Source organism: Vidua chalybeata, chromosome 13 (assembly GCF_026979565.1).
Source record: "Vidua chalybeata isolate OUT-0048 chromosome 13, bVidCha1 merged haplotype, whole genome shotgun sequence".
Classification (NCBI taxonomy): domain Eukaryota; kingdom Metazoa; phylum Chordata; class Aves; order Passeriformes; family Viduidae; genus Vidua; species Vidua chalybeata.
In genome coordinates this window covers 7,206,055-7,443,590 of record NC_071542.1, presented here as the reverse complement: position 1 = coordinate 7,443,590, position 237,536 = coordinate 7,206,055, and the positions used below count along the sequence as shown (strand labels likewise).

The 237,536-nt window shown below is 38.6% G+C and overlaps 1 protein-coding gene across 15 annotated transcripts; it reads left to right on the top strand.

The window, feature by feature from the left end:
• Positions 1-33,233: 33,233 nt before the first annotated feature.
• Positions 33,234-194,750, top strand: TCF12 (transcription factor 12). Of its 15 annotated transcripts, XM_053954879.1 has the most exons (22): positions 33,234-33,318; positions 34,352-34,452; positions 35,283-35,355; positions 75,098-75,171; positions 77,115-77,183; positions 87,749-87,851; positions 124,794-124,858; positions 140,072-140,207; positions 143,504-143,556; positions 164,805-164,910; positions 166,021-166,160; positions 166,481-166,625; positions 168,136-168,200; positions 172,278-172,356; positions 176,984-177,057; positions 177,984-178,055; positions 178,782-178,988; positions 185,544-185,658; positions 186,471-186,642; positions 187,595-187,827; positions 190,950-191,103; positions 192,468-194,750. In XM_053954879.1, exons 2-21 carry the CDS (start codon positions 34,378-34,380, stop codon positions 191,090-191,092), a joined length of 2,199 nt encoding a protein of 732 aa, XP_053810854.1. In that variant the 5' UTR covers positions 33,234-33,318; positions 34,352-34,377; the 3' UTR covers positions 191,093-191,103; positions 192,468-194,750. The 15 variants fall into 15 exon arrangements, with proteins under 15 accessions (XP_053810854.1, XP_053810866.1, XP_053810856.1 ...); XM_053954891.1 differs by lacking the exon at positions 177,984-178,055 and having other exon boundaries at positions 187,598-187,827; XM_053954881.1 differs by lacking the exon at positions 33,234-33,318 and having other exon boundaries at positions 33,925-34,452; positions 187,598-187,827.
• Positions 194,751-237,536: the final 42,786 nt, after the last annotated feature.

The following is a 237,536-nucleotide window of genomic DNA, read 5'->3' as shown; positions in this document are numbered from 1 at the left end:
GCTCCCAGCAGGAGGTTTGGAAGTAGATGATCTTTAAGATCGCTTCCAACCCAGACCATTCTAAGATTGTGTGCTCCACTACCTAGGAACCACTCTGGCTGTCACATTGGCACCACTTGAGCTGGGACCAAAGCCCCTGCACGGCTGCACCTCCCACATTGACACAGATCAGATTTCCTTACCAGCTCAGCCACAGGTTTTACATAGCAATGCCTCAGATGTCCCGATTCTTAAAATAATTTAATCGTGGTATAGTAACTAAATCATAAAATAGCAGCTCGAGCAGGGTACCTCTCAGGAGGGACCCCTGAGTTTTTATACCCTCAGTCTAAGGGTATGGAGCTCTGGGGTTGTTGGCTCCTGCCACGTCTGTGTGTGTCCCTCACCTGGCCGGGCCGCTGGTCCCCGAGCCCTTTGTTGTGCTAAGGGTCGGCAGTTCATGGCTTCTTGCCGGAGCTCTCCTGCGCGCCGAGAGCTGAGCCTGCAGCTCGAACTGCAGCTGCCCCCGGAGCTGCCAGCACTGAACGGGCTCTTCAAAAACGCGTCTCGGTCCCGGGCGGGCCGCAGGGCCCAGCACGGCTCCCCTCAGCGGGACCCCGGGCGCAGGCCCCGCTCGCTGAGCCGGCGGTGCCGCCGCGGGGCAGCCCGCGGGGGCGGGCAGGCCTTTCCCTGCGGGGCAGCCGAGCGCCGGCAGCGGGAACTCCCCACAGCCCCGTGGCCGAACAAAGCCGGGGACAGCTGTGCCCGGAGTTGACATCGAATACAGACAGCGGAGAATATAGCACACAGCGTGCCGCTGCAGTCAGTGGAGCAGCAGCGATAGTAAATGCTGTTCAGACTAAAGGTTCCTTGTGCACCTGTGTTCTCATTTATCCGCTGGGTTACATATCAGTCAAATACATTATCAACTGTTCTAAAGTTTTACTGAGCAAAACATTCCCAGTACTTCCAGTGGGATGTCGCAGAACTGCTGGACACAGCCTTACCTGGGCATGGAGTCACAGTTGCTGGAGAAAACATCCCTGGAGCACAGGACCTCTGAGAGCTGCGGTTTCCCTCGCCTCAGAATTTGCATATGAAAATCTCTGAATCGAAAGGTGACATAATGGAAAGAAAAGTGATGCAGTTTTCTCATGCCTTTTTGTCTATAGTGCGGTCTCACCTGGCCAATAACTAAGAATGCTCCCGAGTTTGAATTTGGGTTTTTTTTTTTTTCAGGTTTTCTGTCCATTATTCCCTTTATTTAAAAACTCCAGAAAGAACAAAAAAACCTCAACCAACCAACCAACCAATGAAAAGTTTTTAAAAAACAAACAAAAAAACTCTAAACAAAACAAAAGCAAACAAAAAACCAAAATCCAAAGAAACAAAAACCCAAACAAAAAAACAAATACAAAAAAAACCCTTCCACCAAAGTATGATCCTTTAGTAAAATATAAAAATATTTCTGGTAATTTTTGAAGATAAATAATAGGAAAATACTTAAACATGTAATCTATATCTCAACTTTTTCAGGCCATACTTCTCACAACTTATTGTTGTACAATCTGCCATAACTGCCTTCAGAAATACGCAGTTTGTTTAGTGTAAAATCCCTCTCAAATGTAGGTATTTTTTCAGATGAATGAGTGAAGTGTCCCTCTCCTTGTGAGCTTAAGCGCTAAAGATTTGAGTACTGTGTTTATACTGGAAAATATTCTGTTCCTTTTAACTAATATCTTTGGCCTTGAGATGCTTCCCGAGTAGTTTGGAACCTTAGAGAAGTGAAGGAAAAAACTCACTAGTAATTAAATAATTGCAGCTTAGTGATTATGTCATTAAATCATTTGGTTATTACAGTTCAGTAGTTAATTACTAAACTGTGCCCTTCTGCCAGAGAATGATGAAAAAAGAGAGAAAGAAATATTCTTAATATTAGGCAGAAAACAGAGCAAAAGGATAGGAGCCAGAGTTAAACTTAATTGAAGTGGAAGTGACTGGGAACTAGTCCATTTACTTGAAACACACATTTTCAACTACTAATTTACCTACTGAGAAATCATTGCAAGTGTTTATGTTCCTTCTAAAACAAGATCAACACAAAGAGAATATGAAGATTACAAGGTAAAACACTGAAAAATAGTGAAATAACAAAACCACAATTCACTCTGTACATTTTTGTAATTAAATTTGTGCATTCCATTGGTGCATTGTTCTGCAAAGCCCTAAATCCTTAGACAGATTAGTGTGAATGTGTCACACCATCCCACAAAGGCATAGGAGCAACCAGTTTATCAAGTGAGAATTAATAATCATTCATAACTCTAAAACACAAATTAATAAAGGATAGGAAATAGTCCCCATAATTACAAAAGAATTACAGGGGAAACTGCAAACATTGGATACACTCTAAAGGAAAACATAGCAGAAGCTGATAGAACAATTGCATTTCATGCAGTTGGGCAGCATTCATGCACTGTTGACTGTAGCAGTGCAGCTGAGCTTGAAAGTTAACTAGTCTGAATTACTTCATCTGTTATTACAGTCTGCTGGCCTGGAACTCCATTGCTAAAGAGACATTCCTTCACCTGTAGAAAGGTATTGACAGCAATCTCTCATCAGTTTCTGGGTTTTGCCTTAAAAAGCACAATCTGTGCCAGAGAAATTGATTGATTGCCACATCCTTCAATGGACCAAACTGCTTCTATTGCTTGTTGCAGTTTAAGAAAACTGGGGGAAGCACTACTAAATTACTGTGACAAATACACTAATGATGATTTTTTTGTTATTATTTTTAATTTAAACTCTCCTAAACTCCATGTTGTGTCTAGTCACTATTTGAACGCGATCTGGGAGTCTGAGGGCAATTGCCTAGTCCTGATTTTGTATGTCAGTAAAACACCTGGAGCAGAGTGGGGACGTCTTGCTCATTAGCACCGAAGTCTGGGTTTGTTTAATATTGTTTGTTATTCTTTGAGGCACTAGACACAGTCAGCAAGTACCAACCCGTGTGACATTGCAACTGGAGCTGCTGCCAAAGCTTCATTAGAATAGATCTGTTCAGATGGGAAGCCTATAACTATGAATGCACAAACAGATACTAAATGAACATCTGCAACACAAACATTATTCAACACATGTATGGTTTACTCATTTATTCCATAAGGTACACTTGTAAAATTGATCGCATTTAGTCTGCTGTGGTTTGTTCTTACAGTATCATACCTTCAGGAATTTGACACAAGTATAAACACTGAGGGGTGATCTAATGTGTTTATAACATTATTTTGTAATGCTTGTTAGTCACATGTAACATGTTTATAGTATCCTTTTCAAGACAGTATTAAAAGTCTCAAGTATGCAACCCTGAAGAAAGCATAAGCTTCCAGTCTTTGGAAGTATGCTTCTGTAAATGAAGAAGAAAACCCCAACCCAGACCATAATTTGCCTTTTTAAACACTTCCAACATATCATTATGCAGAATAATAATAAAAAATTAGCATCTAGGAGAGCCAGTGTCTCATCAGCATGTATGTATTTCTCCTGTCAACATTACCCTAATTCACCAGATGAAAACACAGTCTAAACTGCTTGAAGTTACAAGAAATGTGTGAGTTGGATGAGCTGTATCAGAGTGAAAGTGGCTACAGAGCCATCACTATTAAAAATCCAGTTTGTTCATTTGGGAGCAAAAGAAAAATATTTCTTTTTTTTTTTTTTTCTTTCCGAAAAGTTTTTCATGGCAGCTTCAGGTTAAAAGAAGTTCAGTAGATTAACATAAAGAAATAAGCCTTGAGATAATTTAGTTCTTATTTAAGAAACTGATCTTGGAAAAATGATGCTATGTACATCTACTATCTTCTTACTGCAACTGCTCATCCAATTCTCAGAGCAGAGACAGAGGGCCTACAGAAACCTTGTATATTGGATTTTTATCCTTCCTGTTCAAAGAAATTCAATCCAAAATGTCTAGTGCTGTATGTAATCCACATAGTAAAGAAGATCCAAGGAAGCAGCTCTTTGGTTTAGCCTCTGCATCCACTTCTACTCAATAAAGTAATTCAGCAGCAAAGAACATTGTTCCACTGAATTGATTCCAGACATAACACCAACTCAACAAATGACCTGGAGATCCTGTTGAAAAATTACACTACTAGGTAAAGTTTGCAGTCATATTTACTGCTTAAAAAAAAAAAAAAGAGTAATATATATTTATTGGAGCAGTTGTCTTATTGACAGCAACTGTCATACTGACAACAGCTGTATTGCAAGAATCCTACAGCTAGATTGTTTTCCTCTCTCACAAGCCTTGTCAGAGAAAGAAAGGGTGTTGCCTGTTATTTTGCCAAGATACTGTAGTTCATTAAAATATGGTGAACAGATATTCAGCAGCATGTGCCCTTGTTAACACAAACTGAAAATTTCTTCTATGAACCTTCCTTTTGTTGTGATTTGTAAAAATTAATTAACTCATGCAAACTATGAGGTTTTTTTTTGCTCATATAGGATTATACAAGCAAACCACATTCTTTTGAGAAGACAAAAGTAGGATAATTCCTTCAAAAAGGACAGGGAAGGGAAGGGAAGGGAAGGGAAGGGGGAAGGGAAGGGAAGGGAAGGGAAGGGAAGGGGAAAGGAAAAGGGACAAAGAGAAAAAAGAAAAGACAACTCAAAAAAAGTGAGTTAAAACTTGTAGAAGTACAATGTTCCAATGCAGTTTTTAAACCAATGCAGAGAGTACTGGAAGTGATAAATGATGCTTCTACTTTGAAATCATAAAAATAACTCACATTGTCTCACAAGGAGTTGCCATTGGGATGAACTTGAAAATACCTGATGAATAAACATAGAAACACATTACTAAGCTTCTAAGCAGAATTTTCTCATCATCCAAAACCCCCAGACTTATAATAAGCAATAAGGAAAGAAAATCTGTTACATGTAATATTCCTTTAGCACAATATTGTTCCAAATTTCTGCTGAGGTATCAGCAACTCTGGATCGATCACTGTAAGAAGAAAGTGACACCCCTTTAGATTGTTAAATTTCCTTATGTTCTTTAATAATGTGTTTGCTTAGGAATTTCTGTTAAGAAAACTAGAATGAAGCTAATTTCTTGGCATTATCATCACATCTGTAAAACTTGTCCATGAATTCTGGGAAAGTCTGTGCCAATAACTGATTTTTATTTATCAGACTGGCTGCCACACTGAAAGGAAGGAAAATATTAGGATAACAAAGCAGAAAGCAACAGGAATTGCTGTCTTATTCAGTAGCCAATCAGTTACAGTCTGTCAGGGGACACGTCTTATTTTTTGTAGGCTCAGCACTTCCCACAGATCTGATCTAACCAGGGTTTCACAGGGTGTTTGGGCTACTCTTCTCTGATTTAGCTGTTTCACTTCAAGAACGTTAAATGTCTATATGAAGAGAGATTAAAAGTCTAGGATGTCCCATCTCCCCAGTTTGTGGTTTACATATCAGACTTGACTCATTCTGACTCAGTGTACACTTAGATGAAACAAAACAAGGAGGTTTATTTCAAAATCCCTTCTGAAAATCTCCTCAAACAGGCACGGGTCTTCTCTGTCTAGTGCCTTCTCCCAGATGAATGCATTAGTGACTGGACTTCTGGATGAAAGGTGGCATCACTTCCAGTTTCCTTTGCTTGCTTATGAATCTAGCCAGTCGTGTCCTGGGGTTTTTCATTAATGCTGCTTTATGAAGTTTAGGAACAAGCAGAAGTATTGCCCTCTTAAATACTTTATTTCATTTACTATAGTATTGTTGCCTTTCTTTATACAGCTGGTTTTTTTTTACCAGGCTCTACTGAGAACAGTCTCTAGAAGATGAACACTTTACAGTTTTAGAAACTTCCTCTGTAGCACATGAATGATAACTTTAAAATAGTAGAATTATATATTTTTAAAAACCCTAGTAAAAAACAAGATTGTGCTGTTTTGTTTGGAGTTTTTTTGTGATCCACTGACTTCTATTTATAAAGCTGTCCCACAGGCCTCATATCTACACAGCTATTTCCTTTTTGCCTTAGTATTCAGCAGTCAACTTGTTTATCTTTACTTCAGGCTCCCTTCTTTGGGCATACAGTGTTTTTAGGAGAAGTTTTTGTATTCTTCAAGAAAACCTACAAAATGAAATTGTAAGCAGCGACTCTGTAAAACAGAGTTGATATTATCAAGGCTCTCCATAATCTCCAGATTCTTGAATATTTGGTCCTCGACTAAAATGTAGCCAGTTTAGAGTTCCCTTGCCAAAGTACAAAGCAGAATGCATGCATCCTACCTGGGCTACATGTGTCTGACAGCCTGGAGTGGTTTGTTCTTCAATCAAAATGCAAAATGCATCTGAATGTCATGGTGATTCATGCCTCATTGGTGTCAATATTGACTGGGCTCAGACAAGGCACTCATTTGCTGGGGAATATCTCTGGTGTTCTAAACAGTTTGACTAAAAATTTCTTGTCACGTAGAAGCATAGAGTAAGAGTCAAAATTCATGTAAATAATATAATTTTTTGTTTATTCCTGCAGATTTGAATAGTAGGATTAACATGTTACTAAATTTGGTAGGATGGTCTAAAAGAAATTATTTTTAATGTAATTTCTAAAAGATTAAACTTTCATTTGGCTTCTTAGGGGTATTTGGCCTAGTTTACTAAGGAAAGAAGATTTGTGCAAGCATAGCACACATGCCCTGTTAATAGGTTTTGAGCACATAGGCTGATTTGAGACAAATTTGATAAAATAGTAGATACTCCCTTAAAGTAATTTAGAGCTTTAAATTTTGTTAAAGAAAATACCCAGGATGAGACTTATGATGAAGAGATGCTCATTCTCTTCAGGAGAGGTCTGAGAAAAGCTACAAATGTGGCTTCCATCAGTTTGTAAGAAAGAGTCAAGTTTCATTTGTTGTGATTCTCACAGACCTGAGGTAAGAGAGGAAAGCACTGTTATATCCCAGTAACTCCTGAACTCCGAGGGCATGGATAGCACATGAGCAATCAGAGTCTGAGCTGGCTCCCAAATGACAGCTGAAGTCCAAATGACACTCTCTGTGTCGTTCTGTCACCTCTAACATTTCTTAGCTGTTTTTCAGAAACAGAACTATTTTGCTGAATATCTGTATATTACTTTTCTGAGTCGTACAAGTATTCTTAAAATAATAATAGTCTTAAGTTTCAAACTAGAAATTACAGCTCTTTATTTTTCTGAGAATTTTGTGTGCTAACCTCACTTCAAGTTCAGTATCTTTGCTCCGTTTTCTTTATCTCAACACTCCATAGTTCTCCATTTCCACTCAATTTGCCCTATTATTGTCTCTGTTTACAGGGTTGCATAAATGCATAAAATTAGTAAAAATATCCTTTAATTTCTATCTTCAAATTCTGTGTCTGTCTGGCCAGTGTAACTTTTCAGCCCAGCTACAGCCCAGTGTGTTGTGGGCTCACATAATGGGCTAGTAGCAATAGAGGCCAACATGGCATCAGAGCCTGTAGCAATAAAAGGTTGTAGAGCTACATCTTAAACAGTAGAGTTATAGGAGAACAAAGTTTGACAGATGCTTGTTTAACCTCTGAGTGAGGATTCACAAAGAGAAACTTCATGTAACATTACAATTGATAGTATTGCATAGGCACTGGCTGAAAATTCTTGTGGCTGAAGACAGCAGAAATGCCATTCTGGTGTTAAAACAGCCATGGATTAACTTTACATTTTATGAAAAAGCAGTATTAAATCACAACAATGCAATGGCAATAAAATCCATCCTGACAAAAAAATACAGGTGAACAGAATCTGCACAGAATTCTTTAAGGGATCTTGATCATAACATTCTGCATGCCACAGATTTCTAACAAATGGTTTTTATGTGCCTGCAGCAGACATTTGCAGGGTGATTTCCTTAATTATGCTACTGTGTTAGTACAAATATGTGTGCAGTAAAAAATATGCAGTAAAAAATATTTTTTCTAGACCTTGAATATCTATCAACACACTGAAGCCCTAAACAATTTGTGGTTTGTGATTAATTTTGTTTTCACAAACAAAAGATGTCAGACTAGTTGTTTTCTCCAGTGTCCCACTTCTAGTATACAGGTTCCTTGGGAAGCATTAACCATGAATCAGTCAACTGCTCTGCTTCTGTTTAGACAGGTGGAGTACAGATATTAAACTTCTACAATAAACAAGATACCTATGTGAATATGACAGAATTTTAAAAAGCAATCTTTTGGCATGTTTTCTAAACCACTGTAAACACTGGGCATATGCTTTACTGTAAGCCAGAATTATTCACCAGGTCTGCCAGTCCCCAGAATCAGTGTTTTAAAAGGCCATGTACAAGTCAGTGAAAAACAGCTCATCACTTTGACATTCAAGATAGGGTAATATTTTATTTTTCAGGAAAGAGAAGTAAGAGTTACCAAGAAGAATATCAAGAAGAAGTGGTATATATGAAGCAATGATACTTAGCCTTCTGTTCAGAGCTATTATTATAGAGAAGACTTATTGGCATTGACAAAAGGTTAATTTTTAAATAAAATAATCTTTCTGGAAGTTAACCAAGTGGAATTCACTTAGAGATTTAACATCACACCTTGCTTCTATCAGTATAAGCTGTGTGGACCAAAGCAGCAGCTTTCAGACAAAATGCCAATACCCTGACAAAATATATAAAAAATGCACCTGTGAAAAATTGAGGATTAATTATAAACTGTCTCTAGTGGCTTAAACTACAGGATTGCTCTTGTTCAGTGGCAAAGTGCTCGCTTGGGAAACTTGTGTTATTATTTTAGGGCAGTTTCTCAGATGAGTTTTCTGTTTCAACAGCTAATTGAAAACAATTTGCAGGAGCAGCCACATTCATTCATTCACATGGTTAACCTCCTAATGATCTGTAATAGGGGAAGAGATACTGCTCTCATGGAATCATATAGTTGTCTAATTCTTCTAAGATACTTTCAATTTGGTACTATTTTGCAGAGGAATAAAATGTACTTACATGATAAACTGATAATTTTAAACATCAACCCCCAGATATTCTTGTATCCATTAACACAACATAGCTTCCTTTCCTGTCTAGAAATACTATATTGTGCTGATTTGCATAACAGTTATTTAATTTTACTGGTTTCTACTGTAGCTTGTTAAAATAAAATGGTTTTATATTAGAAAAGTTTCTACAGTGTCTTTACTCAGATATTTATTGTTTTGGTCCACTTCTTATGAATTTTAGACAATACTGAGAAAAAGAGAACAGATAACATAAATTAAAATCCTGTCTGAAGAGGAGTTGAACAACTACATTAAGCAACTAGAAATTAGGCAGATGCAGAATAGCAATAACTGTGATAACATCAGTTTTAAGTTATACTTTTCTTCTATCATCTATCCCATACAGATAGGACACAGCATCTTTAGAGTTTTTTCATAGCAAAAAACCAACCCAAATTTATTTGATACTCTTTGTGCCTAAATACTTTTTTTCTTTTCATGAGACATTAAGAAGTCTAACATCCATATGCAACCTAATTCCATTTCCTAATTCCCAGTAGTTGAAGTCAGTGCTAAAACCACCCTGCCACCCTGCTAAAACCACCTGATTTCCGTGTTTTTATGGAAAGCCAGATCTTCATTAGACTCGGTGCTCACAATTTGAAAAATACATTAATTCATTCACCATTTTCAGGGAAACCACCTCTCCAATGCAAATATTATGCTTGATTTCTGATTACTCTTGTTGGACTTTTTTATACGGTATAGTGAGAAAGTGGACATTATGAGAATTTTAAGGAATAGTCTGAAGTAAGTCTTCTTTTTAACTAATGGAAGGGTTAGATGCTATCCTGGCTGTCACCTGGACACAGTCTCAACATGAGGCTGAAGTGAGGAGGAAGGTCTTCAGTTAATGAGGAAAAAAGCTTTTTAAAAAACCTTTGATTTGCTTTATATTTGCAGTAGTCAAGATCCAGAAGAATGAGAGGTGGCAAGATGGCTGAATAAGTGGACACTTGGGCACAGGAGATAGGCCTGGTCTGTGACAGTGCCTCACAGAAATGAGAAGAGACCCATGAGAGATGAAAATTAGCTTTTGCATCAGCAGATCCAGGTGGGACTGCTGTGACTTACAGTGCAATGAAAGCAGTAGGAGCCAGTGACTGACACGGGCCTGATCTTTGTCTCTAGTGGCCCTGAGAACATTTGGCAGCAGAAAAGAAGGTGGGTAGTTTATGGCTGTTTTGGCAGAACTCTTGCTTTTCCTACGTGAGATGAACCATGTGTCTCACTTCACTACAGCAACTCAGAAATAATGTCATTTCATGTTCTTCTTGGCCACTGTATACAAATTTTAGTTATTCTTAATGCAGCCTATGTCTATGGTTGCTGCAATTCCTCTGTGGTATGAGTAACTCTGTTGGTCTCACCAGGTGTTCTATAAAGGAAATCTGACTTTGTCATGACTTTCTTCTTCCCACAACTGATTTAACATTGGTAGAGCTTGACCTGTAACACAACCCGAAGTACTTTGCAAGCTTGTCTCTGTATAACTTCCTACAAGCAGTGAATGTTTTGGGCTGCTGTTCTATTTCCATGTCTTGCTTATATCAAAATCCAATTTGCTACATTATTGAAGGGGCCAGTAAGGTTTTAATTTCAACCATTGCAGATACACTGCCAACCTAGAATTAGTTCTTTTGGTGGGAAAAGCTTACTGTAGGAGCCGTAAAGCACTTGTCTTTCTTTTTGCTATATCACCTTTAAACAAAAATCTGTGTTTTTCTAACAACATAGATTTCTCTTACAAAAAGCACCAATACTAAGTGAATAATCTGGGAGGCTTTCCACCCCCAAGTTCTTGCACTGACTACCAGATACTATAATAATCTTCATTCAGTGGGTTTACACATGAACCAAAGGTCTCACTACATGATTCTCATTGTAAAACCATAATGTTTTGTATTATTCCATTTTAAATGACAGTATTTCTCTATAGACCTTTGTCTGAATCTGACCTTTGGACCTTTGTCAAAGGATATTAGAATTCATTTAAAATGTGAGCAAGAACCAAAATAACCTCAGGGTTATTGTAATCTGCAAGAAATACATCCCATACAGTAAAATGTTAAATTATAAACTTATCATACATTGCACACCAACTAAAACATCAATTTTAGGGTGTAATCAAACTGATCATTTTGTACCAGTGTATCTTTGAATCATATGTGGAGTTACTGTATTAAAAGAAGATGGGCAAAGCCTTTTTTCACCAATGTTCTTGTAGAATAATCTGAAGAACCTGTATTGAGACCTTGAGAATAACACTTGCAAACCTATGACTGCTTTAGGAATTCAATTCCATCTGTATGCTCTACTAAGGTCTCTTTTCTACAGGTACATCGTATATTTTACAGTACTAAAGAGGATAACAATGCAGCATGCAACAAGGGCACATCGGTAATAATCCCATTCCCATTAAATATTTAGAATTCTGTCATATTTCATAATTGGAACATAGAAATAACAAATTAGAACAACTCCATGCTGATGAAAATCACTAGTTAAGTATTAAAAGCTGTTAGAGGAAGCCATTGCTTGAAAACAAAATCCTCAAAGGGCGAAAAAAAATGTAGTTACAATAATTTCTAAATGTTTTCTCCCCTTGATTTTTTGTTATCCTGTTGCAGTATTAGGGTGAGAATATAAATTTCTGGATATCCTGGACATATCTGTAATATCAAAATAAATAATTTCATCTCTCATCTATAAAATTGAAATTTTACAGCTTGTACAGGCTCGGGGCCATTCTCATGAGAAGTGGAAGACCTCAGTTTGCAGTGATGCCCCTTAAGTTTTGCACTGAGTCAGACCCTGATACAAACCATAGCAGCTCTAATGCTGTTCCAGCTGAAGCAATGGGTACATGTCTTTGGCTCTGTAGCTGTTACCACATAATGAGATTGGAACTACTAATGAAAAATTGGAAAGTACAAACAGGGAGAGCTGCAGCCTCAGCAGGTTCCAACAAAGTCAGTATTTGAGCTTCCCTCATCTCTCAGACAGTTTTTAAAGGTTTAGGCAGAGACCCTGACAAGCAGTACCGAGCTACAAAGCTACGTCCAGTGGCAGCACCCGGGTGGGAGAAGGGCAGCAGGGCCTCAAACTCCTGCAGCAATGCCAGGGATTTCTGCTTCCTGTAAGCCACCCAGATTTGTGTTTGCTCTGTGCAGTCAGATCAGAGCAAAGCAGATGGGCTGAGGCTGGTCCCCACAGTTACTGAGTAATACTGGCTATAGCTTTGGATGACAAAACATTGTCCGTTTTTCTTTTAGGGAAAACATAGATAGAGAAGCACCCACAATTTCATATTATAGATGCTTTCTAGTTATCTTTCCATTAAAAGATCAATCTTCAGTAATCATGTTTGAACTATTTCCTTACAAAGTAGTTACACCAAAATCTGTCATAGTTCATCTGTGCCCTTGTAGGGGTCTATAAATTAAATGAAAGTAAACCATCTCCAAGTAAGTAGTTGGATATCCTAAAATTATAGGAATATTCTAGCACTTATATTTTAAATTTTATTACAGAAAATGCATATTTCCAAAGGACAACACAATTTTTATTACCAGATATCCAATGGATTTCACACTGTATTAGCAAGTTGTGAACAATTAACAAGATTATTCTATTTGGCTTCAGACTTTAGCCTCCTTCACTCTGGAATAGCAATGTTTTAAGACTAGTATTTTGTATCTCAACATAAGCAATAGAAGTAAAACCAGTTAAGATCCTCTAAATTAAATCACGAATCATTCCCAACATTAAGTTGATATGAGCACAGAGAGGTCTGCAGGGAGTGACTTACTCAGTACTATTCATAACACATGGTTTTATCATAAGCTTCCTTAGTCTGCATATATAGATGGTGTGGATTTCCTGAAATTTTGATGTACACATTAAGAGTTTGATTTAGAGTAACTTTCAAAATGTTTACTTGCTTTGCTTAATATGATGGGAAACATTTTGATTTTAAGATTTTCTGAATAAGGCTCTAAATCTTTTACACTCTCAACCAAAAATGCCAATAGTCTTAGTCACTCATGTCATGTAAAATACCTATTAGATGATGATCCTCAGGAACAACCCAAGACATTCCCTCCTTAGTAATATGTTCAAGTCCCACCAGCCCCTGAGTAGTGTAGGAATTTCAAGGATAGACTCTGAGCACTTGTTCTATTGGTTGATCTGGTTATGCCTGTGAATGGCATATATAATGATGGAAGATTTATAAATGCTTGTGTAACATAGGAAAAAGGCTTCTGAGAAACAGGGAATGTCTGGGCCAGCATAGGCAAAGCTCCAATAACATGGCCAAGAAACTGCCAATTAGTTGTGGTTGCTAATCAACTGAATGATATTAGCTGTAGGTGCTAAAACTAGAACCTTTGCTAGAAAAATGTAGATAAAAACCAAGAATGCATCATAGAGCCTTTTTTAAAGGTAGGTATTTCAAAATATCTGCAAGATGTTATATCTTTCTTTATCACCTGCTCAATGCAAGAAAGAAATGGAGTATTTCATGCTGGGATTTATAATCTCTGTGGACCGTACCATGGTATCAAAGATTAAGTCAGCTACCATCTGCTTCATTTTATGCAAAATGGATGTGGCCCTTGAACTTCTGGCAGTTTTCTAATTCAATCCTCCACGCAGATTTCTAACACTCCTGCTTTACAGGATATCCTATTACTCATCTCAGAGAGTAAATTTTACTCATCAAGGTCAACTATTTGTTGACCATGTAGACAGTGTGAGAGTAGCAGGGCAGAAAGGCTTCTACTCTTGCTTTTCATAAAAGCCCTAAAAGAATGCTCTGAAACAATATGTATATGCATGTACACTTTTCACTATAATGACCCAGATTCATTCTTTGCCACAAGATTTCTGCAAGTGGCACAGAAGTACTTGATTACTAGGTTTTACTCTTTTAATTTTTTTTTCTTGAAAATACAAATCCTGTTAAAATTCAAGACTAAAGGCTGAGAAAGATGATAATTCAAGAAGCCTGATGCAAACAAATATTTTAGGAAACTCAGCCAAGTCATTGCAGTAGACATTTTGATTTTGAGGAAAACTTGCAGAATTTGAGATCTTTCTCAGGGTATTATTCAAGTTCAATAACGTGAAAGTATAATTTTCCTGCATTGTCAATACCTTTTAAAAATCTTTGTTCAGTGGTTAGATTTTTTACATTTATATTCATGACAGCATTTTATTACATGAGGCTGAAGTAATACTTTATAGTTACTATTAGAAAGAAACTTAAAATGTTTCTATCTTCAAGGATTCCAGATTTGGTGGAATGATGTGGTTCTCTGTTCAGAATGCACTGCAAATTAACACTGTATTTGTTACATTTCATGTGTGAAACATGCTATGACATTTCACTTCTTTTAAAAAAATTCACTCTTGCATAGTTGGCATTTATTAAAAACAAAGCATGGACTATTTTTCCAAAAGTCACATCTGGATCTGCCTGTAAAATATTTTCTTTTTTAATTTTAAGATGTTGAAAGAGGAAGTATAGCTCCAAAAAGGCATAATTCTTTTCAAAGTACATTTTGAAATTTTACTATTTATTATTAGGAAAGATAGAAATCAAGAATACCAGTTGTACAAAGGTGAAATTAATTCACCTTTTGAACTCTCAGTGTGCACGTATTTAGGATTTGATCCTCATAGTCCTAAACAGTTCATCAAATCCAGGGACCCATTCATATTCAGATAAAGGCTGTGATAGCAGGGATTTCTTATCTTCAAAGAAGGAGAGAATTCAGAATCTCAGTAGAAAGAAAACCTCCATACTGCTGATAAGAACCTGTAACTGTTTCCTTTGAAAACTGACACTGTGAAGGATTCCTGTTCAGAGAAACCTGAGTGATACCTTAAAGTAATAATGTCTGGACTTAGATGTCACACACTGCAAAATGCAAACATTTTGACAAGAGAGCATGCTAGAAGTTGGAACTTACAGGAACTGCAATGGGTACAGTAGCAGACTGAACTAGAGCAGTAGCATCCTGGAAGTGGCAGTCTAAACAGAGCTCCCATGGTTACCAGCATTTTCCATTTGTTGTCATTTCACTCTCATCAGAGAGACATTTATGTCACAGTACTACTGATAAAGGAGTCTGTGGCACGCCTGCAATAGTGACTCCAGGTTTGAAGGACTGATGGCTTTTCAGAGACATTCCTAGTTTAGCTCCTTATGATGGATTTTGGCATGATGCCAAGACTTTAATTTTGCATTGCATTAACTAAAATCCAACCAAATAAAAAGAGCAAAGTATTAACGATAGTACAGATAAGGCCCCTCTTCTCTATGCAATATTTTGGCAGGATGCTTATTTTTCAGACCATTATCTTGACCAACAAGAGAAATTCTAAGGCTCAGGTAGGTCCAGGTGCATATTTACTGTCACATCTCTCAAAAGCTGTTAGTCTATTGTCCCTTTGTTAAATGTTAAGTCAAGAAGTCTGTAAATGCCATGGGGCATGGAATGTGTGGAAACTGTCTTCAGGACAAGAAAGAGATTATGTGCTTCCTATGTGTTACCTGGTACATCTGGAACTGGAAAGGATGCAACAGAAAGCATTTGGGAAATTTTGAAGGGGACTGTATAATTTTCCTCAAATGTTATTTTGGTGCTATCTCATTCACTTCCAAATTGTGCAGTTTTGACCTTCAAAATTTTCCCCAAGTTCCTTCCAAGAAATGTTTGAGCCCACAGGACAATTTTGAAGATGTTTGTCTTCAAAACTTACTAACTGAACTTACTTTGAAGGGGAACAAGGCTGGCAAACACAACAGAGAAGTTATTTTTCCCCTATAATGATTTAGCCTTTGATGCATAGACAGATGGTCATGATCTCGTCCTCCTCCACCCATGGATTTTTCTAAAATGACACCCAAGTTTTTCTTGGCAGCAGTTATAAAGTCTGGCAAACAGCTCCCTTCAGCTCCAATTATATTGACCACATTAATGCAGAAGATCAGCAAATGAAATGTTCCATATTCATTTGGAAGAGATGAACTAGAATTTGCAATGAAATAAAATAAACATGAATTAGAAACAAATGCCAGCTACTTACCTCCACCCTTATATTTAAAGATTTCCTGTGGCATGTTTTTTTTTACAGAACAAATGCTTCTTATGGCAGTAGCACTTAATAGAATTAGATTTCTGAGAATGTCTTCATGGACAGAATAAAACCACTTGCTCTGAGTGTTTTAAGGAATATTAGAGAATAACACTTTCCTTCCATTCTCCAGGGACACCAACTCTTCAGATGAATGTTATCCCTAGATTTATTATCAAAGCTTTTCACACTTCTCTGTTCTTGTCACAAACTCTCTGGAGCACGGGAAAGGCAACCAGGAATGTGACTAATTCCCACTCGAAGGCTTCTAGCTGAATATTTTTTTCAAGGCAGTATCTACCATCCAAGATACATTTCTTTAGCAAGGCAAAGATGAGGAAACCATGCTGGCAATTCTTTTTACATGCAGTTACAAGTTAACTTCTTGCTGGTACTGTGCTGTCACAGCTGCAGGTTACCTCCTGCCTGCTTGTAACTGCTGGTCAGGTTAGTCCTTCTCTACCAGTATATGGGCCACCACAAAGAGCTTTACCAATGGCAGCTAAATAACATGGGCAAGGTATATCTGAAGACAATTATATTGTAAATATTTATTCACAATCTCTTTAGAAGGGACAGTAGGTAGAGCTGTGTAATATGTGCTGTACACATACATATTTGTAAATATAAAGAAGTCTCATTTATAAAAATACTGTTTTTTTAACAAAACTTTAAATACTAACAAATTACATCTGTGCAGATATCTTGTGATGATAATTTGTTATTCCACCCTGACCATCTCTGAGTCTGCTTCATTGGCATGAATAATATAAAATTAATTGTACTTAAGGTGTTCACAGTTCCAAGCTATCTAAAATTAGTTTATAATTCTTAGATACTAAATTATCAAAACCTTCTGATCATTCTACTCAGCAGGAAAAATCTTGTGCTTGCATAACTATGTTTATAAGAATTGGACCTGGGCAACTGTATACTAATTCCCAGCATTGTATTTACACACACTAAAGCAAGTTTATGAATCAAATCTCTTCTTTCAGGTCTCTGAATATTTTAAGGAAATGTCCAGTATTGAATCACAGACAACAGGATTTGAAATGCCATCTTAAACCTCAAGCACGTCCAGTCCTGCTTTTTCATCAATTCTTATCTTTGCCATAAATCACACCCTCCTCTGCTGTAAATATTCATTACACAGCTGCAGCTCCTCCTTTAAGCTTGCTAGCACAGCTGGAGCTGGAGCGTGCAGACCAGATGGCCAGTCACACCCCTACTTCCTATTGTCTGCAAAACACAAGAACTATTGCCAATAATCTCTGCTTCTGGGCCCGTATCTTGTGTGTTTTAACCACTTTTAACCACTAACCATTCTTCCCTCAGTTAAAAACTGGCCTGTATCACACATTCAACACCATCATACTTCCTTAAGGGCTTTTTCTACTCTATTATTAGCATCCTCAACTCTTTTTTTTTTCCTTTTTTTTTTTTTTTTTTTTTTTACTCATTATAAAAGTTTATTTCTAAAACACAGGCTTTTTCACCTGGTTTAGCCATATTGTGCAATTGAATTCTATTGTGCATTAACTCCAATATTTATCTACTTCAGCAAAAGAGCAAAAAAGAAAACAGCTCTTTTTTTTTTTTTTTTGCTCCACACTTGACACATCATTTCCACAATAACATATACGTAATGAAATTTTATATCTATATATGTTAGGAGCAAATTCATGAGGAGTTGAAGCACCAGACTTACAGTAGGAAACAGGTTTGGCAGTTCCTCTACAGCAGTTTGTGGAAGTGTGGCCATCAGCTGGAGTCAACTGTGAAGACTCCTCAAGGAGAATAGTGGCAACAGCAGCTTGAAAAAAAAATGGATGAAAAAGCTTGCTATACTGGAAAGATAACAAATGAGATCATTTTTCTGGTGGTATAGGAAAGCTACGTCTTGGTATGTTAATGCCTCAGTAACATTATACTGAAAGGGCTGGCTAAATATATACGCAGTTTTTATTAAGGCTTTAACATTTGAAATTGATAATACTTACTATTAGTTCCAATGATATAGAAACAATATTTAAAATTACTAATTGTTTGTTTGTTTGTTTGTGTGGGTGTTTGGGGGTTTGTGCAGTTTTTTTGTTTGGGTTTTTTTTTTTAATTACTGTCATCTGAAAGGGGTTTGAAAAACAGAAATAAAATTTAAAACAAAACAAAACCCAAAAAAACCAATCTGCTAACCTTGGGAAGTATAACATCAAAATATCTAGTTTTATTAATCAGTCTTTTTAAGTGAGCCATTTTGATGGCAAATTTTTTGTTAAACAAGTACACTCCTCCAAGCCAGTACAGCTCTCTCAACAAATATGAGGTCTCTCTACAAATATGTTTAACTTCATGTGTGCACGTTTTATTGCTAATAATCTAGTCACAATTCATGAGTCCAGCCTTTCTGCTGTACCTGTTGTTCTATTTTCACAAGTATAAACCCAGTCCCACAGTCATTTTAAAGTATCAGTCATGTTCAAGTGCAACTGTTGCTAATCCCTGTGCTCAGCAGTTCTTTTTTTTTGAACTATTCCATTTGAAGGGAAGCCAAACATTTCTCTATGGGTAGCTTTTGAAAAAGGGGGGAAATATTCCAACACATTTGAATGGCACTTAATGTCCAACAATTAGGGGGAGAAAACAGTCTGAGGAAGCTGAATTTTAAACTGTTTATTTGGAACATAAAAAGACAAAGAATGTTTTCAACCAAAATACTCATGATCTTTCTCGTTCTTTAAATTACCTTTTCATAAACCAGTAATGTCTACAAGCTTGGTGCAGTAAACAGCAGATAGTGTTTGTCCTCAGAACATTTGAAAGTGTGAACCCACTTCTAATTCCGAAGAGAATCTACTCAGCAACATCTCTCTGCTGCAAAATTCCTGCAGCTTTCTAGACTTGCTTGAGTTAGCAACACCTGCCAGTTAAAGATGAGAGAGGAGGATGTGCCAGTGGGGAGAGATGCTGGCAGAGAATCCTGCCAGTGCAAGGCAGCTCCCTCTGTCACCTCTGCTGCTCACTGTGGAACAGAGGGAGAGATGCAGTCTCTCATTTAGGGCAAATGCAGGATGGTAACATGTAGTTAGCCCACTTCTTTTAAGACTCCTTCTCAAACACAACCAAGTCAGGATAAACATGAAACACTATTTGGTTTGATTTTTGGTCTCTCATTTGCACTGTTAGGTTTCAACAGCTCTAACAGCTTCATTCTCTCAGTGGTCATGAGCTCTTGCCTTCTTCAATCAATTCCAGTTACATTGTTACTCCAGAACAGCCTTTGGATATATTTCACTGTTCTATAAGGTGCCCAGGATCATTCTCCTCCCTTTGTAATATTTGGTGAGTCATTTATGAACTTTCTGATACGTGGTGCCCCAAATGCTCATAAGCTTTTGAAGACCCTTCAAAAAAAAAGATAAATTGTCTTATAGCTGCCTCCAGAATGTGACAGAATCAATTTCCTTGATTTCTCCTGCTTTTGTGTCTGTGGATGTCATTAGGAAGCTCATTAAACTAGAGCTGTATCTAAATCTATAGTAAAGAGACTGTACTCAAATAAATACTTGAGATATCTGTTGAAAACAAGTATTGGTTTAATGAATAATATTTTTAACAATTATTTTATAGTATGTCTTTTCAAAAACCTTGTGTTGTAGTTAACACATGTATGTAGATAAATATGTATTTAAATAATTGACATGTGCAGCTACATTCTCATGTATAAGTGGTCTGCCACAAAAATTTTCGTTTAATGATGAAGACTAAACAATTCTAAGAACTAAAATCCATTGTAATCACAACACACTATGAAAGAAAAAGAAAAACAAACTCTAATGTAGAAGTATGAGAAGATGACAATAGTTATCTCTATATATACAAAATATGGATTATTTTCACATCCTCTCAGGCACACATGTAAAACCTTCTCTAGTGCCTAAAGCTTTAAACATTTTCAAGTTGTGAGTTCTGACAGCCTTCCTGCACACAGGGATAGCTGTTGAGTCCAGCAGTGGCTGAAAGCAGAGGGAGTCCTGTCTACATCACAATGGTCACCTGTTAGAAATACTGTGTACTAATACTGAATGTGCTCCAGTGCAAACTTGGTGTCAGAGCCAAGAGGGCAGTCAGTGCAGCTCTAGCTGCATTCATGAAATGCTTTCTGATGCTGAGACAGCTTCGCCTTGTGCTTCTTGAAGCTTCTCACTGCATAGAAAAATACTCTGGTTTGATTATTATAGAAATTTATATGGTTGGTAGTCGTGTATCAAGTGTAGCGTTCCTTTCTGTACAGATTATTAGAAAGATGCAAAAGCCACTGGAAATAACGTCTCAGAGATAATCATAGTCTTGCTCAATATGGGTTGAAATTACAAATTCTTCTGTAACTGGTGCCTCTAGAAGCAACTGACAGACAGGTTACCTTAAATAAAGTGGGCAACAGTGGGAGCCAGTTTGTCAATTCTTGAAGAGCTAACAGATATCATTAAGAAAATGAAATCCTACAACACAGGAAATATGTCTCTGAATGCTTAGCTTCAAAACTGGAAAATATTTTTGCTCAGTGCCTCATCTGTTTCATGTCAAACTTCATTGACTTTGTAAAAGGTATTCAGCATTGTGAATTGTTCCACGATGAAATTTGTATACAATATTTATTTTGTTATACTGATAAAAGTTCAGTGAGTGGGATCTTCTGTTCTGCAGAATTGAACAATAACTTTACAGTGATTCTTAATGTAGTATCTCTAAAGAAACAACTCCGTTTAATCTTCACAGAATACATACATCATGCCCATAGGAATAATTCATAAAAATAAATCACATTGACACATTCCATGATATTTTGTAAGACCCTGCAGGGTGGCAGTGGCAGCAGCCACTTTTATTTAGCATGTGTCTATTCCCCCAAAAGCTTTGTGTCCTACTTTTAATTTGACTTTACATCATACTAAACAATCTCTGAAATGTAGAAAAAAACCTCAAAACAAATTATCTCATATTTCATTGCTAACCTTTCTAAAGGCTGACTATAGGTCAGAGAGATCAGTCCATCCTCTGTGATGAAGTTCTTTATACCTGTAGAAGTTTTTGATGTGCAGTTTCTCTGCTGGTCTGAGGTCTTAACAGAAATGTTAAACCAATTAATATGAAGAATCATGGGATCACAAGGTCATAGAGTAATTCACATTGGAAGGGACCTCAGAAGTCAATGAATCAAATGGTATGTGGGGATGACCAGCTATCCAGATACAGCAGAGCTGAATCAGACCAAAAATGTGGCACTGATCCACTCACAAGACCAGTGTGGTGAGTCCCATGAGATAAATGTAACAGTTCTGGTTTTACCTTGTTTCATTGCAGTTGTAGTTCTTTATATACCAAAGTATCACTGCTTATCATTCACTGATAGTTTGAAAAGCAATGCCACTGGAAACAGTTCTTGTCTCAAGAAATCTCTTTAGGCTTCTTAAAACTGTTTTCTTACTGTTCAAAATTAAGCCTCTCCCATGGGGAAAAAAAAAGTGGGGTACCTCTTTTTAGCAAATAAAAGCTGTTTAGGTATTATGTATTCTGTAGTGGAGAGGTGGAAAATATGCTGTAAAAATGTGAAATGCAAATAAGTAATAACTCATGGCAAAGAGCTAAGTTTTATTTTATTTATGAACTACAATTGCCCAAATAGCTGTAAAATGTACTATGAAAAAAAATTCCTGCTTGGAATTGCTCAAGGAATGGCCTTGTCTCACAGACTAAGGAGTAAAACATTTTTATTTTTAGATATATATATATATATATAATGCTATTTTATCATTTCAGTTTGACCACCATAAATGCAATATAAACTTATATAGCTGCAGCATATAACCAAAAATACCTAACAAACACCACCTCTTCCCAGCAAGCAGGTCTCACTCAAATGGCACTCTAATGGTTTCTCTTCTGTTATTTGATTTAAGGACAGTTTAAAGGCTATATTGATATACTGTTGCAACCTGTTTACAGTGGTTTTATAATATCAGGTAGAAGGTGGGAACATGGAAACTGTTTTCTATTGAAATTAATACATATTTTAAAATTTGGTGAGTGAAATTGGGTGAGTAGAATTTCACATAGGAAAAGAAAGTTAAATTCATGATCTCTGCATTAAAATAATTTAGAAAATCAATGCTTTCACAGATAATAGAAATTTAAGTATTCTTTAGCTATTGTATGGGTGTTAGGAAATGCAGGTCATATGTATAAATTTTAATAATACAGCTAAAGGCAGTAATTTTTCAATGTATTTCTCATAAGGTTCAAAAATATATTTAAATGAGGTGTAGGACAGAATCTCTTTAAATATTTGTGTATCAAATGACAATAATGAGGGGGGTTTAGATTAACATTATTCGCTTTTCCAAATGAAGGTAGTATATCCCTTGTGGTAAAACGTATAAATTATCTAAGATTTTGCTTGATGTACATCTACCCTATAATCCAAAATTAAAATACAGTCTTACAGGTATGTAGAATATTACCCAGTTCTAGTTTTAAATGTCAAATTACGTAAAATCTTTATTATGTGTTTCATTTGAAGAACTTCTACTTTGGTTCTTCTTGGCAAGCCTTTAAGGGAGGTTATTGTCTACTCTTATGTTACATGTGAGGCAGCTGAGATAAAGAAAATTAAATTGACCTATATGAAGTTACTTGATTATTGACTGAGTTGAAAGCCCAGGAAGAAAATCATAGCTTCCCTGAAGAGAAACCTAAAACTTTGAGATGGCTCAGGAGGGCAAGATTCTGCTGCAGGTCTTCTATTTGTGCTGCTAAAATGTTTCCCTTAACATTAAAAATAGGATCAAATATCATAATATTTAAAATAGTGAAGTAGAAGGCAGTTTTCAAAATTACTTATACAACAGTATCCTTTCAGAAACCTTAAGCTCAGTCTGACATTGAAAAAAATTGCAAACTGTACAATAATTCTTGCCTCCCAGAGATAAAAGTATGTTCTGAACTTCAGCTTGGGCTCAGCAACCCCTCAATTTTCAGTTCTGAGCCAGTACCCTGATAGTAATGCAGCTGCTTAGGTCTCTAGTAAGCATCACTTCAATCACTATCAGCAATGAATGTAAACTTGGGAATTGCCTTGAGCTATATGATCAATTTAAATTTTTTGTGCAGTTTGAAAAAGAGGGGATTAATACAAAACAATGTTAGAAGAAAAATCTCTTGACTTTGAAATAACCATTTTTCTGAGAGAACATAATGAAAAATTTCCACATGTAATATGAATTATTTTGACAGGCTGTGACATTTCTGCTGGAAATAGTTCTGAAGGGATAGTGGATGGGCTATACTTTGGTCCTCCTTTGAAGCCAATTGCTTCATATCCATTGACTTCAATCAGAACAGTATTATGTTAAGTACCTTTTATAACTGCTTTATTCTGTTTTTTGTTTACAGAAGATAAATTTATGCATTGCACTACCAGTTTATCTGTCTTTCTAATAACTTTTAAATGTATTTTCCAATTTGAATTCAATATAACAGAGGGTACTCTGTTATATACTCTGTTATATACCCTTGCCCTACTAAGGCAAATGCAGAGGGACACTGACCTTTCACCATTTGGCTTGGTCTGCCCAACAACCAAGAGGCAACAGCTTGCATATTGCAGCAAACTAACCATGATACCCTGGGCTAATCACAGTATGTTCCGTATTGTAAAACCTCAACTTTACAACTAAAGATAAGGTGATATAGGGAATGTAAAATGACTGACTTAAAAATTCAAATTGGCACTTACAGCTTTCAATGGCAATATATTGATGCTGTATTTGATGGAGAACAATCACCAGTCTTCACCACCAAGACTTGGATCTCCTTTAATGACTTTCAAAGAGTCTTCCTCATGGAGCATATTTACCCTATTGACAGTATTAAAGTTTCACTACTTGATGACCCCTTTGTCATGATTTCTGCAAATATGGCTACTGAGTAGTTAAAATTATTCAACATGAACCAAAGAAATTAATGAAGGATGAGCTCTCAATGATCACTAAAAACAACTATCAAATGCAACTTCTTGCTTGAGAAATTATTAATTTTCTTATTGACAAAAAGGGGAATATGTCAGGTACAAGATTACTGTGCTCGTGCCTGATTCTTACATACTTCCCTGAGTGTCCTGTAGTGGGAAGAGATTGATCTTTCTCATTAGTCTGGAAATGGTGCAATACCAGGAACAGGCACTGGGCCAAATCCATTTCTACTCTCCAGAATCCCAATGAATAGTCAGTGCATTGAGAACATATGAGAGACTAAACTGAAAAGAGTAAACACTATACTGGGCTGTTACTTTGGAAATTGGCTACTGGGATAGGTGGACCTTTGGTCTGAGCAGCATGGTTTTCTTCTGTTCCCTATTCTTATAAGCTGTTGAAACTTGATTTAAGGTTGTATTTCATTCAGAAGCCTCTTTGCTATAAGCCAGCTCCCCAGGACCTGCAGCTGTGCTAGAATGATGGCTCTGGAGGTCATAACTACTACTGTACAAGCACAGAAGAACAGAAAGCATAAATGTGCTGTTTAGAAAGTAAACTGCTCTTCAAAAAAGAAAGTTAAATCTCAAAAATTCACTTTCTTTGAAGTGTCCTTTAGCTCTAGACTTGAGACCTGTATAGAACAACCCTCTACACGGTATAACATTCACATTTTCCATGTTAGTTTCTAGTTTAAGAGCAGACTCATAAAATTTCTGATGGACATAATTTTGAATGGGACACTGTACTGTTCTGTAGCATCTGGAAACTAGGTAGTTGCAATAAGTATCTGAATGTGACAATATCAGAATCATGTGAATGCATAAGACAGTTCATCTGCATATGATAAAAGAGGGGTTCAGATGAAATAATACAAACAAGTTTATCAAAAGAATGGGTACCATTCTTGCAGTCATCTGGCCTTGAATGTTTGCATATCTGTCATGGAAACATTTTATGGTCAAAATAGCAATATGCTGTGTACAGTAATCCTATCACATTATTATTTCTGACACTGGTTTTGGTTGTTTGGGGTTTTTTTTTCCTCTAAGAAAGAATAACTATGATAATCAAGTATTTTCACTAAATGAGACAACTCCCCCAGATTTTCCTGTGTTAAGCACCATATAAAGGCAAATTATGGGGGACAAGATATATTTTATGAAGTTTAATCTTTAATGATTAATATAAAAAGTACACTAAACGTAGTCAATCAATAGTTCTCTGGGCAGAGCACTTGCAATACTGTCTCTTATTTCTAACAGAAATATTTATGTTAATGACAAGGAAATTATAAATGACAAGGAGACTGCCTACAATTGCATTCCCAAATGAAAATTAATCTGATGTATTTTGCAGATATTGTTGGAAACAATAATATTGATAATATATGAGGAGGGAAATACTTTAGTATTAACCATTGTCATCATACAAGAGTCCACCTATGATGTGGCTGCAACAATATTCAAAATAAAATTTCAACTCTGAGCTTTGTTTCTCTTCCTAAAGCCTTAAATAACTCCATATTATCAGTCTACTGACTTTGTTTCTTAAGTTTCTTTCAATGTAGTTTGAAATATAGTTCTATATGTGCTTGGTGTAAAGAGTTCCTACAATTCTTCAAAGTTCTGATTTTCCTCTGTAAATGTAGTCCTCTCTGCTATCCATTAGTTCCCCAAAGTGCATCATCTGATGGTCCATTAGCTGTGTGAAGAACAGAAACTCTTCCTGTCAGTGCCAAGCAGGGAATTCTTTCTGGGTAGGAATCTCATGCATGAGGGACCCATCTGGGACTGGCTGATGAATGGCTGTAGTCAGACTTCAGTTAAATTCTTCCAAGCAATTTGAGAATGTAAAACATTATCTATGGGTTATATGGCTTTTGATTGCATTAAAGCAATTATTTCCTGGTTCCTGTGAAACTTTGGAGATGAGGAAATGTTCAAAAAGTTCTGTGTAAAACAGATGGATGATTCCACTTCCTGTGGCAGGCAGAATACCAGAATTTTATCTGCCAGAAGGGAACTGCCTAAAGTTACCTTCCCCTGGGTTTGCATCCCCGGGTTCTTTGGTCACTAACAAGGATTGACCTTAACTACTCCTTTCTTCAGTAGATGCACTATTAGTCTCCTGTTTTCCTGTCCTTTAGTCCTTGTTTCCATTACATGAATGAATGTGATCTAATTTTCCTTGGTTGAAATTAGTAAATGAATCTGTGATTTATTAGGAAAGCTCATCCATCCCCATGAACACAGTGTGCAAGTGATTTCTCTAGGCAACAAGGCTAAAAGTCGTGATACTCACATTTTATCCTTTCTGCAAATCAGCTCTATTCTGACTACCTAGCCAACATTGTTCAGTGTGTGAACTTACTAGTGGAAGATGCTTTGCCCCAACGGCTTTCACCAGTAATGATTGTCCTAGAGGTATTTCAAAACTGTTCACATTGAACTGTGTGATGTGATCATCACAAAAAAATGTGTAGTGAAAGGCATGTAGTTCACATAGGAAACTTAAAACATTGTATTATTTCCTCACTGAAAATAAGTCCCCTTTTTAACCTCAGTTACAGGATTCTTTGTTGTAATCTGTGTTTTCTGAGTTTATAAATGGGTTCTCTTAAAATGAAGTAGTTCAAAGCGCTGCAGCTGCCCAGCCCCTGGACTGTTTTTGCCAGCAGTCTGTCCCTCTGGCAGCGGGGCCGTGCTGCGTCGGTGGGTCTGGCTGGCTGCGACACCACTCCGCGGTGCCGGTGCTCGCCTCCTAGGAGCGGTAGGCATGGCCATGCTGAGAGCTCCTGAACAGAAAGGTTGAGATAGGCTGGGAAAACCCAGCTTTCTCCAGGGATATCAATCTGCTTTCAATGTAATGAATGCTTTAATTAAACATCTTAACACGTTTCTATTAAGCTTTAGATCATACTGATTTTTAAAGCCACCTTTAAAGACTATGTAATTTAGATTAATTTTATTAAGCTTGTGTAAATCTCTCGTGACTACTTACTTCTCTGTAAGTAGCAAAGTACTGTAAAAGCAAGAAAACATTATATTGCTTTTCGCATAATCTTGTTGATTGTTTTTAGGTAATTTAAGAAATATTGGCTTAAACAAAACGAGTACCCAAGCCAGCTCCTGTGTGAATTGAATTTAAAGTCCTTTAGTTATTTATTTATTTAAACTGCTTACTTCTTCACTGGTGGTGTTCAGGTTAGTTTCTTGAGCTAGGGGAAGGTGAGAGTGTTCCAGGCGCACATGGCCGCGAGCTGCACCGCACTCGTACGGAGCCCTCGTGCTGGTGTGTAACTCCCGCAGGAAGCGCGGAGTGCAGGGCTTGGAGCGGCAGCAGGGGATACGGGGAATCAGCCTTTCCCCCCGGCCGAACCGTTTGGAGTTCTCAGTGACAGCCAAGCCGGCAGGCGCAGGGCGGCGGGGACGGGACAGGACGGGACAGAACAGGGCAGAACGCGGCGCTGCTCCAAACGCGGCTCTCGCGAAGGCCCGCGGCCGGCGCAGCGTGCCACAGTCGCAGCCGGCCTGCCCCCGACCTGGGCGGGACGGGACGGGGCTGGGCTCCCCGGGATTTCGTAACCGGCCCCGGGGAGGGCTCGGCCGGCCCGTCCCGCCCCGGGACCTGCGGCGAGGAGCGGCCCCCCGACCCTCCCCCGCGGCCGCCGCTCCCCTCCCCCGGCCGGCGGAAGGACAAATAGTCCTCGCCGCATTGTTCGGCTCCGCACAACTTTGGGCCGCTCTCGGCCGGCGGGTGGAGGGGCGGCCCCGCGGAGGGGCGACAGGGCAGCGGCCGGGCGGGCACGGTCACGGTCACTCCGGTCCCCCGCGGCGGCCGCCCCGGGGCAGCGGGGCTGGGGGCGGCGCTGGGGGCGGGCTGCGCTCGGCGCGCCCGGGGCTCTGCCGCGGGGTTCTCGCTGCCCGAGGGGCCGCTGGAGGGGCAGCTCCCGCCGGCCTCGGTCCCGCCGCCCGCCCCCGGGCTCTGTGGTCGCGGTCACGGCTGGCGGGCGGCCCCGCTGTGTCCGGCCCGGTTCTGCTGCGGGCAGCGGGACCAGGAGGAGCCATCTCTGATGGGGCCCTCGCACCGCGATTTCTCCTTTCAGGCGCCTTCTTTTTTTTAACCTCCTTCCCCCAGACAACTTTTGTAGGAATTCTTCTTGAGAGGAGGTCCCTTACGGTGAGCTAAAGCTTTTACTCACCCCCTGTTCAACCACAAGCACTTTGTCAGCGGCAGAAAACAAGTGAAGTGTAACTGTCAGTGCCCCACAGAAACAGGTTTTGACTTAACAATAGTCACTCTGCATATTTTCCCTCTGGTCACCTCCTAAGTAGTACTCTTTGGCGATAGGTTTCACCACTGCAGCCTCTTGCAAATGTTCTAAATCTTTCTGATTGTAGAATATGTTACATAATATATATGTTATATAATTTTAATTACTGCGAGGTAAATATAGCAGGCAGCAAATTCGGTTATCTGTAAGATGGGCTGTACTGATAACAGCAAGCACTGCGTAATCATGAGGCTTGGGCATAGGAACACAGCTCTATGATCTTTTGTAGGATACTTTTCCAGTCTGGTTTAAAGGAAAAGACATAGGAAGAACAGAATGCCTCTCCACGAACTTCATCCAAAAGTTTCATGCATTGCAACAAAAATATTTTAATTTTTTATTGGCTCAAGTCAGCTTCCAGGTGAAGGAACACATCAGTGAGAAAATGGAATTGCTTTGTCCATCCTAGTGCAGGAAACAATGTTATCTCCTTATTGCTGACTCAAATGAGCATTGCTCTCTGTACAGGGAAGTTTACTGGAAGCAGTAGAAACAATTCAGTGGTTTAGGTGAGGGCAGGAATTTGTTGTAAGAAACCAAACAAGAACAACAACAAACTGGAGTAGGGAAGGTTTGCTGGCTTTTCTTCAGGGCTATGGATTTGCTGAGCAATAGCCTTTATCATTACTAAATTGTTGGCTGTGGATGCAAGCTGACTACATACATGTTGATTTAAAGGAGCCATGCCAGTGAAAACTCCATCCTTGGTCAAGTGCTCTGTTGGGGATCACCTTAGGAGTTTGTACAGTTTGGGTGGTGATGGTGAATTAATTCAGCATCTGTAAATTTGAGAATAAATAAGCCAAAAGGAGACATGCAAGCTTAATGATTCTATTCACACAGGCATGATACATTAAATAGTAATACAGAATACATTTTCTCACATCCCTGAATGCACAACAGCTGTCTGCTGTATCAAATATTTTTCCTTTAAGGAGTGGGTGGAAAGCAATTCATGAAGGCTGTGAAAAGTGCATATGAGTGTGATTATTTTCAGGGAGTTGTGCTCAAGTGATTTGGGTTTTATATTCCTCTTAATTTTTTTATTATGTTCTGTATGTAATTCTTCATTTTCATGGTCACGTTGAAGCATGTGGAAGAACGCTGCCATCGCCATCTGGCAAGTAGCAATTCCCTGATAGCTCTGGTTGGTCGCTGACCATATTGATGTTGGTAGCTCAGCTGTCAGGGCAGTTACCATAAAGATTTACAGTTGTATTGTGTGTTCTGTCAGCGTCTGGAGTTCACTGATGACTTTGTGTGCAGAGGTTTACCTTCCTATTACTTGCACTACTCCATGACAGACCAAAGACTTCTCTGAGGGAAGGGTATTTATCTACAACACTGATACTTCTCATCATAGAAAATTCATTGATGAAAATATTTTTGGAAAAGCATCTACAGGAATACAGTCCTGATTGCTGGAGTCTTAGCTTGTGAAATCATCAGCAAAATTATTAGTGGTTATGATTGCTCCTGTATTTTCCTTCTATCTGTCTGTATTGTTGCTCCCTACATAGAGAAGACCTTTTATTTTTAATGAAGTGAAAGAAAAGAGGGTGTAACAGTAACAGAAGGGGATAGCATTCTAGCTGCTACATAATGTACAAGAAAGGTACAGTCATGTCACAGAATGGTTGGAAGTTTTTGATTTTTGTATGATTTATATGCTCTACTTACTGCATTTGCACATGTGTGAGGAAAGGACTGTATCTAGGAGTTGCAGCAGGAATGAGACCAAAAGTATTTTCTTTCTTGCATATAGGAAGCCATTGTACCTATTTGAATCAGGTTTCAGACACTGGTTTCTTCAGATCCTTTAAAATGTTTACAGTATAAACTGCCTTGGGTTTGGTTTTCTTCCTTTTTAATGTTGACAACATTGGGGTTTTGTTTTATTTTCTGTATATGGCTATGACAGAATAAGGATATGAAATACATTTTTTAAAAACTCTTTGCAGTGAACAAGAATAATTTATAGGGAGTGGCAGAGCTGAAAGTATTCTAAGTAACACCTTCAGCATGGGGTTGGAGATCCTGAGAACAGGTGAAAGACAGTATTGCACAGACACAGAACATCATGGCTTAATGTTTTAAGTGTACACATTAGTTCCCTTATCAGTGTTACATGATAAGGGGTTAAAAACTGAGTACATTAAAGATTCCAAATCTCACAAATGTGGAAGAATATGTTCAGTACCCAGGAAACATTAGGTTAATTATCTTTTGAATTTTACTGTAACAAAGAATGTGATAGTTACTGATCTTCCACAGCAGTTTTAGTTGAGCTATCTGCAGAAGTATGTTCTGAATTTTCTGGCTTGGCCAGCTCACTACAATTTTGTGTTCCCCAGCAATCTTCTTTAGGTCAGACCCACAGTATTTTGGGTCAAAGCATACCTTCCCTGAGGCCTTGTGTACTTGCTAAATTGTCTGGCATAATTTCTGGAAAGTTCATTTATGTTCTGATCATTTTTCTCTAAGTGCCTTGAAGCTTTTCTGAGAGGACCGCCAAGCATGGAGGTGTAACACAGAAAGAATGGCTGCTACAATGTGACTTTTGGCAATGAGCATGTTTACTTGGCATCTGCACGGAAAAGTGACTTGTCATTGTGGAGCAAATAAAACATTTTATGGTATTTTGTGTAACTTTAAACCCTTGCCATGGATTATGTGTCTATATCATCTTCCACTCAAAGCTTCTAGCTGCAAATAAAAATCTATAAATGTGAACCTTAAAATCTGATGTCAGAGGGCAAATACAAAGTATTTGTATTAACAAAAAATCTATAATTATCTATATCTTAACAAAAATGAGTTATCATTTTAATCCAGTTACACATCAGTACAAATAATTGTTAGCATTATTACTTCCACTTTCTTTACATATAGCAAGCTTTCTAATCGATGCTTATCAGGGTTGCAGCTGTACTGACTGGTACTGAGTGCCACTACTGGTTAAAAGTAGCACTTCCAGAGAAACAATATCTTCTCAGTAGGTATATAGGGGATATTGTAATAAAAATATGTTAAAGAATGTTGCTCATGAAATGTATAATGATCTGTGTCAATGGGCACTTCCCTCTAAAGTGTAGTATTATTTATACTTCAAAGAGAAAAAGTACATACTTATATCCCTCAGGGGCACAGGGAATGGAAGTCATTGTGTTGGTATTTTAATACAAATTGCTTCCTGCATTTCTAAGTGGCAAATATATGAATATTCATAGAATCACGAGGCCAAATGATCATCCAGCACAAGGCATGTAAGGGAGAAAAACGGAGGAACATCTCCAGAATCTCCAGGTTTTCTTTGCCTGGGGGTGGTAAGTTTGTTACCACATTTCCGTTCCTCCGGAAGATGTCACAGTCAGGGCCTGGGTGGGAAGAGTTGATTTGAAAGGGAAGGGTGTGTGGCTGGAGAGCCCTCGGTACAGCCTGCTGCTTTCCAGAGCTGGGGCACTGCCAAGTAGCAGCCTGTGAGGGATGCGAGCTCCTCCCCACTGCGTGCCCTTCCTCACTGCACTTACCGGCTCCCTGGTGCCTTGTAGGTTCTCCGGGAATTTAGTATCCTTTTTCATTGTCCCTGTGCTTCGTAAATACCTTTGCTCCAAAAGAATAATATGCCAGTAGCTGCATAGATAATTGCTTTATAATTCTCACTTTCGGAGAGAACGGTAGCTGGCCTTCGGTAGCTGGGGTCAGACAAGAGCAGGCCCAGGCCCAGGTGGTGGCAAGTAGGTGCCACCTGGGGGCTCTGCAGGCTCGAGAGACGGGTGTGCGACGGAGCACCGGCGTCGCACCGGCACCGCTCCGCTCGGTGTCGGGGAGAGGCGTGCGCTTGCCTTAGGCTGGTACGCTGGTGTGTGAGGTGGCTTTACAGACACGAAATAAACTTCCCGGCAGGACAGGCTGGCAGTGCGGTTTTGTGAGAAGGAGAAGGAGCACAAAAGAGTGATTTGCCTGTAGCGGTGGCAGGACCCAAATGAGGGCGCAGGTTCTTCGCACGCTGCTTCCCATTCCTGCACGGAAGCCGCTGGGCTGGTTCACCTTTAGCATCACCTGTTTCAGAGAGCTGCAGAGTTTATTTGAATGTGTGTTCTTATAGTTACAGCCATGTTCTTGTGCTTTGGCACGTTACGGTTTTAATGGTGTGTATTTAAGAGGAAGCTGCTAATGAATGCTTAAAGATTTATGTAATTTATATGCCATTTTATTTTAAGCAGTAAGACTGTGTATTGATATATTGAAAGTATTCAGGCATATTTTAGGGTATATGAATTCAGGGTGAGTGCGATAATGTCTTCTGGGGCACGTGCATTGCCGGCAGTGCTGCATGTCGAGGTTTGCTGTCGGTTTGGCTGAGTTGGGGAGCGCTGGGGAGGGGTCTGTTCCCGCGGGGTGCGTGTTTCCCTGAGCGGCCCGAGGGCACCCATTCTCCCCATCTGCTGGGGCGTCCGGGGGCGAGGCGGGTGCCGGGGCGGCTCCCGGGGGTGTCTGTGGATCCCCGCCCGCCCCGGCCGGGAGCGGCGCGGCGCGACAAGGGTTAAGGCGGCGGCGCTCGACGCGGAGGGATACGGAGCCGGAGCCGTGAACGTGGTGCTGAGGCTCTGTAAGCAAAAAAATGTCCGCCTGAGGGAACCCACAAGTTCCTTCCAGCGGGGGGGGAGCGCTCGGCTCGTCACCTCCCACCCAGCCCGCGGCCCGCGCGCCGCCGCCGGCCCGGCCCTGGTCACCGGAGCACACAGGGGCAGCGGGTAAGTGCGGGCGGCCGCGAGAAGTTGGGAGAGAGCGGCGGGGGGAGGGAAGCGGCGGCCGGGCGCTCGCAGGGGCAGAGGCGGCGGCGAGAGGACGGGGCCGCGGGCGCGCGGGAGGGAGTGGGGCTGCCCGGGGCGGCGGCGGGGAGACCGCGGGGGAGGCGGAGGCTCCGCCGGGGAACCCGAGGGGCGGCAGCCGGGGCCGGCCGCGCCGGTGGCGGGGCGGGCGTGCGGGGTCTCCGGGCCGCGGACCGCGGGCCAGGAGCGAGTCCCCGCGGGCGGCACTCGGCGGCTGCCGGTGCTCATAAAGGACCGGGCGGCTCCGAAACTTGCCGGGGCGCGGGGCCGCGGCGGCTCCCCCGCGGCGCCCGCCGGCACAAGGGAAGGCGCGGGCCCCTCCCGTCCCCGCCGCCGCACGCGCATTCCGCCCCCCCCCCACCCGCCCGCTGGTGGCGCGCGCGCGCCCGGTCCCGCGTGTGCGCGTGCGGCGCGCGGGGGCGGCTCCCGGCCCGCCGCGGTCCCGAGCGCGGAGCGGCGGCCGCGGCCCCCGGTGGGTGGGTCGGGAGAGAGGGGGAGGGGGAGCCGGCACCGGCGGTGGGCGATAATGCCGGGGCAGAGATGGCTCTGCTGAGGCCCGTCCGGCCCCGCTCGTCAGCCCCATTGTTGCGGGGACAGTGAGTCACTTAATCTCTCGCTAATTCTCCGGACCTCGCCGGGCCGCGGCTGTTTATTTGCTTTCTCTTGCCTGGGGGGGACTTAATTCCTGGCGGCCGCCCTTCTGCGGCTTGACCGTGCCTTGCTCGAGGTTGGGGGAGAAGTGGAATGAGGGAGAGAAGGGAGCCTGAGGAAACTTGAAGAGAGTTCGTTAGTTCGGGGAAGCTGCTGCTCACGATTCCCTCAGCCCGCCCGGCCGAGCGAGGCTCCCCCGGGAGTCTCCACCCCGCCCCAGGGGTGCAGGTACCAGAGGCCCCTCTTCGCCGGGGCCGGGTTCGCGCCGTGAAGTGCTGCCTGTGCCTCTCTCCCTGTGCCCTAGAAAGGTGATCGGAAGAGCGGAGGAAGATGAATTCCCAGCAGCAGAGGATGGCCGCTATAGGAACTGACAAGGAATTGAGCGACTTGCTGGACTTCAGTGCGGTAGGATATTCTCTGAGGTCTTCTCATGACTTCTCCGTGGTCTTGTGAAGTGAGGAGCAGGGGCAGCAGCGTGCAGGGCTTGGCTGGCTCTGCCTCAGCCAAGTTGGACACCTGAACTTTGATGTAATGTCTAGACTTCAAGATTTAATACTGTAATACCAGCTGGGTCAATTGGTTTAACTGGTTAAAATCAGGCTGACCCAGTGGTGGCATAATCTAATAATTAACGTTGGTTAAGCTGGCGTGTGGCACTGGTACCTTGGCTTCTGGGTGGTGTGTTTTTTTTTTTTTTGTTTTTTTTTTTTTTTTTTTTTCTCCCTTATTTAAACAAAAGAAAAACTACTTGCCACAAATAAAAGAAGTTATTAATTGAAGGTCTTGGCTAACAAAATTGTAGGTATTTTCTGTGTGTTGCTTTTAACATACCAAAAAGGCTCTTGATTTATAAATATAATAGAAAACTACTGCATCTTAAATGCTGTCTTTGTGCAGTGACTTTATACTTGTAGATCAGTAAGAAATATAATTTGAGTAAAAAAATGTAACTCATGTAACTATTTGAAATATTCCCAGTAGTAGTAGGTGTCCCTTTAGTTTTAAGTTGTTTATGTTTGTGTAGAAATGAGGTTTTGGTCCTATTAATAAATTGCAAGGAGTACTCCAGCTTATTGGTTTTGTGTGTCTAAACATGCATCTTGCATTCTGTTTGTTTTCAAGCAAAAATATAAAAAAAAATATTGTTTGCTATTAACCTTTTTTCTGTTTACCTTAATTCAGCACAGACTTTCAAAGCCAACTAAAACATGTCTTCTTCTTTTCTTGTTTTGCAGATGTTTTCCCCACCTGTAAATAGTGGAAAAACCAGACCAACTACACTAGGAAGCAGCCAGTTCAGTGGATCAGGTAGGATGCATCCGAGATACAGAATGTTCATCTCGCTGGGTTGTAATGTTTCAGCGTAGTCTCCATGTTCTCAGAGTATTGTAGTCTTTCATTTGTGCATATTCTCATAAGATATTCAGATCAGTTAGAGATGTGCTGTTTTGATCTTTATAGTGCATTTTGCTAACTTTAACCATGGTTTTCCTCTCTGTCTTAGACTATTAGGTACAGTGAAGTGATGAATGTCTCTAGCCATACTGACATGGAAGTTGTGTATTTGTTGTACTAAAAATGAATGTCTGTGTTGTTTTTGTTTGAGAAAATCAAATCTAGCTGTTCAATTGAAGAATTTCCTAGCCCCCCCGTATGAAGGGAGAAAACTTCTGTAAAATGCCAAATAGTTAAATACTCCTGACTCAAGGACATGCTATTTTTAAATGCAGTACTTAAGGAAAATGTGAGTTTAATACAATTTTCTAGTACTGTGTAGCTCTCAAAGATTTGGCAACTAGAATTTTCTTGTGTTGAAATTTTATCCATGCATCTGGAAAGCAAGTAACTGTATATTTACACATTGCATGTATTTTGTGGCCTCAATGTATTATCACATTATCACAGGGTCCACCTAATAGCTGTGTCAGAGACCTTTAAGCTAAGACTGTAATAGGAAATAAGTGCAATTTTAAAACAGATGCTTTGTGTCATTCCCTAAAAGGAATATTTATTACTTATTACAAAAGAGAAACACAAGTAAGTTTTTGATAAAACTTTTTTATGTAGGTTCATCTTGTTTGAATACAGTGAAATGATATTTTTGATCTTATGGATACAACAAAGTAACGCTTGTGTTTTAGTTAATGAAAATAAATGTTTAGAATGCCAGTAGAGGAGTGGAGTAGTGGCTTAAAGTTTTGCAGTGACATCCCCTGTTAGCCTCTTAGGTTGTCAGGGCTGTTACTTTGAGAGTCCAAATGACCCTGCATTTTAGTAACACTTGAGGATTTTTGTTTTTAAAAGCATCTTAAGACTTCTCCATTGAGTTGCTTTTCAAACTTTCCAGAGACTCTCACATTTAATGTAATGAAACTATGTAGCAAATATAATTGTTACATACTTGAAGAAGTCTGTTTGGTTTTCTCCTAAAATAAAGGACTGGCTTTCTCTTCCTCTTTGAAAGTATATCAAGTTTAAGTTAATGGCAATAGTAAGACAGCAAATCTGTCTTACAATATAGTTAATATTTAAATTTTTGAAAATACAAATATTTAAGAGAGTTGTTTCCCTGAAGCTTGTTTTAAAAGACATTCAGGCATCTAAAACTTAATTGTGGGGAGCACAATGTGAGCATCTCATCCCACTTTGTCCTTGGTTTTCCTGAATGAGTAGAATGATTTTCTGTTAAATAATAAAGCTTTCATTTTTACTTTAGGTCTTAGAGCACTTCTAAGTAATGTGGCATGTCCTATTTGTAGGTAATGTTTCCCTTTCTTCCCTTGGATGTTTTAGAAAAAGAGAGAATGCCAGAATAGTTATTTCTTTAAGAGAAGCAGTGTAAGTGACTCCTTGAATTTCTTTACCAATATGGTGTATACTCCTATAAATACTAATCCTCAGTACAACACTACAACTGTCAGACAAGCTACAACCTCAGCTGAGTTCCCCTCTCAATGATAGTATATGTATTCATGGATTTTCATTTAAAATGTTTCTAGGTGTAGAAATTTACTGGTTAGTGGATTATATACCCTATTTCTGGTAATGTTATGATCTAAGCCTTGACCTAGGGTGATTACTTTGCAGCAATGAGAGGTGACAAACTTCTTTATTAGTTGTGTTCTGAGGCAGTGTTAAGTATTGTAGAAAAACTATGTCAAGATCAGTGATGAAGTACAGGCATTTAATTTCTAAGTACTTTGATTTAATTGGTGGTCTTGCTATAATTTCAAGTGTTTTGTAACTTCTAGGACAAACAATACTTAAAAACCTTTTTTTTTTTTTTTTTTTTTTTTTTTTAAACTGACCAGAGATCACTTTTTAAAGAGAAACATGAAAAGAGGAGGTATTTATTCCTTTGAGCTATCTAGGACTGAAAATCACACTGTGTGCCGATTCCTAAAAAGTGCTTCTTTTTTTCTTTGGGTGTTGCTGCCTCTTACAGACACTTTCAGTGGTTTTGATGGCAATTAGGGAAGTGAAGCTTACTTTAATATCTTTCCCATTAAGCTCAGTTTTATTTTTGTGATATTTTTACAAGCATACTGAAGGAAAGTGCTTTCTTTTTTTTTTTTAGTTGGAGTAAGACTGTGCTCATTGTTTTTTATTTTAGAGCCCCCTCTTTCTCATTTAAACTTAAACATCTGCAAACACCTCCCCTCCCCCTCCAACCTGTCAGTGATTTGAGATTCAGCCTAATGGCCCCATTAAATAGGTGAAGATCAATTGTATGTCTACATGGCTCTTAAGACTGTATATTTCTGGGAAATCTGATTTAGAAGGAAGGAATGCTCATGATGCTTTTTCCTTACTACCCACTGGTCCCTAGTTTAAAAGGACAAATTAGTTGCTGTTAAAGAATGGTTAAGTTTTCTTTGTTTTTCAGATGTGGTTTTGTGAAGTGTTGGAAATACTGGGGTGTATATTATTAATCCTGATGTAACAAGCTTGATTTGCTTTAATTCTGCAAGCCTTCTGTTGATTATATTTTAGAAATATATCTGTAGTTTGGTTACATGAATAAAACAGCTAATACAACTGATCTATAATTTGTAAGAAATTGCTATCTTGGATTAACAGATGAACATTGTGTTTTGATTAAAACATAGCTGGGGCAGGCTTGCTTTCTACAGGTCAATCAGTTATGAATGAAAGCTGCAGATAAAATAAGTGAACTAATCTGATATATTGTAGTATATTATGACAGTAAGTCATGTAAGCTGCTGATAAAGTCAAATTACTTGATCAGACTGCTGGTGAAAATAAACATATTGGAAAAGTAACCTGATAATGTAAGCCTGTGAGTTAAGCCACAAAATATTCCTTGTCATACCTGCTGTACTCAATTCTTGTTCAAAACAGAACTTGTCATTCTTTTCTCCTCCAAAACCAACTTCTGAAGATGAAAGCATTTCTGTCTTAGAAACTGTAGTAGAAGGTGGCAAAGGTCAAAGGTTTGTTCCATTGAGCTTTTTAATCTGGTAGTTTGATTTTTTTCTTTTTTAGATTCTATGTAAAATCTAAATCTTCAGTCACTACTGTGGCTAAAGGTAGTGTTTGTGATTTACAGTGACATTTTGCTTGTTTTGCCCTTGTCTAAGCTACAACACGTATGCTAATACACACTTGGATGGTTACTGATTTTGCCCAACACCCTTTATTTATTACAGTAATTCCATTAACAACCAGTCACAATATGCACGTGCACACCCTTGGCAATGGTAGTGCAATTTTCCTATGGTTTTTAGTAGACTTGATCTCAATCTCAGTTTTCCCTGTAACTGATTTTTTTAATCTCAGGTTTAGTACCCTAAAATAAATCCCTTTGGGTTTTTTTTTTTTTTAATCTTTTGCAAAGAAGAATAACTCTGAGGGAGTATTTTTCTGTGGCCTACCATTTTCAATTTAGTACCTTTTCAGTGTGCTAATAGCATTATTTATTATTTTTACATGTGGCTGTGCACATGCATCAGTGAGGTATCAGTCAAAGAGATGAAGTAAGATATTGTGGCTGTATAGCAGAAAAGAGGAATAAGAGTTTAAAGTAAGAGGTACAGTTTAGGAGCTAAGTTGTCAAAATACGATACTTCTCTTGCCTGTAAGATTCTTCTGAAGTTCATGAAAAATAAGTATGCACATTTGGATGTGAAGAGCTTTGGGCACAAATCTTGTGTGTACCCAGACATTCCTCATACATGCAAAAACTTCTGGATGTATCTGTTTAAATATCTGTTTGTATTGGTTTGGTTGCTTTCATACAAATTCAAGAGACTGGCTGCCCTTTCCACTTGTCTCTACCAATGTACTGAGTTTGTAAGGGGTGCCCTGGACTGGGATGGGCTGCTAATTAGTGACTTGGTGCAAAGACCATTTAAGCTGATAGCCTGCCATTAACCTGAGTGTCCCTAAATTAGGGCCATGTGTCTTGAGAATGGTCACAATGGCAATTCTTGAGCAGGTCTCTTAAGTTACCAAACAGTGTTTCCAAAATTAACAAGACCTGACTTTGTCAATCCTGTGAACTCTTATTTCCTTTTCGATTTTCCATCAGCAGTTCTTTGTAAAAGAAACAAACAAAACAAAACAAAAACACCTCCCAAATTAAAAAACAAAAAAGAATTTGGGAGAGTTACCTGGATGAGCAATGGTTTAGATCTATGCAATTTCTGAAGAGAAGAGGCACTCTTATTGTGTCTTAAATGCTGGGAATCTGGAGTGGTCTGTTAAAGATTAGATCATGCAGCAGTGTAGCTTTTTTTAATTTTAAATTTTTTAATTTAAAAAAATTAGTTTCATTAAAGGTGAACCAGCAGACTTGGTAACCTGGTATTTCATCTTTGGTCTGAGAGGTACTAAATTCTGTCCTCTTCTGAAGAGCTTTAGGAGAGTTGAAGAAGCCTTGTGCTTGAAAGCAGAAGGGTGTCCATGGCTTCTTTACCTTCGATTTTTTTTTTTGTAGGGAAGACCCATGGATTACACTTCAAATGGGCCAAATGCAAATGAGGTCAAGATTTCAGTCTGGATCCCTCACCTGGTGCATTTAGACACCTGAAGGATGATGCAGAGCCAGTAAACTCATGACTCTGCAGGTTGCCTGTTGGCAGCCCCTGTCTCACTGCTGCTGTCTCGTTTCCTCCTTCCATTCCTTGCCTTGGGAAAGATAAATTACCAGGCATGTCATGAGAAGTCTTGACAAGTATAGTGTATATTCCTGTGTGATACAGCTTCCACACTCCTGTTTAAGAAAGAGAAGGGGAAAAAATGTTGGATAAGTAGAAAGAACTGACAACCCAGCTTTGAAGCAGTGTATTGCGAGATGTTTGTGGTCATATGGATATTGAGGTTTTGGGGATTGAGGAAAAAGGGAGAGTTACTAAAATAGCTCAGTATTCTGAATCTAGCTTGGTGAGCAGAGAAACAGGTGCTAGACCATTGTTCATTGCTGTTGACTTTGGTTTTGAAAGATGATGGTATGAACCTCATGACACTTGGTCAGAAATTCTTTGCTGTTTTCCATAGAAGATCTGAGAATTTTGTGCTGGTCTGTCTTCTGTTTAGAGATATATTTGACACCATTAGTAAGGGAAATTGAGTTTTGCTGTGTTTGCATGTAGAAAGCATACTTTCAAAAAGTTAATCCTGTATTTCCAGCAATTTTTTCCTTAGATGAGAGCAGCAGTGTGGTCACTGTGTTACAGGCACAGCATGCAACCTCCAATCCCCATATAAATATTACTGGTTTGGGATGCAAGGAAGATCTTAGCAATGATATTTCTGGGTGGCTTCAGAAGATCTGGGATTGCAGTAGTGCCTTGTTCGTGGATCTAAGGATGGGATTACCAACATCAGCCTCCCTTCAGCCAGTAACTCTGTGCCCTGCCAAATTTTTCTGATCTACTGTAAGTGATGAGGAATATTCAGATGCTTTGGAGAGTGGTCTTAATGGCATGTGAAAGGAATATGATTTGAAATTTTGTATTTATCTTTCCGTCCAGACAGAAGATTTGATAGAAATGGAAATGTGAGGACTAAGGGTTTGAGTAAAGAGGGGGAAGAGCAGTATGAATGGGATTCTTATGTATTTGTATGTTCTTTAATGTCAGCTGAGCTTGTAATCTCTCCCTGTAAAACTTTAGTGTCTGCAGTTTTGCTAAGTTTTAATGTTTTAGGGTTTTTTTTTTTGGGTTTATATGTTTATGGTCTCTTTTTGATCTTTAGAAAAGGAATTTTATGTTAAAAGCTTATCATTCATACATGCTTGCCAAAGTTCCCCTTCCCCTCACTTCTTTCCAGCTGTCACACAAAGAGGATTTAACCCCTTAGTTGTTTTGCTGTCAAGTTGCTGTGACAGCTGTTTGTCTCAGGTAATTCTACTTTATCCAGAGCTGAGCCTGCAGATACCATTATCTGAGTTTCTGTTAATGTAAACTATACTCTATTATTAACTAGGAAAACTGTATTTTCCTGGAATTGCTAAAGGTATAGTGTAATTTTTTCAGGGCTGAACATTGTGTGTATTTATGAAGAGAAGGTTGCTTAAGGCAGTAATATAATACCATACCACTCAGTAAGACTGAAGTTTGTGGAGACTGTTTTTAAAATCAAAGCTGTACATAAACTGAAATAGTTTGCTAGGTTTCTTGAACTGACCTCTCTTGACCATGGAGATGCAGTTCTGCTTGTTACTTTATTGTGAAAGGTTTATGTTTTCAGGGAAATAGCATTTTCAGAACTACATAAAATTTATTAAAGTACCCACAGAGCCATATGTTATCTATGGGATATAATAAATAAGTCTTCTATCTTAAATTTACTTCAAAATAGATGCTAATTTTCATACTTGAAAATTCAGTTTCAATAATTGACCTCATGAAATAAAGTATTTTTCTGAAAACCTTTTTTCGCAGGCATTATCTAGTTCAATGTGTTAACACTTCTTCAGAAAAATGTAGCAAAACTTGATTGGTTTTGTACATTCTCCTGTGAGGAAGTCACCAGATTTTAAATAAAGAAATAAGCAAAGGCAGTATTTTCTTTTGCATGTGAATTATTTGGAGATTGTTATTGAATATGCATAATTAGTTTTAAATAGTGTATTCACCTTCATCACTTTTGGTTATTAAATGTTATAGGAAAAGGCAGGAAAAAAAATATCATTCTAAGGATAGGAATTTTATTCTTAATATCTGAGGGTTTTTTTTTTTTTTCCCTACATTATATTGTAATGGCCACTCCTGCATTTTGTGGGTTTTGTTTGCTTTTTGTTTATCTTTAATTAGTTTGAAAATTTAGCAGTCCTCAGTTCTATTGTATACCTCAACCTGATGATTTGGATGTACTTTGTGGTACTTGATGGACTTTTTAAATACTACAATGCATTATTTATTAGTGGTTGTAGGGGCAAAGTTTTTTTTTTTTTATTTTTTTCTATTATGACTCTAAGATGAGATAATGATTTTTTTTAATGTTTTGAATGAATGCCTTGTTTTTTCATCTGTAAAACAAAACTGTGTTTGTAAACACAACATTCAAAAACATAAAGGGCGTACTTCTTTGGTGAAGATGTTAACTGAATACCAAGAATGATCTGAAAGAGTAGCTTTTGTTATATTTATAATATCTCACTGTTTTCAGAGGATAATCAGGCTAAAAAGTACCCAATCAATCTTCAGGACGTTGTTAGATTCTTGTATACTAGAGATGTGATTTCTTTTTTTTTTTTTTTTAAGTAAAGGGCTGAAATTGGTTTAAAATACATAAACTTCAAGTTTTTACTAGTGTAATGCAGAAAAATCTTGCTTGACCACACCAGAATTGTTGCTGGTGTGTTAAAGTAGAATTTGGAATGGGGGGGGGGAGGGGGGTGTGAAAAAGACTTGACTAAAAGTGTTTACTTTGCGGCCCTGACAAATGCTCTGTAAATGTCAGTAAAATCTTAGCATAAAACTAAGGAAAGTTTAGCCTGGACAGACAATTTGTACATTTTCATATTAGGGCTATGGAAGTGCATTTAAAAGATGGTCCAAAAGTCTACATTTTTGTTACAGTAGCAATTTATTGCTACGTGGGAAATAAGTCTTTTTTTTACATAGTTGACAATTTCAGATTTATTTTTCTTCTGGAAGTAACTTTTTATTGCAGTGAATTTCTTGCTCCTGATCTTCTGCAGAGGTTGCCTATATTGTTTTTTTCATAAGCATGTGAGGTATTTGTTACACTATTCAAGTTTGTTTTGGTAGCAGATTTTTTGGGTTTCTTTTTGTGCCAGTTGTAGTAACAGAGCTGGTGGTGTCCCCATGTCTTGGTCAGGTTGTTAGTTGTGTGCACTTCTAGTAAGAAGCTGAACCACTTCTACTTTGCTTTTCAGGAACAAAACTGTGGGACACATTTTGTGTTTAGCTTGTCTCTGGAAGTGATCTTTGCTGTTGCTGAAGCAGTGGTAACACAACAAAACTCTTGTTAGGCTGGGCTAGAGTTTCGTGTTGAAGTGTGCTCTGAGCCATATTTTGTGGAAGTTATATTTTAGATGGTGTATTCTTTTCCTCCTTTTTAAATATAAAGATGAGTATGCTGAGCTAATTGTTAGAAAAACATACCTAGTTAATCAAAATCCAAATTTGGCTGTTTCTAGTTGTGTACATTTTGCAGGTAAAATGGAAATGAATATGAGACCATAAATGTGCATGTTCTGTGTGTTAAATTAAATTGAGTTTTAAAAGTATTTTACCCTTAATTCAGTATAAACAAAAAATCCAGAGGTATTTTTAGTCTTCTGTATGAGAATGGAATTCATTGTGTATACTTTTATTTTTTGTTTACTTGAATGCAAGATACTATTGTCTTGGTTGTTATCCCAAGAGCAATTGTGGCTACCCTATGAAATGATTAAATCAGACATCTTTGCTTGTAGGACAAACATTTTTCATATTGTGCTGTTGCCACCATTTCCAATGTGACACCTATCCCGTTCCAGTTCTTTATGCAGCAACTTCATGAGTCATAATCCTTGCAAAAGAACACAGCTTAAAATAATCACTGATTGTTTCTTTGCAATTCTATTCACTGCCCATTGCAAAGAAGAGCGGAAACTACAATATCATTTAATCCTTCAGTGTTTGCTTTTGACGTGCAAAGTATTCTCTTGTAATAGAGAAGTAATCCATAAGGAGGGTAGCTGCTCTTTCATCTTCCTGAATGCTAAATGAAGCCAAGGCTTTTATGAAGAGATGGTGATTTAATGAAGATGACCGAGTTTTTGAGTAATGAAAAGCTTTTGTGTATTTCTAAAAATGATGTCTGGCGCTTACTACTGTAGAGCTCAAATGGCTGTATTTTGTAGTATATCTTTGCAAGATTAGTGCTTGTGATGCTTAGGTGCAAGGGGATTGAATGGAATGGTAATGCAAAAATTTTTCCCTTAGCTGGATTTTATTAAACAAATGCACATTTCTGCAAATTCGTGTATAAATGCGTGTAATGTCTGGCATGTGTTCTCTGCTCTGTGCAATACTTTTATTTTGGTTACCTTGAAAATATCTCTGGTATCATATTCCCTTGCTAGAGGTCAGTAATAGGCACACCAAAAAATGGAGCATAAAGTTTGTCAATACTACTTATGACAGGAACATCTGAATTAGATACTTGTGAGTATTTGTGAGATGTTGAATTCAAAAGCTCCTCAATTAAAAAACTCCCCCCAAAAATACCCAAACAAAACCAAAACAACAACACAAAAAATACAAACAAAAAAAAAAAAAAAAAATACAAAAGCCTAAAAGACCTCCCAAAAATGCAAATCCCAATAAAACACAAATTTAAGTGCCTATATTTCTTCTTCTTTCAGTTGTTAATTTTATTAGTTTATCTGCAATATTTTTTTAACAATCTGCAATATTACTGCTTGCAAAGCAAGTCAGATAATGCCTGATACTTCAAAAGGAGGAAGTGAGTGGCTTTAAAGAATGCAAGACCGTATCTTCTCCAGCACATACACCCAACAGTCTTACCAGGCCTTCAGGATGGAAGTGCTGTACAATTCAACCAGAAGGAATCTTAAAAGGGGCTAAACTATTTTAGGTATTGTCAGAAACATAGAGAATGCAGCCGTGTTGTAATCTTCATTATGCATGGGAAAGATAGATCTGATCATCTGGGATGAATGAACTTAGGTGAGCAGCAACAGGCAGGGTTTTGTCTGTTCATGCAGACAAAATGTATGTAACTATTACCTTAGTTTTTGAAAATGAACGTAATAAAAACGCAGAAATGGGTAAATAACTTAAATTTCCTTCTAGTGGTTTTTAATGGCTTGAATTACTGGCTGGTCCCGATGTATACAAATTCTTACAAGTGTAAGAGTGGTGTATAAGGGATGCCTACAACACGGCATGTTTGGTCATTAAATCTCAAGATGTCAAGGGTGTTTTTGTGAATACGTTTCTGGGTAGAAGGTGAAGCATTGTAAGAGATTGCTTGGGGTTTTTTTGTAGAGTGATGTAGTAAAACCAGAGTTTGTAGCCATGTGTGTCTGTTATACTCATTAAACTCACTTTATTTCAAGATACTTGTTGAGTACTGAGTAATAGTTTCAATAATTTGCTTCTTTGCTATGTACTAACCCTTCCCTTTTCCTTTATCCTCATCCTGTTAGGGGAATTTGGGACCAGAAAAGGGATAAATTCCTGAATATAGGAGATGATGTGTAATTCAATTTGTATTCTATGCTAATGATAATATACTTTTTGGCCTTTGAATAGTCTAAATTTGTTTAATAAGGTGAATGGTATTTTTTCTCCCAGATGCACCAGTTTATAAGCAGGGAACTTAAGTGAACTATCATAAACCCCCCCTGCTTTGTACTTTGCATTCCTGCAAGTGCTAACTGGCATGTGTGTGACAGTGCCACTTGTGCTGCAGCGAGCACTGTGCCGGAGTTTGGCCATCTCTCATGAGTGTGTCACAGGTTGTCTCTGAATTGGATCCTGGAGAACATGCTGTTGCCATAGCAATGGAAGTCCTTCTGAAGGCAGGATTCCTGGCAGAGCTCTTGCATCTCCTGAAGTGCTTGGTGCATTGATCTGAAAGTACCTTGTCAGTATTAGCACATGGCTGGAGTAAAAAGAGCGGGAAGCAGAGAATTCCTTGAAATACATTATTTGCTTCTGTGGTTGGTTGAACCCAAAGTTCATAAAGCTACAGCTTTTTAAAATCTTACTCTGTGAACTTTTTGTGTATTTAACATACTTAGCTTGAATGCACTTAGAGATTGAATGGTTCTAACAGCTAACCAGTGTTTATTGCCAAAGTATCACTCTCTGAGTTTCCCACAGTACTTGTCCCTTTTTGTACCTGGAAGAAATATTTTTTTTAAGATTTCCTCCATAACTTTGGGTAGTGAAAAACAGTTGGGAAAATGCACTGCTTCATTCATTATCCTTTTCTAATTCATTTTTTTTTAATAAGTAAAATGGTTGTCTTGCTACCATATGATTTATAAATGTGACACTAATAGGGGAAAATCCCTTGCAGAGATGTAAAGTTCTGTATTTATTTGGAAAATATACCTTACATAGGATTCCTTTTCCAGCAAACTCAGCTATATCTTTGTATATAAATACTTCCTCCTCAGACTGTAGTTACCAAATGTTAATTGTTTTCAAATTATGAAAAAGCTATTAATTTCTTGTGTCACATCAGATAATATAGTTTTTGTGGTTTTTTTAAATATGTGGGGTTTTTCATCAAGATGAAATGTGAGAAATCAGAGACAATTTTTAGAGTACAGACACTCTAGGCAGCTGTAATATCCATTTCTACATGTGCTGTCAGGATGGAGTTGATTAATTTTTTGCTTATTTAAGAATATAAAAATATTTTAAATCTGAAGAATTGAAAAAAAAGAGGATTTTTTTAAAGTTTGAAGACAATGTGATTAACACTGTACAACATATTTTTTTATGTGGACTGGGACTTCCATGTGTAAGTATTTCTTTTTTACTGAAAGAGCCTCTAGATGAGATGAGTTCTGAAGTTATCCATTTAGCTTGCTCCATCCTTTATATCTGTTTATGCAATATAGTCTTTAGCTCTATCACTTTTTCTGAAATAGATAAAAGTGAGAATTAAGCAAACACTTCATTCTTCTTTTTTCTCCTTCCAAGTGAAATTAAGGAATAATGAGATAATGAGTACTTTATTTGTACTTGAAAAGAACTTTCTGCCTGCTGCAGCAGATGTATGCATGTGCCATACTAGAGATCCTCAGCTTGGGTCTTGTTTTTCAGTCGCTGCCTGGCCTTGCCCCTTTGTCAGAGCAGGAAAGCAGCACAGCTCCAGTTGGCTTGGCCTTGGGAAGTGTTGCTGAGCTGATGCTCTAAGCAGTTCAACCAGGACTTGTTACTTACAGTTTCTACATGTGTTTGCCTAACCTGCATAGACAAGTTGTGGTGTGAGTGGCCTTGGCATGGGGACCAGATACTGTACCAGGGAGAGGTCAGCACTGATCACAAGGAGAGAATGAACCGAGGGAATCAGACTCTGCAAGGTGTCTGCTTGTTGTTGTTTTCCCCTTTTAAGCAAATTTAATGCTGCCTCAGCAGACGTGTGTCCTGAACTCTGCAGCTCTCCTTGGGAATGAACACAGCATTAACGACCCAAGTATCCTCTGACTGTTGTGCCAGTTGGTCTCAAGTCACGTTTGGGAATAAAAGATCTTTCACAGCTCCAACAAATGTTCTATTTATGTGTCCTTTTAGCCTTTGAGTCAGTACTGATTGAGTAGGCGCTGTTTTTGGGATTGTGGCAGTAGGGTCACTGGCATACATTGAGATAAGCTCATTGTGTTCTGAATATGTAAGTGTGTATAAATACTGGTCTGATTTTGTCAGGCTTAACAAAGATAGCATTTTGAATGAGTTTAGTATGAGGAGTTAGGTATTTCTTTTAAAATTCTAATTCTGAAATAGTTTTATACTTGTGTGACTAATCCTTGAATAAAATGCAGAGATCATTTAATTCATACAACAAGCTTCCATATTGAAATATTAACTGCTTTTTAATATTCTGTGGTTTTATAATCTATGCTATTGTTTTATTTGATCTGTTAAATTATAGGAACATGGGATACTGAATAATGAACAAAATACATAATTCTTGAAATGAGGTTTTTTTTGTCTAAATGACTCTTAATTCATATCTAAAAATTCACTAGGAATAGGAAAGTCCTAGGAAATATTATTAATCACTTTCTACTTAGTGCTGTTATTTTTGTAAAATTTTGTAAAATATTAAAGCAGGCTTTTTATCTCCATTAAAAGCTTTTGTCAAGATTGTCATTGCATAGCGAAGAGAAGATATTCTTGAGTTTTAAAGGATGTAACAAAGAGGCAAAATTTCTGTTCCTGTTTTGCTACATCATTGAGGAACTGCCTTTCTTTTTTCCTTTTCTATTTTCTGATTTCCTCAGCTCTAAAATGAGGTTAGTGTTTACACTGTAGAACAGACAAGAAGTGTTTTTGAACTCGGTCAGTTAATGTAAATGGTGGTCTTGGAATGGGTTAATATCAAGAACCTCATATGACCTAAGCAGAGTTAAATTAGCTTGCACTGTTTTCAGTGTCAATATTCACTCCCTACTTTTGTATTTAGTTTGATGTCTCTGCTTGTTTAATTCAATCTTTTACTTACATTGATCAAGTTTTGGGGTTTTTCTTTTTCAATTCAGTTCTTGCTGTGTCTACTATACAGCTTCTTAATTGAAAACTCTGTTATTTAAAAATACTGAAATGCAAATTTCAGTCTGGGACTCATATCAGCATTACAGAAACTGTTTCAGCACACCTTCACAGATTACATATGCATCTAATTTCAGTAAATTTTATTTGAATCTTATCCAAATAAGAAAGCACAGATAGATACATTTGCCTAAATTTCTTCAAGGAAGAAAATTTCTGGTCTAAAAGGGTTTCCTTATACATAAACAGAAAGCAGCCCTGTCCATAGCTATCCTTTGTATTTAATGGATTAAATTCACTTTGACAGCTGGATATATGTACCAGTGTCTAGCCGATGGCCATGATCTAATAATCATGGATATGGTAACAAGTCGTCTAAAAAGATTCAGTAATCAAGTGGATTTTTTGACAAAACCTACTCTGACTGAAACAAGAGATGTGGCCGTGTTAAATGTGGCTGTATTTGCTACTCTAGATGGATTCTGAGTACTTAAAAATATCCTTTGTTTTGTTGTAGACAGAACCTATGCTCTAACAGCAGTGGAAAAGCTGATTGTGCTACAACAGAGTGTGTCTTGAAGTTGGGAAAGAAATTTGATTTAACCTAATGATCATGAAGAACTTAGTTTGAAAACAATAATTCCTACTTCCCCTGAAGTGCTTTTTAACTTGTTTGCTTCTTCTGTCATAAAAATGGTTGTATATCATTAAATGGAGCCTTTTGTGAAATAGATGATTTTTATATCATAATTCTGGTATGTGAGGGTAAGTTTAAGAAACACTGATGAGTAAATACATGTCAAAGGGGAAGACTTCAAGCACTACAGATACTTTGAAAACAAATACTTCACATATTAATGGTGTGCTTTGGTGTCAGTTCCATTTGATTAGTGAAACCTATTTTGTAAATAAATACTATTTAAGTGAAAAACAGTGTCTTGGCCCTCAAACAATTCTTTGAAACTCAAAATTCAACTACCATGTTTTCTGCAACTAGCCTGTTGTGGCTCCTGTTTTATATTTGGTTCTAGCTTTTGGGGAAAAAGAGCTGCTTTACATCCTGTAAACCTAATGAAAATCAGCCAGGTTGGGATAAAAGCAAGGGATCCAAATATTGTAGCTTTGCTATCCCTTCTTTTTATCTTAAATGGAATTTGTGATGTACCTCGTGGGAACAATATTTTAGAAAACACTGAAAGGCGAGAGAGTGCAAAGGAATTTAAGGAATTAAAAATTTTTTTAGGAAGGTGAACTAAATATTGACCCCAATTTATAGATTTCATTTCAGCAGCTTCTAAATGTGATACTTACTGTAAGTTTTTTTTTTTGTGGTTTTTTTTTCTTGTTTGTTTGTTTTGGGGTTTTTTTTTTTTGCAATTCATGTCTGCTTTCCCATTTCTTTGTAATTCAAGAAATTTGAGGTACTTATTTTTAAATTTCACAGCAGGTTTTATGAGAAGTAGGATGTTTACACTGAAGCAAGTATTTAGGGACACACGGAAAGCTGAGGAAATCAGCAAGCAGATATATTTTCCAGGGAAGCCCATAAGATTATCCGGTTGAAACTGTTAGTTTGGGAAGGCTATTTGCTTTGTGCCTGATGTGCAAGAAACTTTTGAGATTCTTATCAATTCTTGCTAATGTGGAAATTATACATTTGATTCCTGTTATTATTGTAGGTAGGTTTTTTTCTCCAACTTGTTTTTGAAGAATATATGTCTTTAAATGATAGTGATACGGAATATGAAGGCAACTTTCATGTTTATTTTGGTATCATTGTGTTATCCAAAAACTTAAAACTAATCTTAAGAGCATCAGCATTTGTAAAGGGGAGCATCCACCTTTGAAGCAGGGAAAGGAAGAACTGTGTGCTCTTGGGCCCTTCATGCAGGTGGCCACGTCCACTCCCATGTGATTACTTTTGTCCACAACCAGGTTTTGTAGCTGGTTAGGGTAGCTGAGGATGTCTTTCTTCTGGACTTGATGTGAGTACTTCTCAATTTCTGAATTAATTATTTTTAAAACAAACTTAGTTTTAAATTCCAAAAATAAAGAGGAGGTATAAAAGAATTACTGAGTTTTATAGCAGTTTGTTAGTGCTGCTGCTTCTACTAGTAAGTATTAATGGCATTGATAAAACTTTGCTAATGTAATTGCTACTGGATAGCAAGGAAAACAATAAACTTGCTTTACTTAGGGTAGATTTGAATTTGGATGTTCAGCTGAAGTTCATTAATTTTTAAATTTTATTTGGTCATTTTCATTATCCAGGGCTTAATTTCATCCACATGGATAGTACAGTTAGCTGCTTCTAGGTGTGTGTGATTCCTGCAGGCATTTGTAGGGGACGAACATAGGAATGCCAGTCCTGAATGCTGTATTCTGTGTTGTGATTTCCAGTTAGGCTTTCTAACATCCGTTGATAGACAAAATGCCCAGGGACAATTCAGTAACTTTCTCTTTCATTACTGTTTCTGGTGGTGTGATTTTATTTTTTTTTTATGAACCTGTCTTGAACAAGAAAGAAAGTGGGCAGAGAAAAAGAAAGTGTGTGGACATAAATATTAAGAATAATATCTATGTTCTGAAGTACAGCTGAATTTAATGTAAAGATATTCTTCAAGAATCCCTCAAGATTGTAATAATCACTGTTGAGTTTTAAATATTTTTCCTTTTAAAAATCACTTACCTTAAAGTTTCTTCTCACATACACTTATTTCTTGAAATGTACAACTGAAAATGTGAGTTGGAGGCACAGCAGTGTCTGCAATCACCCCTGAACCAGTGACAGATTTAGTGTTTTCAGACTTTGCATTCTCATGGGGCTGGGAATAGGCTTTTGAGTTGTTTTTAGTCTGATTTTTCCTCGGAAACCTCATGATGGATTAAATTTGAATGCAGGAAGATTAAAAAAAAGAAAGATATTTTTTATTTCCAGTCCTTTTGGAAATATACAATATATAGGACTAATTGGTTTGCATCTGGAATGATACTGTTGAGAATTATATTATTTCTTCATAGGAGTTTTGTTGAACTTATTCAGATAAAATTTAGGACTACAGGGAAGGGCTTAATTTCTCAGCAGTCTGATAACTTCTTTGGAAATACAGGCCACTATTATGACAAAATAGGAATTTGATATCTGTACCTCTTTTGTAAAGACTGTGCCTTTGTTGGTTTCCTTTATGCATTTTCTGTTTTCTTTTAAAAAAAGCAAAGCTAACAACCAACTTAATGTAAAGCATTGCTTACACCTGTGACATTTTGTGTTGTGTTCTGTAGCAGCAGTAGTAATGACCATGGTGCTCATAATGCCAATAATGCAGGTTTGATCCCCATATGGACCATTCACTTTAGAATTGGGCTTGATGATAATTTTGGGTTCCTTCCAACTCAGAAGATTCTGTGAAAAAGCACTAGAACTATCTGATGTACTTCTGTCAGCACTGGAGTATCTGGCCATCTTTTTGAATTTTTTATTCTTGATTACTTTTTTCTTTGGCCTTAAGGAATTGCTGGAGTATGTTCAGTTAGTACTTTCTTTGTTAGTTTTCCCAGATTTTAGATAAATTGCATTTCTCTCAGTTCAGTTAAAGATGTAGCTTTTGATCAGTGAGTGTGTCAGTGATATTAGCTGTGTTGTAAGTCAAGCACTTATATATCTGGTTTATTTGGGGGAGTTAATTTGAGTCCTTTATAGACTGCAGAGGAAATATTGACGCTGTAAAGTTCCTGCAAGACTAAGTATTTTATATCTGATATAATAAAGTTGTGTCATTACCTTCATTATGACAGTATTTTGCTATTCAAATGTAATTTGGATGCTGGCTTAATAGTCCTGTGCTATTGAAGTCACTTGCTGGTAGCTTTTACTCTTCACTTTGTATATGAAATCACACAGTCTCAGACTTTTTGGGACTATTGTTGTGAATTCTAGTTATCTCTGTGCTGTAACTTTTTCAGGATTTCTGTAAAGGGTGTCAGTGAACAGAAGTTATTGGCATAATGGCTCCAATTGTGCACATAAATCTTCTGTTGCTGTCCCACAGTGAACAAGCCTTTGCTTAAGTGGCCTGTCTGGTTTTCTTCCTGCCTGTGAGTGATAGGAGTCAAGCTGGCTGGGAGCCATTTGTGCACACAGCCAGCACTGCACATGTAGTGGGGTTTGGTTGTGGTTTATGTTCTGCAGTGAAATTCATTCTGTGCTTACTGCCAGCCTGTGCCGGAGAGCAGAAATAGGCTGTTAGGATTTGCCTGTTTGGAGGCAAGGTCTTCTGGGGTGTGCCAAATCAGGTTCAGAAACTGTTATCTGCCTATCCATAACTCTGTTGTAACAGCTTGGGGCAATGCCAGCCATTTGGAAGTTGTCTCTGACCTTTTTGTGTTTGTTAAGTAGTTATTCACTCCTTTACAAGATTATTTGTAGGGAAGTAGAAGTCCAGAACAGGTGTGCTTTCATAGCCTGTAAAATCTCTGTTGGTTTTTGGATGTGAATTTGGCCTGATACTGGAAGTGTGTTGCAGAGGAGAGAGCTGGCTCTGTGCTCAAAATACACTCTTCTCAATATGCCTCTAACTGAGGACTTCAGGCTGGAGCTCTGTTTTAATATGTTCAAGTATTTCTGTTCTGGATATGACACATTTTGGCCTTTTTGTATTTGGCTTTTCTAATTTGACTTTCTCTTTGGGGATTTTGATGATTTGTCTTAGCACTTTCCTCTTGTTCTCCTTAGTAATAGAGTGAGAGAAGGTAGTCCTAAGAAGGGTTGTATGCTCATTTGTTTCAAATAAAATTTGATGTTGCACATCCTTAAAGAATGTTTCCTGTAATATATATCTGGAGCTGAGAATGGAAAACTTTTGAAGTAAATGTCATGGTAACACAGGGTGCACTGCAGTGAAGGAAGTGCCTTGGTAAGCGTAGATATTGAAGTAGGAGCTTGCTGAATGTGCCTACGTCTCTGTGGACATCAATTCCCTTTCCTACTGCCAGTGCTGACAGTGGAGGTGCTGACAGGTGGTCAGTTGCTTCATATTATTAAAAAGCAACAGTAACAACCCCTCCTTTTTTCTTACACATCTTCTGATTCAGCTGGATACGTCTGGATGCCTGTTACTAATCCGTATTCTTTAGGAGGGGCAAACTGATTAAGAAGTTTGTCCTTTGGTTTTATATTGTGGCTTGTAACTAAGTTAGAGGATTTTTTCCTTAAAAACTCTCAGAGAGGAGCTCTACTTAAAACTCTGCTTTTATTACGAAGATTATGAGAAATAGACATGTGGCAGTAAGCTTATATCTACTCAAAGGCTTGCATGTATTTTGATTCAAATTAAAAGAATTTTTTTTTTCAGAATTGACTTTTCCTTGTAACAAACAGAAAAAATCTTTTAGGTGCTTCAGTTAACAGAAGGGATTTAAAAAAAAATATTTTTAGTAAATGATGGCAAGAATGGGTGACTGGCTTGTGTAAGAGTATCCTTATTTTAGTTCTTCCTCCCCAGCACACTCTATGCATTGTGCATGCACAATGAGCTCCTGGTAACTCTTAGAAATAAAATGCAATTTATCTGTGTGTCTATGGTTTGAGTTGTCATTTACAGAAATAAAGACTTTGATTGGTATTGACTTTACTGAGGTTTTGATTGGACAGACAATGAGGTATGAAGTAAAAGGATGTTGACTTCTCTATTTTACACTTAATTTTTTTCCCCTGGTCCATGGGAATGGCTTATGGTGACAAACTAAGAAACATGGTTTATTGAATGCTGAAGTACCATTGTACAATTATTTTAATGCAAATTTAGTTACTGAATCTAGTAAGGGTGAAAAGGTAAGTAGGATATTGGTAGAACAGTTTATATGCTGTTTATCATTGCTGTTGACAAATCTGGTTAGGGAAATTTCTCTCATTACTAGTCTGGGACTGTAGGATTATTTTCTGAAGGCGTACAGATGATATAGGAATAGCCGTGTCTGTGTGTAGTGGGCATGAGATTAAGCATGCTCAAAACTGCAAAGGGCAGGAAACAAAACCAAGTTTGCCTGATGCTATTTGATTCACTGTAGTACTTATTTCTGGGTACTGGTAGAGGCCAGATGTGATTGGAGTGCAGGGGTGATGGGTTTTCATTTCTTGACTATTTTTACTTAATTAATTAATGGTTATAGTTCTTGATACTTATTCAGTCTGACGGCTTGCTTTTCCCACAGAAGATCATAATATCCCCTTTTCTCTGCATTTGAAAAAGAAACTGCTGTGTACTGAGTTAAATGTACATATATTTTTACTGATTTCTTTAAGGTTGTTGGAAAAGTGGTTTAAATTTTCCAACCATGTGCCATTACACTGTAAATATACTGTTGTTTTGAGAAGTGAGATTTGCAGGAAGGAATAATATACTAGGTAACTTGGTATTATCTGCCTTATAACTGCTACATGGATCATAGAAATTAGAACACTACTACCCTAAAACTAGCCACTGTAACATGGCTGCTGTATAATCAATGTGAAATTTTCAACCACATCAAAAATACACCATTCTGTTGGTGTTTTAGATACTAAGCTTTGTCACAATACCTTCATTATGAGCTTAGGTTGGTCTTCCGGCTCGTATGTAGTCATCGGGCTTTACATTTCATTTATAGAAAATGCTTATGAGCACCTTTTACTGTACTGTAATCTTATTAAGCCAAGTTGCTGATGTTTTGCATTAGGTTTGTGCTTTGTATCCCTTCATGCTGAAGGATACAGATGATCATAAATACAGCCTTGACTATTCCCTATTTAGCAAAAAAAAAAGCTTTATAAGTATTATGAATCTATACTGGTATTACATTTGTCTGTGTACTTAAAAAAGCAGTAGCTCTGCTTTGTTATTGCAGTTCTTTAGCATTTGGCACTAAATTCTATTTACTTTTGAATCAAATATTTTGGGGAATGTTTCATTTTCCTCTAAAAACGTTTTAAGTGTAATATCAATGTGTGCTGTTCAGAGGTGCAAACCAAGTAGTTGAGTGATTTCCATTAGAATGCTTCTCACTTAAATCCGTGAGACTTCTCTGTAAATCCTTAACACTTCTTGACATTGCTACCTCAAGGCGCAGAGCCAGCATGTGCAGTCCCAAGGGAGCAGACCCAAGCACCAATCCCAGACTGCTCGCTCCAGGAGGCATTTTGCTCAAATCCTTAGGGGAACGTTGACCTTCTCTTTCTCAAAAAAGTGGCACCTGCTGGCTAAGCAGGATGGGCTTCGAGGGAATTTGGAAGAGGATGATTTGGTAGGCTGTGAGATAAAACATGGGTCAGGGCTAAAGAAGTACTTGGCTTGAGGAATGGATGGATAGAAAACAAAGAGAAATTGAGATTCTTGTGAGAGAAGCAATGTTTTGATCCATATCTGATGCTCTTTATCAGGTCTTTGCACTCATATGATTTTACTTGGTGTTCACTGTTTCTCAGTTGTTTGGACTGTGCTACAAAATGTGCAGAAGTAGTGCCTCAAGTAGATAGTCTTAATTAAAACAAAATAAATTAAAAAAATTAAATCAAAATGTTTACGTGGTCATTTCAAAATAAATAATTAGGTTCTTATAGACCAGCCTAGTTCTGAGGGATCTCAACAGTCCTCCAGGTTCTTAATTTTTAGTTTTGTAGAATGATAACAGACTGAGGAGAAAGTCTGTTTTCTATTTGCGAGGTCAGTACATAAAATGCTATTCACCGCTTTTTAATCTCATTTTGTAGTTTTATGGTCTGTGTATTTAATGAAAAGTAATATATTTGGTAGGGAGCAATGAGATTTCGTGCTGTTATTTCCAGAGGATGGCTAATACAATACAAACTAAATGTTTGTCTTTTTTTGTTAGATGTACATAGACTTAATCACAGTAATTGTGCAGTTTTGAGCTGAGAGTTAAATGCACAGAATTGTGTTTAGGCAGAGTTTTTTTCCCTTCACCCCTTCACTGCAAAAAAAAACCCACCAACAAAATTTGAAATCCTCAGATGCAAGAAAGTAGGCGGTGTTGAGAGGAAAAGAAATATAATTTGTATGATCTCTAAGTCCAAATCGGCAGGGTTTTTTTAAAATAAGCTATTGAGTTATTGAGTGTTAAATTCTAGACTGCATTTAGTAGGGTAAATTGCTTATAATTCTGAAAGCACTGATCCTGATAGGAAAGGGTGATAATTAGTTTCTAATATGGACAGAATTGCTGTTATTAGCTGTGCTCCACATGTTTGCTTCCCCTGTGGCATTCCTTGAGGTGCAGCAGATGGATGAACCAGGGGCAGAGGTAATGTGTACCATGATCGGCTGCTGCTTTCCCCTGGGGATACTTCTGGAATGCTGATCTCTTCTTTTTCTTTTTTTTTTTTTTCTTTCTCTCTTTTCTTTTTCAGCAACTTTGCAGAGATATATCAGAATTAATTTATGGTATTACTCCTTTATAATCCATTAATCCAAGCGTTTAATACCAATATGTTAATGTGTAGAAAAGGATGGGCTGTTTGTGTGCTGGAATCTTAAATCTTACAAAGTCAATATCATGCTTAAATACTTTTCTCCATTCTGTGGGGTTGTGTCATTAATAGTCTGATGTTGCCTGATACTGTTATCTAATCTTTTGGAACATAGTCATGTTGAGAAATGCAGCCTGCTATTGCAAAGGATTGTCCTTTTCCTTTAAATCTAGCCAAGTAGTATCTGCTCTCATTTTCTTTTCTTTCTGTTCTTGATTGAAATGTAGGTAATAGGTTGTGTGTGGGCTTTTGTATTTGAGCTTTTAAAATGTTATTTCATTTGTTTTGAAAACCAGATCTATTTGAGGTAGTAATGCAGGTTGCTGTACCTTTTTGTCACCCCAACAGCGTAGCCTTGCTTGGGTGAGCACAGGGAGCCTGCCTTGCCGTGCTGCGGGTGGGAAGGAGCCCTGCACTGGAGCTGCAGCTTCTGCTGCTGTCACAGCTGCAGCTTTGGGGTGCCCAGGGAGCAAAGGACACAAAACTTCCATCGGTGCTTTGCAAATGTTTTCATTTTGTTTATGTATGTATCTTATTCTTCCTTGTCCTTTACTTGCTTACTCTTCCTCCCAGAGCATTTTACTCCGTACTGGGGCTTTGCTGTATTTTCAGAGAAATTAGTGATTTTTAAACTAAGTGACTTTGAAGGTGAGGCTCCATGGGTAACTGCAAGTGTGCCACCAGGGACATAAAATTTGCTGAAACACTCTGGCTCATATTTTTGTGAATTTTTGCTGTGTAATAGCTGTAGAAAAAATACCTTCCTCTGCATTTTAAAGATGACGTGTAAATGTCAAAGATTTTTTTTTTCTTTTAATTTTATTACCTTTTGGTTTTAACCTGGAGTCTTGATCTGGAATGCCTAAAGAAAATTCTCTAAATATATATTTTTAGTTTGTGTGTGTATGTATGTGTGTGTATATATATGTGTATATATACATGTATTTGTTTTCTTGGCAGTGGAACCATTTCACTGTTTTTTCTTCTCTGCTTTTGCTACCACATATTACAGATGTGGGTATGGAATGGAAATCTACTGACGAGGAAGTTGCACCTTCTGATTGAGGTTTGCAATGTTTCTAGCACAGTGACTGCAAGTATTTTTTGTTTGCAGACTTAGAGACGACATCCTTTATAAGACAGGATTTCAAGTGAGTTTTTTAATAAATGCTATTCCACTTAAGGCTTTCAGAAATGGCTGAGTACTTGAGTGCTTCCTAAAATTAGGTGAAGCTGTAAGGGGTCCGTGTCTGTCACTGCAGCCTGTGGGTCCGGCAGTAATGGTGGAAGATCCTGTTTGCCAGCCATGGCAGTGTTTTCTCCAAGCTGTGATAAATCATTTAGACTAGTGTGTAACTAGGCATGGAAATGTGTGGATGCTGCTGTTGTTGGTACTATTGATGGTGTGTAGTCAGCAAAAAAGTTTTGCTCTGAAGTAGTTACTCTGTTATTTGATAGGCTCAGTGTGAATCTGGACAGTGTGAGGTATTTAATATTCTGGTTATGCACTCAAGTAATTCCTTCACGCTCAGGCTTCTTAAATAGACTGAAGAGTGCAGATCTCCTTGATGCAGGGAGTTCTGCTGTTAGGATTTCTCCAAGGTTGTGTATTCAAAGACCTTTGTGCTTGATTTGTCTGCATACTTGGATAACATGAGTGTTCTGGATTAGTAGATGGATTCTTTGTTTTTAATGCAAAAAGTTGGGAACAGCCAAGATTATGACTTGTCAGAAGGAGGCTCCTAAACCAGGAGGCCTTGTCAGATCCAGCTATTGACCATTGCTGCCAGGCTCTGCCTCGTCAGTGATTGTCTGGAGATGGATTGTTTGTACAATTCACAGCCAAATACTGCAACTGGAAGTGTATTGAGGAGGATGGAAACTTGGAGAACCTTGGACAAAAAATCCTTCCCAAAGGGAAGGATTGGCAGTCAGAAAATAAATAATCATCTGTAGCATGTTCTAAAGACCAAATAAAAGGGTAAGCAAACATAAAAGAATGAGGGTAAAGTATTTAAAAATCAGTAAGTTACTGCTCCACAGTGACACACAATTTTGTTTAAATCCTCTGCTCATAGTGACCTGTTTCAAGCAGGAGAACCTTCTCCTCCTTCATAATGTTGATGTTTTTTGAAAACTCCTTTGAATTGCTTTGGGTTTATTGCTGGAGGCTCACTATATATACACACTTAAACTTTTTTCCTGTGAAAAAGACTAATTACTTTTTTTTGGTGAGCCTTTCCTTTTTTAGATTTATAACTCAAAGTCAAGTTGCTTGTCTCTTCATGCAAGGAGCAACTTCACCTGAAATGCCTGAGACAACACAGAAGAATTACATGTAATCAAAATAAACGAATCAGATTTTCTGTAGCAGGTGTCTTTATGCTGCTTTCCTGCTGAAATCAACAGGAAATTTAGATTAAACCTGGTATCTTGCCACACACTCAGAGAAAAAAAATAAAATTATTAGAATTCTTAGGATCCTTTTCACCCTCTAGCATAATAATAAAACAGGTATTCTTTTATATCTAATGGATTTTCATGATCTAGTAAAATCTATTTGAGTTGTTATGCAGTATTTTAAATTTTTGAACTGTTTGAGCACGTATTTCTCAGTCTTCCAAAAAGACTCTTCACTATACCGTATTCATTTTATGATATGAGCTGAGCAAAACTCTTTGCTCTAGGAAGGAATTTTGCCTTTTGATATACTGTGGAAATTTAAAAGTTACCTGTGTCATTTATATATTAATTTTTCTATTTAATTCTCTATAGAAATTCTTGATATTAAATTCATGAAATATTTAATCAAAGTGGTGGCTCTATTCTGCCTTAGGAAACTGATTTTATTCAAGTGTTACTCCTGTGATGAACCAGTTCAGGAATTTTGTTTTCATCTTCTTCCACATTGTACTAACCAGAGCAAAACTATTTCCATGCCATTTGTGTAGAGGACAGAGGGTACATGCATGCGTGTAGATGCATTGGATTATCATTATTCAACACACATAGTATCAAGTTTCTCCTAAACAGAGAATTTGACAATTTGTTACATTTTTACTGATACACTTTTAGAATGCTGACCTCTACAGGTGGTTCATTCTTACTCAAGCTGTTGGTGGCTTTGAATTACTTCAGTTGCTTTGAAAAGAAAACAAAAGAAAACCTAGAGAGAGATTTTTCCTTTCCAGTGAGGCTGACAACATCAAGGGACAAAGGCAAAGCTGGAAAAAAGCTCACTAGAGCAGTTAGCTCTTATTTCCCCTTCTCTCTCCTCAATAGCATGTTGTCTCCCACCTCCAATAACATTTTGGTGCTGTAACCATCTTTGCAATCACTAACTTCAGACAGTTTTCCATCATTTAGCAGAGTTCATGAAGTCGATCTGGGGACTTTCTATACTTTTTTTTGGTTGAAATATATGGTATTTGTGGAAACATGTATCATTAGGTTTTAGTTAACTCGTGAGCTTCTGTAGGTTATCCATTTTTTAGTGTTAGTATACACGAGGCTTTGAGGATAAAGTACTTTTGCCTGTGTTTTTAGTTGTTTGATGTGATTTAGATTCAGTTTGGGGCTCTCAACTGCTGTTAGCAACATGCTGTGATTGAGCTAATCAGCCCTGCTATGAACTGGCTGTGGTCTGGAAGCTTAACAGCCTTAAGATTGCTGCAGGTACATAGTTCTAATTTTGGATCTCTTTTAAAAATGGCTTTGAGTGGATTTTGTTGTGTGAAAGATGGCATACACATAATAATAATGACACTGTTGTAATTCTAGTCAGTATTTTTCTTAGGCCTAATATTAAGACTGATAGATCTTTTTAAAATACAGATGTTTCTTTTTATAATTTCTGTATTTTCTTTATATTTTCTTTAGCAGAAAATTTCTTATGATGTAAAAAAAAATTTGTAAACTTTGTGTTAGAATGAGAGATGTGGGTGTGGAGGAGATGTAATTGACTCTCAATGGAAAAATTGTTCAGTACAACACTAGATCAATATAGGCACCGCAGCAGAGTCTTCTATTACTTCTCAGTGAAGTAGCTTTATAGATGGCATTACTCTGGATTAAATCAAGTACAGCAAGTATAGAATTTTGATTTGAATTGTACTTCATTTCATACTTAATGGAAAATATGATGAAGTGGCTTAGCTTCATCTGTATTTTTGCACTCTCTTATAAACTCCTAGAGTCTGATTTTACAATGAAAGAATTAAGAATCCATATTCAATCGAAATTTTGTAGGAATAGGGTGTATTAAATTTTAAGACTTCTTGAAAACCTGATTAGTCCTCGGATGGCTTAAAGGCTTCACAGGTCTTAAGAAGTTCCACCATGTGTGAAGTTCTTGAACCTTCTCTTTGAACCTTTTTTAATAAAAGCAGGTATTGATTGTTTTTCTGTGCTCTTCTTTGTTATTTGTCCTCTTTTTAGTGTAATATTTCATATGATTTTTTTTTTTAGTTTTTTTCTCGTTTGTCCCATAATACACTCAACATTAAAATAATGATTGCTCTGAGTCCTTAAGGAGAATAAAAACTAAAGAGATCTTAGGGGTGAAAGTATATACAATGTTCTTGTTTTTTGATAATTTGTTAAGTATAGATATCTTACTCAGGGCAAGTTCTGCTCTGATGTTTAAAAATTCAACAGTAAACTTTAAAGTGTAGAAGGAAGTGGCTTCCTTTATTTGTTTTTTCTTTAAAAAGACAAGAAATAAAATCCAAAAAAATATTTTATTCCTGTTTTTTTTTATAATTTGATGATGTAGTTGGTAATAAACACAGAGTTTTTTTAAAGGCCAAATTGCAGATATACACCTGAGTGATGCACATGTTTATTTCCTTTTGTGACCTTTTAAATAGAAGCTTTACTTGTTAAGTAAATGGAGTAGAACAAAATTGTTACTGGAGCTCTTGTACTTGAATTTTTACGTTTGATTCACATGATTCTTGCCAGGTGCCTTATAATGGGTTTGTTTAATTCACTGGGCTTTCATATCACTTGTGGAAATCGATCAAGAGCTTGTGTTGGTTTGTCTGCCAGGGAAATCCCATGAGTGTCTGTGGAATGGGCACAAAAGGACACCAATGTCATCTTGTTTAGCTTTGCAGTTATGTGAGCACATCACCTTTGTTTGAGTTCAGGTGAAGAGTATTAAGGTATGAATTCACTTCAGGTTACAAGAATTTCTTAATTTTCTTAAAAGTATATGGGCCAGCTTTGTCTAAAGGAAGTAGTTTTGCATTTTTAGTTCATGTGAACATATGTTGTGGAGCTGTATGTGATGTTTATTCTGAGTTGCCCTGTTTCATGTGTGAATCTTCAGATGTTCAGAATGTTCTCATGCATCTGGGAGGGAGGGCTGATATTTTTCTTCTGACCCTTCTTCAGTAATCCTTCCCTTATAAACTGGGATGTGAAGGTATTTGATGCCTTATTACCCTTTCACAAAATGTGGTCTGCAAAATATAAAATTACATTATGTTGAAGAGTGATAATATTCTTTGTGACTGCAATATAAGAAATTCTTTCCCAAATAATACCAAGACACAGTTGTCTTTTTCAAAAAGGCAGAAATTCTGTTCTAATTTTTGGTTTTATATATTTGACAGAATGGAAAGAGTCTGTCTTGTGTTAAAATTATTTGATAACCCTTATAAATGGTAACATTTTTATTTTTAATGGTTGAGCAAATCTGGGCTCTTATACAAATTTCATTGTATTCGAGTGTTGCAATATGAACAAGTACAAAATTAAGCAAAGTCTGAAAGCTGTTGTTAGAGATAAAAGCATCTATATAGAGAACTGAATACAAGATTTAAGACAAACAAAGTTGCCACCCAAAGAGGCAATATGGTTAAATTGACTTGTTTTGGCAATGCTTAAGATTCTAAAATGTGTAAGAGAAAATGGGATATCCTAATTTGTAGAAGCAACTTATTTGGCACATGGAACCCAAGGCTCATTTTGCTAAATTTCAAAATGTACTTTGAAAACTTTAAATCAAATTATTTTTTTTCTTTTTAATTACAGAAGAAACAGAGGGAAGGAAAATTCTTGAGTTTTGTTGCCATTTACTTTGAAGTAGTTTACTCTTTTGGCTAAAGTTCTAGTAAGTGAACAATAAAGTATGTGTGGGAGTTTTCTGGCAGTGTTGAACTTCCTGGTAACCTGTTTCTACCCTAACATGCAGCAGATTCAATATTTTAAAGATTTTTTTTAATGAGATTATTGGTGTTTAATGTAATTGAAAAATGCATTTATTCAGTTATTTTTCTCACATACTGGCACAGTACCTACCAATGGTTCAATAAAGCCAGTAGTCCCAAAGTAGACTGCAGGATTTTATGCATCACCACATAGTGATTGTGTTTTTGTTTTTTTTTTTTCTTTTATTATTTTTTCCCCTGAAAAAAACACTAGGTGTTTTTTTATTCCTTTTAAATGCAGGCAGTCTCAGAGGTGGTAAACGCTTCAGAAGTGATGGGCTGGCTTCTCTGGCCCTTCACACAACCCTGACTTTGGCTTTCTCTGGTTCTTGTGCTCTCCCTTTCCTCTCTGCCAGCACTGGTGCTGTCCTGGCTCGGTAATGAAATACTTCTGTGAGCAAGTCTGGCCAGAAACCAGTGAGGGTTTTGTTATTCTTATGGGTCTGTTTTCTACTAGTTTCTTTCTGAACAGGTTTACTGCAGGTCCCTACAAGCCTGGTGCTAGTGTGAGGGAAGATGTGAGCCAGGCTGTGGGCAGTGGGGACAGTGAAGCGTTAAGGGAAGCAGGATGGCCTCCTTTGGGTGGCAGCCAGCCCTTAGCTGTTGGGAAGATAGGCTGTGTTTGCATACATAAACCTTGACTCATAAGCTGTTGTTTGGCACTGGTTCCTGCATCAGAATCCCTTGCTGGAGTTGGGAAGTGCTGCTTGCCTGTGTGAAGGCTCACTCTGCAGAGCAGCTCTTGTGGGGCTGTGCTTGCAGGCTGACTGATGGCACGGGTCTGTTGGATGCTGTGCTGGTGGGGACCAGCAGTGCTGCAGTCTTGAAGAGCTTTGGAATCCTTCCACTTCTTATTCTTGCCCACCTGTAATATTAAAATTAAGAGTATTTGTCCTATTTTTAATGTAAAATCATTCACTCCAGTGTTCTGTTAAATATCTCTAGAAATTGGTTTCTAAAATGAAGGTGTCATTTTCATAGGAATGACATTAGGAGACTATTTAGTGCTTTTGAAACATACTGGGAGGAGGAATTAAAGAAAAATAATTAATTATTGATTGCCACTTGCTTTCTGACTACTTAGGTAAATGTTTTAAAGTCTTTAATACTGTATTATTATTGTAAAGAGGATAATTACTAGGTAAGGGTGCTTTTGTCCACAAAAAGACTGTCTACCATATTTTATTGACTTTCAGCATTTTCTAGCTGTAACCTACAGAACTGCTGTAACAGAATAGTTGGAGAAACAGCGACAGCAAATTTATTTTGTATTCAAAGTGCAACTTGTCCTCATTAAAAAAAAAAACAAAGGCACGAGTGCACTTTAACAGCAACAGGTATGTCTCTTCTGGCTGTTAGAGTATGAAGGCAATTTAAAATGGGGTTACTTGACTAAATTCCAGTTCTAACTTTTTTGTCAAAGTTCTGCTTCTGAAGTGTGCATGGTTTCTAAGTGCATTTTATTAAGAGTGTTTTAACTCATGTAACACTTGTTACCAGAAAAGCATTGAAAACTCAGATTTCTATAAAAAGTGTGATATTTAGGATTTAAGCCAAAGAGAAATGTTATGCAGTTGAACCAGACTATGGAGTATTAAATGAAAAGCTAGCAGAAGAAATAAAAGGAAGATCAGTAAAGTCTTCAAACAGGAAAAAATGTCTTTGGTTAAGAAGTTGGAGAAATCTCAACATCTTCACTGCAGATGCAGATATTTCTGGATTCACTTCCATCAGAGCCAGACTCTGTCAGATTTAGTAGTTATTTTTTAGAATAGAAAAATAATTTTTTTTTTTAGTTAGTAGGATACTACTTTAAATTATTTCCATATTAGTTTCATGTTTCTGCTAAACTAGCAATGTTAAACTATTTAAATTACTCTTTAGCATTTAAAGACCACAATGCTGAACACGTCATTGGCTACTCTAGAAGCTGTTACTTCTGTGCTGCTGATCCTCTAACAGTGTGATTTTGTTGTTTGAGGGTAGTCTTTCCAGACATAAAGCTCTAACAATATGGATATACTCCCAGAAGAATGTTAAAATGTGAATTGTCCTGAAGGGCAGCAGAAATCAGTAACCAGCTGATAGCTTTTGGTGATGAAGGGAGAAACCAGTGAATACAGGTGTCATACAACTTAGTCCTGCCATAAGCTCTGGTGGCATGTCTTAGTTCAAGGGGAAGAACAGCCTTTCTTTTAAACAAAGAGAAAGAGTGGGAAGAAGAACAGATGTTTTTGGGGATGGAAGGTGAACCAGGCTCCCTCAGACATCTCAGTTGCTGCAGTGCTGCTGTGTATTAGCACAAGGCCCATTAACATCAGGCCCCAGTCATCCTTCCACCTCGTTTGTTGATGTAGGAGACTGAAGTGTATCATATCAGCTTTCCAGCATTGTGGGCACACCATCATTTACTGCCACTCACACTAAAGGAGCTGTCAACACAAAGCCTGCCTGCTTCAGGAGGCAGCTAACAGCCCAGGCAGCAAGGAGCTTGATTCAGCAAATATTTGAGCAGATGTAATGATACCTGGCACATTTAAAAACAGATTTCTCTCCTTTGTCAGAGAACATATTTTTTTCTTAATTTGAGAATGAGATTTAATAATACCAGTAAAATCTCTGTCTAATAAGCTGTTGGAAGAAATGTCTCAGTGTTGAGAAAATAAAGGTTTCTTGGGGTGGGTTTTTTTTTGAGTTTTTTAAAGGTGTCTCAGGGCCCAGCTAGCAGCACAGGCTGTGCCAGATCTCCATTTGTTCAGACTGGATTCTGGCTTTGACTTTTGGAAGTAATGGAATTATTGAGAACTGTTGGTTTTGGACCTCTGCAGAAGGAGAACATCTGGCAACAGCTTAACTACATTCCAACTCGCTTATGGAGGGGGAAGCACTTGTTGGTACAAAATGCATACTGGAAAAAGTAGTCCTTGACACTGCAGGCTGATGCTAACTTCCATCAGCTCAAATTAGCAGTCCTACAAATGCAAGTAGAAATGCTTCTACAAATTTTTTAATAGTTTACTTTAAGCCTTTTGTTTTTCCTCCATGCCTAAAATAATAGAAGAAAACACATTTTGTCCTAGGCAGCTGTTTTACTGAGGGAAGAAGGTGCTGCCTTCCCTTGGACAAACTAGAAGGCACTTCATTGTGCTGCAGGGCAAATAGTGGAGCCCTAATCTCACAAAAGCTTCTTTCTTGATTGAAGATAAAGTATGGAGGATTTCTTCTTGATTTTTGGCAAAAGAGGAGAGAAACAAATGAGCCAGATTCTAATAAGTCAATATTGGCTATATTTATTCTGTTGTATCTAACTTAGAGCTATCCTGCCACGGCTCTGGTTTAGGTGAGCAGATGTGCAGTGCTTGCATTTATCCATTAAGCATTCTTCTCTGTTTAAATACTGAGCAGATAAACTTTGTTTTCAGAGTTAGAAGAGGATGTTTAATGCTGAAAGTTTTATACAATGGACACTTTCCCCCAGCTGTATTGAAAGAACCAGAATTCTCTTGTGACAAACTTAAGTTCACACAACCCTGATGTGTAATTTCTGTTTTGCTTAGTAATGAGAGTTAATTCCTGCAGCTGATTTAGATGTGCTCTTTAGAACAAGAAAGTGTAAGAAATCACCTCATTGAGGTGCCTGTCTAGAGGCAAGCTTAAAAACCTTTCAGACTTCTTTGTACTCTACATGCTTTGTTTTATGAAAAATGTAAGAGGTTAGTGCATTGTTTTAATGTGAGAGGCTGAGATGCCATGCTACTGGTAATAGACTTTTGATTTCAGTATTGTAGGGTTGCCAAAAATCAGATACAGTGGTACTGTGTACCTTGGCAAAGTCTAGATTTTCTTCCACATGCTTCTAAGAAGTGGCTTGATCTAGATCTTCTCAAGTTCAGACTCAGGCTTCTGTGATCTCAACAGTCTATCTGTAAGTATCTTTTTTTCCAGTCACATTATTGTAAACATGGAGTCACACTGGCATTCTCTTGGCTGTACTGTATAGTATATTTGCCTTTATACTTAAGACTCAAAATTCTACCTCACTAAATTCCAAGGTTTTTGTCTGATGCTTGATTTCTCCACTGGTTCACCTTCGTGAACTTGCAAAGTCAAAATAAATGCTGTTTCTCAAGAACTTTTTCAGTTGGTTTTTTTTTCCCCAATTTGCTTGATATGTCAGAGGGTCTCTTTTCCCTTGAAAGATTTTAGTGTTAAGGTATTAAAGACCTTCTAAATGTCAATAAAGTAATTTTAATTTGTTGCAATTGGGTTATCTTAATTGTATGTGTATAGAGATACACGGCAATCATCAACACCGTGAAAGGATACTGACCTCAGGCTGATCTTGGAATTTGTTTTCAAGAGGGTCAAAATTTGCTGGACACCTTGTGATACCATAAATGGTTAAAAATACTTTTTCTTAACATTTTTAGACATGTTCTTAGGAAAGCTGTCACACTTGCCATGTTTTCTTTGCTCTTGAGAGTTAGAACCTCAGTTACACACTGTGTAACTCACATTAATTTTGTTCTGGTGCCTGGATTGGCAGTTTTCTGTACAATTGTGTTGTAATACCGTTGGTAACAGTAGCTGTTGCCAGTGAGGCTGTATTAGAATATTTTTGGCCTGGTGTTTGCAATCTTGTGACACTGGCCTTGATTTGGTGTGTGTATGTATAAATATATATGTGTATATATGTATTTGAAAGTGTGTGGTTATATAAAGCAGTTGAGTCATAACTGAAGTAACCACAGGAACATTTGCCAGTAGAAAGGATTATTATGATAGCTGGTACTGTAGGGCTGAGACTTGTATGTTAGAGCTGTTCAGCCTGATACTTCATGGCTCAGCACAGAGAGGAGAATAAGCAGCATGATGCAATTTAATAGCAGTTTAACTGTGTGTGTTTGCGTGCGAATAAAAGCTCTGGGTTGTGCCCCCACTAAAGGCTTCATCTCTAAGCTGGTGTGCTTTATTCACATTTGTAACCAGGGAGGCTTCAAAATATACTCTGTGGGCACACATGTAAATATTATTTTTATACAGGATAATTTATGAATATTAGCATTTAATTTTTTTCCTAAATTTTAACCTTAAATTGGATCAAAGAGTAATATTAAAACTTGTATTAATTTAGGGGATTTTGGGGGGGGTGTGTGTATGTGAAGAATAGCTTGACTGGGTAGTGCTCTGAGCAACACAGTGGATTTATAAGAAAATTCCTTTTATTAATAGTTTAAATGGTTTTTGAAATAGCTTTTGTCATTAACTTATGCTTAAACTGTCTGAATAACTATACACAACTAACAAATGCTTGTTACACACAGTATTATAAATATACTCTCCTCTTTGAACAGTACCTGATGGACCCTTTCTGGCAAGGTGCATGTAGCAATGTGCAATTTTCTGGTTTAGTACAGTTTGTGTGGGAAATGCCAGTTCCAATTTTATTTTGAGGGGGTTGTATTGTATTAAAGCATCCAGGCCATGCCAGGTCACTTGGTGTGTTTGGTGACATGATTTAGAGTCTGGGAAGCAGGGAATACAAGGAAAGAGAAGCAGGTAATTTCTGATATTTCTGTAAGGGCACTGCTCTTACAGGAATTAATAACCCAATGTTGTTCTTAGGGAATGCATAGGTCTTATTGCAAGAAATGAATAGGATTATTTGCGAAATCAAGTTAAAAGTAGTAATTGCCTTTTTTTAAAATAGCAAATTATATTTAGCTAATGAATTGAAACAAATCTAAAACATACTTGATAGTTATACAGGAACTGTATTGCCAGTACCGACCTTTGATGCTAATAGACACTTTTAAAACAAATTCAAGCTTTTCTTCAGTTTTCCTGAACCAACAAGGGTTTTTTTTTCCCATTTTCTTCTGAATTCATACAATGTCTTTTGATGCTTTAGAAAAAGTTATTTGAGCATACACCCTGAAGTTTTATTCTTTTGGAGAAAATACTGTTCTTGCAAATAATTTGCTGTATGCAAGTACAGGTTTTAAACAGCTTTGCATACAGGGAGAATTCAATTTGCTGATATATTAAGTTACAACCAATTTTTAATATCTGCCAATGCCAATATTGGTCTAAGTTTTGGTTTTTGTCCAGGTAAATTGGGTACTTGCTGTACCTTCCTCCAACTTGAATAATTTCATTCTTCTGAAGTTTTAATTGTGATTACCTGTTCTGTAGATAGAAAATAACTTTGTATAGCATATCTTCTGACTATTATTCAAATAATTTCCACAATGACTGGCATAGTGGATATTTATTCTTTGCTATGTCAGATAATCATGCTCTGGGAATCTGCAGGATAAACTGTTTCAAAAATGAAAATTAATTTATTTACCACTATTAATAATTACAATTGATATTTCAAACAGATCTTACCAACTGATCTTTCTAAAGATTAATATTCAAATGGAAGCCAGTGTTTTATGGGTACTAATTGAGGTAACCAATGTCCCCTCAGGGTGTCTTCAGTCCCTGCAGGGCTTCCTTGCACTTTTAAATCCCTGCCATTAGAGACGGGTAGTTAAGATGTCAACTCCCATGGTTATGAACCTACTGGGCAGGCGGGGAAAGATATGAAAACTAATAGGTAAACCCAGGAAAAATCTCACTTTTACACTGCCCAATGGGTTAAGGGTTCAATCTGTGACACCACGGCTCAATACGGGGAGGAGAGTGAGCAGCATTGTGCAATTTAATAAAATTATCTTGGGAAGTTTCCTGAAGTAATTGTAAAGTCCAGAGGTGGTACCAGATGAACGGACTCAAGATGGTGTTTCCATGACATATCCGTAGCTCTTCCATGGGTTTTCTCTGGAGCAAAGGTACAAAAAAGGATACTCTGCTACTCCCATGGTGCCTCTAATGAGCAACTCTCTTACTGGGGAGGAACTTTGCTTTTTGACCTGAAGGGATCAGGGGGAACTTGGTATCTGTATGCTGGAAGACAATTAGTACATTCTTCAAGAAACAGGCTGCACTGAGATTTGAATTTTTTCTTTCCTCTCCATGCTTGCACTTTCCCTTTTTTTTCCTTTATTGTGGAACGTGGATGGAGACAAAGTTCTTTATTTATGTAGTTTGAAATGAAAGTGGTTTGTCTTTTACCTAATTACAATGTTGCATCTGAATTTAATCCCAATGGCACTTATGTGGTTAGACTATTGATAGGTTGCCTGCCTTTCATTTCTCCTCTCTATTTGATTAATGTTCTCAGTTTTGGATATTTTAAGCCTACCACGTTGTATCTATTGTCAAAGCTGCTTTTGGTTTTGAGTGTCATTCTGGTTCTCTTGTTGACCGTGTTTTCTCCCACTCCCTGAGTAATAAACATATGGAACTTGTCTTTATTTATTTATTTGTCTGATTTGTGAATTTTGAGTTCTTTGTTAAAAAATAAATGGTTTTATTATATTATTGAAAATATTACATCTAGTATAAAGAGAGAAAATTAATTGAAAACAACAAGAAGAGGCTAAGAACTAGTCTTAACCTATTGAAAGTTAAAATATTTGAGTATAGTATTTCTCCATCAAATATTTCTGTTTTCATCCCCTTATGAGAAAGTCTAGACCTCAAATATAATTTTGGGTAATAATTTGAATCATACTTCAAAATATAATTTTGCAATATATGGCTTAAAGGTAGATTGATATGTTTGTGAGTCTGACATGCAAAACACAATCAGCGCTGTTATGGTTTGTGCTGTAGGTTTTTTTGCAATTGATTTCAGATGTTGAATCTTATCTGAAGGAATATCATTACTGTGAAACAAAATTGGATAAAGAAGCTATAAAAGATAGAAACTCATACCTTGAGTACCTAGTATAACAATCTACAATGTGATTTTTTTTTTTTGTCAAATCATTTATTTTATCAACATCATAGCAGATGGTAACCCTATAAAGTATATTATAGTGTTTACACGAACATTAGAGCCTGTGTGTCTTGAAATAAGTTTTAAATATAGTCTCCTTTGTCTTATGCCAGCACGAACAACCTTCATTTCAGTTTGATTGTAAGATCCAATTTTTTTTATTAGATGAATGTTTGGATCTGTTTCTTCAGAATGAACACATATGTTGAAATAATGAGGCAACAGGTTTCTTCAGGTTTTCTTCTAGAATAGCTTGAAATGCTCACAGCAGCATCATAAAAGTGATGTTAAGCAAAGCCTGTTTAGAATCCAATGCATAAAGCCAGAAAGCATGCTCATGGCTTGGCTGGGTCTCCCCGAGGTGAGTGAGGACACTCCTTTCCTGCGGGCTGGCCGAGCTGCGGGCTTTGGGCTGTGCCCCACGGGCTCGGCTGGCCAAGGTCAGGAGTGTCCTCGCTGGGACACACAGGCAGTGCTGTGGAGGTGCCCTGTGAGCCAGCCCAGCCCGACTGCCAGCTGAACCCGCTCGAACAAACACCACACTTAGAGTTACTCCCTAATTAAGCTGCAGCATATGTGCTATAGAAGTAGTCAGTTGTGATTGAGAACTATGAAATCATGAGTCATTTCAATTACTTTCCGTCCTCAATGCCTACTAAAAAAAGGAAGTGGGGGTAGACCCTTGTTTTACTCCTGTCTGCCTGAATGCGTGTGTCTGTGTTATTGGACCTTCATAACAACACAAATTCAGCTTCCACCTTTTTTGCTTTACCTACGGAGGCTGCGACACTGCAGCCTTGCCCTGCGCATTTTTCTGTGCTCTGCTAACTGTCACAGCTTTCATGTGCTCTTTAACATTCATGATGAATTAATGGATCCTGCAATTGGTCACTGCATTGCCTTGTGGAAGAGGTTATATGAAGGTGATGTTCTCTTTTGCCTTTTCCAGGAAAACACTAGAACTCTTTTCAATACACTTTTGCTTTGGGAATTTATTGAATTTATTACCATAGATGACTCCCATGTTCTTTCTTACCAAGTGTTCCCCACTTTGGGGGCTTTACATTTAAAAGTGAATCTGATGGTACTGGCTCAGTCATGTAGAGTTACTTTTGGCTGTGTTAAAGCATTGTTTGTTTGTTTGTGCCCATCCTGCTAGAAATGGTCGGGGTCTTTGTCTCATCCAGCATTTGGGTGGTTTTCATCTGTCACCCGTGGAAAACAGTGTACAAAGCAGAACAGGTTCCTTGAGCACCATGGTAGACACACACCTGATTTCCTGGTTGAGTGTTGCTGGCTACCTGGGGCAGCAATTGTTTGGTGTCTCATGTTGATGGAGACCAAGGGCAGCAGAGGTATCATTCCAAATCAAATCCAGATGTCAAGCAGCAGTAAGTCAGAGTGCTGGTGTTCTGTGTGCAAAACATGATTCCTTTTTTCTTGTAGCCTTCACAGAGCATCTAAAAATGTGAAAGCATCTTCCTTGTGTGAAAATTTTGTGTAAGAGACAGGTCTACATGTAAGCCTGTTTGGGGCTTATAAGAATGAAAAATGCTGCATGAAAAGGAGGAAAAAGACACCTGGCAGGAAAAAGGAAGTTAACTAGAATAGTAAACTGTACTGGGCTTTTTCAGAAAAGAAGAATTCTGGGAACTAGTCAGAAATTAGTTTTCTTCCCTATCTGAAGCAGTTACATTTTGGTTTAGGGCAGTTTCTTTAAACAATTTATTTGCATAATTCAAATGCTAGAATTAAAATACTTGAATTTTTAGCTGTACATGTGCTGATTAAGCAGAACCATAACATAAGTCCTTATGTCCCACTGACTCAAATTTTCAAATGAGTAGCATGTTTTACTGATTAGCGTCTGAACACTCTATGCATAACCATTATCTAGTCACATATTTCCTGAAATGGGTTGGTATAGTCTACTGTATCTTAAACTTTCCCAAGGACTTTGTCTTGCAGTAAGATATTTTTCTTTTCTCACCCCACATATGTCTCTTTTGAAATGAAGGCAATGGAAGACTTGTTATGATAATGACTGGATTACTGGCACTGTTGTTTCTGGCAGAAAAGAGTCAATTGTGCCAAAAGATTACTTTTGCCTTTGTCAGTGCCAGCCACGACTCTTTACTCAGCTCCTGGACCAGTTACAATGAAACAACAACAATACTGTCAGCTATAAAATGCAGTAAACTTCCCCAAACTGCTGGCTCAAGATAGTGGTGGTTTTGCATGTTCAAAGAGCATTCTTCAACCTTGAGGATCTTTCCTGCAGTACACAAAAAGTGTCTGCAGTTTTTATTTAGTGATTTACTGTACTTTCAGTTTAACGTTCTTTTTTACCCACTCTCTTTGTCAAAACATTATTTTATAGCTTCATAAAGCACATTTCTTAAGGAAATAATGATTAGAATAGTAATAGTCCATAGATAGTTATTTACTGTATCAGTTTACATTCAATTTTGCAGTATGGCCATATGAGAAATATGCATGTAAATTTTATAGTTGAAATATAAAGTTAGGGTTTAGAAATGATTGTATGGAGTAGCTTGCACTCTACTCTTATTTATAAATTGGGACACTTAGTTCTTATTTATAAATTATGACATTATAAAACTTCATAAATAGTTTATAGCATATATAACATAAAGAATTTATGCTTCATATCAAAACTCTTTATAAGAAAAGTCCATATGACAGGGAAGTAATGAGTTGCATTTTGTAGGCCAGAGTGCTTTGAAGCCTGCAGTTTAGAATGGAAATGTTCCACATGTGACAAAAAAAAATGTCTTCTGAAGTAGATAATTAGGAACCTAATTGTTAGAATAGTAGCAGCCTTATCTTATATGAAGGAATTTGCTATAGGAACTCAGGTGCTTTTCCAATTAGCTGTTTGGGAATGTGGTTTAAAGGTGATTTGACCAATCACATTTGGATAGAAATTGGATAATACATAGGGTATCTATTCAGATACAGTGTTTAAAGATCTTTTCCTTCCCCTTTCTCTTGTGAGCTGCAACCTGGATTTGCATAAAGGGAACTGATTCTAAAAGAACCGTTACAGAGTGTAAAAAAATATTGCTGTTTTAGTAGTGCATAGACCATGATTCTCTGTGGGTTTTTTAAGCCATTGAAATATAACCAGTCTGTCTTGCCTTTTTTCCCCATTATGCTAAAATATCTTGCGTGTCACATAAAGGCCAAGCAGGGGAAATAATTTTGCACATTTTACAATACTTAAACAGGACACAAGAGCAAAGAGTAGATAACAAGTATGTGTTTCACAGTATGTGCTGCAATATTTCAGTGCTTGCTTGAGATGCAGATAAATCGGGCTGCTCAAAAAGCCATGATGTTCACATCGTTGTGCTTGTTTTGTTACTCATGCTAATTTCTTATGGATTGGGTTGGGCAGACAGCAGATTGGCAAATTTCTTGGCTTTTTATGTCCCTGTTTTCAGCAGCTGCAGGTGTCCAAATGAACAGGTTCCTCTGTAGCCAGCTGAATTAATAAGGAAGCTGTTCATCTGAAGTTTTGCTTTTAGAAACACTGCTTTAAGTATATGAAAGCAGATGAATTTACTTAGAGTGTATGGAAGCAGATGAATATTTTTTCAGGTTGCATCAGAGACCATTGTTTTTGCTATCATTTCTTACAGGTTTGTATTTTTCTTTTTATTGCTAGGTATGGATGAGCGAACAGGTGCCACATCCTGGGGAACAAGCGGTCAGCCAAGTCCTTCATATGAATCTTCAAGGGTAAGATACCCACATAATAATTCATAATGAAAGTTTATGGGAATGTACAGCGTAAATCACCAGATGATTTGGCAAAGTTTTTGAAGGAAAACTCCTTTAAATATATAGATTAGCATCTTTTAGACACTTTAATGACTTTGAGGAGCTACAGCATCAATTTAGATTTCTAAGACTAAAAAATATATAGGGTTAGAATTCATGAAAATAAACCATATGTATGCTTGAATGATGAGCATGTATTTTATTTAACATAATCAGAAATTGGAAGTAGAAGTCGTGTTACTTTGGAGCAGATTTATCGGCAAAGTGTAGGGAACACTTGCCTCTCTGTTAACGTTAACCAGCTATAGTATGTGCTGTGTCATGATGCTGAAGACAGGCTTTTCTTTTTAAATATCTTCCTCCTGTTCTCGTTCCAGCCTCATCCATCCCACTTACTGAGCTGAAGGTTCTTGCTAGTATCTGATATCCTAAAATAACATGACCCATTTCAAACTAAAGACAATGGTCAAAGCAAGCTTGCCCCTGTTACTCACATTCCCTTTCATCTACTTCATTCTCTTTTTATGAATATTTACTCCCTAAAAATACAATGAGCTAAGTACCTAAACTAGATATACACAGCATACCTGATGTTCTGATTTCAGTGCCTTTGAGTAAGAGAGCTGTGCTAGCACTTGAACCTTTGCAGCTTTCTTGTGCTGTGGAATGAAATGGGTAGGCTGCAAGACCTTGTTCAGCTCACTGAGTGTTATTATGGCCTCTGCCTTACTTTGGAAGACAGCAGTAGAAAGGTTTCTCATGAAGTCATGATTTTTCCACTGACCATTAGTAGATAAATGATAATAAATGTGGAAGTACTTTATGTGTGGGAGAAATATTTCTGTGCAACATAGAAATTCCACATTCTTTTAAAACTTCCTGAATAACCTGGGGCATGGAGCTGAACCTTCAAATGCCTCCTCTGCATTTGAAATGCAATCTTACTATGCAGCTTTATGTAACTCATATTTTTATCATGTGTTTGGTGTTTTGATTCTCATTTTTTATGTTGCTGATCAATTTAAATCGATTATGAGTTAAGCTGGCCTAACTGGAATTTGAGCTTGTGGTTCATTGACTATGTGGCTGTATTAATCACAATGTTTTATATGGTAGAGGATCAGCCAGCTAATATTTGAATAGTGTAAAGTCAGTGAGCCTTGTGTGTTAGTTGTGGGGTTTTTTTTTTTTGGTTTTTTATTTTTTGGTTGGTTGTTTTTTTAAAATGAGGCAATAAAGAGTGGTAATCTGGAATGTCATTTAGGTGACAAGAGTTTTCTTTTAAAGAAAACTCAATTCCTTTTCACAGGAAAATTTAATTCCTGTGTTCTCCCCAGAAAAGTGAACACTAGAAATATATATTCTCTGTATATAGAATTGGTAAAGACTAAGAGCCACAAATTAATTTGTCCTGTGGCTGGTATCTTCTGTAAAAAAAAGTAGAACACAGGAATTTAATTTCTGAATTCACTGAAGAAGCACTGGACTTTGTTTACCAGTTTAAATCAAGCTTGCATGCATAAATTTTGGCTATGATGTATGGTCTTTAGTTTTTGGTTTTCTTTCAACTAATGAGGCAAATTACTGATTCAGGATTTTGAATAACGATAACTTCTGTCTACTCCTACATGTGCTGCTCGACCAGATGTCTCTGAGAAAGAGCAAAAATGAGGGTGTGGGTCTGTATTGTGAGAGTATAGATTGGTTTATTGGAAGGCAGGGCAAATTCTACACAGCCTTTTACGTTTCTAGGTTATTCCTTGTGTTGATAACACAGAGTTTGAGTAAGCTGTAATTGTCTTACCTGTTCAACTTTCTAAACCAGTGCTTTTCCCCATTATTTCAATTGAGAATGTTATTCTTGTCCTAATTGTTCTTACTACTTGTTTGTCTGTTTACAGGAAAATGGCAGTCTTCATGGAAAAAGCTCAGACCTGTCCACAGACATAGAAAAGTTGAAATCTCAAGAGGTACCACTTATTCTTTTTATATAGTGTGTGATTTTCAACTTGTTTTTTTAAGTCCATGTGCAGCCTACTACTAGAGTTTTCTGTTAAAGGTCACAATATAGTGTCAAAATTATTATGAATTTAAAGTGTTGGCTCACTGTTGGCTGGGATTTCCAAAGACACAGAAAGAGAAAATTTTCAAGAAAAGAATTGGAATTTGGTGATAATTTAGTGCATACCTGTTGACAGCTAATGAAAAAAGATGATGGAATACTGGCTAAAGGATATTTTTCTTTCCCAAATCCTGCTGAAGGTCTGTTCAGTTCAGTATGAATGGTCTGACTGTGGCCATCAGTGATGCATAAGGAAAGAGTGTGAGTATAGGGCAAATATTTTGCTACCTTTACTGTGTACCCTCCTAGCAATACCCCAGCTCTTTGCTTAGATTTCCTGGACAGAGCCAACCTTTTGGACATGGTTCTTATAGCTATTGGTGGGCTTGCTCTCTGCTGTTTATGAATTTTTCTGGCTTTGGTTACAGGTTACAGTTTTGGCAACAATTACAAGGATTTTGTGCTGAAATTTATGGATTTTTTTCTCTTATTTGTGCTGCCCAGTGATGCAACTGATTGCCACCATGTTCCTGTACTCCAAATGGTTACTGATATACTTCATGATTTTTACTCTTTTCCGTGCAAACACCTTTATTTTACATGCACTTCTATATTCAACCAAACTGAAGAACTGTAATCTATTGGTATCTGCTTGTATAATGACTGCTCTTAACCTGTGGTTGGTTCTTGTTCCCTGAATCTTTCTGCTCCTTCTGTATAACCTCAGAGTTAGGGTGATTGACTGCATGCACTAGCCAAGAGGAGGGTATACCATACATTTCTGCCTCACTTAATGATAGATTCATTCTCTGTTCCTTTCTTACTTGTTGCGAAGTCATGCATTCTTTGATTGCCACTGAGCTGTGATGTGATAATGTTCTAAAAACTGTGTAGAAAAGTAATATTTTGTCTTACATTGCACCATAGTTACCACATTGTTATGACATTAAGTTAATTTTGAGCGTGTTCATTTTGTATTTATTTACACCAGATTTTATCTAGTCTTTCATTACCAATTTCATGGAAAACTTGCTTTGCAACTTTGCACTAACTTTTAGTTAGGATTATTTAAAAAAAAACTGCTATCAGCAAACTTTACTATATTTGTTTACCCACTCTTTGATTTATTCATGGAATTATTGAAGAGTGTTGGTATGGGTATGGTTTTTTTGGGGAATTGGGGAAAACATATTGGTAATTTTTTTTTCACTGAGAAAATGAGATGTAAGTTCCTGTGCTTGGGGTTGGGTGTTTGTCATGGGTTTTAATCTTTTTATCAGTAATTAATTCAGACAAGAACCTTCTCTCATATGTAATAGCAGTTTATTTTATTTTAAGAGTCTCTGGTAATACCTTATTGAAAGCTAAACCATTCTTACTTCAATAGTATCTTCAAGTAACATTAAAGGCTAGGAATCACAGCAGGCTTGAGAAAACCTCATATAGGAGCCTTGTCTTTTCATTACCTAATGCTAAATAGTGTTCTAACACTGAAAGAACAGCAGGTATTTATGTTTGAATTTGCTGTGGTGGTCTTAGATTTGTGAAAAGGTACAAATGGAGACATTAGTGACTTTTGTGAGCAAAATCTCTTTTTGCATACACCAACTGTTTTGTTAGAAAAATGAATAATATGAAAAGATCCTACTGGGGGGGGGGTGAAGACAAAAGTAGGAAAGCTTTATTGTTTACAGGAATAATTCAGGAATGGTAGTTAGCAGTCACTGGAATTCTGTGACTTGCTGGTGGCCTCCCTTATTCTTGAATTGTTGTACTGAAGTCCACATACAATACCAAGTTTGCACCAAATTTGTGTCTTGTGGGGCTTGTTTTTCTTCCTAGTCTCCAATCTTGTTTTTACCTTTCTATGTGCAGCACTGGTGGGTTTTCAGTGAATATCTTTGGTTGATGTATGCAAGTCTCTCCCTTATCTGAGTGATATAAAGCTACAGATATTTTTGCATGTGTTCATAATGCCTTGCACTAGAAGAGGAGCTCTTAGTGTGTTCTGCAGAGGATGATAAAGATGCTTTTTGAAAGTCTTGTTCTTCTGAGCTCTTTGAAGCAAATTCTGAGGTACTTGTCTGGAGTACCATGTCTTCTGCACAATAATATATTGCACAATGACATATTGCCCTACAGCACTTGAAAGTTTTGTCTTCCTGTTGTGAGATGATCCTGAACTTTTTAGCTTTCCCGTGTATTTGCGAGTTGTAATTTATAACGTAGCAGCAAATTGGTATAGTCACTTTTTTTGGAGTAAGCATTGTATTGTAATTAAACATTTTTTTGGTTGTAGTTGTTCTTGTGGTGTGGCTAATGATTGCTGTTTCATGGAGAATAATGCTCTGTGAGGTTTTCAGTCGTTGTTTTGGTTTTGTCTTAACATAAAAGGAGCAAATCAGTTTTTTATCTCTTCAGATTGCTGTCTCCAAATCAAGCATATCTGACATGTTTTTCATAAGACATTTCCTTGATGGATTTCCTTTATATATATATATACACACATAATAATTGTAACTGTTAAAAATTTAGCATAAACTAGCTGAGGCATTTTTCTTCCAAAGTCTGAACCGCGGGCGTTTCAAATAATTTGCAACATGGACATTGCACTAAAAGTTGTGAGTGTACATTTTGACCTGATTTAACATGAATCTAGTTTCAGTACTGAGGATGCAGTTTATCCTCCTGTTCCTTTACATAACTCTATGTATTTAATTGAAACCAGAGTGGAACTGATCAAGATAGCCCTGCTAGCTTAGATGGTTTTGTAGCATCAGGCAACAGGTTGTTCCCTCTACTGTATGTAAAATACTCAGACATGAGTTGGAATCTGAAATACTTTATGCCCAAACTATACTCCCCTCACCCCAAGTGGTACTTTTAATTTGCAAAGAAGTAAAAAAATAGTAATGAGATAGCAGGTTTTGAAATAGTATTTTATACCTCTTAATCTCAGGTACATAACAAGAAGGAAAGCTGTTAAATAGCAAAACAAGACAAGAGGGACACAGAAACACAGTAAGTGTTATCAAGTCTGTTGTATTTGTGTCCTTTTTGTCCTCTGATTATTTTTTTTTTAATTTTTTTTTTTTTTTTTTTTGCGGGGGAGGGAGGTTGTTTGGTGGTTCTGCTGCTGGTTATTTGCTTTTCCTGATGTATTCTACAAGGTAGCAGATGAATTAAAGCCCAGATTAAATATTCCATATTCAGTGCTCAGGACACTTGCAAATGCAGCCTACTTTATAATTTGATTCACAAGCAGCATTTTTCAAAGCAAGTCTTGTTTTTTAAATTCTGAACGCTTTAGTCAGGTTTTAAAGTATCTTCTTTTTAATCATTTGTTGTTAGTCTGTTGGCTATACATCTATCATTTTATCTCCTGGTTTATAGCTTAGGTAAGAGCTAGAAAAATCTGGTTTCTATCATATGAATTTTTCATTTCATCTATATTAGAGAAGTGGATATTTTGGTTGTGGTTTTTTTTGTTTTGTTTTGTTTTTATTGCAACTACCTACCACATTGGAATTAGCATTGGAATCTGTTCACAAATTAGTTTTCCATGAGGCCAGGGAATTGTCCTATTGCATATCATGTTGATATTTGTCTCACAGGAGTTTAGAGAGGTGTAGTGGGCTATTGGGTTTAGCTGTTTAGAATCAGATTTGTCACTCAGTAACTTAACTTCTTGGAAATCGCTTTAGACCTGGAGAAAATGATGTTTATTAAAAAATAAATAACATTCGAAATAAATTTGAAAAAAAACCAAACTGTGTTTTCAATTGTTCTCCATTCCTACACACAAGATTTTCATGTGTTTCAACTTGATATAGGAAAAAAAGCTAATGAATAGTTTTGGAACTCTGTTACAAAGCATGTTACTTAGGGTGACACTTTGAGGATACTTGTGAAAGCTCTCTTGACTTTTCTCAGTAATATGTGAAATCTGAGGTAGTGATACCTGCTTTTGCCCTGCCATGTTGTAGCAAGTGACCAAATAATGCAAAAAAGCTGCATTTCTGTCTTTAGGATACTGTAGTTGAATGTTAACACTTGCTGATGGTTACAGAAAGGGAGTCATAATTAAATCTAGAAAGCTCCTTGTTTCTGGTGTGATTGGGTGGTCTCCGTCAGCAAATTGCATTCATTCCTCTGTTTAAGGAGAATTGTCCAAGCTTCTTGTGCAGCTAAGGGAGGTGGGGTTGAAGTCCTGGCTGTTCTCAGGGGGCTGGGAAGTGGCAGACATGGAGCCTGCAGAGGGAGATGTGTTTGTTTCCTGGCACACCAGAGAGGTCTCAGCTTGGTCCCTTAGCATTTGGACTGTAGTGGGCAAATGAGAGCAACGTGGATGAAACTGTGTAAGGAGTGTGGGGAGACTCCCATCATCATCCATCTGCTCCAGACTTCGTAAGATGACTTTGGTCATTGCTTGGAAACAACATTGTTCCCACTGCTAGTTTGCTGCAAGATTGTTCATGATTTAAATGGAGTTATGGCCATGGCCTGTGGCAATGTGATGTTTCTTGATGTTCTGTTAAAATCAATGAATATAGTATAAGTGATCCTGAAGGCAAAAAGGAAGAGTACTCTTCTCTACATTTATTTTTAGCTTACCTTAATTTTTGCAACATTCTTCCTGATCTGTGTGTTCAGTAGACCAAGCCAGGTTTTTGGCTCTCTAGTCTTTCCTCCAAGACCTGTTGGCAGATACATAGATTCAATGACTAAAAATACTCTTCTTTTCCTTTCTATTTTTTTTAAAGGTTGTGTATTTCTGGAATTATTCAGGATCATAGAATGCATAATCTTTTAATTTCACTAGGACACATTGGTATGGCTGTTGTACAGGGCCTCTTGTCTAACCTTCAGTCAGTGACTCAGCGCAGTGTTCCTGGATGTAGTCAGTCTCTCTGCTCTGTCCGTCTGTCTCTCACCGCCTCTTTCTTTCTTTCCTCACTTCCCTCCCTCTTCTTGTGTTTTTTTCCCTTCTTGTTTTTCTGTAGAACTTTCAGATTAGTTTGGAGAGCCAGATAATCCAAAATAAAGTGGATTTTAGCAGTAGCTTCACTTGTTCATTTACACATTAGTCATTTGGATGACTGTTGCCTGATTCATAAGTTCATTGCCAAATTTAGCTTGCAAGGGACCTCAGTACTCCTGAGCTTTAAACAATTAATATTTGTTATTTAAAGTCAGCCAAACGATAGAACTCAAGGAATTGAAAGCAGCATTCATTAAGTTTAATCTTTTGGTCTGCAGCCACGTCAAACTGTGAACTCAACCATTCATTTTAGTGGAATTTTAATGTCTTAAGTTTAAAGGCAGTAATTGAGCTATATTGTAAATTGCTAAAATGCAAATACGTGCTTAGTGATCTGGCAGCTTGGTTACGAGCCTTAGATTTTGGTCTGTTCCCAGGGACTTGTGTAGGAGAGGGCTTGAGGCTAAGGGAGGAGAAACAAACAAAACCCCTGTTATCTCTAGTCTAGTGGACTTGAGCAAATGAAATGCTGTGGAGTAGTACATTGTACAGGGAGGACAACTCAATGAGTTGAGTATGAACTCAATAAATAGGAAAATGGTGTGCCACGTAGTGGCAGCGTCTTCTCCATTTTTCACGTTTTATCCTGAAGTGGAAACAAGATGTTGTGGTTATTTAAAAACAAAACCAAAAACTCCACAACTTGATTTAGGGGCAGGAGTACAATTTTGCTTATGCATGTGTGCATGTGTGTTCTTATGATGTGACTTCAGAAAATAATTGCTAAGGGACAATAGTTTTATGTTTTTGAAGGGGAAGTAAATGGGAGAGGATTAATCTCACAGAAAACCTGGATCCAATGCAATGAAAAAGAGTAGGAACAGTGAACTGGGAAAGGCTTTTGACTTGTTCTTATTTGACTTCTGTAATTCAGTTTAACCAAAATGACAAAATTTTAATGGTCATTGAAAGACATTGAGTTTTAGGAGGTTAATTATCACTTTGTTTGTAAAATGGGGCATAGACTCATTGTGTCAGGCCTTCACTCACGGTTTGGTAGGATAAACGTGCCTGGTAAGCAATGTGTTTACTCTGGATTATGGGTCGGGGATTTTTTCCATTTTGTCTTCTGAGTCTTCTAGAATAGTACATTATGTAAGATAATTTTCAGGTGTCCTGTGTACAAGTATTCATAATTTTGTAAATAGTGTCAGATTTTTAATTGGTTTGGCTGTGTTAGCATCCCTGTGCTCGGAAAATCCTGATACAGATAGACCCTAAATCACTTGGGCATTTGGGGCATCTTACCCAGAAGAGGTAGGAATGAATGTTACAGCTGTGGAATTTTTAAATTGGTGGACTTTATTTATTGGAATGATTAGAGAACATCACTGTAATTCAGTGAAATCCTGGAAATCTAGCATGCAATGTTGAGAGTGCCTTCACTACTCAGTTAAATTGCAGTACTAATTAGTAGTAGTCTTTCTGCTGCATTTCATCACAGGTATTATTAGTAGACAATACTTGCTGATTTTATTTGTAGATGTATCTGACTTGGTCTTTCTGATCACAAACATTCAGTCAGACAGATCCAGGGAGAGGCCTGTGCAAAGTGAACAGTGCCAACATTAGAAAATGCTGTAAGGGAACAATTAACCCCAATTGCACTTTATTTGGGCTATAAAAGTACAGAAAGAAAAGTTTTGTCTTCCTTTGGGAAAGTTAAAACTTGCTTTTGTAATAGTTATGAAGTTGGAACAAGCAAGACAGTTTTGAGTTTACAGCTATGTCATCTAATCATATTCAAAATCAGTTTGCTCTCTGCAAGCAGAAAAATGCCCTCAGCTATCTGAAATTCTTTCAGAACAAAGTGCTTAAAACAAGAAATAAATTTGTCTGGTAACTCCTATTTTGCAGACTTTTTGCCAGTTATTTGCTAAACACTCCAAGGGTGCACTCTGATGCACACTAATCCATTGGTAGGTTTGCTGAAGGCACAGAGGCAGAAATGGGCATGTGTTTTCAGCATGGAATGTCTCTTTCCAGCCTATGTTAAATGTGCCCTGCAGGTAACAGGAGATAGAAATGCTCCAAAGGGCTTTGGAAGCCCACCTGTGGTCCAAAGAATGACATCACCAGCCAGAATATGTACCATCAAATAGCTCTTTCCAACAGGGGAAAGAAACTTTTGGCATGACTCATTAGTTCCTTTTTCTGCTTGCAGTCTATATCAATCCAGCTATATTTAAGCGAGCTTCAGTAGATTAGTCTTCAAAATTGTCAGGAACTGAGATTTCCTGCCTTTCTCAGAAAGGAAGAATGAAATTTGGCAGTATGTATTATTGAGTCCTGCTTAAAACATGCATTTGAAAAGGGGCTCTGATAGAATGTCATGTAAATCCCTCCCTGCCATCTTCTGCTGCTTTTGCCATGAGGGATAAGTTCATGTGCCAGCTGATTGTGTCATCTCTTCATTACTCAGTCACACAAGTAGGGTGTGTCTTAAAAAGCACTATCCTTCATTGGTATTCCAGACTTTTTAAGGCTTTCAACTGTTCTTCTTTGAGCAATAAGCATACGTTGTTGATTTGCGCTATTGTATTTGTTAAAACATTTTTTGAGCTTTGATTGTATGACTAGAAGCTTCCAGTTGCTTATCAGAAGCTATTGGAAGCTTCTAAAGTTTTATCTATGATTGGTTACAACTCTTCCCAGTAGTAGTACTTTGCTGTTTACTCTATAGGTTAACAATACAGATGCAAAAGCAAGGAATGGTAAGAGGAATGCAATTTTATTTGAAGTACAGCTTAAATGTAAAGAATGCTGTGAAAAAACTGTGTAATTTAAATTACTGTCCTTAGAGCTCTTCTGATTTTTCTTCATTTGCTTTTGTGAATTGCAAAAGTTGTTAAATCAAAGCTGCACGTGTTTGTGGTTATTTTGTATTCATTTAGTGTGGGTGAGTTATTTGTAGGAATCAGCCCAGGGTTTCTAATCCCAAACAGAACTCTGTGGCCTGAGTTGATAATGCAGAACTGAATACTGAGACTGAGTAACTGGTGTCAGGCATGGTGGCCAAGGTAAGACCTCTTTACATTGGTCCACTGTAGGTGAAGGCATAGGTTACAATTTGCAGAAGTGAGAATTCTCTAGTGGCAAATAATGAAATGCCTGATAGAATTAATTTTAGGAATTGTGTTAAAGTCCAGAAAAAAACAATTCTATTTAAAGGGCTTGCATATCCCATAGCGCATTTTCACCCTGTATACCAAATGTTTTGTTTTCAATGGCTTTGGTGTTGTGAAGGATAACCCCGAGTATTTTCCAGGTAGATGAAGTACGTGATTTGTCTGGTAGTGTAGAAGTACAACTTGTATGCTGTGGTAATTGGATGCAAGTGCATTCTGGGAAACTGAGAGGGTATATGAAATGAACATGATGTCAAGTATTCTTCAAAGGAATTTTGATGATAGAAGGAAGAATATTCATTTTTGTGTAAACCACCCCCCCAGTTCTCCAATTCCTCTATTTTGTGAGGGGCTATGCAATATTAACATGAGGAGGACCATTAAGAGTCCTGTGCATTAGGTAGATTGTGTTGCATGATGTGCAGCTGTATATGAAATGAGTCTTACCTGTGTTATATTTTCAGTACTTATCTTATTTACTCTATAAATATAGATGTCCTAAAGATGGCAGTTTCTGGGCCTTGTTTGGGCACCACTTGCTGAATGTCTGAGATATGTATCCTCTTTTATCACTGACAGTGTTCTTTATAGTTTCTTTTTTTTAAAAAAAATATAGCTAAAATCTTAGGGGAAAAGGTTTTATAAAAGCAACCACAATAAAGAGTAAAAGCAGAGACACAAATACAAAGCTACCTACTCAGGAGCTTTGTTTTTTGGTCCTGTATTTGCAAATTTTTGTGTCTTTATTCAGCAGATTTAATTTCTTTCTTGTTTCATTTCAGCATAAAAATAAACCACATGTGGTGACCTTAGCTAGGAGCCACTCCATTTCCTCAGCAGCTGCTGTTCCACGCTGCTTGTCTGACAGACGGGGCTAGGTCATGGTTTCCAGAGGACACCCTTGTGGTCATAACCAAGTTGTAAATGTCACTAAGATTGTTTCTGGATGCCTATCACAAGTGTATCGGCGATTCAGAAGCAGATAAAGTCAGCCAAAGATTCAGTGGGGAGCTGGGTCTCCGGAAGGATTGCTGTGCAGCCGAACAGCAGCAGGAGTGTGACACGCATCCATAAGCAGCAGCAGTGCTGTGACAGTTCTTTAGCCCTCACTTAGCAGCCCTTTGGTAGAACTGACAGCACGCCTGCAAAGATAGGGAGGCCTGTTTCAGCCCCATTAATGTTGTCTTGAATGTGAGCCTGCGGTCTGGAGAAATGATAAATGTTCAGTGATTGATGATTTTATAGTCCCAGGGCACTTGGGATGGTTTCTGGTAGCTGTGAACAATTTTCCCTCCTCTCTTAATTAGGCCTGAGCTGTAGGTTTCTGAACGAGAAGTGACTAAGTGTGAATTGTAAGATAATGTTTACACAATATTTTTCAAAACTTTGTCTACAAAGGAAGTACATTTTTGAGTGCCAGGTCTTTCATGTTTTGGTACAGAATAAGTGATTCAGTGTGCATTTGGTAAGTCTGAAGGGCCTGTGGCATATTCAAACCTTTATACGGAAAAGCTGATGGGATTTCAAAATGTCTTGAGGAGAGCTTTACGTAACTGGGTTAATTAAAGAATATGTACATCCAAGGACTTCTTTGTTTTCTATCTCCTCTTCCTTTGGTGTAAGCTTTCAATAAGCCAGTATTTCCTGACTGTGTAAGGGACACTCCAAGCCTGGTAAGCTGGCTGTGGTGATGGTAGAAATACGCAAAAAAGTATTTCAGTTTCAGTGCTTGTTTGCAAATTGGGTGACAAAGTTGTTTATTTAATCACTATATGGAAGTAAGCCTTTTGTCAGTGAGCTATGCTGGTTAATAATGTGATAGTGTCAAGATGCCTATTAATCTGTAATATTAATTGCAGGCTGCAAGAAGAAATGCGCCATCATATGCACCAACATTTTTTCTTAACATTACTCTTCCTGAACTTTTTACTGTCTTTTATTAATGCAAACAGAAAGCTTAGGGAAAAAAAAAAGAGTTGCAAGTTCTTCAGACTAATTTTACTCTCTGTGGTTAGTGACTTTTAGCACTAAGAGGATTCAAATATCAAAATATCTCTGTATTATTCAATTTTTAGAAATCTTGTCCATGAGGACACAGCTTATTAAGAAACGATGTGGTTTCTTTTTGATGGGGAGAAAGTAATATGTGGACAGAGAGTAATTTCTATGAGATAGACCTGAAAGCCAACTTTTGTGATTAATGACCAATTGTGACTCTGCACATTTAATTAGGAAAGTGTCATTACACTCAATTAGCAGGGCTGCCAAATAATCTGTTTAATACTCTGGTCTTTTTTTCTCTAGGGTTTTGCAGACAGTCCTCATTACAGTGATCACTTGAATGACAGTCGATTAGGGCCTCATGAAGGATTGTCCCCGACACCTTTCATGAACTCAAATCTGATGGGTAAGTAGGTAATTCTTTACGAGTATCCCCTCAAAGCCTCTTTGGTCAGAAAGAGACATTTTTCATTCCCTTGTCTAGGCCTGACATGTCAAGCATCTGGAAGTTGCTCTGTTTCTCATAGCAACACTGACTTTCCTATTCAAATCTTTTTATGTTGGGCGAGTTCCTCATAAAGGCCATTATCCATGACTTTTTAGAAGAAGGAAATACTAAGATTTTCTTAAGTTGATCTAGAAAGCTGATATATTTTGATTTGATGTAAATTCTAAATTATTTCCAAGCTTATTTTTCCTTAATTTTGTTTGAGAAGACATTTACACCAATTTTTTTATTTGTGCATTTAAAGATTTTTTTTCTAACATTCAATTCTTGAGCTACCTACCAATTTACTGTAGGCTTCCCTTCAGGTAATAATTTGAGGGCTCTTAATTTCTTTGATATTTTCTGTATTAGAAACTCTGTCACTTCTAAGAAATAGATGGACACTTCTGCTTCCAGACCTGCTTAACATTTTCTGCTGTTGAAACTTGGAAAAAAGCAAGCAAATGGTGTATTACATTGTGGCCTTAGCTATTGAAAGCTTTTTTTCATTGCCTGCACTTCGTGTTACCTGAAACATGTTAATGTGTTGATGGCATTGGTTGGAAAATCTCCTTTTGTTTGTCCAGCTTGGAATATTAAACTATTGATTTCAAAAGATTTAATTTGGCAACACGTGGTCTTGGGACCATTTTTGTTTTGTATCTTAGATTGCAGTATGACACTGAATATTTGTTCTGAATTTCTGCATTTCACATTGTATCGCTTCTATATTCCCCATCTTGTAGACATGACCTATTTTGTGATCTCAGTATTGTCCTTTTAAGACATAGCCATGGTAATCTAAGTGGATTACCTAAATCCAAATCCTGGTGGTCTGCAATTTCTTTTGGAAATCTTTCTACTTTGCTCAGTCTTTGTTTACTACTTTAATTTTCTCTGAAACAGAGACAGACAAAGCTCAGCTATTGCTGAGAACAATTTTTTGTTTAAACAAAGAATTTTGTTTAAACTTCATATACGAAACTGAAAACAGGCAATTATTTTTAAATGCCCATCTCTGTCAACTTTGACTAGAGAGAAGACATGCCAATTGGTTAATGACACTTTTATCTGAAGACAGCAAAGCTAAAATGTAGCTGTTATTTTGATAAAGCAAAGCAGACTTTCCCTGAACACTCTTTCAAACATGTTGTCTTTTTTCTGTTTTAGCAGAAAGCTAAAAAAACAAGTTACTTCAATTGCTTCTCCAGTATTTTGATCAGCAGCATGTGTGGAATGTCTCTAGGCTTTGTAGCTGATGCTGATTTTATTTTTCAAAAATATATATAGCAAAGTATGATTTCTTTTAAAATTTGTATTACCAAAGGCAAATTAATTGTTCATGTTTTTAATTTAAGCCATTCAATTTCTAAACAATATATACCTTTAAATATATGACAAAAATAATTGGTGTGCAACTTTATCTTCTTGGCTTTTCATTTTTATTGAACAGATGATGCTATTAGACATAATAGAATTACATCATTAATACAGATTTGAGAAGAAGCCTCCATTTAGATGGTTTTGTAGACAGGATTAACAAATAGCAAGATATGTATATGTCAGTCACCCAAAGCTGCTGAGAACTGAAATAGTTTTGTAAAGCTTTGTGGCTAAGAGTTCTTAGGGATTTTATTTTCTTGGAGCAAAAGTACTTCATTTCCTTCTATATGCAGCTAAGAATGATAGAAAGCTTTCAGAATACATCTGTAAGGTATGTTCACATCAAAATTCTAGAAGTATGTCTTTTAAAGTATTCCACTTAGCGTTTTTGTCTTGTCATAGCAAAAAATTGTGTTCATTTTACTTATGTTACTCTAGCGGATACAGCTTTGTACATTACACCTTCACATCATTACTTTTTGCATTGTATTTTAATTGATGGTGAAAGTTTGGAGAGAGGAATGATGAAAGCTACATGAAAACATAGAGTAGTACTTTTCTGTGTGGTACTACTATCTGAGTTTATAGTTTCTTTATTTATTATTGGAAAGAAAAATGATAATTCTTCTAAAGTTTTTTTAGACAAAAATATGTTATACAGTTTTTTAATATGAAATTGTGACATGTTCCCATAAACAGAATGAACATATTTATTTTATTAAATAATATTTAAGGCATTGGTTCATTTTTTTGGGATCTTTGGATTTTAAAAGGAGATGGAGGGAGGCTAAGAACATGAACTTGATGAGCTTATAGGAAATATCTCACTAGCTAATAGCAGTGATTGAGCATCAGGGGTTCCACAACCAAGATCTAAGAAATACATCCCTTCCCAAAATTTTATCATGGCAGAAATACATTTCTGAAATAGTTAAAAACTATTAAAAAAGAAGAAGAGAGAGTGACAACATATTTCACCATTGCTGTCAACACTTAAGAGTACCATTAAAAGAAAGAATTGTGTGTCAAGGGGATGTTGTTGTTTTGTGTATTATGTTCAGCCATAAGCATATTTGCCTGAAGAGATAGTGGATTATAAAGTGCCACTGTCTTTCATGATGGAGCTCTCAAACATTTTAATGATCTTGTACATTGCAAAAGAGAGAAATTTTGTCTAACAAGAGTTGATAATGATTCAATAATGAACAATTTGCCACAGAAAGATGCATTTCCATATTCATTTAGATATTTTTTGAAGTGTTTTGCAGAGGAAGTAAAGCTATTATGCTGGATTGGGTAGTGTTCTTCACTAATGAATTCCAGAATTATCGTGTTGATTTGGTAGTATAAAAAAAGAAGGGCTGTTACTTATATTTTGAGTAAAACCACTGAATCCTCTTGGGACCAGCATAGTCTGTTGGTATCCATAGAGATATGTAGAAAATCAGGCAAAGATATATTGGTGGTATTGTAGCTCCATTTAGACTTGATAATCTTTGCTTATTCAACACTTCTCTTTTAATTACATTCTAGAAAACTATTCACAAGGATATGAGATTCTTTTCTCTGTAATTATGCTGCCTTTTAGTACTCTGCACTTGCAATGAGAGGTCAGTTTTTGCTAGGACCCTTCAAGCATGTGGTATTGTATCGTCTGTTGTACTGTTCCCTGGACTTCATTCTCCTGAGCTTTTTTACTACTACTTACTGGGAAGAAAGAAAGCAGATTATTCTTGAATATAGCTTAAAGGGGTTTTTGTTGTTCTGTCTTGAAAATTTGAAGTGAGTGAATTGCTTTCTTTTGTGTCCCTGTCTTTCCACAAGAGGTAGAAAGGATAACAGCCAAACTTTTGTGCTCCACGTTTGTCATCTGTGTACTGCACAGTTCCACAAGGTTGTATATGACAAAAAGTCATTAAAAAAATTAGTCAATAGTGAGTGAAAAAACAGTGGTTGAATATCAGCTTGCCATGTTGAAATCAGTCCCTTGATGTAGGAAGAGAGATCATTCTTCCAAGTTTTTTTCTAATATATTTAATTTTCTTATTATTTCTTTAACTAATTCCTTTAAAGTTTAATTGCATTACATTTTAGAGCTCTAGGTGTTTCTGAGCTAGCAGCAGGGTTTGAACACCTGTCAATGAAATCAGAGATTCTGAATGTATGAAATCAAATCAGAGGATTTTAGATTATCTGCCTCATTTATTCACTGACTCCAAGAGATCAGCTGCAGGTTGCAGTTACTAGTTTAGTTCATACCATGTGGTGATTTTGTAATGCTCACCTGTTAGCATCCTGGTGGCTTTGCCTCTCTTCCTAACCAGCTTCTGCTGGGTAGTGCTGTGGTGCTTTCTTATGGCCAGCATTAAGAGATGGAAGGACTGACCATGCAGAGAAGTCAAGACACAACAGTTTGTATTTACAAAGTGGGAGTAGAAACTTGTTACAGTAATTAAAGCTATAAATTATTCAGATTGTTAATAAAAATATAGCTGCTTTTACTGTTTATAATGTGAATGTAAAGGGTAAGTCTGATTCTTCTCATGTTTAAAATAAATAGGTGAAAGAAGCAAAGTTAGTACTGGCAAAGGGAATAAAAATAGGTGAAAGAAAAGTTAGAATAAAAATAGGTGAAAGAAGCAAAGTCAGTACTGGCAAAGGGAGAGGTTGGGGTTTTTGCAGTGTAACTTCTTTCCTGTTGGTTGTACTTGATGCACTTGGGTTACTTGGGTGGTTTGTCATCAGGCATCACAAAACAGGGTTTCTGAGTAAATCACATCTATATACACCATGAATCTTACCTTCTCTTACTGTTTAGCAGTCTTGTTCCAGTGTGGCAGGGATTAATAGGTGTGTGCTGGGTAGAAAATACTGTATGAAGGGTGGAAAGGACAGAGAGGTGCTTCATGGGTGGAAGCCAAATTTTAAGACTTTTCAAAGCTAGTCTTTTGGTTACTGTGAAAATCACAGTGGATTTTGTGTATTAATAATATGAATGAGAGATCAATATCGGGATTGGGATGCCTTCTGGTTTCAGAGTTACTATTCCTTTAATTGACTTGATTGCCTGATTGTCCAGGTTTCTAATGCCTGGGCTTCTGCCACAGCATATTTCAAACTGAAATTACTGCCTTAACTTTTATTGTAAAATCTATTATTTGACTTGTAATTTAAGCCCTCCAGTTGGCTTGGATAGAGTAGTAGGTATTTTTAAAGATGAACATTGGAGGGGCATTTTTTGAAGCAACATGGTAAATAGCTGAAGCCTCTCTAAGCCTTCCAATACTGATACGGTTCTTGAACAGCTGATGTAAGCCTTTAAAACCATAATTTGTGAAAGGTTATTCTCAGTAAAAGGAGAGGCTTTTGAACTTTAAAATACAATTAAAAGAAGACATACATCTGAATTGATACTCAGTTAAGAATCTAACTAATCTTCAGGAAGATTGCTAGTTTTCTTCTTCAGTAACCCTTCAATAAAAGAATTTTGAAATTGAAGAGAGACATCTTGTTATCCAGTGACTTTATAATGGTGAAGGCAATAGTGGCAAACCAGCAAGGGTAAATGGTTATTAAAATGGCACACATTAAGAATGATACCATTATAGTTTTTCTAGGAATCTTGTCTTAATTACCTTTTAGGAAGGGAGAGGGCAGATGCAAGTAGGGAGTTGGCAGACTCTCTATTTGTCCAAAATAATAGTTAGATTTCCTTGAATTGCTTTCTATAGTCATTAATATTTCAACATGTGAAAAAAAAAAAGGCATCACAATGGAAATTATCTCCAGAGATATGAGTAATAGCAAGATTGATCTGAAATAATTTATATGCAGTTACATTGTTATTAACTTGGAGAATGGTGGGGACAGAGTATTTGATATCCTTTGGAGAATTCATTAGGAAGAAAGAGGAAATTGTTAAAAGAAGAAAATGACAAACAGTGACATAACAAAGAATTTGACAAGTGCTTTAGTCCATCTCATTTTACAGGCCAGTAAGTTGAAAGAAAATTGTAAAAGGATACCTGATCAGCTTCACATTCTGCAGTTATCTGTCAAATATTAGTGAGTTTAGAAAAACTTTCCCTAGTAAAAAACCCATGAGTATAAGGTCATCCACAGTTACAAGAACTACTAAGGGCTATTGGTACTGAGTCCACCAGAAGCCATAGACTGTAAACTTCCCATGCTGAAAAAGTTCCTTAACGTTCACTTTATGTGTAACTGTATTGTGCAGTTTCACAGTATTATGTTTACATTTCATTGAATCACTTGTTGTTTTGATTATTAAAGCTAAAAATACCAAGGTGCTGGCTCACCTCTATGTAATACATCATGGCTACTTTGCCCAAAGTAAGTGTTGCTGTTGCTTTACCCCAGTAATGCTTCTTGTCTTCATGCTTCTGATAGGCTTATGTTCTTTTAATAATTAGCATTTTTCAAATCATTGCATATGATAAATCTGGCAAATGGAAGATTTCCGTTTAAGCTCCCTTCTAAGTTTGTTTTCCTTCTGGGGCATGTCACTCTGAATTCATGCTGGTTTTATATGATATAGATTGACTATTGTGACTTCTGTAGTATTTGGGGTTTTATAATGAAATTTCAAACCCAGAGTAACATTTTAAGTTAAATTTCATTTATTTCTTCCTTTCCAGATAATTATTTGAGTAATTTACTTTGCATATGAATATATAAAACCGCCATAAATAAATGGAGGTTCCTTTTTGTTTGTTTGTTTCTGTTTTGAATGCTAGCAGTCCTTTTGTTCTGGTCTGTTTGTGCATCTGGCTGTGTCCCAGCTCTGGCATGGTGTGTTGGGCAGAGGCAGCTCTCAGACCTGGGCTCTGACACGCTGGTTACTGCCAGCACACAGCCGCTGCTCTGTGGGCTGAAGCTTTCTAGAGTTGCAGTGTTTTCTATCTGTTCATACAGTTTCAGATTTATCTTTTTTTTTCCCCAGGTATTACATTAAATAAATTCCACTCACACCAAAGAATTGCTCTCATCTGCTCTTAATTTTCCTTTTGTGAAAGCTAATGGGTTTCTGGGAAATTAAATTACACAGTCATTTAGTGAAAGTGCTAAGTGCAGGGCATTTTTACCCTTGGGTTTTTGCTCACAAGAGCGTGTGTTAAGCTTAGCTTTCCCTTCTGTTTACGGTAATATTTCAATCAAATAGCTTTCTTAACATTTCTTTACCTACAGTAATACACGGAGGCTTTCTCCGCACGCGGCGGGGGGCTCGTGTCCTTTGTGACGCTACGCTGTAGCAGGTGTCTGCCTGTGCTCCCTGCCCCTTGAGACTTTGATCTCTCTCCTGGTGAGCAGCTGCGGCAGAGGGGCCCTGGCAGCGCTCCTCAGGTGGTGCTCAGGTGTGCCTGTGCCAGGTAGGTGTGTGGGCACAGCTGCCTGCCTGCTCTCCTGCCCTGGGCAGCTCCGGGCGCGGGGAGGTGAGGAGGGGTGAGCAGGTGTGTGGTGGGCGGCCTTCCCCCCTCCCTGCTCGCTGCAGCAGTGTGTTGGAGTGTTGAGGCACTTCATCTTTAACCATTCCGGATATTGTGCACGTTTAGATGATTTTTGTATCTCCAGATCAGCGTAGGAGTTGTTAGCAGGCTTAGTCTGTAGTGCTGTAGTTAAAGAAAGAAACCAGAAAGGTTTTCTTTCTGTCAAGCAAGCAAGTGAATAAATTTATTTTTGAAAACCCATCAAGCTGTATGATTACACATTGTGCTAGGAAGAGGCGATGATTCCTTTTCACTGGATACTACCAGTGCCACAGGTATCTTACAATCCACAGTGTGCCCCACAAGCAGAGCTTGCAGCTCTGGTGGTCCATGGACCGAGGTGGTGCTGGCAATGTGCACTGACGGGAGAAAAAAATGGGACCTAGTGCTAATTGTGTTGGAAGAAGATGAAATGTTGCCTTCTTCAAAATGGTCTCACACTTGAACCCAGATTTTTTGTCATACAAAGTACTTTTGAATTGCCCGTCTGGGAATAAATATGCAAAGCCTGTGGCTTTTACATTTTGAAATATTTTAGTTCTGATAAAATTTGTTCTGCCAAGCTTGGGTTTTAGTTAATGCAGTCTGATACATTTGAGTGTTGATTTATTCACAGTGTACTCTGCCTCTGAAAAGGGGAATAAATAGTAATCTGATGAAATTTTTAAGTCTTGTATTTCCTCTTTGTTATAACATGTCAGTTTAGCTGCTGCAGGGTATGTTTATCTGTTACAAGGCTCATCAGTGCATGAAATGCTGAAAGGGCATATTTCTCTCCTGTGGTTCCTGCCATCCCTGGGCACTTGTAGATGTGTTCCAGTGGATGGGATCAGCTGGGTGAAGCTGTAGGATTTTAAATTTGAGTCTGTCTGAAGGCGCCAAGCTCCTTTCTAGGGAGGAGGGGGTGATTTTTTTCCCATACTGATGATGTAACTTCCCCACGAGGCAGTTGCTTAGGGATCTACATAATACCTATTATCCTGTTCAAATAGGAGGCTGTAGAAAGCTCACTGGTGATTAAAAGATAATTTTGTAATTTTTCATGGCTTGTCTTTGTTTTGTAATAAAGATGTTTGCATATCGCCAGGTGCATAAAAATCATTTACTTAATCTCTATTTCATTCCATTAATTTCTTTTTTCGTTCTTGCATGCATATAGCTGTAGCCTGTGAGTTGCTAGCAGTCCAGTTTTTAATAAATACAGCAGCCTGTATCCAGTGATTAAATTCTGAACTGATCAACCAAAGTGTTCTAACTAGGCTGCTTGTGCCAAAACAAGTGGCTTTTGTGATTTGGGGCATTATAGTATTTGCATTAATATGATTTGAAGTTCTAATAGTTTTCTTTAGAGACTGGGTTTTAGTGAGTCAAATGTTTGTTGCTGCTGGAAACCTGACTTTGTTTAGATAACAGACATCTTGGTGGGGAAAACAAACCAGATGAAAATAAAAGATGCAGTTTTATTTTTCAGGTGCTTGGGGCTGTTGGACCTCTAATACTATGATTTTTATGAGTTGCCTGAGCAGCTGCTGCATTTTCTGTAGACCTCTAAGATGCTGTAGGTGTGCAGTGCTTCAGCTACATAACAGATGAATGGAACAAGTATCATCAAAAGAAAACAAAATTTTAAAATTTGATTTTGGCAATAATGTCTGGACACTTTCACTTCAATCTAATATTGCACCAAAGTTTTGTTTTGGAAAAGTGGATGAAAAACTTTCATGTAACAGAAATGTGCAAAGACCAGAGGAACAGCAACTCATTCTGTTAAGAGATGGTTATAACTTGCTTTATTTGTGAGGCTTTCTTGGTTGCTGGCTTTTAATGTTTTTCTGTCAGCATTGCAGCTTTCACACAGGTGTGCGGCTTCTGTCGCTCTGACACGTGTGTAAATCGGGTCAGATGAAAATTCTGCAGAGTTATTTCCTTGGCATCCCCGTGGAGGGTCACTTGGAGAAATAGTGTGTGTGGAAGCTTCATCAGCATGGCATTTGGTGGAGGGAGGGTGCTGCTTGGTTGGGGTTTTTTTGGAGGGTGCTCACATCTCAAGTCAAAATATGAGGGAGAGTTGATGCATAATTTTATGTGACAATGTGTTACGTACGCAATTAAAGAAACTCACACTATTTGGGTTTACTGTTACTGATTCTTTTAAAGAAAGCAATAACCATAAATTAAGAGATAAAATAAAAAAGGTTCATTGAAGTGAGAATGAGAAAGAAGCACAGTGGTTACTCTTGAGATGAGTTGATTGATTTACAAGTTTTTTGTAAAACTGTCAAAGTCTGACTGTGAGACTTAAAGGCTCCCTACTAGGGAACCAAAGGCAATAAAATATGTAATGTGTAAATGTACAGTGTGTAAATTCAACTTGGAATTGTACAGACCACGGGCAAAACTAGTGCTATGATCGCAATAACTGCAGTGAAATTTTAATTTACTTCCCATTTTAATAGGGACCTCTAAAACAATCCTGGCCTTTTGGATACATGTATTACAAATAAGGCATCTTGCAATGCCTTCCTCGTATACGGTGGGACATAGAACGCAGAAGTCTGGAGAGTAGTGTGTGACTTGTTAACAGTCTTGTAAGCTTCAAGGCTGATCCCTGGGGTTTGCATTGAATACCTAAGTGCATGACTGTATCATAAATAAACTTGTATCATGTTTAAAAAATGTTCTGCAGTGATAGGAAGGAGTGTACTTGTATGTTCTTTATCAGGATACTGCAGTATTATGTTTGCTCCGTGGTAGGAGCAAAGAGAGGTTTGTACTATTTTGATGTGATAAATAACATTTCTGTTTCTGATGGAATTAATTTCTTTCCTATGACATCATTTATTTCACATATTGCTGGTCCATTACAAATTGTCACCTCAGATTTAACTTATTTATATATTTATTTGAATCCTTGAGGTACTTCCCAACTTAAACTGATTGATCTGCTAGAATCAAGATTTACAAAATTAAACTTTTTACAGAAACATATTTCTTAAATTATGCCTTACCTGTCTTAAAAGTTGCATTGCATTATGAAATACGGTAGAAAATTTTCTGATCATGTAATTCTAACTTCAAAGGCGTTTTCAGGAGCTCCTATGTGAGCTGTATTATAGAAAATACTTGGCACACCTTAATATTCTACCTATCAGTCAAAAAATGAGAACTTCATCATATTTGTAAGTTCTTTTTGCTGTAATTTTAGAGATGTCATTTCCTTATGGATGTGCTTTATTATTATACAGCTTCAAGTTTGAAAGATACTGGAATTGGTACAGATATGCTAGATCAGAATCTGAGCTCTTGCGCATTTTCCAGGATACAGTTTTTTACTTTATATTTACAGAAATATCATCCTTTCACCTGGCATGAATTAGATCTTTTTTCTCAATGATAGGTGAGGTGATTTTTTTTTCGGCAGTGCTGTGTTCTGTGGTGAAAGATCAGCTAATATATTTCACAATCACTGAAAAAAAAATTTCTTTACATCTTCTGGGATTGATATTTTTAAGCTTAAGATAAATTTAGCTAGCATTAGTAGTGTTTAAAAATTATTTTAGATATAACAAAGCTGGGAAATCCACATGCCTTTTTGTGTGTGTGTCTGAATCCTATGCTTTGCTGGGTACTTTGCAGGTTGAGCTGTGGGAGCACGGCCTGAAGTCACTTGTTCATGCGATGCTCTGTTTACCTTGCACCACTACGTTGCTCTTGCCCAGCATAGTGGGGGCTTGAGGGTTATTTTGTTTTGTTTGATTACAGAGTGGTGGGAGGAGGAGCAATGGTTGCCTTGTCTTTCTGAGCCTTGGCTGCATTTTAAAATTTTTTTTGTTCACTGCTTTTATTCATCAGTGACAATTTATAAACAGTGCATGTTTCACAATGATTTCAGCCTTGAGTGCCAAACAACTGTATGATTTTGTTCCTTTGTTTGACAGCTATCTGGCACTCAGCCCTGGGCACAATTATAACAAATAGTTTTGTCCAGTACACTTGTATGTTCTTTATTTCAATTACATTTTTGCTATTACATTAGAAAGGTATCTTCCTAGAAATGTGGTTCAAAAGGCACATGGTAAAAAAACCAATCCAAAACCTTTTAAAAATCTGATAAAGGAATTGAGTAGAAATTTGTTCCATCACTATTTTGGAGTTGAGAGGAGGAGGGGGCAGCAAGGTAAACAAAGAGAGGCCAGTAGAAAAATACTGCTGGGTTTAGCTGTTGCACCATTACAAACTATGAAAAAGAATATAGTTTGTTGGCAGGGGGAAAAAGCCCATGTGTTTCTCCAGTTGGTAACCGTTTTATCTAGGATAGGTTGTGTATGTATAGACAATAAGCAATGGACTTTTAGCTATTTATTTAGAACTGAGTAAAGCTAAACAGTACTTTTAAAATATAGAATATTTTCTGTATTGATTTATCTCACTTTGCCTACATAGAAGAAAATGTAGAGCCCAAATGTCTTGAACTCAAGGTACTGTGTTTAGTTGGCTTGGTTGAGGTTCTCCAATACGAAGGAGGAATGCTTGCCTGTTACTGTGTGCCTCGAGTTTCTGTTTCATGTGCCTCCCCCTCTCTCCCCAGCTCTGACACAGCTTAGTCTCATGATAGAGACATAGTGCAAATGCCAGTAAACCAATGTGAAATAAAACACCAAATGGAAAGGCAGTGATTCATCAGGAGAAAATGTTATCCAGACCCCAGTAACTTTTTTTACTTTTAACCTGTGCTCTCAAGCATTGTTATTCCCTTGATAATCAGTTGCAGTGCTGTTATTGAACTGAAAGCTGTGTTTTTAAAGTTGCCGTTGCCCTTCTACTGATCTCTCCTACTTTCTTGATATTACTCTTTCTTGTATGTTAATGCAATGCAATTGTGTCATTTCTCCAGTTCTCTTTCTTCAAAAAATGCCAAAGCCTCAGAGGTAGGAAATAATGTAAACTTTAATTTACACTAAAATCATTAATAGAATCATCTGTCCTCAAATCTGTAGAGTATAATGTTGCTGTAGTCTTACTTTGTGGTTAACTTGTATTTTTGTCCCTTGAATGCACCCATCTGGATCAGTACACTGTTCCACCTGAGCATTTTCATAAGGCTTGTGCTCAGCTGCACTTTGGGATTTTTCATGTCTTTACCTGGCTTGTCTGTCTGCCTTGGTCTGTTGATTTGTTTTGCCTCTCTTAAGAAAAGACCATTTTTATGTGGTTTTGTGCAAATGTGTTGCTCTTCGTAAAGATTTCTTTTCTTTTTGTTTTCTTCATCTTAAATGTAAAGAAAAGGTAAATTCTAAAACTGCTTATGCTCCGTTGCTTGCCCTGTGGTACGAACCTGGCTATAATGCCTGACTGTTGAAGTCCAGACCATATAATTTTTTCACATTTTCTCTGGGTTTTGTGGTTCTTTCTCTGTGCATCTGTTAGTGGCCAGTGCTGTTGGTGGGACACCATGGTAGAGGAGTCTTTCTCCAACATGGGTCCTTTTGTTTGTTTGTGAGACATTTGTATACTCAAAATTGGCATCTTCTAAGAGCTCTTTAAGTGCAGATTCTGAACAGGGGTTCTGTGTAGTAGTGTAAATTTTCCCCTTCACAGGACAGATTATTGGGCAATAGATTTGGAAGATGAAAACTTCATATTGTAATGAGGTATAGTAATGAATTCACTAGTCCTCTGTTATAAATGCTAGAAATTGTGGTGAATGAACAAGAGAATAATAAAAACCAAATACATTTTAAAGTGGAAAAATAATAATTCATTGATGGCCACCTTCTAAAGAATATCAAAGCAGGACTAAAGCTTAGTTACACTGGAGGAAGAAATATGAGCCAGAGGATAAAATTAGACCTGAAATAGTTTGAATGCAAAATTAGTAAAAATTTGCTTATTTCTCTGTTAGGTCAACAGCAAGGGGAACTTTGCAGTTTTCCACTGCAAAAAGCAAATTCACATACAAAGTATTAGTGCCCAGTATTTTGTTATTTGAAATGTGTCCTTTTTACTGCAGCTTCTGAGATGTGTGTGGATGTTTTTCAGAACGCTCGATCCCTTGTAGCATGTACCATGCTGCTCAAGGCAAGAATCTTTAGATGTCACAGTCGTCTTGCCACACATGATGAATCACTTTGCCTAAAGATTTTCTGCCCACAAAGCCTCTGGGGTGGCTCTGTCTCCCTAAGGATGTTCTGTTCAACTGGCCATCTGAGCTAACTGTGCTGTGACCACTTTGTAAAGTACTAAATCCAAACCTTTTCATATTTTATTTCTGTACATAATAAAAGGGGTCATATGCAGAGAAGTAGTTTAGCTTTAAAAAGACAGTATTGCCTTGAACTTGTTTTGTTTGAATTTATTTTTTTTTAATTTAATTTGCTTGAGAATCGTGTCAAGTGATGGTAACTGCAGGATAGTGTCCAAAATGTGTTTTCCTAGATTTTCCCTTTTTAATTTCTTTTTTTTAATATTGCCAATAAATCAGCGTGTCTAATGAATTTCATGGCTTTCCTGATTGTGTCCCTCTTTGGATATGATGTTTGGTTGTATTGGCCTATGAGACAGGATTAGTGGCAGCTGGTAATAAAACCTGAAGTTTCAAGATATTGAACAGGTATCTGATTGATTGTTTCCTTCCAGAGGCCCATAAATTTGCTGTGGGGAGCTTGGGGGACCACTCCAAGAAGAACATTTAAAATATATATGTTTTAAATGTTTTTAGGATTTAAAGAGCAATTCATGCTTTTTAAATAGTTCAAAATTTGTGGTAGGTAAACTTAAATTCATATCTGGTTAGTCATTTTTCATATTCAATGGGTTAAAACAACATGCATTGAACTCTTTGTTGTGACAAATCTGTAGAAGTAATATATCAACCATAAGACATAGGAAGTGTCAATTACAGCAAGTAAATTTTATTTTTAGCTTTCTTTTTTTTTAAATTATTATTATTTATATTCTTAACCTTCCTGCCTTTTTGCCTTTGGTGTCTTTATGATAATACATATTCCTGTGTTCTCTCCTTCCCATGTGATCAGTGGAGTCCCTAACTCCCTTTGTAGCCTGTTCAAGGTCTGTTGTTGTGAGGAGGAGGACATGGCCCTTTGCCTGCTCTATTCCTTCCCCAGAGAAAATTCATGAGCAGATCTCAGCAGTGAGGGGTGGCAATGTAGCTACCAACTATTAGATGCCATAGTTCATCTTCTGCAGTTGTACAAAGAACCACCTTTTCTAACTTATACCTCCTTTCTCCTTTCTGTCCTGTTCACCATTTTCAAATATTTGCTTAAATAAGCATTGATGGGAGAACTGCTCATCTGTTTTCTCTTTTGGATGACAAATATAAATTTAAAGAAATTCCACAGACTTCCCTTTTTTTCCTCTGTGGGTATTGATTTATTTTTTTTTAATAACTATCCATCTTGCAGAAGATATTTTCACTACCAAAGTAGTGGATTCTTTAAATACTTAATAGCTCTGATCAGTGTATATGTTCTCTCTATCATAACTTAGAAATACTTTTGTTGAAAATGTAGAAGATACCAACCCTTTAAGAACCAGCTCAGTGACTACTGAAAAAGTGCCCAAAATATTCCTCATAGCTTTTTCAAAAAAAGTGAAAAGAAACCCCCCCTCAGCCTTCATGTTATTCCAACCCTTCTTTGCAAGGAGGTTTTTACCTATAAAAGATAACTTCTTGGTCCTTGTCCTGATTCTTTTTTTCTCATTAAAGATTTTGGTTTTGTTAGCTTCTTTACATTTGCAGCTCTTCAATAGATGCAGTCTGTGTCACATTGAAAAAAATGGTATTGGAATGAATGTCTTATTTAACACCTGAAAGTCTAGCATGATTAGTTAGAAAAATGCTTATTTGGAAGTCAAAGCCAGCTATGCTTGCCCAAGGTTTAATATTCTTTTTTTTTATGATGAATCCAGCTGTGAAGCCTGAATGGAAATCAGACAGCTTGACGTTAACAGCTGATCATAAGGAGTCCAGTTAGGCAAAACACAAAATGAATCATTTTTGTTGACCCTGGATAAAGCTGAGTAACGTCAGTATAGCTGATTAGATAGAAGGGAGCACTTAGGCAGTATCTAAACTTTCAAGCATTCAATGTAGCTGGGTTTGAATGTTTCTGCAGTAGTTAAAGGAAATTCTTAGTAGCGCTGAAGATCTTTGGATTTGAATGCTTGTAAGAATTGCTTTCATGGAGGGAAGTAGCTTCTTAATTTGAGCTGTGCTTTCAGTTTTAAGTTTCTTTCATTGAATGAATTTTTTAAGGTTTCTTTTAATATTGGGCAAATGTGTGTCTCTTGTTAGGGTATCATTTGCATTGCCTCCCTGCCATTTAACCGTTTGCACTCAAAAAATTGCACAACTCATTTGGTCTTAACTACCAACTGTCGTAAGCTTCAACACACGCTTGCTTATAATCATAAGTAAATATTAATTTTGCCTTATTTTTCATGCTGTGAGTAGTTTTTAAAGAAATCCATTTCAGGATACTGCACTGATAAGATGAGGTTGTTTTGGTTTTTTACAACTGTTTTGTTCATTACCTTCTAGCTCCCTCTTTCCAAACACTGGTGCTTATCTAATTTTTAGTGCATGAATTAATGAAAGCTACTTTTTGCAAGATAAATTTCCTAATTTATACATTATATACTTTTGAATTATATATAATGTTTTATTGATAACTTTGCTTCTGTATATTTTGGGGATAAGAATTGTAATATAACTAAATCTTAATTGGAGTCCTTTGCTGTAGAAAATGTTTCGGGAGTTATGTATTGTATTTTCTATGGATTAAAATTTGTGTTACTGTTGTCATGATTCCTTCACTGATTTCAACAAACTGATTAAAATCTGTTAATGTACATCCTGATGTCCTTACAGCCTATATAACTTATGTAACAATTAGATCCCTGATACCTGTGCCATGCACTTTTTAAAAACTCTCCTCAGAAGTTCACTAAAATGTGTGTCTGTCTTTGTGGAAATTCCCTGCTCACAAGCAGTACCACCTTTTGCCATCTTGGAAAACCCTTTCTTGTGAAGTTTCTTTGATAACTCTTAATCCTATTGTGCTCTAGCTCCCATGTGTTGAGCTGAGCCTTTTAAAGGTGTAATTATGGCACAAGCAAGTGCAAGCAAAACCCCATTGCTTTCCCATCCTGGTCGATGTGAGGCTGGTTTTGTCTGAGGACAAGAAGAGGTTTAGTGGCTGGTTCATGCTGCCCACCAGAGTTCCCTGTGGTTTTGGCTTCACTCAGACAGAATTTTAGCACAGGGAGGGGAAGAGAGATGCTCAGATGGACCTGGAGACAGAAGCTATCCCCTTGTTCTCCATCTTACTTAATGTTTCCAGGTAAGGGTAAGCTTTACTGAGGCACTTTGATTTTGGATGGCATTCTTTGTCAAACTCCTCCCAGCACTTTCCATTGGGAATGTCAGCAGCTGTTAGTTTTTTGGCTCTTAAGAGATGTCAAGTCTGTAGCATAGCCATCAACTTGCCCTGTGTTGCATATGAAGTGTAGTGAATATTAGTACTTAATTCATTATATGACATTTTCATTTCTTTTCAAGAGCTTTCAAAATAAAAGGAGCTGAATTTAATCTAAAAAATGGATCTTATTAAAGGAGAAATTCTGATTTTAACACTATAGGTTCCCCAAACACTGCAGTAATTAGCATTCTGTAAGTGCCCGGAATAGAACCAGTCATCAGGCCCTTAATTTAATAATTTATTGATTAATGATTTTTGTATTCTAATGAGGGAGAACACTTCCTCTGCTTCTGGTCAACATAATTCTGCAAAAGGATGTGAATATTCCTTTGATAATACTCATGTTTGTTCTTTAACCCTTTCATGCTCTTCCGTCTAACACCAAGTGTGCCACCTTTTTATTGTGTGTAGGTTTTGGATTACAGGACTTGGATTTGGCCCTGTGGTTCTGTGAATCATACCCAGACTCTGAATTGTTAGCAAAATATAAATACTTCTGTGCATTTCCTTGAGATCTTTGAAATAGAGAAGGGAGGAGTCAAGGAAAGATTAGAAGGCCTGCAGCACCACAAATCACCAAATTACCTGGATGCTAACTATAAAAAAGTGTGCTTTTTGCTTCTGACATAAATTTTCCCCCCTCCTTGTATTACTGAATTAAATTATGCTGTAGTTCCTTTGTGTAGCCTCCCAGATAGGCTAGGAGGAATGGCCATTGACCTAAAGCAACATGTAGTGCTTCAACCTAAGAACTATACTCTTATCATGCCTACATACTTATTTTTTCAAGTTCTCAGGAATTTATGCCCAAAAGCAAAACTGAGTTGGTTCAGTAGATGCCACATGTGCATAATTTTTAACTGTAAAATTTAGAGGTGTCTGCTCTTCATATAATCAGTTAAAGAAATACATAAGTAAGACTAGGCCCTTTGCTTTGATACCATATGGTGGAGTCCTACCTACCTGGCACTTACAGCATTCTAAACATTATATGTGTGTATTAGTAGTTTGTTTAGTCTTTACATTTCAGTTGCAAGTCATTTGACTTTTGGCCCCAAGGCGTAATGTAATTGCAAGAGAAGATGTGCTCCTTATCACATTTGTTTCCTGAGTATCTTTTTAAGCGTGTGAATCCTTAACAGTATAGTGTGATATGCTCTGGCAAAAATGTCACCATATCCTTATGTCTGTAATGTTTATTATACTCCTGAGTCATCAATAACACAAACATAAATTAACATTTGTAATTGACCTTTTTTGTGAACTAGTCAAAAACAGCTAGTGCTGTGATCCAAGACTTGGTGTGTCGGGATCACATCGCACTGTGTACTTTATCTGCTTGTTTTAAAACTCATCTATGATACTTGGCCTAAAAGAAATAAAATTATTTGTTTCCCTGAGAGCATTGGTAAGCATATCAATAATTTTTAATAGTTTTTCCTTTTTTGTTGTTGCTACCGGTGTTCCTGTTTGTTTCAGAATTTTGTCTTGCATATCACCAGGTCCAGCAGCACATTCTTTTCATTGATTTTTCATCCTGCTTTGTCCTTTATCTCTGCTTGTTTGCTATTGTTCAAGGTTTGCTTGGTGAAAGGTGCGAGTGTCATGCAGAGTTTATTTTGGAAAAATGAATAAAGTTGCCATTGATCTGGTCTGAGCCGACTCCTTCCTCGGGCAGAAGTTTTTAGCTTCAGGTTGTTTCCTTCTTGCAGGCTCTGCTCGAATTGCAGCGTGGAGCCGGTGGTTGAGCTCTACCCAGCACTCTATTAATATGCACAACATGACCGGTTTCGGGGGAAGGTTATTAGAATGCTGGTTTGTATCCTCCAGTGAATGAAATGATGTGTGATTATGAAGTCATCAGGCATGGACCAGTAAGGCTCGAGAGAGCCTCCCCCCCAGGTCCTGGGGGTGCCATTGATTGGTGACCATGTGTTTGTGCCCGATAGACTGTGAAATGGTGTGTTGCTACACGGCTGTGTTGCACCTGCGCCCCACCGAGGTGATTGATTGGTTTGGTCATGTGGAATGTTCCCATCTGGTCTGCAGTAATGTGTTTTTTTTGTTAGGGTTTTTTTTTTTCCTTCCTTCCTCTTCTCTCCCATTTCCCCTTCATCCGCAAGCCGCGAGTGCTGGCTGGGGAGTCGGAGCAGGCAGTCGCAAAAGGCAGCGCTCAGCTTCGCCTTGTGAACAAAGTGGGGCTGCTGCAAGCACTGCTCTCAGTCCTGCTCAGAGACCAGATAGTCTGAGGGGGATCATGAGCAGCTTTCCTAAAAAATACAAACTGGAGGAGGGACGGGATACGACAACCGGACCCCGAAACCTCCGTATCACTGCAGATTTCTTACTGATTTTACAAAAGCGCTCTGCTATTGTAATTAGATTACCCAAGTAGCAGTGCATGTGGAAGATCTTATTTAACCTCAGGAAAGTAGTAGTTTATTTATTGAAAACTACTGATGTTGCACTTTAAATGCCAAGAAATTATTTTAGTTCCTTTAAAAAAAATTCTATGGTTACATTGGGCGGTCTTGTTTGATATTTCTTAATCTCACTCCTTTTTCATAATTGATCTATTCATTCCACTTAATGACTAATTACATATCAGAGCACATCATCAGCAGCATTCATCATTGTAGAATGTAATAATCAATGACATTTCAACAAAGGAAAAAATAAATATGCAAATAAGGACTCATTAACATTTGCATGAGCTGTTTGAATAATCACGTTGCTGACAAGGCTGTAATTAACAGAAATTGATGCTGAGTTCAGTATTTGATAGTGTGTTTTCTCAGCGTTTTATTGTTGTCACTGCGGGGGCTGGAATGAAGTTCTGCTCTACTTGTACCTTGACTTAGGCTTGATGTGATGGGTTGTGCCAGGTAGCAGAGGCTTCTGGGAGTCCTTAATTCATCTGTGACCTACACTTAATGCATAGAAAGATATTTACTTAAATTGCCATATTGCTAATGAAGGATTGTTAAATTCTTGATAATTGTATAACAACTGAAGGCAAACCTTTTTTCCCAAGTCAGGAAAACTAAAAATTATTCACTTTTTTTTTTTTAATTAATAATCTTTTGCATGAGTCAGGCACTTTGAAACTATAGAATGTATTATTTACATTGAAAATAAGGTATTTATGTAGGGTTTTTAGGGTTTTTTGTCTCTTCTTAATCTGCCACACTGTATCAGTGTCAGGAGTCTTGAGCTTTATTGTAATTGAAAATCACTTGGTAAGGAAAATGTTGTGTAATTATGAAATGTACCGTCTCTGTCTCTTCCCCTCCTTCTTTATTATTGCAACTTTACTGCCTCCTCCCTCTTTTTTTTTTTTTTTTTTTTTTTTTTTTTCTTCTTTTTTTTTTCCCTCCCCCTGAAGCTTCCTCTTTTTGTCATGGATATCAACTGAAATGCACAAAACACAATAAAGCTGTTTATGTCAGTTTTTTTGGATGACTGTAAGTGCTGATTATAACAAGTTTAAGGAATTTCCTTTGTTGAGTGTGTACCCACGCCATATGGCTCAACATGGAACATTAACTTGACAGGGATAATGGATTGTGGTATATGGAGACAATTTTGCCTGCAGCTTCACTATAACTCATTCTGGTTGGGGATCACAAGTTTATAATATAGGATGCAGCAAACATCCAGATGGATTTACTTTACATAAAAGAGTTGCGTTTCTTTTTATTTCCTGCCTGTAATTGGGGAAAAAAAAAAGACTTTTAAAAAAAGAATTAAAAAGTGGTAAAGAATGGGTCTTATTCAGGGAAGAAAAATCTTAGCATCTATGTAGTTGAAGTGTTTTGGATACACTGAAATGTGCATAGGTGAAGTGTTGTTACTCATACACACACGCACACAGTTGTTGAAATAATATCTCAAGTGCTTTCACGTTTCAGAATATTTCAATATAGCTCCAGTTCTAGAAATACATAATGTTCTAGGATAGTGTGAAAAAAGCTATTTAAAACATATCTCTGATTTTTACTTAAAGGCTGTTTTTGTCATAAGCGAAGTGACCACTTAATTAGCATTTTTGGTGCTTTGGTAATGCTCTGATAGTACCCTGTTTTCTTCTAGGAAAATAATGCTTCTAAGCTTTTTGTGATACATGCAAAGAAAATAGTGCAGAAACAATTCTACTTCAGTTTTTACCTGATATAATAGGAAGTGTCCAAATGTCTTACAAATATAACAAAAGTCAGTATAAATCTAATGTGTCCTGCTGATCTGTCTGCCCAAGGTAAGTCCTAATTTTGTGAATACTTCTGCATCTAAGACACTTATAAGCACACATAATCCCATTAAGCATGTGTGTAGCTGTTTGAAGGATCAGGGTCATAAATCCATATTTAGGATTTCAAATAGAGCTACATGACATGGCTTCAGCATTCCTGTGCACTTGTGATTGAGTTATACTTCAAATAAAATTGGGTGCTTTGCTATCTGAAAAGCAGACATCTTTTAGCTATCAGTATTGGAGATTCTTTTAAAACACTATTTTTTGAAGCTCTTAATTTTGACCTTCTGTATCCAATATAGCTGCTGTAATTTTTTTTTAAACCGCTTTTGCATGGATAAGAATTTATTACTTTTTTTTTCAATTATCTCTTGAAAGAGAGGTAAGTACCTGAGCAGATGGACAAGACATGGTTCATGGTTGGGCAAGAAAAATGCTGGTAGTGATTATAATAGGTACTGTTTGTCTGTCCAGTCTTCCCCCCCTGTTACTGACTTAATATGTTGATATTACAGTTTAGCATCTTTAGGCATTATCCAAAGTTGCAGAAAGTAGACAGCTATAAAGAATCTGCATTTGAGAAGGGAGTAATAAAAAGGATCACTAACTATTGACCTATGAAGAATCTGTGGTAGCTTAAGATGTGGGGTTTCTTTCAGGTTTTCATGCTGCAAATTATACTTGAAAAAGCTTCTCTATGTTCATTCATCTTCCCCCTGCATGCCTGGCTGTGTGTGTGATAATCACAAACAGGTGGGATTTTACTATGGACTTAAGAAAAATACAGGCAACTATGTCTATGAAGTCCCTTATTTGTTACTGCCACTACAGCTACAAAAAGACAGTCTCAGGAAAACACATGGATTTATCTTTAATATTTTCAATAAAACTGGCACCATATTTGATGCAAAGGGGCAAAAACATCATCTCTAATATACCAGTCAGATGGTGGATCTTCAATTTATTGACTGCTGTTTGGGAAACACTAGGATAGGGAAATGTACACCAGTGTTGCAATAAACTTGAAGAATTTAAATCTATAGATAAGAAAATTCTTTCCAGGAACTGTAAGGGGAGTTGACTATTTCTGCCAGATTCTGGACTTCTTGTCTCCTTTTAAGCTTCAGAAGGAAGAAAGGAGTCAAATCCTCAGCAAACACTTAATAAAATAGAAATTTTGAAATAGCATTTGTGTCCTGTATCAGCATTTACCTACCCACCAAAGAACTTCTGCAGGACTCTGTTTGCAGAAGAACATGAATGTTCTTCCTAGGTTACAGTGATGACTACCTGCAACATAGATTATACTCCATCCACTAGAGTTCTGTGAAGGTGGAAGTGCTGTGTTGGCAATAAGAATGTTACACTCTGTGTGTATGTTTCTTATTCAGGTCCTGGAAAAGCTACAAAAGCAGGCTTCACTTTTTTTTCTGGTCTTGTAATCTGTAGTGGCCTGTGCGGAGTGCACTTATGATCCAGTCTTGTTAATGGATTAGTGCAAGGATGTGATAAAAGTCCAGTAAGTTGTCAGTAGAAAGGCCATCAATAGAAATTTATGAAGAGTAATGCTTGAAAGTGAATTCCACTGGCCTCTGACAGTAAGCTGCTGTAACCCTCTTTGATCCTGAAGGGCCTGCTGAATCTCAAGTTGAAGTCAGTGGTTTGGGTACAAAGAGCAATGATTTAATTTTTGTTTCGCTAATGATTTATTACTAAATATTGCTGCAGCCTTTGGACTACTGTGTTTCTTTATTGAGCTGCCCTTTAAAGGGACTCGGTCGGAAGGGGAGTCCGGGCCCACGCCGGTGCAAGGCCGCGCTGTCGGCGACATTTCCATGTGCTGCAGGCCCGCGGCCGGGAGGGGGCGCTCTGGGCACGGCAGCGGCCGCGCCGCGGGGAGCGGCAACGCGCCCGCGCCGCCTCCGCTGCCCGACCGGCACTGCCAGCCCCCCGACCGGCACTGCCAGCCCCCCGACCGGCACTGCCACCCCCCCGACCGGCACTGCCAGCCCCCCGACCGGCACTGCCACCCCCCCGACCGGCACTGCCAGCCCCCCGACCGGCACTGCCACCCCCCCGACCGGCACTGTCACCCCCCCGACCGGCACTGTCACCCCCCCGACCGGCACTGCCACCCCCCCGGACCGGCACTGCCAGCCCCCCGACCGGCACTGCCACCCCCCTGACCGGCACTGCCACCCCCCCGACGGCACTGTCACCCCCGCGACCGGCACTGCCACCCCCCCGACCGGCACTGCCACCCCTCCCCGACCGGCACTGCCACCCCCCCCCGACCGGCACTGCCACCCCCCCGACCGGCACTGCCACCCCCCCCCGACGGCACTGCCACCCCCCCCGACCGGCACTGCCACCCCCCCGCGACCGGCACTGCCACCCCCCCCGACCGGCACTGCCACCCCCCCGACCGGCACTGCCACCCCCCCGACCGGCACTGCCACCCCCCCCGACCGGCACTGCCACCCCCCCGCGACCGGCACTGCCACCCCCCCGGACCGGCACTGCCACCCCCCCGACCGGCACTGCCAGCCCCCCGACCGGCACTGCCACCCCCTGACCGGCACTGCCACCCCCCCGACGGCACTGTCACCCCCCCGACCGGCACTGCCACCCCCCGACCGGCACTGCCACCCCCTCCCCGACCGGCACTGCCACCCCCTCCCCGACCGGCACTGCCACCCCCCCCGACGGCACTGCCACCCCCCCCGACCGGCACTGCCACCCCCCCCGCGACCGGCACTGCCACCCCCCCCCGACCGGCACTGCCACCCCCCCGACCGGCACTGCCACCCCCCCGACCGGCACTGCCACCCCCCCCGACCGGCACTGCCACCCCCCCGCGACGGCACTGCCACCCCCCCCCGACCGGCACTGCCACCCCCCCGACGGCACTGCCACCCCCCCGCGACCGGCACTGCCACCCCCCCCCGACCGGCACTGCCACCCCCCCGACCGGCACTGCCACCCCCCTCTGGACGGCACTGCCACCCCCCCGACCGGCACTGTCACCCCCCCGACCGGCACTGTCACCCCCCTCTGGACGGCACTGCCACCCCCAGCGACCGGCACTGTCACCCCCGCGACCGGCACTGCCACCCCCCCGACCGGCACTGCCACCCCCCCGACGGCACTGCCACCCCCCTCTGGACGGCACTGTCACAGCCGTGCGGCGCTACTGGCTCCCCTCTGCTCCAAACACTGCGTGCTGCGAGCCATCACTTTGTTTCTGCCCTTAGAGAAGGTGGACTGTATTTTATAGCAAAACCAGAAATTAATGTCCAGCCTAAAATAGCACTACTGTTAAGTTGCAAACGAATTAGTGTTAACTTAGTGCTTTTTCAATATTTCCAGTAGTTGTGACAGAATTTCTTAAAAACTCCATTAAGAGTTGGCTGAGATGATGCGTTTCCCTTTGTCAGATTTATCTGATCTGCCTGCAGTCCCCTATCAGTTTCCTGAGTGTGTTCATATGAGAAATTCCTGCTGAATTTAAAACATTTGAATACTTGGAAATAGATATGTGCTTAGTTGCTTTACAGATTTTGTGCCTAAACCTACTCCTAATAAATGTGGAGTATTGATTAGGTCTTATTTTCACTGAGACCTTCAGAATCAGACCAATGTGATTAAGTCTCAGTGTTTGTTTAACAGTGTTGTGCTGACCAGTGTGAAAAGGGGAATGACTGTACACCTAAACTGGATCTCAAACAGATGAAAAGTTAGCCAGTATGGGAGAGGATTAAATTACTAGCAAGTGGAAGTCTTGTATCTTGCACTAAAACAGAAGACTGTCTTTGTTCTAAAGAGACATGCACACTTTAATGCTCCTTTTTGGAGAGGGAAGCAGTTCTGAAAGCTCAGTGCCATTCCTTGTCTCTGGACTGCCATGTGACTTTCTCCATTTACCAGTTTTAAAATTGCCCCTGTAATTTATTTTCAACAGCTTACTTGAAGCAAGTGAGTTGGAATTGTATCAAGGAGCAAAGTTTGAAATTCTTTGGCCAAAAAAATTATTTTAAACTGTAGGGCAGATGCTACTGTCACCGAAGCTGTGTTTCTGGATACGTACTTTGTTCGGTAATTTGGAAGACTTAGCATTAGTATCATTACTTACAGAATTGAATAACTTTTCATTTCAAGACAGAACAGCAGCAGGATTTGAAATGTTTGAGTTTGGCAAGAAAAGGCTTGTCTGTAAAACAATGAAATTGCGTTGGGGAAATACAGTGCCTCTGTTCAGCTGTGGCGGGCTGAGGTACACTGCGAGCTGTTGTGAGCTGCAGCTGCATTTACCATCAAACACTGAGCTGCTGCCGATGAATGTTTTGTTTTTAGTGTCATGGAAACTGTGAGCCAAAGAATGGATATTCTATTCATCTGGGAAAATAGCAGTTCACTGCATAAAACATCAGTTGCTTCCAAAGCAGTTCTTAAAATAGACTTTGTGAATATAACCCTAGAAGTAAAAGTGCAGCAATTTAAATGACCTCGGTACAGCTTTGGTTTTTTAAAATTAGAATATATGTGTGAATTAAATAAACACAGAGGTAGTGAAAGTTTCAAGATACAGCTGTGGCATGGAACTCCAACAGTGATTCCATCTTTTACTTAACTATGCAATTTTTAATTTAAAGAAATGGAGAAACCCAGATATTTCAAGATTGGTCTTAATCCTTTTTATGACTCTTCTTCAAATGGCTTGCTCAAAGAAGGATAATTTGGTCATCATAATCATTTACTGTTTTGTACCGCAGAGTGCAAATCATAAACTCAGTGCAGAGACTGGATACCCAAGAGAGTGCTCTCATAGGCAGAGAAGGAAGGAGGTACAGAACAGTGTTGTGTGGGTTTTTCAATGCATGAGCATTTTTGCAGAACCAATATGTAACGAATAATTAAGGGACTTAATTCAGCTGAATTGGGAAGCTTAAACTTGTTTAAGTTTTGGTGGTTAGGAAAAAGTAAATGTAAGAGGTAAAGAGAAACCAATACAGAAAAATAGATATACAAAGTCATTGCAAAAGGAAGCTGAAGAAATTGGAAGTAATATGACCTGATGGATGTTTGGGGCAGAATTGCCAGTTGCAGGATTTCAGAATCCAGGATTCTGGAATGGATGTGATACTGGTTAAAAGAAAGAAACCTTTGCATCCAGTGAAAGCAGTGGGATTCTTTCTGCTTATTGCTCTCTAGCTTAGGGTGGGTTGGTTGGTGTTGCTGGGCTGGTGAGGTTTGGTTTTGTTTTAATTGGGGGTTTGGAAATTAGGTGCAATATTTTTGATCTGGTGTAAGGTGTGCTGGGCAGAGGTGGATGGTCACTGCCCTGTCCATGCTGTCTCACCTGCAGCTGCCCCTTCCAGACCCCAGCCTGCACTGGTGCAAGAGGCTGCTCCATGCCAGGTGCAGAACTTTACATTTGTTACGGTTGAATTTTATGAGGTTTCTGTTGGCCCAATCCTCTAGATTGTTTCTGTTCCTCTGAATGGTGGTCCTGCCTTCAAGTGTACCAGCTGCATCTCCAGAATTGCACTCTGTGCAAACTCTTTTAGGGTGTGCTCTGTGTTTTCCTCTAGGCTGATAAAGACATTAGGCAAGAACGGTTCCCTATACACTGTATAGTTGGTAATAACAGAATTATAGATGCAGGGAGAGTGATGAAAAGGTAAATTTAAGTTGAAAAAACTGCATGAGAAGTAAAATAGGTGCTTCAGATGCTGAGACTTAGATGAGTTACTCAGAACAGGATCAAGAAAAGTGTTTTATAAGTGTTTATGACTGTTTGATATCAAGAGCTAATGTGTAGTTGAAAGCTTACAGCAGAGACAACAGCTAGGTATGAAATGGGAAATGTCTTTGAAATTAATCCTTGTTTGTGTATAAAAGGCTTCCACAATAATATGCAAGCTCCACAGTACCTGTTCTATAGTCCAGGGAGTTGAAGTACAAGCAGGTAGAATAGATAAAAAGATTCAAAGCCCATGTGGTTTTACTTTCACTCATTAGTACTGTTCAGGCTTAGAAGGAAGATTTTCACTCTGCAATACTTTCAGGTACCATAACCACGTAACGCCAAGGTGGACATTTGGCCTTTTCTAGTCAACACCTCAGGAGGTTCCCTGTGGGATTTGCCAGGGCCACAATGCCTTTTGCAGAGGTCTTGAGGCAGGCCAACAGGAAAGGTTGGGATAATGGAGGAATGTGGAAAGTTTCTATAGCTCCTACGCTCCCCCTGAAGGGTAAATCCACTTCCAGACTGCAGGGCCTTGTCTCAGTCCTGCAGGCATCCCTCTGCACGTGGCTGAATTAGAGGCAGTTTGCTTCCCGAAGTGCAGCTCAGAGCACTCCACTGTCCTGTCTTCATTTGTTTCAGTCTACCAGCAAGCTCTGAATTTCCAGTTATGCATTTAGATTGACAAGTTGTTGCTTAAAAAAAAAAAAAAAAAAGGCAAAAAAAGACTAAATCTAGGAGTGAGGTTTGAGTCATGTTGGTGTTTCCAGTTGCATTTTAAACATTATCTAAAGCCTAGCTTTCACTCCCTTAATGCATTGTTATTTTAATAAAGTAATAAGGTTATTCCTTTAAATAATTCTTTTAAAATGTAGCCTTTTATTGTCAGTTTGTTATCAATGCACATAGATTACAAAATTCAGGTACATTGATAGTTTACTGTGCCAGCTTACAGTGAAAAAACCACACCTTTCCCACAAAATCAGATTGAAGAGTATTACCCGTAGCCTACTCATCCTTTATTAATAAAATTCCATATTGATGATGTCATTATTTATGATTTTATATCAAGGGAATAAATTGTTTTTGTAGTCCTATTTACTTATTTTAAATAGTGTACAAAATGGACTTTCTTCCAGAGATCTTGCACTTTATGAATATTCTAAGACTTAATAAAAACCAGACTTAATATCTGAGATAACCCCTTGGTTTATATATATTTGAAAAAAAAAATTAATCCTTTTGGAGTCAGGATACCTTGATCTGCAGAGCATTAGTAATTGCTTTTACATTCCCCTTGCTGTTGTAATAGAAACTATTTCATCATTCATACTCATGTCACCATTTGTATAAAATAATTACCAATATTGCAATGAGCGTTCCTTTTGTTCTTAACATGCTGAGGAAAAGTGTTTTCCTTATCTGCTGTAGGTCATTTGAAGCCTCTGTAAAGCATGTGTAGCCAAGCAGAGAGGTATTATTTATTGATATATGAAGTTTGAGTCTTTAGTTCATTGAGCAGCTCCCCATTGTCCATGGTGTTTTTGAAACTGAGCCTTATGATCACCTTGGCTATGTCTGGGCTTGGGTTGTTCTTCTTTATGTATCTTCAGTTGTGTTCCCACACCTGTTATGATCTCTTATAAATAATCTGTGACTTAAAACTCCAGTGTTCATCCTGGAGGTGCCTTGGCAGTAAGGTATTGGTGTTTTCATAAATACATGGAGATGTGAGGTGCCTACAGCTGAGGGATGGTTTAGAGAGATGTATAATTTTTGAGTGTTTTTTTGGTGGATAGTTAAAAGTTCATTCTCTGTGTAGCTGCAATACCAGTTTACATTTCTGCACACAGTGGTGTCCTCTTATGCAGTTATCATCAGTAGTTCAGGGCTTGGGAGGATTGCTTTCAATTTTTGGACCTCCTAAACTCCCATACTGTAAATATTGCTTTTGTACTAAAATTAGAACACCTATTTTAAGCTCTTAGCATTTTAAGTACTTTGCATTAATCTAGACTATCGAATTATTCTTTCTGGGGTTTTTGTTTCATGTTCTTTGGGCTTGATGCATCTCCATATAATGCATGCGAATAGTCAGGAGTTTCCAGCCCCTACCCAGGAGATGGCTCCTTTCAGGCACCATCTCCTGAGGATTTCCCCTCTTGTTTTAACAGGTAACTTGATTATTCTGTGGTACCTGTGGGAATTCTTTCTAGAAGAAGTGATACCCAAAACCACTTAACATGACATTTTGTCTTCCAAAATGTGTTTTAACATCTATTGTGTGTTTGGGGTTTGGTTTTCTGTATTGTTTTCCTGTGTTGTTTGGTTCTTTGGGTGGTTTGGTGGGGTTTTTTATTTGGTTGGTTTTTTGTTTGGGAGTTGGTTTTTTTTCTGTTGTTGGGTTGTTTTTTTTTCTTCCGTCTAATAGCTACTGCTAGTCTGGAGCCCAGAGTTTGAGAATTCCTGTTTTGCAATTGAGATGGCTGTGAGGGGTGAAGTTAGAAAAGGTTATGCAAGTCATTCAAATAAGAATTGTCAAAAGTGTTGTACAGCAGAGGACCATTGTATGCATTTGCAGTTGCCTTGTGGAAGATGGTTATAAATGTTTATTGTGTTTGTGCCTGTGTTTATACACAAAATGGGCAAGGGGGGAATCTTTCATTGATGACAAGCTGACTTTTCACATTAAATGGGAATCAATAGATCTTGGATAAGAGAAGCTGTAGATACCTGCAGAACTTATATATATATACACACATGAAGTAATCTAGTAATTTGTAGTAAGTAGTGTTACCAAAATAATCTTTTAATTGGAAACAGGTGTAGCATTTTGTTGAAAAGTGTGGATTCTCTATTAATTTCCAATTAAAAAATCCTCTTGACTTTAGACTTAAGAATGTAATTGATGTTCAAAGTAATTTTTGTTCTTAGATCTGGGACAAATTCCACACCAGGAGAGCAAGGGATGCTTTTCAAGTTAACTATGAGTAGCAGCTTTGCTAGTTACTTAAGAATTTGAACTAAATCCCTTGGGGATGAGGTGGGGAAGATGACAAAAGAAAAATATTTTAATTCACAAAGTGAAGACACTTGGATACTCTAGAAAAACATGGAATGGATAGGTGAGGTAAGTAAATGTATATGACAAATGCCACCAGAATGGAATGGCTGAGTGTTCACATGCAAACTCACTTTGGTTATTGTTTTCTGGATATTCGATATCCCTGATCTCCCTCATTTTTAGTATATTTTTAATCTGTTTCTCCCTGGGTGTTCTCTCTATGTGCAACACACAAAATGGGTTAATAGAGTGTTAACATTGTTAATGGTAAGGTTAGCCTGGGGTAGACATAGTAGTGGAGAATTTGAAAGTGCATGAAACAGCTCTTCAGGAATTATTTGGTTCGCAGATACTTGCCTACATATGCTTGGGGGAGGAAGAGAAGAAAGTTCTTTCTTCAGGTTTGTCCTCCCTCTTCCCTCAGTTACTGCTGTACATTCTTCCTGCCAGCGACTTCAGTGCCTTTTAGCCTTGCAAACATTTGATTTGTTATTCAGCTCAGAGTAAACCTGCTAAGTGGAGGGACAGGAATAGTACTGAGGAAGGAGCCCTCATGGATCAGCCTCTGTTGGAATAGAAATGTTCCTAGTTGACATGAGCATATAAATTACGAGTTCATAGGGTCAATCCAAATATAATGTGGAATGTAGTCCACCCTTACCTCCTGTGTATTTGAAGTACATAAGAACATTAATAAATTGTTTTTATAGCACAAGATCTGTGCAGTGATCTGCAAACTGACAAAATACTCCATCTTTTCTTAGATGTACTTACAAATCAATGGGATGGAAGTGTCAAAGGCATGTCTTTGAGAAGCAGGTTCTTTAATACCTCTTCACACACTGACATTATTTAAAAAAATATTGTGTTAAAGAAGTTGTGAGAAATCCCTTGACTTCTGTGTTTAACATCTTTATAAATATACTCAGAGATTTATTGCCTGGTTGGTTCAATCAGTAGAATTTTCAAAGTGAAAGACATCTGCAAATGCCGACACAACTGTAAGTATAAAAGCTTCTGATCTTTTTAGTCTTTGGAAAGCAAACTGAATTTTTTTTTTCCAGATCATCTTGTGCAAATGTTAACAAAAGCAATAATTCAGTATTCGTTCCTAAATTGCAAAAGTTATAATGGGAAGTTGATTACAGGTAATTCCAGCTTCATTTTGGATTATTTGGATGGGAAAAGCAGTTCTTGCTCCAAATAAGTAATTGGACTAGATAACAGAACTATGATGCTGTCTTCTTACAAATGAGGATTTATGGCATGGAGAGTCCTAGGAGATTACTGGCAGACCTGAGATTGGACTGTTAAATCCCATAAATCTCATTCAGAATCATAGTTCTTACTTCTTGATAATCATTAGTTTTGTAGGATCTCAGTCTTTCAAAATTTTGGCCAAAAAAAGGAGGACAGAGCAAATCTGTAGTGTTAAACCCAAGTTTTACTAAAACATTTATTTCTGCTGTCTGGGAAAATTGGTCTTAGAAGATGTCACAATATGGGGGGAAAAAAGTCCTACATTTTTTCACTAGTTGCAGTCTGTATATACCATTTTTATCATGAGCTGTATAGACTGCATTGCTGATCAACACTTGGGCATGGCATTTCTGTCTTAAGTATATTTGTAGTTTTTCTTCTGTTCTGTTACTTTTTAAAAATTTTTCCAGTAATAGGATTTTATTGTGTATTAATTACTTATTAAACTTTAAGGTTAAAAATGTGTCCTACAAGTTTGCAGATATTCCGTATTGTGTAGGTTTGACTGCTTTATTAAAAGGTGTGAGAGTGTGGATGAGTTTGCAAGACTTGGAGGTTTATTGACTGGAGAAGGTGCTTGCAGTCAGAAGACTGAACTAAGATGGAGCAGTGATGAGATAAAGGCTGAGTTAGGAAAGTGATTACGGCTGGGGACCTGCTAATCACTGACCTCTGTAGGGATCCTGTAGTTTATCACTAATCTCACTTGCACTTGGCATTTTTCTGTGTTGCTGCTTCATTGTTCATAGCTGAGTGAGTAATTTGGCTTGGAATGAACAGGAGGAGGGTGCTGCAAGTCCAGCAGCTGCACTTGTTGGCACTGGCTTGTTAAACATCCTTCGTGCAGCCAGCAGCATGCTTGGCACACATCAGCCAATAATACTTAAACATTGTCATGAAGAGAATAGGAGGTCATTTGTTTTAAACCATTTCTTCTAATTGTGTTGCTCCAGATCTCTGTTTCATTTCCAGGAGTTCTGGGGCTCAAGTATCAGAAGGAAAAATGTATGTTGTGTTTTTATATGTATTCACAATATGTACACGTGTGCATTATAGATCTTTAAAATGCTAGAGAGAAGATACTAAAACTGGGACAGCCTCTATTAATGAGTAGGCTATATAGCAGTAGAAAAGGAAGAAATTATTCCTCTGCTGCTGTGGGAAATGCATAGATATGTAGTAAAAAATTTTAGGGCTGCATGTGTCAGTCTTGCCTCAAAGAAGGCAACACACCAAGTCCTAGGAGCAGAGATGGATTTGTGTTTTAATCAAACATGGTATTATTTTCATTGTACTGAATAATTGCTGTATAAGAATTTTTAATGCCAACAAAATTTAAAGAAATAGAGTGGACCTACAAGAAAATTATTCTATAAACGTCATGTACTTTCTACCTCATAGTAATTTGGAAAGCAATATTGATTAGTAGAAAAATGTGTACTTTGTTGAAGGTTTTTCTTGCATCTTTTGTATGCGCCAGTGCAGCTTGTGCAGCTTGTTCCTTGTTACATTGGATCTGCATATGAAAAATTATTTGAATGTATTCATTCAGTGGGTAACAAAGACACATACTTTGCTGGATGTGGAGGGGGAAGAAAGCAATCTAATAATTGATTTCTAGCTGAATTGAATTGAAATATTAAACTGAAAACACCACTTTAAAAAATTGAAAAGAAAAAGAAATTCTCAAACTTGTCAACAATGTTTATAAGCTGATTTTTGGGTAGGCTATCTGTAGGGACCAGTTTAAAGTGTTATGATTGAAGAAATGATATTTAGGAACAGTAAAAACATGCTTCAGTATTCACTTAAAGCAGCTTCTCTGTACAAGTAGGCCAGACATACTTCATGTCTGACAAACAGAGCAGCTGCCAGCTGTGGTCACTATAGCATTCATGCTGGATGATAAACATTGCTCATTAAAAGACGTTGTTGCTTTCATACTGCCAACCAAACAAATTCTTAGCAATGCACAGAAAGATCTTCAGTCTGTAAAGGGTTAATTTTTTGGGAAATTGAAATAATTTTTTGAGAGTTCTGTCATCTTCTCATAAGCCAAGCATTTTCTAGAAGCAGTGGGAAAAGGCTGTTTTGTACTGGCAGGCATTTATAGCACAATCACTGAAGTAGTCCTCAACTGAGTTAATGTAGTGCTGTTTTCAGCTCACTATCACTTTGCATCTTGCTGTTTCAGTTCCTTCTGTGTTCAGAGTATTTAGGCTGCACAGCTGTTAGACGTTTAGATGTATTGTGGAAGACAATTCCTCATGTGGCATTCAAAGTCTATGTTAAGTTGTGAGCATATCACATTTAGACAAGTGATTACAAGAGAAAAAAAGTATTTACTAAATGCCTATTAATGTTTGAATTGGTAGAGAATGTGTCAGGGTTTTAAATTTATGCAGTTGGGAAATATTTGTGGCTCAAAATGCCTAGTGGGATTTTCTTGGTTGGGTTTCTGTTAACTCCATGGTCCCTGAACTTTAGGCCTGTTAGATGGTGACTAGGTCCTTGAAATTTTCCCTGATAAAAACTCATGAAACTTCAAAAAAAAAAAACCCGAAGGCCCAATAAAACACATTAATTCTAAGTTATTAAAAGATTCAAATGCCTTGTGAATTGACCTGTGCAAATATAAAATTTTTGTGCAAATATAAAATTTTTGCATATATATAATTTTTGCAAATATAAAATTTTTGCATATAACCAACTCAATTGTTTTTAAATGTCTATTGCTTTATTCCAGATCTGCTTGGAATAAACAACTCTGGTATATAGAGCCACTAGGATGTAACCTGAAGAAAAGTTTACCATGATGCTACTTTGTAAGCAAGGCATAGATTTTGCTTTTAAAATGGCAGCATCTAACTTTTTTGTTGTGTGAAAATAAAATCGGATCTGAAGAGGAAATAAACTTCATCTGGGCATCTGCTTTACCTTCCCAGCTGATAAGTCTGCTCACTGCCTTACCTCCATCTCTTCACAGACCTGTGCAAATGAAAGTGTTCGATAAGGATTTTGTCATTTACAGTGTTTTTTGCTCTCCTTCTTCTAATTAATGTTCAACAAGGATTTTGTCATTTATAGTGTTTTTTGCTCTCCTTCTTCTAATTAATGTTGGGTGCCACAGTGAGTTTCCTTCTGTCCCCCAAAATGCTGAGCATTAGTGTTTCTGAATTTCCAGCTACAATGCAAAAGAGACTATTGCCATCTGTGTAGTGGGCACTGACTGAGACAAGACCTGAGAGAGGGTGTAACAGACTCAGCTGCAAATCTTGTGGGGTTAGCCTGCAAGTCAGAGTCTGCTTTGGCTCTCACTCTCATTGTATTTTTAGTTTGCATTCTCATAAGCACTGGGACTCCCGTAGTTTGGGGTTTTACTGTAACCTCTACGTTTTTGTGCTCTTCTGCCAATCTGTAGAGAGTATGAGTAAACAAGAAAGGTATTTCATAAGCTGAAAATCACCAAAGTAATTCTGCTTTGACATATTTGGCCATGTGTATGAACTTTATTGGATGCTAGAGACTGCCCATGCATTGATCAGAGAGTGTGTATGGGTCCTACCTCTTAGTGAACCATCGAGGAAATGTCACCTTCTCAAACCTGACATCACCCACCTTTCAAGTACTTGTGAAGTGGTGCTAAGTATTTTCTGTTTCTATTGATAAGTAAACATTACCTTTGGCATTAGCTTACAAAGGTTGAAATAGCGAGAGAGTAGCGCTGTGCCTCGGCTGGAGCAGCTGAAGAGCCTTGAGATGACAACGGGCAGTGTGAAGTCTGTACTCCATCACCTTTCCGCTGTGTTGGAAGTGAAGCTGTCCTGTGATATGGCCAGGCAGCAGGGTGCTGGGGAACCGTGGTGTTTTCTCACTGAAGCTTCAGAGGCTTCACTGCACGCAGTGCTGTGCTGTAATGCTGCCCAGGATCACCCAGCTCTGTCCCATCCTCGAGCTGTGCTGATGTGGAGATGAAGCTGCTGGCACTGCTCCAGTCCCGCACGAGGGACCACAGCGTGCAGCTCCACAGTTTGAGAGGGAGCCAGGAGCAGGACTTAGGGTGTGTTGCTGTAGTGTGTACCTGTTAATTTTTGGTATTTAAAAAATGTATACCTGTAGTATTGTGACGCTATTGCAAGTTTGAGAGTCCTGTCTAAGTGCTTGAAAGGGGAATGTGTTTGGGAGACTGTCTGTGAAAGGCAATCTCTCACAGTTGATCCTGGGTTGTTTTCCAAACCCTTCATTGAAAAGCTAGGGCATTTGAACACAGGTTAAATGTTAATTTCCTCCAGCTAATTTTTGATAAATATTTTGGCACTGCAGCATCAGAAAGCTTTGACTTTTCCTGGTCACTTCCTAGAACCAAATTTACTATAGATTGGGCTGTTGGAGTAAGCTTTTCTCCTTTAATATGAATCTGCCATACTTTAAAAATTATAACATTTAAATAACAGGATTTTATGCATTCTTATCTAACAATTTCTTGCTTGCTACACAAACCATAATTTAAATCATAATTTTTCTAGCCTCTGTAATTGACTCTTGTACAAATATTTGTTTTCAAGCCTGCCTGGAATACTGCATACTTCAGTCAAAGTTGTTTATCATGTGATATGAGATTCTCATTTTCTGGAAAGAAAGTGCTGAGTCTGGTTTAAAATGAACAGCATGATTCATCCTACTACTTATAATTTTGCATGCTAGGTATTTTATTTGCTTGGTGCTTGATAGATTGTTAGAGGCAAATTGCTTCAGCAGAAAAATGTTAACTTTTTTTCTCCCTTTGTTGCAGCAGAGCTGCCATTTTTCAAGCAAACTATTGTTGACCATACCATTGGTAGCTATCATGATGATAATCTTGCAGAGATGTTGTTCCAAGAGATTCAGACTTCCTCTTCCTCCCTGCTTACACAAGATGCACTTTTAAAATGAACAAAAAGCATACTTTAGATTTTCCTCCTATGAAATTATATTTGGGGACTTCTGGTAATAAGAGCGAAAAATCAGAAAAAGCAAAGGAAGTCCTATTCTTGAAGTGCAATTGCAATAACATGGAGCTATTTATCACTGAAATGGGAATGTGAAAGAGAGGCTACTTTTTCTTCTTATTAGGACAGGATAGCACACACATCATTTGCAAAGGGAATGCCTAGTTGGGTGAAATAGCATTCATTTTCAAATGGGTAGATCTGGTTAATTAATGCTTGCCTTTGGATCAGACTCTGAGTGGTGGTAGAGGGTTTTTCTTAGTCTAACTGCTGTAATTAGGGCAGGCACATGCACTTGATGTTTTTTGTTGCACACAAACTTGATGAGTGTCTGATCCTTGGCATTGTTCAGCAGGCTTCTATTAAAGACTTTTTTTTAAAGTGTAGATTGACAAACTTCTGAGCTCTACTGGAGAAGTTGCACACTGAGTTTTCATATACAAACATGCCATTTTGGTGGCATACCTAACAAATACAGCACTAAGTAGATTTTCTGAAGCTGGCAAACCCTTTGCTAATGTCTTGTGACCTGAGGCAGCAGGATCAGAAGGCAGCCAGTCTGCCCCGTGTTCTCTATGTGCTGCTTACCCACAAAAATTGCATTTGCTGTCTTGCCCAGTTGTATTGCTTGAGTTTTGTGCCTGCTGATCTGTACATTAAACAGAAAGATTTTTAAGGATTTAGGGGTGAGTGTCAAGAGCTGAATGAATCAGCCATGGTTTAAGGGTGGCATGAGCTTTACTGTTTTGAATGAAGTTTTATTTTATTGCTCACTATATTCATTGTCTAAGATGGATACCAGCTAAGTGTTACTTTCAGGTAGGAAGGAGAAATGTCTGAAAGTGTCTCTACCTTTGCTTCTTGATAATGGAAGTAAAAAGGGATTTTGCCTTTTGTATTTAAACATACTGAATAGGAATATTTTATAGTATCTGACTGGTTACAAAAGGAATTTAATTAGGTAAATATGTCGTCTGTTTCTGTAGTGTTGTTTGAGCATGTTAAACACATATAAAAACCTGATTTTATTCATGCAACTTAATGTTTGTAGATTTATTATAATGCTAATAGATTTTCTGAATTGCATAAAAGGACAACTGATGTGGATGTCTAGGGGATTTTAAAAATAACCAAATTTAAAATTTCTTCCTTTTATAGGAAAATCCTCCGACAGAGGCCCATTTCCACTGTATGGTAGAGATACAGGCTTACCTGGCTGTCAAGTAAGTATAGAGTTTCTTCATTTTAGAGTGATTTTCTTCATTTTATTTCTAATGAGCCAGATTAAGAATATTTTGATAATTGTTTAAAAGTTTGTTTTGAATGCACAGGAAGTTTGACTGTTTAAAAAGTATAATTAGCATGTGATTACATTCCGTGTCTGTTGATAAAGATTTAAATAACTAATATGTTTATAATTCTAAGAAATTAATTTATGTTTATTTTCTCAAAGAGGAACATTTTGTAATTTTACTGTAGGTTGAATATTTCCTTTGAGCTGATATTTTCAGAAGTGTCTTTCTTCTGGAGGATAACATCTAGCATATGAGTTTGACATCTTGGTTTTCAGTCTTTTAACTAGTAGCTTGGGAAGTGTGAATGGGCAGCACCATGTGGCAATGCTTCCCCTATTAAGAAAGGATCATTCTCACAGCCTTTACTACTTCTCTGCAACGCAGATGTGGCAAACAAAGACCCATTTGTAGCTGTATGGGTGAGCTTTCAGCAACATTTCCCAAAAAGCAGTATAGCTCTTTACCTGAGAGTTATGGGCTTCACATTATTACCAGTCTAGACAGTAAAACATTGTATTAGTGTAGTTACTATTGTTGAAATAACTCTGTATGTACTCTATTTAAATATAATAACTTAAATTTGACATTTGTTTTGGAATCAAATTAATTTCCACATTACTCTTTCATTAAATTAATGTTTTGTATTGGAAAATGGTTTTATGTGACCTTTGCATAAAATTCCAGTCTGCTTTGCAGTAATGAGTGTAATTTCTGTTGTTCAGTTTCTCAGTGAGGAAAATCCTTTTATATCTCTGTATAGTATGATTGTTTCTATCTAGTACTGTTCAATAATAATTTTTGCATATTTAAGCCTATTTAAGCCTACAATCTTATATGTATTTGTTTCTATTAACATCACTTTTAGTTCTGCTTATCCCTTCGATAAGCTTCTGACTAACCTCCCTCAGTTTCTTTTTCCTTAAAATTTTTAGTATGTGGGGAAAATGTTACTGTAGGTAAATCTGTATTAGTTCTATATTCAGGAAAATAAAAAAATGAACATAGAGTTAACTTTCAATTAAATTTTGATTCCATTTAAATTCATGTGTTAAGTTACAGTTTGTTTTTTATTTTGGTCGTTGTCAGGTAAAGCTGAAAGCATTTGAATTCATTTAACTTGGACTGTGGTGGGATTTCTGAATCTTTTTTATTTGTTTGAATGCATGGTAGTGCTTGAAATGCAGCTCTCATTGAAGCTGCAGTGTTTGAAATCTGTCATAGAGAAGGTCCAAAGTGATCATGAAAGGTCATTGCAATCCAAATGAAGAATCAGCTGCATTGTCCCTGACAGAGGCTTCATGTGGTCAGTTCTCAAAAAGTCTAGAGATGGAAGAGACTGCATGACCACTCTGGGTTTTGTTTTCAACTACTGAAGTGTAATTACTTTAAGAAAGCTTCCCTGGTCCCTTATCTAAACATCATTGTAATTAAAGTAGCTAACCCTTGTCTTACAGACAGTGGACATGGATCCACTCTCTTTTAAGTCTGTAGGGGCTGGAAAAGCCATTAGATGATGAAGATGATAAGGAGTCCTTAGAAAAGATCGGACATAACTGGAGTTAATTTTTACCTGGGCGTGTATAGTGCAGCTATATTTTAACAGTGGCTATGCAACAGGATCTATCTCAGACTGAAATATTCATAGAAAAGCTTATACTCTGCCTTCAATGTTCTCCAGTAGGTTCACAACCCTAGGGAATTCCAGTGCTTTAAATGAGGTCAAGTACCTCACCTAGGGCCTTACCACCATGGCAAAAAGAAATTTCTTGGATCTTCCAGACAGTACTGTGAATGTTTTGCTGGGTGGTACTTGCCTATTTTCCTAACAAATATCCAGTTTCTGATGCATATTTGAGTCGTGGTGGTCTAAAATTTCCCAATACCTTTTTATGGTAATACTGGCTAGCTTGCTATTCCTCACCCTGTGTTTTTCAGTTTACAGGTTCCATGTGCAAAAATGTATTTATTTTTTAAACACATTGCTTCTACCATCTCTAAATTTGTCAGTGCAGTTTTGAATTCCAGGCTTGCGCTGCATTTGTAGATCCTTATGGGTTATTTGCTTTGTGAGTTTAGTAAATGTAGTCTTCATTTTCCATCCAAGTCACTAATTAAGAGGTGGAATGATGCCCAAAACAGACGCCTGCAAAGTCTCAGTTAATACATTCACCCACGGTTGATCATAAACTCTAAGCTGTTTTTTATCAGCTTCACTCTGTATTCAGCACGAGTCTTAGTTGTCCTTGGTTCCTTATTTCACCTGTGAAATGTGGAAGTGGTAAAAGCCTTATTAAAACATCTATTATGTGATCTGAGAAGGAAATTAATTTTATATAGTGTATTCCATCTGAACCAGTATCACTTCTTCATTCTCTTCTGACATTTGCAATCTATTTCTTCTAGTATTATTAAAAAAAAAAATTAGGTTGTTGAGGAATTACAAGCCACTACTTTTCTTCCTCTCTGAAACCAACCAACCCCACTCTTTTCTTGTCTCTGCTCTAAACCATGAGTTCTTCAAGGACAGTGGCTAAGGTTTCTGAAATGGTAACATGGCAAAAGCTAGTCAGTCTCCTGAGTCTGTTATTGGGTACAGATGAATTGGAAATATCTAACTTCTCCAAATACACTTGAATCCATCCTTCTCCTACCCCCTGTCCTTATGTTACTGGTGTAAAAGGTATTGATAACGTAGTATGGAAGTGTGAGGTGTTTTAATTTTTACTTTCTGTTGAGTTTACAGAAGGCTGCAATGAAAATTTTCAAGACTACTGTAAACTGCAATGTTTAGGAGTCTTGGTATCATTCTCACCTTTTACTGAAAATAATCTAAGCAGTGATTTGTAGGGACTGTTTGCTACCTACAGGCTTTATATTTAGGCTGTAGGAGTTGAAGTGTGATTGATTTTCAACGTAGCTTAGGAACCTGAGTGACTTAGGTAATAGAATCTAATTTAGCTGTAACATTTAGTCACAAGAATGTAAATATGGCCAATTTATGAATATTTTATTAGCAAGAAATACAGGTTCTCAGGTTTTTTCTCCATCAGGTGTTTTAAACAAGCCAAAAAGGAGCATCCAAAAGTATATAGACTCTAAGTGGATGGGTAAGATGACAAATTAAGGCTTATGCAGAGCTGTTTTAGATGAATGTCAAAAATTTTTACCTGGAGGAAGAATTGACAGCTTTTACAAGAAATACTAAAAACTCTATTTAGCTGTCAGAATGAAATGCAATGCTACGTGACTTGACACTAAGTCTCTTTTAGTGTCTTTGAATTGGAGAGAGGATGGCAGTTTGTGATTTTTGTGGGAAACTCCACCATTCCTGTTGGTCATGTAATTGCAGTTTTGGGAATGGTAACTTTTCACAAATTATAAATCAGGTAAAAATCACAGAAAGCTTCTTGTGATAAAAAGGGTTTTCTTCACATTTGTGTGATTTAGTACTGAAAAATTAGCTTATGTGAAAGAAACAAGATTAGACTGCAGATACTGAATTCAGTACTCCCATTTCCAATATCATCAAAAAGGTCCCCAGCTGTCACTGCACATTGGTTTGACAGGTCTGAGCTCAAAGCCAGGGGTCTGCACTATTTTTAAAGTGAAATTGAGATAAATGTGCAGTACATGTGTAGCTGTTAGACTAATTCTTCTAATTATTTGTGTGGGTCTTCCCAGAAGGTAACTTTATCCCCAGGAGCCTGAGAGTGCCCTGGGTAATTGGTGGGGGGATGCTTCTTTAGCCTCACAGTGCCTGTTCTCATGTGCCTGGCACAGTCTCTCCCCACTGGCATCACTGGGCTCAGGATAGTAAATCGTTGGTGACTATCCCCTTAATGTTCTATTTTCATTCTAAACAATCATGCATGAAAAATAGACATGATGGATTTTTTGACATGTGGAGATAACACATTTTTCCTCCCTTCATAATAATTTGAAGTCTGCACTCTATCCTGTGTGTGGGAAAGGAGTAGAATCAAGTGCTGAATGTAATGGATGCTAGGCAGGAACTAAAGAGGCTTTCAGCACTTGTGGTTTAAAGTGTAGCCTTTTATAAAGAGTCGTATCTTAATTTACTCCATTTTTGTTACTCATTAATCTATATGGTCTACATGATGATGGGAGACTTCAGAACTTATAAAACCCATTTAGAAAAAAGTGCTGCTGGTAAAATTGTAGAATATATGAGTGCTGGAAGGAGCTATGGATTGAATTTAGTAATTACATTTCACTTAGACTATGTACAATCATATATATATAAAACAATTTATAAAATATACACTATAGTGCATGATGTATATACATACTGCATGAAATGTATAACACTACACAGACAGCATATGGATAATCTATATGATACTGTGTACACTACATATATTTTATTTAGTGGCAGGTGGATTTCCAACTCATTTTTGCTGCTATTATTAAGTTTTGTGTATGTTGGTAACACACAATAAAGAAGGCAGCTTTTTCTTGGATGAAAAATGTCCAGCAGAAAGCTAGTCCATCAATATTTGCAGTAATATTTCTACCCCATTTTCCCTTCAATAGCCATCAACTCTGCTGTTGCCATGAAGCTAATGTGAGGTGACTCATTTAGCAGCATATTATTGCATCATTGCAACATGATGTAAGGCACATCAGGCTTTATTAAATTAGCCTGAATTTTGCAGCATCCCAGTAACATTTTATGCACATTAGCACCACACTTAGTGCTCCTTATGGGGATATACTTCGAGTAAACATATTAAGACATGATTTCAAACAACTTTTCAGAATTTACCACTTTCTCCTTTCTTCACAATTTAACATGGAACTTTAAAGGTTTGCATCTTGTTGCCTGCAAATTTAGCTATTTGTTAAAGAATAAAATGGCAGCCTGTTAGACTGTATTTGTTAGCTGTTACATCCTTAATGGAGTAAAAAGTTTGGTTTATTTTTGTGTAAAAAAAATTGTTTCTTAACAAACACTAGAAGAACTTTTGAAATAAACCCAAAAAATGCCTTTAGCACCAATTTCCTGGGCAATTTAACAGATGATCATTTCAGCAAAAGAAATGACTGCAAGTGTATGTTACTTTGTCTTTGCATAGTCAGTAATTTGCCTCTTTAAAATTTAAAGAGACTTTAAAGCAGCTTGAGCAGAATTCAAACCTAAAGAACAGTCCTGCCATGTTGGGGCAAGTAGTTATCTCAGAGCTCACTCTAATAGCTGAGGAAGTGTAATAAGGGTACAACTCCAGAAATTTGAGCTGTCTAGGGAGGACATAAAAGCTCATTTGTATTGTGCATAAGCAAAAATGGCAACTTTTTTGTATTATTGGCTGGGTGCTGAGGATCAAGCAAGCAAACATTAAAACAAGAGTATAGATACCAGAAAATAGCACCAACTTAAAAATGTTTTTAATATGTTCCTAAACATATTAACTAATATTAAGAAATTTTATTTAACAATAAATTAATAAATTCTCATTAAGATTTATTTTGATACCATAAATATTAATATAATGATTGCTATATAAAACAATTATATGTATTATTTATATTGCAATTTTAATTTATAGTTATATAAATTATATAACTGTAAGATATATATTTGGTGTAATGGTGAAGATTGATTTTAATGTTTTTAATAAAGCATCAGGTAACATTAAACAGCTGTAAGGTTAAGCATACAAAATTGTGAATGTTAGGTGATAAGAATGTGCAAAATGTGTGTGGGAAGCAGAAATGAAATTTACTGACAAAAATGGAAAAGTAGAGAAGAATATGAAAAATGTAATTGGAAATACAAGTTTTGTGAGGACAAAAAACTCAGAAGTGACAACAGTGAAAGAAATGAGTGATTGTGAATAGTGGGGTAGAGCAGGATTTTAGTGCAATTTGACAGCTGGGATGTTACTTAGAATGTCAGAATTAGGCTAGAACAAGGTCTTTGTAGCACGTGGTATTTTCCCAGGTGGTTGTTGTTCAGATGGGAGCGAAGGCACACAAATAAATCCACCTCAGGCTGCAGGTGTGCTCCGGAGGAGCAGCGTGGCAGCCTGGCACTGCAGTTGCTCCTTTGGCCTTTCTGCCAAACAGTGTCTACTAAACAACCAGAAAGCTCTTCCTCCTCACTGCTGGTGTATGTCTGAGGGTGCTTTAGATGGATCTTTCCAATGAGGCAGAAAATTACGTAATTTTCTGCACCTTTCTGATGAGTGAGGCCTTAGAAAGGCTACAAGCAATGGCACCAGTTGCTTTTCTTCCTCACATAGTTTTAGAAGCAGTACAGAGAACATGATGCCTCCTTAAATCCAAGTAATACTGAGTTATAGAAGTATAAAAAAAATTTAAGACTTGTACATGTGTGGGGTTTTTAATACCAATATAACTTTAAAGCTGAAAAACTGGTTTTATTTTGTAAATTTTCTCTTTTTAATCTCCCCTTCTCTGACACTTTTGATATCAGGTGTCTCCCTGAAGCAGATTTTTACAGCTGAGCTATCAATCTCTAAGAAATGCAGCTGCTGAAGGAAAGGCTGACACAATGTTAACTGAAGCAGTGACTCTGGATTCTGCCAGCTGATACCATCCTAAAAGATTGGGATGGGGAGAAGGATATATAGTTTAAGGGCAGATGGAATGCCTGAACTTTAGTTTATTTTGCTTTATTTTATTTCTCAAGTAGAATCAAGCAATATTAACTTCCTTTTCATCATGATTTATTAGAAGTGAATTACTTATTGTGCTATTGGGAAAATATCTCCTGTCGCTCAGCAGATAAGGAGTGTGCAGAACCTTTTTAGAAAGTAAAAATGTATGGGGCACAGGCTCGATTCCTTTTTCCAGCGCTGGAGGTGACCACCTGAAGTTAATCAGGGAAGACATTCCCCCTGGAATGAAGTGGGTAGCAGGTGTTAGGAATTCGTTATAGTTGGAGGAGGGATGCTATTTATAAAGGGGGAGCAGTTCTGTAAGGAATGATTTTCAATGCCTTTACCAAGAAACAAGAGAGTTTCTTGTCTTTGCCCTTCTCTTTCTCATACTATTTAGGGTTGGCAAATTTTCTTGCCTCCTTTATTTTTTGGTTTATTCTTGACTGTATATAAGATTATGGATATTCTGTAGACTACTATACATATTATTGTGCATATTGCTACATAAGGAAGGAAAAATAATGCTACAGCACGGAGTGCAGATAAAACTTCTTTGGTGAATTGTTGTTTGTGTCCAGCTGTTCTGACTGCCTCAGAGCTGGGTGCTTCTCAGTTACAAATTTATGGTATTACTGGAGGATGGGGAAAATATTTGCTCAGCTCTGTACTCTCAGCCATGCCTGCTTATCTGAATGAGCTGGATTGCCCTTTGGATTTTCTTGAAGTGTGCATCCCTTTTGTCTGTAATTACTCTATGTATGTTAAGCCCCCATTTGACTTCCTTTTTTAATTATTAGGTAGAGAAAGTCCCTTCCCAAACTTCACATATGCACAAATAACTGGTGTCAAGAACAGAGGCCCTGAGTAGGACTGGTGTAGGCAGCCTGTTACTGAGCACTGCTTCCTGGGATGGGTGGGAGAGCAGAGCTTGGGCACTCAGTCAGTGCTGGAAAGAAGCACAAGAGTTGTCATTTACATTCCTCCTTCATGGAACTAAACCATCCAGCTTGTATTGGTTTCAGCTGTGTTCTGGAGTGCTTTTCCAGACACTGGTGCTCCTGCTGGCACAGGTTTCTGACGAGCAGGGAGAGAAGGATAACATTTATTCAGGAGAGGAGATTGTAGCCTAAGATATCTCCTGGCCATTTCCTAGCACCCTAGTACTGAAATGAGCTCTCCCTTGATCATATGTGAAAACTTATGTGTTCTCTATGTTAAGTTCTAACAACTAACTGGTAGCTTTACTAATGTACCCTCATCATGTTAATAATTTTCTGACTTGGTTCTTAGAGCAAGAGAGATTTTTCTCTTGGTTGTGTGGGAGAGTAGATGTACAGCTTCCATACTATATACATGAAATGATCTACTAGTGGTCTGAAATATTTTTAAATAATTTTGCTGAAGATGCAGAGGATAGTTTGAGAACTAAGGAACAGATATGAAGATAGTTTGAGCTTTATAATGTCCTTTATAGTCTGACTTCTGTAAATAAGACTCAGCATAAAATCCTTTATTATAATATTGACTCTTCATGCTAGTATCTTGTAATCATAAAGGAAAGCAAGGAGGGTGGTACCATAAAAAATAGATGAATAACCACTCAGAAACTTCTCTTGTAAAGTTTTAAAATTTTCCAGAAAGCGGCTTTTGTATAATCACAGAAAGGAAGCTGTTCAAATTACTGTTTTCATAATGTAGCAAAAAGATTCAAAGGCGAAGGGAGGGGTGCCTGACCTGTAATCACAATGCTTAGTAATGCCTTCCTAGAATTCAGTCAGCAAGGCAAAAATACCTTGCCCGGGGGGATGAAGGAAGACAAGCTGAGGCAGCATAACCTCCGGGATTGGACACCAACATCAGCAGGGTGCTGCTTTAGAAGCGTAAAACTGAATTTGTAGTCTTGCCAATATGCAGCATTAGTGCGGGGAAGACAATATTGCAAAGGAGAAGGAAGGGACTCTCGAAAATATTTGTGTTAATCAGGCTCTTTAAAGACATTTAGATGCAAAAAGAATACAAAATTATTTCTTCCCTTTGCATTTAATCTTTGCTCTCCTCCCTGCTAAAAAACCACCATAATTCTGAATAAACCCCTTTCTTCTCTCTCCTCTGCCCCTCTGCCCCTGTGCTCAGTCCCAGTGTATTTACACATGAACAGAATTCGCCACAGTAGCAGCCTATGCTTAGGTGCACACATGAATAAGCAGCTCTTGGTGATCCGGAAAAGCTTTGGTGTAAAATGAGAATATATTGATAACCTGATCTTTACCAGTGTTACCATTAATTGGAAAGGCAGTAAAGCTAAATGGAGTTTTGTTTATGATGTTACATCACTTCAGTATTTTGTACCCTAGGTAGCTGGTTTTACATCCAGTGAGCTAGATTAGCCTGATTACACTGGCAGGATGCAGTTGATGGATGACTGTCATTATCTTCTCAAACCTGCATGATACTTTAGGTATAGGAGATGATAATTAAATTTTCAAGAGACTACACTGAGATTATAAGACCCTAAGTATTTTTTTTAAATGAGGAATATGTTTGCAATTATCAACATGTTGTTAGAGGATCCTCTCCTGAGATGTTTTATTGGCAACCCCTGATTTCCTTTAAATTGATCAAGAAAAAAAAGCTCAAGTTATCATATAACACTTTAGATGTTGTTTTGGTTTTCTAATTCTGAGATTTTCCTCCTCCTGAAACAGACCAAAAATGTATCGGATCAAATCTATTGGTAATGGCTTGAAGATGTACAGGTTAGCACAATATATTTAATGAAATGTTGTTTGAGACAAAACACTAGAGGGGATCATAATTAATGCCTCATTTTCTGCCAGTTGCTATTGATTACTCATTCAGAGTCCCTTTGTTCTCAAAATGGTAACACTGTATTTCACATTACTATTTGATGATATTCTCAGGATGAGATTCTTTAACAACATGCTGATAATTGCAAACATATCTCTAAAATTTAAATTTAAAATGAATTTACATCATATGTCAATGTTTTTTCCAAATTCAGCTCCTATTTTGGAGTGCATATTCATTACAGTTTCCAAAGACTGGAGACTTGAGTAAAGTGAAATTCAACCCTTTATATCTTAGTTATATTTTTGGCTTGAACTGCATGATGTGGAACTCAAGTCTTTTTGCAGTTCTAACCTCTCTACTGGACTAGGATTTCAGAGCAGTTTTTAGTTAAAGTTTTAGTGTTGTGCTGGGTTTTCCTTTGGAAACACCATAACAAAATATACACGTTTGCTGGGGGATTTTGCTAGTTTACCAGAGTTTGACTTTTCTGGTTTGTTATGTTCTTTTAAGCCAGCTTATGCAAATTGTCAGGTTTATCTATGAGGCAAGACATGCAATTCTGAGACACATTATATCTATGCTGTAAGTCATCCAAATAGCTCACTGAGTAAAAAGGACATGCACATGAAACTTGTGCTCTACCCAGGGCAACATTTCAAGTTTACAGTAAGGCAAGGAATGCACTTGCCATCTGCTCTGTGTAATTCTGAGAAATAGAGAGATGCCAAGTGAGTTTGTCAGCGACTGTGGCGGGATAATGGAGGGATTTGATTGAGATGAATGGTGTTGCATTACATTATTTTGTAAAAGTAAAGTACTCAAGCGCCCAATTTTTAACGAAATACTCAAGTACTTTTTTTTAACTTCTAGACAGTTTTCCTGTTTTAAATAGGTACAGCCTGACTGCTGGGATTGAAAGCATAAATTTTATGAAAAGGAAGCTAATGCAAAAAATTGGAAAAATAAAATCTAGTTGAATCTAGTTGACTGTTGGGGAGGTTTTCAAGATCTAAGTTTGCAGTTGGTGAGTTGCAGCTCTCATTTCACTGCCAAAGCAGACTGCCTTATTATGCCAGCATAATAGGCCTGTCATAATCAGTTGCATATAATGGGCTAATGCTTTTATTCTCAACCATATTATTCTTTTGATAGAAAATAATGAATAATGTAAAGGCACACAGTTGTATTTGGATGAAACTATCGCATCGTTTGGCTATGGCTATGCTGGGAAAATTTGAATTCTTAAAGGTGTTTGCCAATGTTTGCATTTAAGAAGGAATGTGAACAAGATTTAGACCAAGAAGGACAAGGCTACCTGCTTGTGGCAAATAAATTTTTGAATAGGTAAAACTGTATATAGGTAGTGTATGGAGTGTGTTTGTTAAAACTGTTTGTGCATAGAGCCTAAGCATTACAGAGCTGCAAGGAATATTATGTTAGGACATCTGTGGCCTTTACTTGTCCACTTTTTTTTTTTAAATATCAAAGTAAAATCAAAGAAATGTTTACCAATGTATTAGAATTCTGCTGGCTGGTGTCCCAGAAGTTCATTGAAGGCAGAGCAGTGTTTTGGCATCAAATTGTATCTAAAGAGTCATAGAGCTGGGCTGGAGAGAAGAAAACTTAGGAATTAGTCAAACTATTTTTTACTTTTATGCTTAAATTATTTGAAAGAATCAATTAAAAACATTTTAAAATAAGTTGACTGAGGAACTTCTTTTTATCTAAGACATATAATTTTAATATAAGCATATGGTTGATTGGCTTGTTAGTTTGAATGGAAGTGAACTTTGCCTGCATGAAAATGCAGCTGCAATGCAAAGTTACTTGTTTCCTTTGACAAAGGTGCATGAATCCACCCCCAATATGTAGATATGATTCTTTTCCCCCCACCTCATCCTTGCAGTGCTTGAATAAACACCTCCCCTGCATTTCATTTTTATGAGAATACTCTTTAGGAAAGTGACCCCTTTAAAGCATTTTTTGAGATAGTGGCCCTTGTGAAAGCCTTTCCTATTTGGGTCAGGCCATGCCATTTCCCCTGAGGCTGTCAAAACTGTTTCTTGGTTTCTCTGAAAGGGATAAATTTCAAAAGTAAAGCAGTCATGTTCTTAGTTGATTGTAACAAAGGCCTTTTTTTTTTTTTTTTTTTTTTTTTTAATTATGGAACACTTATTCCTTATGGAAAACATTGCTTTAAATAACTTTTTGGATATCTTGACACTGGATATATGCATTATAAAATCCAAAGAGACAAATTTTTAGGAGCAATGCCTGTTTATTTACAATGGTTATACAGACAGGGACTTGGACAAGCATTCAGGAGAATAACCAGTCATTGATTATTCTTTGGTAATTGGATGCATGCTTGGCAGATGAGGTTCAGAGTGAGGGTGCAGGTTCTCTGTGGAGAGTGCCCCTCACCACGTGTGTAAGTGATCTGCCTCTGCACAGGGACCTCGGGCACTTCGTCAGGAGAAGCTTGATGCTGATAATACAAAGCTTTTTTGCTATCCTCAGTGGTATTTTTGTATTCCTTTCTTTATCAGATGCCCTTAGGAAAGGATCAGTCCTAATCAATATTTTTTCTCAATTGGTTCAAACAGGCAGAAAAATCAATGAGCTGAACTAATGACATCTATTTTTATTTTCTTTAGGAAGACTGAGGAACAAATATAAAATTCTGAACAGATGTTTCATTTGATTGGGCCAATGGTAGAAGAGGGTTGTGGTTTTGTGTTGCTTTGGTTTTTTATTCCTTTTTTATAAATAAAAAAATGCTTACCCAAACACAGTAAAGATCAGAAAACTTCTTCAGAGTGTGTTGCACAGCTTGAGATTTACTATAGCTTGAGTATCTACTTATAGTGCTTACACACTAACTTTATGTTATTGTAGAAATCAGGCTGCTTTGAAATTCAGGGTCTGGTGAAAATGTCAAACACTGGAATATTTAGGACAAGAGCAAGAGTGGCAAATGTCATGAAGTAAAGGTTGGAGGTTAAGTCTGGAAAAGACACAGACTCATACCTTTTGGAATGACATTGTAGAAATTAATTTCAGAGGTTATTTTTTTACTGGTTGGTTTGATTTTTTTTTTTTTAAATCTTTCCCCATCTAATGAGTAGGGGAACAGAGGAACTAGGAACCCCCCCACCCCTTTTTTTGTTTTGGAAGCATCTGTATGGTCCCATTGCATTTCCAAAATCCCTCCAGTGGTCAGGGGAGATGCTGGGGTAGCAGGGAGGGCTGTCTTTAATGTGAATGGGCCGTGGTTCCTGATTGTGTTTGACAGCTGCTCTGAGCCAGCAGGGCTGCACTCGCTGACCTCCAGAGGTCCCTGCCAGCCTCAGCGCTTCTGCGGTCTGGGCGGAGGACCTTGCCTCAGCTACTTGAAATGACAACTATCACAATATTCTTCCCTTCCCCACAGGCTATGTAAAGAAATTTTCCTTCAGTCCTGGGTATTCTTGGTCAAGAAGGTCAAGTGTTGGCCTAAGTGAGAACTGGTTTCATTTCTTCTTCTGGCTAGTGTTGGTTTGGAGGAGCTGCTTTTCACAAAACGTTGCCCAGGTTTCCTGCACAGTGTTCACCTCTAAAACTGTAGTAAATGTTTAGAATAGTATCTTTGCTAAATTCAGATTTATACTGAGTAAGCCAGATATTCTGATATTCATAATGTTTTCTAAAAAACAATAAAATATTAACTATTTGACCAAAGCAAAAATTAGAAGACCTTGGAACAGCCCACCAGCAGATTTCCCCCTGCATGTATTTGCCATACACTTTTGTCACCCTATCAGAGTATCTCATTTTAATATGAGTTTCAGATTAAGAATTCTGTTTCAAAGGCTGTTGTAAGAATAACAGTGAAGAAGATAAGCTGAGAGGAAACTATTTCTATGCAGTAACATTTTTAATAAATTTCAGTCTTCACACTTTTGTGTAAAATACCCAACACTTTTGGGCCTTCCTTTAGTTTGTGATGTGGCGATTCTTTCACATCCCACTCTATTCAATTAGAGTATAAGATTTTCATGCTTAAATTAGTCATGAAACAAGAAAAGAGAGAAATTTCAATGAAAAAAAAAAGGCTTATTTTATATATATTCTGTAACTCTATCTGAAGTCTTAATTTTCTGCTAATCCCGGTGCACTGCAAGGTAGAAGGCATTTAGTACCTTACTGCGAGCTGTAGGGGTGACCCTCGCCTTTCACATCTCCTCACACCAGACAAATGAGTTTCGATGATCCAGTATAATCCAGAAATACCTTTATTTATGAATGGGGTATTTGGGTCTCAGAAGGGAAGGTGAGGAGAGGCAGGAGCAGTGAGTGGCCTCTGCAGCTGTGCCAGCTGGCTGCTGTAGCCCAAGCAGGCAGCAGCACTGGAGCAGCTCCTGCCATAATCCAGCCCACGAGCGGGTTTGGTGAAACCCCTGGAACCCACGTGGGCACGAGGGCTCCTCCTGGAGAGCAGCAGCATGGGACAAGGAATGTTGGCTTGGGAGCAGCGAGGCTGAAGGAGGAATTAGGTGAGGTTTTGGTATAAAAGTTACTCCAGTTAGCAGTTTCTGTCTTAGCATCACCTGATAATGAAATGTCAGTGCAGGTGAGTCTAAGCAAAACATCCCCATTGTCCTGCCAGCTGTGCTTTACCCCCTTGTGCTGGGAAGGCTGCACCATGTACTGACCACAGCTGAAGAAATCAAATTTCTTCTGAGGCTGCTGCTTCCACGTGACCTTAAAACACCGGCAGGCATTAAGAGCAGTGTGTGTTTAGCTGTGTGCAATGTAGAGTGGATGCTGCTCCATGAGGAAAGCTGTATGCACCAGCCAGAAGTGGAACACAGTGAATTTTTACCACCTGGTACAAGAACATTTTCTGTACAGACAGTTCTGTGGGTTTCACTCCATGTCAGGATTTTCAGACTAACACAAAGCTAAGCATAGCATCACCTCTGGAAAAACGATGTTGTTCTAAATCACCAACATTCATTTCAGTTTTACAGAGGGAATACAAATAATGTGAGGTCAGACAATATACAATGCACTTGTTAAGTGTTTAGAATGTTTTTGTTTTTACTGCATGAAAAGGGAACAAAAAGGGTAGGGTTCAGCTACCTTGTTATTTTGAAGCATTTAAAATGTCAGTTTTTCATGTTCTGTTCATTAATCTACTCTGTTATCTCCTGTCTGCATTTGATTTTTTTTTTTTTTGGACAATTTTATTCCACATTTTTATGAATGTAATCTAAGTCTTGATTTCTAAGTATGTGCTAAAACTTAATGTCACGCTATAAACTCTTAGCAGTTTTTATCAATTATGTTTATATTGTGTAATAGAAGAGGTGTTATTTTGCAAACTAAACAAAAGATTATGATTTTTGTTTAAAATTTAAATATGAATTGATTATTTCAGATGTTTCCAGCTGAAATGGTTATGGCTTTCTGTAGGCTCCCAGCTAAACTTGCACTGCCTTTCTGAGTTATGCCATAGAACATTCTCCGAACATTGATTTTGAAAAGTCTGCTTTTTTTTTGTACTCTAGAACCTTCACTAAATCCCAGTAAATTCCTATAAATGCCGAGAGCAGTAAGTGTGGTTAATAGTTTTTCAGCCTGGCCTATTAACAGCTGCATTATTATAGAGCTTAATTTGACTTTTCTCTGTATACTTTTGTAGTCTAGTCTGCTTCGGTCTGATATGGGGCTCGGCAGTCCAGGTCAGCTGTCATCCTCTGCAAAGCCTGGAACACCCTACTACCCATTTTCTGGCACAAATCAGCGCCGACGGCCACTTCATGACTCATCAGCTCTTGGTAAGCAGTACAGACCGTTTTAAACTTTTGTTCATGATGCTTCTCTGCAGAGTTTTTTTTTTTTTTTTTTTTTTTTTTTTTGTTTTGACAGTTCATTTAATATACAGGAGATTGCTCTGTGCTGAGCAATTGAAATCACACCAAACTGCTATATAGGAGAAAAACTGGAATTATTAACATTTTCTTTGAGATGCTAACTTCGATTCAACGCTGGTCAGTCTGGCTTACAAAACAAACAAGAAACTCTAATAAAACCCTTAATTGCAAAAGCAATAATGACAGATGGATAGGAGCTGATGACCAGCTGAGTGCCCTTAACCCGTGCCATCATTAACTCCTGGAAATGCCTGACCTTGAGGTCATTACCATTATTTAGTAGGGGAAGGACACAAAGGGGAAACAATTATCCTTTTATATGCTAAAAGTAACTTTATTCAGGGCAATATATAGTTCATTGTAATTGGTTCAACATGCCTTTAAAGATCTTAGCAATTGGAGGCTAGTAGTTTATCCTAAAATTAAACTACCTTGCAAAATATGCAGGCAGGAACTTGCTTAAAAATTGTTATAATCCTGTGACAGTATTAGTATTTTAATCTGAGGATAGCTGGAGGTGAATGGAATTTTCAAACTTGGTCACAGACAGTGGTAATATTTTATAGCTTTCTAATTCTGATGAATCAGAGAATCAAGAATGAGCCAGCTGTTCTGTAGTATCTGCTACAAGAGTATTGTGAATAATTGGATGTGCAAATTAAAGAAAATCTTTTTGGTATAAAAAGAGAGACTGTAACCTTATATTCTAGTTTACCATTATATTCTAGTTATATAACCTTATATTCTAATTATACCATATATTTCAGTATTAGTATGATAGGTCATTAGAATTTCTCTAATCATATGGTTGAGTCTTTAATGCCCCTCATTATGTATAGCACTTCTATTCCATAGTAAACTCTTGTTTGTTGGAACCATGTAACTCCAATCATACTTTACCCAAAATAAAATTTTCAAATGCAAATTGCTTTGTGAAGTAACTCTAATATTAACTATAACTGAAAACTTCTTGCACTAAAATAGTCTGAAAATGTTTGAAATTGTTTTCAAAAATTTTTAAATAAAAAATATTACTTTAGAACTTAATCTTATATATAATGGGATAATTTCATTTGAAAAAGCCCTCTAAGACCATCGAGTCCAACCTTACCCTGGCACTGCCCAGTCCACCACTAACCCATGTCCCCAGGTGCCACATCTACACATCTTTTAACTTCCATCAGGGATGGTGTCCACCACTTCCTGGGCAGTCTGTTCCAGTCCTTTCAGTGAGAATCTGACAGTCCTTTCAGTGGAGAATTTTTTCCTGACATCAAACAAATCTCTCTTGGTGCTACTTAAGGCCATTTTCTCTTCTCCTGATGTATGTATTTTTATATGTGTTTTTAATTACCATATTTGTACAACCTTTATACTTGTTGTCAAACCAACTGCCATTTAACCTGGGGTTGGCTGTCTTTATGAAGATAGTTGTAAGTATTCCTGTTGCTCAGAATACCAGAACAAATGCAGCAGTTCCTCACACCTGTTTCAGAAAAGGAACACTCTTACAAAAAGTTCAGCTGAATCCTTTACGGCTTGAAAGGGTGGTTGAACTTCCAGAGAAAAGAATTGTGTTTTAAGCTGATGTTGATGGTGTTTTAGCCACACTGAATGGGTTTTAATGAGAAGCTGCTTACAGCAGTAACCTGCTCTGGCTTTGAGTCGCAGGGGGGTGTTGGAGCTGGGCACAGGGTGCTCCAGAGGTGCAGGAAGGTCACTGTGTGCAGCAGTCACTGAGATGGTCCTGAACGAGATTGCTGTGCAAACTGTATTGAGTTTGGGAAGTTCCTGGTATTATTAAATGAAACAAATGGAAGTGCAGTATGGAGTTTTCAGAGTATATTTAGCTTTTTCTTTGAAAGAGAAGCTCAGTGGGTATAAATGTGTTCAAACTGGTGATATTCCTCTTTCTGTCATGGTTGAATCCAAGGCTTGTAGCCTGGGATATGGCAGGTGGTGGTTACAAATTCATGGAAATGTTTTTCCAGGAAGGTCAGGAGGAAGAAGTACACTTTTATCTCAAGTATTTTCCAATAGCTTGAGAAAGTATGTCTTGAGTTTTAATTTTATTTTTAATGGACCTGTTTAGTGCTACAAATCTGCTGAGAATTTCTAACAAAGTCAAATTTTGCCCATTTTATCTCCGAGAAGGAGCTGTCTAACCAGGATTATAACAAGCTCTTGTTAAATTTCATATTAAATTGCATTGAAACCAAGCAGTGTTCTCTTCCAGGTGACATTCTGAATCCAATGTAAATACCTTTTCCAAAAGTCCTTTTCTTTTCTTTGTGAGCATGCCCTATGGGATATGAGAATAAAGATATCCAGCAGATATTTCACCTTATCTCACCTTTATCTTGTCGTATCATCATAAATGTTCTGAATGAAAACAGAAAAATAAGAATTTTGTTTTAATTAAAGACTTTATTGGTTAACTGTTGAACTGGTAATCTCTCCAGATACTCATCTTCAAAATATCAGTTGATCTGTAATTTGCATGCAGAGTTTTCAGATTAATTCTATTAGCATCTGAATAAACAAGTTCAGACTCTTGGTTTAGGTAGTGAAATTGCTGGGTACTTCTGTTATAATACAATACCTACTGGGAAAAAAAAGAAGCAGGTATCATACCTCCATCTTTACTATTACATGCAAATTTGAGATGTATTGACTTTATTACTCAAGGAAAGTAATTAGGTCATTAAATTTGCTGTTTATTTACAACCTTGGTAGACTCTATAAAATGTACATCAGGTTAGTATTCTTAGAGTATAAATCATGTCAAATTCCTTTTGCATAGTTCTGTCTTTACTGTGATGTGCAGAAAAGAAAGCATTTCTCTTGCTAATAAGTCCCATTTTCCTCCTTATATATCTCAAAACCATACTTTGTTTCTTAGCAAGTGTATAAGGTCATAAGTATACCTTTCAGAGTAACTGTTCTTAGGAATAACTGTTTTCCTTAGGAAAAGAACTGAAAGTAACTATTTAGCAAAGCTGTATTTTAGAAGAGAACATGGTTATGGTACATTTTTATATTGATGTGAAAGACAAATCTCTTTGCCAGGGAATAAAAAAAATGCATGAAATTGGAAAATAAGACATTCATCATGGAAGGAAAAAACTGAGCAGTGTAGCTATTTGTTCTTTTCCACCTGTAATGTAATACTTGATGAAATGCTATTTTTCTGTGTACAGATCCTCTACAGACAAAGAAAGTAAGAAAGGTGCCCCCTGGTTTGCCTTCTTCTGTAAGTAGCACATTTTTTACTTGTAGTGATAAAAATTGGGCTCAAATTGTATTCTCTTTACCTGCCATACATATAAATTACTTAACTTGAGCACTAGGAGGGTTGTCTGCTGGACATGAACAGCTAGGCTAGGTAATTGGGAGTGGTTCTGCAGGACTAAATACACATTTGATGTGGAATTTTTAGATTTCATAGCAGTGATTTGTAGCTCGCTCATATGCTCCTACCCACTTGTCCCTGTCATTTGAATTCCTCTCTTGGGAAGAGAGCTGGGCCAGGAGCTGTCAAAGAAGATCTCCTGTACAGGTCTTTTGATGTTTAATTAGTCATTATGTTGCTGAACAGGAGGACAGACAGAGATTAATAGCTGAGAATCTTAGAAATTTACATTTGTAATAATCCCAGTGGAGCTGAAGACATTAAGATTCGGAGGACATGTACAGCTCAGCTTGCCTCAGTAGGACTGAGGTTATTAATATGCATAAATCACCGAGTCAGATGTTCATTGTGAAGTCCTGGTGGATTTTAAAGCCTTCATTAAGCCTTTCCTAACTTCAGCCTAGCATCAGGAAAGCTTTCAAGCAACTAGTTTGTTGATCCCTCTTTGCTTGAAAATTTATCCTTCGAGAATAAAGGGCTTTGATAAAAAAGGTTGGAAGGGTTTTGGTGGAAAAATCATTAATGGCTGTGATAATCTAATGCTATAGGGGTGTTTTGTGGTATTAAATATGCTTTATTCTTAAAAGGAAGAAAATTGTTTATAAATGAATCTGCATTTAAAAATCCACGTGAAGTGAAAAATCCCCAGTGAAGTGAAGGACAGAATTATTTTCCCCTGCTCAGAACAAACAGGAGGGGAGGGGGAAGCTCCGCAGCCTTGCGGGATACATCTCTTTGTTGTGTAAATGGATGTTGGGCTTTTATTTGGCAGTACTTAACACATGGGCGCAGGTGCACTTGGATGAGTCATAACTCAAAGCCGGATAGGCTGAATAGAACACACTGCACAGGAACAGTAATACAGCGGGAGCAAAATGGGGCTGAGCTTTTCATTCCGTATTGAGGCTGAACTACGGATGGTGTCTTCTCGTCCTCGCATCTCCCCGGTTCTCTCCTCCCTCTCTTTCCCTTCTTCCTCCCCCTGCTCACGACCATACAGACAGAGCCCGGGATCTGAAATCCTATTTTGACAGTACTTCCAGATGGAGCTGAGATAGTGTGGATAGCCTGGGGCAGCTGTGCTCTGAACCTGCAGCCTACCTGGAAGCCAGGATTGCAGCTGCAGGCACTCTTAAAAGCTTTTGCTTGCATAAGCACTTGGGCCCCACTAGAGGCTGAATAGCTGCTTGATAAACAAAATGAACACAATGCCTCAAATCATTATTCCCGAGGCCAGGAATATTCTTCTTTTCCCCCCTCCATTTTTTCCCCCCTTCAGCAGCAGCTAAAAATAGTTTGGCAATTTACATTTTAACAGTTGCGTGTTATGTAGGGTGGCTTTACAGTCTAGCAGATGATTTCTGCTAGATTAACAAAAATATATTTAAAATGTCAGAGAAGCTAAAACACATAGCAGTGCAATTTTCATGAAATTTATTACAGTAATTCTAGGCAGTAATAAAGCTTATGCTACATGTTTAATATTTAGTAGCATCAGCCAGGTAAAGAGATCATTTTGGAGAAGGAAAGATTTCTCTCATTTGTCTTACCAGAGTTTAATTTTAACAAGCAGTATTTTTCAAATGGTTTTCATTTAATTCTTCTTCTGTAAGAGTGGAAACAATGAAATGCTGATAGATTTTATTTGTATTAACATTGTACCAATGTGTGCAATTAAGTGCAGTTACTGTGAATAATCAATGATTGTGATGCTGCAGGTTTTAAGCACTGTTTCTCTGTATTTCAATGCTTTCACTGCTGAATAGATCCTTGAAGTAAAATGACATGTGACAAAAAAAAAAAAAAAGACATACTGCGTATGTGGAAGATTATACAAAACTAAATTTCACTGAGCATCATGAGAAATTTAAATTGAGTAGATCACTATGTAAGTGTAGTCTTTATTTTAAATATATCATCCTAAGAAGTCAGAATATATTGTGGGAAAAAGTTGCTGTAGTGCAGAGAAGTTTAATTATAATATGAAAATTCAGAGGAAAGATGATTTTGTTATACAAATCTGTATTTTTTAATTTTTCAGTTTCTAAAATACTGGTTTCTGCAATGTTTTTGTTAGTATAAGGCTGCCATGTCAACGGATATTCAGCACTAATTTAATTTCCTAGATAACTGTAATTTAATAACAGTCTTTTAAGTAATAATGATTAAAAAAAACCCAAACAACTCTTCCTCTAGTTTGTTTCTTTTTCCCTTGGTTTTGTATGGTATTTTCTGAAATCATTTGTTTAGAGGTTTATTTTTTTTTTTTAATGTGTTCTTATCAGGGCCTAAAGTAAAAACAGTTACAGAGAAAAGTGCTGGTGAATTGCTTGGCTTTTTTCTGGAATGCAACTCAATCTGAATTTGTCCTCTTACTGTAAAAATTAAATGTTCCAGGCAAATGCATTTTTAAGTTTTTGTGTTGTAACTTGTTAAGTGGTGACTCACTGCCCAAAACATTTTGAATGTTGACATGCCAGCATTTATGTTAAACTACAACTACTAAATTTAAAGCACTCTGAGGAGGATAGAAATTAAAAACCATCTTTTTTTTAAAGCCAGGTTTGAGTGAGCAGCAAGATTGCTATGCTGTTTATGTTATAGGGGGGAAAATACTGTTCAGTGAGTTATATTGCCTTCAGAGATTGTTGTATTGTTTGTTGTATTTCTGAGAATTCTTCTGATTGTAGGAGTTAACTAAGCCAGAGGAATAGCATCATGTGACCTGAAACCAGTGTAGCTCCTCAGCCAGGCAGAGCAGAGTGTCAGGGTTTCCAGAGAGCTGCTCAGGCTGCACAGGGAGAAGACAAACAAGTGAGGCTTGCTCAGAAATGCCCAGGGAGATCATCATCCAAAAATGGATGGACTGTGAGCAGAAACCTCCTATTTACATGTGGAGTCAGGAAATATTTCAAACTAACAGTTGTTACTAGGACCATAATCAGTGGCTATCATGAGGTCATAATTCTCAGTAAAATAGTGTGAATATCTATCATCATTCTTTTGCTATTTAATTAGTGTCATATCAGAGAAATAACTGGAATGCATTGTATCTGTTGATTTTTGTTACAGAAAATGAGCTGTGACATGCAGACATAAATGTCTGCTTGTTTTCTGTGTAGTTTCTAATAAGTATTTTGAGTATATTATGCCTTCCGTAGTACATGAGATGTTCAGTTAATATTAAACTTTGGATTGCACTTATTTAATAAGAGATTGTCAAATTAGTATTTTCTGATACCAGGGATTTCTTTCTAAATTTAAACTTGTATTTTTCAATACATGTAAGACAACTTGTAGTTTCATTATTGATGTTCCTCATATAGCACCATCTACGGTATGTGTGTAGTACATGGGTGCTAATTTCTTGCAAGAACTATTTATGGTGCAAAGATACAGCAAACTATGTTTGCATGCATACAACTACCTCCCATTTAATACACTTTTCTTTCTGCTTTCCTGCCACTCTTAAGACTGAGCTTGTAGAGATGTTTCTAAATATGTCACATAAAGATACTAATGGTACAAGAAGAAAAATAATAGATGTTACTCCCTTCTGTGTTTTCTCCTTCCTCTACCCCTCCTGAAGGGTAAAAGGAGATTATTTGAAATGGTAGAATGGGGAATATCTTCTGAATGATTATCTGAAACCGTGGTTTTGAGAGTTTAAAGTTTAGATTGTATTAGAAATAATAAAATGTTCACCACTCTGAGTGGACTCTCAGTATTAGCAATTTCCATGTGTATTGAAGTAGCCTGGTGTAAAGCAAACCATTGGAATACTTTATGAAGTGTGTGGCTCTGAATCAAAACTTTGGAGCATCCTGGGTAGATACTTTGTGTGATGTTGAACTGACTGTGATGTTGTATTTAACTGACTTTCTAGGGAGATATTTTTTGGTAAGACTTTTTTCCCACTGTCCACAAACGGTGCCCAAATGTGAAAAGCAGGATCTGTTTGTTCAGATCTGTTCTGAACCGCCTTGCATAGTCAAGTGATAGATTCAACTGTCACTTGTCTTTAATAGCGAGAGCTCTCAAAGCCAGCAGGAACTCTCCTGACCCCTCTCCTCTGCCGCACTGCTGTGTTTCAGAAAGCAATTTTAAATAATGAAATGGAGTAAATAAATCTTTATGGATAATGCCACACAGAACTTAAAATTTCTTCCTTAGTACACAATCTTTATGCTTGTTCTTTGGTCGCTTAGATTTATGGAATAAAGTTTTTAGGGACTTGCTAAGTACTGCTTAAACACTGTGTTCACCTATGTTCCCAAAGGGAATGCAAATGTATAAAACATCCAACCCCTAAATTATGTTACCAACCAAGTAAAAATATTTGAGATTTTATGTTTAATAAGAAAAAGGTCTGGTTTTGTGGTTAGATTGTTGTAGGTTTTTTTTCAACATGGCCTTTATTTGAAATCTGTCTGAAAACTGCAGTAACCTCAGATTATAGCACCCCACCTGCTCTTTGCTGCATGAGAACATTTAGCTGTCATTAAACGACCAGGCATTGCAAAGTCCTGCTGCGGGAGTTCAGCTTGAGTTCTCACTGAATTAGGATGAAGCTACTTGAGCAACCCTCTCTTAAAAGCTTTCTTAAAAAATTGCAATCAGATTATTTTTCCAAACGAACTGTCCCATCATCTCACTGTGGTGAACTAATGTAAGGTTGCTTAATTGAGAGATCTTCTCTGAAAATCCTGCGTATACATACATCCATGATGGATATATAATGATGTCAAATAATTTCTCTGTGTTTGGATTTACTGGAGGTACTTTATTTTTTAAGTTTTCATAACTTCAATATCAAATGATAACTTTCATATCAAAATGAGTGTATTGGATGCTTTTAAATTAGAGTGTAGATTTGCATAAAAGAACCTTAAATTTTGTGCATAGTTAGAAAAAAATGTTATTTAAAAATACTGAGTTGCAGCTCATGTTATTTAGGGAGAACTTACATGGAATTTCTGCAACTCTGCTTTTCCTCAAAGATGAATGTGTCCATTACCACAAATTGGTGTGGTGTTTTATAACAATAGATAAGGATAGAAGCTTTTCTGAAGACTATTTCTTACTATCTTTTACTTGATAATACTTGTGGCTTTGGTGGGAAGATGTTTATAATGCTAGAAGTGAGCTGGGAAAGTCGTGAGGAATGTTGTGTTGCTGGACTTCCGTGGGCCGCTGAAGTGAGCCCTTCGCTCGCTTGCTCAGCCCCACAGTGGGGCAGGTTGCTTTGCCTGTGACCGGGCCATTTGTCAGGAATGGCCAATACAAAACCAAAACAAATGCTTTTTCAAAAGAATGGTACTGAAAGTAAAGCACTGCATAATTAATTTTTAAGTAAAATTTCAGATGTAGATGTGTCTTTACACAATGAAGCAAAAAACCTGAATTAAATTACTTCCTATTTTAGTGCCACAGTTGTTTGTGACATCAGGTTTTATAAAGCAAGCAAGTTGTTCAGTCTTGGAGATGGAGTTGTGGGATTTCATTCCACTTGCACTGATAGCTAGGATTAGTTGCTAGTCCTTCCTTTCTGTAAGGTCCGGGCGGGTTGCTGATGCTGGATGACAGAAGGATTGCCCGTTTGGCTTGTGGTAGCCCTCGGCCTCATTCGCGGAGCGGTTTTGCCGAGCAGCGGGCCGGAGCACAGGAGGAGGGGAGCGATGCAAGGCGCTCCGTGCCGGGGCACAGCCAGCGCTCAGCACCTCGCCGCGTCCCAGAGCCGCGCTGACAGCGAGCCACGGCCTCGGCCGCGTGCGCGGGCCGGGCGCGGGTCGTGCCTCTGCAGCCCCCTGCAGGCCGAGGGCGCCAGCGCAGGGCCCGGCCCGGCCGGGGCTGGAGGGAGCCGCAGCGGGACCCGCAGCGCCGCGGGGCTGCGCGCACTCAGCGCCGCGGGGCTGCGCGCACTCAGCGCCGCGGGGCTGCGCGCACTCAGCGCCGCGGGGCTGCGCGCACTCAGCGCCGCGGGGCTGCGCGCACTCAGCGCCGCGGGGCTGCGCGCACTCAGCGCCGCGCGGCTGCGCGCACTCAGCGCCGCGCGGCTGCGCGCACTCAGCGCCGCGCGGCTGCGCGCACTCAGCGCCGCGCGGCTGCGCGCACTCAGCGCCGCGCGGCTGCCGCTGACGGGGAGGGGCCGCGCTTCGCTGCGAGTTTCGGTAACAGCCGTGCTGATTCATCTCAGGCTTCAAAACTCTTTTAAGGTCTGCGTAGGTTTCTAGATCGGATAGGTTTTTAGCACATTTTGTGGTGATTATCTGGCTTCTGATAGGATAGTTTATTGCCTCAGGATAATAAACATGTTTGTTTACTTTTTAATGCCGATGTGGGTAGTTGAGACCTTCCTATAGGGGCTTTCAAACTGTAAGTGCTTTATATTTCCAGGAAAATGAGAGAACTTTCTGAACTTGAGCAATATCCTATCAAAGTTATATTTGAATGATTTTGAAACTTCCTCTAAGAAATTATTTTGTGATTGATTCTGTAGAATGGGATGTGCAACACTTTTTTCCTCATTCTTCCCATTCCAAGAAAATATTTGTTTAATAACTTAAATATATCATAAAATTGGATAAATTCAACTTGAACACTGAATAAATTAATTATTATTTTGAGGACTACTGAAACAGAAAACTCCTAGCTGCAGTTTCCTATTTAAAAAAAATTGTTATTTTTTTACCCATATCTGCCAGAGCTAACTGGAGATTTTTGCAGAAAAAAAGAGCCCAAATCAACAACAAAATCCCCAAAGCTATCCCTCAACCTTGCAATACTGCAAGGTAAAAGTAGTGGATAGCAATTAATATCCATTTAATTAGTATTTACTATCTATTCACTATCCCTGCAAAGTCTTTCTTTTTCCCTGATTATAGTAACATGAATGTTAAATGTGCAGTTAAAGACAAACCCTTTGAAAAGGCAAACCACCAAACTACTTTAGCTCTTGTGTAGATTAGCAAATTAATTTGCATAAAATATCATCCTTTGGATATTGGCAGGAGGGATTGCCTATAAAATTTAGTCTACTGGGTTATTTTAAATTGCCTTCCATACAGCTCATCTGCTCCATCTCTGCTGAGCAGCATGCTTAGTGGCTGGTTAACACAGAAGGCTATCCTTCCAGGATTTTAAAATAAATTAACATTTACTTAGCTGATGAATTACATAGAGGACAGTGTAATAAGCATTGTGTTTTCCCCTGAAAACAGCCAGGTTTCTTTCTTACAGCTTGAGATCTTGTCCATTCTGACAGCTACATTATGCAGCATATTCAATGCATGGCTTAGCAATGGTCCTAACTCTGGCTTTGCTATAGTTAATCATCATATATGTTTGACTTTAAAATAAGTCATATTGGGAATCCTAAGATGTATAGATTTTTTTCTTTCTGAATTTTTGCTGGACAAACAGCTCAAAATTACTATGTATATTTTAGCTAGCAACAGGTTGTTCTGTATCAGTTCGAGTCTGTCTCTCCTGTTCAGGTTCCAGTTTTCTTAGAACTGATAAGAACTTTATCACTTGTGAAACTTCTGTTCCTCTGTTGAGCGTGGTTGAAATTGATAAGAAGTTCCAGCCTTGGACAGTGTGGGGTGGAAAGGAGAGAGTTCTAGGACAGTTGCCTTTGCCTTATTTCCAAAGCTAGAAGGTTAGTCTAACCCCTAAGACATTAATGGAAGTTGGTAAGAACAAAAAATCTGGGTTCCCCATCAAAAGCAGGCTTGGGCTCTCACCATGTTACTGTTTTTTTCAACAAGACTGAAGCTAACTCTTGGTACTTGAGTTTGCACATCACACGTGCTTTTGTTGATGAAAGAGGAACTTTAACTTCTAGTAGCACATAATTTAAAAAGATTTGGTGCTTTTTGTGTTAGAACAGACACATCTAAAATAACAAAACTGATCAAGAGCATTAACCTTTTTAAAGCATTTTGATATTTCAGTTTTGTGGAATATGTTTGACTAGAGAATGGCTCATCTGTTGAGACAGTTATGTAACTATCTTTCATATGGTATAACATTCAGTAATCTGTGGAAATTGTGTTTATTTTTTATAAATTCAAGTGATGAATTACATATGCTTTATGGTGTATTTGCTTTGTGACTCTGACAAATGGAACAAAAATGTATTTCACATAGAAGTTTGTTTTCAGGCAGAGCACGTGGTTCATTCACAAAATCTCTTAGTGTTAAAATCATCTTTGAAAGTATTCTCTTACAGGTAGCTTCATTTATTTTTAGGTCAGTATTTCACTCTGCATCAGCTTTCATAATCTCTTTACATACTTTAGGAACAGGCAGTTTATTGTTTTTGACACACACTACAGGGTCATGAGTGGAAACAATTCGGGCTACAAAGTGCATGTCAGTTCAGTGCTCCTCTGCTGACGGCATGTCTGTCTGAAATCAAGTTTAAAAAATTGGCCCTGTCTCCAGCTGACTTGTTTTGTCAGGCTGAGTCATAAGATTAACCCTTGACTTGTCACCAAGGAAAAATGGAGTAAACAACTGTACGCTGTACAGTACCCCTTATCCAGCTATGATTCATTTCACTGTAACATGATTCTCTTAAGAAAACAAATTTCAGAGCAGCTGTTGCTTGGCTTAAATGAGGATTAGAAAAATTGCAACCACAAAACAAAAACTTGCTTTGGACTTCAGGAGCTTTTGGAATAGTTACCTGGTAGCAGTTCCTGCAAATACAGAGTTATTGCTAACAACATAGCATTTTTTTAAGGAGTCTTTCAAATTCTTCCATTTTAGGTTCATATTTTATCCTGGCGAAAGTAAACTTATGTGGTTTAAAGTTTGATATGCTGGTGGAATTGTGGCCTGATCCTGTATGGTCAATGTACCAAATGTGAGAAACAATGTTTTCATACAGTAAATGTAGAGCAGATACATTGATATGTTTCAAGCATTGGGCACTCAAGATTTTATTCCCAATGATGTATCTGAGTGTAGGACAAATAATTTCCTTTTTGGTAAAATGTTATCCTTTTGATTTGTGGGGAAGTAAGCCAGGAGCAAATTCATTTAGTGACTCATTATGGAGGGACCAGTTTGTCTACAAACAGACATTTGCAGTGGCCTTCCTCAGTTTTGTTGATCATATTGTTGCTTTTGTCTTACCCATGTGCTGGTGAACAAGGTTAATGATTTACTTCTACTGATAAATGTTAATAGTGTTAGTAAACATTACTAGTTAATATTACCTATGTATTTTTTGCTACATTGCTCTGGGCAGCTGAACACAGCCTCCCACCAATGCTACACAGTCAAGTTAGGTTTCACTGCTTGAAGTTTTTAACATTTTTCCAATTGCTTATATATAGGTCGATAATGGTTATTATTTGAAGGGGGATTGATCATGCTCTTCATCTCTAATACAACTATTTTGAAAACTGGGCATGTGTGCATGGAGGTGCAGCAGCAATTACAGCTATGTTGGTGGTAGTCTTTACTTCAAAGAATTGACTGCAGTTACCCTGGAAGTACTTCTAATGTTTCAAAAGTTTGTGTGTTAAAATAATTTTTAAAGGGTTCTCTTACTACTTCAAGTCTGTAAGCTAAAATAGTCTTTTCCAACTTTTCGAAGTTGTACATTATTCTGAAGTAGTGTTCTTAATCTAGTGCACTATAAGAAGTAGAACATGCAAAGATCTGAAGATCTTTTAGCATGTCTCATCTGTAGTAGTCCTGAACATTAGTGAGAAGCTTTAAGGAATGGCATTGTTAGCTGCAAATCAAAGGTTCTTAGGGACTCTCTGGGGACTGAAATGGGTCTTTGTGGTCCCTAGGGAAGAAGGAAGCCGCCAGTCACTCTGCAGGCCTGGCAATTTAATAGTCTGCAGTATAGTGATGTTCTTTTCTGCAGCTGCTGCTGCTACGCCTTTTGTATTGGAGAGGAGTTTGGTTCAGATATCATTAGCTTTGCTGCATAGTTAAACAGTTCTGGATGCGTAGTTTGACTTGCAGTAAAAATGCAAGTGTTCTTCAGCAGATGGAAACTTCAGGATGTATTTGCCAACATACTCTGAGCACAGTAGTCTAATTGACTGGAAGAGTTCACTGAAAAAGCATTTGAAGCTTGAGATGGGAATATTTTTTGTCAGTGTGTATATATTCTGTATATTTATAGACACTACAGTAGTTATGTCCTGAGATAATGGACATTACACAGAGATTTTTATCTGATTGTAGTATTCAGCTGCAGTCAGTTTATCACCCTTGTGGATCTTTTTAGTTCAGAGAGTTTCACTGACACACGAGGTGATTGGCAGAATGAACCAGACTTCTGCAACTTGCTTTCTCTCCCTGTAAATGGCTGGTTTGAACTTTACCCATTTTTTTTTCCTTATCCTGAAATATTTTCCTGCTTTTGTCAGGAGGAAGGCAGGGAGAATTCACAGCATTGGCAGTAGACACAACTAGAGGTGGAGAAACGTGGTTGTGTGTTAACCTTTTTTTTCCTGGATTGAAGTCAGTATCTGACTTAGCAGAAGCTCAGTTAATAACCAGCTGTGTTCACTTGTAGAAAATAAAAAAATGTACACCTCATTAAGAGTTAATGTTAGTTAATGCCACTGCTCAGTGAAGAAAGCAAAAAGGCCTCCCAGGCATTGATAGTGTGCAAATATTGAGGGATCTCTGTGCTGGAAGTTGCAGTCTGTTTGCTGTGTTGAATAATTCACGATTTTGTGATGTGACAAAGTTTCTGAGGTTCTCTCCCCTTCTCTGCCCTGTCTTGTATGGGCACGTACGTGTGCTTTACTCATACAAAAAATGTATTAAACAATATAAAGGGACCCTGGACTTGTGTATCCAAGAGAATCCTTCCTTATAGTTTGTATACCCCATCTTAAGATGGATTCTGGATGATTCCATACAGTGAAAATATTGACATGATTTTTTTTTTTTTTTTTAACCCAAGCACCCTGTGTAGGTGTTGTCTGTGTCAGGGTCACTCCCTGCCCCAGGCTGCCCTGCTGGAGGGGCCCGGGAGCGCGGGGTGCTCGGGCTCTCCCCTGGGACTCGCTCCCCGCAGCTCCCCGCGCCTTTGGGAAGCGTTTGCCAAAGTTGGAAGCAACTTTAGACAGAGCCAGATGGCCGTGTGGCTGGAGCTGCATCGAGCAGCGTCTGCACGGCCACAAGTGCTCTAATTTAATTAAAACAAAAAGCAGACGATTATCTCAGGGCTCAGGACGTGCCCATGTGCGGGTTCCCTGCGGCTCCCGGCGCGTAGGGCTGCGTGTGCCGAGCCCTCAGCGCCCGCGGGCCCGTGCGCGCCTCCTCCCGGGGCCGGGGCGCGGAGCGGGGGCTGGCGCGCCCCCCGCGCCCAACCCCCGCGCCGGCCGGAGATGGTTCAGTCCTGCTTTGCATAAGCCGCCTTTGAGCGCTCCATGTGCGCGGCGGCGGGTGGATGCCGTGGGGAGCGGGAGGCGGCGCGCTGAGCCCGGCCCGCGCCAGCCGCGCCATGTACTGCGCCTACCCCGTGCCCGGCGTGGGCAGCAGCTCCCTCATGTACTACTACAACGGCAAGACGGTGAGGGGCCGCCTTTGTCCGGGGCCGCCGGGCCAGGCTCGCGCAAGTTCGCTCCGGGGCCCCGCCAGCCCGGCTGCGCTGGGGCGGGAGCTGCCCGGGGGCGCAGGGCGGGTCGGGCTCTGAGGGGACCGGGCTGTGCGGGGACCGGGCTGGGGCGGGGGTGCTTTGTGCGACGGGAAACGGGCGGCCGCGCAAGACCCGCCGAAGTTTGTGTTCCTGCGTGCCCGCGCCTTTTCTTTGGGGGTTGCAGGTTTGGCCGGGGTTGTTTTGGGTTTGTTTTTGAGCAGGGCCCTCCTCGAGCGCTGCAGGGCTGCCCAGTGCAGCGCTCCGCAGCCCCCCGGCTCCGGCGGCCCGAGCCCCGGCAGCGCCGCGCTCCGGGCCGGCCGCCAGCGCTGCCCTGCCCGCGCCGGGCGCTCACCGCGGGAGCTCGGAATCCTCAAATGTTCCTGCAGACACGGGACGGGGGGGAAATGCGGATTCCAGAGAGGGGGCGGGGGGGGGAAAAAATCTCTGTGGATTTAACTTTGTGGAAATTGAGCGAGGTATTTCTGTTTCGTGGTAAATACTTATAGTTTTTAAATTAGAGCACCAGTTCTGATTTTTGTGTGTAAAAATTAGCATACGATGGTAAACTAACAACGGAGTTTCTTCCAGTCTGTTTATGCTGTATGTGGTTTTGGCTTTCTTCTGTTATAAAAATAGTATTAAGTAGGAAAAGGGGAGATGCTGATACTGATCTTTTTTTTGTGGCTTGTTTTGTTTTGTTTTGTTTCTTTATTGCTGGTCCACCTCCCGTGGGCCTGAGTGAGTTTTGCTTTCATTAGTAAACTTTTTTTTTTTTTGCCAAGATTTTTGTTCAATGGTAATTAAATTATGAATCTTTACATTCATAAAAGACGCTGTACACGAGCTTCTTGAATAACAGCAAAGACACTGGAGGAGAGGTTGAGGAATCAGTAAAATCGCTTGGTCTCTATTTAATTTCCTTTGGTATAAATGCCAGCTGTCTTTCAAATATGAAATGATTTTTCTTTCATGTCTGCTCCTAGGCTAAAACAATCTGTTTGAAGTTTTATGTGAAGATATATATAAGACTTAAGTAAAATTAACTATACAATACCCCTGAAGCAAAGGGAATATAACTTGCATGGAGTTTTGATTTTATTCTTTCTAGAGCACAGATCACTCTATTACAACATTTCTCTTTGTTCTTGTAGCAGGAAAAAAGGCTTTGATCTTATTAAGTATTTCCAGGCATATTGTAGATGGAAGTGCTGGTACTGTAGGAGGGCATGGCTTGAAAATTGATAGCATGTGCCTGTTATGGGTCAGAGGTGACCTTTATGAGCTTGAAAACTTAGTAAATAGATGACAAATCATATGATCATCCTATATCATGTTGCCCACGGTTTTATTTAATTTTTTTTAAAAAAAAAATCTTAGTAACTTTTACCGCTGTTTCTCCTAGGAATACTGCAAGTTTGCCTAAATTACGAATTTAAATATCCATAAGGAGGTTATGTGGAGATGTGGGATTGGTTTTTGTGTTAGTTTTTGAAGCACGCCTCTTGGTGTGTATGCCAAATCTTTGTATGAACCTTTCTACAGTGAGAGAACAGTATATACCCTAATTTTGATGTCTTAGTGCTTTTATTTGTATTGTTTGATAAATTAGTAGTTGCTAGCATGAACCTCATTGTTCAAGTTGGAGATTTTTATTTAAATCATTGTATTAGATTTTGGATGCTGGCATTCCTCGATACTTGCTAATGTATATAAAATCTGATTTATTTACTCACAAAATAAGTGAGAAATCACACGTAGAAAATGTGTAATCTTTTTATTTAAAATGTTTTCTTCTTTTCAATTTCTTTAATTTGTAAGCCAAAACAAAGCTTAATATTATGCTTAAAACCAAGCATATGAGCAGCCCAATAGATGATTCGGTGGGGACTGACACATATATTAAAGGCTGAAATATAAATCAGAGGCTTTTACTGTTAGAAGAAGTTCCGTTTTTTTAATTTCTTTGTTTTAGGAAGGACTCATCAAAGTAAAAAGCAGTAGTTTAATACAAATCCCTTGCTGAGGAGTCAAATTTTACTGTTATGTGTGATAGATGCTATAGGAAAAAATATGTATTTCAAGAATCCCCTTTAAATCAAAAAGTAAAAAGACCTTATCTGTTTCATAAAGAAAATAAAGCACTTGCACTGCACTAGACATAGCCTGTTTTTTTTGTTGTTGTTGTTTGGTTTTGGTTTTTGGTTTGGTGGGTTTTTTTTTTTTTTTTTTTTTGTTTTTGTTTTTTTTTTTTTTTTTTTTTTCCCTTCACCTGTTGACATATAGAAAATACTCTCAGTTTAAGGAAAGCTTACAACATTTTCATATAGAGCTTTTAGGAAAAAATTTAAAACTATACTTAAGAATTGTTTCTATCAATAAAGTTTTATCTTCTTTTTCACTCAAGAGCCATGCTGCAGACCTCAGCCCCCCCAAATAATCAAAATACCTAATCTCCATTAAAAATAAAGCCGCAGAAATATTTAGGTAGAGATAATTGCACAAATGTAAATTATGCCTTTTTGCGGTTTTATTTTTTTTTTTTTAAACTAATGAACAATTAAGCAAACCTTTGTCAATCACTGTGGCCTTTTAACTTAGATTTTGGGAAGTGCAACAGTACCAAAATGATAAGAAGTCTGATACCATCTTTGTGTTTAAAAGTAAAATAGACTTGCATGATTTCCACTGTTTTCAGTTCACCTACAAGTATAGAAATAAGTTAGTTATTTCTAAATGTCTTGTAGAATTATTTTAATGTAGATGACAATACGTTAATGTGTCAGTTATCACCAAAATGAATAATTTTGAAAAAAGATTATATTTTATTTTATATCACCTATTACTGCTATTTCATATGAGAATAGATTTGTGAGTACATTTACTTTATTGTTTTATTTTGTGCATTTTATGGGTTGATTTAATATACCAGTCTATGTACAAGTATATTTCATTATTAAATAAATATTTATTTTTCTCATCATAGGCTGAGATTGAGCCCTTCTCCAAGGTGGAGAACCTGCATCTTTTACAGTAGATTTCTACAATGCCTATTTAAAAAGGACCAAAAAAAAGTCAGGAGATATAGGTATTTTGCATATATGCAGTGTGTTGTGATCTGCTTTTTGGTGAACTAGCTTATATTGGGAATTTTTTTGAGAAAATACTCTTTTCCTTGAGAATTTTGAGAGCGTAAGAAGCTTTTTATAAATGTGTTGCTGATGAACACATGTGTATAGATGAACAAATACACAGAGGTGTGGGGAGAGCTGGGTATGTTTGGGGATTTTTTAGCGCAGCAATTGCCGGTCTGGCGGCCGTCACTCTGAGCGCTGGGGCAGAGCGGAACGTTCATAATCCTGCGTGATGCTCAGATGACACAACAGCCTGCCTTGCTGTGCCTGTTATGCAGTAAATAATGTACTAAGGCTTCTAACATCCATGTAAAATGTTTTCGGTTTGTAAATTTTGGAGCAGCCAGGTGCTAAGATTCAATTTTGCTTTTATTAGTATTGGGCCAGCTAGTACACAGGGAGGAAGGTACAATTAAAGCTGTTCTGTACCATATGCTGCCCACAGCAACTTACACAAGGTCAAAGCTAACATTTGTGAGTCACGACAAATATAAGATCATCTGGAAAATCTCTAGGGGTACACGGCTGTGGACATTGAATAAAGAGAGGTAGTAAACACTGGTCAGCTGGATTTTTATTTCTTTCTGTTTCTCGCTCTTTCCCCTCCCCATCCCACTGAAAAATGATGAGTTACAATTCATCAGCCCAAGAGAGTTTTCCCTGCTCCACTCCATTGGGTTGAACTGCCAATCTGCAGAGCAGTGGTCCCCTGCCAGAAGGGTGTCTTGTCTTCAACAAGCTTTATTAATGCTTTAAAGTGAAGGTTATGTCCATTTCCTTGGGCAGATGACAGCAGCCAGGGATGGGCTCAGGTGCTGTATGGGCAGATCTGTATTTCTCAGAACGCGCGCACCAAAGAGGAACACGCCTCGTTTGTTCCGTGCCTCGGCTCCCATTAGCACGTGCACAGCAAGGTCTGTCTGGGGAAATACTATAGTCTGTGCTGGAGGTGCACAACCAGAGAGTGGCTTCAGAGAAAAGAGGGACAAACGGAAAAGATGGCCTGTATCCACTGCTGCGTGTTTCTGAGAGCACTGCTGGTGCTGGGGATTCCTGCCACAGCTCGGGCAGCCTTCTGAAATAGGGGAACAGGTTAAGAAACAGGCGAAGTAGTTCCAACTGGTCTGGTTTTTGTTTCCTGGAAATCTGAATTCAATCAGGAATTTTTGAAGACATAGTTGCATGTGTCCCTTAGTGACAGCATGATTTGAAGACTGTGGTGAAGAGATTTTGCTTAGGAAATAAAATATAAAAAGACTCTTCAAGCACTATATAAACACATATTTTTTCCTAATGTTGTTTTTTGCTGCCTTGCCTTCTTTTTCTTCCCCTTTCTAGTTCACACTACAATAAAAAGAAAAACTAATAATAATAATAATAAAAAAACAAACCGGGCCAAAAGGTTTCTCTATACTGAATTTGAGATTTTTGCTAAGTTTGTCTCTCGCTTTTTAACATGACTTTAAAATTGTCATTCCCTAGGGAAGAAGCTAAGAAGTGCTCGTGCTATGTATCATTACAGTGGGATTCTGCATTTCAAAAATACCCAAATAGGCATGTATAGCATGCCTAAACTGCATAAACATTTATTTAAGATGGAATTCAGTTTAGCTACTCTAAGAAGTTTGAATTTTATACCATCCTTAAAAAATATGGTTTGATTTGCAGATAGGACTGTTCTCTTAAAGGAGTCTTTTCATTTTGGATGGTGAGAAGGGTTTTTTAAATGCATGAACCTTTACACATGGTATTGGAAACAAAAGTATGTCTCAGGATGTGGTGATACTGACTTAGTACACTAGGGCTCTTCATTTTATCATCTTCCTTAAATATCAGTTAGACAAGAATTTAGACTGGATCTTGGGTTTGGTTGGGTTTTTTTTTGAAGCTTCTGTGTTGCTGTAAAGAGGAGTATGGAAAACTATAGTTAATATTCTACATTCCTGAAGTTTTAATATATGATTTTGTCAGAAATACAATAAACATGAGAACAAGTTTCCTTTTCCTAGGACTGCCTTTCAGCAAAATTAGCTTTTGCTGCAAAACCTGTAGATAATACTCTGTAAAGTTCTGCCACATGTACAAATCATTCATCAGTGCGCACTTGTATGACTGATGCTGATGGAATGCAGATAGGCTACTTAGCAGAGTTTGCAAGCTCCAGAATAGGTTATTCATCTTTACTGGTTTCAAAAAAATCTGTCTCAAGCAGCTTGACAAATATTTTCCTGAACTTCCAAGAATTGCTAATAACTATGCTTAAATGAGTAACATAATTCATAATTTCATAAACAGTGTGTGTGATGGGAGCCTTGGTCTTGAGATAGCATGAGCTCATCGGAAGTAAGTTTGGTTGCTTCACTGCTGTTTTTTTAATCTGCTTTTAACATTAATATTAAACATTGATAAATATTTGAGAATTTGAAACAGGAAAATTGCCTGAGAGGATGGATGCCAACAGGACTCCAAGTGTTATATTTATTAAATGCATTCATTTATAGAACAAGTCTTGGAATACGTAGCATAAAATTTGGTAAACCTAGATCTTCAATTACTGTTGAAGTTATTGGCACTTATATTAGCAAACAGAAGCAACAGTGAGCAATATTTGAAATGTTTTAGATATATTAGGTCCATATAAGTTTCACGGTAATGTTGAATACCTGTGGTAATCACCAAGGCAGATTTCAGAACTGGGATGATGCTTTTGTTTTCATTAAACAAATTTTTAAAAAATCCAAATCAAAAATCTGATGTTGTACAGCTAATGTCTCTTCAGCTCTGAAGTCAGCCCCCCCCCACTACCCTAGATAAAGAAATCTGAGTTGTCATCCTTCTTTTCCTGCTAGAGAGATGTAAACCAATTCAGGGTGCAGGAGAGACTGATGTGGGTCTCTGACTTGACATTCTCTGCAACTCGTTTGTCCTGCTTGCCTCAGCGGAGGCTATCAACCCTTCAGGAGCACTGCAGCGTTAGGATTGATGTATATATTAGCACAGCTCCAAAAAAAGTCGAGTCCAAGACTTGATAAGTCATGTAAAAAACTGGTTTTGGCTTGCGTTTATCGGAAGGGAATTTCCCATTCATAATGGGAGAGTGTTTTGCTTGTCAGCATGGAGTGCCTTTGGGCACAGTGCTTTTGAGGGGATTAAAGATGGGCTCCTCTTCTACCTGCTGGAGACAGCCCTCTTCAAGGAGACTGCAAACGGGCTGACCTTTTAACAGTATTCCTTCCTTGTCTTAGTGGGAATGTCAGCCAGGAAAAACTGGTTTGATGCCTCCTGGATGTCAGTGTTATCAGTTTAATAGCTAAAAGAGGCCGTCTTGAGCAGCCACATCATATTTTTAACTGCCTTACTCAGCTGTTGCAGAAGAGAAAACCCTTTAAGTAGGACACAGAGTCCTACTGGGGAGCTGCTGCACAGCCATGCCAGCAGCCACAGGGGTATGTTTGGCTGGGTAGGGGTCCTACTGCTTGTGGGCCTTTCAGAGTGAACAGACTGCTTGCCCTGATGCATTGCTTCCCTACTTAAAAATAAAATTTCATCCTTTTTGTCAACTTTCTTATTTAAAACCTTTGTATTTTGCATACCATAGACTTTGGGTTAATTTTAGTAAAATTTCTCCTTTGCTTTTAAATTTTGTTTGTAGTAACGCAGCACAAAAATTATGATTAGGTCATTAACCAGAAAAAACCCGGCGCTCATCTGCAGGTGATCAGATGACATCAGAGGCCTGGTTTTAATTTGTGGGTAGTTCTGATTGTAACTAAAAGAGACTCGCTCCTTTTGTGGAATTGGCTGGCTATTTCCCCACATCTGGAGTTAATGAAGTCTTTGAGACCACATCAGTTGTGTTTTGCCGCAAGAACCCTTTGATCTGAAAAATCTAGACTGGCACAAGTGCAGCTTCATAACATTGCAGCTATGTTTTTGCAAGCTATAGTTAAGATACCAAAACAAGCAGAAACTATATGAAGTTATGTGTCTGTGCTAAGACTTTCATGTAGCTGTTTGGAAGGGCCACTTTTGCGTTTATATAATTCATAACATTTTTATTATGTTAATGGCTTGTACATACATATTTGTAAATTATACATTTGTAGGAGTTTTTAATTCCCCCTTTGAGATAGTGTTTAATCAGTTTTTATAAATCACCCAATTATGTAAAATGTTAAAATTTCAGTCTGAAGCTTGTGTTTACAAATCTCATCGATAACATTGCAGTTTAAAAGTAGTCACTGTAGGTGACTTCACGTTAATCAGTGTACATCTCCATGGCAGTGCTAAATGTCATAAAGCTTTGTTTCCACTGCTGTCCTGTGACAGTGATAGATTATCCATCAGCTATAGCATATGCTGTGTTATTCTGCACAACAGAGAACTTGTAAATTAAGCCCAGTTTTACCTAATATGTTTGCAGTCTTATGAGTGTGAGTATTTACAATTTGACAGAGTGACATTTCTGTTAAAATATGTCCCGGGCATGGAATATACATGCATTCATCATATAGAGTAAATACATATGTACTGCGAACATTGCTCAGAATGTATTGTCATTCTGTCACTCAGGTCTGGTAAGCATCTCTATTTTGCGTCTATTCCATAAACTGAAAAATTTCGAGTAAAATATTGAGCAGCTTTCTGAAAAAAATTTCATTTGTTTTCAATAAAAACCAATGGTAAACAAGTATGTAACTTAAAGTTTTGAGTTTTCCATTTGACTCCTCCGAACCAGGTATCTGTTTACCTGCTGCCCTTTTCATTACATGGCTCGTCCAGACAGCTGTGCCCGTGCCCTGTGCCCGTGTCCCGGTTCCACCATTGTGGAATTGCAGGGATTTTGCTGCGATGGGGTCGCTGTGAAGCGAGGCCGCGAGCGCAGTGCCTGGGTGCGGGTGATGTCAGAGGCGCTGGCTCAGGCACATCCCGGCCATTTGTTCCCACAACAGCAGGGCTGCAAAAGCCTTCTGCAGCGGGAGGAGGGGGATTGGGATGCAAATGGTGTGGGATTTGCCCACTTCACTATCCTCAATGTCCCTATCAGAACAGTCAGCCTCTGGGAGGACAATGGTTCTTTTTTTGGGGAACTTAGGCTTTTTTGTTGGTTGGCTTGATTTTCCTGGCCCTTCTCTTGCTTGGTAAACAACATCTCAGAAAGACCAGGGAGAGTTGTGAATGCTGTTGAAACACATGTGTGTCTGTACGTGCATAGGAGGGGGGATCAAAATAATCACTTTCGAATGTTAGGGCATAATGCAATTTTTAAGTTGCATTTAAGTTATATAAGCTTTAAAGTTGTGAAATTATTAATCATATATGTATTTATGAAGTCATCTGTATTTAACAAATAAGGTAAACAGTTAAAAATACAACATTTTTTTACTTCATAGCAAAAAGATGCCCCAGTTTCAATGCTACATTTTTATATTTTTTGCTGTCGTATATGTTGATTTGCTTTTTATTTAATTTAGCTTCTAACGCACACTAATCATTGGAATATTTGGTATAGAACAACTAATTATGGGTAAAGTCCTCGACTTTGTGAATATAGGGCCCTGTTCATTTTACTGAACTTATTCCTGAATACACTTTATACTTCTTGTTAGAGTTGCTGCAGTGAAAGACTTTGAGTCATTATGTTTATTTGGCATCTTACATTTTTAACTTGAAAAGAAAATTTGTTGCTCACAAGTTGAGAATGGGCATTCCACTGGTGTGTTAACACTGAAAAAACAATAGTATTGCTTTTCTTTAATGCTAGGCCAGTGTGAAAATTACGTGCTTGCTGTTGCAGTTTTAAGATTATTCCTGAGGACATGCATGCGTGTATTTCTGATGGCTCTCCAAAGGCGTGCGAGTTTCTGAATGGATGATAAAATGGCTGCATTAAAACCTTTCCATTTGTCACTGGATGTTCTTTTCTTTCTGATTGTTGGGATGCCAGCTAATTAAATATTCAAATAGGCGTACAGTTGTTTTAAAATAAAATTTGTTTTGGGCCCAGTTGTTTTATCTTGCTTTTTTATCTTGAGCAACAAGTCTGTGCGAGTCATGTACTTAGAAAGCAAAATCAGCATTCAGGCTTTTATCAGGCCACCTGGCTGAGTTGGCACACCAGAAAGTGTGTTGTTAGGATCATTCTACTGTAGTTCCTCTGTACTGTGGCAACTTGCTAAAAAGCAAATAAAACAAGGGCAACAAATGCTGCGGCTTGCTACACTGTTCTTTTTTTATTTGTGCTTTCTCTCTATATATCTGTATGCTGTTGTGGTTTTTTTTATGCATGACACCCAGTTATTGCTAACCTGCTTTTATTGCCCTCCAATATGTAGGTGTATGCACCATCCCCAAGTTCTGATGATTTCAACAGAGAATCTCCAAGTTACCCATCTCCTAAGCCACCAAGCAGTATGTTTGCTAGCACTTTCTTTATGCAAGGTGGGTAAAATGTCACTCGTCCTTTAGGCAGAAATCTGCAGTCAGACACTGTTTTACTGGGTGAATGGAGAAGTGTAAAGAGAGCATATTGTGCTAGAGCTTATGGTTAAGTTTTATATACTTTTGAAACAGTTAGATGAAGGGAACTGTCTGTTGATGTAAAGTTTTTCTCATGACATTAATTGCTGACTGAAATTTAAAGGGATTACACACCAGGCCAGATGGACAGAATTCCCATCCTTTGATTTGTAGGGGCTTCAGAGCAGCACACTGGAGTGATAGAGAAAAATGAGGTGGGGGCTTATTGACTCTTCTGGAATTTGACTGTACAATATCAGCTAACAGTCTTATGTTCTCAAATGCTTGTATATCCAGCATGCCAGAAAAAAGGGGGTTGCACTGAACGAAACAAGAGCAGAATCCATTTCCTCAGCCTCACGTCACAATTAGCTCGTGCTGCAGTCTGGTGAGGGTTTGGAGCACATTGAGAGCTCAGTGTCTCAGTACGGGAATTCACAGCGCACTTCAGTTTGTGCTACAGAAGGGAAACTGCACTGACACACAGGCTAAGGCTTATGTAATGTAGTCATTTCAGCTGCTTAAATCTGCTATTTTGAAATGTTTTATATTTTTGTGGTGCTAGGGTTTCTTAGACTATAAATTGCTTGTTTTAGGTAAATAGATATTTTGCAGTATATGTTTATGACGAGTTCTGTTTGGCCAAACTTCTTACCCCTCCACCTCCTTTTTTATTATTTCTTTCAGTCTGGACTTTTTATCAACACTCTTGATTTAAATCTGGCCTTACTGAAGGTCTGTGTAATTAGCAGAAGTACGTGGTATTTTCTCAGCTGTGGTTGGATTATATTTCAGCTATAAAGCCTCTGTTGTTTCTTTGGTTTTTTAAAAATAAATATAGCAACAGTGTGGTGGTATGAAAATAGAAGATGCAGTATAAACTGGTCACCATTTCCTCACTGATATTTAGTCTCAGTAACTGAATTCTGTATTTGTTTAAAATAATCTTGTAAAGGAACAGAGAAATTAGTATTCTTCATTAAATGTATTTTTCTTGTTTTCTTTTCTACTGAAAAAATACTACCAAAAAAGATGGGACCCACAATTCTTCTGACCTCTGGAGTTCATCCAATGGCATGAGCCAGCCTGGCTATGGTGGGATGCTTGGAGGCTCCTCTTCCCACATGTCCCAGTCCGGCAGTTACGGCAGCCTGCACACACACGACCGTTTGGTAAGACTCAGCACACATTAATCTGTTTATAGTCGTATATGGAGATCTAACTTATGAGAATTAACTTCTCGTTTGCTGCTCATGTATGGCAGTTAAAAACCCAGTTAGAAATCACAAACTTTGTGTATTATTAGATTTATGTGCTTTTAGTAATGTCTGCTGTATAAATAAAAATCTGTGGTTGTGTAGTGGTCTGTTCAGAGATTAGATGAGTCCCTTTCTTCTGTAATAAAGAGCTGGGTATTACATGTTTGGTATCTTAAAATATCAACATTTATTTAAAGACTACTTAATGTCTTACATGCTTCTCTTCTCTCCAGAGCTATCCCCCGCATTCAGTCTCACCTACAGATATAAATGCCAGTCTTCCTCCAATGTCCAGCTTCCATCGTGGCAGTACCAGCAGTTCACCTTATGTAGCTGCCTCACACACTCCACCTGTCAATGGATCAGATAATATTCTGGGTAAAAAGTTCTTCCTGATTTTTTTTTTTCATTTTACAAGAAAATGAAATTTAGGCTGCATGACGCACAGAATTAGTAAGATTTAATTTATGGCATGCTTATAGATCAGGAAAAATTCACCACTGTGACATTTCTGTCCTCAGTATGGCTGAGATGAGGCAAATTGTTTTTCAGTCAGCTTAAGACTTACCCATTTCTATTTGCTTTCACAGTCAAGCCTGTGCTCAGGGGCTGGATGTGTGTGACTTAATGGCCACTGTCCCTCCGTAGTTCAGTACATGTGCGTGTCCATATAGGCAGCTGTGGCACTGAAGTTTTCAGAGCTGCTGTGTCACCAAAGCACTGCTCTGGAGAAAGGCAGGAAGGCTGCTTCTTAGGAGAGGTTGATAAAGTGCATCATAAATTCCTCTCTTAACAGTTTTAGAGATTACAGAGTAGCCAGTATGGTGCCTGCTTTAGTCTCCTCTGTGCTCACCTAGGAAGCAAGAAATACAGGATGATCATCTGTTCCTTGCACATATTTGCTTGTCTTGAGCTACAGCTGTAGAAGTTAAATGCTTGTAGATGCTCCTTGTCGGTTCAATAGGATTTGCACTTAGCTTCATTTTAGTTAGGGTGACTATGTTACCTTTGATTTGGGAACACGTTTTACACCAAGATCTTTAAACAGAACCCAGTTAGTGAATCTGCATGGGAAATTCAGGCTGGAAAATCCAAGTTTGTCACAAACTTGGAAACAGCGAGCGTTGCATTACTTAGATTTCTGATGTGAATGGCTTACATTCACATTCAATACATTTTTTGGCTTTAGAAGGTGATAATTGGAGAAAGAAGATTTGCTTTTAAAAGGTCTGTCTTCTACAGCAAAGCAGATATTTCTGAGGATTCAGTTCCTCTCTGTGTTTCCAATTGGCAGGGCTTCAGACTTCCTCTTGGCTTAATGGTGTGTGGAGCAAAAGGGCACGCAAAGCTGCTGACATGCAACTGAGAGCAGGGGTGACAGAAAGCTTGGTGCTTTCAGGGACTTTTTAAACTAAAGATGAGAGTACAACACAGGGAATTAGAGTAGGGGAGCAAGGAGACACACAAGGAACTATTCTGTGAATTTGGCTTTAAGAATTAATTAAATGTGCAGCACTTCAGTGCTAGCAGTTTAGAAATAAGCTGCAATAATGTAATTTTCTGATTTTGATTTTCTTTTTCATATTTCATTAAAATTAGACTATGATCCTAGAAAATAATTTGTCTTTTTCTGGCTACTTTCACTTGTTGGTCCTTAAGTTATCACAGTGGTACTGTGTTTGACTTTTAAGAGGAAAGCATCTAAATGTAAATCTAATTGGTTTAATTAAATTTTTAAGTCTAATGAGAACTGATTCTATTGACACTGACTTCCTCAGAAAATCCATTTAAAAAGTGGTTGCTCAACTCTATGTGATGAATAAAATAATAAAAGTAAATAAAATTTCAGCTTTAAAAATAAGTGTTGGGTTTACTCTCCACATTACAGGAAACAGAGGAAATGGTGCTGGAAGCTCACAGACAGGTGATGCACTTGGAAAAGCATTGGCATCTGTAAGTAGCAGTTAGAATATTCAGATCTGAAACACATATTTTAATCCATTATTTATGTGTCATTCATTTGATAATATCAAATCAGGAATTTTCACATATGAAGTCAAAACAATGTACTGTGATGCAATTTCTTTTACTAGAAAAATGTCCTTTTTAAATGCAAGTGAAAATGCTTTTATTTGAAGAATACTCATTTCTGAATTCCTTTTTCTTCAGGTGATTAAAAGATTTAAGGCAGATCTGGTTTTAAAAGCTGGTTAGACAAACTAAAAGATAATCACAAAAAGTTTATTTTGATTTTTTTTTTTGTGGTGTTTTAGGTAAAGTCAAATATTTTTAACATTAGTCTTAGAGCAGATCCTGCCTCAAGGTTTAAAATGTTTTCTCAGTGGCCTTATAAAACTGAGGTTTGAATGCTGTATTGTATAGCTATAATCTATGGAACAGCCTTTAGAATGTTGTATATGCATAAATTTAAACTTTTAACTCCTGTTGGAATAATGTAAAACATGGCAAGTATCTTCAATCTACTGTAAGTTCTGTTTCCATGTGCATGCATACAGTAATTATTTTTTCATTAGTACAATCAGATGTACTTTTTATAAAAGAATAATTGATACACAGCAGCAGAAATTTCAGAATTGGGAACGGTGGCTGGGGAAGCGCTTTGTATTTCTTGTATGGAGGAAACTGCAGCCCTAAATGACCGTCCCTGTGCTGGGTTCTGCATCCCTCACCTCATACCAGTGAATGCAAATGTGCATATTCATGCAGATCCTGTTACCCTTGCATCCCTCAGAGGGTCATATGTTAAAAGATTACCAGATCTGATAATGTCTGTAATGTCCATACTGGGGAGGAGAACTCTGACCTACTGCCTTTGAGGAAAAAAATGTTCCTGTTGCTTTTGGGGATTCAGCAAGTAGATAACAATTTGGGAGTCCAGAGGGCAGTTAATGCTCTCTTTTGGTCTGTTTGAGACCTGTCAGAAAAGAACAGGGATCATTTTGCCTCCTAGAAATAGCAATGCTCACATACTCCAGGCTGTTCATTGCTCTGCACATGTATTTGGGTGTCTGCTGTTCTGCAGCCTGAACAAAATTTTGTTGGCCAGTTAGACCTGGCCAGTTAGACCTGCGGGACTTTGTGACATTTTCTACTGCTCTCCTTTTCTAAATGATTTTCTCATCCTTACAGGTATTTTTGTCCAAGTCACTAGCTGAGAAAGCCAGGCTGATGTTTTGAGGAAAAACTAAATATATTGCGAATAGAAGTCAGGGCAGAAATGTTTAATCTAACTGGTGGGTGGGCTCTGGTTGTCATAGAAACTTGTTTCTGTCATCCCGTGTTGTTGCTTGGCAGGAGCAGCCAGGTCATTCCATAAATCATTTCTGTCATAGCTGATGGTGATGCATTCCATCTGCTCTATCAGTGCATGCCATAGTCTGCACACTTCAAATCCCTCGCCTCATCCATCTGCTTCCCCCGCACCACGCGCACCCAGCACACTCCCTGCGCTCCTTCAGCGGGAGCACGGCTCGTGGCCGGGCGAGGAGGGAGCTGGGCTCTCCTGCAGGTGAAGCTGACACACATGAATTTTGACAGCTAGGAAATCAAGAATATTTTTCTGTTTGAACAAACTTTATACTGTGATTGTCATGCCTTTTTTTTTCACCTTAAGATGCCACTGTATTCCTTTCTGTTTTGGCTTTAAATGCTGCTGCTGCAACTGTTGAGAGGAATTTCTAGTTCTAAAATTCTGTTGATGTACATCTCACAATAGGCCTTTCATGTGTGAAACATCAGAGGATACGACATTTGTTCTTCAGTTTAGGTATTAAAGACCATACAGAATAGTATGTGATTAAACATGTAAGGCCAGATAATACATTTGCAAAGGTTCTTTTATTTTAGGTTTAAGCCTGGATAATTGTGGTCTTAATCTCAGGGTAGGCAAGAAAGAGAATTGTACATGAAAGTATTTACACAAAGTTCCCAAAGCCCTGTGGATTATGCATTAGTTTGGATAATGAACTAGTATAGATAGAAAGAAAAGAAAATCTGGGTATTCGTGCCATTTCTAATGTGTTTCCCTGAACATTTGCCAAACAATAACCCTTTAAGATTGTGCCCATGGAGGGTTATATGGCAGGAGAAACATCTGGTTTATTTCATTGCCTAATGCCAAATCAAAACACTTGGTCTTTAATTTAGAGGAGATCAAACAGGAGGACTGTTTAACTTTGTTGATTATATCAGACCTCTTTGTGATAACTTATGTTTTGATTCCTACCTCAGCACTAGGGTAAAGGCCTTTGTACCGGCTTGGTAGTTAAATAGCCACTGGTCCCTTCACAAAAGAAAAGAAAATGTAGGGAAGTTGACTTCTAAAAGTAATTCATGAATTAAGTTTCTTTGTTGCTTTAGACTCAATAACATTAACATAACAAAGCCTAACTGAAATGTACACTGTAGTGTTTAAAAAATTGGACTAACAGCTCCGAGGTTTGGCTCTGCAGGCTCTCAATTGTGCAGCTTTTGTCTAAGAGCCTTTTCATTAGACCCTGGCATATTGGCACCCCACTGATTGGAATGGACCATGACTGATAGGAGGAGGAGTCTCATTTGTTGCAGTAAAATGAGTCATGTTACCGTTTAAGCCTGGCAGAAGGTGTCAGGGTTGTTCATCATTGGTCATTTAACAGCACAGCAGCCAGGGTCTGCATGCAGAATGAATTCTGACCTTGTATTTTAGTTGGGGCTTTGCTGTACCGTAGATTTTCCCTGTTATAAAATACAGCAAAATAAAATTGGCAGGTACGCCTGTATAAAATGAGAAGTTTCAAAGAAAACTTCGTGGCCTTTTTAATTTATTTTAATTTTCTCTATCTTATCTGTCTGAAACTCTCTGCAGTTCTTATACTGACACCCAAGATTTATTTTTATGCTGATGTACAATGCATGAATTTCCTCCGGTAGTATGAGGTAGTTTGTTCTAAATATATTTCCTTTCTAGCATGTATGAAAAGGAGGAAGCATTTCCATTAGGGAACTGATGGTCTTTTCTAATGGAAAAGTACAATATACCAGGAAGGAGCATGTGGTCTATCAGGTCCTGGTTTTGTCAGTTCAGAAAATACAATATGGAACTTAATGAAGTTATTGTCAGCTAAATGCTGAAATGTCATATTGTCTGTGTGAAGAGACATCAACCACACTGCCAGTGAAGATTTTTTTAACTGCCATCTGATGACTAACAAATCCTGGTCTCTGCTCAAGTAAAACAGGTTTGAACTGATGACCTATAAAAATATGTTCTGAAGTCCATAGTCAGCCTCTAAATCTATTCAATTCCCTTCATAAAATGAATTTTCCCAGTGTCTTGAGATTTTAATTTTTAATTAAAGCTTTAAGCATTATGTCTTCTATTTTTACCAGTAGTTTTTAATTTCATTATTAGCAAAGAAAGAATTGTTGTAAGTTGAAGTTTAGTATCTCAAGAGGCCAATTGATACTGAAATAAGAGAGAAGCATGTTATGTGCTGCAATACATTGCAAGAGGAACAAAATTTCAAGTGTTTTTTGTTTGGTAGGTACCAATAATAAGCCTGAATGCTTTCTTGGTATTTTGTGAAGGATTAATTTTTCACAGATAACATGTGTTGACTGCTAAAATCTCTCTCTAAAGTTTGGAAAGCCATTATTCATTGGCATTTTCCTGAAGTTTTGTTTGATATAATTAGCTGTGTACTGTGAACTCTTATGTGAATCGTTCCCCTGCAGAGACAAAAAGGCTGTAATTTCTGCTGCTCTTAAATGAGCAGAAGGTCAGTTATACTTGTGTCACTATGAAATAGAGACTGTGCTTATTTGGACAGCTGCTTGAAAATGAAAGTTCTTTGGACATTTTTAGAGCCTTGAGTGTAATAAAGCAGAGCTATGATTGAAGGATCAAATTACATTTTTTATCAATCCAGAATCAAGAGTGACAATTAAAACATGAAAAAGAATCCTAATAGCTTTTTTTCCCGTGTATTAAAACATATATTGATATATAATCTCTTTGTCTGTCATCAGATTTATTCTCCTGATCATACCAGCAGTAGCTTTCCATCGAATCCATCAACACCAGTTGGGTCACCATCGCCTCTTACAGGTACAGACTGGTCATTTGTCAATACCTTGTTTGTTGTTTCGAAAATGTCCTGTTTGGAATCACAGTGAAATCAGCATTAACTTCCTTGCATAACTGCTTGTGCATTTTGATTATTTTTGCATTTAAATAAGATTTAAAAATCCAGATTCTTAGACATTTTGTTAGGGGCACTCATTTGTGTCCTGGCAACTTGCTTTGAAAATTAGCTAATTAAAATAATGTTTGGAAGCATTAACTGACCATACATATGTGGGCCATAAAGATATCTGTATGGATTTGCACTGTTTGAGAGAAAGAAGAGTGATTTGATTTGATTTGATTTCATGTGGGTTTTTTTTTTAAAGCTATATGTTAAAGCTCTGTGGCAGCTTTCAGTGACAAACACAGCAGATGTGTGTTCCCTCTAATGAAAATATAGTAGGCTATGAGACTATCCAACTTGTACACAAGATAGCTTTTCATTCATATATTTCATGAATGTTTTCAGTCGATGGGAGAAAAATTTCTGGCATTTTTGAAAATAAATGCCGTGTATTGCAGCCACCTCTGTCACCTGTGCTTTGTGTGTTTGTAGTGTGAATGTGGGAAGAAGCATTCCAGTGTGGAGATGAACTGTGGGCAGCTGCCTACAGCTATTAGTGGTAGTGCAGCTTTCACAGACACTGTGGCCTCAGCTGTCTAGTAAAAGTTGAACAGCTGTTCTCCATATAGAGAGGACTGTGAAAGCTCCATTGACTTAAATTTGTTGTTTAACAAAGAACTAGAATTACAAGTAAGATGATGTAATTTTAACCCTGTTCTTTCCTATAGTGCAATTTGTTAAATTATTTAACATTTATACAACAATCTGTTTCCCTGTTCTCTGTTGTTTAATATATCCCTGCAGGCTTCTGGCCATTGGTCACTTTTTTGTAAATGTAGTGCTTCTTATAAAACAATAAAATTACCTTAAGATGAAAAGGGTACAGAATGAGCTTAGCTGAACACTTCTGTAATCTACATGAATAAATTAGTAAAGGTATTGCATGCAAAATGCAGTCATAATCATATGGCTGTGAATATGCATATCTCTATCTGCAGTGTCACTCAAAACCTCCATCATTCATGCTTCACTCCTGTTTAATGGACACTGCTCTAGTTTTCTGTGGATGTAATGGATTAATGAATATCTGACATGGCTTACCTGAGCAGCTGCTTTGGGCATTTCTTTTCTATTATTGAATAATCCATGTTGAATTGAGTAATGATGGGATTAATGGGATTTTTGATTTAGTGATTACAGTTGACAAAAATGTTTTGTGTATTCTGTTGTACTGAAAAGGCAGATCAGACCAGAAAATTATTATTATTTTCTTTTAACATCAAAGCAAGTATTGAAACTATTTTGTGGCTGAAAGAAAGAAGTTACGATGTTTCAAAGTATTTAAAATTTTAAAGATGCCAAAGAGGTTTTTTTCAAGAGTTGCCTAATGAGACACTGCACCTCGTTTTGTAAGCGTGGAAGAACTAGCTAATTTCTGAGTTTAGAATACAAATTTGAGGTCACTAAAATTTGTGTTTTCCTTTTGCTGTTGTTGTCTTTGCCTGATGCAACCTGTATGAAATGGACAAAATTTGCACTTTGTGTTCTTTATTCTGGATTCTGATAGTTAAAACAGTAGTAGACATAAGCAAATAATATTCTTTTCAGGCTCAAACTTAGCATCTGCTTCACATTTATACCCTCCCACCCCCTTTAATTTCAGTGATACAGAATTTATCAAGCCTTTGGTAAATTGCTCCAGTAGTTAATTACCTTCATTTATGAATCTGGACTTTTATCTTTATTCCCAGATGAGTCACTAAGAACACGGTGAAGCACAATGTGAAGTAATTACTGCTGCATTTATTGCTATTTATACTCCTGGTAGCCATTTTCTGTCTTGACCCAAAAAGTTATTGCAGATAAAACAAATGTTTTATGTGTACTGAAATAATATCTTTTGGAGCATTTTAGCCTTTGTTGTCATTTTCCCCTTTTGCAGTTAGGTATTTGTTTAGTTAGCATTCGTAGTATTACAGATTGCTTAAGTCATAATTTGCCCATGCTTTAATTGTGAATTACGGTAGGAGTACACTGTTTACCAGGGAAAGCACTGACAGTACCAATGTCATGAGACCTTGGGGTTCATAAGCTCATGACTGACTCTTTGGCTCTTCTGTTGCTGAATGAGGATTAATGACGTTTTTTAATTCAGTTAAGTAAAAGCTTGGAGAACAACTTGATGAAAACCCCCAAGTATTATGAGACAATAGTGCGTGTCTCGCCTGCCCTGCCCTCATTTAATTTCTAATTTTACATAAACATGCCCAGAGCTGAACATCTTGCATAGTTTTAATGATTGTGTACATGCATGTGAAGTTTATATAGGGATCTGAACGGTGGGAGCCTCGGTATTTTAAGAATCCTTCTGCAAGATAAGAGGCATTGAGGAGGTTCGGTGGGTTCTGAGGATGCAAAGCCAGCCCCTCTGCAGCTCCGAGTGTGTTTGAAAGGGGAGCCAGAGGATTAGTGTTGGGGAGACTAAGGGTAAGAACAATACTGCAGTGATTGCTGTCGGTGACCCCTGTAAATCCTAACACTTGCCTGGCTTATTTGTTTTTTAATGCTGCTGTGTTGGTGCTGCCCTAAAAGCTGCAGTTGTTAATTGCAGGGCTTGTGGTGCCAGGATGCTTTTTAACATAATTGGTGGATTTCATGCACAAACTTCTAGGAGGGGGAGTGGAATGAGGCAAGCAGGAAATCGGTGCCATCTGGCAACCTGCAGCCATGGAGGCAGAGTGCCACCGCTCGGGAAGAGCCCCGGCGGTGCCGAGGTGTGACTGAAAGCTGCAGGTCGCGGTTGGGTTGGGCATTGCACAGGAGGAGTTGGTTGTTCCCCCCCTTGTTTTCTTTTTGTCTCCTTTGTGAGATGCCCCACTCACAGTTTTGTTCTGGGCTTACACTATAGAAATAGGACCTTCTTCAGTTAAAGCCCCCAAACAAACGTGTCAGAAGAGATGCACAGGCTTTCAGAATGTTTGCTGCTCACCTGGCCACCTTCCTGCTTTATCCTGAGCTGCTGCTGTGCTGCAGGGAGTGGTACTCTGAGTTCTGATAGCAGGAGTGCTCCTGACCACAGTCCTGTCTCTAAAAATGGAGTTCTGAGCAGGGAAAAATAGGAACATTATGCTGAACCAAAATACTCCATAGTTTTTTCATGAATGGCTATGCAAAAATAAGTGGGACTCCAAGCACTATTCCCAAGTTCAGGAATGACAGCAATGCAGACAGAGACTATAGGTCCAGACCCAGAGTAGCTGTGTGAAGTGAAAATTGGTAATTATAAACCTGCTCACTGAATTCTTTGTATTTTAAAAGAGAATTCCAACACAATCATGGCAGCTCTGGACTTTCATGAAATAAGAGATTTTTATTATTTTTTAATTAGAAAGGAAATATTTAGGTATTTTAATATTTTTAATAGCTATGCAAGCTGTACTCTTTTTGTTAAATAAAACCTTGTCTTTAAAAGGTAACTACTTGCAGCTCTCTGAACAAAGGAACTGTAATGTTATTAAACCTTTTCCCAGTTTTCCAGACGCACAGCTCTGGCTGTTATTGAAAGAACAAGCCCACAGGCTCTTCCTTTAATGAGCTGCGTTGGATTGTATATCCATAATTTATTAATGTAATTGCTTTATTATTACATTTGTATGGCTGAAAGGAAGCTGTCTCTAATGGCCATAGAATTTCATGTAGTATCTTTATAAAAGATGCATTATTAGTTGGTGAGAAAAATTCATGTTGTACTACTTCAGGCTTTGTGTTAAAAGTACTGCTTTATTAGTTATTGCATTTATTTTTTAAATTTACATGATAATTAGGTATATTTATGTCAGATTAGAATGGCTGTGGTTTTGAATTTGAAGTGTATAGGTAATATTAATTTAATTGTCAATTTGTTGCACAATCAATGATTCTTCTGCTGTGATTTACCTTAAGTATATCTGAAATACCAAATGGGAATGACTTAGATGTATTTTTACTCTTCTAAATTTGGAATGCATTGTAATCTAAAATGGTATGGTATGGAATACAACTAGACTAGATAAAGCTTTTAGATCCAGTTTTAAGTTTTTGTGTTTAGTAGAGAAGTGTCATAAAAATGGTTCTCTGGTTATCCTTAACTTGGTGCCTTAATTTGATGACTTTAAATATTTTTGTTATGTATTTTAACAATATAAAAAATGCCCCTTCATATACTGAACAGAATCTGAAGAAGAATTCAGCAGGTCTTTCACGGTGACACAGGCAGAAGCAGGTATTTCAAATACGGTGTGTGTGTACTTAGTCCACTTTTTAATGTTGAAGTACTTAGACGATGTCACCACTTTTGTCACCGACAATGATCTAACCCTACAGATGCCAGGATATGAAAATTATCCCTCAATAAGGCAGAATGAAGGAATTTGTCCTCCTTTGTATACCCATATGTTAGCTTACCTTTATGCAGAATATGTTGGGTTTAATTATGTTGAGAAATACAGTCTCTGCTTCCCACTTCTGCTGTGTAAATCTGTGCACTAACCTAGACATTTTTGACAGGTGCCAGTCAGTGGTCGAGGAGTGGAGGACAAGCCCCCTCATCTCCCAGCTATGAAAACTCTCTACACTCCTTGGTAAGAATTGTTGAAAGCAACATAGTACTTTTTACTTAGGAGTTGAAGGCTTGGTTTTGTATAAATCCTGCATATCATTAAAGGAAACAGTAGGATAGCATTACAAATGAATTCTTTGCTAACAAATGGCCTGTTCAGTTGAACAATATAAGACGTGCAGGGTGTGTCTTTCACCATCTGTTCCTTGGGCATCAGGCTTCTGTGCTGAGGACAGCTGGTGCTAAAGCGCTGTTATGAGATTCTGGTACCTTTTCACAAATCCATAGCTAATTCTTATCTAAAGTTCAGTCTGGAGAAAGATAAAGACTTCATGCCTCCGCATTTACTTGTCCTTCCCCCTCTCCCCCTCAAATGGCTGTCTCCATGGCTTGTTTGCATTACACTGTTATTAAAGTATTAATACATTTTATTTGTAATTATTATTTGTTGTGGGGAATGTTCATTTATTAATTAAACATTTTACAGAAAAACACACAGGCAGTAATCTACAGCATTGTAAATTTTCTTCTTTTGAGGATTCAGCAGAGGATTTCAGTTACTGACTTCCTTCTTACATTTCCGATACAATATTGGGAAGGAAACAGGGAAAATATGAGGGAAGGTTTTGATTACTTGCTTAATATTTTTAGTTTCCACAGATGTAATTTCTATTTTTTTTCTGTCTAACAAGAATAAATTATAAGTTAAATCAGATTTCTTTTCTTCAATATTTTTGCAATTAAATATAATTGTTATGTACATCTAAGAATCCTAACATAACTGCAGTATTAAATATTATCCTTTTCTTATCTTAATATAATCAGATCTCTGTTGCATTAACTTGACTAACAATTTATTGCTGACATGCACATCAGCTGTTTCCTCACCTCTTTTTTGAATTAATCTTAACCTGTGCTTTGCTTCCTGTTCTGTCTTGACTTTGCCAGAAAAATCGAGTTGAACAGCAACTTCACGAGCATTTGCAAGATGCAATGTCCTTCTTAAAGGATGTCTGTGAGGTACTATTTCACTTTAGATGGTGCCTTTTTGTGTTTCAATTAACGCTTCCTTCGGATTCCCCCTTAAAAACTTGTAGTGTATGACCCATCTTTTGACTCCAACATCCTGCTATTTCAGTTTCTAGAGCTGCAATGTCAGAATTGGTTTTGCTTTGGGTTTTTTTTTTTTTTTTTTGGTGTTCCTTTTAATAAAAGAAAGTAATTTTAAGACAGACTTCAACAGTAACACAAATAACTTGCTTTTATTTCTGAAAATCCTAATCTGTTTGAAGGTCCATTTTAAAAAATCATAACTTAAAGTTTTGTCCAGTTTTTTTGTAATACAGATTCTCAAAAAACCACTGCCTCTCTTAATTGTTTCCAGCATGGTGAGGCTGATTTTATGATCATTCTTTCTTGTCCTGCGTTAGCCTATTTTGTAGCAATTCCTTTTTTTCTTTTCATGCCATATAATAGCAGCTCAGTAACATTAACCTTATAATGTGCTTCACTTTCAAAGCTGCCACCTATTTGTGGAATGAATGCTATCTTGAGCAAAATCTCCAGATAATATTTTCTTTTTCCTGTTTGTTTGTAGTGCTGGTAGGTGCTCTCAAAGTCTTTTGATACTATTTTGATACCACATTTCATCTTCTATCTTAAAACCTCTGAGATAGACTGTTGTGGTGAGAGAGCCTGGGGATTTATTTGGTAATGGGTGTTCCTGTCCCTCTTGCATCCCCACAGCAGTCCCGGATGGAGGATCGCTTGGACAGGCTCGATGATGCCATCCATGTGCTGCGGAACCACGCTGTGGGGCCTTCCACAAGCCTGTCAGCTGGCCATGGAGACATCCATAGTTTGTTGGGACCATCCCACAATGGGCCCATTGGAAGCCTGAACTCAAACTATGGAGCATCCAGCCTTGTAACAGCCAACAGACAAGCATCCATGGTAATGATGTTATAAAACATGAGTATGTTTATGCAAAGCAACTACAGCTAATGCATTGAAACTATTGTAGAGCCTACTGAGGTAGAGCTGGGCTATAAGACTAATATTTATCAGGAAGAAACCACTTGAGATTCTTGTGGAGGAAAAGATGGCAGACAGCTTGCACCTGCTATGGGGTTCCAATTAGAATGTTGGAGTGGGGGTGGGCAGAAATGAGGGGGAGGAAAAAGATGGGAAAACTTAGACTTTGGCCTGGTCAGTGGCCCATAAAATCCTGCTGTGACCATATGCAGAAAGCTGAAACTTTCTGCTGAGAGCGTTTCAGCTTATACATGCATTTTTTCCAGATGTGTAATAATTGGCAGAACCATTTTCTCCTTGAAATGGTGAATAGGGAGATTGAATGGGAAAAGCAGTCGAGAAGGACTGAATTTCAAGTGTTCTGGTCTGGAAAAGCTGTTTATTGTAAATTGGAACTAGTCTTCAATAGCAGATGCTGGCAGAGGACTGGGAGGAAGCTGTTGGAATGTGGAACCATAGTGTGCGCAGGCTCAAAATTTAAACTTTTTTTCTAAACTAAAAGGAGTTTGAGCACAGCTGTAGTGTAAGTAACAATGAAAAGGAAACTACTTTCAGATTAATCCCCAAGAAGAGTGAAATAATTCAATCCATCTCTTTTTGTTTCTTTAAAAATGTGAACTGTTCTGAAAAAATGTAGTTGAGCTTTTTATAGATCAGAAATATGCTAAAAGCATTACACAGTAAACAAATCTATTTGTAGCATTGCTCACTTCCCTTTTTCTTCCTTTTCATTCCACTGTTCTCAAAAATGCTTAAAGGAAAAAGAGCTTTTAAAAACATGCTTGTTTTAGTGGTGCCATGTGTTTGCATGTTTACAGCGTAATTTTAAAGACCAGTTACATGCTGTGAAATTTTCTGTTATAAAACAGATTCACAGCTGGGTACTGTGTGATCAAGGCAAAATTTCACCTATCATCAAAATAATTAGGTACCCCAATTGCTGAAGGGTTTGTATTCTATAAAACAGAATTAGTTCCAGGCTCTCCCATTCGCACGTCACACATCCATTTATATTAATTTCAGGACCACTGCAGTAAACATCAAAAAGAACTGGTTGCTTTCTATAAGCTGCGTGTTTTTGGGGGCTTTGGGGAGGGGGTACTTTCCAAATGCACATCCAACTTCAGCTTTCTATACAAGTTCACAGTTACTTTTAGTAATGAAAGAAGAGATGCATGAGTACTTTTGAATTTTTTCCTAGTACCTACAGAGATTTAATATTTAAAGAATGTTGTTAAAGTTCTACCATATTCTAGGGTAGACTGAAATTTAGTCCTACAAAAGAAAACTTTTTTCCCCCTCTGCTCTTGATGTGGCATAGAGTGACTGAAACTGCAGTGGCAATTTTTTTCTTGAGGAAAAAAAGGACTTGAGGAACCTTCTGATACTGCTAAGCCAGACACAGTCAAATAAATACAGGTAGTGCCAAAATGTACTTAAAAATCTCATTTTCTCTTTTAAATAAGCTATGATAAATATTTTATCAACTCAGTTTTTATTAAAATAGGGGACAGTGGAAAATTACTCTCTAAACTGGACAGAAATTCCTTGATCTTCTCTAGTTCCATGTAGTTGTGTAACTTAAATGTAATACAGACCTAATTTATCATCTAATTATTTGACTGACAGAAGCTTGTCTGTTAGAAATAAACTTAAATTAAGAAAACAAAAAAAAATTTGTCTGTACATTTCATCCTCACTTGGTGAAACAAGCTTGCAGAACAGTTTTGGCTTGTAAAGTGAGTCAGCTAAAGAATGTCTTGGATTAACCTTAATTTTGTTACATCAGAATAATTGGCTCCAACAGAAGGCATCCAGTTGTGGTCTTGCCCAGTCCCCAAAGAGCGCCCTTTGACATCATTTGCAATTGCAGGAACTCAGCGTGACTTATGATGGAGTCCTGAAATAGGTACAGAGCAGGGGCTGGCACATCTGGCTGTGGTGCAGACTGAGTGCTTTATTAGTGATGACTGCATTGCAGTAATGCCCCCCAAGTATAAGGGGTAATTCTTCTTCAATAATCAGCTAATTTCAAACTCTTTTTTACTATTAGGTTGGCATTCTTTTTAAATAGTAAGTAGGAGAGCAGAGGATTTGACACACGACCTGAATTGTAAGATCCAGCCTTCATTCCAGATTTAAATACTGCTTTACTTGAGATGACATCCAGTAAATTTTAAGAAAATAATGAGTATTGGGCTAACATAGTGAGAAATGTCAACATTGATAACGGTGATTACCTATTTTTGAAGTTTTGTTTGACGTAGGGTCAAGAAATGTTCGCTGGAATTCAGCACTAAATGAAACTTCCTTGTTGAAGGAGGGTGGGATCTTTGCACAAAACATTTTTGCTCTTTAAAAAAAAGTAGGAAAAAAAATAAATTTAATTTCCCTTGAAGATGATGATCTTGGCAGAAGGAGCTAGGAAATGAGTAATTTAACTCCTTTTTATGTAATTAGTGTAACCAGGCATGGTTTTATTTTAACATTTGCTTAATTTTTGAGCCAGATTTATTTTACAACTCTAGTTGACTTCATTTCCTGCTTGCTCTGAATGGTCTTGTTTTCTTTTTAGCTGGGCTGGCCATTAGACTTATTCAAATAGATTTTTAATATCTCAAACTCATCAAATATTTGCTAACTGGCCTTTGAAGTTGATTTGTATTTTATTTCATGTATTATTGAAAAGTTAAGAAGTAATACTTTTTGTTCTTATTCAAGCTGCTTTTTATTTGTCATTGTAATACAATGGAAAAAGAACAGCCTGAACTGATTAAAAATAAATAAATAAAAGGCCTGGAAACTCAGTTAAGGATGAAACTCAATCTTTAAGTCAGAGGGTTTTTTCAGGTATAACAGGAATCTAAGAAAATTGGTGATCTTCTTTGTGCCCTGTGCCTGCTCCAGTAGAAGCACAAAAGGGCAGTTAAGCAGCTTTGCCAACAGCAACCTCTGCTCTTGCTCAAACACTTCCAGAGTTGGTATTTCCTTGCAGAGATTATGCTCCCACTGAACAACTCTGAGCTGTCTGAAGTGTAAAATTCTTGATTACAAAGCTCTTTTCATTGCCTTAATTATGCACACCTTGACTAAAATGGTTTTAATGATCATAGCCAAACTGACCAGCTAGTAGGACTTTAAAAGTTCAGAGACTCAGACCAAGAGTGGTATTTTTGTTTTCCAGTTCACAAAAGTGCTAAGTGCTCCTAATGAATAATCAAACTCTAAAGTGTGAGATGCAGAACCAATATTAACAGGACAGTGATGTCCTTTCCCCACGTGTCACTCTCAGTTCTCCTACGTGCAGTTGTGTGTCATCACTGCCCATGATTTGTCTAGTTTTTATTTAGTTGCCTAAAATACTTAACTGGTTTTCTGGTTTCAGATCCCAAATGTTACCACTTAAATCAACTGAAATATGTTCTGCCCTCAGGTTTGGAGTTTTTTTTTTTTAATTTGTCCGTGGGGCTGCAGATTGTCCTGTGTACAGGTCTTGAAACACATAAAAATGATGCATTTAACCTGGTAAATTACAGCAGTGTACAGTCTTGTAAGAGGACTATTGTTTTTCTCATCCTGGGGTTGCTGAGGGGTAAGATTTTTGTGATTGCCCTGGATGCCAGACCCGCGTTGGGTTGGCATTGTGTGGAGGAAGCAGGCAAAGGGCAGTGATGGGAACGCGTTGGTACCGAGTGAGATGCCTGCACAGCGGATCCCGAGCGCGGTGCCTGCCCTGGTCACTGCTCCCAGCGGATCCCGAGCGCGGTGCCTGCGCTGGTCACTGCTCCCAGCGGATCCCGAGCGCGGTGCCTGCCCTGGTCACTGCTCCCAGCGGATCCCGAGCGCGGTGCCTGCCCTGGTCACTGCTCCCAGCGGATCCCGAGCGCGGTGCCTGCCCTGGTCACTGCTCCCAGCGGATCCCGAGCGCGGTGCCTGCCCTGGTCACTGCTCCCAGCGGATCCCGAGCGCGGTGCCTGCCCTGGTCACTGCTCCTCACGGCTGTGCTCTCCCGCACACTGTGTGCTCTGCCTGCCTGCGGTGTGGCAGAGCCCGGTCTTCCGTTTGTCTCCCATTTTGTGTGTCTGGGAAGCTTCGAGCTTTGCTTGGGAGGAGAGGGAGGAGAGACCGTGGAAACAAGGCTGGATTAGTGCCGGAGAGAATGAATTAACTCCGAGTTCGTTTTCTTTCGAGATGAGCTGCCGCGAGTCCCGCGGGCCGGCGCTCCGAGGGCCGGTGCCTCGGCACGGCCCGCGCTGCCGGCCGGGGCAGCTGTATGGAAATGGGGAACGCTCGGGAGCCGCGATCCCCGCGCCCGCACCGGCGCGCCGCGGGACCCGCCGGCAGCTCGCTGCCCCCGGAGCTGGCCCTTGGCGCTAGGAAAGCGCCTGACTGGGAATCGCTTATAAATAATAGCGATAAAACACGTCGAGAGCTCGTTTGTTCCGAGCGCCGCGGAGCTGATGGCCCCGGACGCCTTTCAGAAGACTTAAAGGAAGCCCGAGGTTGTGTTGCATTGAAATGCAAATGGGGAGAGCCCTTTCTCTATGCAGTGAGAGTCCGGGGAAAGGAAAGTAAACTACATTTTCGGAACTCAGTGTTTAACATACTTGAATATTTGGTAGCTTGAAGTAGCCACCGATCAGTTGTAACTGTAGCAAACAGAGCTTTTAGCCTCCGCATGGCATGCAGTGACTTTCAGGAAGTCATGTTGTTTGGGGTTTTTTGTTTGCCGGATTGGATTTTCTGGTATATCATAGATCCCAGATAAAAATCACCGTTATGGTCAGTTTTGTAACATTTTAGCTCTTAAGATTTCTGTGTAAGTCCTGTTAATCTAAATTGTATGCTTTTAATTTGTACATCTTGGTTTCAAAGGTTTGGAACATGGACTTGAATTCAGGTTTTATTTCTCATCTATTCTCTGCCTTTATCAGAACTGATTTGCTAATCTCTTGCCTTTACATTAGCTTAGATTTGAAAGTTGCCAGGGTTCTGACAGCTGCTGTGATTGTACACAGCTTTAAGAAATTTTTGTCTTTTTTAAGAAGTAGATTTTGGAACAAACCTGGCCCTGAAACTATTAATAGTCTGTAGCTTGAATACAAGCACCCTCAAGTGTTAGGACTAAGCATGACCAGAAGAAGAAAATAAAACACACAGCCTGCAAGGCAGAATTAGGAAAAGACTCCGTTTTGAAAAGTTCAGAGTGAGAATGAGCTTCATGTTCCAGTTGTAAAGAGTGCTGCCTCTTAGGCTGAAAGACCCGGGCTCAGCTCCTTCCTCCCAGCGAGTTCATGACTCTTGCAGGAGCTTGCAAGGCTGACTGTATGCAGAGTAGAACTTCTCACAAACAAAGCCTATTACACGCAGAGGAAGATAAAATATACTTGAAATAGCAACAGATATTCCACAGTATACAAGAGGAGATTTTCTACAGAACAATGGATACAAATAGCAGCCCAGAATGACCTGATATTAGTTGTGGGTTGTTGGGGAAGGGGGGGTTCCCCCTTTCTTTTTTTGTTCCTGTGCATTAGCTTACAGGAACAAGTGTATATTAAACAAAGGATAAACTTGCATAAGGGTATTTATCTCTCTCTGGGTAAAACCCATACTAAGACATGAAAGGTAAAAGCTGCATTAATTACTCAAGAGGGATTCAAAGCTCAGCAGTTTACTAGGATTGAAGGATTTATTGAAAAACAGTGGTTCTCATGTGTAACTCCAGGCAATAAACCTATTTAATTAAAGGCTTAATCTTCTAGTTGACATGTTTGCTACTGTTCCAATAAAAAGCTTCATCTGTAGCCAGATTTTGTAACTATACAAATAATAGTAGAATCCCTTGTCTTTGTTCATTTTTAACTGTTTAATTGTATTATGTTGGTTATATTATAAATGTTTAAGGACTTTTGTGCCTTTAGAAATCAAAAGCTTTAAATGGAAATTATTTAAATACAGGCAGTGTATCTTTACCTCTTTTTTCTCAAACAAATATTTTTTTAATAGAAGTTGATGACAGTATTCTGTATTGAGCAGCAGTTTTTTAACAAGTTGCCTCTTCAGGTTAGGTATGCACACTCAAAGCTGTCTCATGTAAGTATCATTAATTCAAGTTTATGCAAAATTACAATTTTTCAAGACTCTTCATCTCAGTGCTTGCTGCTCAGAAATTAAATCATGATGTATTATGAAGGAATAGATGAGAAAATAGGTGGTAAGAATAGTTAGATACCTGGATTATTTTATTCCAAACAAGGTTGGTCACTGCTAGAGACATTGCCCAGTCCAGTAAGGTGTATTCAAGTGTTTCAGTGTAACAGCATCTATCAACTAAATCTTTGCTTTACTCAGCAAGAATTTTTAACTTGGGTCTCTAATCCAGCAAATACTTTCAGTGTTTTAAACTTCTATTTTTGGACTATTTCTTTCAATCACATCTTTAATAGAAATCTTTGCTTTGCTTTGCTTTAGGTTGGGACTCACCGGGAAGAAGGTGTCAGCCTCAACAGCAACCATTCAGTTCTTCCCAGTACAGTCTCTGCTCAGAGCACAGAACTAAATCATAAAACACAAGACAGCTACAGAGGTAACTTTCCAGGTTTAATGCTGGACAGGGTCTGCAGTAGTTCAGAGACAGTGAGGCTGTAGATCTTGGTAAAATGTCATCAGTTCATGGAATAGGGGCATAGATAATGTTGAAAAATAAAAATTAGTAACAAGTCCAATATACCACCACTGTTAGGGACTCCTGCAACAATTTTGAGGGGATCCCTCAATTATCCCAGTATAATTTCAAGAGAAGGCTGCATTATAGCCACATTCCTCCAGCTTAAGGGGCCATGATGCACTTGCAGAGCTGCAGCCATTTTCCCAGTTGCCCAGGAGAGCTGTGGAGTGGGCTGAGACCAGAGTTCAGCACAGCCAATGGAAGGAGGTCATTCCACACCCGTGTTTACAGTTCCTTCCATTTTTAGCTGAAGAAGTAAACTGCAGAAAACAGAAGTCAGCTCCTTTATTAGCATGCTAGCACCATTTAGGGGGTGTTGCACATTCAGCCTAAACCCAAGCCTCGATGTCAGTGCAACTCTGCCCTTAAATTTGCAGCCCAGACATCAGGTGCACATTTCCTTATTTCACTCAATGTCCTTTTGTCTTAAACAGTGTTTTCCTTAGACTAAGCTGTTACCAATCAAGCTGCTCTGTGAACTGTGATTGCTTTATAACCCATGACACATGTCCAAGTACAGCAGTGTTACCAGGATTTCTTGTTTCTGTTAGTTCTTCCTGTTGTCTCGCCAGACTCGTGCTCGGCTCTGGCCCCTCACTGCCATTCTCTGCTGAGGTCCTGTGTGGTGTTTCAGTGCTGTGACACTCACTCTGCTCTCTGGTTGCTTGCAGCACTGTCAGGTGGCTTACAGAGCCAGTCTGTGGCTATAGGTCCAACAGAAATCAAGTCTGAGCATAAGGAGAAGGATGAAAATATCCATGAACCCCCCTCATCAGATGACATGAAATCAGATGATGAATCCTCCCAGAAGGATATCAAGGTCTCCTCCAGAGGCAGAACAAGGTGCGTTGCTGACATAACGTGGAGAATCTGTGCTTTGATAATGCTCAGTAACACGCTGTGCTTACATTTGATAAATTTATTGCAAGGTTTTTGTGTTACTGCAGTGCATACACCAACAAGCAGCTGAAAGGGAGAAAAAGTTTATAGTATCTGTATATATTTAAATACAAGGTACAGGATTTGCTGAGAAAATAATTTGTGAAGTGTGTGTTCCCTTATGCTAGTGCCATGCCTAGTGTTTGCCTGTACGTGTAGCAGCAAAAGACTGAGGGCCCTGCCCAGCTCAGAGGACGGGACAATGTCAGAAATTAGTGATACTTTGTACCTGGGCCGAGGCTGCCCTTCTAGATGTGAGTGTGTGGCAGTGGAGAGCTCCAGCTCCTGACCTGGAGCCTGAGGTGAAACACTGTGGCTAAATATCCACAGGAAACACTTTGTCCCCTCCCAAGCCACAGACACAAAACTGATACTGTGTAAATGCCTTTGGATCTGCCTGATAGGCAGAGGTAACAGTAAACAATCAGAATTTTGCAACCACAAGCACAATTAAGACATGTTCAATGGCATTTTGTGTGTTAGTTTTAGTAGAACAGAGGTTTTGCACAGTTTTAGACTGAATTGGGTGAACCTATATTAAAAAAGGCTCTGCAACTTGATATCATTTGAGGCAGTTCAAGAATTCTAAATATAACTGTTTAGCTCTACCCTGAGTAGAAGAAAAAATAGTTCTAGGATTTGCCAGTGTGGTATTTATCTGAAAGTAAAACTCCTAAATAAGCACATGAAATTGAAAATTCCTTGAATGTGTTTTTCTATAAGCTGATGCATTGGAAAATAGCAAAAACTTTGTTGGAAATTATTTTATTCTTCATCTATTTGGAGTCAGCACCAGGATCACTTGTTTGAAATGCCAGTGATGTTTCAATATCCTGCTACGTTTCCTTTCTTGCAGCAGTACTAACGAAGATGAGGATTTAAACCCGGAGCAGAAAATAGAACGAGAAAAGGAGAGGAGAATGGCAAACAACGCCCGGGAGCGTTTGCGTGTGCGAGACATTAACGAGGCGTTCAAGGAGCTGGGCCGCATGTGCCAGCTGCACCTGAAGAGCGAGAAGCCGCAGACGAAGCTGCTGATCCTGCACCAGGCTGTGGCAGTGATCCTCAGCCTGGAGCAGCAAGTGAGAGGTCAGTGGCCTCGGGGCTGGGGCAGGTCTGTGGCAGCTTTGTCCATGGAGCTGCGCGGGGCTCTTGGAACCTGCTCAGCCAGATGCATGAGCTACTGAAAGTGTGTTTGCTGTTCTGTAATGATGCTGAAGTTCTTTAGAGAAAGCAAAGAATCACTTAAAAAAAAAAAGAGGGGAACAGAGTATAAGGTTTATAATTTGACCTTTCTTTTTCCTTTTCAATTAGTCATCTCTTCACTTAAGTTTTCAAGGTAAATTAAAATATTGATACAGCTTGCTTTAAATTGTAACAAGCACTTATTTAGTAGTAGAAAAGATTTAGCAACAATAAGAGATCTGTTTCAGGATGAACTCCGCATAATTGAAATATTAAAATGCAGTGAATTTATTTGTGTTATCATAAGTTTTTGCATTAAACGTGTACAATTAGACTTCTACTCTAATTGAATCAGAACTGGGTTTGCATGAATCTTCTTTCTCTGATCCCTTCAAATTTTTCCAAGAAAAAAACAATAGACTTGCTGGTAGGTGCAGAAGGAAAACTACTTTTTGCCATTCATTCTCGTAACAAGAGATGGTTCTAGGAATTACATTTGGTTCGTCAACTCTTCTGTTCTTTTGAGTTGGTGAAGACACAGTTGACTTTAAATCTCCGTGTCTACTTTTGCCAAAAACATATTGAAGTTCGGGGGCACCTTTCTCTAACTTTTGGTCAGCCCTGAGTCAGACTGGATGGTGGCCGGGAGTCCCTTCCAATAGAAATAGTCTCCTGTGGAGATGGCACTTCCCAAATGAGTGTCCTTGTGTTTTGCTGTTTGGGACTCATCAGCAGCCATCTTCCTTAGTGTCTCACTGATGGAAGTGTGTCAAGTGAAAAGTCTGAGATGTGGATATGTCAGTGGTTGTATTTGCTCAATGCACTACATCTTTGAATCGCTGATGTCACTGAGTGATAACAATGTTTTATTTTTGCATACCTCATTTTTACTTCCTTTTTATCATTTGCTGCTTGCATTTTGAACAGAAGACCCAAGCAACAGTTAGAAGTTTCTTGAAAGGGGCTAAATTACTAACTTAACACAAACTCATGTCCTTCATGGAGTGAGGATGAGACGCTGTGTTTTCAGGCACTTTTACTGATACAATTGTTAGTAAAGAAACACACTGTGTCCAGCCAGAGCTCTTCCAAAGTACAGAGCAACTGTTCTGCAGATGAGATAGCAGCTGGGGCCATTGTAAGAGCCAGTTTAGCATCTCTGAGGCTGAGATCTCAGGCACTGTTTTGGTCTGAAAATGGTTGCTGTGGTCTAGAAGATATGGTTGAGTATTACGAAGTCAGAGAGATATTCATCAAGCACAGGTTTTGGTGTTTAAAAAGCATGAATTCTATCTCCCTACTCTCACAGATTCTGTAATTCACAGGAAGCTCCATGTTAATAAAATCATTCTGCCTTGGTCAGAGGACTTCCGACCCTGGTGTCTGTGGTAGAAAACTTTTGTGCTAGCAGCTAAACTGGCCCCACTGTACAGGCAGTGTAAACGGAGAACTTCCCTTCCTCCCGTTCCCTGTGCTCCGCGTGTCCGGGGCCGGCGCGGGGCCTCCTGGAGAGAGGCCCTGGCTCCCGTGTGTCCTGCCCGTCCCCCTTTGCACCTGTTCCTGCGAGTGAGTGACCGGAGCTTTGTGTGACACCCACAGGAGCTTGCACAGTGCTTGATGTAATTGCATAAACAATTTCCTGTCTGCTGCTAAAGAAGCTTCTCATTTTGTGATTGGTGCTATTCAAAATGAACCATTTCAGATTTCAGCTCTCACTGTAGGCCAGGGGTTTTTATCTCCATTTCCTAAATCACTGTAAATCAACTTCCTTTCAAAGTTTCCACGTAATTAAATCTTTAAAACTTCAAGGCAAGCCACATTTAGACAAAGAAAACTGTGATTAAGGAAAGTTAGCAGTTTTGGTTTTTTTTTTTCCGGTAGACTCTTTGGGAGTGCTCATCCTTAAGGAAATGCAGTAGGAGGCTGCTGATAATGACTTTGGTGACAGCAGAACTATCAAGTCCATCCAAAATAGTCTCTGTCAGATGAGCTAAAATGCACAGGGGTCAGTAAACTGCAGTTACTAGAGGGGTGCCTGTGCAGTGCAAGAAAAGGGCTTGTGCTGTCTGTTCAGTTTTGGCAGACTTCTTGCAGTTATAATTGTATCTGCCATCTCCAACTGCAAAACAGAATGTACTGACAGCTAGAAAATACCTTAAAATGTTGATTAAATTCCACAGTGGAATATATTACATGTTTTTTGTGTGTCTTTTGGACCCCTGTGATTGACATCTTCTGTATTTGATTCATGAAAAGCCATTTTGAAGAACAGAAACAGCTGACTCTTAGAAACTGTCATTATTTGGAAATGAGATCCAAATCTACATCTATTGAAGCTAAGTGGGGAAGTGGAAACACACCGATGAAAATACCTTGATAGCTGGTCCACAGCTGGTTATTATAAACTATTGGCTTTAATGTGAGAGGAAATAGGGTTTGGAAAAAAAATAGTGCTCCTGCTGTATGTGACTGTCATCACAGTCTTTTGATTGAACCAAGATGGGCACAAGGTGATTTCACAGACTGAAGCTGATGAGAACTATCCATTCAGAGTGTGCTGCCTCCCCTGCCCTAACAGCTGGCTAATACTTACTAGGAAGAAAGAAGCAGCAACATTACTAAAATTAGTGTGATGTCAGCAAGGTTGGTAAGACTTCAGCCTACCAACAAAATGGATACATTCAATTTTATTATATTGTAAATTACAGACAGTTCTCATTTAGCACTTAAGTGTCTTATGCTGATAAAGGAGGTGCTTTTTAAAAGTTTCTGAAGGTGTATGTAGGCTGCTAAAAGTGATTGGGTTTGGCATTTTGTCTCTGGGGTTTTTAAATACCAGTTTAGGAGCAGTCTGGCAGGACTTTCAGTAGTGATTGTCTGCAGCTTTGGACAGCTGTGGGTGAGCAGGGGGTGTCAGCAGCTGAAGAGGGAAGCTGCAGAGCTATTTTTACTCCAGGGTTCTTGTATCGATATTGCCCGTGGTGTCAGCGTTTGGGATATTAAGAACTCTGATTCTTCTGTTACAGAACGAAACCTAAACCCTAAAGCAGCCTGCCTTAAGAGAAGGGAAGAAGAAAAAGTTTCTGCCGTATCGGCAGAGCCACCAACACCACACCCAGGAAGCCACCCTGGCCTGAGTGAAACTACCAACCCTATGGGTCATATGTGAACACCAGCCAGGTACGTCAGGGGATGGCTCTTGCTGCTTTGTGTTGGCTGAAGTGGGGGAGACACCTGGATATGGTGGGGTTTAGTTCCTGAGCTGCCAGCAGCACCAAACTTCTCTGTGCTCTCACGTCTCTCAGCAGAAGCAGAAGGCTGCAGATTTGTTTGGGTTTATAATAAAACCCCAAGAAATTGTCGTCAGTCTCTTTATTTTCATGCCTCGTTGCCAATGGCTACATCTCTTGGCTCAGGTGGCCTTCTTGGCATGACATCAGAGGAACAGTGAACAGCTTGCTAGATAAGCCAAGCTTATTAGAGATGAATTATACATCTTTAAATGGTCTAAATATTACATCAGTTGATTTAAAAATCGAGGTATTGTTTCCCAGTACTGATACAGTTTCAGGGACTCCTCATCCCAGAGAGATTTGCTCTCTGGCTCAATGCCAGTCATTCTAACTCCTCTCATTTGCCCAACAGAGATTGGGAACTGTCTTAAGTCACAGTCTGTATTGGTGAAGATAGTTAAAATTTAAAAGTAATGTTTGCAGCTTTGCAAGGTAGCCCAGTATGTAACATCTCATTGAAACACACTCGTGGGGAGGCCCTACAGGAATATCAGTCTTTTGGGTTTATTCATGTTACTGGTTGGTTTTCTAAATAGTTGGGAAACCTTGATTTTAAAAGGAAAAAAAATTGAGTATTCCAGTAGAGCTGTTGCCACTTTCAAAAAGAATAAAAAAACTGGGTTCAGTGTCCTTGTTTTAATCCAGAACTTTACTGAATTTTATGTTTTGGGAAGTTGTTTCTTGTTGTGTATATTCTAATTCTTAATGCTTTCAATTTCTCTAATTTGTTTTATTTCATACAAGAGCAATTGGCTACTTTGGAATTGTCAGATAATTTTTAATTTACAGCCAACTTAGTCTGTTCTTTCCATATAAATATAAAGAACCACTTTCAAAAGTTTGCTTTTTTAATAGCATAACTTTATGGGTTGACTGAAGTGCAACATTGACAGAAGGGGCTGTACAGGAACATGGCAATTTACCTTCAGGAGGGAGTGAACTTGGCACTGCTTGATCTGGAGAGCAAAGCCACACACCGACTGAAGGTCTGAGATGTGCAGATTATTCTTTCTCCCTTATCCAGAGAGGCCCAGCAGAAGGTTCTTTAGAGTAATCTCTTCAATGTATCACGTTCAAGACAGATATCTCTGGAACGGGGGATTTCAGGGGCTCTCAATGTGATCTTCTTTTGCACCTAAATGACTGAAAATGCCACCAAATCCAGTTCAAATTAGGTCTCTAGTGTTGATACTAAGCTTTTTAATTATTCTTTTCCTAATAACCTCTTTCTTCTCCTAAACTTCTTTCTAGAATTCCAGAATTATTGGTAGGATACACAGAAGGTGACCTTTCTTCACAAGGACACAGACAACTAACATTATATGAAGACACAAACCTGACAGGAGAAAACACTTGAAACAAGAAACCCAAATGCAATCTTATGATCAAAGCTACTGGTCAACACCTGCATCAGGAGTGAAGATACAAGATCTTCAGACAGAATTTCAGCCCATGAGATACTCTGAACATATCATTCTGTTGCAAGCAGTGTGTCGCTTCTGCACAATCAGAGACTGTTGTGATCTCTCCACTCATTGTGGAAGTTGCCTTGTGCCTAAACTGAATTGACAAATGCATTGTAACTACAAATTTTATTTATTGTTATGGAACTGTAAAGGTCTACATATAAAGGGAAAAGTTAACATGTTAAAAGCTGATAAAATTTCAGCTGAATGCCAGCATTTACTAAAGCTGTTCACATTCAGAGAACAAAGCAGTGACAACCGTCGACCCGTAGCATTCCCAGCATACCTATTAGTGTCTTAAAAAAGGAAGGGAAAAGTCTTTTGTTGTCCTTTCCTCTCCTTTTGCCATATGACTAGTGTTTTCCATGCAATAGGAAACGATTCCTTGGTATAGCTTTTTTTATGTTATTTTTGATCTCTGGTAATCTGAACAGTTATGGTCACAGTTCCCCTTCCATACTGAGCTCTGTGCCTCAAGCCTCTCAGAGGCCTCATGAAGGCTGCAGGCTGGAGCAATACTGTGACCATAACATTTCTTGGATTTAAAAAGTGATTTTTATTTTCCCTCAGACTTTCCTCAAACATTTTTTTTTCTAATTATAAACAAAACCTTTTTAGGCTTCTAGGCTTCATAGTAAAGCTTGTAACGTGAAGTGTAAATTGGGTGGGGAGAATCTACTTTGTTAGAGTTGCTTTGTTTTCCGAGCAGTAAGTACTACATATAGTACATGTAAAGTGTTAGCTGTATGTAAGCACAAAATGCATTAAAATACAAAGGAGATTTTTTTCAGGCTGTAACTTTGGTGAATAGTAAAATCCTAAATTCACCGTGGCAGGTAGTGTGATGATATAACCACCAGCAAGGTGGGCTTATTATGTAATGGAATCCTAAGAGCAATGGTCACCAGTTTTTCCTTCCTGTACACGTTAACTATCATGTCATGTTGTATGGCTTGTCAGTGGAGAAAAAATAGTGTGAATCAAATGCAAATACCCCCGTCCCAAGCCATATTAGCATTAAACCTTTGAATGTTTCTCCACCAGAATAGTGTCCATAAGTATTCCTTTGTCACAGATGTGTTGAAATGGTTAAAATCCCTTTGAACTTCCATGGAAACTGTCTTCCACTGCAATGACCATGGGAGGAAATTTCCTAAGCCAAGGTTGTCTGAGCTATTGTTTATATAGTGCATCTTTCATCACTGGCAATTGGTTCACACACAAAACAGGAACAAAACTATAATTTTTATGAAGTCATTTAATTTGAAAGAACAAAAGATGGATTGATAAAATAAACTAATGAATTTAAGCTCATGTTTTGGATGGTTCCTAACAAAACAGTTTGTGGAATTAGTGGACTCATTTCTATTACTTTAATTTGCATATATCATCAAATAACACCTGATTATATCTGTGGCCTTGTTCTTCATTTCAGTGTTTATCAGCTAAACGGAATTTGTTGCTTATGACGTGTGAAAGTGATCACGTGCCACTGCCTGGCCTTTTTCCTTCTAAGCTTGTTGTCTTTTTGGCTATATTAGACTTTGCAGTATGCCCAGAAGCTTTCCTTCATAAAATAGAAAGAAAAAAACATTTGGCTTATTTTTCACTGTAGCTAGTCTTTTATACAATAATCTTGTAAGAAAATTTCTTGAATTCTAAATATTACTCTTTCTAGATTTTTGAAATCAAAAAAAGTTTTCAGTAAAAAGTTTCTTACTTTATTTTACTATATTAGGTAGTAAAAATGTAGGGTTATTTACCATAACCTGTTCATTAATATCAGAAATTTACAATAGCATTGTAAGACCATAGTAGGGTTCTAGCATACCGTGTAGTACCTATGGAGTATTGTAAGAGCTAATTGTCCGAGATGAATTGCTTCTCATCTTGTTCTCCAGTTTCCATTGTTGGTTTATTGCAGATTTGTACCCTGTGTCAAATTTCAAGGTATTGCTGATAAACCTTTCCAACCAGCAGCAAGAAGTTCAAAAAATTTCTGTCAATGTAACAGAAAACACTATGTATATAACATTTATGTAGCAATAAATGTGCCATCTTTTTTTAACATGGTAAATCAGTGAGTTTTTTAAATTTCTCTCTCCTCATAGGCAATGTGTTGCTTGAAAAACAGTGGCAAAACTCTCTTCTGCCTTTGTCAGAACAAAGCCTGACACATTCTCAAGGAGCAGAGCGTGTTGCAGGCACAAGAAGTGTTATTGCTCCCGTGAAGCCAGGCCAGAAGTGCCCAGTGCCTGAGGAGCAGCAGTGCCTGAGCTGCGTGTTTGCTGCTGCAGAGCAGGAAGGGGATTGCACAGGCAGACAGCAAACCAGGAGCAGCTGATCCCACAGGCACAGCCTCTCCTACAGCTCACTCCTGTCTCTGCCTGTCCTGAAGACAGGTTGCCTAGATCTGAGCCCCTTTGTGCAGGGAAGTTCAGTGCCAAGTTACTTCTGAACTGACTGATGCAGCTGTGTAGGTTTTGTGGCACTTCAGGGGGGGAAGGTCTGTAGTTCAAGCACATCAAAGATCCCAGCTCCTCTGTCTGTGTGCAGTGCTGATGTTTGAATGTGGGCTGTCAGCACAGCTGCTGTGCTCGGCACCGCTTCCGACTCCCGAGCCTGGCCTTGGTAACCTCAGAGATGCAGAGCGCAGGTCAGGCACGTGTTTGCTACAGAGACAAAGCTCTGGCATGGCCTCGCCAAACGGGAGCTCAGAGCCAGCCATGTCAGGCTGCCTTTTAGAATGGCTTTAGCAGCAGCAGTGGGAGAGATGCCCGGTGCCTTCCCCAGCACACATTCCCAATTTGAACTTTACTCCAGTAACAATTCTAAACTCAGTCTTTGAACACCCATCAATACTCCCATTCCCTTTTCTGAATCAGACTTACAAGTTTTGTCACTTCTTTCAGAGAGAGTAAAAATGGCCATTTGCCCATCTTTATTTTTCTTTTACCACATGCTGTCCGGTTTGCATATACTTTCTGATCACAAGTCCTTCATCTTTTTTTTTTTTCTTTCCATGTTTCCTTCTTCCTTTTCCATTTGATTTTTGTGTGTGTGCAAAAGAGATGCATGTTGGGATACCTTTGTTAAATACAGTTCTTCTAGAATTAACATTTGAAATATTGTAGAAAAGTTCTGTAAATCTAAAGCACTGGGAAGGTCTTAAAATGGACTTTACTTTTTTTTACTCCAACTACTGCATAGTTGCTGCTAAAAAGATTCTGGATTCTTCATTAATTAAAATTTCCCCAAGAATTAAACATTTTCCCCCAGCATCTGGAAATCATGGCAGACCAAAAGTAAAATGGAACCATGTGTAGAAGACAACCAAGACAGTGGGTGGTAAACTTTGCTGTTTGTTTGTAACACCAATACCTTCTGCATCATAATAACCCTTGCCTGTGGATATTAAAATGTCCTGTGAAAGGAAGAAACTTTAAAGCACTTTAAAGCCTGGCAGCAAATCAAGAGTGGGGCTCCAGCCGGCCCAGCAGGGATGAGGGAGCAGGCTGGCATCTTCCTGCCTGTGCACACGACTGTGGCTCCCTGCTCCCAGTGCCCTGCTCCCAGGGCATCCCCCACCCTGGGCTGCAGGGAGGGGAGTCCCTGGGGCCAGGCAGGCCCAGCTCCTGCCTTCCTGCTGCTGCTCTGCCCAGTGCAAGGAGGTGAAAGTCTCCCAGGCTGGGGGAGAATGGTGCTAAGAGGAGACTGCTGCAATCCTTCCTCCTCTTCCCCTCAGCTCTGAGCTGATAAGTCAGGTGCTATTTGGGGGATGTTTTGTATTGTTTAACCTTCATTTGTTTTACTGAAGTTAATCTCTCTGTCAACCTGGATGCCTTGGCAAAACAGGGAGAGTTTATTTCTTGGTGAAAATAACAAATACACTGCTCAGCTCTTACCACAAGCATGGCGTGTGCATGTTCAGTACTTCAGCTGCTCACTGCAGTCACCTCAGGTTGTCTGTATCAGCCAGAAATTGTCCAGACCAAGCTCTGAAATAGCAAACTGTCTGGGCTGTAAACAGAATCCCTTTCAATTCTCTTCTAATCCTGACTTTTAAAATGTTTTGATGCAATTAATAACATCTGTTAAATAAAACTTGATTAAGAAAAAAAAAAAACACACACACAAAATTATACCAGCTGAGATAAAAATCTTTCCCAAAATAGTGACTGTAACTTATCCTGGAGGGCAGATCTGTTAGAAAGTCCAGTGGCTAGGCTGAATACTTGGAATTATGGTTATTTCAGATGAACTGAAAAACTAGAGAAACAGGGATACCAAGGCTGTTTCATTTTCAGGAAAGGTCCACTGTAGTTTTAATAGTATCACCTAAACATATAGAAACAAAAGGTGTTAAATATAAACTATATCAGCCAGAGCAGCAACTGCTCCCAACGGATGAGAAAATGACTTACAATATAACTCAAAATTCAGTCTGTGTTAGATGTAGAGCCCTGCTAGTCCTGGACTTCAGAAAAGCATAAGAAATGCAGACCCTATAGCTGGAGCAATTTCTTTCCATCAAAGCACTGAATACCATACAAGGTTTTATTTGTTTTGGAAAATTCTGTATTTTAGCTCTTAAAAAAAAAAATCAGGAGGAAATTATTGAAAGTAAATGGAATCAAACTCTCATACAAAATGGACACAGGAGTGTCTTGATAACTTGGTAATGTGGATTTTTCTCTCTACTTTATTTTTTTGCTGATGTTTTCTCACTGTATCTTGATATCAAAGGAAGACTTGGAAATGCCAGAACAGGTGATTTACCAGTTAGCTGGATTACTTCTTTATATTCAAGTAAATTAAGTATACACATTAAATGCATAATCTCTCTATCCACGATGCAGAAAGGAAAACTAAATACTTGTGATGGTCCAATACAACTAAAGAAATTTCATGACCTTAAATGTGTGTGTATCAATTATAAAAATAAATTCTCCAAACTTGAAGTTATAAACTCATCTGTAGAATGAAATATCTGAGGAGCTATGGCTCCACATTTTACTTCCCAGCACCAATAAACGAGCAGACATGATCAGAATCATTCATTTATCACAGAAGTGGAATTAATCACCGGCCTAGTTGTGTGTTTGCTAGGAAGACAACACATAGCCAATTGTTTGCTGCACAGACAGATCAGGTGCTCCAGACTGCTCCCAAGTGACTTTGCCTGCTGAAATAACTGCTTTCACAATCAGGTGAGTTCTTTAGGACATTTGTCGGCTTAATATTTCCTCATGAGCTTTATTCGCTCAGACTAGAACCTGGATGTGCCAGAACGAGAATCCACTTCTCAAAATGCTGAATGGCCACTCTGTGGAAGAAAAATCTCCTGGGTGTAAATATGAAATGACAAAGTACGGGAAAGTCTTGGATGATGTTTTGAACTTTCAGTTCACACCTGCAAAAGCTAAATAATCAGTATTTCCTTTTCAAGGTGACAAAGAAAGTCTTGCAGATGCACCTCCCATTCTGTTTGTACAATATGTAGCAGCAGAGAGCTTCCATTTGAACTCATCTTCTGTGTGCCACAAAGACACAAATGCTAATGCATCTGATTATGAATAGAACAGTTAGAGTTCATTAATCCCTAACACTACCTGACTAATTAAGACAAATGCACACAATATTGGTTTTAAAGTCGATGGACTCTGCTTCCAGTTTACCTGTTTAAATGGGTAACATTTAATTAAATGTACATTTAATTTGTTTATGTGTCTAATTAATAGCTGAAAATGTAATTAAACATAAAGCTTTTAAAATGCTTATTCATTTCCTAGCACACAAGAATAGTAAATGTGAGCATCAAAAAAATGCAAGTACAACAGAGGGCGAGAATGCTAAAAATTTAAAGAAAAAAGAAGGTAACAGCCTACAGAATCTGAAGGTAGTAACCCAATATAAATTAGTGCCTGTCATTATCTGTAGCCAGCTGTTCGTCATTATCCTGTTATATAGAAGTAGAACAAATGTGTCAATAAAGCACTCATTAAAAAGTGTTTTGGATATAAATGCAGATTCTGCATTTACAGGAGCATCAGGGAAAAGAGTGTGAATGACACCAAAATTGACACGTCAGGCTTTGCCGTCTGTTTTTCTGGTGTGGCTGTTTTTCCTATCTGGGATAACTGATGAAAATTAACTGCACACAGGTTCATTCCCATGTTTCTGTACCCCTCGACTTTTCAGCTGGAAGGCTCTGTAACCTGAGCTGGTTCTGTGTTCTTCCACAGGCCTTTCTGAACTTCCTTCCTTGGCCCTTCCCTGCCCCACCCCATCCCTAGTTTCTGTTGCATGAGATACGGTCTCCAAGCTGTGGGCTGTAAGTAGTTTAAAGCTTCTGTTCCTTCCAGGCCCAGTGCTGGGGCTGCCTCCGTTAAAGCAGCAGCTGCCTCTGCCACAAGGAGCAGGAGCCAGAGCAGCTCTCCAGGGCAGGCAGGCCCAGAGAGCTGGGGTCGCTCAGCCTGGAGAAGAGAAGGCTCTGGGGAGACCTTACAGCTCCTTCCAGTGCCTAAAGGGGCCACAGGAGAGCTAGGATTTTTTAGGATTTTAGGCCACAGAGCTGGGATTTTTTCAAGGACATGAGACAGAGGGTAATGAGTTTAAACTGACAGAGGGCAGGTTTAGATTACATATGAGGAAGAAATTCTTCCCTGTGAGGCTGGCTGGGCATTGGCACAGGTTGCCCAGAGAAGCTGTGGCTGCCCCATCCCTGGAAGTGCTCAAGGCCAGGCTGGATGGAGCTCTGAGCCACCTGGTCTAGTGGGAGGCATCCTTGTCCATAGCAGAGGGGTTGGAAGTCAGTCCCTTCCAATCCAAACCATTCCATGATTCTATGTTTGACAATAATCTGTTCATTGGAGAAAAAAAAATTATCCCACATTTGGTTTTAATTTATTTCATACTATTTAGTAATATTTTAAGCTCCATATGGAATAAGGAGGAAATCTGAAGGAATTTTCATCTGAGATCTGAACTGCTACATTATAGCCATACAACTTTTCTGCACATTTGCTAGAGTAATTTTTTCCTCCCTAGCCTATTAAAACTCCCTCTGCCCAAGGGCCCTTGATCTTACAAATACATATGCACAGTTTATGCAGAGGATAGCCCTTCTAATTTCAGTGGGCACACTTCTGTACTTCATACTGGGCTTGTATTATTTCTTCACAGGTCATGAGTCTGAAGCTTGCAGGTCTTTCTGGGTTTTCTACAGCACACAAGGTAGGAATCTGTGCAGCAAAAGCTTCAATGCTTCTTTTCTGTTAGAGGCCTCAAGACAAAAACACCAATATAGCTTCTTTCTCTACTTCCCTGCAAGGGAGGCTAACCCAGCATTTTAGAGCAGGAGGCTGGGTGTGGAACATATAAGTACGTTGTATCTGTGCCTTTACAAAGAGATTTGGAGACATCTATTTTGCAACAATTAAGAAGAAACTGGGTGGGTGGTGTAGAAGAGGGGAACTGTGAAGACCAAATGTTTAGCTGTATTCAACTGTAAACAGAGTGATAGTCAGTAAACAGTTCCTCTGAAGAGAGTAATTAATAGGCACATGTGAAGAGATGGAAAAGAAGATGTATCCTTCTTCAGCAGACATCAAAGGGCAGGCTGGACAGTGAAGAATTGCGCATACCCCAAGGAGGCCACACAGCTGTATGTACATTCAGCTAGGAAATGTAATGCAGTGTAATGGGCCAGGGAAAAGAGGAGTGAGGGGTAAGACAGGCAGGGAAAAAGGAACGGTAACAAAGGAAGGAGCAACACGTTCTGTGGGCATGGGAGCAGGAGTGGAGAAGCATGGAGGTCTAAGCAGGTCAGCTCTTTCTGCTCAGGGGTCAAGTTGCAGAGAAGTTTTGCAGGATTAGAAAGAGTGATAAGACAGCACAGTAGGTAGCCTCAAAATAAGATAAGAAAACCGAGGAGGAGCCACTGAAATGAATGGTTCTTCATTGTGATTCTCCTGCCTCTTGCTACATCTGAAAGCAGAACCCTGTGGCAGTAGGCCAGTTTGACAGGGAAAGCGATAAAAATAAATTACATCCTCTGTTTCCAATACAGACTGAGATGTTTCCAAAAGAATGGGGGAAGGGAACTTATCTGCAGGGAGAAAAGGTACACACAGGATCCAAAACTCATTGTCTGTTCTCTATAAAGTGGTGTCATGACTGACTCCACTACGTACGTACTTGGCTCCAAAATGGGATTTTGGAACATTCCACCTCTGGGACCAGCTGCTTTCACAAATGTTCCATTGGAAGACAAATACTAGTTCAAAATTAAGGAAATGCTCTTTTCTGTCTCAAAGAGCACACATGAAGCTGGGAAGAACAAATCAGAGAAACTGAGGCCAAGAAGTTTGAAATTCCCAGTGTCCTGGGTGGTCTTTGTTGTTTAATTCTGCTTGTGTCATCGGTGGAGAATGTTTTCCTTCAAAACCTGACTAACACTTGGACAAGATAGATTTTCCCAATGAATTTGATTCACAGTTGAGCAGAATACATGCATGCCAACAGTGTGGTTTTGGCCTACTTTTTCAAATCAGGTTTTGTGCCCCAAACAGAGTCTAAGGAAACAGGTTGTCTTCAAATGTCTTGGCACAAGTAGACAGGCATTTTTGCTGTAAAAGCAGCTTTAGCAAGGACAAATAATCTCTCTTGGACACAGCACTACATGAGTGTATTTGCACAAAACAAAACCAAAAAACAGTGAGAAGGCTGGACCCAGTAGTAACTAAGCTGAAATGTTTGTAGGACCTGTTGTGACAGGACAAGGGGAATGATTTTAAACTAAAAGAGGGTACATTCAGACTAGATATAAGCAAGATTTTTTTTACAATGAGGGTAGTGAAACACTGGAACAGATTGCCCAGAGATGTGATAGATGCTTCATCCCTAGAAATTTTCAAGGTCAGGTAGGATGGGGTACTGAGCAACCTTATCTAGATGAAGATGTCTCTGCTCACAGCCAGGAGGGTTGGACTAGATGGCCTTTAAAGGTCCTGTCCAATCCCAACTATTCCGTGATCCTAAGAAACACCCCCTGTCCTCTTGTATGTACTCTCCTTTTGAGTTGTGCTCTGTGCAAAGGGAGGACTGCCCTGCCTTCTCTCATACTTCTGGCTGATGTGGCAGGTGACAGACGGAGGGAAAATGTGTCTTCCAGGAGCAGTAACTGTGGGTCACACAAGGCAGGGAATACTTTGCACTCCATCCTGTGCTTAGGCCCAGGCAATTGCCCTATTAGTAATGTACTGTCACTCTCCCATTAAGAAAGTTGTCCAAGCTCTTTGTTTAACTACTTATTGTGGAATAAGCCATGGGCTCCCCATGAAGTGGAAATTTAAGATCCAGATCTCTCCTTAAAGATCCAGAACAAATATATTATTCATCTTACCTGGAGATTTGTCCCATACCACTAATGATTTTCCCAGAGAAAGATGCTGCATACAGCTAATGGCATTTTTTGAGTGTTAGACATTCCAAAGATGTCTACTCAAGGGAAGAAATTTCATGTTCCAGCAACTTAGAAACATTGGCTGCAGTTACTGCTAAGAATGGAATTGCAATTAGTCTTCTACAATCTTTTTAGGCATGCCTGAGAAACAGAGATGTCAATATTGAAAATCTGAGAGGTCAGTGAAGCAGTGTCCTTTGCTGATAGACAACAGACCATTCCTCAAAACTCCCACTTGCTGGGCTGGTGGAGATAACATTTAGTGTGAGACAGAGCAGCTTTAGTTTTAGGGCAGGGGTGCTGCCTCTGTGGTTCTTTGGAATCCTCTTTGCTGGAAAACAACATTGTATTATCCTCCAGAGATCAGCCAGGGCTGGTCTCCCATCTGTTCATGGATCTGCACCTGTTTTTCATTTCACCAACAGTGGCCACATGACCTAAGATTGTGGGGGAATACAGAGAAGAAAATGAATGTGTGGCTCAGGCACTGGGGTTGCGTTCAGAAGTTCTGAGTTTAAATCCTGACTGTGTAGCATAACCCTGGAAAGTCTTTTCATTTTTGTCTACCTTACCCTGATCTGTAACGGACACAAAGAAGTGAATATTATTTTGGAGCCTTCTCCTTAACCTTTTTTTAACAAGAAATTAAGAAATTGGAGAAAAATTTCTTTTTCTTCTTTGCTTCTTTCTCACCCATCACAGAAGTCTTTACAGAAGTAGATCTCTATAAAACATGTCATTTATGATTAGGAACACCAAACATGTCTCCATCCATTTCCTTTGCACTCTGAAAAACAGAGGTGAAGTTCCTTAAAGAAATTGCTCCATTTCTGCCTGTGTGAACAACAATGCTGCCTGCAGATTGCTCCAGTAGCAGAGAACTAGTGTATAGGTATTTTGAGTTTCTCTTCCAACTGATGCATGAGAATCAGAGTAGTCACTGTTGATCTGAGACTGAATCACATTCTAGCTGCAGCCAGTGTCAGAGACATACAGAGATGTGTATCTACTCCCTGCCTCTCTCATGTCTTGCACTGGCCATGCCATAGATGTGACTACATTTTGCTGTTCTTACAACACTTGTTTAGAAAAAAGAGGCAAAGTTGTTGCCCCTGCTCTGCCCACTCATTTTATTTATTGCTTCATCAGCCACACTCTCTGTGTTTATGCTCCAGTACAACAGTTTGGCTGCAGCTTCTGTAGACAGTCTGGAGATTGCTTGGGGCTAAATAAAGAGGGTAACTGCTGTCAGGTTCCATGTAAGTGCACACTGGGCATGGCAATACCAGGCTAAATGGGGACATGCTGACTTTGCCAAGTCCTACCAGTTTCTGCAAGGGTCCCTTAAAATTCTCAGTGTCACAGATCCTTGCAACTCATTCTTTGTGAATTCTCAACTTGGGCAGTGCCCGCCAAAAAAATTCTCTCACGTTTCTTCTGTCCTAACTGGGGACTGAGTTGATTATAACTGTTCTCAGAGTTGTTTCTCACCTTGAGCCTCAACAACCTCTACTGAAATCTGCTGGGGTTTGTCACTGACTTCAATAAAATTAGGCTTAGGCCTTTATCAGAAAGTTTGCTGCTTGCTGCAAGTCTGATTTCCATGTGATACATCTGTAAGCTTTTAGTTATCATGCTGCCTTTGAAATGGAAAATTGACAAACTGTTATCTCTGGGAGCTTGTTGGGTTCAGATTGGTTCCATCAGATCACAAGTAAATTGGCACCAAGCAAGGTTGCTATTGAGTTCTTTATGTTTGATCCTCAAATTAAAAGCTATCTGCCTCGCTGGTGTGCACTCGAGACTATCAAGTGCACTTGAGACTACCTGGTTTTGTCTGAATTTTGCAACAATGGAAAGGGAAGGTGTTTTGCCTGACCTATGGATGAGGAGTTCTGTGTCAGCCTCGAAAACCTCTAGAGGACTGGGATACAATGTTATGCTGAACACTACAAATTTGCAGGTGCTGTGGCCAGAAGAGCTAATTAAAAGAAACAAATATGATCATTCATCTCGACTTTCTGCAAACTACAAATGCCTTGTAGTTTTTATAAAGGACCATACTTCTCAATTTAATTAGTCATTAGAATTCTAGCTGATTTGATCTCCTCCAGTCATGGAAAGTTTGTTGCAATCTAAGGTTTCTTTTCCTCAGTTCTTAAAATTTGTTCCTAATCTCTCATCTAAACCTGTTAATTTTCATTTAATTTCTCTCGATGTTGTTCTGCTTTTACCTGTGCCTACTGTGGGACTCCAGTTCTGTAGTATCCCATGTAGGCCCTGATGCAGTGCAGTCAATCAACTGTTTACTTTTTCTTCTCAACCATCTTCAGAGTCAGGTTTATATTTCAGGTCTCCATTCACTCCTAACTCCAGTATATATATTTTCAGAATTCAGATTATACCAATTTATCCAGCTTCTGGTGATCCAAATCACTATATTATTTTAAAATATTATCATTGAAACTCCTGCGGTTCACACTCTCTCAGTAGTTTTGTAAGGCCTACTTATAAAATCAGTTCTTTCACATTCAGATGTTTAATTTACATTTGACTCAATGGAAACATCCTTTTTGGAATGGTTTTTTGGAATGGCAAGATTAAACTTGCCTTTTACCTTAAAATAGCAGGCTATGCCAATATGGTGCTAACAATGAAGATGTTAATGTAGAAAGAGCCAGCTACTGAGATTTTTCCTCTATTACATGACTCAGCTTTCTTTTATAGCCTACCTTTAAGTTATTTCAATGATATCAGTTTTTTTCATAAGATGCAATAAATGCATTTGCTGAAAGGTAAACTAATTTGGACCCAATGCTCTCAAGGTATGGAGTAACTGAAATGGAAAGGGACCTTTGGAGTTCATGCTGTATAAAACCCCATTGAGAGCAAGGTGAACTTTAAAATTAGATCCAAGTGTACTCATAAGTAGAATTGCAACTACAGGAAAAGGCTGAATTCACTGCATTAAATTAACCATTCAAAAAGGATGGGACTTATAAATATTATGACAGATTGTTGCAACAAGGATGCTGCTATTGTATTTTGCTAGGCACCTTCTCACTGTGCATCCTTAACATAAATTATGGAGTAAAACTCTACTAATGACTCTAGAGTCAACATAAACTCATGGAAATGTACAAATTACTTTGAAGTCTTCTGTCTCATCAGTGGCCCAAGAACTAGTGCTTACTTTAACCCTCTAAGGTACAACAAGTTGACTTAAAAATTTTTCACTATCTATATGCATTTGTATTTTAATTCTACTTTGTAAAAAAAAATAGTCTTCCCACTTATGGAATGATCTTAGTAAAAATAGATATTTGACAGAAATCTGTAAAGTGATTTTTTTAGTATAAAATACTGTTGTAACATTTGCTCTTCTGGTTTTATTCTTTATTTACTACAGTTTTTCGACATCTGTTCCTGTCTCTTTTCATCAAATATTTATCTGCAACAGCTGAAAGAGCCTCATTTGTTTTAATTAAGAATAAGACCACCAAGCTGGGATCACTTCCTTGGCTCTTCCATGGCTTGCACAGACAGACAGTAGATCTTGTGAGGTTTCCTGAGGGTGGCCCAGTGACAGGCTTTCCCCCCGCCCCATATCCTTTTCTTTTGCACCATGTTTATTTTGGGATAGAGAAATGTAATCAGAGCCACATTCCGACCACAGAAACTTTTTACAGTTACACGCATGAGAAAGGAGGATGATCTTGTTGTGTTTCATTTGCTCTTTCATTGGAAGAAATTATTTTCTGATTTGTGACTTCTGGGATGGAATTATCATTGCCACAGAAACACAGGAATAGCAATAAGGTTCAGCATGTTAGCACTGACAGAGGCAGAAAGTGCTTAAGGAAAAATTGTAGCAATTCAGCTGAAGAATATGCTACTGACTGAAAACATATTTCTTGTACTTTTTCTCACTAGCTAATATCTATTTCACCTCTTTTCTTTTTCCCCCTGTTGACTTAAGAAGAGGCAAAAACAAAGAAGTTTAAACTTCTTTAAAAAAAGTTTAACTTTAAAATAAGTTCTTTGTACAAAGTCAGTATTCTAAGGCAGTGGTACAGGCTCATGCCTATTGCCACTAGAACTGTTCTAAAGAGTGTTTGGGACATGCTATTTTCAGTTTTATGTATTCTAGAGAAATACTTCTGGAGTGCATAGACTGCTCATGACTTCTAGAGATGGTGAGATGTCTCCTGGCCTTGGAATCCCAATTAAGTTGCATATATAACTGACCTTTTTCAGCCATCTTAATTATCTTAGTCCTTGCTAATGAGACAGATTTTTAAATTAAGCTTTTACATTTATTTAAGATGAAGGAGACCAATAAGCAAATCTTGGTTTTTTCACACCCCATTTTCACTTCAAGCTTCATCTTACGAGAAAAATAAACAAGCCATTCATATGAATCAGCAAATTAAGGCTGTAATATCCTCACCTGGCAAAAATTACCTTCAAAAAAGATCCTACTTCAGTCTCCCTTGGCAGTACATTACAGCAGAGTCATTAATGCTTACACAGATATTTCTTACAGTTGTTAGTTAGATACAAAACACTGATTACCTTTAAAATTAGATGATCTCCTTTCTTTGTAGATTTAATCAGTTTAGAACTTTACAATCTGGAAGCTGGAATTTTCTCAATTCTGAAGAAACCCTATCAGAGTCAAAGCCTGACAGTAATTTGTGCACCTCTTGGTTTATTTTGCAGGCAAAGTAGAAAGAAAGGTAGGTTGATGTGATCTTATGTATAAAAAATTACCTTATTACAGCTATTTTTTTTTTCTCATAACACACATATGCAACAGGCATATATAAAGCACATTACACTTATATAAAAGTTGTTGACTTACCAAGAGGTCAAAGGAGATTTTTATCTCAGCATCTTTTCCAGTTCACAGTATTATCTCCTATTGCACAGGACATGGTAATGTGGCTGCATAAGGTTCTCATGTAGACTGGTTCTGGATTTCAGACATATGGGTAAAACTGACACAGAATTTTAAAGGCAAAGTCTTCAGAAGTATATTAAGAGCTTAAAATTAAATAAGAAATTGTTCCCCATGTTGTCCTACTCTGATACTTATTATTTAAGTAACTTTTACAATGACTCACTATATTATATTTACAGTACTATACCACAGCTTTCTAAGATTTTTATATGGGCATAAAGGAAAAGAATCAATTATGTAACTTGGAATCAGAATTTAATCCTTTCCTTTCAAGATACTGAGACAGGAGACAGCACCATTGCTTAATCAATTGCACACAAGAAGGGCATGCAGGAACCTAGATTTTCTTTCCAGCACTGCCACTGAATTGAGGGTGACCTTCATCAAATACCCATTCTACTCTGTAAAATCTAACTATAAATTCTCCTTCTTCAGACATTTGAAATGAGAAAGTACTGTTAAGTACCCTAGATTTGATGCCAATTCCTTACAACAGTAAGTGGAATAAGAGTTAAACTAATTTAAGGGAGACTTTATTAACTAGAAAGATTATGAGCTTGTCAAAGAGATATTAATTAAAGTCTGGGGACTGCTTGCCAGTGTCATTCTAAATTAATTGCTAATAGGTTACTCTTAAAAGTGGAGTGCAGCTGCAAGAACATCAGGCTCAAAGGAAACTCGATTTTGTTTATCATTCATTTTTACTTTGTTTAGCAATAGATTTCTAAATACCAAAGAAACCTGAAACTGTTCCTGGCAAGGATATTTTTGATTACAAAAGTATTTCTATAATCCAAATGGCATGATTCATATACTTACTATAGAACTTTCTACACTTTTCTCTCTTTTTGTAAATTTCTGATAATATAAAAACCTTTAGGACTGTATCTTATGTGTCTTTTAAGAGGAAAAGAAGCAAAAAAAAAATCTAACATAAAAGTTAGGAGCAGTTCTAGTGACCCCCAAATCATGTGTGGTTGGTATCATGCTCTTTGGGGATATTACCCATGAGAGCAATTCAGAAGAGGCCAGGGATTTCAAGGCCTCCAGTTTATAGTTAATGTGAGGACATAGGGTGGGCACAGGGGTGGAAAGGGATTCATGCCCACTTCTGCCCCTATTTACAGGCTTTGTGTTGTAGCTTTCTGTGTATGAGTTCTGCTGCTTTGTCTCACAGAAATTAGTGCTTCAGGAGGACAGGTAGTTCAAGGCTGTATTCTGATCTGAATTAAACTGGGGGATTTCTTTGAAGACAGTATATCTACACTGCTGGAAAATGTGGGAAAATAGAACCTGAAGAGTGCAATCCCTGCTAGCAGGCTGAGGCCATTCTGGCAAAAGACCTGCCCTACACTGAGCTCCCTTCCTTGCCTGTGATTAAGAATCCCCTGCTTCTGATCTTGGACAAGACTTAGCCAGGCTCCCCTTCCAGTCTGGGCATGCAGAGGGCTTCTGCAGGTACTGCTTTTCCATTCAATGGTAGTGAGCTGCCACCCATGATACAAAATAAATGTACCCCACTGAATGTCTGCTGAGCCATTTATTTTGTTATTTTATGCTATCTGATAATATAAGCATTTTCATCAGTCCCTGGGTAAAACAAAACCACAGATCATTCTTTTAAAGGAAGTTGGAGAGCTCTATGGTACCTCATACAGAAATTTTTGGAAGAGTAGGAATTCAGTGAAAGCACTTATCTTTTATAGAGCTCTGTTACCAAAGAAGAAAGTGACAAACTGATAATATTTTTTATTCCTACAGTTCCAATTTGAAAATATAAAAGCAATGACTACATATAATTCTGCTTATTCAGGTATGTTAAATCCTGACAAGACTGTCAGAGTCAAAAAGCACAGTTGGGGCTTTGAGGAAATCAGTGACAAAAATTACAATTGATCTTAAAAGATGTCAAAATTGTGTCAAAGTGTTTTGGGGTTTGACCCCCAAAAATAGGAATATGATTTACACCTTCCTATATTGATCCTTCTGTTCAGACAGTCATGATCTTCATCATACTGGGACACTTCAGTGCTTTGGCTTTTATTTTGGATGCTGTGATTTTAGCAGTATAAATATGAAGTGATATGGGTATATGGTACGTTGAAGTGCTGATGACTATTTGTGTAACGGCTTGAGAACACAGCTAACACAGATGTCTCCATATTGCTTGTGAATAGAAGTCCTCTTCTGTTTGCTTCACAAAATTACATGACAAAGTACTACTATTAACTTTCAAAACTCTTTAATATCCTAATTAAAAGTCAGCTTCCTAATACTTACAAGACCATCTCAGGAAAGAGGGATGTAGTACTGATACATAAATTGTCCCATGTGGAACATCCAGACTCTAAACCTATGGCTTCAAAACCTCTAGCAGAATTTACTAGACAGTTCTGTTCAATACTGACATGACCATTTTCATAGCATTTTTCTTAAGGGGGATTTGAACCATGGCCTGAAGTTTCCCTTCCTGTCTGGTCATCTATTTATCCCTGAGCCACTGCTTTTCTACTTGTACACACATATACTTGTGGTTTTCATAGCTGGTATGTGCAGAATGTGACATGTGGAACCAAGCAGGGGGAGCACCAGCAGTTGGAGAAATCTTGATGACAGAAACTTTAAGGAGTGAAGTACAAAGTGTACCCTGGAAATGAGATAAGCTGGAATGATGGAATAACTTTCTGTGTGCCATGTTTGAAGACTCCACACTTGGTATTGCTCTGAGAAGAAGAGCACCTGCAGTGCACCATGTTGTGCCTCTTTTTTGTGCAACGCAGAATGAATTGACAACAGAGTAAGTCTTGTAACAATGCCATAAAAAACCATAGCTGTGCTTACTGATCATGATGTAATTAAGGAATATGCACACACTGCAAGATAGATGCTATGCAGTGTCTGGTTGGTATCAGGACTCCTTTAGATCCTATGGACAAGGAAGTGGCATGATTCACAGACTGAGCTCAGAACAGCTCTAGCACCCTGGCTACATGGAAGTTGGCAACTGATTGTCATGAAGAAAAGTTACAAAGTTTCTTAATATTCAAAGTGTGTTTAAAAAGAAGGGTCAGAGACAACACAGTTAATATGTCCAAGTATTTTGAACAATTGCTAAAAGAACCTATACTGTGAGGTTTATAGATACATCATAACTCAGATTCATTAGAACTCCTACTTTACTGGATGCTCCAATTCAAGATTTCCAGGCATTCCATCTAATCTTCTAATCCAATAATCCTAAAATCCAGCAATTAAAAGAATGTTTTGACAAAGCAACCTGAGGATCATTCCTCTAATTATGCCACACAGTTTAGGCTCACTGACTTCAAATAGTCAGGTTTACCCATGTAAAATATGCATTCATTATGTCTGGATTCACTGGAATCACAGACACTTCTGCAGAACTCAGCCTATTAACAGCTTTGTCCACATTGAGAATAAATCAAGAAAAAGGAAATTCTGTTTCCTTGTTGAGAGTCAATGCAATTATGCCTCTAACATAAAGTCATAACCAAGACCCAACAATCTTTCAAAAAAACCCAGGATTTAATAAGCAGCTTTTAGAAATCCCTCTCATTCTGCCATGTGTGTTGGATTTCTCCTTAATATCTGCCATTTTGCAGGTTTCCTATCAGAAGGTACAGGTCTGATGATTCAGTGAGACTGTAGGCACACAGTTTGTGGTGATTGGGAATGGGGCTGCAGCTCATCCTCAAAGGGCTACAACTGTGTAGGTCAGGTGAGCAGCACTGACAGCAATGAGCCATGGAGTGCCCAGGGGCACTGACCAACCACCAAAGGGAACAGAGGGCACACAGGTGCAATGCATCAGCATGAGGGGTATGAAAGGTTGGGCTCAAGAACAAGAAAGAGCAGATGCTTGCAGCCTTCTGCAGTGATGTGGTGTTACTCTGTATGGGCAGAGGCCTGAAGCCTTCTGCTGTGGTATGGTGTTACTGTGTATGGGAGAATGCTTACATTTGTAAGCATTCCCTGCTGAAATTGTATCGGGACACTCTGTGTATTGTGGCTGTCTCAACTGTGACATATGCTGTGACAAGAGACATTAAATGTACTAAAGTCATGGAGAAATTGGAAACTTCAGCAATGCAGGGAATTTATATTATGTTTGTGTATAGGGTTTGTGTATAGGGAGTGTATAGGGTTTGCCCCAGAAGCTGTAAGAGAAATGATACATTGAAGCTGGTGTAGCAGAAATACAGAATCATAGACTCATTTAACTTGGAAAAGATCTTTGAGATGTTTGTGTCTGACCAAGCTGTCTTTTCAGCATTCTAAACTGGACTCAGGTTAAATATGAAGTCTGCACTATCAGTCTGATACAGCATGTGTCTCCAGTAAAGTACTAGTTTGCTAGCAAAACAATATTTTCTTTGTGAGTTCTGTTGACCTTCAACCTGGTAAGAGGATAAAATGTTAAAAAAGCACAGAAATAGACAAGAGTGGGTTTCATAAGTGGAACCTTTGTAGTATCTGTATCTGTGTGAAGGGAAGGCTTGGATTGTTTGTTGTTTGTTTTGGGGATTTAGGAGAGTAATGAACAAAGCAATTACAAGAGACAAAGATATGCAGTTTTTTCCTTCTCCCAACAATCTCAAGGAATTGAATCCACTGGCTGCCTGGAGTTCATTCTTATAATCTCTCCTTTAACCCTTTCACTTAGTGAGCCCTCAGTTTTCCCTTAGATGCAACTACAGTTTGCTTGTGTCTGTGCCCAGATTCTTGTTTCATTTTTATACTGGGCAAGAGTCCTTCTCTGTAGTGTTTGGTTCCTTTTACATGCATTAGTCTGTTCTCAGACCACATCTAGCTTTTCCAGTGTGGGCAGCATTATTACCAAAAATACAGAGTACAGTGATATTAATCAACAGATCATATTGAATCATTCCTATTTTCTGAATGACCTCCCATAACTTCCCAGATTTATAATTTTTCTCTTGATTTGGTACATGGTTTTCACAATCCTTAAGCCAGAAGCTAAGGGGTTAAGTGGTTTTTCATCATATGTATATTGTACAGACTGAGATGAAAGACATGGTTCAGCAAAGTCTTGCTTAATGTAGTTATTAGCATCAAACACTCATTCTAAAGAGGTGTTGCTATGCACCTGCTATTTTAATTCGTATTAGGTTTATTAAAATCAAAACAAAGTGTCAGACTAGAAACAGAGCAGTGCTATGATCTGCTAGAAGACATAAAATACAGACAGATTATGAAGTCTGATATGGCTACTTAGTAATGTCTTCATTCAGACTATTCTTTCTGTGTAAAATTTTTAGGTAATATCCTCGGCAGAGATAGCTGGCACTGAAGCCACACTGTTTTTATCAGCAAGATCTGGATCCCTTTTATCTTGCATAAAACATGAATTACTAGCTTTTATGCAGTTGTCTTGCCCACTGTGGTTCTCTAAAGAAGAGGTGTGAAGGAAATAGTACTTGTAAGGAAAAGGTGAAAAGTGTTTCCCTCTTGCAAGGCACCCACCCTCGAGCACTCTTCACAACAGGATACTGAGCTAGATGGGTTTTTGAGCTCACCCAGCCCTTAACTTCTAATTCCCTCCTATCACCTGGAGCAAAGCCTGTTGTTATTCTTTTGCTTCTAGTCCTGGTCAGACAGAAGCAGGGAAGCAAATGACTGTACTGCAGTAACTAAACAGTCTGCTGGGATCAAACCTTTTGTGTGAAACACTGAAATGGATCCTGTCTGCCAGAATTCTCACTACCAAGTGAGAAGCTGGTAGATGTTGGTATGCTTTGGATCTCTCTGTGGGGTGCACAGTTTGCCAACTGGACACTTAAAATACTGATCAGGAGTTATTCCAAGAAGTACAGACTGCCTGTTGGAATTGTATCTTGCAATGCTGCTGACATCCTGCTCTGTGTCCTAGAATATGAGATAAGATTAAGTACTACCTCAGCTAGGAAAGATGAAAAAGAAAACATTGCTTGTCAATAGACATGGATGAAACTGTTTCTCAGAAATCAGGTGACCTGAAACTCTGCTATAGCAACTCTAGGTCTTCAAGATTGCATTAATTTTCATAATTTGAACAGCACGTGAATAAAGAATTTTAAAGACTTAAGATAAGTAAAGAAGATATTTAGAAATACAGAAGTATCAACCAAGCCTGGGGATCCAGGAGAGGCTTAATTGCAATGAGAAAAGGAATAAAATATAAATGTCAAAGTATGCATACAGGATACTCTGGTAGTATCTGTAACTACTTAGTGAAAAAACTGACTAGATCAGATCTTCTTTCCAAGTCTAGAGATTTTTTAGTACACAGATGGCCTAGAATTCAGTGGAAACAAAAGTATCACATCATAAGTCAGTTGTTTAACATATTCTGTGTTTATATAAACTATGAGTAGACACAGCATTACTGTAATACCATGGTTGAGCAATCAGGCACTCAGGGGTCAGAAAACGCAGCACAGGTCAAACCACAATCATAATTCTCCTCTTTTCTTGCTTATGCATGAAAATATGAGTCTGGATGTTCCACTGACTTATATCAGGGGGTCCGAGTGAACCAATAGGGTTTAACAGCCCTGACCAGCCTCACCTGGGGCCTCTACCCACACCCCTGCCCATGGGCTCAGGGGCTTCATTTAAGCTCAACCATGGATGCTTAGCCTCTGCCCGAACTACATCTTAGGTGTGCCTGTGCTTGGCTATGGTCCCTGCTGATCAGATCATGAGCTGGGCTGATTTCCCAGCTTCCTTTCACAGGTATAGTCCTGCCTGATGATTCCTGGGCTGACCCTCCCTGTAGACTGCCTGCCTTCATGCTGTACCTGCTTTGCCACCAAAAACTCGCCTGGTTTTTGGACTTTGCTTAACCCCTGCTGCCTTCCCTAGTCTCTTGCTGTGGTGTTGTGGGATGGAGCTCTGGTTGATAAGGCCTCTACCAGGCTGGCTGTAATATCATGTTTGCCTTCTTTGGTGGGAGCCAGCCCCTGCTGTTATCTGTTACCATTTCTATTTCTTAAGAGGGAGAGTGTGACTTTCCTATAAAGTCCTACTTCTCCAGTAAGACTTGAAGGCTAAGTCTGCATTCAGATTTAGCAGCTACAGACTACTGGTTAAAAGATGAAATTCAGTTAGTAAAATCTAACAACCTCAACAGTATGGTAACAGAATAGTAATGAATTGTATATTGAAACAAATGTAGGTGTACATTTTATAAGAGATTTCACAAAACCATTTTTATTAGCCTACTAAAATCTGTCTCTTTTTGAATTTGTTTTCAAAAACTTCTAGATTTCAGTTATGAAAACTAGGACTTCCTTTAACAACAACAAAAAAATTAATTATTTGGAGGTTGTTGATAAAGTTGTGTCAAAAATACAGGAGTATTCTGCCTCTGCTATTAGTTTGTCTAAGACCAACAGTTCCACTGAAAATATTGAGAGAAGGCTGGAGCTGTCTCAGACTGGTGAAGTGGTGCATGTTTCTGAATTTCAGAGGTTTTAAAGAGAAGAGGTGAAAACTTCTGGCATCTTAGAATTTGGTGGCTCCTGTTGATTTCAGGGGAAACAGCATCTTGCCCAATGGCTAAAACAGTGAGACTATTCTGTTGAATGAAACATTTCCAGAGACAAAATAAAATAAATAATAATAAGAAAAAAAGTTAGGAGATGGCTCTTGGAAAGATTTATAATGCACAAGAGAAACCTAAATGACAAAAGAGATACTGCTCAAAGGAATTCTCATGGACAAAATATGTGCTTACTTTTCAAAGCCAAGGAAACTTCAAGTACTTAAGGGTGGGGGTGTGTGCATGTGTGGAGATCTTAACCTGTTGCACGTTAGGAAAGTATGGTTAGAAAACAACAATCAGTGGCTTTGGAACTGGAAAAACTAAGGCCAGTACCTAAGCAGTCTCTAGTCTGTTAAAGTTCATTTGCCAGTTTCAAGATGAAATTGCAAGAACTTTTTCAGAGTAGGAGAAATTTGAAGTCAGAAGAGATTGGGGGGGGAGAGGAGGGGGAGCATTAGATGGGGAAAAACAGTCTTTTGAAGTTTTGTATGCAAGGCAAGATCTGGATTTGTGCCTTTAAAGCAAACCTTCCTGATGTTACAAATTCAAAAAAAAACTCATTGTGGCCAAAAGCCACATGGCATGCACTTATCTTTGAGAGGAAGGGGGAGGGAGAACAGTTCACAAGCAGGAAATGGCTTCCAGGTGTCTCTCTACTCCAGTGCACAACTTGATCACTACAAACCAGCGATGCCAGGTTTAGTAGTCCCAGCTGTCTTGCTTCTTCTCAGGGATTTGGACTAATCATGCATTATCACAGCCTTTCTGCTGGTGACACAGCATAACCCTGGCTCTGAAGCTATGCTTGAACAGCTTACAGGCCGTGGGTGATTGAAAAAGTTACAGGTAGTCCTTCTCAATCAAGTACAAGCATGTGGAAATAAGCAGGGTACGTATACCTCAGTCTGCGTAGGCACTCAGGCCCATGTGCACAGAAATTCAAACCACATCTGTTCCTGGAACTGGACAACAAAATCAGTTACCCTGCTGCTTGCTGTGTTGTGGAAGGAAGTAACTGGATGTGGCACTCTCTTTCCATCACTGAGCTCTGTACAGCTGGCAAAGAGGGAGGAAAAGATACATTTAATTTCTTCTACCTCCATGTTGGTTTCAGGTTTTCCCCTCCCTTCTTTCAACAGCAGAAGCACTTCTTTGTCGGGTATTATTCTTTCATTGTACAAATGTGGTAGGAGGAGCTTTACAAAGCCTCATCCCACCTTGTTAGTTAAGAATATAACAAAAAAATCAATTAGCTTATATCTGACAGAAAGGAAAGTTAGTTTTAAGGAGTACTGTTTAAACACTCTTCTGGCCTTTTCCTCAGGCAGAAGTTTGAAGTTGTAGCATTGGGCTGACAGAAGAGTGCTGCTATCCATTCTACTCTATTATTTACATCAGGAGGAGATCATGGTGGGCCGAGCATTGTCCTTTTATTTGGCAATGCAGTGTTTTTCCCAGCTGGGTAACTCTGTTTTCTGGTTAACCAGAATAAATTTAATATTCAACAGAGAATGTAACATCTTGGGGAGGAAAATGGAATAATAAAGAAAACTAACAGTAATTTTATTTTGATTGAGTATATTGTGTCACAAAATAGTGATCATTTACTTGGCTACAGAAGCAATGAATGTTTGCATTCTCAGTTCTGGTGAAAGCTTCTCCATTGCTTCCCCAAGAGACTCTGTTTTCTCTGTGCTCTCTGGAGGACCATTTTGAACAAAACTCCGGAAGTTTGCATTCAAATATAAAAATTTTTTGTGACTATTTCCCTTTTAAAGATGAGTGAAAATATAGCAAGCAGTTCCTTGGTGTGGAAAAGACTGTACATAATGGCAATTTTCTCAAGGTACAAGAGCAGTTTCCCCAGACCAGTGGAAGAACAGATTAGTGAAAAGCTTAATGAAGTAAATATTTTTAGCCAAAAGCAGTCAGAAGTGCAGAAATTAGCACTGGATTTTCATGGCAGTGCAAAAGGTGAGGTGGATGGCATGACACCAGCCAGCAGCAGCCACACTCACACACACTCTGCCTGTAGCACTGCACTGTTACAGGCAGTTACAAGCCTGTATGGTGGATTATGAACAACCCTGTAATGTGACAGGTTGCATTATACTGGACACATAAGAAGCCAAGCCACCACCTTCTCTCTTTCTCTGTCTTTGTTTTCTGACAGTAACAAACACCCTGATGTTAAATGCTCCTACATCATGGTGTGCTGGGTCTATCAGCACTCAATGTTAAGTTGATGATTTCATGAAGCCCTGAGATATTTCCACAGAGGTGTAGGGTCATGCTTTTGTTTTTCTTGTCCCACTATTTAATATTGTAAGTTTTAAACTCTATTTCTCAGTGTGTGAGAAACCCTAAAGAGCTTAAAGCTGTAATCCACACATTCTATTGTCAAAACAGGAAAACTCTGTATATCCAAGGTTTTATTACCTATTTTTTGTCTAACTGCCTAGTTTCTTCCCAGATTAGTCTGTTTCAAAATTAAGCAGACTACTCCTGCACCAGATGTCCAGATGCTCCTCGGGAGAACAGAGTTGTTTTTCAATTGGCTCACTGTCTTTTAATGAGGCAGGGGACTTGTGACCTCGTGCATTGTGGCTGATAAATGGTAGGATGTACCCACACGTCCTCACAGAAAACCTGCAAACACAAATGAGTTGTCAGTAATCTCTAGACTTTCCTAGGGAAAGGCAATCTTGTGGGCAAACACTTAAGCAGAAAGCTAATGCTTAATAATATGTGATTTTAAACTGCCAGTGCACAAGCCTGTCAACATTTATTTCCAGGTTCTCTGATCCTTTTTATTAGTTTCCTGTCTTGTTTTCATCTTAACCAAGTCACAGAAAGGAATGATTTTCTTTTGTTAACAAATATCCAATTTTTTCTTCAAATCTGCTTGCATTTCTCAAGGATCTGAACAGGTTAAAGATGTTGTTTGTGCTGCTTGAAAGTAAAGTATGCTCTTAAACAAAAAGTTACGTAACTTTTACAAAATAATATCACATGCTAGACCATTATGCTAAAATCTGATCAGATAAGTAAGCTTTGCCTTCATTAAGGGCTTTAATCTTGACTATACTCAGGGCAGCTTCTAAACAACAGCTTTGGAGTTTTCCTCCCAAAGATCTTTCATGCTCTAGTCTGGAATTTTTTAAGTAACTAACACAATGTTTTTAGAAATCAAAAGCAACACTTTCCCCCCTTTGTTTTTAAAAGTGACAGGGTGATAACAGAAAAACTTCCCTTTGGCTATAAAATGGGTGTTATAAATACCCAAAAGCTAAATCCTAGTCTGGGTTGTTTTTTTAAAAGAAAAATTATTTTAATTTCTTTCTCCAAGGCCTCTTTTCTGAGATGCATTTGAGCCTTAGATCTCTGCTTGCATTGCCACAAAACTGATGAAAGTCTGAGATCTCAATCAAAGGCTTAACAAAACAATAATCCTCTATTGCCCTAATTCTTTTCGGAAACATCTCTCTCTGACAAGAACAGTCCCTAAGCTTTTACATCTTTTTTTCTGCTTAAAATTACTTTCCTAATTAGAAGGAATTGTTTCCTTCCCAAGCCTTTGTGCCTGAAGAACATTGTATTTATGGAAAAGATCTCTCAGATTCTTTAGTTCCCTGCCCTCAAATACTATGATAGTGAATGCACTCTACATCCTCCAAAAATCCCAACTTCATTTACAAATAAGCAGAAGAATTCAGTAGCATTCTTCATAATCTACCCAATTTAATTTGAAGCAAAAATCAGAAATAGCAAGAATAATAATGAATCACAGACTTCATGCATAGTGTAAACACTAACTTTCAAGCACAACTTCACAATTTAAAATTAATTTTCTTTCCCAGATATATTTACTTTTTACAGTTCCATATTAACCTTGAATTTTTACACATCATACTAAACAGGAATTTGAACCAGAATGTGTGAACATTAGGTAGAATTAGTTAAGTATTGAACATTGAGAAGGGAATGTAAAGCAGATTTCCATACCAGAGGGTTTGGGGGTCTGTTTTTGTTTTTTTTCACTCAGCAGCTGCCCATCCTTACAGACATAAAGGCCTCATTTCAAGAAGGTACTTCTGCAGGAATATAGCAGCTGAGTAGTTCTGTCTACCTAGGCTGGACACATGCTCAGATGTCATCCTGACTAGGTTTGTTGTAATAAATTTACCTGCCAGCAAATTTGCATGTGCTAATTGCTGACATGGACTATGGTCCTGGAAGTCCTTCATAGGCTGCAACAAGATTTGGAAGGTCAGGAACAATCAATTACAAAGCAGATGAATTTGAGTACAGCTGAAAAGCAAATAATTCATACTAAATGAGATGACTCCAAGCAGTGTGGTTTGGAAGAGCACAGAATGGAACTTGTTGGTCCCTGTTGGAAGTACTCAGTGTGAAGATGTGATGATGGCCATGGCTCTGGCATCTAAGTGGTTGCTTAAGCACCTGTCTAGTAAGGCATGGCTGCACGTGATCTGATACTCTTTCTACAGAAGTGAATGGAAATAGCTGCTCTAACAACTGACTGTCTCTTTCTATGCCTGTGAATACCACTGTTTAAATGTGAGAGGAGTGCTGAAGCTGGAGTAATGATCCATCTTGCACTTAGCAGGAACCCAGCTTAGAAAGGCCACCACTGACTCGTGGCAAGGTCTTAAATTCATCTCCATTGGATATTGAAATCTGGGAATGGACTGCTTTTCCTCATTCAAATTCACATCTCAGTATGGATATTGCAATCACAGAAAAACTCCAGACATTAAGAATTACTAAAAACAATCTGAAGAGACTTTTATAGTGCCAGATTTGTGAAAACTTGTGTTACTGAGCTGAGACAGAAAGTAACTAAGATCAAGAGGTCGTGTAAAGCAATGAGTATCAGCACCAGTGTTTGCATTGCTGTCTGCAGTAGCCCACTGGAACCTGGGCTAGCTCTGAACACTCCAGTAACCATGACAGGAGTGGGGAACAGGGGGGACTGGGGTTTGCCCACAGCTGAAGCGCTGCAAGCTCTCCAGTGCACGCTGTTACAGCCACAGCAGGGACCAGGCGAAGGAGGAAGGATGCAGCTCTTCGTCTCAAGGTTCCACTGGGAAGGTTTATTCCAGGTGAAGCAGTGCAAGGGGTTAAATACAGCTATAAACCAGGGGGTGGAGACAGAAAATCAACCAATAGGGAAACTTCAAGGGTGGAGCAAGGGGATTACATCAGTCATGTGGGGCCAATCAGCATGGGGGAGGAGAGGGAAAGGCACATGGGTCAATGGGGCGTCATGGATTAGGGGATTTCCAAACGGTTGTTTCAATCAGGGATTGGCCCAGGGGGTGAGTGGCAGGGAACATTCAGGAAAAAGGGGCAGAGTTGTCTTGACAAGCAGGGAAAGAGGGACAAGATCACTTTGACAGGCAGGGAAGGGACTAGAACAAAGGGAGGGGGATAGCTTGAGAGACAGCTTTAAGGGAGAGTACAACATAGGGAAAAACCAACTTGGGGAAAATGTAGGGGGATAACAGAATGAACCATTTAACAAAACTTAATGAAATTAACACAAACCACAACAGCTGTCCTATTGACTAAGAAGACAACATACAATAAAAAAGATCAGATAATAAAATATGCTTTTACAAATATTGCTTTCCCTCATCTAGGTAGCTAAATACAACAGGATATTAATCTGATGGGATTAAAAATATTACTAAATAGTTAAATGAATTGCAATATCATCTTATGTTCACTAGGTCAAGTAACTTTATTTTTCAGAAAAAGACTTTATTATTATTTGGGAATAGAAAGTGCTGTAGGTCCACAGTTTGTGGTAACTGGGAGTGGGGCTGCAGCCCAGCCTCATCCCCAGTGGGTTCAGCTGTGAGAAGCAGGTGAGCAGCACTGACAGCAATGAGCCATGGAGTGCCCAGGGGCACTGACCAGCCACCAAAGGGAACAGAGGGCACACAGGTGCAATGCATCAGCATGAGGGGTAGGAAAGGTTGGGCTAAAGAGCAAAAAGGGCAAACACTTGAAGCCTTCTGATGATACAATGTTACTCTGTATGGGCAGATGCCTGAAGCCTTCTGATGTGCTGTGGTGTCACTCTGTATGGGCGAATACTTAAAGCCTGCTCCTGCTGAAGTGGCATGGGGATACTCTGTGTATTGCGGCCATCTCGACTGTGGCATGTGCTATGGTATATGCTGTGACAAAGTGCTGCATATTTTGGGTATATGTAATCTTTTTAATTAAAAAAAAAAGTTCTAGAATTTTTTTTTTAATTCTGAAGGTACTCTCCTTAGTTAATCCTAAAATTGCCTCCGAAAATCCTTGAACACACCCTAGAATTTAAAATTCTGTTTCAATGGCAGATGCTACTTATGCTTTTCTTTTGACACCTCAGAGGATGAACATGGAAGAGGTTGCTTTTGTTTGCATTGTTACTGCTCACGGCTCCATGAGTGAAGTCTGAGATGTGTCATTAATGATGAATACGCACATCTACGCTGTAACGAGATATTCTAAATGAAGGGTCACCCTATAGCTTGTATAGTTTCACAGGTATGCAGCTGGAATATAAGAGAAAGTAGAGGAAGGACTCATCTTTCTCATAGTCTGAGTCTGCTCGAGGCCAAAACCTAGCAGACTGCAAAAAGAAACTTGTGCATCTGGACAAGCCATATCAGTACAGAGAAGGCTGATCTGACTTGAAAACAAGCAAAATCTGTGAAACAGATCTGATCTTTTGAAGAGCCAGTGCAGAGCAGCAGAAATGACAGAGCAGAGGGGCCATGTTGAAAACTGACAGCATCATCAGCACTCATGGCAATGGGAAAACTCTGGATTGACAACAAATAAGCCGATCAGGCAAAACACACTCAGCTGCTTCACAGGTCCACATGCAAACTTGGAGGAAGCTGAACTGCACAGCAGAGCCAGCTGGCTGTTCCCGAGGGTGGGCCCACTGCCAGGCAGCTGTGACAGGGGAGCCAGACTCAGTAGCCACCCCCTGATGACCTGGGCTACCCTGGGATTGACTGATACTCTTTATTAGGAGGGGAGAAGTTGACTACACTTTGTGAAAATGGCCATAGATTTTGTTAGTTATTATTTAAAGATATCTATACAGCCTATGTCCTACAGTCTGCTGTTTGCATTGCAAAATAATGAAGAGCAGAATAACATCTCAGTAAGAGTACAAGAAAAAGTTTAATTCATTTTTTCCCCAGAGGGAAGTTAGAAATGGAACTCTAAGCAAGAGTTTTGAGATATGGCTATATTGCCAAAAAGAACTGTAGATATTGAAACTGAACCTCTTTGCTACCACTTCAGAAATTTAGGTTTTGAGCCTCTTCTATAAAAACATTCTAATGTGATTAATTATTTATTTTCTAAACATTCAATTCCTCCGTTCAACTAGGGAACTTAATCCCCTAGTTTCACACATGGAAAAGTGTATTGCTGGATGTGGCTGGATAAGGACACATTTTAAAGACAGTGTAACACTGATCACAGAAGGAGGCTGTCAAAGCCACCGCGTAAGCACAGGTCAGCACATTTGTAAAATAAGATATTTGTCTTACTTCAAGAATTAGGGGTATCCCTTCAGTGAAGTACTAGAAGATGCATAAGTGCAAACACTCTCAGCTGCCCCTGCTAATGCAACAAAATGAAACAAATATTTTCACTGTACCTCAGAAAAGAAACATCACTAACACCCCCTACCAGTCTTGTGTTTTGCTATATGGTATTAAAAAACAGGAAAACACAATATATGTATTAGGATGCCACCCCTTCTCCCCTTCATGGATTTCAGAGAGGAAATGATGAGTGTTTCCATATATTGTTTTTTTCACTCCAGAAAAAAAGAATGAAAATAATTTTCTGTACCCTGTGTCTGCACCTGGGGCCTAAATGAAGGGAAGTAGGTAAATAGTTCCAAGTAATTAATATAATGACTCAGAGGGGCCACAGAAGGAAAAAGGAGATTCTCCAGTTTAAATGTTTGCATTCATACTTTGCCTAAAGCAAAACAAACTGTCTTCTGGTTTGTATTTTCCCAATGAAAACTTCCATTTGTCTTATTGTCACTCCAGCATGTGCATCATTTACAGCTTTCACTGCTTGAAATATGCAAGTACTGTACATTGCAAGATTTTTGTTCCTGAGTTTTTAAGATTTTCTAGAATTGTAGAATATGCTGTAAGAAGTGAACCAGTAAAGGCAGACTCAATGTAGAATGTGTTGGGTAATTTTTGTAAGTGGCTGCAGCTTAGAGGTACTGTGATATTTGCTGTGTAGTGAAGTTTCCAACCCCAAATGAAGTGCATTGGTCTTACCACACTTCAGGAAAAGAGGATCCACTACAGGAATGACTAAAGTTGATAAGTTACATCCTGACTGGCCATTATAAAGAAAAGATGATGGGTATTGAGTTCCATCTGTTTTTGATATTCTGGTCCTTTAATATGAGCTGCAGAGGTGTGAAAAATCTACAAAATACATTCTTGAACTCTCTCCTAGAGTTAGAAATTAATGTCAACCTGTTCTTACAAAAATGGGAGGAAAAATATAATCTGTTTTATTGAATAGCTCGGTGAAGAGAAGATTAGTTATCAGAGGAAGTCTGCGTTCAAGTCTTGACTCTGAGGGTATAAGATTTGCATTTCTAGCTTTCCATTTTAAGAGCCTCAGTATAAGGGATGTTTAGGGGAAACACTCCTAGGGAAGTGAAAACACTGCCCACCAGAAATACCGTGAATGGAAAGAGAACTAAGTATGACTATTTGTCTTAATAGTTTGTGTACTTAAGGTTGGATGAGGCCAGGGTTTTGTTTGGTCAAATCTCTGCTTAATCCTGAGGAGGAAAGCTCTATGACACAAATTCCTTGAATCATTGTGTTCATGACTTGCAACAGAAATATTTTCCACTATCAGACCTCAGGCAGCAACATTTCTTCTGTTGAAGAGACTTGCCTGATGAGCAGCAATAGTTAATTTTTGCCAGCTCTCACAAAGAATTTCATTTGACTATGACAAGCCTGCAGTCACTGTACAAGGTAATATCAAGTCCCCTTTGTATGATCCAGGGACATGCTCTAACCTGCAAGTTGCTAGTGATGAATTTGATGTGGAAGCTGGAGACTGGAACACAGCAAGCTCATTTCACTGGAAGCCAGCAAACAGCTATTAAGCTTGGTCTATGCTTACAAGGTTTCCTTAGAATAGATGCTGTTGAATTTGGCCAAAAAATGCTCAGAAGGCTTCCCCAGGCAAAACAAGATGCACTGACTTCTGTGCACTAAACTGGGCCTACAGTAGAGCTGCTGTAGGAGTGAAGGGTCACAGTCTTTGTGACACTGAATCCCAAGTGAGTGATCATTGGTGAAGTCTTAGAAAATAGACTGAGCTCACATCTAACAGTACCATCTCATGGTAAGTATATAAATCCAGTGTAAGAAGCAGAGTAGCTGTTGCTAGGAAAAGTTCGAATTGGGAAAACTCTGCTTCTGTAGTACCTGTTTCATCTCCTGCCAGTCTAATGACCTCTTAGGGCAAAGGGCAGTTCTGCTGTTGCAGTGCAGTTCCAGCAGAGGGTTTTTGACAGCCCAGTCAGTCAGGGATCACACCTCCCACATCCCCGACTCAGAGCAGGGCTGCCACAAGTCCGTAGCCTCTTCTTGGTCTCACCAAAGGTGGTCTCACTTAGGGAATATTAGTCCTCCTTACACTGATTTAAAATAGGCAGTTCTGATTATTAAAACAAAATTCTTATGTTTTTGAGGTTTATGGACTCCACTTTCACTGAAAAGAAGCAACATTTCTTAAGCACACAGAATTGACTCAATTGTTTCTTGGCTGTACGGAGTGGACCATAAAATTTTGTATTTTAAAAAGATATTGTATTGTTGAGGGAAAAGTATAGCAGGATACATTTTGATTTAGTCTTTTGCACCTAGGATTTTTTCACTTGCTAATTCAATTGAAAAACTATAAGAAAACAGATAGCTTGGGAGTATGGTGAAGCAATCAATAAAACTACAGACAAATGAAAGTAAAATAAAGCTAAATCCTTCCCAACAGAATACCAATGTGGAAGCATCATCTTCATGTAACTAAGGATTTTTAAAAATATTTAAATGGCTTATTTGGAACAATAAGCTCTTATACAACTCTCTGTGGCCTTGCAACTAAAAATACACTGTATTTAGTATTTCTTTCAGCTTGTTTTAGAGCACATCAATAGTTTTCTCAGAAGATACTATCACTGTTTGGCAGAAACATACTTGCAAAAATAAGCTAAATCCAGAAAAAGTTTCCAGGGATGTTTTTGGATGCAAATGTGGATAGTGACTCTGCCCACATCAAAAATAAAACACACTAGCTCTACGATGTTCTTTGCTAAATATAAACATTCTAACATTGATAAGCTTTACAGAAAAAGAAATGGATTGCCATATATTATTACCATCTCCAGTATTTTAAGAGCACCCTCTACAGTCACAAAACACTAACTAGGAAGAGTTCTTCCTAAAGAAAATAGTATTAACTGAAAGCTGGAGTAGCAGTTTAGTTCACTAGCATAGTGCCAGATCTATATAAACATATCTCTCCTGGTAAAAAGGAGCAGACTTTGCACAGTTGCCAAAGACAGAATCTGTTGCATCACCAAAGCCTCTTTGAGAATTTAAAGTACCTTATATATTCTGTGCTGACTCACAATTCGGCTGTAAGCTTCCTCTCTTAAAGTAATGGATGGCTGTGGGATCTGAAATGGAAACACATAAAATACACTGTTATTTTCACAGGAGAATGAGGAACAAACCATGGTAAAGGCCAGGATGAACTAGTTTCCCTGAGTTCATTTAATTTAAGTTTGTTCAGCTCTTTTATAACAGTTGTGAAAATTGAGTACTTAATTCATAAGTGGAACTTAAAAATTTTTAAAAAAAAAATTTTCCATGAAATGCTTATTATACACATGTACATTCTAGCATTGAAAACTCCAATCCCTTAAAGCCTGCCTTTAAGTTGTCTTTCTGTGTTTTTCCTAGATTAGCAAAGATACCGTTATTTTCTGAAGTCTTCAGTGCATCAGTAGCTAAATTACTGCAGGTGAATCAGGAGTGATGTTTTTCTGTCAAGGAGAAGGTGTAATATCTCTAAGTTGATTTTTAAAGTAATTGGACATCACTAAAATGTTTACATCTCTTCGAAATTATTGCATTACGAAACTGTTTAAATGGTACAACCTCACCCAATTAAGAAAAGTAGCTGGAAATAAAGACAAATGTAAAAGTATTAAAGATAATACTTTTTCCCCTGGTCTTTTCTTTTCAAGCTGCTCGGGAATGTGTCGAAGGACGGAACTGTTACAACTACCGAGGCCACCAGGTGGTGCCATTGCCCCACAGCACAAAAGGCCCGTGGCCGTTCCCCCCGAACTCAGCAGGAGAAAGGGCTGGGATCAGGTACTGCTTTAGGCTTCCACAAACGCTTCCTTATCTTTGTCCAAAGGCAGGGAAAAACCCACCCCAAACCGTAATTGCTAAGACATCCATGCACGTCTGTAAGGAAAAAAAAGAGTTAATTTTTACTTGGGATAGTGATGGTTAGATTTAGACCCAGGTAATTTAACATTTCACCTCCCTATTGAAATAAATAAGAACTACATGTATAAAGAGCATAGAAGCCATTTAATTTACTACATTATTATTTCTGTGATAAATGAATCAATGTTTACATCTGCAATGACTGACACAATACACCCTTTAAGCTTTCTTCAAATAAATACATTGGCAATGCCAACAAATCACTATGTATTTGTGGAAATAGAGGCTCAGACTATGCTACTCCTAAAAAATTAGTTTATTCCTGCAGCCTGGGCACAGCTAAATCCCAGAGCCTGGGCTTGGCCAAGGAGAGCTGCACAGACCACAGCCAAGCAGGTAACAACTACAATGGTTTCTGGAAGTTTAATGCATTTGGTAGTATTTAGGCTTTTTGCAGGCTCCTTCTGGAAAAAAAAAAAAATTCATTGCTAGGATTACTGAAATAAGACTAGTGGGAACAAGACTGTGTTGCTAAGGTATAGGAAGAAACATGGATTTAGCCAAAAGTTATCCAAGGAGAAGAATGGGAGATCAGAAAGCCTCATCGTAGCTAGATGCTGAACATCATCCAAAATCTTCAACTTAAATTCATATCAGTATTAATTATTTACTTAATTAGTTGAATACATATTTTTTCTTAAATGAATATTGAAACTATCACGTTATTTATGAGCAAACTTTCTGTTGTGTGTATTTTTCCCTCAACAGCTTTTAAAGTTAATGGTATCTTCTCTTCATCTCACTCTTGATTTCTATATACGTAACTAAGGTTAATAATTGTACAGTCTTATATTCAACATGAAGAGTATTTGTAAACTTGAACTAAAATGAAATTAAATTCTACAGAAGATAAGTTACAAATTAAATCTTCATCTCCTAAATTTTTCCTTACCATGCATTAGCAAATATAAAGTGTTTTCCAGTGTTGATCTGAAAACATAAATCTCTCATTTTACAATTTAATCTGTCATTTTATGCATTTTATTTAATAAGTCTTATTCTCCTGCAATGTAAATATGTTCTTGAATATATGGCTAGGATTATTCAGGCTGTTTTAGAGCTCCTGGAATGCTAGGGTTAGAGATAGATAGAACCCTGTGCTCTGGGTTCTGTCAGCAGTACCCTGTGTTTGACAGCTGTATGTGGGAGAAGAGAGAAATGGGAGAAATGTAAAAGATGGGCCACCCCCAAACAGAAAAGGGGGAGGGGGGGAAGAAAGGGAAGAAGAGACAGAGAAGAGGAAGAGAGGAAAGAGAGAAGGTCGCCTGTGAAAAGAGGGGAGTGGGGAATAAAAGAAAGGTAGAAAACGAAAGGCCTCCTTTTTTGGTTAGTTGTATTTGAGGAAAAACCAGAGATCATACATTAAAAAGCATCTGATAAGAGTGTAAAATTACATTTCTTCAAATGCCTTATCTCCTTCTCTGAAAGTAAAGACTTGAATTTTTAAGATTGTGTTTCTTGAAATAAGAAATAGATTAAAATGTCTACTTAGTCGTTTACTGAATATAGTAGTAAGGATAACTGCTATTTATTAAGCAACAGACATCTAATCTTTGATAATAAAGAAAATTTCCAACACATATTGTAAAAGATAAGTCAGAAGCAGTGCTTCAATGGAATTATATACCAGATTTTTTCCCCCTACTTTCTACTGTGATTATTGGATTAGATCCTTTCCTGAAAGGAAATGGGAGACTATAATGAAGTGCCAGTACTCAGTTAAGTGTGTAGTGGAAGAGCAGAGAGATAGAGATGCATCTTGCTAGGAGCCAAGCACAGCACTGATGCACCAGGCTTTCAAAACAGATACCTCACAAGCAGAGCTGAATGCAGGAGCACTGCTCAGCTCCCAAGGTGTGCTGGAGTAGCCAGCAGCTGGAATTCATCCACAGCACAGGCTGCTGGGGCATTACTGTTTGTTTTTGCTTTAGCTGCAAACTCCATTTTGTATTGTGTTTCACAAGTGCCTGACATTACACTGCCTGAACAGAGAGACATCAATCATAGTGTCGAAGCAGTTTTGTAAACAAGGACCAAAACCTTTATTTAAAGGCAAGGAAAAGAACAATAACTGGCTGAGGAGAGGGAAAGGAAATGGCAGCCAGCACAGAGATGATATTCTGTATATGACCTAAGTCCTCAGTGCAATTTTAGCTTATTGCTGGGTTTGTATACATTCCTTCAAAAAATTCTTACCTCACTGGATAACCTTGTACTTTTGCAGTATTACAGCTGGACTATGGCTTTTACTGAACAGTTCAGCATTACAATAACCAAGTACTTGTAAAACTCATGTTCAGAATATGCCAAAGATCTGGAAGAAACTGTTTGACAAAATGTTTGACTTAAACTACAGTTTTAATGAAATATGAAAGGCTCAAAGGTTTAAAATAAACTTCTCTCAAAGACTCAAGTGTAGGATAGAGCTTGTGAAAATCCAGTCAAAACTTCGGTTTGGGATGATGCTCACAGCCAATACAAGTAATTTAGTAGTTGTGCTTGTCCTACCTTTTTCTTTTTTTTTCATCCCCCCATCTTTAATACAGAAAAATAAAGTTAAATGAAAGAAAGAAATAAAAGAAAGGAAAATGCCTTGGCATATTTTTCTGAAACTCAGTACAGAAAAAGAGAAAGGTTTTCTGAGCATTTTAATGCTGAGCATGACAGATAGCAACTGAATTGTCTCCTAAGCTGTTACCTGAGAGGTATATAATAAAAAAAAAAAATTATAGACTATATAGTAATGACTAGTAGTCATCATAGACTGCTGGTTTTAGCAAGAAATAATTCTTATGTTTTTTTCTTTTTCTGGTTTGCATCTAAATTCAATGGAAATGTATTATTGTACAACATCATTGATTAATACTGTCTTCATTAACCTTTAACAACGTGGAAATTATAGGTGTATACACTTCTTTAATTAAGCATTTTGTTTTCTATTAAGTGCAATTCCTTCACATCTTACCAAACGACAGTATGAGGCTGGACAAACTGTCAGCATGTTTCTTAACACTCTAATTGTAATAAAATACAGCCATTATAAATGTCTGTATAATATTTGTGAGTTCAACTGAAATATTGCCACACAACTCATGTAACTGAGGAAAAAAAAAAGTTTAATTACTTTTTTTCTACTCATTGTTTCCCAGTTTTTCAGGTAGAGTGAGGGTATAAGCTTTGTGTGCTTTCTCAAAAACTGCAGGGAAAGGAGCTAAGCAAACTCTGTGCATCTTTTACTTAAACAGTTCCAAGATTAAGGGGTTATGTGGAAAAGATGCATATGAAAAGCAAATGTTAAATGGCAAAGTATGTAAAAGATCAGATGGCAGCACAGGTTTGGGCTGTTCTGTCTCATGAACATATTTTTTGTTAATACTAAGGGCAGAAAACTTCATACATCTATGCTTTTCTTCTCAATAACCATTTTGAGGGAGAATCAACTTAGTGTGTTAGATCAACATGCAACGGAAGTCTTTACAGACCCTGTCACTGAATACTTCCATCCTTTCAGCAAACACTGTCCGTTGTCTGCAAATACCTCACTAGCTGCCTCCTTTGAACTGTTTATAATTTGTGCAATTCCTACAGTTTACAGCTCTTTCTACTGCTTAACCATCAAAATAGTATTTTATCACAAGTAGTTGCTGTCAGACATTACTGTCTCATTGTTTTGCTTTTGACTGTTTCTTCCAAGACCCAACAGATCCTTATGGAATACTGACTTTTAATACTACCAAAATACATATTTTAAAAAAATTCTTAGAATGCATTTAATTTTCTGGGGTAGATTTATGAGAACTTTACCTTTTTTCCCCCAACACAGAACCCAAAGCTGGATACAGCGTCCCAGCAGTGTTGATACTGATGCTGTATTTGGAATACTGCCTTTTCCAGTTGAACCTATTCTGTTTATACATTTTAATTAAGACATGGCCATTCTCTACAGAAAATCCAGACAATTATATAAAATTCCATATATATATACACACAGTAGTCTTTGCTAATTGAGCTTGTTTTCACAGACATGTAACAGGTATCAGAGCAGCTCTGACAGAAATTTGAGCAGTGACCTCCAGTAGTGACTGCTGGATTTGAGAAAAGGATGTGTTCCTATCCATGCTCCTCCTGTTGAACAACTTTGACATAGCTTCCATGACTCATATACTAAATTTTTCCTTCTCATGTTCACTGCCCAGCATTTTTTCTGTTGTAGACAAGGACATATCACATTTTCTTTTGTTTTTTTCCTCCCTGTGGATTCACTAGAGCCTTTCTTCTGACTATGCCCCTTGGCTAATGTTGTTCAAACCTTGAGAACAAAGTTATAAGCATGGAAAGGAATTGTCTGAGGCCCATTTCTTGTGACATGGTTACAGACACTGTTTTTTGGGTTTTTTTGGACGACACCTGTGAACCCTCACCTACCTTTCCTTCCCTGATGGATCAGGGAAAGAGACATGCTGCAGTACGGCAGCACTTCAGTTCGCACTCTATGTGTAGAATATTCTGGAATCACCTTGTGACATTTCCAGTCCAGCTGAAGTCAGTGTGGAAATCACCCAAAGAGCCCGAGGCACCAAGGTGTGCCCAGAGGTGCTCGTGACGCTGCTCCGGGAGCAGCACGGGCACGCTGCCCCGTGAGCCCGCTCCCTGCGCTTCCCTCAGCTCCTCCTCACGGCCAGAGGCGCGCCCGCCCTGCCCCGTCCCTGTGCTGCCTCAGCCCTTCCCGCCGGGCGGGCGGCTCGCCAGCCGCCTCCACACGGCGAGGGAAAACAAACCCGACTGTCAGGCGGCCTCCAGCCGACAGTACCCGGGCCCGGGGCTGGGTTTCTTCTTCAGAGGGCTGTTGTGGCCACCCCGTTCCGTCCCGGCGCGGTTCGCCGCAGCCCTAGCTGAGGAGGAGGAGGAGCAGGAGCAGGGCGGCCTCCCCTCAGTTTGCGGCTGTCGGTGTCCGTCGGGGGCCGTGCGCTCCCTCAGGGAGACCAAAGGCCGCGGGCGGGAGGGGAAGCGGCGGGAACCCCGGGCTCACCTGCGGGAGCGCCCCTCGCCTGGCTCCTCCCCGGCCCGGCCCGGCCGGGCTGCGGCGCCCCCTCCCCCGCTGGAGGGGGCGGGCAGTGCGCGCTCGGCTCCGGCGGCGAGCGCGGCTGGTGGGGCGGCGGAGAGAGCGGCGCGGAGTTGGCGGGGATCCCCCTGCGAGACAGAGGCGGCTCGGGACGGGTGAGGAGAACGGCGGCGGGCGGTCTGGGAGCTGAGGGCGGCACTGAGCGGGCGCGTCGCCCGCTTTTCCCTGCCGCGATGGCTGGGGCCGGGCGGGCACAGGACCGTGGCGGGACCGGACCGGACCGCGGCGGGCACGGGAGCCGTCGCCGTGCGGCGCCGCAGGCGCCGCCGCCCGCGGCTGTGGCAGTGGCTCCTGGCGCCGAGGCGCCCTCAGCTCCGTTAAACACACGCATTTCCAAAGGCCGAGGGCGCCGGGCCCTCCCGGGCGTGAGGCGAGAACACGGCGGCTCTCCCCGCACGACCGGCGGATGACGCGCGGGGAGCTGGCGGAGCGCCGGCCGTGCCCGGGCAGCCCTTCCCCCGGGCGCTCCTCGGGGCTGCGCCGGCGAGCGGAGCGGGGCCACCCCGGGGCGGGCGGGCTCAGCGGTCGAGCAGAGAGGGAGCTGCCCGGAGAACAGACTCCCGGAGTCCTTCGTTTGCTCTGAGGCTGTCAGGAGCGGGGGTCTTCCCCCCGAGCGGGGCCGGCCGCGGCTGCCCCGGAGCTGCGGTGCCGCAGCTGGAGGTGCTGCTGCCGGCCTTGGGTTCCAGGTGGGCGGGCGGGGCCCGGAGCCCCCGCGGGGCGCCGAGACCGCCTGCTCGCACGCATTCCTCCGGGGATTCCTGGCATTCCTGGGCAGAGGGCACTCTTGACTTCTTTATCTCCCTTTTATTCCGCGAATTACCGTATTTTTTTGCGAAAGGGTGTGTCCGCGTTGTGTGTGTTCTTTTTCATGGGAAAAGTTTAGAACGGCAGTTCTGTCATTTGTTCTTCTTCCAATTAACTTTGCATCTGATATAATTTATATCCTTCCAATTTGATGACAACTTTATGAGGAGATCAGTGCTGCGATAAAACTTCTGTGGTGAGTTTGCATTAGATTTGCAGTTGACAGAACAGTTGTTGCCGATTTTATCTTCCCCTTTTCTTTAGCATGCAGATATTTTTAAAAAACTATTGCACTGCATGTTGAATGATTATCAGAATAGAAATAGTGGAAACCTCTTGTTGTAAGTTGTTCTGTTTTTCTGAACATCTACAGTGTGTTTATCTTGTGCAGACTCCTAGAAGTGAATCCTGTAGGTGAATCGGAAATCCCCTAAGTGTATCCTGACTTCTGGTACTCCCATGGGAACTTGACAGATTCAGTGTCTGACGCCTATGCTCACATCTGTCACATGTCTTGTAGTTATGAATCTCTTTATAGAGCTTGTTTTAACAGACCTTTAAAACTTATATAAAAATATAATTTAAATGGCAAAACCAAGCTACTGTTTACTTTTTAAAGGTGCTTTGTAAGAACTTGTTTGACTAGCAATTATATTTTCTAGAAGTGTCATAGTCATTGAATTGTCTTGGGTTTTTTTCTCATGTTAGACCCAGGAGAAATCTGCTTATGCTCACACTGTATTCTAAGCCAGATGTGGTTACTGATGATTAATGTAAAAGTGTAACAAGTTGCTGTAAGTTTTTGTTTGTTTGGTTGTGTTTTTTTTTATAATTAGTTTGAACTTGGGTCTTTTCTTTTGGAAAAAGATAATAAATTGAAATTAAAACTTTCATACAGTATTTTAGCCTATGATTAACAAAGTAGTAAGCATTATGTTTTAGAAGTTTGTCATGTCATGGAAGGCAATTAAACTGCTTTTTATTTTATGTTATTAATTTTGAGACACAGCTACATTTTTAAAACAGAAAGCTCTGTAAAATAGGAAAGCAATGCTTCCAGTTTTTGTTAAAATTCTCTTAGGATATTAAGATAATCTTTCACATAAGAGAAGATGGTTGTTTTTAGCAGACAGTTGGTTGTTTAATATTCATGGAGGTTTTTAAAATAATCTGAGATAAACAAAAAATGCAGTGCTTCAAATGAAGTATCTCACAAAGTGACTGGTATTTTTACATGCAAGTGTTTACAACTTAGGGGTGTTTCTGAAATGTGTTAATCATAGGAAAAGTATTCCTAGTTGGTTTACATGCACCTTGAATTGCAACTGACATTAACTGTTTCTAAATGCCACCTAAATGCAAATACGCACTACAAAGGTAACTAATGTTGTGACAGTACTAAAAAGGCCTTATATTGCTACTCCCCTTGATTACTGAATTTATGTTGATATTTCCAAGAACCCATACGCTCCATGATCTATATCCCACAACTGTTTGGGTTTTTTTTTTTATTTTATTATCATTATCTGACTTTTTGCTTTTAAATCTAATGAATCTAGACTACTTAGGCTGTCTGAATTGCCTCCCAGCAAACCAGCTTATTTTAATTTCTGTTACTTCCATTATTAGATCTCACTGTCATTACTAAAATGTCTGACAACGCACTTAGGTTCCCCTGGCAGGGTTTTTATGGGAGATGTAGAATTTAATTTTCCGCAGAAATAGCCTACAGTATGTCCTGTATAAGGAATTTTACCTCCATAAAAGGATGACAAAGTTGCAGAAAAGAATTGGTGACAGTTCCTTCTTCTGGTGTACATTGTGTAATAGGAAGTTGATCTTTCTGGGAGTATTGGTGAAACTGGTTTGTCTGGGCTCTGCAGTGTCATCTGAAATGTGCAGGTGAAACAACATGACCTCAAATGTGAGTTTTTAAATATTTTGTCATGGAGTGATGCAAGATAAACATACGTGCTATATTTCTTAATAAACTGCTGAGTTTATTCAGCCTGGATCATAGTGGGCAGGTTGTTGTTTAAAAATAGCTACTCAAGTATTTTGAAGCCAAATAATTCTGCAGATGCAAAAATTTAAACAAAAGTAGACCATCACAGTTTCATTCTGTAGTCTGCTGTTTTACCATTTCTGCTTTTTGAAGTTATAGTGATGATGATGTCATTATTATTTGAGCCTTTTTACTGTGGAGGTAACCTGAAATCTGTATATTAATGCCAAGTGCACAAGCCTGATGATGCAAAAGAACATTCAGCCCATGGCAGCATCTACCTATGTTGATAGAAAGGAACTGCAAAGAATCTGGTCAAGATCACTGGTACTAATAGATTTCTGAGAAATGGCAATGAACACTAAAATAATGGGGCATTTTTTTTCACTTCTGCACCCTCTCTGCAACTCTGAATGGCATCAGAAATGTTGCAGCTACCTACTGCCCATGTGTTCAGATAAAGCAGGCTTAAGAAATTTTTGTTTCTTCTCTCTGTCCCACTTCTTTTTTAGAGGTTGGAGGAGGTTATCTTCTACCTGATCAGTTCAGTGATACCATTCAGAGGCAGGCTTTGCAAGGAATTACATTCTTACAATATTGAGATTAACAAATGTTTTGAATGGCCAGGATGAGATGAAGGTGTTAGAATTTCTCTGATTTTGTTGCTAGGTCTCAACAAACTGTGCACAGAGGAAGGTGGTACAGACTTGACATATCCTGAACTTAGGTTTGGTAATTCTGTTTTTAATGCATCTTGAATGATGTGTTGGAAGGATGTCCAAAAATGCAATAAATTGTTTTTGCTATTTCTGTTCTTAATTGGCAGAAGAATGGAGAATCCACTCATTCACTCACCAGGTTAATATATGAGGGAAGGTGTTTCACATGTCCGTGGAGTGTTTATTCAGGCATGTTTATCTGGAAAAATAAACGCATTTCAGAAACTGCTTTGATCTTGACTCTGAATGGTATTAAATCAAAATGGTAATATTTTTCAGTATAGCCAAGAATGAAAACTTAATCTTAAACCCCAAAAAATTGTCATGTTAAGAATGCATGTGCTAAAGATTTAGTGGAGTGGTAGTCATGGAGTCGCCACTGTTTGGGATTAGAGCTGATTTTCTGATCTTGTACCATCTCTGCCAACACAGCTGGCAGCCTCCTTGGAGGAGTTTATCCAAATGTAGGCTTACCTACCTAACCTTTCATTTTATATAAAGTGAAATAAAGTGGATGACAAGATTCATAACCAGACATTTTAGGTATATAGTTTCATTTTCCCAGGATTGCCTCTAAATTTTTAGCCAAATGAAATGTTTTAATTTCTATTGGTCCATCTTTTGTATTTATGAGTTTCATTAACCAGACTGACAGTATGAGATTTAAAATTAATATTCTGTAATAACTTTTCACATTCTTCTTGATTTTGGTAAAAACAGAGCAGTGAGGAATAAATGTGATTGGAGAAATGTCTCAGAAAGCCCTTAGACTGCAAAAAACCACCAGGGAGCTTGGTAAGACTGGAAGATGCTGCAGTGATTACCATGGTGGCCCCTTTCTGTGAGGGTCCCCAGGCATGCAAGGAGCCATGACTATTCAGATATTACTCTCAGCAGTCTGAGCATGACCATATTTTGACTCCAGGCACTTGCAGCAGTTCATAATTCTTTTGTTTCATGTGCATTGCATGCACCATTTAAAAGTAGCTAAAATGTGGACATGGAAACTGAATACAGTGTGAAAGGAGATGTATTGTCTAGGCTACCCATGCTTACATAGTCATACCATGTGTTTGTGTTTCTGTGAGTGTATATATAAACTCTTCATACACACTTGCAGAAGCCTGGTAAGTAATTACTAGCCTTTAGCAATGTTTTAACCCTATTCTGAATTCTGTTGAAAGGTACCTCTAAGAACTTGTTGGAGTTTATTAGAATGGGAGATGTATTTCAGGTACATAAAGATGTGTGAAAGGGTGTAGTTATTTGCATTCTGCTCCAGCATAAGCATAATGCAGAAGTAGGGTAAAATTTAAGCTTTTATATAGAGATAGGGGAGTGTTTTCAGTGAGTAAATCAAGCTCAGTATATTTTGTTGGCCTTGTTGTAAATGGTTGGGGTATGCCTTCATACATTTATTTGCACACCATTAGCTGCTATATGCAGGGAGCAAATGTTCAGTAGTAGCAACCTTTATTTACAAGAACAATTGGCATGTAATGTTACATTATAATTCCACAAACACTACAAGCTTCATAAAGAAGCTGCCCTACCTCTCTCATTTCCCTGGTAATGATGCTATTCCAGTATAAGGTGAGAAGTGTGGCAGCTCAGGGTAGCTGGTTAAACCTGTGCTTGCAGGGCCCACACCAGGTCACTTTGGCTGCATAGGCTTTGTAAGCCCTTCTAAGTGATTCAGTCCAGCTCACCATGAAGCTCCTTTCCTCTGAGTTTTCTAACCTCTCTCTTCTATCCTCAGCTCATGTCTCTCAGACACTGTGATGATATCATCTTGTCTGGTGGGGCCTGGGCTCAGGGCCTGCAGTTCTGACTGCATATTTAAATTTGAAAACGCATGGCTGAGTTAGTTGAAAGAAACTAGATGGGTGTGAAGCCAAGTGTTTAAGGAATACAATGTAATTAAGACAAAGTTTAACAGTAGAAAAATGGAAGGCATAACTAGCTTGAATACGCATGAAGCTGTGGCCTTATGTTGGCTGTGTAAATATGACTCCTACAGCCTATTTTACATGTAGTTTTTGTACTTAAATACTTGCATCTCCATAGAGGTTAACCTTGCTCTGTGTGTCTTTATATATGTGAGACCTTGGTCTTTGCAAGCAGCTGTACTCATAGTTCATTATAAATTTTGTTCAGGAATAAGTTACACATATATAATCAAGGTCATGCAAGTTGCATCTGTTGGGTTGCTGTAAAAGTAGTTCCTGTAGACAACATTGTAGTTTTTGCATGGGAATAATGAGAAGAACGTCCACTGAAATGTCACATTTAAAGTGAAGGAAAAATGTTTGCAATATAGGAACCTTCTATTATTTAATTATGTTAGATAATTTTATAAATGAATGTGTTCCTGAAGCCCTTGTAAAACTTCTTAACAAAGGTTGCCAGAGTGTGTCCATTGCTTTAAGAAGGGCTTTCTAAGAGACTCTTAACAAACCTGAGGTTTTTTGCTCAAGCCTCTAAAAGGATACTCTCTTCTATTTAAACAATAATGATATCATTGGGATGTACTAAGATAATTTCCTCTGGAACAAAATACAGTTTCTAACACTGACAATTGGTGGAAAAT

Coding starts and splice junctions, on each gene's coding strand:
- TCF12 (XM_053954879.1), top strand. CDS start 34,378: ATGAATTCCCAGCAGCAGAGGATGGCCGCTATAGGAACTGACAAGGAA. Junction 140,208..143,503: donor TCATGACTCATCAGCTCTTG/GTAAGCAGTACA, acceptor TTCTGTGTACAG/ATCCTCTACAGACAAAGAAA. Junction 143,557..164,804: donor CCCCTGGTTTGCCTTCTTCT/GTAAGTAGCACA, acceptor TCCAATATGTAG/GTGTATGCACCATCCCCAAG.